General features: G+C 44.4%; 3 protein-coding genes and 3 long non-coding RNA genes across 19 annotated transcripts in view; 1 reads left to right on the forward strand and 5 right to left on the reverse strand.

The window, feature by feature from the left end:
• Positions 1-40,389: 40,389 nt before the first annotated feature.
• RASGEF1C (RasGEF domain family member 1C) lies at positions 40,390-137,793 on the reverse strand. Of its 9 annotated transcripts, XM_049707666.1 has the most exons (17): positions 136,382-137,263; positions 135,347-135,449; positions 127,984-128,078; positions 76,119-76,223; positions 72,726-72,908; positions 72,432-72,554; positions 71,100-71,237; positions 64,350-64,550; positions 63,195-63,269; positions 58,029-58,118; positions 56,245-56,347; positions 55,650-55,729; positions 55,472-55,567; positions 50,294-50,389; positions 48,140-48,263; positions 41,589-41,661; positions 40,390-41,095 (listed from the first exon to the last, which is right to left on the reverse strand). In XM_049707666.1, the coding sequence occupies exons 5-17, from the start codon at positions 72,900-72,902 to the stop codon at positions 41,071-41,073; spliced, it is 1,401 nt and encodes a 466-aa protein (XP_049563623.1). In that variant the 5' UTR covers positions 72,903-72,908; positions 76,119-76,223; positions 127,984-128,078; positions 135,347-135,449; positions 136,382-137,263; the 3' UTR covers positions 40,390-41,070. The 9 variants fall into 9 exon arrangements, with proteins under 9 accessions (XP_049563623.1, XP_049563624.1, XP_049563621.1 ...); XM_049707667.1 differs by lacking the exons at positions 135,347-135,449; positions 136,382-137,263 and adding an exon at positions 137,684-137,793; XM_049707664.1 differs by lacking the exons at positions 76,119-76,223; positions 136,382-137,263 and adding an exon at positions 137,684-137,788.
• Positions 89,653-105,560, reverse strand: LOC125963917 (uncharacterized). Its single transcript, XR_007476361.1, has 2 exons — positions 102,376-105,560; positions 89,653-90,670 (listed from the first exon to the last, which is right to left on the reverse strand). It is a non-coding gene; the product is annotated as an uncharacterized LOC125963917 (long non-coding RNA).
• Positions 137,794-153,428: 15,635 nt separating the features above from the next.
• On the reverse strand, positions 153,429-212,705 carry MAPK9 (mitogen-activated protein kinase 9). Of its 6 annotated transcripts, none has more exons than XM_049707545.1 (12): positions 212,520-212,705; positions 193,900-194,070; positions 181,463-181,592; positions 178,923-178,981; positions 176,377-176,515; positions 166,840-167,005; positions 165,315-165,386; positions 161,952-162,134; positions 160,814-160,938; positions 159,728-159,791; positions 157,892-157,963; positions 153,429-156,535 (listed from the first exon to the last, which is right to left on the reverse strand). In XM_049707545.1, the coding sequence occupies exons 2-12, from the start codon at positions 194,019-194,021 to the stop codon at positions 156,519-156,521; spliced, it is 1,149 nt and encodes a 382-aa protein (XP_049563502.1). In that variant the 5' UTR covers positions 194,022-194,070; positions 212,520-212,705; the 3' UTR covers positions 153,429-156,518. The 6 variants fall into 6 exon arrangements, with proteins under 6 accessions (XP_049563502.1, XP_049563500.1, XP_049563503.1 ...); XM_049707543.1 differs by lacking the exon at positions 165,315-165,386 and adding an exon at positions 165,730-165,801 and having other exon boundaries at positions 153,429-156,530; XM_049707546.1 differs by lacking the exon at positions 165,315-165,386 and adding an exon at positions 165,730-165,801.
• A 9,093-nt stretch (positions 212,706-221,798) lies between these two features.
• Positions 221,799-268,286, reverse strand: GFPT2 (glutamine-fructose-6-phosphate transaminase 2). The gene is made up of 19 exons (XM_004284055.3): positions 268,150-268,286; positions 251,818-251,925; positions 250,841-250,939; positions 250,218-250,343; positions 247,733-247,791; positions 246,931-247,065; positions 244,573-244,634; positions 242,143-242,222; positions 241,588-241,705; positions 235,295-235,458; positions 233,761-233,856; positions 233,584-233,681; positions 233,177-233,297; positions 230,376-230,533; positions 230,111-230,225; positions 227,261-227,388; positions 225,090-225,257; positions 223,909-224,070; positions 221,799-222,683 (listed from the first exon to the last, which is right to left on the reverse strand). The coding sequence occupies exons 1-19, from the start codon at positions 268,154-268,156 to the stop codon at positions 222,639-222,641; spliced, it is 2,049 nt and encodes a 682-aa protein (XP_004284103.2). The 5' UTR covers positions 268,157-268,286; the 3' UTR covers positions 221,799-222,638.
• LOC125963823 (uncharacterized) lies at positions 255,865-257,386 on the reverse strand. Its single transcript, XR_007476243.1, has 2 exons — positions 257,271-257,386; positions 255,865-256,343 (listed from the first exon to the last, which is right to left on the reverse strand). It is a non-coding gene; the product is annotated as an uncharacterized LOC125963823 (long non-coding RNA).
• Positions 256,363-288,358, forward strand: part of LOC125963824 (uncharacterized) — a 212,712-nt gene continuing 180,716 nt past the window's right edge. The window contains exons 1-2 of the long non-coding RNA XR_007476244.1: positions 256,363-256,449; positions 257,377-257,491. This is a non-coding gene — a long non-coding RNA (uncharacterized LOC125963824). The remainder of the gene's footprint in view (positions 256,450-257,376; positions 257,492-288,358) is intronic.

Here is a 288,358-nt window from a genome sequence, read left to right on the forward strand (position 1 = left end):
CCTTTGCTGTGCAAAAGCTTTGAAGTTTCATTGGGTCCCATTTGTTTATTTTTGTTTTTATTTCCATTTCTCTAGGAGGTGGGTCAAAAAGGATCTTGCTGTGATTTATGTCATAGAGTGTTCTGCCTATGTTTTCCTCTAAGAGTTTGATAGTTTCTGGCCTTACATTTAGGTCTTTAATCCATTTTGAGCTTATTTTTGTGTATGGTGTTAGGGAGTGTTCTAATCTCATACTTTTAAATGTACCTGTCCAGTTTTCCCAGCACCAGTTATTGAAGAGGCTGCCTTTTCTCCACTGTATATTCTTGCCTCCTTTATCAAAGATAAGGTGACCATATGTGCGTGGGTTTATCTCTGGGTTTTCTATCCTGTTCCATTGATCTATCTTTCTGTTTTTGTGACAGTACCATACTGTCTTGATTACTGTAGTTTGTAGTATAGTCTGAAGTCAGGGAGCCTGATTCCTCCAGCTCCGTTTTCCTTCTCAAGTTTGCTTTGGCTATTCGGGGTCTTTTGTGTTTCCATACAAATTGCAAAATTTTTTGTTCTAGTTCTATGAAAAATGCCAGTGGTAGTTTGATAGGGATTGCATTGAATCTGTAGATTGCTTTGGGTAGTACAGTCATTTTCACAATGTTGATTCTTCCAATCCAAGAACATGGTATATCTTTCCATCTACTTCTATCATCTTTAATTTCTTTCATCAGTGTCTTATAATTTTCTGCATACAGGTGTTTTTTCTCCTTAGGTAGGTTTATTCCTAGATATTTTATTCTTTTTCTTGCAATGGTAAATGGGAGTGTTTTCTTAATTTCACTTTCAGATTTTTCATCATTAGTGTATAGGAATGCTAGAGATTTCTGTGCATTAATTTTGTATCCTGCTACTTTACCAAATTCATTGATTAGCTCTAGTAGTTTTCTGGTAGCATCTTCAGGATCCTCTATGTATAGTATCATGTCATCTGCAAACAGTGATAGCTTTACTTCTTCTTTTCCTATTTGGATTCCATTTATTTCCTTTTCTTCTCTGATTGCTGTGGCTAAAACTTCCAAAACTATGTTGAATAAGAGTGGTGAGAGTGGGCAACCTTGTCTTGTTCCTGATCTTAGTGGAAATGCTTTCAGTTTTTCACCATTGAGGTCAATGTTTGCTGTGGGTTTGTCATATATGGCCTTTATTATGTTGAGGAAAGTTCCCTCTATGCCTACTTTCTGCAGAGTTTTTATCACAAATGGGTGTTGAATTTCGTCAAAAGCTTTCTCTGCATCTATTGAGATGACCATATGGTTTTTCTCCTTCAGTCTGTTAATATGGTGTATCACATTGATTGATTTGCGTATATTGAAGAATCCTTGCTTTCCTGGAATAAACCCCATTTGATCATGGTGTATGATCCTTTTAATGTGTTGTTGGATTCTGTTGGCTAGTATTTTGTTGAGGATTTTTGCATCTATGTTCATCAGTGATATGGGCCTGTAGTTTTCTTTCTTTGTGACATCCTTGTCTGGTTTTGGTATCAGGGTGATGGTGGCCTCGTAGAATGAGTTTGGGAGTGTTCCTCCCTCTGCTATATTTTGGAAGAGTTTGAGAAGGATTGGTGTTAGCTCTTCTCTAAATGTTAGATAGAATTCGCCTGTGAAGCCATCTGGTCCTGGGCTTTTGTTTGTTGGAAGATTTTTAATCACAGTTTCAATTTCAGTGCTTGTGATTGGTCTGTTCATATTTTCTATTTCTTCCTGATTCAGTCTTGGCAGGTTGTGCTTTTCTAAGCATTTGTCCATTTCTTCCAGGTTGTCCATTTTATTGGCATAGAGTTGCTTGTAATAATCTCTCATGATCCTTTGTATTTCTGCAGTGTCAGTTGTTACTTCTCCTTTTCATTTCTAATTCTATTGAGTTGAGTATTCTCCCTTTTTTTCTTAATGAGTCTAATGGTTTATCAATTTTGTTTATCTTCTCAAAGAACCAGCTTTTAGTTTTTTTGATCTTTGCTATTGTTTCCTTCATTTCTTTTTCATTTATTTCTGATCTGATCTGTATGATTTCTTTCCTTCTGCTAACTTGGGTTTTTTTTGTTCTTGTTTCTCTAATTGCTTTAGGTGCAAGGTTAGCTTGTTTATTCGAGATGTTTCCTGTTTCTTATGGTAAGAATGTATTGCTATAAACTTCCCTCTTAGAACTGCTTTTGCTGCATCCCATAGGTTTTGGGTTGTCGTGTCTCCATTGTCATTTGTTTCTAGGTATTTTTTGATTTCCTCTTTGATTTCTTCAGTGATCACTTCGTTATGAAGTAGTGTATTGTCTAGCCTCCACGTGATTGTATTTTTTACAGATCTTTTCCTGTAATTGATATCTAGTCTCATAGCGTGGTGGTTGGAAAAGATACTTGATACAATTTCAATTTTCTTAAATTTACCAATGCTTGATTTGTGACCCAGGATATGATCTATCCTGGAGAATGTTCCATGAGCACTCGAGAAAAATGTGTATTCTGTTGTTTTTGGATGGAATGTCCTATAAATATCAATTAAGTCCATCTTGTTTAATGTATCATTTAAAGCTTGTGTTTCCTTATTTATTTTCATTTTGGATGATCTGTCCATTGGTGAAAGTGGGGTGTTAGAGTCCCCTACTATGAATGTGTTACTGTCGATTTCCCCTTTTATGGCTGTTAGTATTTGCCTTATGTATTGAGGTGCTCCTATGTTGGGTGCATAAATATTTACAATTGTTATATCATCTTCTTGTATCAATCCCTTGATCATTATGTAGTGTCCTTCTTTGTCTCTTCTGATAGTCTTTATTTTAAAGTCTATTTTGTCTGATATGAGAATTGCTACTCCAGCTTTCTTTTGGTTTCCATTTGCATGGAATATCTTTTTCCGTCTCCTCACTTTCAGTCTATATGTGTCTCTAGGTCTTATGTGGGTCTCTTGTAGACAGCATGTATATGGGTCTTGTTTTTGTATCCATTCAGCCAGTCTGTGTCTTTTGGTGGGAGCATTTAATCCATTTACATTTAAGGTAATTATCGATATGTTATGTTCCTATTACCATTTTCTTAATTGTTTTGGGTTTGTTATTGTAGGTCTTTTCCTTTTCTTGTGTTTCTTGCCTAGAGATAGTCCTTTTGCATTTGTTGTAAAGCTGGTTTGGTGGTGCTGAACTCTCTCAGCTTTTGGTTGTCTGTAAATTGTTTAATTTCTCCATCAAATTTGAATGAGACCCTTGCTCGGTAGAGTAATCTTGGTTGTAGATTTCTCTCCTTCATCACTTTAAATATGTCCTGCCAGTCCCTTCTGGCTTGCAGAGTTTCTGCTGAAAGATCAGCTGTTAACCTTATGGGGATTCCCATGTGTGTTATTTGCTGTTTTTCCCTTGCTGCTTTTAATATGTTTTCTTTGTATTTAATTTTTGACAGTTTGATTAATATGTGTCTTGGCGTGTTTCTCCTTGGATTTATCCTGTATGGACTCCCTGTGCTTCCTGGACTTGATTAACTATTTCCTTTCCCATATTAGGGAAGTTCCCAACTATAATCTCTTCAAATATTTTCTCAGTCCCTTTCTTTTTCTCTTCTTCTTCTGGAACCCATATAATTCAAATGTTGGTGCGTTTAATGTTGTCCCAGAGGTCTCTGAGACTGTCCTCAGTTCTTTTCTTTCTTTATTCTGCTCTGCAGTAGTTATTTCCACTATTTTATCTTCCAGGACACTTATCCTTTCTTCTGCCTCAGTTATTCTGCTATTGATCCCATCTAGAGTATTTTTAATTTCATTTATTGTGTTGTTCATCGTTGCTTGTTTCATATTTAGTTCTTCTAGGTTCTTGTTAAATGTTTCTTGCATTTTCTCTATTCTATTTCCACGATTTTGGATCATCTTTAATATTATCATTCTGAATTCTTCTTCAGGTAGACTGCCTATTTCGTCTTCATCTGTTGGGTCTGGTGGGTTTTTACCTTGCTCCTTCATCTGCTGTGTGTTTTTCTGTCTTCTCAGTTTGCTTATCTTACTGTGTTTGGGGTCTCCTTTTGGCAGGCTGCAGGTTCATAGTTCCCGTTGTTTTTTGTGTCTGTCCCCAGTTGGTTCAGTGGGTTGTGCAGGCTTCCTGGTGGAGGGGACTAGTGCCTGTGTTTTTGGTGGATGAGGCTGGATTTTGTTTTCTGGTGGGCAGGTTCACATCTGGTGGTGTGTTTTGGGGTGTCTGTGGACTTATTATGATTTTAGGCAGCCTCTTTGCTAATGGACAGGGCTGTGTTCTTGTCTTACTAGTTGTTTGGCATAGGGTGTCCAGCACTGTAGCTTGTTGGTCGTTGAGTGAAGCTGGGTGTTGGCGTTGAGATGGAGATCTCTGGGAGATTTTCGCCATTTGATATTACGTGGTGCTGGGAGATCTCTTGTGGACCAGTGACCTGAAGTTGGCTCTCCCACCTCAGAGACACAGCACTGACTCCTGGCTGGAGCACCAAGAGTCTTTCATCTACACGGCTCAGAATAAAAGGGAGAAAAAGTAGAAAGAAAGAAATAAAGAGGGTAAAATTTTAAAAAAGTAAAATAAAAAAATAAAGTTATTAAAATAAAAAATAATTATTAAGAAAAAAAATTTTTTTAAGTAAAAAAAAAAACAGACTGGCAGAACCCTAGGACAAATGGTGAAAGCAAAGCTATACAGACAAAATCTCACACAGAAGCATACACATACACACTCACAAAAATAGGAAATGGGGAAAAAATAATATATCTTGTTCTCAAAGTCCACCTCCTCAATTTGGGATGATTCGTTGTCTATTCAGGTATTCCACAGATGCAGGGTACATCAAGTTGATTGTAGAGATTTAATCCGTTGCTCCTGAGGTTGCTGGGAGAAATTTCCCTTTCTCTTCTTTGTTCAGACAGCTCCCAGGGTTCAGCTTTGGATTTGGCCCCGCCTCTATTTGTAGGTCGCCTGAGGGCGTCTGTTCTTTGATTCGGTGGCTCTGGCTCACTCAGGCCAAGCGGAGGGAGGGTTATGGAGTGCGGGGCGAGTCTGCAGCAGCAGAGGCTGGCTTGACGTTGCACCAGCCTGAGGCTCGCCGTGCGTTTTCCCAGGGAAGTTGTCCCTGGATCACAGGACCCTGGCAGTAGCAGCCTGCACAGGCTCCTGGGAGGGGAGGTGTGGAGAGTGACCTGTGCTCGCACACAGGCTTCTTGGTGACTGCAGCAGCAGCCTTAGCGTCTCATGCCCGTCTCTGGGGTCCACGCTGTTAGCCACGGTTCGCGCCCATCCCTGGAGCTCCTTTAAGCGGCACTCTTAATCCCCTCTCCTCATGCACCTGGAAACAAAGAGGGAAGAAAAAGTCTCTTGCCTCTTCGGCTGTTCCAGACTTTTTCCTGGACTCCCTCCCAGCTAGCCGTCATGCACTAACCCCTTCAGGCTGTGATTGCGCCGCCAACCCCAGTCCTCTCCCTGCGATCCGACCGAAACCGGAACCTCAGCTCCCAGCCCCTGCCTGCCCTGGTGGGTGAGCAGACAAGCCTCTCGGGCTGGTGAGTGCTGGTCGGCACCGAACCTCTGTACGGGAATCTCACCGCTTTACCCTCCGCACCCCTGTTGCTGCGCTCTCCTCCACGGCTCCGAAGCTTCCCCTCTCCACCACCTGCAGTCTCTGCCCACGAAGGGGCTTCCTAGTGTGTGGAAACCTTTCCTCCTTCACAGCTCCCTTCCACTGATGCAGGTCCTGTCCCTATTCTTTTGTCTGTGTTTATTCTTTTTTCTTTTGCCCTACCCAGGTACATGGGGAATTTCTTGCCTTTTTGGAGGTCTGAGGTCTTCTGCCAGCATTCAGTGGGTGTTCTATAGGAGCAGTTCCACGTGTAGATGTATTTCTGATGTATCTGTGGGGAGGAGGGTGATCTCCGCATCTTGCTCTTCCGCCATCTTCCCGTCCAGCTCTGTAATATGTTTTTTTATAAACTTAACATCATGTCTTTTTTAATACACAGTTTCTGCCATTTTTTACACAGCTACCTAGCATTCTATCACTTAGGTGGCCCACAGTTATTTTAATCAGCACCATCTATTAACTGTGGGCACCCTCTAGATGAACACTTGGAGTGTTACCAATCTTTCCTGTCATAAACAATGAGTAAAGTAAGGAATTTTGCATGTGTGCTACTGTATTAGCTTGCTAGGGCTGCCATAACAAATACCACAGATATGGTGGCTTAAACAACAGGAATTTATCTTCTCACAATTTTGGAGGCTAGAAATCCAAGATCAAGGTGCCAGCAGGGTTGACTTAATTCTGAGGCCTCTCTCTTTGGCTTGTACATGGCCTTCATATATTTTCATGTGGTCTTCCCTCCATGTGTGTCTGTGTCCTAATCTAATCTTCTTATATGGACACCAGTCATATTGAATTGCAGTCCACCAATATGACCTCATTTTACCTTAATTGTTTCTATAAATGTCCTATCTCCAAATATAGTCACATTCTGAGTTACTTGGGGTTAGGACTTCAACATGTGAATTTGGGGACAGGGACATACAATTCAGTCCATAACAACTGCTATATTGGTTGGCAGCAGGATAGCTGGGTCAAAGGATAAATGTAATGTAATTTTGATAGCCATTACCAAATTGCCCTTCATGGGATGCTATAATGGACCGAATGTTTGTGTTCCCTTGAATGTCATGGTATTTTGAGGTGGGGCTTTGGAGTAGTAGTTAGGGTTAGATAAGGTCTTGAGGGTGGGGCCCTGGTCTGATGTAATTAGCACCCTTTTATTTATTTTTAAAAAATAAATGTATTTATTTATTTTTGGCTGCATTGGGTCTTCACTGCTGCGTGCGGGCTTTCTCTAGTTGTGTCAAGCAGGGGCTACTCTTCATTGTGGTGCATGGGCTTCTCATTGTGGTGGCTTCTCTTGTTGTGGAACATGGGCTCTAGGAGCATGGGCTTCAGTAGTTGTGGCACGCAGGCTCAGTAGTTGTGGCTTGTGGGCTCTAGAGCGCAAGATCAGTTGTTGTGGCACACAGGCTTAGTTGCTCCGCGGCATGTGGGATCTTCCCAGACCAGGGCTCAAACCCGTGTCCCCTGCTTTGACAGGGGGATTCCTAACCACTGTGCCACAAGGAAAGTCCCACAGCACCCTTTTAAGAAGGGACACCAGAGAGCTTGCTTTCTCTCTCTCTTTCCACATGTGCACAAAGAAGAGGTCATGTGAGCACATAGTGAGATGACAGGTATGTGCCGACAAGCCAAGAACAGAGCTCCCACCAGGAACTAAATCAACTGGCACCTTGACCTTGGACTTCCCAGCTTCCAGAACTGTGAGAAAATGAATTCTATTACTTAACCCACCCAGTCTATGGTATTTTGTTATGGAAGCCTGAGCAGACCCATTTTCCCACAAACTTGACAATTTGTCAAGAGTGTGTTGTCAATATTATGTGTGAAAAAAAAAAAAGCTGGTGTGATTTTAATTTGCAGTTCTTCTGTTATTGGTGAGAACATGCACTGTTTCATATATTTAAGGACCTCTCATTTCTTTGTGTGTGTGTGTGTGTGTGTGTATGAATTGTTCATTCTTTACCTATCTTTCTATTAGGTTGTTTGGTTTTATTCTTTTCTATTTCTAGGAACTCTTTATTTGGCCAAGTAATAAGGGGATGGTATACCTTAGCAGCAAAATGTAAGAAGGCAGTCATCTAAGGGTTGGGTAAGAGTGACTTCTCTTACTTTCTTGCAAGTTTATATATGTATTTGTCAACTGTTGGGAGAGGTATGTTAAAGTCTCCCTCTACAACTTTGGATTTCTCTTTTCAGTTCTTTTAAGTTTTGTTTTATGTATTTGAAACTATGTTGTTGGGTCCATACAGATTTAGAATTGTGTTGTCTTACTGCTGAATTGAGTTATTTATCATTATATACTATGGTTTGAATGTTTGTATTCCCTCAAAATTCATATGTTGAAATCCTAATATCCAAAGATGATGGTATTAAGAGGTGGGGCCTTTGAGAGGTATGTAGGTCAGGAGGGTGGAGCCCTCTGCCCCTTCCACTATGTGGGGACATAGTGAGAAGGTACCAATTATGAACCAGGAAGAGGGGTATCACCAGAAGGAGACCACACTGGTACCTTGATCTAGGACTTCCCAGCCTCCAGAACTGTAAGCAATAAATTTCTGCTGTTTACAAGCTACCTAGTCAATGATATTTTGTTATAGCTACCTGAATGGACCAAGACATTATATGATGTCTCTTTTTACCTTTACTAATTCTTCTTGCCTCTAATTCTCCTATATCTGACATTCGTATAGCTAGACCAAATTTCTTTTGGTTAATATTTGCCTAGTATATCTTTTTCCATCATTTAAATTCCAACCTTTTGGTGTCCTTATATTTAAGGTTTATTTCTTTTAAGTACTATGTGGTTGATTTTTAAAAATCTAGTCTGACAATTGTGATCTTTTACTTGCAATATTTAGCTTGTTCCTATTTAATGTATAATTGTGTTGATATCTACTATCTTATTAATCTTTGACCAATTTTACTTTTTCTCTTCTCTGTTGAATTCTTTGGACTAATCAAATCTTCTGGATTATTTCATTTTATAGTTAACTACACTTCTTTTGTTAGTCTTTTCATAGTTAACCTAAAGAGTGCAACAAACATTCTTGTTATGCTAACACATATATATGGAATCTAAAAAAAAAAACAAAATGGTTCTGAAGAACCTAAGGGGCAGGACAGGAATAAAGGTGCAGACGTAGAGAATGGGTTTGAGGACACAGGGAGGGGAAAGTGTAAGCTGGGACGAAGTGAGAGAGTGGCGTGGACATATATACACTACCAAATGTAAAATAGATAGCTAGTGGGAAGCAGCCACATAGCACAGGAAGATCAACTCAGTGCTTTGTGACCACCTAGAGGGGTGGGATAGAGAGGGTGGGAGGGAGACGCAAGAGGGAGGAGATATGGGGATACATGGATATGTATAGTTGATTCACTTTGTTATAAAGCAGTAACTAACACACCATTGTAAAGCAATTATACTCCAATAAAGATGTTAAAAAAAAAGAATGTAACAAATTATTACTTTTTACCATTTCTTAATACAAATTATTCCCTTTACCTTTTCCCTATTAATGTTAGATGCTCAAAACAGTTCAATTCCATAGACTCTTCCTGAGTTGTGCATTACTTTGGTATGTGTTTATTTCTACATGTATTTTAACTCCCACATGATATTACTTTTATTGTTTTGTATTCATTTATTTTAACCCATATATTTACCCTTTCTGTGCTTTTCATTTCTTTTTTTAATTCTGTAATTCTGAGATTACTTTTCTTCTGACTTAAGAACTTTATTGAGATTTTAGGTTTTATAATAAGTTTGCTAAGAATGAATTTCTCTTGGTTTTTTAATTCTTGAAAAGCCCTTATATCCCTCCATTTTTGATGGACATTTTCTTTGGCTATAAAATTTTAGTAATTATTTTGTTTCAGTATTTTAAAGATGTTTCATTGTATTCTGGTTTGCGTCATTTCTGATGAGAAGTCTGCCATCGATCTTATTTTTGCTTCTTTGAAGGTAATGTACAGGCATACCATGGAGATATTGTAGGTTTGGTTCCAGACCACCACAGTAAGGTGAATATTGCAATAAAGTGAATATTGCAATCAGGTGAGTCACACAATTTTTTTTTGTTTCCTAGTGCATATGAAAGTTATGTTAGGGCGCAGTGGTTAAGAATCCGCCTGTCAATGCAGGGGACACGGGTTCGAGCCCTGGTCTGGGAAGATCCCACATGCTGCGGAGCAACAAAGCCCGTGTGCCACAACTACTGAGCCTGTGCTCTAGAGCCCGTGAGCCACAACTACTGAAACTCACATGCCTAGAGCCCGTGCTCCTCAACAAGAGAAGCCACCACAATGAGAAGCCTGCGCACCACAACGAAGAGTAGCCCCCGCTCGCTGCACCTAGAGAAAGCCTGCGCACAGCAACGAAGACCCAACACAGCCAAAGATAAATAAATAAAATAAATAAATTTTAAAAAAGGTTATGTTACTGTTGTCTGTTGTGTGACATATCATTATGTCTAAAAAAAACAATTGCCTTGTGACTGGTGTCTGAAGTCCAAGGAGCGGGTCATGAGAACCTCCAATCTATAGCTGGTGGTCAGAAGCACCTTGGCTTGTGACTGGCATCTGAAAAGTTGGTTGTGGGCAGTCTTGAAGGATTGAACTCTTAGCCTGTGGAATCTGATGCTATCTCCTGGTATATAGTGTCAGAACTGAGTTGAATTGAATTCTTGGATACTCCTCTGGTGTACAATAATTACTTGGTTGTATGTGTGGGAAACTGCCCCCCTGCGCTGCATTGGAAGTGGCTTCAGTGCTTTTAAGATTTCCTCTTTTTTTCCTTTGGTTTTCAGCATTCTTACTATAATATGCTTAAGTGTGGTTTTCTTTGTACTTATCTTTCTGGGGTTTGCAGTGCAACTTGAATCTGTGCTTTGATGTCTTTAATTAATTTTGGAAAATTCTCAACCATTCTCTCCTCAAATATTGCTTCTTCTCCATTTCTCTCTCCTCACTTTATGGGGCCCCAATTTCCATGTTTTCTCTCTCACTCATGTGATCCACATGTCTCTAACACTGTTTTCTGTATTTTCTTTTATTTTTAAAAAATCTCTGTGCTTCAATTTGGATATGTTCTATTTGTAATAACTTGTCTCCATGATATTTGTCATCAACTACTTCCCACCCTGAATGCTAAGGCAATTTTCCCATCAAGAGGTAAAATCTATTCCGTTATTTTCCTTGTATCTAGGCTGGGCTTAGAATCCACTTAAACAACAGAATGCAGTGGAGGTAATATTCTTGGACTTTTCAGGCTAAATCATAAGAAATCATTCACTTTCCTTTTATCCTATTAGAATGCCAATTCTGGAGCAATCTGGTGACCATGTAGGAAACCTGATTACCCTGAGGCTGCCGTGCTGTGAGGCATCCTAAGCTAATCATACATACAGAACAACCATAGGTGCTCCAGTTGATAGTCTCCACTGAGCTCAACCTTATGGTTATCCCCCAGTGTGCTAGTCATACAAGTGAGTGTGAGATTACAGAAAATATATATTGGTCTCTGCCCCCAGTTCTTGGTACAGAGCTCCTGGTACCCTTATAATTTCCTAAGTGATTAAAACATTAGGAAACATCTCTTATTCTAATATTTGTTTTTGATCCCATCCCTGACACAGGACTCCTAAAACCCTTGTGAGTTTCTCTCTCTTTTTAAAAAAATATATTTACTTATTTATTTATTTTTGGCTGCGTTGGATCTTCATTGCTGCACGTGGGCTTTCTCTAGTTGCAGCTAGCGGGGACTACTCTTTGTGACAGTGCGCGGGCTTCAGTAGTTGTGGCTTGCAGGCTCTAGAGTGCAGGCTCAGTAGTTGTAGCACACAGGCTTAGTTGCTCCGTGGCATGTGGGATCTTCTTAGATCAGGGCTCGAACCCATCTCCCTGCATTGGCAGGCAGATTCTTAACCACCGCGCTACCAGGGAAGTCCCAACCCTTGTTAATTTCTAAGTGATAAAAGCACTATGATCATCTTTTGTTCTATTGAGGTAACTGTGAGTGAGCTCCTGGATGGGGCTTGTCACTAGCAAGACCAAGTTATGTTGAGAAGTTTGAAACTTTCAGCCCCAATTCCCCACCCCATTCTCCAGAGAAGGGAGAAGGGCTAGAAACAGCTTTAATAATTGATCATGCCTATGTGAGGAAGCCTTCATAAAATCCCAGGAGTAGGAGGTTTGGAGAGCTTCTAGGTTGGTGAATACATACACACTGGGAAGGTGATGCACCCCAACTCCATGGGGACAGAAACTCCTGTACTTTGGACCCTCTCAGACCTTGCCCTATGTATCTCTTCATCTGGCTGTTTATCTGTACAAAAGTCATACCCTTTAATAAACTGGTAAATGTAAGTAAGTGTTTCCCTGAGTTCTGTGAGCTCTAGCAAATTAATTGAACCCAAGGAGGGGGTTGTTGGAACCTCTGATCTGTAACTGGTTGGTCAGAAGCAAAGGTGACAACCTGGTTTTATGACTGGCATCTGAAGTTGGGGGGACTGTCTTATGGGACTGGGCCCTTACCCTGTGGGACCTGACAGTAGCTATCTCCAGGTAGATAGTGTTAGAATTGAGTTAAATTTTAGAACACATAGCTGATGTCACAGAGAATTGCTTGTTGTGACCAGATGTGTCAGAAGTAAAATGCTCTGTGTGAGTTAATAAAGGAGACTCATAGGGAAGAAAGTCATAGTAAGGAAGAAAGGGGTTTTTCTCTACATAGGATGGGAAAATCTGGGTTTTTCCTTTATGGTGAGATTCTCTTGGACGAACCTATCTGTTAGTTAAATATCACCAAACAACCTCAGTTGATGTTACATGGAGCAGAAGAATCTGCAGCTAAACCCTCCTTGAATACATGACCAACAAAACTGTGAGATAAAATAAAATGATTGTGGAAGCCACTAAGTTTTGGGGTAATTTTTTATGCAGCAATAGCTAACTGGGACATATTTCAGTACTTGGCAGTGGGGTGCTATCTTAATGGAAACCTGGAACATGGGGCATTGGCATAGGGACTGGTTGGTGGGTGGGCACTTAAGGGGCCTTGAGGAGACTGTTGATGAACACCTGAAGGACAGTGAAGAGAATGCTATTTGGAGGCGGGAGAAAAGGAGACTGGGACCCTTGTTATGTAGTTTGGCAACACTGTCACCTGTAGTATTGCGGAAAATAGAAACTGTACTTACTGAACCTGTGAACCTGGTTGGTGAGAATTCTGGGGAGATTTTAGAAAAGGCCAACTGCCCTTTTCTGACTGCCTGTAAGAAAATATGAGAAGAAATGAAGTAAAAAATTTGCAGTTCAACTTTGAAGCAGATCTTAGATAAAATAGTTAAAAGCCAGGACTACATAGGTTTGAAAAATAAAAATTTTCATCCCTAGTCTTTACCAGCAAAAGATTCTCAAAGTTAGGGCAAAGATCTGAAACACTAAGAAAGATTTAACAGTGTGCTCAGTAGGGTTCCTACGAATCCCTGCAAAACAAGTGGGCCTCTAAGAATTTTAAGAATGTATCTCCCAGACTCTTTCAACTAGATAAGCAGGCTTCCAAGAATCCTGAGGGCCTTGTCCCATAGCACCCTGATTCTCAGCCCAAGCTATGAAAAAGGCTTATTCCGGAAAGAAATGAAGATGTGGCTTTTATCCAATGGAGTGGCTTACAATTGGATACACAGTAAGTGTACAACATTTTAAAAGGAATTACAAGACAATAAAGATTCATTGAGGCCTTTTGGACCCCCAACTTTCTGTGAGTAGGAAGCAAGTGAAAACACAGGGTATTTTTTTTTTTTTTTAAAGAATGACTCAGAAGGCAAACCCAATGATTCTCATGGAGACTCATTCCCGGGGAGAAGAACCCAAGTCAGGGAATTGGCAACAAATTCCCAAGTGGAATTCAGAATTGTTATGGAGCAGGAACTGCTGTGCACCTTCCTTTTAAGAGAGTCTGTCTGGTCCAGTTTTGTTCACAATTTCTCTCCTTGGCCTGAGAGGAAAGACTCTCATTTAAAGTTCCACTGAAAGTGGATACAATGGGGCAGATTTCATATCCCAAAAGGAAGTGGGGTGCTGTTACCAAAAGAAGGATCAGGGATGCTAAGAGGTACCAAATTTCCATAATGATATAGAAATCTGTCCATGACATAAAGTTAAATGGAAAATAGCTAGTTTTAAAACAGCTTCTATGTTATGGTGCCATTTAATGTATGTGTGTGTCCCAAACGAAATGTCTGAAAATTGAAAAGAGCTAAATCTTCCATTGTTGGTAAAAATATGGGGAAGAATTTATTCTCATACATGGCTGGTTGAGAGAAATCTGGCAACATCAATTAAAATTTGAAAGATACACTATTCAACCCAGCAATCTCACTCCTGGAAATTTATCTCACAGGAATAAAATCAGTGGTATGTAATTACTGTGTATAAGTATGGCTATTACAGCATTGATTTTTTGGGTGCAAAAAAATCCAAAAGCAAAATGAATACTCATCAATAAGAGAATGGCTGGAGAGGTGGAGTCAAGATGGCAGCCTGGGAAGATGCAGAGTTCGCATCTCCCACAACTAGGGTGCTTGTCAGATGCTGGTGTGTGACCTCAATCCCCAAGGAGATGGAAGGAACCCCCAAGTGAACTGCTGGGGGTTGGGCTGAAGTTCCTGCAGTGGGAGCTCTGAGTCCAAACCACTGGACTAACAGAGAACCTCAGACCCCAGTGAATATTCATAGGAGTGAGGTCTCCCGGAGGTCCTCATCTTGGCACCAAGACCCAGCTTTACCCAACAGCCTACAGGCTCCAGTTGGAAGCCTCAGGCCAAACAACCATTAAGACAGAAACACAATCCCAACCATCAAAAAAAAAGAAAAAGAAAATGAGATGGCCAAAAAATATGTCACAGATGAAGAAGCAAGGTAAAAATCTACAAAACCAAATAAATGAAGAGGAAATAGGCAATCTACCTGAAAAAGAATTCAGAGTAATGATAGTAAAGATGATCCAGAATCTTGGAAATAGAATGGAGGCATGGATTGAGAAAATACAAGAAATTTTTAACAAAGATCTAGAAGAACTAAAGAACAAACAAACAGAGATGAACAACACAATAACTGAAATGAAAAATACATTAGAAGGTATCAAGCAAGATAACTGAGGCAGAAGGATGAATAAGTGAGCTGGAAGACAGAATGGTGGAAATAACTGCTGAGGAGCAGAATAAAGAAAAAAGAATGAAAAGAACTGAAGACAATCTCAGAGACCTCTGGGACAACACTAAATGCACCAGCATTTGAATTATAGGGGTCCCAGAAGAAGAAGAGAAAAAGAAAGGGTCTGAGAAAATATTTGAAGGATTATAGTAGATAACTTCCCTAACATGGGAAAGGAAATAGTCACCAAGTCCAGGAAGTACAGAGAGTCCCATACAGGATAAACCCTAGGAGAAACACACCAAGACACATATTAATCAAATTAACAAAAATTAAATTCAAAGAAAAAAGGTTAAAATCAGCAAGGGAAAAACAAAAAATAACATATAAAGGAATCCCCATAAGGTTATCAGCTGATTTTTCAGCAGAAACTCTGCAGGCCAGAAGGGAGTGGCAGGATATACTTAAAGTGATGAAAGAGAAAAACCTACAACCAACATTATTCTACCCAGCAAGGATCTCATTCAGATTCAATGGAGAAATCAAAAGCTTTTCAGACAAGCAAAAGCTAAGAGAATTCAGCACCACCAAACCAACTCTACAACAAATGCTAAAGGTACTTCTCTAGGCAGGAAAAACAAGAAAAGAAAAAGACCCACAAAACAAACCCAGAACAATTAAGAAAATGGTAATAGGAACATACATACTGATAATCACTTTGAATGTAAATGGATTAAATGCTCCAACCAAAAGACACAGACTGGCTGAATAGATACAAAAACAAGACCTCTATATATGCTGTCTACAAGAGACCCACTTCAGACCTAATGACACATACAGACTGAAAGTGAAGGGATGGAAAAAGATATTCCATGCAAATAGAAATCAAAAGAAACCTGGAGTAGCAATACTTGTATCAGATAAAATAAACTTTAAAATAAAGAATGTTACAAGAGACAAGGAAGGACACTACATAATGATCAAAGGATCAATCCAAGAAGATAAAACAATTATAAATATCTATGCACCCAACATAGCAGCACCTCAATACATAAGACAAATGTTAACAGCCATAAAAGAGGAAATCAACAATAACACAGTATTAGTAGGGGACTTTAACACCCCACTTACACCAATGGACAGATCAGCCAAACAGAAAATAAATAAGGAAACACAAGCTTTAAATTACACAATAGACCAAATAGATTTAATTGATATTTATAGAACATTCCACCCGAAAGTGGCACAATACACTTTCTTTTCAAGTGCACACAGAACAGTCTCCAGAATAGATCCCATCTTGGGTCAAAAATCAAGGATTGGAAAATTTAAGAAGATTGAAATTGTATCAGGTATCTTTTCTGACCACAATGCTATGAGATTGGAAATCAATTACAGGAAAAAAACTGTAAAAAAACACAAATACATGGAGGCTAAACAGTGCACTAGTAAATAACCAAGAGATCACTGAAAAAATAAAAAAATATGCAGAAACAAACGCCAACAAAAACATGACAACCCAAAACCTTTGGGATGCAGCAAAAGCACTTCTAAGAGGGAAGTTTATAGCAATTCAATCTCACCTCAAGAAACAAGAAAAATCTCAAATAAACAATCTAACCCTACACCTAAAGCAACTAGAGAAAGAAGAACAATGAAAACCCAAAGTCAGTAGAAGGAAAGAAGTCATAAAGAACATGGCAGAAATAAATGAAATAGTAATGAAGAAAACAACAGCAAAGATCAATGAAACTAAAAGCTGGTTCTTTGAGAAAATAAACAAAATTGATAAACCCTTAGCCAGACTCATCAAGAAAAAAGGGAGAGGACACAAACCAATAAAATTAGAAATGAAAAAGGAGAAATCACAACTGACACTGCAGAAATACAAAGGATCATAAGAGACTACTACAAACAACTCTATGCCAATAAAATGCACAACCATGAAGAAATGGACAAATTCTCGGAAAAGTACAATTTAAGACTGAACCAGGAAGAATTAGAAAATATAAACAGACCTCTCACAAGTAATGAAATTGAAACTGTAATTAAAAATCTTCCAACAAACAAAAGTCCAGGACCAGATGGCTTCACAGGTGAATTCTATCAAATATTTAGAGAAGAGCTAAAACTGATCTTTCTCAAACTCTTCCAAAATATTGCAGAGAGAGGAACACTCCCAAATTCATTCTACAAAGCCACCATCACCCTGATACCAAAACCAGAAAAAGATATCACACAGAAAGAAAATTATAGACCAATATCACTGATGAACATGGATGCAAAAATCCTCAACAAAATGCCAGCAAACAGAATCCAACAACATATCAAAAGGATCATACACCATGATCAAGTGGGATTTATCCCAGGGTTGCAAGGAATCTTCAATATATGCAAATCACTCAATGTGATACACCATATTAACAAATTAAGAAATAAAAACCATATGAAAAAGCTTTTGACAAAATTCAACACCCATTTATGATAAAAAACTCTCCAGAAAATGGGCATAGAGGGAACCTACCTCCACGTAATAAAGGCCATATATGACAAACCCACAGCAAACATCATACTCAATGGTGAAAAACTGAAAGCATTTCCACTAAGATCAGGAACAAGACAAGGATGTCCACTCTCGCCAATCTTATTCAACATAGTTTTGGAAGTCCTAGCCAAGGCAATCAGAGAAGAAAAAGAAATAAAAGGAATGCAAATTGGAAAAGAAGAAGTAAAACTGTCACTCTTTGCAGATGACATGATCCTGTACATAGAAAATCCTAAAAATGTCACCAAAAAACTACTAGAACTAATCAATGAATTTGGTAAGGTTGCAGGATACAAAGTTAATGCATAGAAATCTCTCGCATTCCTATACACTAACAATGAAAAATCAGAAAGAGAAATTAAGGAAACAATCCCATTTACCATTGCAACAAAAAGAATAAAATACCTATGAATAAATCTACCTAAGGAGGCAAAAGACCTGTATGCAGAAAACTATAAGACACTGATGAAAGAAATCAAAGATGACATAAACAGTTGGAGAAATATACCATGTTCTTGGATTGGAAGAATCAATACTGTGAAAATGACTATACTACCCAAAGCAATCTACAGATTCAGTGCAATCCCTATCAAACTACCAATGCCATTCTTCACAGAATTAAATTAAAAAAATTTAAAATTCTTATGGAAACACAAAAGACCTCGAATAGCCAAAGCAATCTAGAGAGGGAAAAACTGAGCTGGAGGAATCAGGCTTCCTGACTTCAAACTATACTACAAAGCTACAGTAACCAAGACAGTATGGTACTGGCACAAAAACAGAAATATAGATCAATTGTACAGGATAGAAAGCCCAGAGGTAAACCGACGCATATATAGTCACCTAATTTATGACAAAGGAGGGAAGAACATACAATGGAGAAAAGACAACCTCTTCAATAAGTGGTGCTGGGAGAACTGGACAGCTACATGTTACAGAATGAAATTAGAACACTCCCTAAGACCATACACAAAAATAAACTCCAAATGGATTAAAGACATAAATGTAAGACCAGACACTATAAAACTCTTAGAAGAAAACATAGGAAAAACACTCTTTGACATAAACCACAGCAAGATCCACCTCCTAGAGTAACGAAAATAAAAAGAAAAATAAACAAATGGGACCAAATTAAGCTTCAAAGCTGTTGTACAGCAAAGGAAACCATAAACAAGACAAAAAGACAATGCTCAGAATGGGAGAAAATATTTTCAAATGAAACAACGGACAAAGGATTAATCTCCAAAATATACAAAGATCTCGTGGAGCTCAATATCATAAAAACAAACAACCCAATTAAAAAATGAGCAGAAGACCTAAATAGACATTTCACCAAAGAAGACATACAGATGGCCAAGAGACACATGAAAAGATGCTCAACAACACAAATCATTAGAGAAATGCAAATCAAAACTACATTGAGGTATCACCTCACACCAGTCCGAATGGCCATTATCAAAAAATCTAGAAACAATAAATGCTGGAAAGGGTGTGGTGAAAAGGGTACCCTCCTGTACTGTTGGTGGGAATGTAAACTGATACAATCACTATGGAGAACAGTATGGAAGTTCCTTTAAAAACTAAAAATAGAACTACCATATGACCCAGCAATCCCACTACTGGGCGTATATCCTGAGAAAACCATAATTCAAAAAGAGACGTACCACAATGTTCATTGCTGCACTATTTACAATAACCAGGACATGGAAGCAACCTAACTGTCCACTGACAGATGAATGGATAAAGAAGATGTGGCACATATATACAATGGAATATTACTCAGTCATAAAAAGAAATGAAATTGAGTTATTTGTAGTGAGGTGGATGGACCTAGAGTCTGTCATACAGAGTGAAGTAAGTCAGAAAGAGAAAAACAAATACCATATGCTAATGCATATATATGGAATCTAAAAAATAAAAATGGTACTGATGAACATAGTGGCAGGGAAGGAATAAAGACGTAGACATAGAGAATGGACTTGAGGTCACAGAGAGGGGAGGGGCAAGCTGGGGCAAAGTGAGAGTAACATCGACATATGTACACTACCAAATGTAAAATAGATAGCTAGTGGGAAGCAGCAGCATAGCACAGGGAGACCAGCTCGGTGCTTTGCAATGACCTAGAGGGTTGGGATAGGGAGGGTGGGAGGGAGGCTGAAGAGGGAGGGGATATGGAGATATATGTATGTATATGGCTGATTCACTTTGTTGTACAACAGAAACTAACACAGCATTGTGAAGCAATTATACTCCAATAAAGATACATTAAAAAGAAAGAGAATGGCTGAATCAATAATGGTGCATCTATATAGAGGGATATTATAAAGCCGTTAAAAATAATGAATTAAAGCTTTTCTGTGGACTGGGAGGGATTTCCAGGAGTATTGGTGGTTGAGAAAAGCAAGATGCAGGAAAGCATCTGTAATAGAACCAATTTTAAAAATGACCCAAACCCTTTGTGATAAAAATTATATAAAATATGGAAGGGTGCATATTAGGCTACCTCTGGAGCATGGAGATTGGGTGGAGGGGGAAGGAGAAGGGGAAAGGCCAAGCAAAAAAGAAAGTTGAAAAATCACACTGGAAATGTAATCCTAATTACATGAATGCATACACATAAACCTATTTATGTGGAGGCAGATATGTAAAGACAAATTTTAACCATTTCTGGAAATATATTTATTAAAAGGTTAACAGTGGTTATCACTGGAAAATGGACTTCTGTTTATATTTACTTTTCCTTTATGTTTTTAAGTATTATTAAATTTAAATTAATAATAATAATATAGTAAGTTATTATTAATTTGATTAGGGAAAATTATTTGAATTTGGAGCATCTCAGGCCATGTGGGCTGCTGTAACAAAAATACCATAGACTGGGTAGCTTATAAATAACAAATTTATTTCTCACATTTCTTGGTCCTGGAAGTCCAAGATCAAGGTGCCAGCAGATTGAGTGTCTTGTGAGAGCCTGCTTCCTAGATATCTTTTTGCTGTAACCACATACGGTGAAAGGGGCAAGAGAGCTTTCTTGAGCTACTTTTATAGGGGCAGTAATCCTATTCATGTGGGCTTCAACATGTGCACTTGGAGAGGCACAAACATTCAATTTGTAGCATGGAGGAAAGAAAAGAAAAAAGGAAAGGAAGAAGGAAGGGAGGGAGGGAGGGAGGGAGGAAGGGAGGGAAGGAGGGATTCCCTCTGAGCCCAGGCTTCTCCTGGCAGAGAACACATCAGTGAGGGAGCACACAGCCCTGAGCCCAGTGGGTCTCACAGTGCAGGACCAACTTCTCCTTTACCTGCAGTGGTTACACAGATGCCCCAGGCTCTGGTTCCTGGAATCAAAAGAAACTGAGGGAGCAGATTTGCCTTCCTGTCCCCAGGAGCCAGGGTATGGGCATGCAGCCTCGTGGTGGCCCTCCTGGAGCCTGAGGTCAGCAGAGGCCCTTCATGGGACAGCAGTGCCGAGGAGTGCCCTGGGGCACGATGCCACTGTATGTCGCAGAGTTCAGAGGCATGGCTTTGAGGCCCCAGAGTGGATGGTTCCCCATCAATTCCTGTCTCAGCTCTCCTTGGCTCCTTGGTTCCTGCCCAAGCCTGCCTCTCCCACCTTCCTCTTGACCTTGTCAGCTGCCTGGTAGGCTTCCAATAAATCCCTTCTCTGCTGAGTCAAAAAGAGTTCGCTTCTGTTGTTTGCAGGCACCGCTGTTCATAATCAGCCCCGTGGAGAGATGGGGAGCTAGGCCTGTCAGTTCTGTGCATGGGGTCCCTGGGCCCACAGCCCCTCCCACTCTGCTTTCTCCCTTCTGAACTGTTACCCGGGCAAGGCTCACACAAATGTCACCTCCTTGGCAAAGCCTCCCCAACTCCTGCCCTGGCCAAGAGGTTTACGACATTTTCTTGCCAAAGGCCTCGAGTCAGCATCCCCAGGCAGGGCAGGCTGGGGTGTATTGGAGATGTGACCCCCAGCTGGGTCCTCACGAGCTGACACTGAGGGAGTGAGCTTTGCTTTCCTGGTGATGGCAGGGGTACGGGGGTTGGGGGAGCCTGGGACTGTTAGTTTCAGGTCCCACACCAGCAAAGCTGTGGTAATTTTTTTCTCTGGGGCCCTAGAGTCAAATACACTCACCCAATGACCAAAAGCAAGGTCTGCAGACCACTGAAGCTGTTCCACACATTCTTCTTGCTCATGGAATTGGACCCCACTACTTGGGAGAGAGTCACTGTATTCCCTTCCTGGTGCTGTGATACAAATCACCACAAACTTGGTGGCTTAAAATCACACACTTCCATCCTCTCACAGTTCTAGAGGTCAGAAGTCCTAAATCAGTCTCACTGGGCTAAAGTGAAGGTGGCGAGAGGGCTGGTTCCTTCTGGAGGCTTCAGGGGAGAATCCATTTCCCAGACTTTTTCACTTTCTAGTGGTCACCTGTGTTCCTGGGCTTATGGCCCCTTCCTCCATCCTCAAAGCTCATCACTCCAATCTCTGCTTCCACCATCACATCACCTTCCTCTGCAGTCGAGTCTCCTTCTGTAAGTACACTTATAAGTATACTTGTGATTTCATTTAGGGCCCACTTGGATAATTCAGGATAATCTCCCATCTCAAGATCCTTAACTTAATCACATCTGCAGTCCCTTTTGCCATGCAAGGTAACAGTCACAGGTTCCCGGGATTAGGATTGGACATCTTTGGGAGCCATTATTCAGCCTCATGCAGTCACCCTGGCATGATTATGCTTACAGTGCATGTGCCTCCTTCTGGTCTTTTTCTCTTCAGAGGGGCCATTGTAAATACTTCCTCTTGAGTGTCTGCATGAGCAATGCTATGCTCTCATCACTTCTGCAAGCCCCAGTGAGCTTCCCAGTGGCCAGGGCAAAAGTTTCAATTCATTTTGTCATGCATGCCTGTCTTTCCAGCTAGGGTTAGAGGCCACTGCTAAATGTCCTTGCCTGTCTCAGCACCTACACCATGCTTGGCATGGGATGGGCTTCCACAGCATCTGCTGGCCAGTCACAGAGGAAGAGGCTGTTCCCCTAGGCCCACACTGAGGCTACAGCCCACAACAAGTCCTCTGTCCTCTTGGAGGTCTGGATAGGAACCTCTGCCCTTCTCCCTGGTCCCTAACCAGAGTGCCCTCAATGCCTCCTTCACTGCTCAGCTGCTCCTCTGAGATTCGTAGGTGAGTTCCATTCTGGTGACAGAGGGGACATATGCCTTCCCTGGGAGCCAACCTGACTTATTCCCCCAGCTTGACCAATCCTGACTCCATCACTCAGAACCCACCTATGAGGAAGGGCCACCAGGCATACCTGACAGGTTCTGGAACCTTCTCTTTTGGGTGTAAAAAAGGAAAAAAAGAATAGTGTAATTTTCAAGTGAATGGGAAATTAAGCCCAGACCAGATGACAGAGGGCTGTGGATAGATTTCATTTGAATGGATGCCAGCCTCACAGCCTCCTCAGGGTCCTGAACACAACTGACTAGAGCCCAGGCAAGCCACAGGAAGAGATGAGAAGGCCATTGGGATTGTACAGAATTGCTGTGGCCCAGAGCTGGCAGAGGTGCAGCAGCTTCTCAAGAGAAGCCTGAGACCCAGATTGGTATATACAATCTCCAGTTCTAAATGTTTGCTTCCAAGTAACTAAACTGCAGCCACCACGCAGGCCTGGCCCAAGGGGTCTGGACCAGAATGTGGGTCTCCAACTGTGCCTCTGCCTGATACCATGCTCTGTGGTGCCCAGGCCACTGTTTCCTCAACATGGGGATTGTGGACCACCTGTGTCAGCATCACCTGGGGACACAGGTTACCAGCGGGACTCCTGGGCCTGAGCCCTATGGGTAGTGCTTAGGACCCTGCATCTGCCACAGGTGCCACAGCAATAGTTCCTTTTAAACTTTTGGATTTGAGAACCCTGGCTAAAGTTCATCATGGAGCCCTGAGGAATCCAGACATCCAGAGCTGTTTAGCTCCAGTCAGTGTCATATTTGGGACTTATGTGACATAAGAGTTCCTTTAAAAAACAATCCCACCTGCTAAATAAAGTTTGCTATCAAGCTTTGCTGATGTGGGCAGTGGGAGCATGGAATCTAAGGCAGGCAGAGCAAGCCTGAGTTTTTGAAAACGAGTCCAGCCATGCCACTTGTCTGCTCACACCCTCCAGCGGCTCCCCATACATTCATAGTCCAGTCCTTGGCCAGCTCATGGCCTCAGGCCCTGGATGCCTCCACCTCTCTGCTGTCATTCTCCACCATTGCGCTTGCCCCTTTGCTCAAATGTCACTTTCTCAGTAAGACTTCCTCTGATCTCCCTATATAATGTAGTCTTTCCCACCCCAAACTCTCTCCCTTCCAAACAATTTTTCTTCCTAGTCCACAGCTGCTTCCACATTCTAACATCACATTATAGGATGTTTTGTTCCCAGCTGTATCCTCAGAGAGCAGTGCCTAACACACAGTGGGTGCTAAATAACTACTTGTGGAACGAATGAATGAAGGACCACACTACAAGTTGTTTCCGCCTAAGGGTCTTGGCGTGGGCTGGTGCCTTTGTCGGGAAACTTCTTCCTCCTCAACACACAGTTGGCTCCTTCTTGTTACTCAGGTCCCATTAAGTGTCCTCACCTCAGAGAGGACTTCCCTGACTCTCTAATATCCTACCTCTCAGTCTTTATTTGTCATCCTGCTTTATTTAATTTTTCTTTAACTTGAGATATAATTAACATAATATAAAATTTCATGTAACATAAAACTCACCATTTAAAAGTATACAGTCAGTGCTTTTGAGTGTATTCGCAAGATTGTTCAACCACCATCAATGTCCAATTCCAATTCCAATAACACCCATTACTCCAAAAGGAAACCCTATGCTCATTAGCATTCTCTCCTCATCCCCCTCCCCCAACCCTGCAACCACTAATCTACTTTCTCTATGGATTTGCCTATTTTGGGCATTTCACATAAATGGAATCATACAATCTGTGGCCTTTCATGTTTGACTTTTTTCACTTAGGACATTATTTTCAAAGTTCACCCATGTTGTAGCATATATCAATACCTTAATCTTTTTTATGGCTGAATAATATTCCATTGCATAAAGTGACCACATTTTGTTCATCAGTTCATCAGTTGATGGACATTTGGGTTGTTTTCACTCTTTGGCTGTTATGAATAATGCTGCTATGAACATTCACGTACATGTTCTTGTGTGAATGTCTATTTTCATCTCTCTTGAAAATGAAAGTTCTTATCACTTTAGAGTTCTTATCACTTAGAGCTCTTATCACTTTCTGAAATTATTACTGGGCCTACTATTTATTGACTGTATCTACCAGGGCCAGGGTTAGGGTACAGTGAGTGAAGAAGCACTTATCTCAGGTACAAAATATAAGAAGCATGCCCCAAACCTCAGTCATCAGCATAAATACTATTTTTATGCAATATTTTAAAAAATCAAAGATAGGATCCGTCAAAGTGCTGGAGCCTGAGGCAAAAGGGAAAATCAAATCCTGTCTCTATTTAAAATGTTGATCTTTTGTTCCCCATGGATTTTTTGCCTTAGTTTTGATTTTTTAAAATATTGCATTAAAATATTATTAATCTTGATGGTTGAATTTTGGGGCACTATTTTACATTTTGCATGGAGGAAAGTGCCTCCTTTGCCTTAGTCCCCTCAGGGTGTGAGTACCATGGGTGCTCCATCTCTAACACACACAGAAGGCTCTCAGGAAGCTCATGTCTGGCTGAAGGAAAGGATTGTCTGTGAGCAGGGGGTATACAGTCAACTTTGAATTTAGGGCAAGCTCTCAAGCTGTGAGGCCACGGCTCCCCTGATGCCCTTCAGAACCCAAGGTGAGAGGGACTGAGGCCAGTCCCCAGGGAGGGCTGCTTGATGGAGAGGAGGGAATAGATCCCAGGGCATTGTGAAGAAGAAATGGACACAGATCTGTGAGCAACTGATGCGGGGAGGTTGGCAGAGGAATTTTACCATCCAGTTAGGCATCTGATATCTGGCATTGAAGGTGCAGGAGGCCCAGCATGGCTTTGGGGACAGGTTGGCTGGGACTGCCTGCTCTACAGATGCATGCCTGAGCCGGGTTGGGGGTGTCAGAAGAAGGGCGCCTCCCTGGTAGCCCCATGCAGCACTGGCACCAGCTTTGGTCTTTGTGAGACTCCAAGCAGACAACTCAACAGGGCTTCAACCCAGGTGCAGAATTTAACCAAAGGGGAGCCAAAAAACTCAGCAAACAAGATAAATATTTTAATGCAGTAGTAAAAAAATTAAATCAGGAAACTATTGTCTATATACTGGCCACCTGTTTTTGTTTTTTTAAATAAAGTTTTATTGGAAACTTGGCAAAAATTAGAGAATAAAAGCCCCTGGTGCTGGCCATAGCATCACAGAAGGGCACTCTCATGCCCTTCCTGGGGTGTCCTGGGTGTCCTGGGATGACAGTGGCTTTAGCAGGGCTCTCTTTGACCATTTCTTTCCCTCATGACTGAAAGGACTGGGTATTGACACAACCCTTTTGGAAAGTAATTGGTCGATACTTACTAAAATTTAAAACCCACTTCTCCTTTGGAGCTATCATTGCATTAAAAAAAAATCCATTTAAGGACTTCCCTAGTGGTGCAGTAGATAAGACTCCATGCTCCCAGTGTGGGGGGCCTGGGTTCAATCCCTGATCAGGCAACTAGATCTCACATGCATGCTGCAACTAAGAGTTCACATGCCACAACTAAGGAGCCTACTGCCACAACTAAGGATCCAGCGAGCTGCCACTAAGGAGCCCTTCAGCCGCAACTGAGGAGCCCGCCTGCTGCAACTAAGGAGCCCACGAGCCACAACTATGACCTGGCGCAACCAAGTAAGTAAATAAATATTTTTAAAAATCCATTTAAGTTTTTATATCAGGTCCCTGTATTAAGTACTCCCATTTAGCATGATTTTAATTTCTCTTGTCTGGAATCTGATTGATTTATCTTCTACATCCCTGAGCAATCATTTTAGGGAGAGAGGAGAATTATACCAAGGAGTGGGATCACTGGTTTATAGGAAATATGCATACAATTATTCAAAATACTGCTAAAGCATTTGCCAGCATGGCCAGCACACATAAACTCCCTCATCAGCAAATGAGAGGCCTCATCCCCTCACATTCTCATCAATATTTGATATTATCTACCTTCCTAACTTTTTATTTGGCTACGTTGGGTCTTCACTGTTGCTCACTGGCTTTCTCTAGTTGCGGCGAGTGGGGGCTACTCTTCGTTGAGGTGCATGGGCTTCTCATTGTGGTGGCTTCTCTTGTTGTGGAGCACGGGCTCTAGGCACGCGGGCTTCAGTAGTTGTGGCATGTGGACTCAGTAGCTGTGGCTCGTGCGTTTAGTTGCTCTGCAGCATGTGGGATCTTCCTGGACCAGGGCTCAAACTCGTGTCCCTTGCATTGGCTGCTGGATTCTTAACCACTGTGCCACCGGGGAAGTCCCTACCTTCCTAAATTTTGAAGTTTGGGCATAAAAGTTGTATTTCATCTTGGTTTTAACTTGTTTTTTTCCTGATTCATAGAGAGTTTTGTTTTTCTTTCTTTTTTGTATTTATTTTTCTTAATTGAAGTATAGTTGATTTACAATATTATATTAGTTTCAAGTGGAAAACATAGTGATATTTTTATAGATTATACTCCATTTAAAGTTATTATAAAAGAGTGGCTATATTCTTTGTGCTGTACATTACATCCTTGTATCTTATTTATTATATACATAGTAGTTTGTATCTCTTAGTCCCCTTCTCCTATCTTGATCCTCCCCTCACTCCTCTTCCCATTGGTAACCACTAGTTTGTTCTCTGTATCTGTGAGTCTGTTTCTGTTTTGTTATATTCATTCATTTTATTTTTTGATTCCATATAATAAGTGAAAACATACAGTACTTGTCTTCTCTGTCTGACTTATTTCACTAAGCATAATACCCTCCAGGTCCATCTATGTTGTTGCAAGTGGCAAATTTTCATTCCTTTTTATGGCTGAGTAGTATTCCTTGTATGTATATACCACATCTTCCTTGTATGTATATACCACATCTTCTTTATCTATTCATCTGTTGATGGACACTTAGGTTGCTTCCATACCTTGGCTACTGTGAATAATTCTGCAATATTGGGGTGCATTTATCTTTTTGAATTTGTGTTTTCATTTTCTTTGGATGTATACCCAGGAGTGGAATTGCTGGATCATATGGTAGCTCTATTTTTAGTTTTTTGAGGAACCTCCATACTGTCTTCCACAGTGGCTATACAAATTTACATTTCCACCAACTGTGTACTTGGGTTCCCTTTTCTCCACATCCTTGCCAACATTTATTATTTGTTGTCTTTTTGATGATAGCCATTCTGACAGGTATGAAGTAATATCTCATTGTGGTTTTGATTTGCATTTCTCTGATGATTAGCGATGTTGAGCATCTTTTCATGTGCCTGTTGGTCATGTGTATGTCTTCTTTGGAGAAATGTCTATTCAGATCTTCTGCCCATTTTGCAATCAGTTTGTTTGATATGATGTTGAGTTGTATGAACTCTTTATATATTTTGGATATTAACCCCTTATCAGACATACCATTTACAAATATTTTCTCCCATTCAGTAGGTTGTCTTTTTGTTTTGTTGATGGTTACCTATGCTGTACAAAAACTTTTAAGTTTAATTAGGTCCCCTTGTTGATTTTCCCAGAACCACTTATTGAAGAGATTCTTTTCCTTATTTTATATTTTTGTCTCCTTTGTCATAGATTAAATTTCTCTATTCTGTTCCATTGATCTATGTGTCTGCTTTGTGCCAGTAACATACTATTTTGATTACTGTAGCTTTGGAATATAGTCTGAAGTCAAGGAGCCTCATACCTCCAGCTTTATTCTTTTTTTCTCAAGATTGCTTTGGCTATTCTTTTTTTGTTTTTTCTTTTGTGGTTCCATACAAATTTTAGGCTTATTTGTTCTAGTTCTGTGAAAAAGGTCATGGGTATTTTCATAGGGATTGCATTAAATCTGTAGATTGCTTTGGGTAGTATGGACATTTTAACAATATTACTTCTTCCAATCCATGAACATGGGGTATCTTTCTGTTTATTTGAAACATCTTCAATTTCCTTCATCAATATATTATAGTTCTCAGAGTATAGATCTTTCACCTCTTTGGTTAAGTTTATTCCTAGGTATTTTATTCTTTTTGGTGTGGTTATAAATGGGATTGTTTTCTTGCTTTCTCTTTCTGATAGTTTGTTTTTAGTGTGTAGAAAAGCAATCGATTTCTGTATATAAATCTTGTATCTTGCAACGTTACTAAATTCATTTATTAGTTCTAATGGTTTTTTGGTGGAGACTTTAGAGTTTCCTGTATATAGTATCATGTCATCTGCAAATAGTGACAGTTTTACTACTTTCCTTCCAATTTGGATGCCTTTTATTTCTTTTACTTATTTGATTGCTGTGGCTAGGATTTCTAATATTATGTTAAATAGAAGTGGTGAAAGTGGGCATCATTTTTCTGTTCCTGAATTTAGAGGAAAAGCTTTCACTTTTCACTACTGAGTATGATGTTAGCTGTGGTTTTGTCATAAATAGCCTTTAATATGTTGAGATATGTTCCCTTTATACAAACTTTTTGAGAGTTTTTATCATAAATGGATATTGAATTTTGTCAAATGCTTTTTTTCTGCATCTATTGAGATGATCATGTGATTTTATCCTTTGTTTGTTAATGTGGTGTATCACATTGATTGACATGCAGATATTGAACCATCCTTGCATCCCTGGAATAAATCCCACTTGATCATGGTGTATGATCCTTTTTCTATATTGTTGAATTCAGTTTGCTGATATTTTGTTGAGGATCTTTGTATCTATATTCATCAGAGATATTGGCCTGTAATTTGATTTTATTTTTTGTAGTGTCTGTCTGGTTTTGGTATCAGGGCAATGGTAGCCTTGTAGAATGAATTTGAGAGTGTTTCCTCCTCTTAAATTTTTTGGAATAGTTTGAGAAGGATTGGTATTAACTCTTCTTCATATGTTTGGGAGAATTCCCCTGTGAAGACATCTGGTCCTGGACTTTTGTTTGCTGGGAGTTTTTTGAATACTGATTTGATTTCTATACTAGTAATTGGTCTGTTCAGGTTATCTATTTCTTCCTGATTCAGTTTTGGAAATTTTGTATGTTTCTAGAAATTCTTCCATTTTTTCTAAGTTGCCAATTTGTTGGCATATAACTGTTCATAGTATACTTTTACGATTATATCTATGTATTATTGATCGTGATTTCTCCTCTTTTATTTCCTATTTTGTTTACTTGGTCCTCTGTCTTTTTTTCTTAATGAGCCAGGCTAAAGGCTTATCAATTTTATATTTTCCAAAAAATCAGCTTTTGGTTTCATTGATCTTTTCTACTGTTATTTTCTTGTTTCTATTTTATTTATTTCTGCTCTGATCTTTGTTATTTCCTTCCAGCTCTGGTCATCAGCATCCTACTCCCACACTGCCACCTCACAATCAGTCAGTCCCCAAGTTCTGTCAATCCACTTCCTTAGCACTGTCTGTTCCCATCACTTCTGCTCCATCCAATCATTCATCCACCCAGCCATGTTTCTCTCCTTCACTTCTTACCCTCTTTCTCAGTTCCTTGCTGACCTCCTTGTCCTCAGCTATACCTTCGTTTTCACCTAGCACACTGATCATAGGACCATATTTCTGGAAAAGAATGTGACCTTGTTAGGGACTGTGACCCTTGGATCTCAAGGACTTAAAGGGTAAAAGCCAAACACCTCTTTGTGCATTAGCCACCTACTTTGCTTTCCGTCCCCTACTCTTGTACCTGCCATTTAGTCACAAGACACTTCCCAGAGCTCAGCCTACTCTTTGAAAGATAGTCATGCTGGGTATAAGATTCTTGGTTGACACATATTTTTCTTTCAGCACTTTGAATGCATCATCTCACTGCCTACCTTTGATTCTGATGATGTTCTCTTGTACATGATGGGCTGGGGTTTTTTTGCTGCTTCAAAGATTTTCAAACGTTTTTCTCCTTCTCTTTCAGAATTTTTACTATGATATGTCTGTATGTGGATGTCTTTGAGTTTATCCTAGTTGGAGTTTGCTGAGCTTCTTAAATGTATAGATTAATAATTTTCATCAAATTTGACAAATTTTTAGCTATTATTTTTCAAACAATTTTTTCTGTTCCTTTCTCTCTTTCCTCTCCTTCTATTCTTCCCATTATGCATATGTTGGTGAGATTAATAGAATCTCACATTTCTTTGAAGCCCTGTTTACTTTTTTATTCTTTTTTTCTCTTTGATCTTCAAGTTGTATAATCTGAATCAATATATCTTCTAGTTTGCTATTTCTTTCTTCTGCCAGTTCAAATATACTCTTGAGCCCTTTTAGTAATTTTTTCACTTCAGTTACTATGCTTTCGACCCCAGATTTTCATTTTCTTCCTCTTTATAATTTTATATCTCTTTATTTGTATTCTCTGTTTGATGAGACATTGTCATCATATCAACCTTTATTTCTTTAAGCACAGTTTCCTTTAGTTCTTTGAACATATTTACAATGGCTGCTTTGAAGTTTTCGTCTGTTACATCTGACATCTTGGTCCTCTCATAGGTAGTTTGTGTTGTCTGCTTTATTTTTTCCTCATGCATGGGCAGATGTTCCTGTTTCTTTTCACATCTTGTAACTTTTTGTTGGAAACCGGAAATTTTAGAAAATATATGTTAACAAATTTGGATACTGGTCTTCATCCCCACCCCCCACCCCCAGCCTAGTTGTTGTTGTTTGCTTGTTTATTTGTTTGGTGACTTAGGTGGACTGTTCTAGTGAAGTAAATCTATTTTGCTGGCAGTGTGAAGCCTTTAATGTTGCTCCTCAGAGGGTGCAGTCTTGGGCATGTGCACAGTCACCCTGAGATGACAGTGGCTTTGGCAGGGTTCTTTTTGACTGTCTCTTTCCCTCATCTCTCTGTTATCTGTCTTTCTTTGTTGGTATCACACCCATCTGTTAAGCTCCACTAATTCTTGGATGATTTTTCTATTGCTTTTGACAATGTCCTGGGACATATACTGTTCCACAGTCTGGTCCAATTAAATGCAAGCCCCCTTTTCAGGGGTAGTTTTAAAGGTCAAATTTTGAGTTTTGTTCTGAACTCAGTTGGGTTCTTCATCACTGCCTTTTCCCATGGTTCTTTCTGGTAACCTAGCTGTTTTATGGTTTAGCTTATAGTTCTCATAAAGCTACTAGTCTCCTACTAATTGCTTAATTGCAATTAAGCTAATTGCTTATGGAAATTTCTATTGTTTTTGAGAGTGCCCTTAGGCTTGAAATTTGCTACATTATGTTTCAAATAAAGTAATTTCCTCTGGGTAAAGCTTGGGAGTTCTCTGTTCTTATGGCCTCCCTCTCCCTGGGCAAAGTCTCTGAGCCACTGCTCCATCATGGGTAATGGGGACAGTGACCCACTTTCTCAGAGTGATATCTTTGCTTTATGGGCAGAGCACTGTGTGGGGGCTGTAGCATCTGGTCTCCTTGGCTTGCCTCTCCCAGCGTGGAAACTTCACCTTACAAGTGAGCTGGGGTGAGGGTAATCAGGGCTCCAATATTCTCTGACTAAAGCACCTGGGATAGAGTTTCCACTCTATGAATAGGAGCTGGTGGAGGAAGGGAGCCTCTGACCTCTCAGGTTTACTAACTCAGGGTTTAACCTTTACAACATGTAACTGGGGTGTGGGGATGAGAAATACTGGCAGTGTGTTCCTCTTGGGGAGATATGGTAGCCCTTGACTGGAATCTGGGGGGAGAAGGAGCCCTATGTTCTTGGCTGCACCTGCCTAGAGTGGAGCATCTATCATGCTGAGCTGAGAGTGAAGAGTGAGGAAGTGGGTTCAAACACCATAAACTTTCACTGTTCTTACTGAGTTTCAGTAGATTTTCTTAAATAAGTTTTTATTCATTTACTCTATGCTCTTAAGACAATTTATAGAAACTTAAAAAAAATCATTTTCACCACCTATGCTTGTTTTACTGGGGAGTGGGTCCCTGGAGCTCCTTACACGACCATTCTAGAAGTGGAACTCCTCCCACCTGCTCTTTGAGATTTCTGCTTCTGATGCTTGAAAGACACTCTTCATCATCACTGCTCTGAGAAACTTTTCTGGCCCTGCCCTCCCCGTCCTCTGTCCCCAGGTGTTTCCTCTTCTGGTAGCCCCAAGTGTTTGGAATCATATTACTTTGGAAGGAGATAACCTTTGAGAGATAAACCTATCTTTTGCTGTCCCTGCACTTCCCCATTTCCCTGCTCATTATTCTGGGTACACAAGCCCTCTCAGGTTTGGGAGCCTCATTCTACCTCCCACAGTGATTTACTGTAATTTTTTGGGTATAATCCTTGAATGGAATTTTATAATTTGGCTTTAGAAATTATTATTTTTGCGGTATGCTGGCCTCTCACTGCTGTGGCCTCTCCCGTTGTGGAGCACAGGCTCTGGAAGCGCAGGCTCAGCGGCCATGGCTCATGGGCCCAGCTGCTCTGCGGCATGTGGGATCTTCCCGGACTGGGGCACGAACCCGTGTCCCCTGCATTGGCAGGCAGACACTCAGCCACTGCGCCACCAGGGAAGCCCCTAGAAATTATTTTTAAAATTAATTTAAAAAATCAAAGTACTGCTTGAAAATAATCTATAGTGTTAAAGGGCTTATAACAAAGGTCAGCTATCCCTTTTCTCCCCTTCCCTTCCTTTTTCCATTCCCCAAGAGCACTCTGGGGTAATGGTTAGGATGGTCACACCTGCCAGCCATCCCTCAGAGCAGGCTTTTCCAGGAGTTCCTGCCCTACTTGCTCCAGTCTGCCCTATTTCCCCATGTCTTCCCTTGTTCTCTCCTTGCGTTGTAGCCTATGATTGCTGGTGCTCATCACCTTTCTTATTTCCTTATTTGGTGCACATATTTTGCAGCAGGAACATATCCTGATGTTATTAATTGTTGGCAAGGATTTGGGGGGCCCCCTGAATCTTGTTGGTGGGGATATAGACTGGCAAATATTCTGGAAAGCAATATTCTGTGAAATTAAGAATGTATAGATCCTGTCCAGTAATCCCACGTGCAGAGAAATCTCCCACAGCTAGAAGCTGGAAGTCTTCACTCTTCAGATTCTCAAATACACGCTCTCTCTGTGTGTGAAATTTTAATCAATTTAATTTTTGGATAGGTAATACATCGCATAATTTAGAAGCAGAAAGTCTTTTTCTATCCACCCAGTCCACATCTCCCAAAGTTAACTATTATTAGATTTTTGTGTATTTTAAAACGTTTAAAAATTTTTAGAGACTTTGAATGTAATATAAGCAAATATAAATATATATTTCTTCCCATCCATTTTTACACAAATGCTAACATACTATACACACTTTTTTATACCTGTATCATACAGTGGGTACCTTTTTATATCAGTAGGTAAAGAGCATCCTCATTACAGCTGCACAGTATTCTGTGGTAGGGCTGTGCAGTGATTGATTTAACAAGTTTCCTATTTATTGACACTTGGGCTGTTTCCAATCTTTTTCTGTCAAACAGTGCTGTGATGAATAGCTGTCTTCAGGCTTATTCATTTGGAGGTGTACAAGCATGATGGTAAGATAAATTGCAAGAGATGGAATAACTATGTCACAGCATACACATATTTGCAATTCTGGTGAAAACTGCCAAATTCACTTCCATAGGACTGTATCAATTACACTCCAAAGAGCAATGTGGGGGTGTCTGTTTCCCCATCTTTGCCCACACAATTTTGCAATTATTAGTCTGTCAATCTAAGAGGTGAAAACAGCATAACAATGTGGTCCTCTTTTGAGTGAGGTTGAACATTTCTGCCATCCCTGAGCATCTCTTCATACATTTGAGTCATTTGCATTTCTTCTTCTATGAAACTGTTTTTTATCTCCTGTCCATTTTTCTATTGGATAGTCAATCTTTCCATTTTCTTTTGAATCGTCTTCGGTCATACGTTTCCCCCACCCCAAATTTCCCCGGAACTCCTCCCTTTGAGGTTGCTGTTTACCTCTCTGCTGCCCAGTGTGAAGGTCAGCTCTTGGTTCTTGTCTTATTTGAATTTTCAGTAGCACGGGACACAGCTGACCATCCCTTCCTTCTTGAATCTCTCTTTATCAGCTTTTGTCTCTTCTTTGGTTTTCCTCTTAACTTCTAGAAACCCCTTCTCAATGTCCTTTGGTGGATCTGCTTTATTTCCCCAACCTCTAAACATTCGAATGCCCCAGGGCTCAGTTATCTTCTCTCTGTGCCCTGCTCTCTAGGTATTTTATCTGTGCCCCTGGCTGTAAAGCAGCCTGCACAGGGAAGCCCCCCAGATTTATATACCCAGGCCAGATCTGCCCTCAGAACCCGAGTCGTGTCATTCCAATTCGTACCCGACACCTTCACTGGGTTGCCTAATGAACATCTCAAACTGAGCATGCTCCAAATCAAATTCCTGATTTTCCCCTTTCATCCTACTCCTCTCCCGGTTTCCCACAGCTCAGTAAATGGCAGTGCCATTCCTTTATTTGCTAAGGCCCCCAAACCTTGGAGTCAGTCTTGACCTTTCCCTTTCTCTCACATTCGACTCCATCAGCAAATACTCTGAAGGTTTTACCTTCAAAATATATCCCAAACCGGGTCACGTTTTGCTACCTCCACTGTTACACTCTGGCCCAGGTTACCTTCTTCTCTCGCCTGCGTCCTGTTAGCGCCTCCTAGCAGGTCTCCTTGCTAAGTGCCTGCGTGTGTGAGATCCAGTGATTAACTATAAAGACAGACCTAGACAGAGAGGTTGTATATATTAGTGTTAAGAGATCTTAATTTAAACCAAACTGTGCTCTACCCTGATGTATTTTATTTATGTTTTAATGCAAAAAGGCAAATAATTATTGAAGTAAATGAGATGTAACTGTCCACAAAAGCAGTAAGAGTAAGTAAATTGGCTGAAGAGATTTCTGCATTGCTATGCTGCACTAATATTATTGCTGACTTAGCTCCTCACTGTCAGCCCATCCAGTGTGCATGCAGAGGCCAGGAGAATGCACCAGTCTCCCACTTGGGCTCCAAGAAGGAGTTTAGGCATGCCTCTTCAGCAGGTGGGGGCTCTCTAGGTTCTGGGCTGGGCTGGGGAGCAAAATCCACCTGCTGTCACAGGAACAGGAATAATGTAACCATTAGTTACTTCCTTATTATGCAAATACTGTGCTAATCAAATTTTTTTCCTTAGGATAAATTACAAAAGTAGAATTATTGGGTTAAAAGGTATCAAAGAAATCTTTCTAAAACGGACCATGTTTTCTAAAACTCTTATATTAGTCTGGGTTCTCCAGAGAAACCAATAGGAGAGATAGATAGATGGTAGGTAGATAGATAGATAGATAGATAGATAGATAGATATAGATGATGGGTAGATGATAGATAGATGATAAGGAATTGGCTCATGTAATTATGGAGGCTGAGAGTCCCAAGATCTGCCATGTGCAATCTGGAGAGTCAGGACAGCCAACGGTGTAAATTCCAGTCCAAATGCAGAAGAACCGTGTCCCAGGTCAAAAATAGGCAGAGAGCGAGTGAATTCTCCGTTACTTCACCTTTTGTTCTTTTCAGGCCTCCAACTAATTTGGGTGAGGCCCCCTCACATTGGGGAGGACAATCTGATTTACTGAGTCCACTGATTCAAATGTTAATTTCATCCAGAAACACCCTCACAGACACACCAGAATAATGTTTGACAAAATATCTGGGTACCCTGTGGCCCAGTCAGGTTGACACATAAAATTAACAATTACATCACCTCCTAAAACACTTTAGTGTCCCTCCTGCCCCAACCCAGAGCTCCAGGGTAAACTCCAAGCTCCTTGGTCTTCCCCAGGTGAGGGGGTTGTATTTCACCATATGGCCTCTGCAAGTCTTTCCTGCCATTGCTCTCTGCCCCCGACACACTGGATTCCTGTCTCCGCCGTCTCTCTGCTGATCTTTTCCCCAGCTTGCCCACTTGGTGGAGGTCTATTGGTGGGGGTTCTAGCTTATGCCTCAGGTTTGTTCATTCCCAGTTAATTTTCCTACTCTTCTGGTCTTGCCTGGAGGCCCAGCATTGGATATCTAATGCAGTGTCAGGCTCTCTGCTCAGCCTGAGGGCAAGGGCCTGGTTGTGCTGAGAAGCATCTTGTGTGTGTATTTTAAGATCTCTCTGGATCTGTTCCCTGCTCCAGGGATCTAGGGCTCCCATCTGAGTCCTGAGAGTGAAAAATGGAGCCATTTTCACTGAAGACGCTGTGTACTGGGATGTGAACCTTACAGCGTGGATGCCGGTGGCAAAGGGTAGCATGATGGGGAGCGTGGGGTGAGGCCTGCTGTCTTCTGCTGCTGGGGAAGAGGCACAGCTGTGCCCAGCAGAGCCCACAGAGGGGTGTGTGCAATAGGGGAGCGGGGAGGTTGTCTTGAGCATAAATGAGACAGTAGATGCACCAGGGGGCACAAGGGGCTCAGCAACCCTCCAAAGAGGAAGGGGCAAGAGTGGAGGAAAGATGTGTGTCATTGTGTCTGTGCTGGTAGGAAGACCCAGAGGCCATTTGGAGCTCCCCTTGGCTCCTTAGCACCCTGAGCAGCAGAGCCTTGCTGGACAATGGACCCTGGTAGGCCCAGGCTCTGTCCCTGCAAGCTGGGTGTCCTTGGGCAATGGCTTTGCCTGTCTGAGCCTCTGTTTTGTCACTTGGCAAGGGGGATGGTGATAGCACCTATCTCGTGGGATGTGTCAGGCTGTATATAAAGTGCCAGATCTGGGGCTTAGCACCCATGATGGAAGCATTTCAGTTTTGGGGTGAAATGGAGCTTCCAGCTGAGGCACACCCTGACTGTGGCTCCTGACTGAGTTATCTGGCTCCCTGCTCCCTTGACTCATGGATGGGGTGGTCAAGAGTTAGAGACTGTGGAGGGCACTGCTTGGGCGTGCTGTGGGTGGGGTGCCCCTTCCTTGGGAACCTCATATGAGCCCTGCAGCGTGGGGGATGAAGTGCCCTGAGGTCTGATACCTGCCTGCGGTATCTGAAGGACGAGGGGCCACACTGGTGGCTGTCTGTCTCTGAGTTGTTAGGGTCTGTGGTGTTCTGGGACAACTTTGGATACACGTTTGAGAATCATCCTGGGGTTGTCTGGGGTCCTGCCCTGGAGGGCTGTCAGGTGGATAGACAGGCCTCCACAGAAGCCTGGCTGAGTTCCCGGGATAAGTCACTGGTCACTGGCCACAATGGAGACACCCGCCCCAAGAAACTAGGGTGGGTAGGGAAGCAATGTAGGGGGCAGGGGCTTCAGAGGACCCACAGATTGCGCATATGAGATGAATTGATTCTGAACCCCAGCCAGCCCCAGGGGTCTCTGAGGCAAACCCCAGATAGGGACATCTTCCTGTCCTAACCCCCCTGTTCCTTCCCTGGAGGGCTCAGAGAAAAAGTGCTAGACAAAAAAAGAGAGACCATAGCCATGGCCCTTCCCTGGCCTCCTGTGCACAGTGGGGCTGGTGGTCGTCCCGGAGCCCTGAGGCCCAAGTGCCTGCTGTGTGGCTCAGCTGGGCGGCCTCAAACCTGCTGTGTGGCAGGGATCTTTGTCACCTGGCACCAAACTGGGCCTCACGGGCCTCACTCTTGGGCACCACCTGTGTGGCTGACACCTGCCCCCCAGGAATAGGCTCCAACTGCTGCATCCCCTGTGGGCCATCTGACCTGGCCATAGGGACTGAGGCCAGGATGGCAGGAGGACAAAAGGGCCTCTACAGGGAAGGGCCTGGAGTCCTGGATGTGACTAAGGAACCATCCAAATGGCTGTGAGCAGGGCACCATCCCTCTCTGGGCTCCGAGGCTGCACCTGGAGAAAGGGCACCAAGATCCCCACCTGCGGAGTTACTGAGAGAAGACCCTCCTCCTGGCCTGGGCACCTGGGGCTTGGTACCAAGTGGGTGCTCAGCGAGGCGGGGAGCAGGGCCCCTGGGATGAACCTAAGACACAAACACACTCAGCTTGAGTCCCCTTGGCCCTGTGATCTCTGTGGGGCTGGCCATGGGCTGCCTCCTTCCCTCCTTCCCTGGACCCTCTCCCAGCTGGGGATGAGCCCAGGCCTCACACCACCATCCTCACCTGACACCTATTCTGCACTGGGTCTCTGAGGGGCTTGCAGACTAGAGGGAGCAGATGTGGGTGAGGGGGCTGCATGTCAGGAACCTCTGCCCAGAAGGGGGGACTTACAGCTGAGGTTGCAGCTCCGACTAGATCAACATGCTCAGGAACAGCATGCCAGGCAGCGGGAAGAGCAATTGCAAGGCCACAGAACTAGGAAATAGGAAATAGCCTGAAGCCTGGGGGTGGGCCGCTATCAGCAGTGACATGCTTGACTTGCCTCCCACCTAACCTCCAGAGTTTCAGCTGCGGGCCCTGTACTGCTTCTCCAACATCCTTTCTTCATGCTCCCCACAGCCTGGAGGAGGCTGCCGCAATCTCCCAGTATGAGATGGAGAGGACTGCGAGGGGTATGGCTGAGCTGAGGAATTTGGAATCTGGCCTTGGAGAGAGAGCTGGGATCCTGGGCCTGGGTGAGGGATTGCATGAGGCAGGGGGGACAGTGGCCAGCTGCCCCCAGCCCCTTGACCTCACCTGCTGCTTCCTGAAGCTCAGCATTCTGGGGTTTCCTCATAGGTCCCTGAACTGAGTTGCTCAGGAGCAGGGAGCTGGAGCCAGGTGACCGGCAAGGTCAGGGCCCATGGGTAGACTGGGAGCCCCCTCCAGAGTGTCCTGACTCCCTGTGGCTGGGGAAGGATATAACCTCCTCCTTCCCGGGCAGGCATCCCAGAGCTCCATGGGCATCAGCCCTGGACCGGCCATCACATGTCTCCAAGGCCACTAACCCCTTCTGTGCCACTTGCCCCTGCTCCTGACAGGCAGCGCTCAGTGTGACCAGGATGCAGGGACAGTCCCTGCTGATGTTTGTAGGGGTTTTGTCTAATGTTGCCCCAGACACCAAGGGAGTGTGTTGGGTAGGGACGAGGGGATCAGGAGGTGCTTCTAGTCAGCTCCTGGAACCCCCCAGGACTCCTTGGGTTTGGCACCAGGGCCCCACCCACACCCCTGCGGGAGCTAGATATGGTGTGAGGCAGGGTGGGAGCCTGGGTTTGGCTGAAGCCCAGTTCCTGCTCTGCTACCCACTCCACTACTCACCCTCTCTAGGGTCTCAGATGGAAAGGGGTGGGCTGCTCTGGTGCAGAGCAGATCCCATTCAACCCTAACGTGCAGCATTCCCATGCCTCTGTCAGGCTGCAGGGCCCTTCTGGGGCCTTGCTGAGGTCCTGGGTTCATCAGGCAGAATTCCTCGAGTTGGGGGAGGCACCTGGGGTGCTGGTTGCTCTGGCTCTGCCTGTCCCTCAGGTGGGACCCAAGGCCACACTGCCAGGACAGAGGTGTCAGGTCCTAGCTGAAGGGGGCCTAGACTCTGAGAGTCCTGACATGGTCAGGAGCTGGCCAGGATGCATCAGTGCACCTTCAACACATCACTCTGCCCTCGGGCCCTGACCAGGAATGGGGGTGTACATCACGCTCCCTGACTTCTTGGCTGGGTGACGTGGTCACTTGCCAGGTGGGGACTCAGCAGCTCCACAGCCCCTCCACTTCCTGGTCCAGAAACTTGGCTCAGTGTGTGAAGGGCTGGGTGAGAGCCCCAGGGGAGGAGCTTCATGGTGGGCTGAGGGTCCTCCCTGGATTCATCACTCCTTGCCCAAGCAAGAGAGGTGTCTGGCCTCACACAAGGCTGTCAGTATCCATTCACCGGAGCTTACCTAGCATCTACTGCACACCAGCTCATTTTAGCAGGACATGGGGTTTATGGAGTGGCAATAGCCACCAAGTCCCCCTCCTGAGCTGTGGTCACAGCATTCCTGGGCCTGAGCTGGGAAACTGCCCTGCATCCTGGCAGAAGCCCACGGGTGAGAGACATGAAGTGGATGTGGATACGCAGGGTATACCAATGTGTTTATACCAACTCTAAAATTTACAATGTACTGTACACACTGTCAAGTCTGTGACTCAAATTTGTCCTGCTGACCAGCATTATAGTGGTCACCAGAAAGCTATCCCGATACCAGCAGGATGCAGAAAGGGGGTGCACGGGGCTGCAGAAACCAGCCCATCTCAAGGGGCAGGGTCAGGTCCATCAGTAGAATGGCAGAGGCCACTGGTGGGCTCTGGCCCTTCTCACGTCATGGTGATGTTTGCTGGAGATACAGAGGCTCCCAGGCCATCTGGAGATGGACCGTGTGTCTGTCTCCATGGCACGAGTCACGCACTGAGAGCAACACTGCAGTCACCCAACACCTTGGGTCATCGCCGAGGACAGACAGACTGACCAACAATGTGAGCATCACTGTCCTGAAGGTAGGGCCCCTGAGGCACGTGCCACCCCTGTGTTTGGAGGCTCTGGGCCCTTCCAGGGCTGAGGCTCCACAAAAGGTGGAGAAAGGTCTCCTGTGCTGTGTGGTCACTGTGATGGGCACCAGGCCACAGGGTCACGGTTTGCAAAGCAGCGAGGCACCAATGCCTCCTCCTCCCACTGGGCTGGCTGGGGCAGGGCGGCAGAAGGCTTCTGCTGGCTTCCTCTCCTCCTCCCCCCTCTCCTCCTCCTCCAGCTCAGTGCTTTTCACGTCTTCCCCAGAATAGAAGACCTGCAGATTTAAACATGCCGAGCGAGGGTGGTGAGAGCCTGCTGGCCCGGCCCGTGGTTATACTCCCGTCCAGCCCCCCACCCCACAGGGGCACGAGCAATCCTCTTGGCTCAGTCCTTGGAGCCCACCACTGCGCATCATTTCCAACCTCCGCTCGGCTGTGTTAACAGGCCGAACAAGCAGGAGGTGGTGTGTGTCTCTCTGGCATAAGAGTATGGACTGGGGTTCCAGGCCCTGGGGCACACATCTCAACTGCCCACGGGGCAGCCTCCAGTCGTGGGGGATCGTGGTTCCAGCCTCTTCTCCCTACCCCAGCGCTTAAGTTCCTCCTCCATCTCTAAGACCCTGGTCTGACCTGCCCCCTCCCCACAGAGGGGCTCCCAGGAGGCTGACAACCGAGTGTAGATGAAGTCCCTCCACTCTGTCTTGGCCCCAAGCGCCCCACCTGCTCCCTCCACCTGCCTCCCACACTTGTCTTGGCACAGAGACTCACCTTAGAGATTTCCACCTCTCTTTTTCTGTTTGGTTCTCTGGACTCTCGCTTTCATAAGAAGCCAAATAAAGACCTAGTCAGAAAATGAAGTGATATTATGCATTTATGAGCCATGACAATAACCTCTTCTACACCCAGAGTCTCACCTGCTTTTTGTTTTTAAATTAAATTGTTGTTGGGAGGTAACTGTAGATTCACAAGCAATTGTAAGAAATAATACAGGGAGATCCGTGTATCTTTTACCCAGTTTCCCCCAATGGTAACCACTTGCTAGACTATAGGACAGGATCATCACCAGGATTTTGGCGCCGACACAGTCAAGATATAGAACATTCCATCACCACAAGGATCCCTCATGCTACCCTTTTATAGCCACACACACTTCCCTCCCATCCCCACACCTCTCTTAACCCCTGGCCACTACTAATCTGTTCCCTGTGTCTATATTTTGTCATTTCAAGAATGTGATATAAATGGAATCACACAGTATGTAACCATTTGGGATTGACTCTTTTCACACTGTAATTCTCTAGAGATTCATCCATGCTGTAGTGTGTATCAGTGTGGTTCATTCCATTTTGTTGCTGAATAGTATTCCATACCATACTTTGTTTAACCATTCACCCACTGAAGGACATCTGTATGGTTTCCAGTGTTTGGCTGTGACAAATTAAGCTTCTGTAAACATTGGTGTATGAGTTTTTGTGCAAACTTGTAAATTCATTTCTCTGGAATAAATATATGCCCAAGAGTGTAATTGCTGAGTCACATAGTAGTTGCATATTTAGTTTTATAAGAAACTCTTTGTCTGGTTCTACATCCTGAAGATTTTCTCTTGCTTTTTTTTTCTAAAAGTTTTATAGTTTTACATTTTACATTCAAGCCTGTGATCCATTTTGATTTAATTTTTGCATAAAGTATGAGACTTAGGTTGAAGTTCATTTTTTGCCCTATGGATGTCCAAATGCACCTGCACCATTTGTTGCAAAGACTATCTTTCCTCCACTGAATTGCTTTTGCACCTTTGTCAAGAATCACTGTGGGTCTCTTTATGGGTCCTCTATTCTGTTACATTGATCTATGTGTCTGTCCTGCAAACACCACACTGTCTTGAATACTGTAGCTATTCAAGCTATATTGGCCTTAATATTGGGTAGAGTGATTCCTCCTGTTTCATTCTTCTTTTTCAAAATTGTTTCAGCTATTTTTGTCCCTTTGCATTTTCATATAAACTTTAGAATAATCTTGTCTGTATCTATAAAAAATCTTCCTGGAATTTTGATAAGAATTGCATTAAATCTGTCCTGAAATTTGGAAAGGAGAACTGATATCTTTGCTATGTTGGAGTCTTCCAATTTATGAATTCGTGTCTCTCCATTTATTTAGATCTTCTTTGATTTCTTTCATCAGCATTGTGTAGTTTTTAGCATACAAATTCTATACATGTTGTGTTAGATTTATACCTAAGCATTTCTTTTTTGATTGATTGTAAATGGTATTGTATATTTAATTTCAGTGAACTCATATTCATTGTGAGTACATGGAAATAAAATGATTTTTGCTTGTTTATTTTGTATTCTGTGATGCCTGCTGAACTCATTTCGTTCTAGGAGTTTTTATGGATCCCTTGGGATTTTTTACATCTTCTGCAAATAGGGGCAGTGTTAATTCCTTTCTGATATGTATGTCTTTTATTCCTTTTCTTGCCTTATTGCACTGACTAGGTCTTCCACCAATGTTGAATAGGAGTTGTGAGAGTAGACATCCTTGAGTTGTTACCAATCTTAGTGGGAAAGCATTCCATCTTTCACCATTAAATATGATGTTAGCTGAAGGGTTTTTGTAGATGCAATTTATCAAGTTGGTAAATTCCCTTCTATTCTTATTTTTCTGAGAGTTTTTACCATGCACGGGTGTTGAAATTTGTCAAATGCTTTTTCTCCACTGATTGACACAATCTAGTTTTTTTTTTGTTCTTTGGCCTGTTAATATGGTGGATTATATTGGCTGATTTTCAAATATTGAATAGCCTTGCATTTCTGGAATAAGGCCACTCGGTCATGATATATGATTATCTTTATATTTTGCTGAATTATACTTGCTAATATTTTCTTAGGGATTTTTTGCATCTATATTCATGAGGGATTAATCTGGGTAGAGTGTATTATCTGTACTGTCTTTGTCCAGTTTTCATATCATGATAATACTAGCTTCATAAAATAAACTGGGACGTTCCCTCCTCTTCTTTTTTCTGAAGGAGATTGTGCAGAGTTGGTGTTACTTCATTAAATATTTGGTAGAATTCTCTAGTGTAACTATCTGGGCTCAGACATTTCATTTTGGCATGTTTTTAAATGAAAATTTCAATTTCCCTATTAGCTATAGGGTTATTCAAATTATCTATTTTATGTTGAGTTGTGGCAGTTTGTGTTTTTTGAAGAATTGGTCCATTTCATCTAAATTGTTAAATTTACATGCATAGAGTTGTTCATAGTATTTTCTTACAAGTCTTTTGATGTTGGCAGAGTCTGTAGTGATACCCTATTTCATTCCCGATACTAGTAGTTTCTGTCTTCTCTCTCTTTTTCTTTGTCAAGAAGTTCTTTGCTAGAGGATGGAAATTTTATTGTGCTTTTCAAAGAACCAGCTCTTCAATTAACTTTTAAAAATTGTTCTGTTTTCTGTTTCATTGATTTCTGTTCTCTTGTGCTCTTATTTCCTTCCTTCTGCTGACTTTTGGTTTATTTTGCTCCTCTTTTTCTAGGTTCTGGGGGTGGGAACTTAGATGATTGATTTGAGGTGTTTCCTTTTTTTTCTAATGTATGCGTTACATGCTGTAAAATTCCCTCTCATCCCTGCTTTAGCTGCACCCTGCAAATTTTGATAGCATTTTCATTTAGTTCAATTTTAAAAAAAATTTCCTTGAGACTTCTTAACTCATGGTTTATTTAGAATTGTGTTGTTTAGATTATAAGTGTTTGGACATTTTCCAGTTATCTTATGTTATTGATTTCTAGCTTGATTCCACTGTGATCACATGCTGTGAACACATGCTGTATGATTTCAATTACTTTAATTTTGTTGCACTTAGGATATGGTCTATCTTGGTATATGTTCGTGGGCAAATGAAAAAAATGTGTATTCTGCTGTAGTTGTATGGAATGTTCTATAAATGTCTATTAGATCCTATTATTTGATGGTATTGGTGAGTTCTGCTATGTCTTTGCTGATTTTCTGTCTAGTTGTTATATTAATTGTTAAGAGAGGGTGTTGAAATCTCCAAACTATAATTGTGGATCTATTTATTTCTCCTTTCAGTTCTATTGGGTTTTGCTTCATAAATATTGCAACTCTGTTGTTTGGTAGATACACATTTAGGATTGCTATATCTTCTTGGGAGACTGACAATTTTGTCATTACATAATGTCCCTCTCTGCCTCTGGAAATTTTCTTTCCTCTGAAGTATACTTTATCTGATATTATTATTGCCATTTCTGCTTTCTTTTGATTAATGTGTCCCCATCCTTTTACTTTTTAACCTGTCTACATCATTATATTTGAAATGAGTTTCATGTAGGCAGCATATAGTTGGGTCATATTTTTAATTTATTCTGCCAGCCTCTGTCTTTTACTTGTTGTATTTGGACCACTTACATTCAATATAAGTATTGATATGTTAGAGCTTAAGTCTGCCTATTTATTTATTATTTTCTATTTGTTCTGTGTTTTGTTTTTCTTCTCTTTCTGTGGGTTACCTGAACAGTTTTTAGAATTCCATTTTGACTTATCTACAGTAAATTCCTAAAGGATATTTTCACTGGATATAGAATTATGGGTTGGCAGTTGTTTTCTTTCAGCACTTGAAAAATGTGCCACTGCCTCTGGCTATGGTTTCTGATGGGGAACCTGATGTCATTTGAATTGTTTTTCTCCTATAGGTAAAGTATCATTTCTCTCTCAGTGCTTTCAAGATTTGTTTCTTTTTCTTTAGTTGCCAGAAGTTTGACTATGATGAGTCTTGGTATGGGTTTCTTTGGGTTTATCCTGTTTGGGATTCACTCAGTTCCTTGAATCTGTAGGTTTATGTCTTTTCCACATTTGGGAAATTTCCAGGCATTACTTCTTCAAGTACTCTTCAACCATACCCAATTTGTCCTCTCCTTCCCAGACTCTGATGACATGAGTGTTAGATCTTTTGTTATAGTCCCACTGGTCCCTGGGGCTCTGGTACAGTCTATATTTTTCTCTGTTGTTCAGATTGTAAAATTTCTATTGTTTTATCTTCCAGCTCACTGATTCTTTCCTCTGTCCTCTCCATTATGCTGTTGAACCCATCCGTTCAGTTTTTTATTTTAGTTATTGCACTTTTCAGTTCTAAAATTTCCATTTGGTTCTTCCTTATATCTCCTGTTTCTCTGCTGAGATTTTCTATATTTTCACTTGTTTCAGGGAGCCTGAGACTGACTGGATTGCCAGCATGCCCTGTCAGGGGAGGTCTGATGGAGCTGAGGGCAGGGCCAGGCTTTTGTCAGAGGCTTTTACCATCCCAGTTGGGGCCCAATACATCTTAAGTCCCTTCTCTTGAATTTCTCAGCTCTTTTGGGGAGGTAGAGGGAAGGATAGGAAGAAGAGAAGATCAAAAGGGAAGGTGCTTCTCTCTAAGGGTATTCCAGAAGGGCCGGGATTTTATTTGCAAGTTCATAGCTGTCTGTCTGACTGGCACACAGCAGACTCTCTAGAAGTATTGTTGACTGAAGGAGTGAATGAAATGCCCCCACCCCACCTCTGCCCTTCCTGCCTCTAGACTCTCCCGACCTCTCTCCTAATGTGCCTTTGACACATTTTATTGCCCAAGTTCCACTGGGTAATGACAACAGTCATCATAATAACTAGTGTAGTAGGTTGAATAATGGGTCCCAGAGATATTTAGGTCCTAATCCCCTGAATATGCCCTTTTGGGACTTCGCAGATGTGATTTAATTAAGGATCTGGAGATGAGGAGATTATCTGGGTGGGCCCTAAATGCAATCACAGGTGTCCTTATAAGAGAGAAAGGGGGAGATGACTACAGAAGGCAATATGATGATGGAAGCAGAGGCTGGAGTAATGTACTTTGAAGATGGAAGAAGGGGCTACAAGCCAAGGAATTCAGGCAGCCATTAGAAGTCATAAAAGGCCAAGAAATGGATTCTCCCACCAGAGCCTCCAGAAATAACCAGCTCTGCCAACACCTCTATTTTAGCCCAGTGTAACTGATTTCAGACTTGCTAACTTCTGTAATCATAAGAGGCTAAATTTATGTTGTTCTGAGGCACTAAATTTGTGGTGATTTGCCACAGCACCAGTAGAAACTAATACAACTAGTATTGATTGAGTGCAGTCCTGTGGGCTTTGCTTGTGTCACGTCAATTAATTCTCACCATGGCCCTGGGAAGTAGTTTCTCTCATTACCTCATTACCTACCCTTTAGAGATGCAGTAGGTGAGGCTTAGAGAGGGTGAGAAAGCTGCCCAGGGTAACACAGCTTCTGGGGTGGGAGCAGCCAGGCTGGTTTATCCATCAGGCTGCTGAGCTTCTCATGTATGTGGAGTAGGGGAGACTCCAGATATGGATGAGACCCCCCAAAATTACTGGCTCCAAAATATAAAAAATAAAATGGCAAAATTGAAAGTATTAACGATTCAGAAGCAAGTCATTAAAAAGTCCTTCCTCCTAATTTTTTATTTTTGGCAGAAAATGTTTTCCTGGGCATGGTGTGGGTCCCTGTGTAAAATGCCTGCCATGACAAGGAGCCAGGCCTCCTGTGTGCTGAGCAGGGTTCTCCCAGGGTGGTACCAGGGCATCCTGCATCCAGAGAGCAGCTAACCATGGGGCCACTCTGCTCCCCACAGGGCCCATCAACTCAGCCAGATGACTGTTTGCTTCTCCAGCACTTTCTCTTCTGGAGGAGGGAGCTCCAGGAGTATGCTCATTTAGCAAATTCATAAGCAAATCTGTTGTGTCTGACAAATGATCGGATGGAAATACTGACTATTTAAGGGGACAGACATCAACAGTGCTCTGGAGAAAGGATGCCTCGTTTCATGCTGGTGTGTATTACACATGAACACACACACATACACAGGTACACACTCACACACGCAAACATGCGCATGCACACACCAGTTGTGGAAAGACCCATGGTCAGCCTAGTACTTTGCCACCCCCACATGAGCCCTGGAAGGGCTGTTTTTATCATCATGCCCACTTTCCTGATGAGGAAATTAGGGTCAGACATCGTTCAGATTTACAATGTCCAATGGCATCCAAACTGTGCCTGGGGGAAGCCTGGCCTTGGGGTCCCAACCTGCAGCTCCTCGGGCCCTGTCCTGTGCTCTGGGGGTAGCAACTATTCAGTTGGGGGATGCAGACTTCCCTGCTTCCTTGCAGACCTAGCACACATGGGCGTGGTGCATCCCTGCTCAGAGCAGGGGCCCTGAACGGTGATGTGACCAAGAGACCACCCACGAGTTCTGTGGCTGGGGGTCAGGGAGGCCATGGGGCCACCTTACCATCCTCGCTGAAGATGGGAGCAGTGTGCAGGTAGTGGGTGATGCTGGGGTCTTGCTCGAAGGGACACTCCACTTGTTTCCATGTGATGAACTCTCCTACTTGCTTGGCCAGCTCCAGAAATTTCTGCCAGGGACACAGAGACACAAAACGATGCACCCTGAGTGCCTGGAGGTCACCTGTGACAGTGGGGCCGGCCCTGGCCCAGTGTCTCTCATCATCCCCATTGAGGCCTGCCTCTAGGGTGGGCAAGGTGGGACATGGGGCAGAAAAATGATGGAATCACCCATCAGGAAATCTGGATGTTTGTCACATTCCTTCATTCTCTCTGAAGAATTTGCTATGCCCAGCACCTAGGGTTCACCTGTCCCCCTTGTCATGGCAAGAGAGAAGCCTTGGGCTATGCCATCAGCAGGCAGTGCATTTAGCTAGAGGTGACTATTACTTTAGTTGCATTCTGTTTATTTTTGTGGTTATCTCAACTAATGGCAAGAGATATATCCCTACTTACAGCAACTTTGTTTACATAGAGAATGAGGCAAATACATTTAAATAAATGTATTTAAGTAAAATTTAATTCATTTAAGTAGAATTTTAATTGAGTAAAATTTAAGTACATTTATTTAAGATTTTAAAAACTGCTAACTTAAAGCAGGATTTTAAATACAAAGCTGTGACTGGGTGAGAACCCCACTCTGTGGCGTTCTTTGATCAGCCTTGGTGTCTGCCCCCAGTCCCCACTGCCCATGCCCCAGGATCTGGGGCCATATGAGTACCTGTCTTCTTGCCCCTCACTGCTCCCCCGCCCATCCTTCCGCCCAGGCCTTGATTCTGAGGACCAATTCAAGAAAGGCAAGAGACAGAGTGTGCGTTGGGACCAACTGGAGAGTGACCTCCCAGGCCCCCTTGGCCCCTGCAGTCTCTCCCAAGCCCAGCCTCTTCCATGTCGCCTCCAGCCTGGACTGCCCCCTGGGATGCAGAGCCCAGGCATCCTGCTGGACTGGGCTTCCTCCAGCTACGCCGGACCCTACGGGTAACCAGACCTGTGGGCAGCATGTGAAGGTCTGCTGGGGTGTCCATGTGAAGCCCCACAGCAGAGGCAGCTCCAGGCCAAAGGGCCCAGGCATTCATTGTGGGCCCTGTCAGCAGGAGACACGTGCAGAGCCTTTGGCGGGCCATGTGGCATGTCCACTCCTCCTAGCCACTCTGTGTGGTCATGGTGGCAGCCCTGTTTCACAGAAGGAGAGACTGAGACTTGGACAGAGCGAGGGGCTGGCCCAGGACTGGTGCCCCTTGGAGTTGGAGGCTGAGTGGGGCAAGCAGTAGGGTAGGGCTGGCCCTCTCGCAGGGGAAGAGCCCCTTCTTTCCTGTGGATTGGGGGGTACCACTGCTCATGGCATGCTCTGTCTGACTCAGTGACCATCTGCTGTCACCATCCTGTGCCCTTGGGGCTCCTGGGTCCCATTCCTCTCCCTCCCCATGCCTAGCCCACCAGCCACTTCGAGACGTACATGCTGGGTAAGCTTGTATGTGGGGTCGAGACATGGAGTGGATCAGCCTGGCCTTGCTTCTAAAGAGCTTGGGGACTTGGGTGCTGTGACTGAGGGATAATAGCCCACTATAGAAGGGGCCTCTCTCCTCCTGTGAGGTCAAGGGGAACTTCCTGGAAGAGGGAACATTTGAGCTGATAGTGATGAGTGTCTGCAGAGGGAGAGGAAGTCTTTCTCTCCTCCTCACTCTGCTTGACACTTCCTCCTGTTGCTAAGGGCTCCTCCTTTGGAAGGCCTCTCCTGACCATGAACTGTGCCCCTGTGCAGCTCCTGTCACAGCACCATGTCAATTGTCACTGTGGGTCTGCAGGGCTGTCTTTCTTGCCAGCCTGGGGCTCCTTAAGGACTGAAAATGATGCTACTTTACCTGTGCTAGACATGAGGCCTGCACAGAGTGGGGGTCAATGCCTTCATGAGCCTCGGTCTCTTCCTATGGAAGATGTGGGGAGACCCCAATAATCCCACTCTGATGTTGGCTGCAAACTGCTGCACTCTGCCTCGGAGTCCTCCTTTAATCCAACCATTCAGGGCCAGAACTCCTGCTCTGGGAGCTTTTATCAGCCTGCTTAACTAGGTGGCAGGCCCTCCAAGGCCCCTGGACCCTACCTCAAAGTTGATGTGTCCATTGGGGAGGCGGTTGGCACAGCCTTCGTTTAGGAAGTAGATGTCTTTGATGAGCAGGCTGAAGAAGGGGATGACGATCTGGAAGGGAGAGGGTGAAGATCAGCCCTCAGTTGGCCTCCCCACAGTGGCTGCATAGGAGAGAGGCAGCCTTGCCAGCAGCCACCTGCCCCAGGGACCTCAGATACAACAGCAGGATGCAGAAGGTGGGAGAGACCTGGGCAAGGCTGGCCAGCCTCAGGGCTTCATGGGCCATAGGCTACGTAGTACGTACCATGGGGAGCAATGTGGAAACCACAAAGAAAGGAGGCACAAACTAGGGCCAGACCATTTCTTTCCAAGTCCCACCAGACCCCAGTGCAGTGCTGATTGAACTCCTACTGTATACAATGCCATTCCCCTTCCTGTTGGGGCTGGGTGAAAGATGCATAGTTTCAGTGGCCTTTGAACATTTCTCCCATCATCTGTTGGGAAAGGCCAATGGGAGCTTCTCCCCACAGTCCAGGGGTCCACAGACTTAGGTCTCCTGACTCATGTGCCCCAGGAGGAATGGAGTGTGCCAAGCACACTTAAATATAAAATAAAAATTTTAGAAAAGAATAAATATACTGAAATAGAAAAATATTTTTTTAAAGTTTTGGTTTTATGAATCAAAAAATATGCTAATGGAATGTGAATTATCTGCTGTGAAATTCTGTGGCCTCTTTTAAAAATATACATTTAACAATTTGCCATTCTATGTCTTTCTTGATGCTAAAGATCTGATGCTGCTGCACTATGGTAAGGCTGAAAGCATCCCTACTCTGGTTCCTGAAGGGACAGGCTTATGTGCTCAGCCTGAGAAGGATGGAGTCTCTGTGTTTCACTGTCAGATGTCTTGTTTCTCCCTCCTTGTTCCATACTTGCTAACCCCTAGAGAAAGGAGTCCAACTGGTGACAGCTCAGACTACTCTTGGGGAACCAGCTGGGTCTACCTTGTGTTGTGGGTTGAACTGTGTCCCTCAAAAAGTTATGTTCAAGGATTTCCCTGGTGGTGCAGTGGTTAAGAATCTGCCTGCCAATGCAGGGGACACAGGTTTGATCCCTGGTCCGGGAAGATCCCACATGACACGGAGCAACTAAGCCCTTGTGCCAAAACTACTGAGCCTATGCTCTAGAGTCTGCAAGCCACAACTGCTGAAGCCTACTGAAGCCAACTGCTACAACTACTGAAGCCCACGGGCCTAGAGCCCATGTTCCACCACAAGAGAAGCCCGCGCACCACAACGAAGAGTAGCCCCCACTTGCTACAACTAGAGGAAGCCCGTGCACAGCAACGAAGACTCAATGCAGCCAAAAATAGAAAGAAAAAAAAGTTATGTTCATGTCCTAAACCCCCCAGTGCCTATGAATGGGAACTTATTTGGAGATAGAGTCTTTGCTATGGATGGAATCAAATGGAGATGAGGTCACATGGATTAGGTGGGCTGGTATTTTTATAAAAAGAGGGAAATTTGGACACACACTGGGAAGGTAGTCATGTGGCAACAGAGACAGCGATGGGAATGATGCGGCCACTAGCCAAGGAGTGCCTATGGCCATCAGAAGCTGAAAGAGGCAAAGAAGAATCCTCCCCTAGAGCCTTTGGAGGGAGCATGGCCCTTCCAACCTTGATTTTGGCCTCTGGCCTCCAGAACTGTAAGAGAATACATTTCTGCTGTTCTAAGCTACCTAGTTTATGTGCTTTGTTATGTCAGCCCAGGAAACTAACACATCTGCTCTGCCCTTAGGCTCCAGAGCTGGGCACATGTGGCCAGGCCAGCTAGTGCTGGCTTCCAGCCCATCACCCTTAGGCCCGGGCAACAGGCCCTGACACTTCTGGCTCAGGGACTGCCTAGGTCATTCCCCAACCAAACTGACAAGGGCTTTGATGTGAGGACCTGGGCACTGACCACTCGGCACAGCATAGAAGCATGGATGGCTCAGCTGGGCAGGGCAGATGGGGAAACCAAGGTCCATAGTGTGGCAGGGCCTGGCACAAGGTCATCCAGCTAGTGATCACCAGGGCCAGGACCAGAGCCAGGTTTAGCAGGGTTTGTCCACAACTGAGGGGTTTCCTGGGATGCAGGACTTGTGATGCTAAACCTGGGGCAGTCCTAGGCAAACTGGGATGAACTGGTCACTCTAGATTTATGTCACTTCCACAAACATTTGCTCATGTCTTCTCTATGCTAGGTGCCGGGGCTTGGGGGACAGTGAGAGTGTGTCACACACATTCATTCCTGATCCCAGTATAGTGGGAGACAGTCAAGGGAACAACCTACAAAACAAGGAAGCCTCATCTTGGCTTCCCCCACGCTGGCTTTAGTTCCTTGCTGTGCTCTCAAAGAGTGTCTCCACTTACGCCCTTGTCACTGGGGCATCGGTGGTGGGCCTGAGTGCTTCACTGTGCTGAGGTATATACACATGAGATCATGTTTCATCCTCATCACTGTCCTGTGAAATAGAGCTTTTATGACCCCACCTCACAGATGAGGAAGCTGAGACTCAGACAGGTTAAGTAACTCATAGAAGCTCACACAACAGTAAGTAGTGGATGCAGGACTAGGACTCTGCTCCAGAGCCCCTGTCCTGTCTTCTTCCTCACTGTGCCAAGAGGGAGGGTGGTCTCTATCCATCTCCCACCATCCACACTGGTGCTGAGTCCCTGGTCCAGTTCTTGTGCATGATGGCTGAATTGAGTTGGAATGGGGAGACCCACTGAGACGGGCAGGGGTGGGGATTAAGGGCTGTGGGACTCTGGGGACAGAGACGGCTCCTCATGGGCCTGGTGCAGGTTTCCTGGTGGCAGGGCCATTGAAGTAGTCCTCCGGGTGGCAGCATTTCCCATGTGTGAGAATTTTTCACCACTTCTGTCTGTCCACATGACTGTAAACCTGGGCCATTGTTTTCTGGACCTGAGCATTTCCATCAGAACCCAGCTCAACCTGGAGGGCGCCCAGAGAAGCCTGTGTGGAGGGTGTTTTGTCACAGAGACTAGGGGAGAGTGAGGGGCAGACAGGAGCCAGCCATAGGCAGGAAGAAAACACAAAGTGACCTCCTGGCCTCAAAGTTTCAGCTGGGGGCACTGGGAGACTGCGAGAGCATCTGCAAGCTTCTTTCCCTCCTTCCCTACTTCATTTCCTCCCTCTTTCCTTCCCTCTCACGCTCCCTCCCTTTTTTCTTCCTTCCAACCTCCAGCCTTCCATTCTTCTATCTTTCCTTCCTCCCTTCCTTGCACACTTCCATCCATCTATCTATCCTTCCTTCCATCCATTCTTCCATCCATCCATCCATCCGTCCATCCGTCCTCCAACCTTCCATCCATTCATGAAGGAGCTTCTGTGGGTCTAGCCCATGGTCCATAACTCCCTGGAAGTTAGAGGAGAATGCAGTGAAACTAAGTGCACAGCTCTGTCAGTCTCCCACCTATAGCCCCAGACCTAAATACACAGCGTCCCAGCACCCCAGAGCTAGAAGGGGTGCAGAGAGCAGGAGCACAAAGTCCCAGTCTGTTCACTCTGCTCTCAGGGTAGAAGGAAAAGAGTGTAGAGCACCAGTGCTGTGACTCAGTCCAAAGGCTGCAGCCTCCTCTAGGCACCCCCACCCACAGTCCAACTCCTGGGCCAGAAACCAGTACCCCTGTGACTGCCACATGGTACCTGTGCCCCGAGGACGGAAGGTAGAAAAGACTGGGAGACTTAGAGTCTGATTCCTGGCTCTGCCGCCTACTTGCTGAGTGACTTGGCTAGTGAGGGCTCCTCTTTGAGAATCAGTCTTCTAATGCAGAAAGTGGCAATGCTGAAGTCTACCCCATGGAATAGTTGTCAGAATTAAATTGGGAGATGGTGGTCAAGTGGCCCTTATGCGGTGGGTGCTCAGTGAAGCGAGAGTACCCCTGCTGCCCTGGTTTTCCAGCTTCCTGGCTCCCGGGGGACAGGCTCACCTGCCCTGGGACTTGAGGACATGCCTTGCTGAGTTCTGCACCCCTGCACCAGGCTCCCCGGGACCCAGCATTGCTGAAGTGCTGACAGCCTGAACAGGAAGGGTCAGCTGGACAGGACATGGCCAACAGTGTGGCCTGGGTCTGCGCATAATCTGTGCTCTGCGGGGAGGAGGCTGGGAAGGCCTGGTGGGTTGCACGAGCATGCATATCTCAGCCTGCTCCCCAAACCCGACCACATATGCATCCAATACAATCACAGAGTCACTTCGAATTTCAAGAACAGCAACTGGTTCTATTATCCCGTAAGCTGGAAGCAACTTCCACAAACTATGGTGGGGCCCTGATTCCACCAATGTTCCTGCAAGAGACCAGACTGAAAAGGCACAGCAAGTCTTGCTGTTTTCTCCCCATGGAGATGAACGACTCTAATCATCAAGCTGGTGACAGGTTTTAAGCTGGCGGATCATGGCAATCCCAGGGCCTGGGATGGTTTCTTGTATCAGAGGCCACTAGGAGAATTTGGAGGAGAAACAAAATTGTTCAGGATGACCAAATGCCCTCCAAATGCAAATGTATAAGAACAAGATCTGTGAAAATGCAATTCTGTGGCAAGAAGCCACAGAATTTTTGTTTAGTCATTTCCAAAAACATAAATGTGATCTGAGGTCACATCAATGAAGGTATTGCCTTTAGGATAAGGAGGTGTAAGACCCTATGTACTTGGAACCACAATTTGATCTGAAACAGAGGGACCCTGACAAATGGAGCTGTTCAGAGAACAAAGGGACCCAAGAGGGGAGGGAACTGGAGACCACAGCATGGCAGGGCAGGCCTGGGGCTGCTGACTCAGGAGGAGAGAGGGAGGTGGGGCCTGGGGCTCAGAAGGACTGGTGGCTGGAAGAGGGACTGGCCTTACTCTGTGTGGCCCTCTGGAGAGGACAGCCCCAGGTGGCTGACACCACCCCACAAGGCAGCACTTGCTACCAGTTAGAGCTGCTGGGGGGTGGGTTGATCTGTTTGGGGAGGTGGCGAGTTCCCTATACTGGAGGCATGCGAGCAAGGTGACACGACTCTCTTATTATAGATGCTGCAGAAGGGCAGGGGATTGGACCAGATGACCTTCAAGTCACCACCCCACCTGGGCCTAGGTGGTCTGGAGCAGGGAGGGGTTCTGAGGGTTGGGCAAGCCTCTGACCTACCTTCTCTCGGCTGCTGTGGGCGGTCAGGGAGCGGTGGGCTGCCCCGCGCAGGGCTGTTCTATAGTTGCAGAAATTCCCTGTTGGGTCCATCTGGTGCTGGAAGGAGATAGGGAGGCATTTGGGCAACTGTGTCCTGGGGATGGCTGGTGGCACCCAGCAGCCCAGCAGCCTTGCTTACCTCGAGGATGAAAAACTTGGCGGTCTTCACTTTGGCCCAGGTCTTCTTCAGTCTTGAGACAGGGCTCATGTTCATGCCAGCTGAAAGAGGGAAGGCTGAGCTGGGGGCAGGGCCAGGCTGGGAGGACTGTTCTGAGCTGCACAGTCCCTCTGTGAGGCCCCCAGCTGGCCTAGCCCCTCAGGCTGCACCCTGACCAGGGCTGATGTTTGTGGAGCCTCAGCCTGCCAGATGGTGGGTGGGTGAGTGCTAATGGACACTGTGTACAGGTAGGCCTGGCTTCTGTATGTGCAGGGCCCCTGTCCCAGTCCCTGTCCCACACTGGCCCTATACTGTGACCAGGGGCCTGCTTTGGGCCCCTGCTTTCCCTGGTTCTGGGGACACACTGCCAAGCTCTCATCAAGCACCCTGAAAGCCCTGGGCTTGCCTCAAAAGGGGCACCTCCCCAGGACCTTTGGGGTGGGGTGGGGGGAACATGGGCCCAGCCTGCACCCACCCCCTGCTCAGGTGGCTTGCACCCCACCTGCCTGGGTGTGCCCACTCCACCCTCTCTGGGAGCACTTGCACCGGGGGCTCCAGGCCTGGCCGGCCCACTCACAGGTGATGGCCATTAGGGAGTTGAAGTTGCCGATGTTGAAGCACTCACGGGCTACGTCGATGAAGAACTCAATCACCTGGGCCCTCTGTTTCTTCTTGGACGGCTGGGGACAGGGCATATGAGCCTCAGTGATGAGGTGTCCCCACCCTGCCCTGACCACACACCCTGCTTACCTGTCCTATCCCTCATTAATCTTCTTTAAGCCCATTTCACAGCTGAGATGCTTGATGCCAAAGCAATTTGTAGCCCAGGGACTGAGGCTCTCAGTGCACCTTGGGTGGAGCTAGCACAGAGCTCATTGCCATGGAGGGCCGGATGGGGGCTGGCGGGACTCCTGTTGCCACACAGGAGCCACCTGCAGCATGGGAGGTGCTGGGGGCCCCCACATGTCCTCCTGCCCTCTCAGGCCTAGCTCCAGCACCCCTACACCTAGAAGCAGAAAACATGACTCCCTCACCTCTCTTCCCAGCACCCAACTTCTCCACTTCACACGGGGTGCGGGGGCCCCACGGTGACCCCGAGGCTCTGTCCCCTAGCAGCCCCACCAATGCTTTCTGTCGACTGACTGTGATTTCAACCCCAGCTCGAGTCGAGTGTGTGAGACTTTGATCTCTCTGATGGGTCAGAACCAAACTGTGTCCTCTCCCAGGCTGAAGCGCTGCCTGACTCTGGGGTGGGCTCTGTCCAGGCTTCACTCAGGCAAACCCCCGTCTTAGCTGCCAGGCCAGTGATGCGGTGTCAGAAGCAGGCAAGGCCCAAGGAACCCTACAGTGTTCTTTCCATGTAGATTGCCCTCCTCCCATAATTGCAGAAGTGGTCCTTACTGCTGCCAAGAAGCTTGCTGTGGTGTCTGAGGAGCTGTGCATCCAAAACCCCTTCTGAGAGCTGCCCGCCTGAGGTCCTGCCCTTTCATGGGACAGCCCACACGGGTATGGTGATGGTGACCGAGCAAAGTGGGGGATCAGGGCCAACTACTAGGGTGGATGTGGGCACTCTGACAGGAAGCACTGTCTCAGGCTGAGGTATCACAGATGAGCTTCTCCTTTCTCGGTCGCAGACCCCTCATAAACACCTTATGCCCCAAGCTCTGTCTCAGTGTCTGCTTCCAGAGAGCCCACCCTGGCACATATGCTGCCTCCAATCTTCCCCTGAGACGGGGGACCTTGGGCTTCACCTGACAGTGGGAGAATGGGCTTGGGAGAGGGTTCCACTGCCATAAGGAAGGGAAGAGGGTGGGCAGGGTCTGGCTTGGCGGGGCTGAGACCCGGTGGTGAGCATGTCCAGCTCAGTGTTTCCTGGTCTTCCTGCTTTCCAGGAGAAGCCAGACACCTGGACTTTAAAGTGCAATCTCCCACTTCTTAAAGGTTAGATTATTTCTACCTCTAAGTCCTGAGTGAGCCAAATGGAATTTGTCTGCAGGCCAGACCAGTCCGCCCCAGGAACAGGTGGAAGAAGCAGAGCCCGCCCCCCTCTCCCTCAGCAAGCATCTCTCTGACACCCTCTGTGACTGGCAGGTGGATCCACGCCAGGCAGGATCCACCGGCACGCCAGGATCCACCGCATCACTGACCTGACAGCTAAGACGGGGGTTTGCCAGGCTCTACCCAGAGGGGAGATATCACTACAGGCAAGCTGGGTGACACCCGGTGTCCCAGAGCGTGCCCAGCCTGGCCCTGGGCTTGGAGACAGGCTTATGATGCTCTTCTGGTTCCCTCCCAAGAAGGCTCCTCTCAAGCCCTGGCCACCTTTGGCCATGCCAGCTCAGGCCCTGGCTTCCTACGCACCATGCAGATCTCAGTAGCCACAAGGTAGCACAATCTGTTGAACCATTTCACGTAAGCTTCCAGGTTGTTAGTCTTGTCACTGAAACAAGGCTAGGAAAGACACAAGGACCATGCTCAGGCTTTTTGTCAATAACTTTTTGAACACGAATAACTTTTTGAAGTCAGCCATGATCATTATAGACAATCTGGGAAATGTCGCAACCTCAAAACCATCCACAAATATCTCAAAACCATCCAAAAATACATGATTTGACATGTATCCTTCTAGTCTTTTTTTCTATACACTTAAAGACGTAACTTAATATGATATATATATATCATATACCCACACACATAATTAATCCTCATTATTCACAGATTTTGTGTTTGCGAATCTGTCTACTTCCTAAAATTTCATTTGTAACCCCCCCAAATAACACTCATGTCACTTCTTGGTCATTTGTGGACATGTGCAGAGTGGCAAAACATTTGAGTCACCCAATGCACCTGTGTGTTCCCAGCTGAGGTTGAGCTAATGCCCTGACTTCTGGTTTCAGTTCCCATACTGTAAACAAGTGTCCTTTTTGTAGTCTATTTAGTGTCTTTTTTTTTTTTTGGCACTTTTGTGCTTTTTCTTGGTGATTTCACTGTTTAAAGTGGTCCCAAGCACGGCGCTGCCATGCTGTCTTGTGTTCCTAAGCACATGAAGGTTGTGACATGCCCTAAGGAAAAAAATATGTGTTAGATAAGCTTCATTCAGATGTGAGTCACAGTGCTGTTGGCCATGAGTTCAATGTTATTGAATCAACAACATATATTAAATAAGGTCTCATTAAACAGAAACACACATAAATCAAGGTTATATATTGACTGGTTGATGAAAATGTTGTGATGAAAGGCTTGCAAGGAACCTAACCCTATGTTTTCCCCAGGAGTAATGGCTCAGTATTTGCTAATTCAGTGTTCACAACGACTATAGGATATAAAGATGGTGAATAATGAGGACCAACCATATGTATTTATGTATGTATGTGTGTATGTATGTTTCTATCTCTATCTCTATATTCTATATATATTCCCACATTTTTCTACATGAACCCTTTCATGTGCTATAAAATATTCTTTGGAAACATAATTTTAAAAATTGATGTAGACTCTTCCACTGTATAAATGTACTACAATTCCAGAGAATCCAAAGGAAGTAAAGAAAGAAGGAAAAAAAGAAGCACAAGAGGTAAAGAAGACAAGGTACAACAGAAGACAGTAAAAACAAATCCATCTAGAGCAGTAATTACCCTGATATAGACCAGTCACTGTAATTTTAAAAATCCAGCCTTCTGCTATTTTCAAGAGGTACACCCCAAACCCAAGGATATAAGTAAAAAAATTGAAAAATACACATGATAAATATTTATGTGATATTTATCATCACATAGCTATATTAGTATTAGACAAAATAGACTTTAAGGCAAAAAAGGACTCCAAGGCAAGAAGCATTAAGAGAGTTTAAAGGGTAACTGCATAAACATAAAAGTTTTGATTTATTGAGAATATGTCATGAGTCTAAATTTGTCTACACCTAATAGCATAGCTTCAAAATATGGAGGCAAAAATAATCCAGAAAGGTACATTCCTTATAAGGAGGAAATTAAGAATACTTGTTCGTTAAAAGACACAATAATGAGAACGAAAAGCAAAGCAACCAACTAGGAGAAGAAAATTTGCAGTACATCTAACTGACAAGGGATAATTAACTAGTACACATTTTTAAAACTCACACAAAACTCTTAAAAATCCTTAAGAAAAAGACAAATCACCAATAGAAAACCGAACAAAAATCAGGGACAGGCATTTCATAGACGAGAAAACAAGAATGTCCAAAACACATGAAAAGATGCTCCATTTAACAGTTTGACAAAAATTAAAAAGCCTGACAATTTCAAGCGTCAGTGAGGCTGTGGAGCAAGAATAACTCCCTGCTGGCAGTGTAAATGGATACAGCCTCACCTGGCATCACCTGGTAAGGTTAATCATATGCCCACCCTGTGACGGACACAGTGATTCCCTTCGTAGGTATATATTAGAGCAACATCTCAAAGTGTTGTCCATGGACTCCTGGGGGTCGCTGAGACCGTTTCAGGGGGTCCACAAGGGCAAACCTAATTTCATATTCATAGATTATTGCCTTTCACCATGTTGACATTTGTACCAATGCATAGTAGAATGATGGGTAAAATTGCTGCCACCTTAGCCTGAATCGAGACAGAGTCACCAAATGACACCAGTGGCCATCGTGTTCTTCACTACCACACACTCACAGTAAAAGAAAAAAAGTGAGTGTGACTAAGAGTGTCCTTGAGGACAAAAAACTTTTCAGTTTTATTAAATCTCAACCCTTGAGTACATGTCTTTTTCATGTTCTATGTGACAAAATGGGAGTGCAGTTGTCCCTCGGTATCTTTGGGATGGGAATGGTTCCACCTCCCCCCTCAGATACCAAAATCAGAGGATGCTCAAGTTCCATATGTAAAATGGCGTAGTATTTGCATAAACCTATGCACATCCTCCCGTGTACTTCAAATCATCTCTAGATTACTTATAATACCTAATACAATGTAAATACTATGTAAATAGTTGCTTGGGTGAGCAGTAAATTCAAGTATTGCTATTTAGAACTTTCTGGAGTTTTAATTTTTTCTAATATTTTTGATCTGAGGCTGGTGGAATCTGCAGTTGCAGAACCTACAGATACGAAGGGAGGACTGTAGACATAGGCACTTCTGCTGCACACAGAATTTTGATGGTGGTCTTGCGGAAAAGCACTGGTGTGACTGACTTGTGAGCTGAACTTTACTCATGGAGCACTATTTTTACCTGAAAGAAGGACTGACCCATTATGGTTACTCAGACTTCAGTATTTGGTTGATATTTCCTTGAAAATCAACAAAATGAGCCTGTAACTTCAAGGAAAACAACTGATAGTATTCGTTGCCAAGGATAAAATTCAAGTTTTCAAGAGAAAATTGGGAACTTATAAAACATGTATCTGCCTGTGGAGCGTGACAGCTTCCCAATACTTAAGAACTTTTTGGGTGATATCAGTAGTGAATATATATAATGAATATCATTTTAAAATATCATATAATGAAACATGCCAACATTCAGAAGGTCTGCTTGATTCAGTGAACCCATATTTTCCAAATGGACAATATATGTCACAAAATCCTGCGTGGGCAAAAAGATCCATTCAAGATGCAAGATGGACCAATGAATTTTAAAGTGATAGAGTTTATTTTCAGATTCCAAATTGCAGCTGATCTTAAAAAATTACCCCTTGTTGAGTTTTAGTGTACTATCAAAGAAGAATATTCACAATTATCTGAAAAGGCTGTAATATATGCCTCTCTTTTCCAACTACATAGTTGTGTGAGGATGGATTTTCAACTCAAATAATGTTAGGTCAAGAGATTGAATGCAGAAGTAGATTAAGAGAATTCAACTGCCTTCTATTGTCAGTCATTAAAGAGATTTGTAAAAATACTGTAAAACAATATCACTCTTCTCATTAATCTTTTTTTATTTTGGAAAATAGAGTTATTGTTCATAAAACTTACATTAACATATAATGAGTTATGATTTTTGAATAAATAAATATTTTAAAAAGTTATTGGCTTTAATGGCTAATAGAATAAATACCAGTAGATATTATTAGTACATAATCAAAAGTTCTTTGGGGTCCTCCATAATTTTTAAGAGTGAAAAAGGCATCTTGAGACCAAAACATTTGAGAACTGGTGCCCTAGAAAAAATGTACCCACATACATTAGAAATGTGTAAGAATGTTCATAGAAGCAATATCCACAATAGCCAAGAGTCTGGAAACAACACAAAAATGTTCATCTACAGTAGAGTGGGTAAAGAAATGTCACGTGCAATCTTGATGTATTTCACAATAAAAAATAATACTTGGAAAGGGCCAAACCCCCAAACAAAACAAAACAGAACAACAAACAACTCAATAAGAGTAGCAAAGTCTCCTTTCCACTCTTCTCCCAGCTCCATGCTGGGCTCCCCAGAGTAACCAGTATTCCTAGAGATTGTCCACACGCATGTGCAAGGGGATATGTATCATGCACCCTCCTATCTGTTGTTGTTACACAGATGGTCACATACTCTTTGCCACTGCTCTTCACTTTACTTTCTTTTCTCAACAATGGACCTTTGGTGATTATTCCATTCTTACAGTCACTCTTTTTCTAATAGTTGCATAGCATTCTATGTATGGATGTATTATAATGTTTAATCAAGTCCCTGTGGATGGTAAGGTAGTTTGCTTCCAGCCTTTGGTCATAAAGCACAGAAAGATATCCCAAATATCTTTGTGCATACATCTTTGTGTACATGTGTGTGTATATCTGCAGGGTAAATTGTTAGGTGTGGAAAGTTGGGGTCCAGAGTGTATATTTCAAGTGTTGATGCTATTGCCATGCTGCTCTCCAAAGTGGCTGTGCCAATTTTACCCCTTACCAGCCGTGTATGAGACGGTCCCTTTCCCTGCACATACACACCCATAATGTTTAATCTTTGCTTATCCGAGAGGTGAAATGCAATTGCATATTCAGGTTTCTCTTCTTTTATTAGGTGCCAGGGCAGAAGACAGGATATTTCCAGTTCTGGTTCGGATTTAACTCCTTGATAAGCACCAGGCTAACTGCTGGTTGGGCTCTGAGAGAGAGGGGCAGGCTCTGAAATTTCACCTTCAGAGGGAAGAGCATGCCCTTAACTTCCCTGAGCAGCTGGCACCAGCCCGCGTTACCCCGGGTGGCCGCTAGAGGGCATCAGCGCCCACCGCAAAGCACCGGGAGGGCACATGGGGTCTTGGAGCGGGCCCCGTGCGAACCTCTACCCTCTAACCCACCCAGGGCTCCTGCTCCTCGACCGCCACTCCGCCCTCGCTGGGTGGGTGACCCGGCCAGGCTCATTCTGCCCTCCCAGGCTTCCCCAGGACTCAGGGCTGCTGGGGTGTGATGGCCTTGGGCTAGGGGCATGGGTGGAGTGGGCACGACCCCTCCAAGCCCATCTGCCCTTGGTCCCTCCGAAGCTGGCTCAGCTGATGCTCCGGGGATCCCCCAGAGGGACCGGTGAGTAGGGGTCACTGCTGGGACAGTCCGTCCAAGGGCCTTCTACCTTTGTGCTGGCCAGAGGGTCCTTGTTCACAAAAGCCTGGACAAATTCCTCAGGTCCAATGTGTTGTAGCCGTTCCTGCACCAGAGACAGAAAAGGAGTTGGGAAAATGGGAAATGTATGGGGAAGGGATGCTCCCTGGGGGCCTGGCATGGGCCCAGCTGCCCTTCTCACCGGGCCTCTACAGCCCTGTTCTGGGTTGTCACAGAGCTTAGCACCATCTTGAAGGGGGCAGCCCCTCCTTTCCCATGCTCAGGGGCTGCTGTATTTCATGGGGGCAGGGGTCAATGTCTCCATAGGGAGTGCTTGTAGGGTGTGATACCTAGGAAACCAGGCTCGGAATCGGGTAATTGAAATGACCTGCTCCCTCCAGGGTAGGCCTGATGGCTAAGAGCATGGGGTCTGGGTCAGAATTGAATCCTGGCTCTGTCCCTTCTGCTGTGTGACTTCTGGCAAGTCACTTAAACACTCTGGCTTTAGCTTCCTCAACTGTGAAAAGACAATAATAATAGCACCTATCTGGTAAGGTGGTGGGAAGATGAGATAGTGCACGTAACTCTTGAATATAATGCCTGGAAACCAGTAAGGGTGCCATAAACGATGGAGGTTTAAAAGAAAAGAACCCTACTCCCCAGCTTCCCTTCTCTCTGGGGCAGGCCCCTTTGGCCTCTGCATGTACAAGGAGCCCAATATACTGGAGGTTAGGCCAGGGCATCCCTTTCCCACACAGGAAGGCCTGTCTGCGCTTCTCTGGAAAGCTGGGGTGGGTACAGTGTGACTGTGTGAGTCCTGGATGGGGAAAACCGAGGCCCGGGTGGGGAAGGCCTTGGATGTGGGAGGATCACACATCAGGTGGTGTCAGAGCCAGGATCTGAACCTAGTTCCTCTGTCCCAGGCCTGGACTCTCAGGCAGGCCAGAGGTCAAAGTTGGGCAGGGCTGGTACCTCCAGCCTTCCTGTTCCTCGCCCCAGGTGTGGTGAGAGACTGCTCCAGAGTCAGGGTCCTCTGGAGATGCCTGGGTGGCCCTGATGTGATGGGCTCAGGCCCTGGGTTAGGCTGAGACCAGGTGGGGTACAAGACGGGGAGTTGGGGGGTGGCCGGCTATTTTCAGTGTTCCAGGCTCTGGGTCTGAGTGGAGGGCGGTGTGGGCCTGCTCACCAGCTCTATGTGGGTCAGCTGCTGAGCCAGTGTGTAGGGGTCACTGCAGATGCTGAGGAGCTCCCTGTGGATAGAGGCTGGAGGCTTGTTCCTGTAGGAGATGGGCTTGTCAGTGCCCAGCAGGCTTTCCGGCCCCTGGCCCAGAGCCGCCAGCTTCTGGTGCAGAGCCTGCAGGAGCTGATGCATCCTCTTTCGGTATGCCTGGAGGAGGGTAGAGAGAGGGTGCTCAGGCCTGGAAACCTGTCTCCGCATATCTAATAGGTGAGGCAGGCAGGCTCCCCAGCTGTCAGGGATGGGCTGCTCCTAGGTGTGCCTGCACCTCCCCCACCCTGAAATAGGACCCAATCCAGGGCAGGCTGGGTTTGGGGCCTACAGTCAAGGCTGGCTGGGGAGAAGGCTGCAGGATCACCAGTGGGAGCCAAGAAGAGCACACATTAGGGGGAGTGGCTGGGTGCAAGCCCCCCCAGCTGTCTGGGGAGAGGGGCAGCATGGGGTGGGGACTGCCAGGGGGTGGAGGGATAGAGGAGGGAGTTGTGGAATGGGCCCTGCCCTGGGTGCTAGTCTTTTGCTTGGCTTCAGTGGGGGTCCCCTCCTGTCTCCCAGGCCTAGCTTAGAGAGGCTTTCCCTGACCAGCCTTGCTGTTCATCCTCTGCCCCTGGCACTCTGTCTCCAGCTCACCCTGTGTGACTTCCTTATGGGACCACTGCAAGAGACGATTGGGGTTGTTTACTCCCCTGCAGAATGACAGCTCGGCAGGGGCAGGGAAGTCTGCGTTAACCTCTCTGTGTCATAGCTCTGGGCATGCAGTGGACACTTGATAAGCATTTACTGTACTGACAGAGCCCCTCACCATGCAGCTCAGATGCTGGGCTTGGTGCAGGGACCACCCTCCCACCCCATGGGGAAACTGATTATTGCCCCTCAGAGACCCCTATTTCCAAGGAAGGTGCATCAGACTAGCTGGGTTTACTGAGCAAGTGGTCCACACATTCCCAAAGGTTTGGTCAGTAGCCCACAGAACAGGCCCCCGACTGGTCAGCAAATGGCTCCCCCAGAGGTGGATTCAACCCCCTTGAGCCAGGAGCTGGCCTGGGAGTGGCAGTGGGCATCTGGGGCCTGGACTCCTGCCAACAACAAGGTGTCAGGAAGACAGGTTCCCAGCGGGGCCTGGTCCCAGAGGCCTCAGAAGAAGGTTGTGGATAGTCAGTACTGCCAGGTAATTTCAGATAGAAAAAGTGCACATTCTTCATGCACACAAACCCAGAGGCATTTTGCAGGTGGGGCGTAGGGTGTAGGGCTTGCCTGGGGGACCTCAGTGTTTCCTCAAGTCTCTGATGGGGCTCAAAGGAGCACTGAGGTCCAGCATTGTTGGTGCCCAGAGCTCTGGTGATGGAGGTGGCATCCCAGCCCCTTATGAAAGTGCTTCTCTGTGGAGTGGCCAGGGCAGCTGTGGTAGAGCCCTCAGGACACAGGAAACCCGAACCCAAGCCCAAACCCTAACACTAACCCTAACTCCCAGAGCCGTGGGGGGCAGACCCAGAAGGCACCCATGGGTTAGCTGGGCAGTGTGTGGGTAAACTGAGGTCCAGGTCTTCCCTTTGTCGCCAGTGGAAGGAACAACCCGTCTCAGCTTTGCTGTATCCAAAAGTGTGGTCAGCACACATGCTGCCTCCCAGGTCTTCATTTGAGTGCCAGGAAGATGGTGAGTTAGGTCCAGTCAGAGCCAGCCCCGGTGACACAGTCACTGGTGATTCCCAACACCTCCACCAGCCCCCCACCTCTCTCTGCTACCCAGCCCAGAGGTGGCTACACTGGCTGTTGAGATCCCGCATTTCCCACTCAACCCTCCACCATCCCATCTGCCTCCTCTCCTGTCACCAGACTAACTCTCACTGGCACCAAGGACCTCCTGTCATGAAAGCCAGGGGCTGTTTCTCAGGCAGTATTTGCCTCAGCTCCCCAGTTTCTCCTGCCTTGGGCTGTTTGTAGGCTTGTCTGTCTGCACTGTGATTGCATGCTGGGTTCCTCCTGCCTCTGTCTATTCCTCTCTTCACCATCCTCTGTACTTCATTCCTGGGTTTTCTGGTTCATGTGCAGAGTGTCGTTTAGTATTCGTGTGCAGACAACCTTCTCCTCTGATCTCCAGAGCCATGTGGGCAAGGGGCCACCTGGACCTGGTGCATGCAAGAAGTCATGCTCTCCTCCCCAGGGCTGCCTCTTCCACCTGCATCCCTGTCCGCTGAACGGAGCACTGGCATCAGGCACCTGGACGTGGAGCCATCCTCAAACCACCTTCTCCCTCAGGCCCTCCAGGCCATCACCAACCCTCTTGATTTTGCTTTCTTCCATTTCCATGCTTGTCGTCCACCACAGTGTATGTGGTCCAGGCCATAGTCATTTCCCTGGTGGCTGCAGTGGCCTCCTCAGTGGGCCCCATGCATTCATGCCAGCCTCTCTCCATTCCACCCTGTAGCAAGAGTGTTCTGTTCAAAATGCACATTTGACCACTCCACGCTTCTTCCCTAAATTGCCTCCCTGCTTTTGCAAAGACAAAAAGCCTGACATGGCTTGGAGGCCCTGAGGTCAGCTCTGGGCATGCTCAATGGCCTCCATGTAGCCCTTGCTCCTCTTTTCTGTGCTCCAGACACAGACCACTCCCCGATCCCTTTGACCCCTTGTCCCTCCTGCCCCATGACCCAGGCAGGACCTGTACAGCCTTCTCCCTCTAAGCTCCATGCCCTTCCTTCACAGCCCTTGTCCAAGCCTCTCACTGGAGTACCAGCTCCATGAAGGCAACACTGGGTCACTCTTTGCTGGTCCCCAGCATGAACAGGAGGGGCCCACACATATTTGCTGATTAGATAAAACTGGCCTTCACCTGCTTCTAGACAGTCAGCCTCTCCAAGGCAGACTTCAGAGCTCTACTGAAGTCAAGGATGCAGTGCATCTGTGGCTACAGTTTGATAGAACCAGGCACTGGCCCTATTTTTAAAAATATGCAGACAATTTAGCAGGACTTGTTTCTATTGAACCAATATTCACTCCAAACAATTGCCATTGCTTGTGTGCTAATTCATTTAAAAATTTTCCTTTAGTGTTAACCTCAAGCTTATGTGTTGATTTTTTCCTGAATCTTCTGTTCCCCCTCTGAATGTGGGGAAGGTATTTGACCTTCTCTTTGACTTCCTCTCATTCTCTCACTGATTTCTACACCTTGTGGACACCGTCTGGGAGATCTCAGTGAATCCGGGCAGGCCCAGGGACCTACCGCTGAGAACGCCAGTGTGTTCCTTGTCACTGCCAGGAGCCCACATTCGAGCGCCAGGGTGCACCCAGCATGGCTCAGCTCTCCCCCAGTGGCTCGCCCGTGAGCTGGAAGGATGGGGACTGGGCTGTTTTCTCTGTCATTCTCACAGAGCTGCCTGCTGCATGCACGGAGCCGAGTGTGAGTGTAGAGGTCGCCATCCAAGAGTGGCCTGGGTGGTGGCCATGGCTCTCCAGGTGCCTCCAAGTTCTCTTGGACTGAGCGTTTCGTGATTAGGATCCATTTCCATCCAGACAAGTACGGGCCCTTGTTTTCTGAAGTTCCTGAAAGCTCCCACCTGAGCCAGCCCGAGGCTGATGTCCAATGGGCTTAGCCCACCTGCACGGGCAGGAGTTCTGCACCCACTGCCAGCTCGTTCTCTGAGTCAGCTGTCCACCACCTTTGCCCTTGGCGGGAGGTAGTAGACAGCCATGTGAGTGGGAGAGCAAGGCCAGAGCGAAGAAGGCTGCCCGTACCGTCAGCCTCCTCTGGCCAGCCCAGTGGGTGTGGCCAAGGCACTGCTGTCCTCCTGTCCTGTCTCCCTCACCAGGGCTGTGACCCTCTATGCCTTCCTGTGATCCCCCAGTCTCCCTCAGCCTCGGCATTGGTCTTCCTGAGCTGTAACTGCTGAGCCCAACCTACCAGGATGGGAGCCGAGGGTGGACTGGAGCAGCACAGAACCCACAGTCATAGAGAATGGCCTTCCCAGAGCCGCACCAGCCCCTTGTTCCTGGTTACTGAGAGGTGGTGGGGAGCACAGTGAGGACATGAGGCTTCCAGGAAATGGCAGGGGGGCAGGAAGAAAGAGAAAGGTGTCACCTTTCACAGCCACTTTGATGGGGAAGCCCCACTCCTTCCTGGCCCTGTACCACCTCCTCCACGTTCCTGAGCGGCATTGTTCTCCTCACAGCCCTTTGAGGGAGGGCTTATCATCTTCCCTCTTACAGAAATTAATTTAAGGTCCAGAGAGGTTAAGTAACTTGCCCAAAGACACGCAGTTCTGAAAACACTTGTGTTCATCTCATTGTATTATGCACAACACTTTATATCATCCTATCTTGATCCTATCTCTGTGTAAGAAATCTTTTACAAGATGATTCTGAAATGTTTTTGGAGCAAAAGATATAATGCCTATGATTTAAAAACATAATTTGGAGGGAGGGGAAGTGTGTGAGGGGATAGAAGAAACAAGTTTGGCAAAATGTTGATAATTGTTGAAGCTAGGCTATGAGCACACAGGAGTTCATGGTTACTATTATCTATGTTTGTATATGTTTGAAATGTTCCATAACAAAAGTTTCAAAAAAGTTAAAAATAATCCCCATGTGCCTGAACTTTGGAAAGAATTTGTTCCTCATCATAGCTCACATTTATCAAGTGCTGAAATACGAGCACACGTGACTTCAGGGCCTTTGCCGCAGACCTGTGTGGTGGGAGCAGTTATCGTCTCTGTTTGACTGATGAAGAAACTGAAGTTCAGAGAGGGGAAGCACCTTGCCCAAAGTCACATAGCTGTGGTTTCTGAGCTGGGATCTGAGCTCAGAAGGTCTGACCCTGACCTCATGTTCTGAGTCCTGTGGGCCCTGCCTCATCAGTTTGGTTCAGGGCTCACCAGCTCCTTTCCCAGCTGAGACTGTGCCTGTGCTGGGAGGGGAGCAGCCTGCAGTCCACCCGCAGCATCCAGGGGAGGGAAACCAGCACCTACAGGACATCCCCTTGGAGCAGGTGCTTTCTGGGGAAGGGCAACTTGGGGATTACAAAGACACATGGGGCACCCCTGGCCTGAGCCTGGGTGGGTAGCATGGAGACTAGGGAATCCCAGGTCCAGTTCTCACCACTCAGCACACCTAATTGGATTCCAAGGGAAGGAATGAGAAATGCCCCGAATGAGTTATTTCTGCTTTGAAAATCCACACCTGGTGGATGACTGCTTTCTATAGCCCATTCATAGGTCTTGGCTGTATCTTATTTTCATCTACTGGGTAGTTAGAAAAGATTTCCCGGCACAGTCTTGACAGATTTTTTGAGGGCTCAGTGAGGAGGCACTGCTTCTCAAGGAAACAAGCCCAGGACTTACACCCATCCCACGCCACCGTGGCCAGAATGGCAGGGTCTGCCTCTGAAATTGCTCTGCCAATGGCAGAGGCAGGCCTGATAAGGGCAGATAATCCATCTTGTCAATGGCTTAGACCTCACCTGCTTGAAGGCCTACTGTGGCAGGGGAGAGAGATAAAGCAGAGGACTGGGCTCTCATCTCACTACATACCCTCTGCTCCATCCATCCATCCATCCATCCATCCATCCACACACCCACCTTCCCATCCATGTTCTCACCCACCCACTCATACCCACACACACCCATCCACCTACCCACTCACCCTCCCATCCATCTAGTCATCCATCTACCCACTCACCTAGCTATCATTTCTACCTTTCTCCTCCACTTCTTTCCATCAATCTCTCCACATCCACTTAGCCCATAAATCTCCCTGCCTACCCAACTTCCCAAACATCTTTCTTTCCCCCTCGACTCATCCATCAAAGTAGCCAACTATGTACCAAGCCGGTCAGTCAGCATCTCCCCTTCCTGCTTCATCCTCCTGATCCATCCAATCATTGAGCCTTCCCTGAGTCTCCTTTCTGCTGCAACCTAAGCCAAGTGTTATAATCCCCAGATGGATCAGGGGATGCAAAGGAGGAGGAGGAGATGACCCTCATCTCACCGAGCTCTCATAACAACTAACTTGCTGGCTGTGTGAAATGACCTCAGGGCAGGGCATCCCTTTCTGAGCCTCAGTTAGGCCTTGGACTTTACAGCTTCCTGGTGCCCAGCCTGCCTTGGCAGTTCTCCTTTGGCTCTGGCTGGCTCTGTGTTCAGACCCACTGTGGGGCATGTCACTAGCTGTCAGCTTGCCGCATTCAGTCTCCTCCCAAGGCGAGCAACGTGCACTCCCCCTCAGTGTTCTCACCCTAATCCTGGGAGGTAGGGAGTAGGGAGTTTTGTTCCTCTTTCACCTTTAAGTGCCTTCCCCAGAGTAATGCAGCTGGGAGAGCAGGGCAGGGTGTGGGGTGCAGAGGCACCAGATGCCCAATACACTGGCTGCCTCCCAAGCCACTGGGCTAGAGGGTTCTGCCAGGCCAGCCTAATGGGTCATTGACCTATGGCCCGACCACGCAGCCACAAGAGCCCTTCACTTGCCATCTGATGCCACTGATGAGAGCAGGACAGGAGAAAGGTCAAGAGACCAGGCCTGGAACCAGAGGCCTGCTCTCCCTGCCAGCTCTGCAGTGCCTGATTCTCTGATGGGGCAGAAAGGGGCTGATTTTAGAGGGGCTGCAGTGTGCTGGTGGGGAGATGAGGACCCTGAGGCCATCCCAGGAACAGGCTCAGATCTGGGGTGTGAGGGTGTAGACAAGGTGAAGAGAATCCCGCTTGGCTCGCCCACCTCGTCACAGGGGGCGATGCGGCCCACCACATCCTTCAGGTGACTGATGGTCGACTCCTCCTGGAAGTCCCGAGGGAACGTCTCTGTCCACTCGGCCAACAACTGGAGCAGTTTGGGGCCAAACTTCCGGACCTGGGCCTGCAAGGCAATCCGAGGGTCGTCTGCATTTGGTGAGGGTTGCTTGGGAGGTGGGGGTCACAGCAGCCACTGTCTCAGCCACTCACTGCACGTCTGGGCTGTCCGAGGGGCAGCAGCAATGGCTGAGGCGGGGTGGGCCTCGTGCCTACTTTGTGCCAGGAGACAGAGACGGGACATGGGGATGGGGGCTGACCACAGCAAAGCAGAGGGGGACAGACACACATTTGGAATGGGGGTCATCTCTTGTTTGTAACTGCCAGTCGTCCCATCTCCCTTTCTGTGGTGACAGCATCTGTTTTCCTGTGGGGTCTCCCTCTCCTTCCTTCCCAGCTGATCCTGACCCAGGGCTCCAGGAGTGTGCCCAGATCAGTGCTGGCCAATCAGGGCATGGCACACCCCCATCATGCACTGTGATTGGCTCACAGAGGGGCATGTGGCCTAAGCTAAGCCAATGAGATCAGGGCTTTTATTTATCAGGATCCTCTTTCCACAGGATTGGGAAGGGTAGACCATGACCCTGGAGCCGCGGAGGCCATCAGTCACCGTACAGAGAACCTGCCTGAGCCAGAGTGAGGCTGGCCAGAGGTAAACAAAGCAAGGGGTCTTAGGGAGAAAGACCACGTTTTAATGGTGTTTTAGTCCCTGGAGCCAGTGGTAGCTTGAGACTTCGCAGTTATATGAGCCAGTAAAGTCCCTTTGCCTTAGGCCCGTTGAAACTGGGTTTGTATCACTGGACAGCGGAACCCTACTGACACATGTATAAATAGACAGTTGTAGCCCATGGGATATGGCGAGGGACAGAGGAAAGGATATGGGGAACCGAGGGAAGGCTGAGCCAACAGTGGACCCGCAGAAGAAGAAAGGGTGGAACAGAGGGTGCTGGGGGCAGGGAGACCAGCAGGCACGGCAGGGCCATCCCAGGCCACAGATGGGGATCTACTCATGGGGCTCTGGGGGCCCAGGTTTGGGCTGTGTGAGCTCAAGGCTCCCCTAGGGCATTGGAAAACAGCACTGGGGTTAAAGGTTCTGACTCTGTCCCTTCTGGCTCTGGGCTTCAGACAAGTCAGAACCCCCTGTGGGCTCCTTGTCAGGAGAACGGGAGCAATTGCTACCTCTCCAAGAGGTTGATTCACAAGTGCATGTCAGGGGAGACCCAGTACACTCGGAGGCCCCCGGCCCTGCCCTGCCTCTCACCTTGTCCAGCACTGGCTTGTCCAGCTGCTGCTGCTCGATGCACAAGTGGCAGACCCGGGCCAGGAGCTCCTGGGGCTCGATGAAGAGGCGGGAGCTCAGCAGGAAGGTAAAGATGTAGGCTTTCTGGGGGGATATGGGAGAAAGGCAGCATGTGCTCACAAGGGCATGGAAGGACGTGCCTCCCAGCCTACTCCACCCCCAGGCCCAGCCAGCCCCAGCTCTGCTGTCTCCCCCATGCCTGGTGGAAGAGAGCCCAGTCTGCTACCCCTCCTCCCCACTGGGTGGATCACCCACCTCAGGGTAGTAGTCAGCTTTGGGCACCAGCTGCTCGATCAGGGTGTCCAGGGAGGCTGAGGATGGAGCTCCATCCAGGAGGGGCTGCCCGGCCTGCTCACCATCCGTGGGCTCAGGGTGGGGTGGGCCGAGGCTGCCTGGAGTGACCATGTCGGAGGTGCTCAGTGTCCGGGGCATGCCTACCTGCAATGGCAAGGGGCATTTGGACCTGCTGGTCCCCCGGGATCCTGGCTGGGCAGGCCCTGACTCCCATAGGCTCTTCTGTGCCCACCTGAGCCCAGTGATCACCTCCTGGGAGGGCTGCCAGGGAGGGATCCCCCCACCCCATAGCCACTGCATCCCCAGGAATCATCTCTTTTCCATTATCATTCCTAGCCATTTAGGGACTGACTGTTTCCAGTATCCACTCCTACTCACAGTGAAGGTTGTTTTTGACCAGGCTTAGACAATCAACGTATTTGCCCTGCTGCTGGCCACAAGAATGAGTCGGGGGTGGACCTGATCCAAACCAGAGGGCTCAGATGCAATCCTAGAACTTCTGTGGCACTTGAAAGCTCTTTCCCCTGGGTCCCTGAGCAGTGGAATGGCACGGTTGGAACCATCCTGTCCCTCAAGGAGCCAGGAAAGCGAGCACATTCCTGAGTTCAGTGGGTGAGGCCCTGGATCCTGCTGTGCCCGAAGAAGCTGCTCTGTGGACTGCTCCATCACATGAGCCTGCTTGAGTTTCTCTCAGGTGTAGCCAAATGACGGTCCAGGCTCTTTGTGATTAGGACCCACTGACCTGTCCAGCTATTCCCCCCTTGCAGGAAGGCTCTCCCACCATCTTCAATCCTCCATCCCTCTGCACGTGGCTGAAGTGACTCCCCCTAGGTGGGACCTTCCCTGTTTCCCTGCAGCAACCCCTCAAGGCTGGGCCTGACTTCCGGTGGGCATCAGCAGATTCTCCCTGTCAGCATTGTGGAGTGCTTGGGGTGCTGCTGGTGCCTGGTATAGAGAAAGGTCTCCAGCCAGACCTCCTCCAGGTGGGGCCACAGCACACATATCTTCTGACCCAGCACTGAGTCAAGGTCCTGGCCTGCAGCAGGCACCCGTCCACGAGTGTGCACTGGACAGTGCTTCCTCCCTCGGGCTCTGCACATATGCCTGTTGGCCAGTCTTCCTGAACGAAGCCTTTGGGGCACTTGTGGCAGCGAGTCCTGACCAAGCCTGTGACTGTTTAACCATCTCCCATACGTTTAACCAGCTCCCATACGTAACCATCTCTCCATACATTCAAGTAGCCCCCGCAGCCTTAACTGTGGAGTCCTGCAGGCTCACCACAGGGGCCTTACAGGGAGCAGCCTCCCCACTGCCCCTCTCACCTCACCCCTGCTGCCCCCATGGCAGACCCTGGCCCCAGCCTGTTTCTGACTTCTGCCTCCTGGTGACCTGGCCCTGAAAGTAAAGACAGAGGGACTTGGAGAGTCCAAGCTGATGTTGGGGATCAGAAGCAGCCCTGCAAAGGGCCGTCCCTAGGGCATGCAGCGACTGGGTTACGGTGCAGGGAGGGTGCGGGAACCAGTCTGAACAGCGGCCTGGACAGTCCCAGCCCTAGGGACAGCCACAGCTGTATTTCACCTTTCCAGCAAAGTTGTAAGTGTTCAATTTTCAGTTGATGAAACTAAAATTTCACAAAATTGTCTCCTGTCCATCCCAGTGGGAAAGCTGCTGCACATGAGGGCACACGGGGGCTGCCCTGAAGGGAATGGTGGTTAACTCTGGGGTGAGCGCTGCCTCTGCCGCACACCCAGAGCCCAGAACCAGAGCCCAGTTCCACTAGACAGAAAGCTCCTGAGGCCAGGAAGGTCCGCTCTCTCCTGCCAGACACCTGGCACCTCCTCCCTGTAGCCTGTCCCAGATCCCAGTTTTCTCAAAGATGAGCCAGTAGTGGAGGTGGAGGCGATTCTGGAAACCTCTCTGTAGCTCAGGGTGGTCCGTCAGACAATGTGAGAGGGGCTGCAGAGGGGCCTTTCTGGGGAAGCCAGGATGCCACAACTTCAAGAGGTGAGCTGGGAAGCATCCAGAGCACCTCAGGTCTGGCCTGGTATGGGGGCCGGGTGTGGGGGGCCGGACACACGAGGAAGGGGGCAGGGCTTGGACCCAGCTCTGTTCCGAAGCAGCAAGTTTACACTGGAGGTCAGGGGTTGTGTGGAGCTGGGGGCCAGAACCATTATGACTCACAGGGATGCCCAGAGAGCAGATGGGTGGCTGATGTTGCCCTCCCACCTCCAAGCACCCATCCTGTTGCCAGCTGGGCTCTGGCCCGATTATCAGTGGATGGATGGGCTTGGCCCCCTGCTGCAGTCTCTGGTGTCTCCTGCTGTTGCTGATTCATGCGTGCATTCATGCGTGCATGCATGGAGTGGCTGCAGATGGACAGGACCTCTCAGAGCTGGCAAGGGGTTTGGGAGGCAGACATAAGCAAGCCAAGGCATGCAGAGAGACTGTACCACTGAGGCTCTGAAGGGTGTGCCCAGGCAAGGGGAGAGGGGATGATGACTTCCTGCATCTGGGTATTCCTTTGAGATAGGGTGGGTGCGGTCAGAGCCACAGTAGTGCCCTGACATTCCTCCCACCCCTCCCCGAAGGTGCGCTGGCACAGACGTCATCCTCCTCCCTTCAGCAGGGGCTCCAGCCTACTGGGAACACAGACGGGCTGCGGAAGTGGCCCCCATTCACCCTCTCCCATAGTAACTGCTTTTATTAATTTCTTACCTATTTTTCTGTCCTTCTGTATACAAGGACAAGAAAATATAAATATATATATTTCCCCCTTTCTTTATTACACAAAAAGTTGTGTATTGCACACACTCTCCTGTGCTCTTTTCACTAACAGTACATTTTGAAAATCTTCCCATGGCAGGACAGAGCACGTTCATGCTTTTTATTTTTTAACTGTCCCACAGTAATCCATTGTTTGGATGTCCAACGGTAATTTTTTTTTAACATCTTTATTGGAGTATAATTGCTTTACAATGGTGTGTTAGTTTCTGCTTTATAACAAAGTGAATAAGCTATACATATCCATATATCCCCATATCTCCTTCCTCTTGCGTCTCCCTCCCACCCTCCCTATCCCACCCCTCTAGGTGGTCACAAAGCACGGAGCTGATCTCCCTGTGCTATGCGGCTGCTTCCCACTAGCTATCGGGGTAATTTTTAAAAGCCAACTCAACTGTCCATCAACAGATGAATGGATAACAAAATGTGATGGATACACACAATGGGCTATTATTCAGCCTTAAAAAGGAAGGACATTCTGACATGTGCTACCACGTGAGTGAAACTTGAGGACTCTAATGCTGAGTGAAATAAGCCAGACACAAAAGGACCAATCTGTATGATTCCTCTTACATGCAGCTCCTGGAGTAGTCAAGTTCATAGAGACAGACAGTAGAGGGTGGCTCCCAGGGCAGGAGGTGCATGGGGAGTTACTTTTATTCACAGAGAGCTTCAGTGCTGCAAGATAAAAAGAATTCTGGAGATGGATGCTGGTGGTGGTTGCACAACAATGTGAATGTATTTAATGCAATTGAACTGCACACTTAAAAATGGTTAAGATCGTAAATTTCATGTTATGTGTATTTTACCACAATTTTAAAAGAAGCCAGTGATGCTGGGAAAATTGTTTATTGTCACAATTTCCCTTGAGAATCCTTGGAATCACCAGTAGTTCCCCAATGTGTGCTTCTAAGCACACAGCCTGCATGGTGTACATGAGCAGCAGCTGGGAGGACAGGGCCGGCACAGAGGTCCCGAGTGGGCTGGCGGGCTACTCCGTCTGTGCCCCATCTAAAGAGCTGTTTCAAGTTATCTCTCTTTGCTTTGCCTGGGGGCCTGGGACTCCGTGTGTGTGTGTGTGTGTGTGTGTGTGTGTGTGTGTGTGTGTGTGTGTGTGTGTGTGTAGACAAGTGCATGGTATGACTCCAGTAGGTGTCTGCTTTATACCCACTAAATGAACAAGACAACAAAACAACCAGTGCTGTCTGGCATGTTGGAACAGCCCTTTAAACACTGCTGGGCAGGGCTATACACTGTCACAGCCCCTTTGAATTGGACAAGATTTGACTCGATGTGCAAAGAGCCTTATGTTTGAGAGTGTTCTTTCACCTTAATCAAATCCTTGGAAATTTATCCCAAGAAAATAATCTAAAGAGGAAAAGTTTTGGAAAGGAGTTTGGTTTGGTGTTAATTATAAGCAGTGAACAAAATGCAGAACGCCACAGATGATGAACAGAAGGAGAACATACCCATTAGTGGAGTTTCTGTTGCCGTTGAAATGACAGTTATGAGGACTCAGTGATAACATAGAAATGGTTATGATGTAACGAAGTGAAAATGGGAGGAGAGAAAACTGCACATATGACACGATACAAGCAATATTATTCCAATGAATAAAATTACAATGGGACACTGAAAAAATGCTTCATTGATGTGCATGCCCCCTTTGCCCCGATGTATGCTATTGTCTTGGTGCTATCCATTCAAGCTGAATGAAGGTCGAGCTCAGTCATCAAACATAGCTGAGAAGACGAAAGGCCCCCAGAACACCTGAACACATCCCAGGGCTATGGCGGGTGGTGGGATCGCGGGCATGCTCACCCCGTGACCCCCTGAGGGGACGCAACCAACAGTGGCCCAGCCATGGTTTGAATGCAAAGTCCACTTTCTGATGTGTCCAGGTGAGGGCCCCTTTACCCCAGGACTAACCACACACCACACCTTCGAACACGCTGCACCTGCTTGCCTGGCATGCCTCCTGACCCCTGTGACCCCTGGGCCTCCCCAATCCCCCAGACTTCACACTGGCCTTGGTCTCCTGGCATTGTGTTCTCTCCAGGAGGAGGCTGGCTCGCCCACTGCTGCACTCTAGGGCCCGGCTCCCTGACACACACGCACAGTGGGTGCTCGGTCAAGATACGTGGCATTCAAGTGACTCAGTGGTGCAGGTGAGAGGCAGTGAAGCCTGAAATTGAACAGTGCAAAAAGGGATGATGAGGTGTGGCCAACACACCAGGCATTCAAGTATTGGAGTCTGTGGGAGGGAGGCTGGGGAGAAGCCTGCAGTCCTGACCTGGGAAGGCCAATCTTCCCTGCCTGACGCCCCATCTCATCCCTTAGGCCTCCCATCTTACCGATGAGGAAACTGAGGCTCAGAGTGGGAAAGGCAGGTACCCAGCTCTCATGCTGAGTACATGGAAGAGCTGGGACTTGAGCACAGGTGAGTCTGAACTCCAGGCCCTCTTCCTGACCATCAGCCCACCTGGGCACTGATGCTGGTATCCCCAGGCCACAGTGTCAGAGGGACTCGGTCAGACACTTGAGGTGTGACCAGCAGTGCCCAAAACACGAGGAGAGAAAAAGCCCATGCTGGTTGGCCCGGGGTCACAGTGGCCCCTACGGGGACAGGCCATCCCTTCCAGGTATTAACTTTGGCCTGTGGGCCCAGGTGCACAGAGGACTTCCTCTCCCAGGTGCCACATCTCCTTCCCAGCCCAGACCTGAGCTCCAAATCCACCCCTCTTGGCACCTCCATTGGCTGGGTCTGCTTTCTTGGCCTCCATCTCCTTTCCTTCTGGCTACAAACACAGGAGTTTTGCTTTGGGGAGTAACCACACCCTCTGATGAATACTGACAGTCCTGGTGGGACTACCAGGGAGGCCCACCCTCACTTGGCCAAGGGGCGGGAACCAGCCCAGCCTGGGCCAATCAGACGCACTGCCCTGGAAAATGCACTTGGTTGGTGTGGGGGGACCTGACCTAAGCAGGCCTGACCTGCTGCAGGCCAGGCCTGGGAGGGGCAGGGGTGGCTTCTGAGTCACAGTTTCCCCCCAACCTAGGCTTGTGCTCCTGCCTCAGTTTCTCTGCCCATGTCTCCTATTCCCCTGCTTAGTCCCTGCCCCTCAGGCGTATATATGGATCCCCGTGTTTAAGTCTCCAGGCCCCGCATGTGGAGGTGCTGGGACTCCCATGACAGTTATGAGGGGTGGGCAACGAGCCTGCATTGCACGGATCTGATCTGCAGGAAGACTGGCAGATGCAGGGAGAGGACCCCCTGCAAGCCACCCTGCAGGTGAGGCTGGTAGAGAGTGGCCAGAGCTGTGGGCACGAGAAAACACAGCTCTGCTGGGCTCCCTGAGGGCTGACCACGTGCTCAGACCTTCCAGGTTTAAGAGAGCCCAGAATTCCTGACATTTTGTATTTTGATTTTAATTAAATTTGTTTTTTTAAAAAAGCCACAGTGGGGACCACACTGTATGACGAAAGCACATTTAGAAACGACATCTCTGGCTCCTGGGTGGCCAGTCTACAACCCTCATTCTGCTGGCCCAGCCCACAGGGCTGGTGATTGGCATAAAAAAGCTGCCAAAAATGGAAATCCAAAGACCCTATGGAAGGAATGTGTGTGGCTGGTCAGTGCAACATGTCTTGGGGACTGGAGAGGAGATGTTCTCTCCAGCCTTCTTTCCTGGGTGGGCACCGGGCCAGGCTTGACCGAGGGGACAGAGGGAAAGACACTTCTAGAAAACGGCCCTGAAAAGTGCCTTTGTGCACAGAGAACAGGGAAAAGAATCCCTCCTCTTTAGTTTATGAAGAGGAACCGGTAAGATTAAGTACACAAAGCACTCAGCACAATACCTGCCATGGAGAAGAAAGGACCACCAAGGCCAGTCCTCCTCACGGGTGCTCACCACCTGCAAGGGCTTAGAACACAACATGAGCAGCAATTCCAACTGCTAATGGAGCTCTGTGCCAAAATTCCGAACAGCACTCCTGTGCTTCACCAGGGTTTCCAAGCTGGCTGTGGCCTGATGGCCCTCTACCCTGCTCCTCCAGGCTTGTAGCTGGAGCTTCTGAAACCAGCTATCAATAGCTGCTGGGGGTTATCCCTGCCAACTGACTCTTGAAGGATGTAGTTGGCCACAACTTCAAATCAGAGCCACTTCTGCCTTTGCCTCCCTATGTAGCATACGTTTACACATTTACATATTTGCATCCCATCATTTCTTCCCCCTCCCCCATTATATCTTTCTCAAAAATTGTTGTAATATCTGCTTAACATAAAATTTATCATATTAACCATTTTTAAGTGTACACTTCAGTGGCATTAACCATTTAGTTGCTCAATCATCACCACTATCCATCTCCAGAAATTTTCCATCTTCTCCAAATAAAACTCCATGCCCAGTAAGCAATAACTCCCCATTCTCCCCTCCCTTCAGCCCCTGGTCATCACCATTCTATTTTCTTCTTTAAGAATTTGACAATTCTAGGTACCTGTATAAGTGGAATCATATAGTATTTGTCCTTTTGGAAGGCAGCTATGTTCACCACTATACCACCAACACTGCACAGCAGTATTTGTCCTTTTGGGACTGGCTTATTTCACTTAGTAGAAAGTCTTCAAGGTTCATTCCTGTTGTAGTATGTGTCAGAATTTCCTTTCTTTTCTTTTTTTTTTTCTTTGCGGTACATGAGCCTCTCACTGTTGTGGCCTCTCCCGTTGTGGAGCACAGGCTCTGGACACGCAGGCCCAGCGGCCATGGCTCATGGGCCCAGCTGCTCCGCGGCATGTGGGATCTTCTCAGACTGGGGCACGAACCCGTGTCCCCTGCATCGTTAGGCGGACTCTCAACCACTGCGCCACTAGGGAAGCCCCAGAATTTCCTTTCATTTTAAGGCTGGATATTTATACTGTATTTCACTGTATATTTATACTACATTTTCTTTATCCATTTATCCATCAGTGGACATTTGTGTTGCTTCCACCTTTGTCACACTGCTTTCCACAGCAGTTGTCCATTTTACATTCCTACCAGCAATGTAAAAGGGTTCCAATTTCTCCACATCCATGCTAATACCGATTTTCTTTATTTTTTTTTTGCGGTACGCAGGCCTCTCACTGTTGTGGCCTCTCCCGTTGTGGAGCACAGGCTCCGGATGCGCAGGCTCAGCGGCCATGGCTCACGGGCCTAGCCGCGACCGGGGCACAAACCCGTGTCCCCTGCATCGGCAGGCAGACTCCCAACCACTGTGCCACCAGGGAAGCCCCGATTTTCTTTATTTTTGATGGTAGCCACCATTAGGGTATGAAGTGGTATCTCATTGTGGTTTTGATTTGTATTTCCCTAATGATCAGTGATGTTGAGCATCTTTTCATGTGCTTATTGGCCATTCATATACATCTTCTTTGGAGAAATGTCTACTCAAGTCCTTGGCCCATTTTTGTATTGAGCTGTTTTTATTGTTGTTGAGTTTTAGGAGTTCTTTATGTATTTCAGATATTAATCCCTCTTAGCTTTGTGATTTGTAAATATTTTCTTCTATTATATGGGTTGCCTTTTTACTCTGATGATAGTGTCTTTTGATGCACCAAAGTTTTTCATTTGGGTAAAGTCCAATTAGTCTATTTTTTTCTTTTGTGCCTGTGCCTTTGGTGTCATATGTAAGAAATCATTGACAAATGCAATGTCATAAAGTTTTTTTCCAATGTTTTCTTCTAAGAGTTTTATAGTTTCAGCCCTTATGTTTAGGGCTTTGATCCATTTTGCATTAATTTTTGTATATGGTGTTAGGAAAGGGTCCAACTTCATGATTTGACCTGTGGATATCCAGTTTTCCCAGCACCATTTGGGAAAGGATTTTTCTTTCCCCACTGAATGGTCTTGGCACGCTTGTCAAAAATAATTTGATTCTATACACTGGCATTTATTTGTGGGCTTTCTAGTCTATTCCATTGGTCTATATGTTTGTCTTTATGGCAATACCACACTGTTTTGATTACTGTAGCTCTGTATTAAATTTGAAATCAGCAAGTGCGACGCAAATCCTACAACTTCATTTTTCCATTTCAAGATTGTTTTGGCTATTCAGGGTCCCTTGAGATTCCATATAAAGTTTAGATGGAGTTTTCTACCTTGGCCAAAAACCCAATTGTAATTTTGATAGAGATTGCATTAAATCTGTAGATTGCTTTGGATAGTGTTAACATCTTAACAATATTAAGTCTTCCAATCCATGACACAGGTTGTCTCCACTTATTGGTGTCTTCTCTCATTTCTTTCAGTAATGTTTTGTAGTTTTCAGGGTATAAGTGTTTTGCCTCCTGGGTTAAATTGATTCCTAAGTGTAAGTTTCTAAGTTTATTCTTTTGATGCTATTATAAATGGAGTTGTTTTCTTAATTTCCATTTTGGATTGTTCATTGTTAGCATACAGATACACAATTTTTTTTTTTTTTTTTTTTTTTTTTTCGGTATGCGGGCCTCTTACTACTGCAGCCTCTCCTGCTGCGGAGCACAGGCTCCGGACGTGCAGGCTCAGCAGCCATGGCTCACGGGCCCAGCTGCTCTGCAGCATGCGGGATCCTCCCGGACTGGGGCATGAACCCGTGTCCCCTGCATTGGCAGGCAGACTCCCAACCACTGAGCCACCAGGGAAGCCCCACAACTAATTTTTTTGATGTTGATTTTGTAGCCTGCTACTTTGCTGAATTTGTTAATTAGTACTAACAGTTTTGTTTTGTTTTGTTTTTTGTATGTAATCTTTAGGGTTTTCTATATATTAGGTCATTTGTTTGCAAACAGCTAATTTTACTTCTTTCCTAATTTGGTTGCATTTTATTTCTTTTTCTTGCTCTGGCTAGAGCTTTTTTCACTATGTTGAATAGAAGTGGCAAAAACAGGCATCCTTGTCTTGTCCCTGATTTTAGAGGGAAAGCTTTCAGTCTTTCACCAGTGAGTATAATATTAGCTGTGGGTTTTTCATGTACAGCTTTTATTATGTTGAGGTAGTTTCCTTCTAGTCCTAGTTTGTTGAGAGTTTTTATCATTAAAGGGTACTGAATTTTTTCAAATTCTTTTTCTGCATCAATTGAAATGATCAGACGATTTTTTCCTTCTTTTTTTAATGTGATGTGTTACATTAATTGATTTTCATAGGTTGAGTCATCTTTGAATTCTAAGAATAAATCCCACTTGGTCCTTCTAATATGCTGCTGAATTCAGTTTTCTAGTATTTTGTAGAGGAACTTTGCATCGATGTTCATGAGGAGTATTGGTCTATAGTTTTCTTTTCTTGCAGTGTCTTTGTCTGGCTTTCATATCAGGGCAATACTGGCCTCATAGAATGAGTTAGGAAGTGTTCTCTCTTTACTTTTTGAGAAAAGTTTGAGAAGGATTGGTGTTAATTCTTCTTTAAATGTTTGGTAGAAATTCACCAGTGAAGCTATCAGCTCCAGGGCTTTTCTTTGTCAGGAGGATTTTAATTACTGATTCAATCTCCTTACTAGTTATAGTATTTCTTTGTGATTCAATCTTGGTAGGTTTTGTGTTTCTAGGAATTGTACATTTCATCGAGGTTATCTAATTTGTTCTCATACAATTGTTCATAGTATTTTCTTATCATCCTTCTGTAGAATTGGAAGTAATGTTCCCACTTTCATTTCTAACTTTAGTAATTGAGTAATTCTCTTTTTTATTGTCAATCTAGTTAAAAGTTTGTCGATTCTGTTAATCTTTTTGAAGAACTAACTTTAGGTTTCATTGATTTTCTGTAATTTTTTTCTATTCTATATCTTATTTACCTCTTCTCTAATCTTCATCAGTTCCTCCATTCTGCTAGATTTGGGTTTAGGTTGCTCTTCTTTTTCTAGTTCCTTGTTGATTTGAGATCTTTCTTCTTTTGTTTTTTTAAATAAATTATTTATTTATTTATTTATTTATTTTTGCCTGTGTTGGGTCTTCATTGCTGCGTGCAGGCTTTCTCTAGTTGTGGCTGGTGGGGGGGCTACTCTTCATTGCAGTGCACAGGCTTCTCCTTGCAGTGGCTTCTCTTATTGCAGAGCATGGGATCCAGGCATGCGGGCTTCCGTAGTTGTGGCACATGGGCTCAGTAGTTGTGGCTCGTGGGCTCTAGAGCGCAGGCTCAGCAGTTGTGGCACATGGGCTTAGTTGCTCTGCGGCATGTGGGATCTTCCCAGACCAGGGTTCGAACCCATGTCCCCTTCATTGGCAGGCAGATTCTTAACCACTGTGCCACCAGGGAAGCCCTCTTTCTTCTTTTTTTTTTTTTTTTTTTTGTGGTACGCGGGCCTCTCACTGTTGTGGCCTCTCCCGTTGCAGAGCACAGGCTCCAGACGCGCAGGCTCAGCGGCCATGGCTCACGGGCCCAGCCGCTCTGCGGCATGTGGGATCCTCCCGGACCGGGGCACGAACCCGTGTCCCCTGCATCGGCAGGCGGACTCTCAACCACTGCACCACCAGGGAAGCCCTCTTTCTTCTTTTTTAATGTAAGTGTTTATAGCTATAAACTTCTCTCTTAACATTGTTTTCACTGCAACCCATAAGTTTTAGTATGTTGTGTTTCCATTTTCATTTGTCTCTAAGGATTTTCTAATTTCCTTTATGATTTTTTTCTTTGAACCATTGGTTAAGAGTGCATTGTTTAGTTTCCACGGATTTGTGCATTTTCTAGTTTTCTTTTTATTGTTGACCTCTAACTCATCCTTATTGTGGTTCGAGAAGATACTTTGTATGATAGATATCTTTTTTTAATATATTGAGACTTGATTTGTGGCCCATTATATGGTCTATCCTGGAAAATGTCCCCTGTGCACTTGAGAAGAATGTATAATCTATTGTTGTTGCATAGAGTGTTTTGTATATGTCTCGTAGATCTAGTTGGCTCATTGTGCTTTTCAAATCCTATATTTCTTTACTTATCTTTTGTCTGATTGTTTTATCCATTATTGAGAGTGGGGTATTAAAGTCTCCAACTGTTATTGTAGAACTATCTGTCTCTTTAATTCTTGTAATTTTTTCTTCATATATTTTGATGGTCTGTTTTAAAGTTATGTAAATGTTTATAATTGCTATATCTTGCTGTAATGAACCTTTTATTAATATATGATGTCCTTCCTTATCTCTTGTAACCTTTTTAAATTTAAAGTTTATTTTCTGCTATTAGCATAACCACCCCACTCTCTTTTGGTTAGTGGAATATCTTTTCCCATCCTTTCACTTTTAACATATTATGTCTTTGAATCTAAAATGAGTCTCTTGTAGACAGCACATAGTTCGATCATTTTTTAAAATCCATTCTGTCAATCTCTTTTTGACTGGAGAGTTTAATCCATTTAGATTTAAAATAATAACTGTTAAGGGGAATTTACTTCTGCCATTTTGCTATATTTTCTATATGCCTTATAGCTTTTTGTCCCTCATTTCCTGTATTACTGTCTTCTTTTGTATTTAGTTAATTTTTTATTGTGAAACATTTAAATTATTTTCCAATTTCCTTTTGTGTATATTCCATAGCTATTTTCTTTGTGGTTACCATGGGGATTACATTTATCATCCTAACGTTATAACACTCTAGTTTGAATTTATGCTAGCTTAACTTTAATAGCATACAAAAACTCTGTCCCTATACCATTCTGTCCCTACACTGTTTCAGTTACTGAGGTCACAAAACCACGTCTTTATGCAGTTAGTGTCACAGGCTAATAATTATTTTTGTAAAAAAATTCATTAGTCTCTTAAATCATGTAGAAAACAAAAAGTGGAGTTACAAACCAAAGTTATAATAATACTAACTTTTATACTTGCCCATGTAGATATCTTTACTAGAGATCTTTATTTCTTCATGTGGCTTTGAGTTACTGATTAGTGTCTTTTTGTTTCAACTTGAAGGACTCCATTGAGTATTTCTTGTTCTGGTATAATGAAACCATTCAGCTTTTGTTTATCTTGGAATATCTTAATTTCCCCCTCATTTTTGAAGGATAGTTTTGCTGTATATTGAATTCTTGGTTGGCAATGTTTTTACTGTCAGAACTTTGACTATATCAACCCATTGCCTTCTGGCCTCAAAGGTTTCTGATGAGAAAAATGCCAATAATCTTATTGAGGTTCTCTTGTATGTGACAATTTGCTTCTCTCTTGCTGCTTTCCATATTCTTTTTGTCTTTTTCTTTCGATATTTGATTACAATGTGTTTCATCATGGTTCTCTTTGAGTTTATTTTACGTGGAGTTTGTTGAGATTCTTGAATGTTTATATTCATGTTTTTCATCAAATTTGGGAAGTTTTCAACCATCATTTCTTCAAACAATCTCTCTGCTCCTTTCTCTCTCTCCTCTCCTTCTGGGAGTCTCACAACATGTATGTTTGTTTTCTTATTAGTGTCCCACAGGCTCCTTAGGCTCTGTTCACTTTTCTTCAGCATTTTTTCTTTATGTTCTTAAGACTCAATAACTTCAATCATCCTAGCGTTAAGTTCACTGATTCTTTCTTCTGTGTGCTCAAATCTGCTTTGGAATATATCTAGTGAATTTTTCATTTCAGGTATTGTACTTTTCTGCTCCGAAATTCCTTTTTTGTTTTTTTATGTTTTCCATCTCTTTATTGATATTTCTATTTTGTTCATAGTTTTCTCAACTGGTCACCTCGTCTTTGTCTAATAAGTCCATCATCTGGTCTTCCTCAGGGATGGTTTATGCTGATATTTTTCTCCTTTCAATGGTCCATACATTCCTGTTTCTTTGTATGCCTTATGATATTTTGTTGTTGTTGAACATTGGACGTTTGACTCTTATAAAGTAGTAACTAAAATCTGGAAATAAGATTTCCTCAGGATTAAAAAAAAAAATTTCTTCAGGGTGCCTTTGTGCTGGGATCAGCCTAACATGTAAAATTAAGATCTTTTGGGGTCTTTTACGAGCCTGCACCTTTCCATAGGCATGTTCAGTAACTTTAGAAATTCTTCCCTATATGTGGTTATTTTTGAAAGTCCTAATCCTTAAGTGTTTGGCTCTCAAGAGGGGAAAAAGAGAAAAAAGAAGGGAGGGGGAACCAGGCTCTGGCCCTTTAAATCCCCTAAAGCCTATTCAGCCAGCAGGAATTGCAACTATGGTGGCCTGCTTCTGTATCTGCGCCTCCATGATCAGAAGCAATAGGTATAAGAACCCAGATCCCTGATATTTAGAGAACAAGGGCATTATTGTCCACCTTGGCTCCCATAAACTGTGTGCAAGCTGCTCCAGGAATATGTGCATGGCTGCCTGCCCTGAGGCTGAAGGGTGGAGGATGCTGCTACCATGCTCAGATCTGAAACTGACCAAAATTAACTGAGATTTACTGCTTAAGCCTTCCTCTGGGAGCTGCAGGCCTTTAAATAGACTCTAGAGTGCTGAAATAATTACATTAGACAGATTCTGCCAGTTCAACTGTCATCTAGGTGGAGATGGAATCCTGGTACTTCCTATGCCACTATCTTCCCTGATGTCCCCCCATTATATCTTTAACTGGGTATTGCTATTGGGTTTTTGTTTGTTTAGTTTCTTGTTTTATAAATTTATTTATTTATTATTTTTGGCTGTGTTGGGTCTTTGTTGATGCACACAGGCTTTCTCTAGTTGTGGCAAGTGGGGGATACTCTTTGTTGTGGTGCTACTCTTCTCATTGTGGTGGCTTCTCTTGTTGTGGAGCACGGGCTCTAGGCATGAGGGCTTCAGTAGTAGTGGCACGCGGGCTCAGTATTTGTGGCTCGCAGGCTCTAGAGCACAGGCTCAGTAGTTGTGGTGCACGGGCTTAGTTGCTCTGTGACATGTGGAATCTTCCTGGGCCAGGGCTTAAACTCGTGTGCCCTGCATTGGCAGGTGGATACTTAACCACTGTGCCACCAGGTAAGTCCCTGCTATGGGGTTTTGTATATGGATTTTTTTATCTCATTAGTTCTAATAGTCTTGGGTTTTCCAGAAACCAATCATGTCTACAATTAATAGTAATTTCATTTTTTCCTTTCTTGTGGTTAAACCTCACTCCCTTTTCTTGTCATAGTGTATTGGACAAAACTCCTGCAAAAACAATACTAGTGGGAATAAACATCTTAAATTGTTCCATCTCTCGATCAGGGACAGGTATGCTCTGGGACAGAGATGAGAGCCCTTCAACGATGATGCTCCTAGTCCCCTTGCAGCTTTTTGGGAGGGTTTGGGGCCACACACAGTTCCTGAATCTGTGTGTGCCCTGGAAGCCCCAGGCATCCTCCTTCCCCTGCCATGAGAAAGAGCTCCCTGTCTAGATGGCCTCTTCAGAGACCATGTTTCAGTTTTACGTCTATCTCTGCAGGGCTGCCTGTCTAGATGGCCTCTTCAGAGACCATGTTTCAGTTTTACTTCTATCTGTGCAGGGCCACCAGAAGCTCTGAGAAGAGGCCTAAATTCCAAGCTTTTCTCACAGGGTCCAGGCAAGACCTGCTCCCCAGGTAGGGCATCTGGAGCCTCAGCTGGCCCAAGGCATGATTGAGAGAGTTGAATGGGCATCTTTGGTTGGGACTGCTTCTGCAGGAATAGGGACAGTCTCTGTGCCCTTAGGGGAAGAGGAGCTAAACTTGGGGCTGTTTCCAAGGGTCCTGGATGAAGTACTTGCCCCATCTGACCCAGACAGGCTCTGACCCCCAGGGGTTTCATTTCAAGAAGAAAGAGATTCTGTGTCATGTTTCATGTGTCTTTTGTTCTCACATGTCACTTAATCCTTAAAACGACCATATGGGAATGATTGCCCACTTCATAGATGAGCAAACCTGGGTCCTACATGGTAAAGTGGAGTGGATAAGGTTACTAGCTGGTGACTTTTACCCAGATCCCAGACTCCAGACCCAGCTCCTATCCTTGGTCCTGGGAAGGAAACTGGTAAATGCTGAACGGAAGACAGACATGGCCCAGAGATTCAGCAGGGGATCTGGGCTCAGGGGCTGAGAGCTTGAGGAGGGCAGCCTGATTACTGGGAATCCCAACATGGCCCAGCCTCCAGGAGGCAGGAAGCCCCCTGAGCAGCCCCTAATGGACTCAGCTGAAGAAGAGGTTTCAGCCCATGGCCAAGCCCTTCCCCCACCCTCACTGGAACCTCAGAGGAGGAAAGGGTCCAAGGGTAGGGGCGTGAACCATGCCATCTCATGCTTGGCTGCTCTGAGCAGTGGCAGCATTTGTTCAGAGCCCCAAAAACCTCTGTGGTCCTCCTCCCCTCCCTCCCTAACAAAGCTTGGAGCTGAGACACTCATCTCATTACAGTTTGGGTCCAATGAAGGGCTCCTCCTTGTTTCCTACTGTCTGAAGGGATACTGTGGGGGTGCTAGGGTCTCCCTCAGACCTGAGCGCAGAGGTGGCACATGCGCAGCCTGGCCTTGCCTTTGGGAGGCCATCCAACAGACTTGGCTGTGAAGGGAGGACTGGCATGGGTTATTTTTGTGCTCCATATGGCCCTCAGCTCCTGCTGACAGAGCCTGCTGCTTCCATATCTTGGGAAGCTCGGGTTTCTGAGATCCTAGGGCCCAGCTTGCAGGCAATCTGTTGAGTGCAGGTTGAAAGCACCAAGACCCACCACAGGTCAGTAAGTAATACAGAGCTCTTCAAAGAGGGAAAATTGGTCTCTCTCTCGCTCCATAATCCATCCAGTCAGTCCCTTACTCTTGGTCCACATCCTTGATTGTTTCCTGAGGACACACTTCTAGAAGGAGCAAGACTGGGCTGAAAGACACCAGTCCTTACAAGCGAATCAAACTATACTGCCCAGTTGCTCCCCCAAACCACAGTGAAGGGGTTTTGTTTTACCCTTCCAACTGCCATGCTTCCTTACTTCCAGGAACCACTTCTCCCCACTGGCTGGAATCCTGCTTAGGTGGGCTTGGGGCGGGTGGTAAACTGGGTCCTGGCAAATGAAAATGAAGCATCCTCTCCTCTCACCCCTGAGTGAGGGACCCAGGTTATCCAATCAGAGTAAATATGGGGCCTTGCTTGGCGACCACCACAGAGAGACGTTCCCTTGATACTTTTTCCTCTCTTCACTTAAAAAAAAACCTAAACACAAAAGATTCTATGAACACACCTATAATTTAAATAAGAATTATTTTTATTATTATTAAAACAATATGAATGAACATCTGTGAACTGCTACCCAGGCTAAGAAAAAGAGAATTACCAGTACCTTAAAATCCCTTACGTACTTTCCCTGATGAATCCACTCCTTACTCCCTAACCTCTAGGCAATAACCATTCTGACTTTTGTGCTAATTGTTCCCTTGCTTTTCTTTATAGGTCTACCTGTGTATCTATCCCAAGAAACATACTTCTTAGTCTTGAAATTGAAGGGCAAGCACACACCAGCCATGCAAGGAGCGGGCAGCACTGTCCCTGCTGGGCAGAGGCTCCAGGAGGAGGTGAGTGGAGCAGTCTTGGTCTGACTTCCGCTTCTCTGGGAGGTGACAAGGCCCTTTCTGGGGAACTCATGAGCAAGGTCACGAGTGAGTCTTGGGAAACACTGGGCTCTCCACAGTTGGGTGCCTGGCAAGACTGGGGTGTAGACCAGGCACTGGACATGCAGCAGAAGTCCGGTCAGTGAAAGTGGGCTGCTCTGTCCTTTCTATATTTGAGCCCACTGTGGTCTACCTCCCACTCTCAGGGGAAAGCTGGAAACTTCTGTGAGTGATATGCATGTCTTCAGCAGAGCCTGAGGGGAGAGACCCTCATTAGCACATGGTCAAGACAAGCCAAGTACTGATGAGAAGCTGGCCCAAGTTGTCCTGGGTGTTCTGTCCTTGGGTTAAGAAGATGGCCTGATGGAAGCGGGGGGTCTTAATGATGACAGTTTGTTTCTTGGGTTGCCCTGATGCAGTGTGGCTCAGTTGCCCTCCACATGTGGTGCAGAGCTGCTATCCTGGAATCATTTTCACCATCCTCCAAAGGATGATTCCCTTGTCATTTCTATTGTGTGGGGTCTCCTTCTTTCTGCAGCTCATGTCTTCTTCTTTTCTGGTTTATTCTTTCATTTCAATGGAGCTCATCCTCCAGTAGCTTCTTGAGAAGAGTGTTTAGGAAACAAATTTGAATTGTAGGACACCCAGCTGGTGCTGGGGGTGTCGTGAGTGTGAGAGTAAAGGAGAAACACACACCAGATCTCATATCACATCATGCAGACCTCCTTTGGAGGCCCCTAGACATTGCATCACCAGGGCTATTTTCTCATAGTCTTTGATACCTACTGAAATTCTCATGTCTGTTTGTTTGCTTATTTCTCCTCTGTTTCCCCACAAGATCAGGAGCCCTGGAACATGGTCTCTCACGTCCACTGAAGCATCCCCAGTGCCTGGACTGTGCTTAGGCACATGGTAGTTACCCCAAAACATATTTAAACGAAGAAATGAGTGAGCAGATAGATGGCTATTAGAGCCTGGTCCTATCTGGCCACTGACCTGTTGTATAGCCTGAGACAGAATGCTTCCCTTCTCTGGGCCTCATTTCCTCACTGAACTAAGGGGACTGGAGTGGGAAGGTACCTGACCTTGTCTAGCTCTGGTCTGCACAGGGGCAAGAGCACTGTCCAAAGTCAACAGCTTCCTGCTCACAGGTCCTGCCTTCTTTCTGAAAATCAGGATGATTTTTGCATGCCTCTAGACACCGGATCCCTCCATCTTTCAGGGCCACAGAGGTCCCACACAGAGGCTGGAAATTCATCCCTGAGTCTCAAAGTGCCGGGCAAGAATCCAGCTGGACCAGGAGATGGAGAAACTGAGGACTGGAGAGGGGACACTCGCACTACAGGTCAAAGCTCTGGCTGCCAGCCTGGAGGATTCCCAGTCCACATGCCACCATGCAGAGCAGACCCCGGTGGGTGTCTCAGATTCTCAGAGCCAAAAACAGAACTGTCCTCTGGACTTAGATCTCCTCTATGTCACCCTGAGCAACTCAAAGCCAAACAGCATTTCATTAGTGACATTTGATGATCAGCTCCCCTTATCTCATTAAGGAACTTTTTACAGGCATGCATTGTCATAAATAGATTTATGATTTTACTAATATTTTGGTGTGTTAAACTATTCTGGTTCCTTTGCCTTTCCATATACATTTTAGAATGACCTTGTCTGTATCTACAAAAACCCCTGCTGGGATTTTGACTGGAACTGTAGCAAATCTGTAGATTAATTTGGGGAGAACTGGTAACTTTACTATGTTGATTGTTCCAGTCCATGAGCACAGTATGTATTTTTTTTGTGTGTGTGTGGTACGCAGGCCTCTCACTGTTGTGGCCTCTCCTGTTGCAGAGCACAGGCTCCGGACACGCAGGCTCAGCGGCCATGGCTCATGGGCCCAGCCGCTCCACGGCACGTGGGATCTTCCCGGACCGGGGCACGAACCCGTGTCCCCTGCATTGGCAGGCGGACTCTCAACCACTGCACCACCAGGGAAGCCCCACAGTATGTTTTTAATGTCATTGATTTCTACATTTATCTTTATTATTTCCTTCCTTCTTCTGTCTGCTTTGAGTCTATCTTGCTCTTCTTTTTCTGGTGTCTTAAGGTGAAAGTTTTAATTATTATTTAAGACTTTTCTTCCCTTCTAATGTGAGAATTTAATGCTATCAATTTCTTTTTACAGTACTGTTTGAGGCATATCCCACAAATTTTGATATGCTGTATTTTCATTCTCATTCAGTTAAAAATATTTTCTAATTTCCCTTGAGACTGCCCCTCTTACCTACGAATTATTTAGAAATGTGTTGTTTTATTTCTAAGTGTTTGGAGATTATTCTGTTCTTCTATACTTGATTTCCAATCTAATTCCTTTATGGTCAGAAGACATATTTTGTATTAATGCAATGTTTTTATATTTGTTAAGGTGTGTTTTATAATCCGACATAGTCTATCTTGGTGAATACTCCATGTGCATTTGAAAAAAATGTGTATTCTGCTGTTGTTGGGTCAAGTGTTGTATAAATGTCAATTAGATCCAGTTGGTTGATGGCATTGTTTGGTTCTGTATCCTTGCTGATTTCTGTCTACTAGTTCTCATGATTAGTGAGAGAGAAGTGTTGAAGTCCCTAACTATATTTGTGGATTTGTCTATTTTGCCTTTCAGTTCTGTCAGTTTTGCTTCATGTATTTTGATGCTCTGCTTTTAGAAGCATGCACATTTAGGACTGTTATGTACACTTTGCAAATGACCCTCATCATCATGTAACATCCCTCTTTGGTGATTTTCTGGAGTTCATTCTGTTATTAATATTGCTACTCTAGGTTTCTTTTGATTAGTATTTTCATGGTATATCCTTTCCCATTCTTTTTCTTTGAACCTATCTATGTCATTATACAGTTGACCCTGGAACAATGCAGGGGTTAGCAGTGCTGACCCTCCATGCACTCAAAAATCCACATTTAACTTTACAGTCAGCACTCTGTATCTGCAGTTCTGCGTCTGCAGTTCTGTAGTAGATTTTGCATAATTCTTAAGGGCTCAAGGATTTGAGGGGTGGTAAATGAGCACTGGCTTTATCGTAAAGTTAGCATTAGCCCCTAATGAGAGATTTCTCCTACTCTTTGAAGCTTTGAAGCTAGGCACTGACTTGTCCTCTCCAGCTATTAAAGTCCTAGATGGCACCTTCTTCCAATATAAAGCTATATTAAAAATCTGTTGCTTAGTGTAGCCACCTTTATTCATTATCTTAGCTAGATCTCCTGGATAGCTTGCTGGAGCTTCTTCTTCAGCACTTGCTGCTTTACCTTGCACTTTTATGTTAAGGAGATGGTGTCTTTCCTTAAACTTCATAAACCAACCTCTGCTAGCTTCAAACTTTTCTTCTGCAGCTTCCTCACCTCTCTCAGCCTTCACATAATTGAAGAGAGTTAGGGCCTTTCTCTGGATTAGGCTTTGGCTTAAGGGAATGTTGTGGCTGGTTTGATCTTCTCTCCAGAACACAAAAACTTTCTCCATATTAGCAATAATGCTGTTTCACTTTTGTATCATTCGTGTGTTCACTGGAGTAGCACTTTTCATTTCCTTCAGGAACCTTCCCTTTGCATTCACTACTTGCCTGTTTGGCACAAGAGATCTAGCTTTCGGCCTATCTTGGCTTTTGACATACCTTTCTCACTAAGCGTAATCATTTCTAGCTTTTGATTTAAAGTGAGAGGCATGTGATTCTTCCTTTTATTGAACACTTAGAGGACCTTGTAAGGTTGTAATTGGCCTAATTTCAATACTGTTGTGTTTCAGGGAATAGGGAGGCTGGAGGAGAGGGAGAGAGACAGGGGAATGGCCTGTTGGTGGAGCAGTCGGAACACACATGTATTGATTAAATTTGTTGTCTTTATGGGTGCTGTTCGTGGTGCCTCAAAACAATTACGGTAGTAACGTCAAAGATCATTGATCACAGACCACCCTAACAATTATAGTAATAATGAAATAGTTTGGAATATTGTGAGAATTAACAAAATATACTGCAGAGACACAAAGTGAGCAAATGCTGTTGGAAAAATTGCTTGACACAGAGTTTCCACAAGCCTTCAATTCATAAAAAATGCAGTAACTACAAAGTGCAATAAAATGAGGTATGCTTGTAGGTACTTTTCATAGTCTATTTAGAATCAATATTTTTTACCACTTCAAGTGAAATATAGAAAACTTAGCCACAACTAGGGTGCTTTACCCTCTCTCCTCTATATTGTAAGCATCTTATATGTTACATCTACATACACTGAAAACAACATCTGACAATGTTATCATCTTTGTTTTCAACCACCAAACATATTTTAAAAATTCAAAGGGAGAATAGTCTGTTGTATTTATACAGGTATTTATCATTTCTGTTACTATTCTTTCATTCCTGATGTTATAAGTGCCCTTCTGGTATCATTTCCCTTCTACCAGAGCAACTTCCTTTAGCAATGCAAAAGAGCAGGTCTGTTGGCAATAAATTCTTAGTTTCCTTTCAGCTGAGTGTTTCTTATAACATCTTCATTCCTGAAGGATCTTTTCAATGGATCTAGAATTGTGGGTTGACAGTCCTTTTCTTTCAGCACGTTAAAAAATGTTGTTCCAATTATTTGACCTCTATGGTTTCTAATGAGAAGTCCACAGTCATTTGACTCACTCTTCCCTTCTAAGTAAAGCATCATTTCTCTTGGCTGCTTTTAAGATTTTTTTCTTTGTGTTTAGTTTTCAGTGGTTTGATTATGATGTGTCTGGGCATGAATTTCTTTGTGTTTTATTTTGTTTGGGATTCACCTTGTTTTGGGTTTCTTGAATATGTGGATTTATATCTTTGATTAAATTGAGACGTTTTCAGCCATTATTTCTTCAAATACTTTTTCTGCATTACACTTTTTCTCCCACCCTTTTGGGACTCCAGTGACATAACTGTTAGACGTTTTGCTATTATTCCATAGATGCCTGAAGCTCTGTTAATTTTTCTTTCAATTTCTCTCTGTTGTTCAGACTGGATAATTTCTATTGAACTACCTTCAGTATCACTGATCATTCTCTCTCATTTCCATTCTGTTACTGAGCCCTTCCAGTGAGTTTCTAGATTTGGGTTATTGCATTTTTCAGTTCTAAGATTTCCATTTGGTTCTTTACATCTCTTATTTCTTTGCTGACATTTTCTATCTTTCCATTTGTTTCAAGAGTGTTTGCCCTTACTTGTTGGAGCATTTTTATAATAGCTGCTTTAAAGTCTTTGTCAGATAATTTGAATTTGCTAAGATTCATCTTAGCATTGGCATCTATTCATTGTCTTTTCCCATGTGAGTTGAGATTTTCCTAGTTCTTCACATCTCAAGTAATTTTGGATGGTGTTCTAGACATTTTGAATACTATGTTTACAAATTCTTGTTCTTTAAAAAATCCCATGGAGAATATTTATGTTTCTGTTTTAGCAGGCAATTGATCCAGTTGGGCTTGTTCCAAAAGTTGGGCTTGTTCTGATGGGGTTGTGATTTTAATGTTAGTTTTATTTTCAAAGCCATTGAGTTGATGTTCAAATCTGTATGTCATGCAGTGGCTAATCTGAGATGTGGGCAATAGTCTTATTTTGTACTTTAGTTATCAAAGCCTATGATGTGCTCTTTAGGGTCAGATCCCCACATGTGCGGCTTGGGTATGAGCCCAGGAGTTCATAAACAACTTTATGAGATTGCTTTTCTGACCTCCTCCCTTTCTACAATCTATGGTATTTTCCAGTCTCCCGGGGCTCCCTTTTTTTGGTCTTCAAGGCAGAAAGCTAGGGCTTTACTTACCCCCGTTCTGCTATGCACTTCCTATGACTATGCCTGCATCCATGGCTAAGTGGTAGGAGGACAGAGAGAGATAGAAAAGTGGCAAGTTCACCCTGTCTTCAGTGGGGCAACAGCTCCTCTGCTCAGAGAGAAAGGTTCCCCTTCCTCAGAGTTTTAGGTTCTTGCGGGATCCAAGAAATGGTCTTGTGGGATTGCTTGTGAGCTAGAGTATAAAAGAGCACAGAAAAGATTTTTTAAATGGATTTTCCTGCTCTCTCAGAAATAAGAGGCCTCTCACTTGCTCCTTGAGCCAGAACCAGTGGGTGTCTCCTGAAGCTCTCTGTGCCAGTGTTGATGTCCCTTTTAGGTTTCAGGCTGCCCTGAGTTCAGGCTAGCGAACACCAGTGGAGGAAAAATGGTAAACTCACTGCCAGTTAGGTGGTACTTCAAATTCTGATTTTCTTCCCCAATCTGCCTGCTATTATTCAGTTTTCAAAGTCCTCTAGCTGCTCCATGTGTACTGTTAGATTTTAAGCTGCAGTGGGAGAGATAGGATGGAGTATGCTTATACTATCCTAGAACCCGAAAGCTGGTGCTTATATTACATTTTGTAGTTTCATTCTTTTTAAAAATCAATAATGTTTGTTTTCATTACATTAATTTTATGGTCACTTTCAATTGATACTGGTGATTTAGATAGGAATGTAAAATTTCACTACAGAATACTTTCATTTTAATAAATGAGTTGATTTTATAAAAAATAGTAAGCAAGACTACACCAGTATCTGCCTGCCTGCTGTGCCCCAAACATGCATCCACACTCCCACCACTGAGTCGGGTTTTCAACTGTTTCCTCCATTTTAGAGGACCCGTCTTCTGTTCCTCTTGAAGGTCCAGCTGCAGTGTTCCCTCCTGGAAGAAGCCTTCAAAAATGCAGTAGAGGGCTTCCCTGGTGGCGCAGTGGTTGAGAGTCCGCCTGCCAATGCAGGAGACACGGGTTCATGCCCCGGTCCGGGAAGATCCCACATGCCATGGAGCGGCTAGGCCCGTGAGCCATGGCCGCTAAGCCTGTGTGTCCGGAGCCTGTGCTCTGCAACAGGAGAGATCACAACAGTGAGAGGCCTGCGTACCACAAAAAAAAAAAAAAAAAAAAAAAAATGCAGTACATAGGGGGCTGGGGCCAAATGCATTTGGAGGCGGCCACTAGAGGAACAGAGTAAAGAAAGGGTCCTCTGAGCAGCTGGGGTTATAGAGACAGACTTGGGAAGGGCTGGTAGGCTGCGACAGGGGGAGCGGGTGGCAGGTGGGCATAAGCTGCAAGGGTGTGTGTGGACTCCTCCCTGAGCCTGAGTTTCCCCCCATGAACAATGGGGATGGTAAGCCCACATAAGCATGGAAAGGTTGTGAGCAACTGCGCCCAGGACAGCACTGGAACTTGGTCAGAACCATCCCCGGCTACATCCCATGACATGGCTGGGCCCTCCTCTAAAGTCCTTCTCATGGCCCATGAGGTCCCCCCGACTGGGCTCCAAGCCCACCACTCCAACCTCGTCCTAAATTCTCTCCTTGCACACACTGCACTCATTCTTGCCTCGGGGCTCTGTGCTTGCTGTTCCCCACTGGGAACACCCTTCCTCCCGGATGCCTCCCTCTCATCCCCCATCAGAGCCTTCCCTGACTGCAGGTCCACATGGCATTCACTGCCCAGTTATTCTCCACCCTGGACATCATTTCATATTCCTGTGGCATGAAGCTATCGAGTGTCTTATTTGTCTCCTGTTCTCCCCATGGGACCGTGAGCTCCTTGGGGGCACAGCTTTGTTAGTCCTATTCATGGCTGCACCCCCAACATCTGGACCAGGGCTCAGCCAGCACTTGCTGAATGAATGAATGAATGAATGAATGAACAAACGAACAACCGTCACTAGGCGGTGACTGGATGCAACACCAGACAGAGGAGGGCAGAGAAAGTGCTTAGTGGTGCCTGGCCAGGGGCTGAGGCTGACAGTGGTGACCATGCTGCTTCATGGGGCTGGCCAGCCAGGCGACAGCTGCCAGGGAGGAGTGTGGCTTGTTTTGTGAGGGGAAAACAAGTGTCTTATTTATCACAGACAATGAATATCAGACTGTGTGAAAAACACATTTGTCACTGAGATGTGTGAATCAAGGACCCAGGAATGAAAGCGCTAACTGTTCCTCAGCTGAGATTCTTTTAGATACTGCTACCCACCAGCGGAGAGGCACAGCCCTGCCTGCCCTGCCCAGGCCCAGCCACCTCGTCCCCTTGGAGGCCACCACCCCAGTCAGGCTCACCACCCTCCTGTGACTGACCAGAGTCAGCTGTCCCCAGGTTTCTCTCCTGTCGAACCTCCTGATGGCTCCTGTGGCCCCAGCCCTCAGCTGAGCCCCTCTCTGTGCTGCAGCCAAAGGGGCTGCACCGGCAGCTAGATCATGTCCCTCTCTTGCTCCCCGCATCATCAGAGCTGAGTCCTGAACATGGTGGTAGCTGTGGGAGCTGCCCCGAGGCTGGGCCCCCTGCTCTTGGCTCCCTGCCTCACCTCAGGCTATGATGTGTGTGTCTCCCTCCAGTGGGTGGGGTCAGGATCACCCCTCTGTGGCCCCTGTCCAGCGAGAGGCTGGACATAAGCACTGGCTCTCATAAGCACTGTAGAGCCGCTCCAAATTGGGGCCCTTGAGTCCCAGAGAGTTGGCGACAGCCTGGGTCAGAAGGCCATGGTCCTGGTTCCAGGTGCAGGGGCCACACCTTGAGACACAGGCCATGGCCCCCATCCTAGGCATCCTGGGGCCCTCCTCCAGCCCAGGAGTGGGATCCTCACCTCTTTAACCTCCTTGGGGAGGGAGTACCCAGTGGGCTACAGGGAAGGAAAACCATTCTCAGCTCAGGTTTTGTGGCTTCTGAGTTGCAAGAGCCTGGGACTTTCAGCTTCCACAGCTGAGCTCCGAAGGCGGCCTCAGGTGAATATAGAAGGTGTGAGCCATCTAGGAGGTCATGGGCCCTGGGGCCTGCTCACCTGGAGGTGGCAGGGCAGGGGGAGCCTCATGTTCAGACACTGAAGACTGGAAGAAAGGGGACATCAACAAGGACCACGGTCCCCACCCTGCATGGCCCTGGAACCCAACATAACCCTGGAGATGACAACACCCCAGCAAACCCAGAGCCAGCATTCTGGGCTGAGGGATTTGTCTTTGTTAACGCTGAAAACCTTTGGAATGTCTAGTCCACTGTGCTCGGCACCCACTGCCTTGACTCCCCGCTGTGGGTCAGCCCCGGCTGCCTGCGCACCTGCAGGGACGCTGCCCATATCTCCTTGGAGTTTGAGGCAAAAATAGCTAATTGCATCTCCAAGTGTCTGCATGAGTCACCCGCACCTCCTGACAAACACCTCTCAGGTGTTTTCAAGGATGGGAAATGGTTGGCAAAAATAAAACCTTTGTTTTTTATCCCTGTGGCTTCTGGGATTCGTTTCAGAGTGTCTGGGGAGGTAAGCCTGGGAGGCCTGGGGACGTGCCCTGTGGGCTACGCGCTGGTGGGGGGGGGGTCTTCCTCACCGTCTGGCACTGGGACAGTCCCTTCCCCTGTATGAGCCTCAGTTTCCACATCTATAAAGTGCGCTGATAATAGCCACCCTGAGGTGGGTCTACTGGGGTCAGGAGCAGAGTCAGTGCTCTATCGGTGTGGTCCTGCCCACTCTCTGACAAGGGGCACTCAGGATCCTATCGTTCTCAGATGGCCGGGAGGCCATCCCAGCCTGCTCCCCTGCCTCCTTCAGGTGGGAACTGCCCCTGGCCCAGGCTGCCCGGCCTTCCACTGCCACTTGTGTTATCCTGGCCTCTCTCAGACCTCAGGATCTGGCCAAGTGCACCTTATGCCATCCTGGTCAGGCCCCAGGAAACACGAGGTGGCTAAGGAAGTGGGGGCATGGAGGTGCAGGGATCCCCAGCAGTCAGGACGGTCTGGGGTGTGCACAATTCCCAGATGCTGCTGCCCAATGGCTCCTCTCAGACCCTCCCGTCAAGCCCAGCCAGGGCCTTCCTGCCCCAGCCTGAAAAGAACTGGGCCCACCTCCTCCTTTCTCTAGAATCCCTGCTAGGCCCCACCGTGGAGCTGGAGCCCACCTGGATCTCCTCCCCACAAGTGTGCCCTCTCACCCTATAGCCCTCCCACCTGCCCACCAACATTCCATTCCCACCTCTCTGGCCCCTTCCTGCCTCCAGGCCTTTGCACTTGCTGTACCCTCTTCTTGGATGGCAGAGGCTGAAGTTCAACCCGCTGTCCTTTCCTCCAGGGAGCCTGACTCAATCCCCTCCGCTGGTGGCCAGAGCTCCCTTTCTGGGCTCCCATGCCCTTCGCACAGTCCTCTGGGCACATATGTCCCTGGGCAGGGCCTGCGTTCCCTGTCTGGCTCTCTCACCTACTTGTTCATGGCCAGGGAGGGTGCAGTTCACCTCTCTGTCCCCGGTACTGGTCTTGGCGGGCACCGGCCAAGTGCAAGCTCAATGGTCACTCCAGGTAAGTCACCTGAGGTTGACAAGCAGAGGCCCAGGTGTCCTGCCCTTTTAAACGGTGAATTTGCTGACCTTATTTACACAAGGGCTTTCATAAGAATCAGCATTTCTGCCTTCGCTCAAGAGCTCAGAAGAGCCAGCCACATCAGGCCTGTGCTCCCGCCTGGCACCTGTCCCTCTACCCGGGGATGCTACCACCTCACTGTCCCCATCAGCCGCCTGTCCCTGCTCTGCCTGGCCTGATTAAATCCTCTGTGGTCGCCTGGGATTTGGGCACCTCAGGGGATCCTGGGGCAGGGGTCCTGCTGTCCTGGGGCACACTGGAGACCAGACCCTCACACTGACTGTACCTGTGGAAGCCACATGGACATCACTCCCTGGGGCTGTTTCCCTCTAGTTAGAGATGTCTGTTAAGGGTCTGGAAAATCTTAATGAACAGAGAAATCATTTCATTTCTCCCTGAATTTGGAAATCTTCAGGAAGGAGTTAAAACCTGTGGGATGGGGCTTCCCTGGTGGCGCAGTGGTTGAGAGTCCGCCTGCCGATGCAGGGGACACGGGTTTGTGCTCCAGTCCAGGAAGATCCCACGTGCCACGGAGTGGCTGGGCCCGTGAGCCATGGCCGCTAAGCCTGCACGTCCGGAGCCTGTGCTCCACAATGGGAGAGGCCACAACAGTGAGAGGCCCACTTACCACAAAAAAAAAAAAAAAAAAAAAAAACCCTGTGGGATGGTCCCAGAGAGTTGGGCAGCTGAATGACTAGGAGGGCGCTGCGGACTTCCCACCTCTTCTCCTCCCCCCACAGATGGTAGGAACTGGAGAAGTAGGGCCTGAGTGACACCCAGCAGGGCCACTTATCTGAAAATAACTCCGAGAAGCAAGAAGCTGCTTTTAAATACTTCTCATTCTTGCTATAAGAAGAGGCTCTCACAGCTGAACTTTAACAAATTCGTCATTGTCTTTTCTGGGAAGACAAGGGAAGATGAAGTCATCAGTGTTATAATAAAACAAAGAAACATACTGTTTTTCTCTGGCTTCTCTCAGGAATGTCGAGTAGACAGAGAAAAGGCCCTTGTCAGAGAGGCTGGGAGGATGTATGTGTGTGTCTGAACCCCGTAGCTGGTGGCTCCATTTGGCATTCTGAGTCACTCCCTATCCTGGGCTGTAGCCTCTGGACCACTGGGGCCCTTGTCCACGGCCAACAGCATGCAGCATGTGCACAAACACAATTGTGAATCTGGTTCCCTCCAGGCTTGCTGAAAAGCAGTTTGACTGTCACCTGCAGGGGACACAGAAGGGGTTCTGTGGTTGTCACAGAAGGGGAAACTGAGGCTCAGAGAAAGGGCCTGACCTGTGCTAGGTCACCCAGCTGGATTGAGGGGGGGACCAAGATGGCCCCCACCCCTTCCAGGGATTCAAATTGATATTGGGCTTTTATTGACTTCTGAAATGGGTCTGGGGTAGCCCACAGCCGGGACTGATTCTGACTTGGGAGGGTCTCCACACAGAGACCCCAGGCAGCTCATGTGGGGAAAGGCCCAGGCTGGATGGTGGGCTACTCGGATCACAGGCACTAGAGGCTGCCCCAGTGCACATGGTCAACCCCAGGGGCCCAGGCAGATCAGTGCCTCCCCAGCCACTGTCCTAAAAGACAGTAAAGGAGGTAATGGTGTTAGAACTTGAGTCCTGTGTAAGAGGCCACTTGTCCATGGCCACCTTTGCAGAAGGCCGTGAGCCTCTGCCTCTGAGGCTGAGACCTCCCACACTGGGGGTAGGGCCATCTTGGTCAGATGTGGGCACTGGACATCTGTCCCTGCCCTCAGCATCTGGGGGAGGCTGGAAGTCACTGGAGTTGCTCCTGGAAAATGCAGATGCCTGGGCCTCGCCCCAGCTTGTGGACATCCTGGGTGGTTCCAATGCTCAACCAGCCAGATTCTTCACCTAGAGGAGTCCCAGATGTGGGGACCCACAGACCACCACCCATCTGGGAGCCCTCAGGCAAGTCCCATCCCCCTAAGAGCTTCCTAATAAAGTGGATACAGTGCACCGCCTCACTTGTGGACAGGAGGATACAGGTGTGAACCAGCCGCGACGCGCCAAACTCACAGCCCAAAGACGGTTAACACACACATCCTTGAAAATAAACACATGAGTATTAAGAAAGCCCAACAATGCCCTGGCAGAAAGGGGACAGCCAGTTTTCCCTCCGACAGATTCACCAGTCCTTCTACTAGTAGCAGTAGTGATGGTGGAAGCAGTAAGAGGGATCACAGCGACAGCAGGAGCCCAGACTCACTGCTCAGCCACTGGGTGGATTCCTCATCGTCTCTGTCCCCCACCACGCCGTTGCTCTCATCCTCCCTGTTTCACATGAGGTGACCCTGGTTGAGTGACTTGCCGCTGCAGTGTGGGGAGCTGGGGGAGCCAGGCCATGGCACGGCATGTGACCAAGAACACAGCTCACCCCACTTCCTCCATTCTGGGCCCTGGGCCACATGTGTCAGTGCATGGAATCCCCAAGAGGGAGTGCTGGAGAAGTGAGGACACCCACCAGAAGGAGAAGTTTTCACAGGGCTAGGGACACCGATATGCCAGGTACCAGCAGGGTGATAAGGGTGGGGCCCCCCTATGCACACCTGCCCTGTGCAGCCCCCTGGGTCCCTCCAAGAGCCTGGCTCGGGCTCAGGACCTTCAGAACATGAAACCGCTCATTTCAGCGTTCGTTGAATGACAGGATCGATTTCATGATATTTCCGGGTCTGACTACTCTCTGCACAGCTATTCACTTAATCATGTTCTTTATATCAATTCACATTTTAAAATTAGCATCATTCTTACCAATAATATCTATGAACTCACAGGTCTAATGTACTGGCTGTGTGCTTTTTAAAATGCATTAAAATAAACATGTCAACACATAACAGTGACTGAATAGTGAACAAGTGCTGTAGTCAATCCTCAGCCCAGCCTGAAGAGGCAGCATTGCTGGTCCCTGAGGACAATGGCTGTTGGGTGAGGTGGATTTTAGGACCTCTAAAATCTTGGGGTCTCTTAGGTGAACGAAGCTGCCTCCTTGACATGCCTGAGACCCAGAGGGACCCATGTCTTTGGGCCCCAGCTGGCTACACCCTCCAGCAGCAGGTGGCCCTTGAGGCAGAGGTCACACAGGCCACACCCTCCCCTCAGCACACTTTCACTGTGGTCTCCAGTCCATGGAGGGCCTGGGAGGGCAGTGAATGGTCCAGCCATGCTGAGTGCTGCTTTAATCTTGCAAAGACCTGTCCTAAGTGGCTGCCAATCCTGTCATCAGGACAATGACTTCCAGGTTCTGTACAGGCCACCAGGCCAGCCCAGGCACCACCTATCATACCTCCAGGACTTGCCAGGATGTGGCAGGGAGGAATCACTGCTTGTGCAGATGGGCCATGCTGCTCCGGGGACAGGGGGCCCTGGCTTTCTGGGACTAATACTTTTCTTCAAAAAAAGACACAGACACTATGAAAACATCACTGTTCTGGTGATGGCAGCTGTCAGGGCCTGGCAGAGGCCAGTCCCACATGAGTATCCTCCTGGCCCCAATCTGCTCCTGGAGGAGGGGGCTACAGAGAAGAGGGGCTTCCAGGGATGGTGACTTTGCCAGCATGTGGGGGACCGAGATGTGTGGGGTGAGACCCTCAGTGAGAGAAGGAGTGGCCAGGTAAGGGGCAGTGAGGGTGATGCTAGTCTAAGGGCCATAGAGCAACTGGAGTTACTTCCAGAAATATCCGTCCTAGGAAAGGATGTCTTTGGGGCTGTCTGCACATAATATCCCTGGCTCAGCAGCCCTGATCCCTTCCCTCTCCAGGCCCACCTCCTACTCGGTGCAGGGGCTGGCCTGCCTTAGTAACTTATTTCAAGGTGAACTCACTGAGTGCTTATGCTCTGCTCACCTAGCAGTTTCCCTAAGGAAGCAGCCTGTTAATTGGCTCCATTTTAACCTCTTCTCAGTTCCAGCAGCCCCAGCAAAGGCCCTCAGATGAGTGTCTGCACTATCCCTCTGGCCAGGCTGCAGCAGTACATGGACCAAGTGAGGCTAGGGCGCAGTAAGCAAGAGAAAGACCCCAGCTCGCCTCCTGGTCCACACCAAGACTTGGCCCTGCTGTAGCTGCCCAAGGTCACGGGCCTCTGTGGCTTCTGCCTACCCAGCATCTATTCCTCCTTCTGGCAACAGAACCCATTCTGTCCTCTCTCTCTTGCCTGTGGTATTAAAGGCACATGGCCCTAGTGGCTACTTGGGGTAGGAACTAGCTTGGCCTACAGTGCTTTGGGATGGGCATGAGATTCAGGCCCGGCCACTCGGTGCATTCTACCTCCAGACTTTGGGATAGATTCATGGGTAGGCATGTCACTTGGGTGGGCCACCAGACAGATAAATGTCTTGGGAGCAGAGACTCTGTCTTCTGCTTAGGGAAAGTAAAGGACAGGAGGTAAGTGCAAGGTTGCTGAGACCCGTCGTATAAAAGAAGCCCATGTGGAGAAAGAAGAGCCAACAGGCAGAGAGCCTGAGACCATGTCCTAGATCTAGCCATGCCTGAAGTCTACCCCTGGGCTTTTTATTTACAGATGCAAATACATTCTCTTTTTGTGCTTATGTCTGCTTGAGCTGAGTTTCTGCACATGCAATAGAAAGAACCTTAATGACCCAGGCGCTCAAGACAGGCATGTTTTTGGAGTACACCACCACCGTGGACTGTGGGAAGTGCATTGGCTTTACACATAGGCTGACCAGGGCAGGTGTGGGTTTGGTCCTTAGCTGTGAGTTCCTGGGGAGGTCACCTTCCCTCTCATATTCTCTTCTGTAAAATGGATCTAATGACCCCAGCTCACAGGCTGATGTGCCAAGGTGACATCTGGCCTGGAACTCAATGGCAGGAAGGACCAGATATGGGAAGGACATCCTGGGAGTTGGGGAAGGGCTGTGTAGGGGGCAGCAAGTGCCAAGGCCCAGAGGAGGGAGCAAGCCAAGAAGAGCGAGGCTGCTGTGGCTAGAGCGGGTGACGAGAATCCTCACCATGGGGCACGGGATGGGGAAGAGGTAGGTTTGGTCAAGTGTTGTGGGATGGCCCTGGTGGGTCTCTACTGGGTGAAGAATGGGCATGATTGTGGGATGAGCTGGAATCAGGGGGTGGAGAGAAGTGGCTGCATTCTGGACAGATCAAGAAATTGACACCCACAGGCCATGCAGATGTTTGGATGGCAAGGGGGTGGCTGATGGAAAAGGACACTCAGCTACTCAGGTTGGCACCTGGCCACCTGGGTGACTTGACTGAGATGAGGGAGACTGTAGGAAGAAGAGGTGGGAGGGGTGGGGGGAAGCCCAGAGTGGAACAGTGGAGGAAGGAAGGGCTGATCAGTGGGCCAACCATACAGAGAGCAGAGGACAGCATGAGGCGATGCCCCAAGGTTTTGAGGACCTGCTCCAGAGCAACTGATGGGTGGTATGAAGGCAGAAGCTAGCATGGATCTTCACCTTCGACCTTAACCATTACTCTGAGACCCTATCCAGGGAGAGTGCAACGATCAATAGCACCTGCCAAGGGCAAGGAGGCTCACCACACTGCTAAGCATGTGCAGCACCCGGCAACAGGCACTGGTTAAGCGAAGGGTGGTCCCTTTCTTCAACAGAATACCATGCAGCAGTCAGAGGAGCACAAGAGATGCTGAGAATGTCTGCCAGCTAAGGAGTGAGAAAAGCCAGTTATAATTCAGGCTATGTTTAGAATGAGCGAAGCTTTGCAAAAGAAAAATATACCTCCATGCACCCAGAGAAAAAGTCCAGCACAGTCAATGATGAGAGGGATTATCTTGTCCTTAATAGGCTAGTGAGTGGTTTTGGTTTCTCCTTTACCACTTTCTGCATTTCTGACATTTTCCCCTTCAATGGCTTGTATTACTCTTACAAAGAAGCATCAGAGAGTTTTCATTTTGGGGAAAAAAGAAAGGAAATACAAGGAAAGAGCAGACAGGTGATGGAGGAGGAGTGTGGCTCCAGGTCCCCCAGCAGACGCCAGGGGGAGGCAGCTTGCTGGGGCCTGCAGCTTTGGGGAAGGCAGCCAATTCCTCTCTCTCCAGCCACTTGTTAGTCTGAGGAGGTAATAACACACAGAAGCATGCAGGGCACATTTGAGTTTAACAAAAAGCAGGGATGATTGACTCCAAGTCATTTCTCAAAGCAGAAGCCAGCATATGGGATGGCCCGGCTGCTGCCTTCAGACACCAAACAGCTGCAAGGCCGACTCTTTTCTAAAACCAGTGCTGCCACCACTGCTCTTTGAGATGAGCTCCAAGATCCAAATACTCAGAATACAAACTGCCATTTGGGGGTTCACACTGGCATGTGCACAGCTCTTTACAGTTGGCAGAGTCCTTTCACAGATGTCATTCCCTTTGAGTCCTAGGTCCCTGCATATACACTCAGGGAGCTAAGCCCCCGCCCCAGGCTGGCCACTAGCAAGCAGCCCAGGACCCAGCTCCTGCCCAAAGGACTGCCAAGTTTACTCCCACAAGCAGAGCCCCTGGGGCCCTTAGCTTCTTTTTCAGCCTTAGTTATTGTTACTTGTTTGTGTTTTAACTTTTTAATGAAGTATAGCATACATCCTGAAATGTACACACATTTGAAGTGTGCAGGTAGGTGAGTTCTCCCAAAGTGAACACACCTGTGCAACCAGCACCCAGGTGGAGAAACAGCACATTTCCAGCTCCCTGAAGTCCAGCCTGGGCCCCTTTCCTCTCATTAACCCTTAATTTCAGCTGGAAAGAAAAATGAAGAGGGATCACCATGTAGGAAACCATCACTGTTAAGACAATGCCTGAGACGTGCAGTACCCAGAGGGCTATTCCTAAATGCAGAGAAAGGAGATGAGGAGGGGCCCCATGTGCCCTGCATGTGTGGCCGTGGTGGGCTGCACACCCAGCTTGGGGCCACTCTGCCCCTCTCGTCACTGGTGGTCAGGAGGCCGCTGCCTGGGGATACACCAAGCCTGCTCAGCCTCAGTCCCACCCCAGATCTACATAAAAGAAGCAAAAACAAGGGAAATATATGGGTAGATATAAAGACATTTTTTCTTTTCCTTTAAATATATTTAAAATGTAATTGACCGTTCAAAGCAAAAATAACGTAGTGTGGGGTTTATAAATATGTAGAAATACAATGTATGACAACAGCACTGTTATGAGTTTCACTGTTTCCCCCAAAAAAAGATATGTTGAATTTCTAACCCCTAGTATCTCCGAATGTAACATTATTTGGAAATAGGGTCACTATAGATTTAATTAGTTAAGATGAGGTCATTCTAGAGTCAGATGGGCCCCTAATTTGACTCGTATCCTTAAAAGAAGATGGCCATTTGAAGACACAGGCACACTGAGAGGAAATCATGTGACAATGAAGGTGGAGATTGGAGCTTCAAGCCAAGTAATGTCAAAGATTTCTGGCAAACCACCAGAAGCTAGGAAGAGGCAAGGAAGGATTTTCCTATTGGTTTCAGAGAAAGCATGGCCCTGTTGATGCCTTGATTTTGGACTTCTACCCTATGAGAGAATAAATTTCTGTTGTTTTAAGCCAACCCAGTTTGTAGTACTTTGTTACACAACTCTAAGAAACAAATACCAGCACAAAGGCTGAGAGAGAATGGAAGTACACTGGCATCAGGTCCTCATACCATATGTGAAGTAGTATAGTATCACTTGAAGGTAGACTATGCTAAGTTAAAGATGTGGTGGGAAGAATTCTAAGATGGCCCCTCAGATTCCCAAGCCCCTGGTGTACACGCCTTGTGTAATCCCTTCTCCTTGAGTGTGGGTGAGACCCATGAATGTCATGGATGGTACTCCCATGATTAGGTTATGTTACACAGCAAAGGTGAAGGGAATTTTACAAATTTAATTAAGGACCTTAATCAGTTGGCTTACAGCTAATCTAGATTAGGTCAGGCTCCTGGGTGAGCCTGACCTAATCAGGTGAGTTCTTAAAAAAAAAAAGTCTAGAAGTCGGAGACTCGCATCAGAAGCTCTCCTGATGTCCTTGAGAAACTAAGCCATTATGAGTTCAACAGCTGCAAGGAAATGAATTCTGCCACCATCTACATGAGCTTGGAAGGGGATCCTAAGGTTCAGATGAGATTCCAACCCCAGGCTTCTGAGACTCTGAGGAAAGGACCCAGCTAACCTGTCCCTGGAAACTGACTCATGGAAACTCTAAAATAATAAATGTGTGTTGTTTTATGTTACCAAGATTGTTTTAATGCTTTAGGTAACAACAAAAAAGTAATACAATGTATATTATTACACCTAAATCCAGCCCTAAAATAACATAAAACAGGAATACAGCTAATACATCAACAAAGAGGATAAAATGGGATCACTAAAAAACAGCCAATCGCCTAAATCCAGCCCTAAAATAACATAAAACAGGAATACAGCTAATACCTCAACAAAGAGGATAAAACGGGATCACTAAAAAACAGCCAATTAATCCAAAATAAGTCAGAAAAAGAACATAAAAGGATAAAGAACATCTGAAATAAATAAAAAGTAAATAACAAGGTGGTAGATATAAATCCAAAAATATCAATAATCACATTAAGTGTAAATGGTCTAAACAACCGAATGAAAAGGCAGAGATTTTCAGATTAGATAGAAACCTAGAACCACACAGAGCCCTCTATTTAAATATAAAGACACAAATAGTGGCAAAGTAAAAAGATGAAAAATAGGAAAGAAAGATGGTGTGTCTACATTATTCTCAGACAGAGTAGATAAAGAGGGGCATTTCATAATGACAAAGGGGTCCATTTATTAAGAGGACATAAACATCCTAAATGTGTACTCACCTAATAACAGAGTTTCAAAATATATGAAGCAAGAACAGATAGAACATGGCAGAATGACTGAGGCAGAAGAATGAATAAGTGACCTGGAAGATAAAATAGTGGAAATAACTACCACAGAGCAGAATAAAGAAAAAGAATGAAAAGAATTGAGGACAGTTTCAGAGATCTCTGGGACAACACTAAATGCACCAACATTCGAATTATAGGGGTCCCAGAAGAAGAAGAGAAAAAGAAAGGAGTGGAGAAAATATTTGAAGGATTACAGTTGAGAACTTCCCTAACATAGGAAATATTCAATCAAGTCCAGGAAGTGCAGAGAGTCCCATACAGGATAAATCCAAGGAGAAACACACCAAGACACATATTAATCAAACTATCAAAAATTAAATACAAAGAAAAAATGTTAAAAGCAGCAAGGGAAAAAACAACAAATAACATACAAGGGAATCCCCATAAGGTTAACAGCTGATCTTTCAGCAGAAACTCTGCAAGCCAAAAGGGAGTGGCAGGACATATTTAAAGTGATGAAAGGGAAAAACCTACAACCAAGATTACTCTACCCAGCAAGGATCTCATTCAGATATGACAGAGAAATTAAAACATTTCCAGACAAGCAAAATCTAAGAGAATTCAGCACCACCAAACCAGCTTTACAACAAATGCTAAAGGAACTTCTCTAGGCAGGAAACACAAGAAAAGGAAAAGACCTACAAAAACAAACCCAAAACAATTAAGAAAATGGTAATAGGAACATACATATCGATAATTACCTTAAATGTAAATGGATTAAATGCTCCAACCAAAAGACACAGACTGGCTGAATGGATACAAAAACAAGACCCATATATACGCTGTCTACAAGAGACCCACTTCAGACCTAGGGACACATACAGACTGAAAGTGAGGGGATGGAAAAAGATATTCCATGAAAATGCAATTCAAAAGAAAGCTGGAGTAGCAATACTCATATCAGATAAAATAGACTTTAAAATGAAGCATGTTATAAGAGACAAGGAAGGACACTATATAATGATCAAGTCAATCCAAGAAGAAGATATAACAATTGTAAATATCTATGCACCCAATATAGAAGCACCCCAATACATAAGGCAAATATTAACAGCCATAAAAGGGGAAATCAACAGTAACACAATCATAGTAGGGGATTTAACACCCCACTTTCACCATTGGAGAGATCATCCAAAATGAAAATAAATAAGGAAACACAAGCTTTAAATGATACATTAAACAAGATGGACTTAATTGATATTTATAGGACATTCCATCCCAAAACAACAGAATACACTTTCTTCTCAAGTGCTCATGGAACATTCTCCAGGATAGATCATATCTTGGGTCACAAATCAACCTTGGTAAATTTAAGAAAACTGAAATCGTATCAAGTATCTTTTCTGACCACAACGCTATGAGACTAGATATCAATTACAGGAAAAAAAAATCTGTAAAAAAATACAAACACATGGAGGCTAAACAATACACTACTTAACAACCAAGAGGTCACTGAAGAAATCAAAGAGGAAATCAAAAAATACCTAGAAACAAATGACAATGAAAACACGATGACCCAAAACCTATGGGATGCAGCAAAAGCAGTTCTAAGAGGGAAGTTTATAGCAGTGCAATCCTACCTCAAGAAACAAGAAAAATCTCAAATAAACAACCTAACCTTACACCTAAAGCAATTAGAGAAAGAAGAACAAAAAACATCCAAGGTTAGCAGAAGGAAAGAAATCATAAAGGTCAGATCAGAAATAAATGAAAAAGAAATGAAGGAAACAGTAGCAAACATCAATAAAAGTAAAAGCTGGTTCTTTGAGAAGACAAACAAAATTGATAAACCATTAGACAGACTCATCAAGAAAAAAAGGAAGAAGACTCAAATCAATAGAATTAGAAATAAAAAAGGATAAGTAACAACTGACACTGCAGAAATACAAAGGATCATGAGAGATTACTACAAGCAACTATATGCCAATAAAATGGACAACCTGAAAGAAATGGACAAATTCCTAGAAATGCACAACCTTCCTTCCGAGACTGAACCAGGAAGAAATAGAAAATATGAACAGACCAATCACAAGCACTGAAATTGAAACTGTGATTAAAAATCTTCCGACAAACAAAAGCCCAGGACCAGATGGCTTCACAGGCGAATTCTATCAAACATTTAGAGAAGAGCTACCACCTATCCTTCTCAAACTCTTTCAAAATATAGCAGAGGGAAGAACACTCCCAAACTCATTCTATGAGGCCACCATCACCCTGACACCAAAACCAGACATACATGTCACAAAAAAGAAAACTACAGACCAGTATCACTGATGAACATAGATGCAAAAATCCTCACCAAAATACTAGCAAACAGAATCCAACAACACATTAAAAGGATCACACACCATGATAAGTGGGGTTTAGCCCAGGAATGCAAAGATTCTTCAATATATGCAAATCAATCAATGTGATAGACCATATTAACAAATTGAAGGAGAAAAACCATATGATCACCTCAATAGATGCAGAAAAGGCTTTCAACAAAATTCAACACCCAATTATGATTAAAAACTCTCCAGAAAGTAGGCATAGAGGGAACTTTCCTCAACATAATAAACGCCATATATGACACACCCACAGCCAACATCGTCCTCAGTGGTGAAAAACTGAAACCATTTCCACTAAGATCAGGAACAAGACAAGGTTGCCCACTCTCACTACTATTATTCAACAAAGTTTTGGAAGCTTTAGCCACAGCAATCAGAGAAGAAAAAGAAATAAGAATCCAAATCGGAAAACAAGAAGTAAAGCTGTCACTGTTTGCAGATGAAATGATACTATACATAGAAACTCCTAAAGATGCTACCAGAAAATTACTAGAGCTAATCAATGAATTTGGTAAAGTAGCAGGATACAAAATTAATGCACAGAAATATCTTGCATTCCTATACACTAATGAGGAAATATCTGAAAGTGAAATTAAGAAAACACTCCCATTTACCATTGCAACAAAAAGAATAAAATACCTAGGAATAAACCTACCTAAGGAGAAAAAAGACCTATATGCAGAAAAGTATAAGACACTGATGAAAGAAATTAAAGATGATACAAGTAGATGGAGAGATATACCATGTTCTTGGATTGGAAGAATCAACATTGTGAAAATGACTGTACTACCCAAAGCAATCTACAGATTCAATGCAATCCCTATCAAAATACCACTGGCATTTATCACAGAACTAGAACAAAAAAATTCACAATTTGTGTGGAAACATAAAAGACCCCAAATAGCCAAAGCAATCTTAAGAAAGAAAAACGGAGCTGGAGGAATCAGGCTCCCTGACTTCAGACTATACTACAAAGCTACAGTAATCAAGACAGTATGGTACTGGCACAAAAACAGAAATATAGATCAATGGAACAGGATAGAAAGACAAGTGATAAACCCACGCACATATGGTCACCTTATGTTTGATAAAGGAGGCAGGAATATACAGTGGAGAAAAGACAGCCTCTTCAATAAGTGATGCTGGGAAAACTGGACAGCTACATGTAAAAGAATGAAATTAGAACACTCCCTAACACCATACACAAAAGTAAACTCAAAATGGATTAAAGACCTAAATGTACAGCCAGACACTATCAAACTCTTAGAGGAAAACATAGGCAGAATACTCTATGACATAAATCACAGCAAGATCCTTTTTGACCCACCTCCTAGAGAAATGGAAATAAAAACAAAAATAAACAAATGGAACCCAATGAAACTTAAAAGCTTTTGCACAGCAAAAGAAACCATAAACAAGACCAAAAGACAACCCTCAGAATGGGAGAAAATATTTGCAAATGAAGCAACTGACAAAGGATTAATCTCCAAAATTTACAAGCAGCTCATGCAGCTCAATATAAAAAAAACAAACAACCCAATCCAAAAATGGGCAGAAAACCTAAATAGACATTTCTCTAAAGAAGATATACAGACTGCCAACAAACACATGAAAGAATGCTCAACATCATTAATCATCAGAGAAATGCAAATCAAAACTACAATGAGATATCATCTCACACCGGTCAGAATGGCCATCATCAAAAAATCTAGAAACAATAAATGCTGGAGAGGGTGTGTAGAAAAGGGAACCCTTTTGCACTGTTGGTGGGAATGTAAATTGATACAGCCGTTATGGAGAACAGTATGGAGGTTCCTGAAAAAACTAAAAATAGAACTACCATACGACCCAGGAATCCCACTACTGGGCATATACCCTGAGAAAAACATAATTCAAAAAGAGTCATGTACCACAATGCTCATTGCAGCTCTATTTACAATAGCCAGGACATGGAAGCAACCTAAGTGTCCATCGACAGATGAATGGCTATAGAAGATGTGGCACATATATACAATGGAATATTACTCAGCCATAAAAAGAAACGAAATTTAGTTATTTGTAGTGAGGTGGATGGACCTAAAATCTGTCATACAGAGTGAAGTAAGTCAGAAAGAGAGAAACAAATACCGTATGCTAACACATATATATGGAATCTAAAAAAAAATGATTCTGATGAACCTAGGGGCAGGACAGGAATAAAGATGCAGATGTAGAGAGTGGATTTGATGATATGGTGAGGGGAGGGGAAGGGTAAGCTGGCACAAAGAGAGAGAGTAGCAGCGACATAAATACACTGTGAAATGTAAAATAGATAGCTAGTGGGAAGCAGCTACATAGCACAGGGAGATCAGCTTGGTGCTTTGTAACAACCTAGAGGGGTGGGACAGGGAGGGTGGAGGGAGACGCAAGAGGGAGTGGATATGGGGATATATGTATACATATGGCTGATTCACTTTGTTATACAGCAGAAACTAACACAACATTGTAAAGCAATTATACTCCAATAAAGATGTTAAAAAAAAAAGAACAGATAGAACTGTGAGAAGAAAATCGATAACTGCAGCTGAGATTTTAATGCCCCCTACTCAATAATAGACAGAATAAGTAGACAGAAAATCAGGAAGAATATTGAACACTTGAACAACATTACCAAGCAACTTAAACTGATTGCTGTTTACAGAAGAACATACAAGAACAGCAGAATGCACATTCATTTCAAATGCACACTCAAGAACAGCAGAATACACATTCATTTCAAATGCACATTCAAGATAGACTATATTCTAGGCTATAACACAAGTCTTAGTAAATTTAAAAGGACTCAAGTCACAGAAAGTATATTCTTTGACCAAAAAGGAATTGAATTAAATATAATTAACAAAGGTATCTGGAAAATCCCCAATTATTTGGAAGCTAAATAATACACTTCTAAATAACTTACGGGTGAAAGAAAAAATAATCAAGGAATTAAAACATATTCTAATTTGAACATAATGAAAACACAACATATCAAAATATGTGGGATGCAGCTAAAGTGGTACTTAGAAGAAATTTTATAGCAGTAAATGCCTATATTAGAAAAAAAGTAGATCTCAAATCATATACTCACATTGATGACCTCAGCTTCTACCTTAAGAAACAAGAACAGCAAATGAAACCCAAAGTAAGCAGAAGAAAGGAAATGATACTATTCAGAGCAGAAAATAAATGAGGTATACAACAGAAAAACAATACAGCAAAACAATGAACCAAAAATCTTGTTCTCTGAGAAGATAAAAAAATTTAATAAACTTCTAGACAGACTAATCAGGAAAAAAGAGAGAATATGCAAATTACCAATATCAAAAATGAGAGAGGTGACATTAATACAAGTTCTAAAGATATCAAAAGGATAATAAGGAAATACCATGGACAACTTTATGCCAATCAATTGACAATTGACAATAGATAACATGGAAAATTTTCTTAATATATACAAACTACCAAATCTCATGAAAGTAGAAACAGATAACCCGAATAGCCCAATATCTATCAAAGAAATTGAAACTGTTGTTAAAAGCCTTCCCATCAGGAGTAAGACAAGGATGTCTGCTTTCACCATTGCTATTTAATATTGTATTGGAAATGCTAGACACTGCAATGAGGCAAGGGAAAGAAATAAAAGGCATTAAATTAAAAGGAAACAGTAGAACCATCTTTATTGAGAGATGACATGACCCCCTATATACAAAATCCTAAAGAATCCACAAATAAACTACTAGAGCTATTAAACAAATTTTCAGTAAAGGTGCAAAAATACAAGCTCAAGACACAAAAATCAGTTGTTTTTCTATATGTTAGCAATTAACACTCTGAAAAAGAAATTAAGAAAATACAATTTATTTTTTACATTTATTCTTTTATTTTTATTTATTTATTTTGGCTGCATCAGGTCTTAGTTGCAGCATGCGGGATCTTCGTTGAGGTATGTGGGATCTTTCGTTGCAGTGCGCGGGCTCTTCGTTGCAGTATGTGGGCTTCTCTCTAGCTGTGGCGTGTGGGTTTTCCCTTCTCTAGTTGTGGCCTGCAGGCTCCAGGGCATGTGGGCTCTGTAGTTGTGGTGCGTGGGTTCCAGAATGCGTGGGCTCTGTAGTTTGCGGCACGTGGGCTCTCACATTGAGGCATGTGAGCTCAGCAGTTGTGGTATGCAGGCTTAGCTGACCTGCGGCATGTGGGAACCTAGTTCCCCGACCAGGGATCGAACCTGCATCCCCTGCATTGGAAGGTGGATTCTTTACCACTGGACCACCAGGGACGTCCCTATTTATTTTTTAAATTAAAAAAAATTTTCTTGGAGTATAGTAGATTTACAACATTGTGTTTGTTTCAGGTGTACAGCAAAGTGATTCAGTTATACATGTACATATATTTTTTAGATTCTTTTCTCATATAGGTTATCACAGAATATTGAGTAGAGTTCCCTGTGCTATACAGTAGGCCCTTGTTGGTTATCTATGTTATATATAGTAGTGTGTGTATGTTCACCCCAACTCCTGATTTATCCCTCCCCCCACCATGTTTCCCCTTTAGTATACATAAGTTTGTTTTCGGTATCTGTAACTCTATTTCTGTTTTGTAAATAAACTCATTTGTATCATTTTTAAAAATTAGATTCCAAATATGAGTGGTATCCTATGATATTTGTCTTTCTTTGTCTGACTTACTTTACTCAGTATGATAATCTCTAGGTCCATCCATGTTGCTACAAATGGCATTATTTCATACTTTTTTATGGCTGAGTAATATTCCATTGTATATATGTACCACATCTTCTTTATCCATTCCTGTCAATGGACAGAGGTTGCTTCCATGTCCTGGCTATTGTATAGTGCTGCAATGAACATTGGGGTTCATGTATCTTTTCGAATTATGGTTTTCTCTGATATAGGTCCAGGAGTGGGATTGCTGGATCATATGGTAGCTCTATTTTTAGTTTTTTAAGGAATCTCCCTACTGTTCTTCATAGTGGTTGTACCAATTTACATTCCCACCGACAGTGTAGGAGGGTTCCCTTTTCTCCACACCCTCTGCAGCATTTATTGTTTGCAGATTTTTTTGATGATGGTCATTCTGACCGGTGTGTGGTGATACCTTATTGCAGTTTTGATTTGCATTTCTCTAATAATAGTGATGTTGAGCATCTTTCCATGTGCTTTTTGGCCATCTGTATGTCTTCTTTGGAGAAATGTCTGTTTAGATCTTCTGCCCATTTTTTGATTGGGTGGTTTGTTTTTTTGACATAGAGCTGCATGAGCTGTTTGTATATTTTGGAGATTAATCCTTTGTCGGTTGCTTCATTTGAAAATATTTTATCGCATTCTGTGGGTTGTCTTTTCATTTCACTTATGGTTTCCTTTGCTGTGCAAAAGCTTTTAAGTTTAACTAGGTCCCATTTATTTATTTTTGTTTTTATTTTCATTACTCTAGGAGGTGGCTCCAAAAAGATCTTGCTGTGATTTATGTCAAAGAGTGTTTTGCCTAAGTTTTCCTCTAAGAGTTTTATAGTATCAGGTCTTATATTTAGGTCTTTATTCCATTTTGATTTTATTTTTGTGGATCGTGTTAGAGAATGTTCTAATTTCATTCTTTTACATGTAGCTGTCTAGTGTTCCCAGCACCACTTATTGAAGAGACTGTCTTTTCTCCATTGTATATTCTTGCCGCCTTTGTTGTAGATTAATTGACCACAGGTGCGTGGGTTTATCTCTGAACTTTCTATTCTGTTCCATTGACCTATATTTCTGTTTTTGTGCCAGTACCATACTCTTTGATTACTGTAGCTTTGTAGTATAGTCTGAAATCAGGGAATCTGATTCCTCCAGCTCCGTTTTTCTTTCTCAGTATTGCTTTGGCTATTTGAGGTCTTTTGTGTTTCCATATAGATTTAAAATCTTTTTGTTCTAGTTCTGTGAAAAATGTCACTGGTAATTTGATAGGGATTGCATTGAATCTGTAGATTGCCTTGGGTATTATAGTCATTTTGACCATATTGATTCTTCCAATCCAAGAACATGGTGTATCTTTCCATTTGTTTGTGTCGTCTTCTATTTCTTTCATCAACGCCTTATAGTTTTCAGAGTACTGGTGTTTGTCTCCTTAGGTAGGTTTATTCCTAGGTATTTTACTCTTTTTGATGTGATGGTAAGGGAATACAATTTATAATAGCTTCCAAAAGAAGAAAATATCTGAGAATAAATTTAACCAAGAAGGTAAAAGACTTGTACACTGCAAACTATAAAATATTGTTGAAAAGAAATGAAAGAAAACCTAAATAAAATGAATGATATTTTATGTTCATAGATTAAAAGATTTAATATCATAAAAGTGGCAATACTACTCAAAGTGATCTATATATTTAATGCGATCCTAACCAAAATTCCAATGGCCGTTTTTGCAGATATCAAAAACCCATCTTAAAATTCATATGGAATTGTGAAAACAAAGCTGGAGAACTCACACTTCCTGATTTCAAAACTTACTATAAGCTACAGTAATCAAAACAGTGCAGTATTGGCATAAGGACAGACATACAGATCAATGAAACAGAATCAAGGGTCCAGAAATAAACCCATAGATGTATGGCCAGTTGATTTTTGAAAAGGGTGCTGAGATCATTCAATGGGCAAAAACAGTCTCTTCAGCAAATGGTGCTGGAATAACTGGATATCCAAATGCAAAAGAAGTTGGACCCCTTACCTTGCACCATATGCAAAAATTAACTCAAAATGGATCAGAGACCTGTATATAAAAGCTAAAAGTAAGAAACTCTTAGGAGAAAACATAAGGGGAAAGCTTCATGACATTAGATTTGGCAGTGGATTTGTAAATATGACACCAAAAGTGTGAGCAACAAAAGAACAAATGGATAAAACTGGAGTTCACCAAAATTAAAAACTTGTGTGCAGCAAATGGCATTATAAAGAATATGAGGGCTTCCCTGGTGGTACAGTGGTTAAGAATCCACTTGCCAGTGCAGGGGACACGGGTTTGATGCCTGGTCTGGGAAGATCCCACATGCCGCGGAGCAACTAAGCCTGTGTGCCACAACTACTGAGCCTGTGCTCTAGAGCCCACGAGCCATAACTACTGAAGCTTGTGTGCCTAGAGCCTGTGCTCCACAACAAAAGAAGCCACTGTGATGAGAAGCCCACACACTGCAACGAAGAGTAGCCCCTGCTTGCTGCAACCAGAGAAAGTCCGCACACAGCAACAAAGAACCAATGCAGCCAAAAAAATAATAATAATAAAATAAAGAATACTAAAAAGACAAATTACAGAATGGTAGAAAATATTTGCAAATCATGTGTCTGATATAGGTCTAGTATCCTGAATATATAAAGAACTCCTATAATTCAACAACAAAATGACAAACAACCCAATTTAAAAACTAAACAGGCAAATTACTTGAACAGACATTTCCCCAAGGAAGATCTGCAAATGGCCAACAAGCACATGAAAAGGTGGTTAACATCATTAGTCATTAGGGAAATACAAATCAAAACCACAATGAGATACCACTTCACATCCACAAGGATGGCCATAATCAACAAACGGAAAGTAATGAGTGTTGGTGAGGATGTGAAGAAACTGGAACCCTTGTTCATTGCTAGTGGGGATGTAAAATGGTCAGCTGCTATGGAAAACAGTTTGGTGCTTCCTCAGTGAGTTAATCATAGACCCAGCAGTTCTACTCCTAGTTATATACCTAAAAGAAGTGAAAACAGGTACTCAAACAAATACTTGTACATGAATGATCACAGCAGAACTATTCACAATAGCCAAAAGGTGGAAACATCCTAAAAGTCCATCAACAGATGAATGGATAAATAATTGTGGTATATACATACAATGGAATATTATTCACCCATAAAAAGCAATGAAGTACTGATATATGCTACAACATGGATGAACCTCAAAAACGTTAAGTGAAAGAAGCCAGACACAAAAGGTCACATACTATATGATTCCATTTATATGAAATATCCAGGATAGGTACATCTGCAGAGCTAGAAACAGATTAGTGGCTGCTAGGGGCTGGGGGAGGGCAGAGTTGGGAGCAACTGCTTAAGGGGTATGGGGTTTTATTTTGTGGTAATAAAAATGTTTTGGAACTAGATAGAGGTTGTGGTTACACAACCTTTGTAATTTACCATATTAACAGACTAAAAAAGAAAAACCATATGATCATCTCAAGGATGCCAAAAAGTATTGGACAAAGTTCAAAATCCATTCCTGATTAAAAACGCTCAGCCATCTAGGAATAGAAAGGAAGTTTCCCAACTTGATAAAGTGCATCTGTGAGAAACCTACAGCTCATATCATACCAAATAGTGAAAAACTGAATGTGTTCCCCCTAAGATCAGGAAAAGGCAAGGATGCCCACTCTTATTACTTCTATTCAACACTGTACTGGAGGTTTCACTAGTGCAATGAGGTAAGAAAAAGAAATAAAAGGCACCCAGATTGAAAAGGAAGAAATAAAACTATTTTTATTTGTAAATGATGTGATCATCTATGTTGAAATTCCTTTAAAAGCACTGTAACTAATAAATGAGTTTGGCAAGGATGCTGTGTACAAGATCGATATACAAATATCAACTGCATTTCTATTTACCAGCAACAAGACATTGAAAATGGAAATTTAAAAATATGATTTACAATAGATAAAAAAGTACTGAAGGCTAAAGTTGAGAAAAGATGTGCAAGAGTACCTGGAAAAGTATAAAACATTTCTGAGAGAAATTAAGGATCTAAATAAATGGCTGTTAATACATCAGAAAATTCAATATTCTTGTCAATTCTCCCAAATTGATCTATAGATGGTAGAAATTGGCAAGCTGATTCTCAAATTTATTTCAAAATGCAAGGGAATGAGAACATCTAAAACTACTTTGGAAAAGTAGAACAAAGTTGGAGTACTTACACTTCCTGTCTTCAAGACTTATTTTAAAGCTATAGTAATCAAGAGAGTGGGGTGCTGAAATCAAGATAGACCAAGAGATCACTGGAATACAATAGAGAGGCCAGAAACAGAGCCACAAGTTTATGGTCAATTGATTTTTTAAGAAAATGTAAATGCAATTCAGTTAAGAAAGATGGTCATTTCAATAAATGGTGTTGAACAATTGGTTATCTGATGCAAAAAAACTGATATTGATACCTTCTTCCCATTGTAAGCAAAAATTAACTCAAAATGGATCACAGATTAAGACCTATAAAGTTTCTAGAAGAAAATATGGGAGAAAAATCTTTGTAACCTTGGGTTAGGTAAAAATTCCTTAAGCACCAAAACATAATTGAAAAGAAAAAATTGATAAAGTGGACTTCATCAAAATTAAACACTCTGTTCTTCAAAAGACACTGTGAAAAGAATAAATGACAGTCACATAATAAGGGGAAAATTTATAAATCACTTACTGATAAAGAACTTGTATCCAGGGCTTCCCTGGTGGCGCAGTGGTTAAGAATCCTCCTACCAATGCAAGGAACACGGGTTCGAGCCCTGGTCCAGGAAGATCTCACATGCTACAGAGCAACTAAGCCCGCGTGCCACAACTACTGAAGCCCGCGGGCCTAGAGCCCATGCTCTGCAACGAAGAGTATCCCTCACTCGCTGCAACTAGAGAAAGCCTGCACGCAGCAATGAAGACCCAACACAGCCAAAAATAAAAATAAATAATAAGATTTATAAAGAACTTGTATCCAGAATATGTAAGGAACTCTCAAAAAGTAATAAGAAACAAACCTGATTTTTAAATATGCAAAATATCTGAACAGACATTTCATCAAAGAAGATACACAGACGGCAAATAGACATAAGAAAAGATGTCCAAATAATTAGCCATTAGGGGAATGAAAATTGAAACCACAATGAGATCCCTCTCCACAACTATTAGAACAGATAAAATGAAAAAGACTGACAATACCAAGTGTAGCAAGGATGTCGAGCAAGTGGAACTTCCATACATTGCTATGGGGTTCAACCATTTTGGAAAAGAATTTGGCAGTTTCTTTAAAAGTTAAACATGAACTTGCCATATTACCTAGCCATTCCACTCCCACGTATTTATCTAAGAAAAATGAAAGCAGGTATCCATACAAAGATTTGCATGTAAGTGTTCATAGCAGCTTTATTTATAATAGTCCCAAAGCATAAAGAACCCATATGTCCATCAGCAGATGCAATGGATACATGTATTTGATTTTTATTACTTTGTAACAAATACCATAAACTTAGAATACAATTACCGAAAACTTAAACAAATTAATTATCTCTCAGTTTCTTTGGGTCATGATCCTGGAACATTTTGGTTCCGCTCAAGGACTCACCAGGTTGAAATCAGGGTGCCAGCAGGGCTGCCATCTCATCTAGGCCTTAGGTTCCTCTTCCTACTTCACTGCTGGCTGGCAGAATTCAATCCCTTGCAGTTGCAGCACTGAGGCCCTCAGCTCTAAGAGGCCACCCACCTTCTGTACAACATGGCAGTTTGCACCTTCATGGCCAAAAGGAGAGGCTTTAAACCTGTCTGACTTCCAGAAGAACCCAATTAGGTCAGGTCCACACAGAATAATCTCCCTTTTCATTAACTCACAGTCAACTAGCCAGTGACCTTAATTACATCTGCAAAATCCCTTCTGGCATATAATGTAACCTAATAGCCTAAAATCTCATATTCACAAGTCCCTCTCACTCGAGGGGAGGGGATTATCCAGCACATGTACCCCAAGGAGTGGGAATCCTGGGGGTCATCTTAGAATGCTGTCTACCACATAAACAAGTTGTGGCACATCCAACCAACAGGAATCCTGCTCAGCAATGAAAGGGAAGAAACTGTTGATACACACAACAACATAGATATACTTTAAAATCATTTTGATGAGTGAAAGTAGTTAGATGGATATTTTGATTGCGGTGATGGATTCATGAGTGTTTACATGTTTACATGTGTCATGAGTGTCTACTGTACGTCAGTTATACACATGTTTAAAAAAGAAGTTTATAAAATGTGATATTCAATAGTTATTAGAAAACATTTAAGTATGTTTTTCAACTTTTCAACTAATTTTTATGAAATTGAAATACAGATTAGTTATTTATGATGACACAATATTCAAACTGAGGTGCATATCTGATTTTAAAGACCATATGAAAAAGGAATGTAAAATATATCATTGGTAACTTTTATATTGATTACATGTTGGAATGATAATACTTTGGATATGTTTGGTTAAATAAACATAGTTGTTAGTTGTGTTACTAATCTTAATTTCACCTTTTTTAATGTGGCTACAAGAAAATTTCAAATTACCCATAGGGCTCCATGATATTTCTACTGGACAGTGCTGCTCTAGATCAAACTGCTTGGTTAGGGAAGTACGGGGGATAGCAAACAAGTTCACTGACATCAGAAGGAGACCAAATTCAGAACATGGGACACTCTACAGGACAAATGTCCCCTTTTCTCTAAGAAATCAATGGAATGAAGACCAAAAAACCCCTAAAAAAACCCAAAAGGTGGGGGGGGAGGACTATTTATAGAATAAAAGAGACTTAAGAGTTATAAAAATCAAGTGCAATGTGTGAAACTTGCTAGGATCCTGATTTGAACAAACCAACTATAAAAAATATTTCTGAATTAATTGGGGCATCTGATTATAGACTGGCTATTAGATAATAATCAGAAATTATTATTAATTTCATTAGGTGTGTCAATGGCATGATGCTAATAAATAAAATCCCTATCAGTTCCTTGATGCATATCATAGTTATGACAGGGGAAATGATAGGGTGTCTTGGATTTGCTTTAAACACCTAACAGGACAGAGTACAAGTAAAGGAAGATGGGCTGTGAGCTAACAGTGTGGGATCCGGGAGATGAATGCATGGGGTTCATGTTTATCCTATTCTTTACATGTTTAAGTGTTTGAGAATTTCCATAAAAAAAAAAGTTTTACTACAAACCTACAGTAATCAAAACAGTATGGTACTGGCACAAAAACAGAAATATAGGTCAATGGAACAGAATAGAAAGTCCAGAGATAAACCCACACACCTATGGTCACCTAATCTATGACAAAGGAGCAAGAATACACAATGGAGAAAAGACAGTCTCTTCAATAAGTGGTGCTGGGAACACTAGACAGCTACATGTAAAAGAATGAAATTAGAACACTCCCTAACACCATACACTATAATAAACTCCAAATGGATTAAACATCTAAATATAAGGCTGGATACTATAAAACTCTTAGAATAAAACATAGGCAGAACACTCTTTGACATAAATCGCAGCAAGATCTTTTTGGAGCCACCTCCTACAGTAATGCAAATAAAAACAAAAATAAATAAATAGGACCTAGTTAAACTTAAAAGCTTTTGCACAGCAAAGGAAACCATAAACAAAATGAAAAGACAACCCACAGAATGGGATAAAATATTTTCAAATGAAGCAACCGACAAAGGATTAATCTCCAAAATATACAAACAGCTCATGCAGCTCTATGTCAAAAAAACAAACAACCCAATCAAAAAATGGGCAGAAGATCTAAACAGACATTTCTCCAAAGAAGACATACAGATAGCCAAGAAAGCACAAGAAAAGATGCTCAACATCACTAATTATTAGAGAAATGCAAATCAAAACTACAATGAGGTCACCTCACACCGGTCAGAATGACCATCACCATAAAAATCTGCAAACAACAAATGCTGGAGAGGGTGTGGAGAAAAGGGAACCCTCCTACACTGTTGGTGGAAATTTAAATTGGTGTAGCCACTATGGAGAATAGTACGGAGGTTCCTTAAAAAACTAAAAATAGAGCTACCATATGATCCAGCAATCCAAATCCTGGGCAAATATCCAGAGAAAAGCATAATTTGAAAAGATACATGAACCCCAATGTTCATTGCAGCACTATACAATAGCCAGGACATGGAAGCAACCCAGATATCCATCGACAGAGCAATGGATAAAGAAGATGTGGTACATATATACAATGGAATATTACTCAGCCATAAAAAGAATGAAATAATGCCATTTGTAGCAACATGGATGGACCTAGAGATTATCATACTGACTGAAGGAGGTCAGACAGAGAAAGACAAATATCATATGATATCGCTTATATGTGGAATCTAAAAAAAGGGTACAAATGAACTTATTTACAAAACAGAAATAGAGTTACAGATGTAGAAAACAGACTTATGGTTACTAGAGGGTAAGCGGGGGGGAGGGATAAGTTGGGAGACTGGAATTGACATATACTCAATACTATGTATAAAATAGATAACTGACCTACTGTATAGCACAGGGAACTCTACTCAATACTCTAATGGCCTACATGGGAAAAGAATGGACACATGTATATGTATAACTGATTCACTTTGCTGAACACCTGAAAGTAACACAACATTGTAAACCAACTATACTCCAATAAAAATTAAAAAAAAAAAAAAGTCTGTGACTTTCTCCCTGAAAGTCGCAGGGGGTCTGGGTGCCATGTGACCTTGGGCTGCCCTCCCTGTCTGAGCCAGGGGTGAAAATGGCCACAGGAAGGAATGAGGGCATTCCTCATTAAGGTGAGTAGCCACTGATCATATTTATTATATGCAATGTGCTGTTAATGACTCTGCTCATGAAATTGGTTATATATGGTGCAATAACCTAACTTGTTCCTTCTTCTTACACACTATTTGCAAAATATAAGTACATTTTCCCTGGCAAACATTTCAGAATTGCAACATGCAGACACCTAAAGTCCTTTTCTTCATCCAAAGTGCTAAAAGAATTTAGCTGCATTTATGCAGAAACATCTGTTCTCAAAGCATAGGCCACTGGGGGCCTGCAATTGACATCAGGGGAGCAGCTGTCACACACACTGTCGTCTCAGCCTCCTTAACCCTTTCGACAATCCCCTTTGCACACGTTCACACAAACCACCAAGTGTGCAATGTTTTATTCTTAAGGGGTTTGTCAGAGCAGCCGGTTGTCAGAACTCCTGAGCTGGGGAGCCTTCCCACATGACTGATGGATACTGCCATTAAACGTGAAGGAAGCGGAGGGTTCAACCATCCTCATGGAAATATGTCACAACTGGATTGCACCTCCCGATCAGGGCTCCAGATCATGGATAACTCTGAGGATCAGAGCCAGGCACATATCCAAATCCGCCTGCCCAGGTGGTGTCTAGGTGTGTGAGTGTGCAGGGTGACCTGCCCTGCCCCTCGGAGCCTGGGGTCCTCCCTCTTGGCTCCTGTGCCTTGCTCTCTAGTGTTTTTGTTCTGCTGAAGATTGGCAGGGAAACTGGGCAGTGGCTGGTTCAGAAGGCCCAGAGAGCCCTCCTGAGCTGTGCTCCCAGCCTTGTGCAGGATGGCAGTGACAGAGTGGCCCAGTGCCTGTCCTCAAACTGCTCACAGCCAAGATGCAGAGAGCAGGCACTGAGCTGCCAGGGTCTCTCATGCCAGGGGCCTGGACCCTTGCTCCTTCTTTCTTGCTTACCTGACCACCACATTTTGCCTAACTGCTGTTTGAGCTTCCATAGCAGCTGAGGTATAGCCTCCTCCTGGAAGGCTCTCTTGAGTTGACCCTGACTATGGCCCTCTCTCACCCACACATGAGGTAGGGGACACTGCCGCCCTGCACCTGCACCAGGGCCTGCTACAGAGCAGTACTCTGGTGATCTGGTGGTTTGATTAACTTAGTGGTCTCCAAAGTAGGAAGTGTGTCCCCAGAGTAAAGACCAACATGAGGAACTTGGGAAGAAAATGTGAGAACTCCTTTTAACATTTTAGCATTCACTTAAAGTGATTTTGTTATGAAATGTTTGTTACATAAAAAGATTATCTGTAATATATAAGTTATGAAGCATGATAACAAAGTTAGATGCCTGGAGGCCCTCCACACAATCGGGCGGTGGAATGTTGTCAACCCCTCCTGTGCTATCCTCCCAACCCACCCTACTTTCATCATTCCCACTATCTGGAATTTTTTTTTTATCAACTCATATAACTTAACAGCAAAAAACAATTTTTTTTAAACAATTTGATTTAAAAATGGGCAGAATATCTGAATAGATATTCTTCTAAAGAAGACATACAGATGGTCAATAGTTATATGAAAAGATGTTCAACATAGCTAATCATCAGGGAAATGCAAATCAAATTCACAATGAGATATCGCCTCACAAGTGTTAGGGTGGCTACTATAAAAAAGACAAGAAATAACAAGTGTTGGTGAGGAGGTGGAGAAAAGGGAACCCTTGTGCACTATTGGTGGGAATTTAAATTGGTGCAGCCACTTTAAAAAACAGCATGGACGTTCCTAAAAAATTAAAAATAGAACTACCATATGATCCAGAAATTCCACCCGAAGGAAACAAAAACACTGACTTAAAAAGATATCTGCCCCCTCCCGTTCATTGCAGAATTATTCACAATAGCCAAGACATGGAAACAACCTAAGTGTCCATCAATGGGTTAATGGATAAAGAAAATGTGGTATATTTATATATATACAATGGAATATTATGCAGACATAAAAAAAGAATAAAATCCTACCATTTGTGACAACATGGATGGACCTTGAGGGCATTATGTTAAGTGAAATAAATCAGACAGAGAAAGACAAATACTGTATGATCTCACTTATATGTGGAATCTAAAACAAAACAGAACAAAAAAGTTGAGCTCATAGATACAGAGAACAGATTGGTGGTTGTCAAGGTGGGGGTGGGGGTGAGTGAAATGGGTGAAGGGGGTCAAAGGGACAAACTTCCAGTTATAAAATAAATAAGTCCTGGGCATGTAATGTACAGCATGCCGACTATAGTTAACAAAACTGTATTGTATATTTGCAAGTTGCTAAGAGTATATATCTTACAAGAAAAAAATGTATCCCAGAAATACGTATCCCTAAACAATATACTGTATGGTTTAATTGCTTTTAAGTTTTATAAAAAACTGGTGTGTGGACTTCCCTGGTGGCGCAGTGGTTAAGAATCCGCCTGCCAATGCAGGGGGACATGGGTTCGAGCCCTGGTCTGGGAAGATCCCACATGCCACAGAGCAACTAAGCCTGTGCGCCACAACTACTGAGCCTGTGCTCTAGAGTCACGAGCCACTACTGAAGCCCGTGCGCCTAGAGCCCGTGCTCCGCAACAAGAGAAGCCACCACATTGAGAAGCCCGTGCACCGCAACAAACAGTAGCCCCTGCTCGCTGCAACTAGAGAAAGCCTGTGGGCAGCAATGAAGACCCAACACAGCCAACAAAAAATAAAAAAAATTTTTTAAAAACGGCGTCGTTCTGTACACAGTACTAGTGACTTGATTTTTTGCACTTACCATGATGGATGAAGATTACATCCATACAATGCTTCTAAGAGTCTGCTCTCTGACTGTTCATATGTGAGTGTTCCATAATTTCTTTTTCCATTTTCCTGCCAATGGAACATAGGTTGGTTCCAGTTATTGCTGCTTAGAGCAGGGGTCTAGGAGTACATGCACACACAATTCTCTTGGGGACACATCAGCAGTGGAACTGCTCCTTTGCAGGATATGCTACAAGTATATATATTCAAGCTCACTGGATAATTCTCAGCTGTTTTGCAAACTGGTCATACCAATTTACACTCCCACACATAGATCAGAAGGGTTTCTACTGATCCACAATGTCTCCAGCATTTATTACCCCACATATTAAATTTGCTTATTGAATGAGTGTGCAATAGTGTTTCTTTCTTAAATATTTGATAGAATTCACTGGGAAAGCCACGTGACATTTTCTTTCTGGGAAAGTTTTTAATTATAAATTCAATTTCTTTAACAGAAATAGAATTGTTCAGATTTTCTACTTCTTCTTGTGTCAATTTTGGTTTTGTCTTTCAAGACATTTGTTCCTTTTATCAAATGTATTGATATAAAGTACTTCATAAAAATTCCTTGTTATCCTTTTAATGTCTGTAGAATATTGATAAATTGTATTTTCGCCTAGTTAGTCTTAGAATTTATCAATTTTATTAACCTTTTCAAAAGGTTTTTTTCTCTACTGTTAGTTTTCTATTTCACTTATTTCCATTCTAATGAGAATGTTTATAAACAACCTGACACACCTTGCCTGATAGATAGTAAGCACTCAGAGAGGCACTCCTGGTTGAGCCCAGCTCAGCCATGAAACTGGGCAGCTGCTTAGCATGCGGGTGGTCAAATGAATGGACAGACAGGTGGCTGAGCAGAGAGTAGAGGCCTCATAAAGACAGAAAAGAGGGCAGGCCACACTGCTTAAGAATAGCCCAGGCTGTAAACATCTCAGACCATAAACAGCATAGACCAAGTGCCAAGGCCCACACTGGCTAGATTACCCTGCAAAGTCCACTTACATCCCTGAGCCTCTGTTTCCTCAGAGGAAAGGAAAGTAGACGGAAGTTGCTATGAGGCCACAGGTACACAGCTGCTGGCACTGTGCAGGTGCTTCAACCATCAAAGACAGAAGTGGCCATTTAATTACTATTTTTTAGCCAGACTCATGTACTTTTGAATGTTGCCTGGATTTAAAAACAAAAAATGAACAATTTACTGACCAAATTAACCAAGTACATAATGACTCTGCAGGGGCAATATTTAGCTGATTCCAAGAGGCTGCATTCCTTCCAGTCCTTGGCGAGATCCCTTGTTTATAAGGCAGGAATTCACCAATTAGGATGATCCCTGGTGCCAGGACTGAAAGGCCTTTAACTGACAACACTGGAGCCTGTGTTAGCTTTACTCAAAAATAATAAAATGAAGGTGACACCCCCCCACCCCAAGTTCATGGACCTTTCACAGGTTAGTCCATAAGACTTTTCCTGGCTAAGTTTATGTGGTTTGGCAGTTTGGGGTATACCTGGTGGTGCCTGGGGTAGTATGACCCTAAGGAAATCACGGAGATGACATGACACACACGAGAGGGCTCCTTTCTACAGGCCCCGGCCCCAGGGAGCTCTGCAGGGCAAAGGAGGGTCAGGCCACTTTTCGTCATCATTACCAAAAGTGAGGGATGCATGCTGGGTCACCAGGAACAGAAGGGAATAAGCACGGAGTGGATGCCTCTTTTGCACCAGGCACCAGCATTATGGGCCCCATTTGGTGTTTGAAATCCAAAGTGATCCTCGGAGTGTAAGAGCAGTCACCCAGTGAGGAAGCAGTGGGTTCAAACCCCAGTCTCTGTGACCTGGGTGCCTTGTGCTATCTCTGGTTCCCTCGGGAATCTTTGGGGGCCCTGCATGAAAGGGGCATGGTGGGGCACCTTTGCAGAAAAAGAGAACCCTCTGAGGTAGAGCCAGGCCCACAGGGCCAGGCCCAAAGGCCAAGGGTGTATTGACAGTAACAGGAAGGAGACTGGGAATGATGCCTGAAGGATGGGAAGGGAAATGGAGGCCAGAGCCTAAGATTTCCAGAGGATGCCTGACGAAAGCCTTCAGCCCCAGGTTCCTCAGCCTCTCCCCACAAAACCCCTCCCCTCATGCTCCTGGCAGATGCCCTGGCCTCCAGGAGGGCACAGGACACACAGTCCGAAGGTGACATGCATCACAGTTGGTAATTTTAAAGCAATTTCAACCCAAAACAGTTAACCTGAATCAAGTTTTGAGAAAGGAGTCCAATAAACCCAGGTTATCAGAGAAAATTCATGTAGATCCTTCAAAACAACACAGGAAATATCAACCAAAAAATATGAAGAAACCATTGTGGATTAAACAGACTCTAACAGACACGACAAACAAGGGCAATACCTGATCACTGATTGGATCTTGGATATAAAAATAAGACCCATAAAACATCACTGGGGCAACTGTTGAAAGCTGACTATGGACTGTTTATGAGAAACGTGTTAATGTTAAGTTTCTTGAGTGTGATACCTGAATAGAGGTTTTGTAGGAGAACATCCCTGTTCTAAGGGGATGCTGATGTCTTTAGGCAAAGGGCATGATTCCAGTAACTAACTCTTCAATGGTTCAGCAAAAGTAATGAGCAATGAGATAAAGCACATGCTCCAAGATATTAACAAGTGAGGTATTTAGGTGAAGAGTACATCATTCTTTATGAAGCTTTCCAAGTAAAAAGTTTGGGGACATCTCTGGGCCCCCATAGTTAACAGCAATCAGCTAAATCCAAACCTCTCCATAAAGATGAACCAAAAGAGCAAATAAAAGCACCCACACCCAGGCCTGGAACATGATCAGGAGGCAGGCTGCTGCCTACCTGAAATTGGTATGAAAGAGACCCAACTTGCAGAGCCTGCTCCAGAGCCCGCTGGTATTGAGGGTCAGGCAGAGACCACGTGGGAAAGAGGAGCAGGGAGCTAGGTCCAAGACCTTAGAAAAAATAACACCAGAAGGAGAAAGTCCCACCTGCATGGGGAAATTCTGAGAGCAGGTCTGAGACCAGGGGGGATCAAGGCACTGAATACTAGGGAATTGAAAGGGGACAAAGTGTGTGGGACCAGAGGCGGCTGTCTTGGAACTGTCCTGCTTCTAGGAGATGTGGCTCTGAAGTAGAGGCCCTTGGAGGTTTGGTGGTAGTAGATAGGAAGAAGTAGCATGGAAATTCAAGGACCTACAGAAGCAAAAGTAAACACAGAAGACACATAACCATCCCAAAGCCTTAAAGACACCAAGTAGGGATACTGCACTTCTCTAAACCAACAGAAGAGGGAATTCTTGAACTAAGAAACCTGATGTTATCCATATGACCAACTCCTGCCTACATTCATTTTATTATTACCAGTCCCAGCTAACCTAAAGACATTTCTAAGTTAACAGAAGGTAACAGACAATACCCATACAAACCAATTTAAGGTTGACAACCATTTAAGAATGACAATCATTCTCCCCACAAATCAATTCACAGGGGAACAATTTAATAATGCCCCAACTTGACCTGCCTTAAGAAAAGATTCATATATGAAAAATAACATCTGAAGTATAAATTTGATACGGACCAAAAAATAGGTAAACGTGAAACTAGAGTTTCCCAAACTCAGGAAAGAAAATGAAAGACAAAATCAACTCAGAACTGAACACTAAATTAGAAGCTCTCTTAGGGAGAATAGATTTGACTGAAAAAATTTTAAATGCTCATTGAGGAAATGAATGAAAACAACCACAAAACAGCAGTGAAGAGAACCATAAAGAAAGTGATAGATATAGAAGACAGGCAAAAAAAAAAAAAAAAAGATCTAGCATACAGACATATTACTGGAAGAAAAAAATTTTAACATTTAAAATTATTATCCAAGAAAACTTTCTGGAAATGAAAGAAGACTTGACTCTGCATAGTCAAAGCCCCCACTTATACTTGAGAAAACGTCTCAAATGCTCAACTCCAAGACTTTTCCTAGTAAAATGATTAGACGTTAAAGGTAAAGAAAAAAATAATCCTTTGGAGCTCTAAGAAAAATGATCAAGTCACTCACAAAGGGAAGGAAGGCATGTTTATTTCAGACTTCTTGTCAACAACATGTAAGAAATATCATCCAGAGCAGCATTTTAACAAACTCAAGGAAAGAAAGTGTAGGTCAGGATCCTATAACCAGCCAAGCTATCCTTCAAGTATCAGGGTTATAGAAAACATATTGAACATGAAAGAAATCAGGGACTATTGAACTCATGAGCCCTTCCTGGAAAACCCATTGGAAGCTAAGCTTTATCAAACCAAGAGATGACTGGGGAAACTTTAGCAAAAAGAAATATTAGCAAACAGAATCCAACACCATTGTGGTGGACAGACTCTAGGGTGACCATGATCCCTATATCTCCTGGTATTCATGCCTTGGGTGCGGATGGAACCTTTGACATTCCTCTAGCCAACAGAATATAGAAAAAGTGATGGGATATCACCTCCTGATTCCCCTGCACAGGACTCTGTCTAGCAAATTTACTCTAGAGGCTCTCTTTGCTGGCCTGATAAAGAGGCCATGCTGGGGAAGCCCATGTGGCAAGAACCGCAGGTGGTCCCCAGGAACTGTGGGTGGCCTCCAGAAGCTGAGAGCAGACTCCAACCACCAGCAAACACTTAAGCTGTCAGTCCTGCAACCACAAAGAACTGAAGTCGGCTAACAACCATATGAGTGGAAAAGCTAATCCATTCCTAGTTAAGCCTCTGGATGAAAACCCAGTCCTGGCTAACACCAGCAGGAACCCAGCTAAGCCACGCCTGGACTTCAAATCTACAGAAACTATGAGATGATACATGTGTGTTGTTTTAAGCCACTACATTTATGGTAATTCATTACACAGCCATAGAGCAATAGATAGCTAATCCAACCATATCAAAATATATCATGCCTAGTGGTTTCTATTCCATGAATGCAAAGATGGCTTAATATTCATATTAATAAATTTTGTGTCTTATTGTTTGCCTCACTCTCATCCCAGACCTGATATTAGGAAATCCATTAATATCATTCATCTTATTAATTATGCTAAGGAGAAATATCATAATTGTCTCCACAGATGTCTTCAACAAAAATCAACCCCCATTCCTTACTTTAAGAAACCACCCAATAAAATAGAAATTAATGGATACTCCATATATATATGTGTGTGTGTGTGTGTATATATATATATATATATATATATATATATATATATATATTCTTACCCTAAAGTCAGCATCCTTCTTAGTGGAATAAGTATTAGAGGTCTTTTTACTAAGGTCAGGAGCAAGGTAAGCGTGCCTATTATATCCAATATTTAATACTGAATTAGAGGTTTTTAGCTAATTTAATTAGATAAGAGAAAGCAATTAGATGCATAAAAATCAGTAAAGAAGTAAAACTATTTCAATTTTCACATGACAGAATATATGAACTATCTAACAGAGTCTAACAACAAAATAAATTTAATGAGGTTGATAGATATAAAATAATATACACGTAGACAATAAGAAGTTACAAGATATAATGGAAAAAAACCTTTTATAATAGCAACAAACAAGGTAAAATACTCATGAATAAACCTGACAAAGAATGTGAAGAAAACTTCAAAATGCTCCTGAAAGTGGTCTTGAACAAGTAAAAGGTTAAATAGTCTTGAACACAAAGGAAGACATTCCTTGTTTTTGGATAAGATGACTCAACTTCATAAAAACATCAATTATCCTGAAGTTATACATAAATTTAATATGATCCTAACAAGAGATACCAGCAACATGTTGGAATAGCTAGGAAATCCCTGAAATTAAAAGCAGTGGAAGGAGGATTAGCCCTACCAGATATCAAAACACAATAATGGGTATTGAGTTCAATCTCTTTCCTCTGTTGCAATAGTTGTAGATACAGTCTTCCTTGCTGTTCATACACACACACACACACACACACACACACACACACACACACACACACTGTAATTCCTACGTGTGAGACCAGCATATGATGGGACAGAGGTGTGAGACAGACTAGAAAGCCCAGAAATAGGTCCAACTGCATTTGGATGTTTAGTATATGATACAGGTGTATTTCAGATCACTTGGAGAAAAGATGGCCTTTTAAATAAATCGTGTTGGGATAGAGGGATAGATATTTGGAAAAAGATTACATTGGATCTGTAAACTAAGTACAAAATCAAACGAGTATTGGAAAACATAGGTGAATTCCATTACAACTGAGTGTGAGAAAAGCCTTTCTAACTAGGATTCAAAATCTAGATGCAATAAATGAAGGATGATTAAATCAACTATCTAAAAATAGAAAGCTTTTAATGGCAAAACCCACCATAAACAAGTTAAAAAAAACCTGGGAGAAATAGTTGCAATATAACAAAGATAAAGCACTAAATAAATATCTCTAATATGTATTTTGAACAAATTTTTAAATCCAAGTTAAAGAATCCCCCCAAATGCAAAAGGAAATGGACAAAATATATGGACAGGCAATTCGTAGAAAAAGGTACTCAAATGACTCGTAAACAAATGAAAAGCTGTCTAATTTCACTCATAATAATAGGAATGTAAATTAAGATGCACTGAAATACTATTTACTGGCTCTTAGATCCACGAGGGTGTGGGAGAAATAGACACTGTGATACCTTGCTGGTAGGAGTGCAAAATTTGGGAAGAGGGGAATCGAGAATAGTTAACAAAATAAATATTTATTTACTCTTCCTTCTTGGAATTAATAATATGCTTCCACAAACACAAGCAACCTATAGGCAAGGTTATCCATTACTCCACTATTTTTAATAGCAAAGGCCTGAAAAAAACCAAATGCCCATCCATAAGACAGTTGAATAAGTAGGGAACAGCCTCAGAATGGAGTACTATGTGGCTCTACAAAAGAATGAGGGAAGTCTCTGTGAACTGGTAAAAAGATATTTTTAACTGAAAAAACCAAGGCACAAAAAAGATGTACATGCTAACTTTTGTAATAATGCATGAGTGGCTTATTTTGCAAAAGAGACCCAGCAAGAATAAACCAGAAATGATTTCAAATGATTACCCATGGTATGGGAACAAGAAGGAAGAAACAGGGATGGGATTGAGACTTCTAAGTACAGCTTTTCTTCTTTTCTTTTTCTTTTTTTTAGTTTTGACCTTTGGACCATGTAAAACAAATGTTTTACATATTCAAAAAATAAAAGTATATCATAAAGACTAAAGGGAAAAAAACCCACCAAACTGTGTGCAAACACAAACAGATGAAACTAATGGTATATCAAATTGAGAACATACTCACATAGTGATGACTTTAACAGCCAAAGAAATCCTGAACTTGACCTGGTAGATTTTGATTGGTAGTGGTTTGGATGTAGTGATTCTGAAACTATTCTGGGTGTATTCTAGGATTAAGCAAATTATTACATATATTTATATTCTGTGGGAACCAGGTTCTTACTGTGGGAGAAAGGACATGGAAACATTAACTTTTAGTTTTAAAAAAAGAGCTCTTGGCTCAGTCCACTGAGAAGGCCTAGAGCCAATGACGCCAAGGTAGCAATGAGCACATCTAATGCCCAGATACTGGTTTCTAACCCCACTCCCAAGCCCCACTGAAAGACACCAAGGCTTCTTGAGAAATGGCTGACTCTAGGTCTGAGTCAAAGTACAAGTGAGAGCTGGAATAATATTCAAAAACTTATGGGAACATGTCAAAGGATGCAGAGACCAACCTGAACACCCAGCCCAAACAGCCAGCATCTCTTCTCTACAAATTCGGGGCAGGCAGGTACTCCTTCCCCTGCCGGGTGCAGGGAGATCTGAGATTGGCGCCCAGAAGGATGCAGGAAGTGGGGCAGTGCTTGAGACCAAACCAGGCTCTCTTGTCCACCGCAGCTAACAACTCCACCACCTGCCGAAGACCCTGCCCTTCTCATGCCCCTGGCCTTGCCAGGATGGCAGACTCCACATCCAGCAGCCAGTTGTCTCATCCTTGAAAACTCCTGCTCCCTCTCCTGCCCCCTGCAGTCCTCTCCACCCACCTCAGGGAAGTCCTTTCAATACTCACAACTCTAAACCCTCCAGGGTCTGCCCACTGCACCCAGAGGAAAACTCAAACTCCACAGCTCACATAACTGGCTCTGTTCCAGCTCCTCCCACCCACCACCTGTGCCTGCTTCAGGGGCCTTGCACCCTCAGATCTTTTTGTGGGAGTTCACATCACAGCCAGTGGTCACTGCTCAGAGACACAGTCCCTGACCAGGATAAGGCTCCCCACCCCCCTCCCCCAGTCCCTACCCTAATTACCCGGTTTTATTTTCTTCCTACCACTTACCTTCTGCCATGACCTTGGTTTTTCCCTTGATTACTTGTTCAGCTTCCTTCTCCCACACCTGCTTGTAAGCACTCACTGGGGCCAGGAGCAGATACCATACAGTAGGAGCTCCACGGATGCTCTAGGCGAGTGAGCCAACAACCCTAGCCACTCCCCTGACTCAGTGGCTGGAGTATGGCTTTTGGAACCAGTCCTACCACCGTTGAAACCCCCGCTTTGCCACTTCATGGTCCTGAGACCTTGAATAAGTCCTGTCACCTCTCTAAGCCTCGGTTACTTCAACTCTAAGATGGGGACACAGCACCTGCCCTGCAGGAAAATCTTCCCAGGACACTTCTCTGACCCCTAAGGCTCAGCAGAACACCTGCCTCAGGGGCCCAGGAGGCAGGGGCGGGGGAGCAGGGGTGAGCCTCTCCACCACCCCAAGCTGGCTTGTCTGTCTTTTCAACATATCTCCCCACGCTGAGCCTGGGGCAGGGTCGGGAGCCTCCCCTTGCCTCTTCCCCTCCCCGCCTCCCTTTCCCCACCTGAACACAGAGAGGAGTGGACTACGGGTTCCCTGGCCCTGCCTGCCGTCACTGAGTGAGGGACACACCCAGAACCCGGAGCTGACCCCACTGTCCCTGCAGGCTCTCTGGCGGCAGCATTGATCCTTTCCTCAATCCGATCCCAGCTTCAGAGACAACACCACCCTCTTCTCCCACAGACAAGGCCCTTTCCCTTCTTCGCAACCACTCGGCAGGTCAGCCTTACTGTTCCTATTTCGCAGCTCGGGAAACTGAGGTCTAGTGTTGGGAGGCCTTGGGTCCAGGCTGGCTTTTCTTTCCTGCCACCCGAACAACTGAGGAAGCTTGCTGCTCGCGCCGAGTCAAGTGGAGGGGCGCGCGCGGCACAGCCGGGTCTCTAGCCACGGCGGCTGGGGGTGTGCCCTCCGCCGGTCCCCTCCCGGTCGCCACCCCTGCCCACGCACCCGCGCCCCTCGGGGCACACTCCCCGCGCGCCTCGCAGCCCCTCCCATCTTCCACCACCACTGCCGCGAGGGCTGCACACTCCCGCGCGCCGTGGCTTCACGGCCGGCCGGCCGGCCGGCCACGCGCACTGTCACCCGCGCGTCCACTTGTGCCCCAGGTCAACCCTGCGCGTCCCCGCGCAGCGGCCCGGACACCCGCCGTCCCGTCAGCCTCGCAGCCCCGCACCTCCGCGTCGCGACCTACCAGGCACTCGCGCCCCGCCGCCGCCGCAGCCCCTCCCAGAGCCCCTGCCCGCAGCGCCCGTGTCCCGCCCGGCCGTGCCCCAACTCACCGGCTCCCGGTGCGCCCAACCCCGGAGCCCGACCCATGGGCAACGCCCGCCGCGCCCGCTGCCAGCCGCGGCGCTGCGGACCCGGGCCGCTGCCCGCTGCCTGCCGCCCGCGCGGCTCCTGGGCGCAGCCCGCCTTGCGCTGGCGGCCGGCCCTGTAGCAGCGCGGCGCGGCGGCCCCTCGCGGCAGCAAGGGGAAGCGCAGGGCGGGCAGGGCGAAGGGAGGGGCTGCGGGAGCCCCTGACGGACGGTCCCATTCCCATTCCCTCCTGAGGCCTCCCATACCCGAGATGTCCCTGCTCACCAGGCCTCTCCTCTGCTGCAGGCCTCAGGGTCAAGGCAACACGTCCAGACTTGCATTCAGAACCCTCAGCTGTGACTCGCCTCCCACCCCCGTGGAGGGGGACCCACTACAAGCATCAGATGCCAACCCCCTCTGCCACAGCATGGCTCCTGCTGGACTCTGCACCTGAACTGCCCCCCCACCGACTCCCTCACCTGGAAAACCCCTGACACCCTAAAATCTGGTTCATCTCTTTTCCTCAAGGCTAGGCTCTGGCCACCACTCTGGACTCTGCTCCTGAGGTGGCTACTGAACTGTGGTTTGTCTGTGCCCCTGTGTCTGGTGGGCACAGGGTGGGCATCAAAGGGTGGGGAAGAGTGCTCATCAACCCCCAAGCGGCTTCTGTAGGGGAGGTGGTCCCGGGAACTGGCCCACTGGGAGGGTGGGTCACCACTGTGAAGACACTGGGCTACTAAGAGGATAACTAAGAGGATAACCGGTGTGCTATTTCACTTTTAGAATGGAGGAGGGCGCCTGAACAAGATCCAGTGACCTTTCTCAGCTGGCTCCACCTGGACATTAAATGTGTCCTGGTTTGCCCCAGTGTAGAGGTCAGGATAGCTGTCTTCTGCTTTAGTCAGGACCTGCCTGAGGAGATGTGGCAGGTCACCCAACCCAACTAGCTTTAGCAAAAATAATTTATTGGCTCATGAAGCATTAAAAGTCCAGGTATTCTGCTTTCAGGAATAGTTAGATGCAGACGCTTAAACATTATGAATAGGAATCCACCTCTCCCATCTCCCAGAGCTTCTATGGCAGAATGGCCCCTAGCAGCCCTGGGTTGACACCCTCAGAAAGAGCACACGTGCCTGATATTCCCAAGAGAGCCCAGAGCTGCCGCACGGGCTCTGAGGAGGCCAGTTCTGGCTATTTCCAAAGACCTGAAGAATGAGGGTTACAGGCCTGGGTGTTGCTTCCCTGGAGCTGAGGGTGAAGTAGCCCTTGTGCTAAGCCTGATGATGGAGCAGGGCTCTGCTCTAGCATGCCCCAAGGGCTGTTTCCAGGAGACTGGACAAATGAAAACAACAGAGTCCAGCCAGTATCTTGCACAGTTGGCAAAACTGAGGCCTGGAGACAGCAGGCATCTGCCTGGGGCTCATAGATGTATTAGGGCAGGTGGGTTGGTTGGGCTGGGCAGGGAAGCAGCAGGGCCTTGTGACAAGGCTAGGGCCAGAGGCTGGTCCCAGTGAGGGTCATGCCTGAAACCAGTGCTGATGACCAGGCTGTGGTGCAGGGGAAGAAGAAACAGAGGCAGGTTGGGGGAGGTTCCCAGCACAAAGATTCACCTCAGGGCTTAGGCGCTAAGGCCAGTCCTGAGGCCAGTGGGTCTTCTCTGATTCTCACCCCATGCCCCAAACCCTCAGGTCAGGCCTCAGAGACATGCTGGGGTTCTAGGGAGAGAGGGCTGCATGAGAGGACTCAGAAGAGCTGGCCCACTCACCCGTGACACGCTGAGGCCCGAGCAGCACTTCAGGGCCCCCTCACAGACTGTAGCTCAGAGGAGGAGGGCCAGTCTCTCCCTATCCCACCACACCCCTCTCTGTGAGCAAAGGCTTGGGGACCACTGAGGCACTGCTGTCATGCTGGGTGCAGGGTTGGGGCTGCTTGGAGTCGGGGCAGTGCTTGGTGTGGTGGAGGAACTGAAACCTGTGAACTTGCTTGTGGCCACAGCACATGTTCCAACTGCCTGAGTGAGGCAGGGCTATGCCTGGGACAGGGAAGAAGGCCATGTCTCCTGAGGTCTCCTGCATCCTGTCTCGCTGCTCCGGAGGTCAGGTATGTGTTGAGAGTACAGCATGTGCTGCAGTCACCACCTCCCAGCAGCTCCTTCAGCCGAGCCTCGAGGCCAGCAGGGAGTTCTGCTCTGAGCTGTCCCCAGCTTGGCGGACACTGGCTGCAGGTGCCGTGGCTAGACCCTGGGAGAGGTCTGGCCCCATGCAGGCACCACATTTTCCCGGGCCCCTCCCCAGCCTACCTGCATCCATCAAGTCCCTTTGGCCTGTGCTGCCCCAGCCTACCTTCCCACTCCAGAATATGCCCAGGGACTAGTCCCCGGAGTGTCCGGTGTTGGGACAGAGGGTGAGCAATCCCGAGAGCTATCATCTCAGTCTACTCTGCCCCAGCCCCGCCTGGGACACACCTCTGGTGGATATTTCCTGAGGGCCTATGTGTGCTCTGCACCATGCCGGACACTAGGATACCACAGCGAGCAGGACATGGGGTTCTTGCCACTTCAGAGCCCACAGTTTAGGGAGAGGAGACTGAAAACTAACCACACAAACAAAAGAATAATAAAAATGATAATTTCAGAGAATCCTAAGTGCCATGAAGTCACCAATACAGGGTGAGGTCTTTGAGTGTGTCCGGGGCTACTTTACATGGAAGGGCTCAGGTAAGGTCCCTCTTGACACATGGGGTTTGGGCTGAGACCCTAAGGAGGAGTCATCCCTACAAGGTCTGTGGGAACATTGTTCTTAGCAGAGAGGATAGCAGGAGCAAAGACCCTGTGGCCAGCTTACACTCCTCTTTTGTGAGAAAGACAGGAGGCAGTTGTGCCTGGAGAGTAGGAGAGGGTGCGGGAGAGTACAGAAGCCCAGGCGGAAGGGGCCAGGGTCAGGTCGGGGCCTCCTGGGGGTAAGGAGCTGGGACTCTGTTCTTTGCGTGTGGCCCAGGGGCGGGCTCCACCTCAAATCTGTCAGCAGCCCCTCTAGCCGGAGGTGTACTGGTCGTGACGCCCATGAGACCTTTCCCAGCAGCCCCAGTCACTGCCTTGGTTGCACATGGTCCAGATGGCACCTCCCACCCACATACGGCTCTGGGACCACCTGAATTTGTCCCACCAGCCCAACACTGGGATGGCGGGGCTGGGGTCCTTGTCCACTGAGGAGGCCACTGCTGGAGCTGCTGCACTGAAGTACACATGAGGGAGGGAGGAAGGCAGGGGACATCTGAGAAGCACAGACCCGGGGCAGGGGCAGGGGGCTGGGGGACTGGGTGATGGGAAGATGAGGAGAAAGTGTGAGAAATCAGAGGCAGCTGGGGTCTGGCCAGGGTGGATGGGGGATTTGCTGAGACTACGGGGCCAGGGAGCTATTAGGGGACATCTGGAGGCAGCTGGATCTGTGGGTGCAGTCTGAGGTAGGCCCTCATAGGTGAAGGAAGGAGATCCTGTGGTCCCAGCTGCTGTAGACACTCAGGCAGTAGCCAGAGCCTGTGAGGGCCTCTGCAACATGTCGGCCCCAACTCTTGGCCCAGCTGGAGCAGGTGACTCAGGAACGAGCCTGACACCAAGCGGGCTGCCAAGCACCGGCACCAATAATCAGAGAACAGTGAGGACAATTTTGGCCCCTGGGCAGTGCATTTTATTAGTGAAACCCACAACTCATCCATTCTTGGATCTGGTGAAAACTCATCCTCTCTCGCTGCCCCAGAGGTCAGATCTGTGTTGAGGGTACAGCATGTGCTGCAGTCATCACCTCCCAGCAGCTCCTTGAGCCGAGCTGGCTCTGGTGAAAACTCTGCAAACTTACTATGAGGGCAAATCTCCAGGGGAAAGTCATCACATGGCCAGCCACTGGTGGGGGGTAACCGTTATGGACTGAACGTGTCCCACTCAAATTCATATGTTGATTGTGAATCTCTATATTGTACACCTGCAACTTATATAATATTGTACATCAACTATACTTCAATTAAAAAATCTACTATGGGGCTTCCCTGGTGGCGCAGTGGTTGAGAGTCCACCTGCCGATGCAGGGGACACGGGTTCGTGCCCTGTTTCGGGAAGATCCCACATGCCGCGGAGTGGCTGGGCCCGTGAGCCATGGCCGCTGAGCCTGCGCGTCCGGAGCCTGTGCTCCACAACGGGATAGGCCACAACAGTGAGAGGCCCACGTACTGCAAAAAAAAAAAAAAAAAAATCTACTATGTATCATATAAATGAACTGCAAGGATATATCGTACAGTACAGGGAATATAACCAATACTTTATAATAACTTTAAATGAAGTATAATCTATAAAAATTTGGAATCACTATGTTGTACACCTGAAACTAATATAATATTGTAAATCAACTATACCTCAATTAAAACACAGTTCATATGTTGAAATCCTAAGCCCCAAGGTATTTGGCGGTGGGGCCTTTGGGAGGTGAACAGGTCATGAAGGTAGAGCCCTCATGAATGGGATTATCACCCTTATAAAAGGGACCCCACAGAGCTCCCTTGCTCCCTCTGCCATGTGAGAACACAGTGAGAAGGTGGCCATCTGCAACCTGAAAGAGGGCTCTCACCAGAACCTGACCATGCTGGTACCCTGATCTCAGACTTCCAGCCTGCAGAACTGTCAGAGAGAAATTTCTGTTATTTATAAGCCTTCTGGTCTGTGGTACTTTGTACAGCAGCCTGAGTGGACTAAGATAGTCACATTTAATGACTGTGTATAGACCAGGGCCCTGACCATCCACTGAGTCTGGGCAGGGATCAGGGAGGAGAGAGAGAGTATGTATGCATGTATGCGTGTGCTTGTAATATGTGAGTGTGTGTGGCATGTGTGGTGCATGTGTGTGGGAGGTGAGTGTAGGTCTGGTCCCCATCACAAAGCTCCAGGCTTGGCTGGCTGAGGACAAAGGCTGGCATTACAGATGGGGGGGGGGGTCCCTGGAAGCGGGGCGGGAGATGAGGTGCAGGTGGTTCATGTAGGAGAGGATCCCAGGGAGCTGGGGAAAAGAGGGAGGGTGAGATAGGGAAGGGTGGACAGCCCATAAAGGGTGCATTGTTCAGATGGTTACTGTCATGGCTGATAAAGGCCTAGACCCTTCAAGGAACTGTACAGGAAGTGTCTCAGCATTCTTCTGCTGGGCAGAGAATTTATCCATGTCCCCTCTACTTCCAGGTTGCTCCTGCATGAAGGCTGAGTGTACAAGCAAAATTCCTGAGGCAGAAAAGCATGAGCTTGAGGCTGGCCACCCCAGCACACGCACAGTGCCATCCACCCACCTGTGCTGAATGCAAGCAGGTGAGACTGAGTCTCGGAGTACAAAACTTGCCTGCTACAGGCCCCCGTGGGACACTCAGATTCCCTCAGGTCACCCCCTTTCCCACCCCTCCCAGAGTCCCCTTGCCTGCAGGCAGCACTTCTGCCAGCTAGGTGGCATAGCTGGGGGTGGCCACCCCTGCTGACTCCTTTCACTGCCTACTGGTTCAGTGGCACGGGGAGCCCAAAGTGGCCCAAAGGAGAGACTGAAGTTCAGAGGAGGCATTATTGGGTCCTGGGGGCAGTGTCCAGCAGAGCCTAAATCTGCAGGCCTGGAAAACACCTCCTGAGGGTCCTCAGCTCCCAAGCTTAGGGGAAAGTATGTGACATGATGGGCCCACCAGGTTCTTGTCAGGGGACTGATGGCATAAACCTCCCCTTCCGTCCTAAGTGCCCTTGGCACCTGCCACAACTTGAGATCTCATTTATCCAAGATGTCAAATGTCACTGTGCTTAGGAATCACCTGGAGCACATGAGGAGAGGCAGCGCCCCAAGACCCCCATCAAGACTCAGGTTTAGGGGTTTAGGTGGCCCCACAGTCTGTGCTTGTAACAAGAGCCCCAGGTGATGCTGATGCAGGCAGAAGATGGGTCACACTTCAAGAAATGCTTATTAAAAAGGGTACAGGGTGGGGGCTTCCCTGGTGGCGCAGTGGTTGAGAGTCCGCCGGCCGGTGCAGGGGATGTGGGTTCGTGCCGCGGTCTGGGAAGATCCCACACGCCGTGGAGCGGCTGGGCCCGTGAGCCATGGCCGCTGAGCCTGCGTGTCCGGAGCCTATGCTCTGCAATGGGAGAGGCCACAACAGTGAGAGGCCCGCGTACCGCAAAAAAACCCCAAAGGGTAGGGCTTCCCTGGTGGCGCAGTGGTTGGGGGTCTGCCTACCGATGCAGGGGACGCGGGTTCGTGCCCCGGTCCGGGAGGATCCCACGTGCTGCGGAGCGGCTGGGCCCGTGGGCCATGGCCGCTGGGCCTGCGCGTCCGGAGCCTGTGCTCCGCGGCGGGAGAGGCCACAACAGTGAGAGGCCCGCGTACCGCAAAAAAAAAAAAAAAAAAACCAAAGGGTACAGGATGATCCCTCCCATTTTTGGTGGGCAGAATAATGGCCCCCACAGATGCCCAAGTCCTAATCCCCAGAACCAGTGAATGTGTGACCTTACACGGTAAAAGGAACTTTGCAGGTGTGACTTAGTTAGGACTTTGAGATGGGGACGTTACCTTGGATTATCAGGGTGAGCCCCATATAATCAATGGGTGCTTAAAGGCAGAAGAGGGAGACAGAAGAAGAGTCAGAGAAAGGTGTGAGTATGGAAGCAGGGTCAGATGCTACTCTGCTGGTTTTGAAGATGGAGCAAGGGGCCAAGAGCCAAGGAATGTGGGTGGCCTCTAGAGGCTGGAAAAGGCAAGGAAACGAATTCTCCCCTAGAACCTGTAGGAGGAACCAGCCTTTCTGACACCTGCTTTAAGCTCAGTGAGACCCATGTGAGACTTCTGATCTACAGAACCGTAAGAAAATAGACTTGCACTGTTTTGAGCCACTGTTTGTGGTAATTTGCAATAGTGGTAAGGGGAAACTCGGACACCATTCCGCAAGAGAGGCATGGAGAAGGCAGGCAACTTATGCAGGTGGCACAACAGGGCGGGGGCCCAAACCCTGCATGCTTCCCATTAACTGCCCTGGGGGCGGGGTGGGAGGCAGGCAGGTCAGGATCAAGCTGCTGCCCGCCGAAGGGCCCACAACTGGGCAGAGTGGATGTGTTATGGACCCTCCCTGGGAGCTCATTTACAACACAGATGCCCAAGACCTTGGACTCAGAGGATCTGTGTGGGGCCCAGGAATCTGCATCACAGCATCAAAATGGTTTACCGACCTTCAATTGTTTAGAATTTATCAGCAGAAAAAGCACAGAAGGTGGTTTTAGGACATCCAAATATCCCAAATGTGACGCTGGCAACCTTGATCATGTAAAAGTGTGTGTGAGCAATGTGGCAGTGGAGCCCAGGTTTAACACCCATCTGGTCAAGTGGGACCCACAGAGGCTGCCACAGAGGCAGTGACGTGTGGTTACAGCTGCATTGTAGCAGGCTCACTCCAGTGTGGGGTAAAGGCCGGGCTGTGGCTGGACAAGAGTGGAAGCCAGGAGCCCCTCTAGGCCATCACAGCCACTGCTGAGCTATCTGTTGGAGGTGGAGCCAAAAGGATTGGAGCCTCCTTTACCCAGGCAACTTCTTGTCCTTAGTTGTCAGCTCAGCTGGATTAAGTATTTGTGTCTTATTAATGGGACACGGGAGCCTCTCAGCAGGCGTTTGCTGAAAATGAAGGAGTTGCATGAGGGGAAGAGGGGACAGGAGGGGTCCTGGAAGTGGGGACCCCTGGGAAGCATCCTGGCCCAGCTGAGGAGTCCCGACATAGTCCTGTAGAAGGATGCATTTTGATTTTGTGCAGAGGCGGCAGTGTGTCCATGGGGAGTGGGGCTTTCTGCCTCCAGCTAGGCTGCTGGGCTGTTTCTAGACCAGTGGGTTTGGGAAGAGCCTCGGCCAGGCTGTCTGCCTATGCTCAGCAGGGCTCAGCCTCGTTCCACAGGCCCACAGCACACACAAGCCCCAAGTCCTCTCACTGCCACCACCACACTGCCTTAGTCTTTCCTGGTCTGATGGGTCCAAGGTGGCCCCTCACGGCTGTCACACCCTGCACTTCTCTGCTAGCTCACCCTCATGCGTTTGAAATTTGCTGCCTCCTGCTCTTCCCAGAATAAGCCCTGCCACTACCCAAAGGAAGCTCTTTTCTATTTAGTTTTCTGAGAGTCTAAAACCAAAACAAAAATATGTTATTTATTGAAACAGTTTCAATAAACACCCTTGCATTCGTGAATAAACAATACAATCTTGGATTCAGTTAGCATCTATGAAAAGGGCATAATCTTGATCTGTCTTTATTCAATTTTGGAATCAAGATTAATCCAGCCTCCTAAACTGAGTTGGGTGGCTTTGAAAATCTTGGATAAGTTAGTTTGTTTCTTGAAAATGAGTAAAAATTGATCTGTAAGATTAATTTTTTCTGGAGAGTATTTGGGGGTGGGAGGGTACCCTTTGATTACCATTTCACTTTCTCTGACAGCCACTGATCCACTCAAGTTTTCTGGAGGCCACCCAGAGCACACCCGCTCCTCTGGCCTCAGACCCCATTTTTGCATGCTCTCTGGCTGTGGGAGCTTATGTTTTCTTCCTGCCTCCATTTCCCTGACTTTAAGATGGAGATGATACTGACCTCATGGAACTGTTGAGAAGATTAAATAAGCTCGTATGTGTGATGTGCATAGTACCATCATTCCTTGAGACAATTTCAGTGCTTTATATATCTATAGAAATTTGTCTACTTCTTGTAGATGATCACATTTATTAGAATACTGTATATTTTCTGTCTATAATAACTCCCCTTTTCCACTTTGTCACTTGCATATTATTTCTTGATCATATTTCTAGAAGTTTATCTAGCTTATTAATCTTTCAGATTTGCTGATTTTTTTCTCTCATTTTTATTTTCTAGTTTCTTGTCCCTGTCCTTATCTTTATTATTACTCCTTTTCCGTCTTTAGGCTTGCTCTGTTGCTCTTTTGTCAATCTCCTGACTTGAACATTGAACTCATTAAAAAAAAACTGTCCTGTTTTTCATAAATGTATTTAAGCCTTAGCTGGGTCAAATTTGGCATGCAGTGTTTTTCTGAGGTCATGCACTTTTAGGAATTTCATAATTTTTCTTATGATTTCCTCTTTCACCTAGATTGCTTTTAGAGTATTGTTTAGTTCCCAGATATGTGAGATCTTTTCAAATTTATTTTGAAATTTATTGCACTATCACAGAAAAAGTTGTGTATTTTTAACTTTGGAATTTATTGAGGCGTCCTCTGTGGCCTGGTATATAGTCAATTTCCTTTAAATTCTATGTGTGATCAAAAGGAATTTGCCTATTGGGTATAATATCCCCTATGAGTCCAAGTTTAATAACTGTGGCATTCCAGTCTTCTAGATCTCTGCTAATTTTTCACTTACTTGACCTGTCAATTTCTGAGAGGAGTGCATTCAAATTTCCACTACATTTTATAAGTTATTTCTCCCCAGGGTACTGTCAATCATTACACACACACACACACACACACACACACACACACACACACACAGAGATTCTTTAGTAGGTTTCTCTGATGTCATGTGGACACATTTATCCACACGAATGCTGCCTATTATAAACACTACTAACATATCCACATTTAATAAAGTATTTATGTATATGTCTATGTATACTTCTTTGTCTTTAAAGTACATGCATATACCTCATTATACACGAGTTTACAGACACTAAAAAAGTCTAGGGGACTTCCCTCGTGGCGCAGTGGTTAAGAATCTGCCTGCCAATGCAGGGCACACAGGTTTGAGCCCTGGTCTGGGAAGATCCCACATGCTGTGAAGCCACTAAGCCCATGCGCCACAACTACTGAGCATGTGCTCTAGAGCCACGAGCCACAACTACTGAGCCCATGTGCCTAGAGCCCGTGCTCTGCAACAAGAGAAGCCACCGCAGTGAGAAGACTGCACTGCAATGAAGAGTAGCCTCTACTCACCGCAACTAGGGAAAGGCCACGCACAGCAACAAAGACCCAATGCAGCCATAAATAAATAAATAAATAAATTTGTTAAAAAAAAAAATCTGGTTGCATGTAAAAACAATCAATGGGGGGAAATTAGTGACTATATGCCAGCATAAATGTGTGTATACAGGAACATATGCATCTATATAAGCAAATGTGCATGCATGCATGTATAGCTGTATGTATGCAGAGAAGGTTCACGCACATGTGGTAAGATGTTAACCTTTGGGGAACTGGGGTGAGGAAAGGTATACAAGAACCCTTTGGACTATTTTTGCAACTTTTCTGTCAGTCTGAAATTATTTCAAAATAAAAAGTTAAAAACTTAATGAAGTCAGTAGAAAGGACTGGAAGGAATCAGCTTTAAGGAACTTCCCTGGCCACAGTTACAGCAATTTAAGTCTCCAAAAGAATGACTGGAAATACTCAAAGAAAGAGAAAGTCAGAAATATAAACCTTCTTGTGATACCATTTGAGGTAGGGATTGAACCCACACCTTACTCTGAGCATGGTTGCTGAAGGTAAGGAACAACACGTGGAGCCTGCCTTTCAGCCAGAGCTGATCTGGGAAGCTCTCCCTGAGAGCAGAGTGACAGCGAATGATGTCAGTGGGATGGCTGAACTAAGCCCTTGTAAAATTCCTGCTCATGGCAAGGATTATCATCTGGGGTTAACTGCACGAGATATATGGTGGATGGGGCCCCTGCCAAAGTAAGCCCACGTGGATGACTTTCTAGTCATGAGAAAAACACGACTGTGTGACAGAGGATTGGACTGGCATCATCCGAACCAGAGGTCAATTTTAGCATCGGTGACAGCGGGTCAAAAAGATATGAAATGTCTTCTGGTGTGAGTTCATATAAAGAACACACTATCACTTAAATGTATTATAACCAAAAGATGTGGGCATATCTATCAAACCTTTGGGTATGCATTCCAGATCCAAGAAATACTGGAGATGGACAGCATGGTCAATGCAACCCCGTGGAAGCAGCCACACAGAGCTAGAGAGTACACATCCTGCAGGCCAACCTGCCTGACAATCCTGGTGTCACGGAGGATTAAAAGATTCTTAAGAACATGACAACCAGAAACCAGATACCAGGAATGCAAGAGCTTCAACTAGATCCTGGCAGGACACACTAGTAAAAGGACTTTGGGGACACTAGGGAAATCCCAAGGCCCTGGGTATTAAACCAGATGAAAACTTACCGACATGGACAGCTGGAGACCATTAACTGAAAAATGTAGGTTATAAAATGCATGTACAGTGTGACCTCATTTGGGCAAAAAGCAAAACAAAAAATCATCTAGATATGTATGTGTCCATAGAAAACTATCTGACAGATATACAATAAAGTATCAAGTGGTCATCTCTGGATGGGGGAATATGTTGTGTTTAGTTTCTCATTCTTGATTGTGTTTTCACACATATCTTTGTTTATTTAAAAAAGGGAGCAGATGGGATGAGAGGAGGTGGAGAGAATGAGTATAGACTGCTCTTCATTTCTGTTGTGAAGGGGAGCAACTCAAGTTAAGCAGCTTTTTCTTTTTAACACAGGTGACATAAAGGTAGGAAGTGATGGAGCAGAGGTGGGGAGAGTGACGACACAGGACAGAGATGATTGTAGGAGTGAAGTTCCTGAAAGGGGCTGGGGGTCAGCTCCTGTGGGAGCAGGGAGGGTGGGTGAGGGGAGGAAGAGGCAGGCCTTCACTTGCTGCATTCTATTCCTTTGTCAAGTACCGTTAGGGAGCCATCTTTGAGAATATCTGAGAACAAACACGTACAGCTGAGTGTTCTGGTCAAGTAGTTATTTTTTTAAATAGCATCTTTAGTATGATAATTTGCTGCTTAAAAACACCCAAGAAATCAACTTTAATGTGGAGAGGTGGACAAACTTAACTATTAGTGAAATTCTGTATGCAACTCTAGCCCAGATTAAAATCAAAAATAAAAACAAAGTAGCCTGACTGCTATTAGCTGAAAAAAGGCAAGGTATGTTCAAGGTGATAAACTGTGCTGGATGGACACAATTCTGTAATCAACAGGCTACTGGAGGGCAGCTTGGCCCCTTGTGGAATCACAGTTGCGTGCACTTCAAAACATCACTTCTTTATTCACGTGGAAAGAAAATAAGGCCAACACTTGTTTCTACCCTGCTCCCCTGCCCACTCACTCACTTGTGGACACTGAGACAGCAACTGGTCGCATTTCTAAGTGGCCACAAGATCTCAAAGGTGTAGACATGAAGGGGAAGATGGAGCTCACCACCTTCTCCTCCCAAGAGAAAATAAAAGAATGAACTCTGAGAACCAGTGCCCGGTGCCAAACTCATTTCTTTTCTTGAAGTAAGTACATCAGAGACACCTGCTGAAGTGTCTTCATGATTTCTTTGAGGTGTCCATTAAGATTCTTCTTCCTGACCTCATGGCAAGGTAACACTCCACATGAGCTGAATGACAAGCCATTGGGCTGAGAACCCTACAGAGGAGGCTGGCAAAGTGCTGGCCACATGGCTCCTGTCACTGTGACTGCTGGGTCTGCCTAAAGGCTCCATCCTGCTGCTCAAGGTTATTAGTCACCTTGTGGATAAATTTTCAGAAGGCCTGTTCATGCTCATAAAACTGACGGATGTCACAAGCTGGCAGACAGAATGCTTATGAAGAATGACAGAATCAGGATTAACTGCAACATCACAAAATCCAGTAATTTTGCTGGATTACAGGCTGTGAGTGTGATGTGGCTGTTAAAGCTAAGGCCACCTGAGACGGTGTTCATTAGTGGGGCCTTGTTTGGAGGGCGTGTGCTCAGGCTGTATCTGAAATACTACGTTCACTTCTGGGCCCATGTTCTTAGGGTGCACTGAGGTGGTGATGCTCTGGGGGCTTTTTCATATGAAAGAGGGTTGGGAGAACTTTGAGTTTAAGCTAGAGAAGGGAAGTCTTGGAGCTCACTTTTCCAACTAATGTATTAAAGCCTGTCTCATAAAGGTGGATCAGACTCACTCTATTTCACCAGAAGGAAAGACGTGGGACCAATGGGTGGAAGTTGTGGGAACCAGGTTTTGGTTCAGTTAAAGAAAGAACTTTCTAACAGTCAAAACTACAAAAAATTCAGTGGGAGGAGCATTCTCTTCACTAAAACCATCTGAGCAGAGGCTGGATAACCTCTTCAGGTTGATTCCTACCCTGAATGGCAGTATGAACTAGAGAACCTCTTCATCCATTCCCACTCTCTATGAAATCTAAGTGTGTAGACAAAATAAAGCCAAGAATTTATTTCAAAGCTCAGCACAGAACTACTTCTTTAAAATGAAGAGATTCATTTAATCACATCTGTGTTTCTATGAAGTCTGTATTATAAGCCTATAGTTCCTACCCTGCACCTAAGTTCCATGTGGAAGGAATACTGTAAATGATCCATTTCACTGAACTGAGACTCTATATGCTCTTTTTGACACAGAACAAGAACACTGACTTGTGCTGGGGCTCAGAGTAAAAATGTCCCTATTTATACCCAAGATCTGTATGTAAAAGTGTCAGAACCACTAAGAGCAGAAAAGGCCAGCAGAACTCTCCTTCAGGCTCTACTTCCCTCTAAGACCACAAAGCATCTAGAAGCTGCTTCTAGAAAGGGGCTCTTAACACGGTATCCACCAGGGTTCAGGATTCCTCAGAAAGTTTGGCAAAATTTTGTGCTCATGGCCTTTTTCTAAGGAGAGGATCACAGTTTTCATCAGACTCTCAAAGGTGTTCACGACTATAAGAAGAGTAAGATCTGCACGAGTGTGACAGCACTCTGAGGGCAATTCTGCTGCTCCTTTCCTGATGTGGGTCAGGGGCTGCAGCTTCCTCACTGTTGTGCAGGGGGTTAGAGAACTGATTCTGGATTTCCCTTCCAACACTAAAACCCCACAGCACAGAAATAGCACAGCAAACACCCTTGTTCACAGGGACCCCTGAGCCCTGAGGACACAGCAAATGAAAGGTTCCCAATGGCCATGACAGGCACATCCCTCTTAAATCATGGTCACATTTGGCTTCAAAGAGATGTCACTGGCCAATCTGTCACTGTTATTATGGATTTTATTACCACCTTTCCTGATTAAAGACCAAAAATATCAAATAACCACCTTATTGTCAAAGGTAAGCTTATACTTAAATTCACACAAGTAGCTACAGAATCTTCAGGAAAGTATATCCTAAGTTATTCTGAAATACTACCCCTTCTCCCACCAAAAAAAAATCCCACCCACCTACATGTACCATTTAAGTCAATAAATTAAAAGTATTTTAGTACTATCTACTCTGAAAGTAGGAAGGGGGTAAGATAGAGAAATGGAACCTAGATCATTTTCAAGAGAAATGTTTTCCTTTTCTAGAAACCTTTAAAATTAAGATTGATACTCATCCATCTGGAATGATTCTAGTCCTTAAAGCAGTGAAGAGAGTGAGCCATTGTGGGCCCTTCTATTCCTATGGTTTTAAGTAGTAAACATCCTAAAGTGCCTCAAAACCAGAAGCAAAATGAAAGAGGCTCATCCATGCACAAAACCACAAGCACAATGCTGGAGAGGGTGTGGAGAAAAGGGAACACTCTTGCACTGCTGGTGGGAATGTGAATTGGTACAGCCACTATGGAGAACAGTATGAAGGTTCCTTAAAAAAACTGCAAATAGAACTACCATATGACCCAGTAATCCCACTACTGGGCATATACCCTGAGAAAACCATAATTCAAAAAGAGTCATGTACCAAAATGTTCACTGCAGCTCTATTTACAATAGCCCGGAGATGGAAACAACCTAAGTGTCCATCATTGGATGAATGGATAAAGAAGATGTGGCACATATATACAATGGAATATTACTCAGCCATAAAAAGAAACGAAATTGAGCTATTTGTAATGAGGTGGATGGACCTAGAGTCTGTCATACAGAGTGAAGTAAGTCAGAAGGAGAAAGACAAATACCGTATGCTAACACATATATATGGAATTTAAGAAAAAAAATTGTCATGAAGAACCTAGGGGTAAGATGGGAATAAAGACACAGACCTACTAGAGAATGGACTTGAGGATATGGGGAGGGGTAAGGGTAAGCTGTGACAAAGCAAGAGAGTGGCATGGACATATATACACTACCAAACGTAAAATAGATAGCTAGTGGGAAGCAGCCGCATGGCACAGGGAGATCAGCTTGGTGCTTTGTGACCACCTAGAGGGATGGGATAGGGTGGGAGGGAGGGAGATGCAAGAGGGAAGAGATATGGGAACATATGTATATGTATAACTGATTCACTTTGTTATAAAGCAGAAACTAACACACCACTGTAAAGCAATTATACTCCAATAAAGATGTAAAAAAAAACAAAACCCACAAGCACACAAGCACCATTAACGATTTGAAGTAATACAAGGAAAGACTGACGGATTGGTGGATTCTTCTGGCCACACCTTGTGAGAAAACAATTACTCCGAATACTCGATTTTGCACTGCATGTTTTTGAAAACTCAGATTCAGGAATCTGCAGAATATTTTCAGTAAGAGATCTAACAGAAATGTTTTGCTTTTCAATTTAAAAACATTTGCTAATATTGATTGAAATGATGACACTCCAATATCTACCTGTGTTCATGTTAAATCTGTAATCAGAGATGGTGATGTAGAAATACACAGTCAACTGTCACTTAAAAACACACCACAAAAATTGGACATGCTATACACTTCTCTTTTAAAATGTATTTGTATTATTTTCACCAATCAAAACACACATAATATATTTTATTATAAAACATTAGGCAATGTTACTTTTGAGATATGCAATCTGAAAGGTCACACCTGTGTTTACTACCAGTGTGAAACACCAGAGGAGTTACATTAGAAATCAACCAGACAAATTCATCATACATCATTACCATGACTTACACAGCATCAAATCTGGATTAAACCAGTATCCCATTCAGTGTTTCAACTATGGACTCTGGGTGTCAGTAAGGGGCCCTGCCAAGGGTTTTCTCCTTTCAGCACTGTGGCTCTGAGTTTCAGGGTGCAGAGATAAACACAGAGCCCTGTTTCCATCTCCTGTTTCCACAGCTGATCAACACTGAGCAGGATGTGTTTCGAGAATGCTCTCCTACTCTGACAGACTCTGTCTGCTCTCTGGAACCTGTACTTGAAATCAAGACCTGACATAGGGGAGGCAGTCACTTCCTTTTTAACAAAAAACTAAGTCAACAAACAAAACGAACCTAGTCCAAATTCCAGGCTAATAATAAATTACCTGGTTTATAAAAATATGTGTCCAAAATAGTTACTTCAGGGTTGTGTACAATATAAATTACAAAAATAAAATAGAAAAGATGAAAAATTGAGCATAATTTTTCAGTTCTTTATCCAACATCAGCATTTATCTATGGAGAGCAGTTTGAAACCATCTGCACTGCACCAGGGCCCTGGCACATCTCGGCTCAGGAGGGAGGACCCTGAAGTGGGGTGAGGTATTTCTATGGAGCTCGGCTGTCTGCAGCCCTGTGGCCTGTCCTAGGTGCACTCACTGATCTCTGATGGAACGTGGTCTTGGCAGGAAACCCGAACACACCATCACGGACTCCATCCGTGAACACACAGAGGAATGAGTGAGCAGAAAGCCAATCTGTGCGGCACCTAGCTCCACTTACAAATGACGCCTGGCTGAATGTACAATCACCCAGCGAAACCTTGATGCGCCCTCAGCATCCCTGTGCTGCATATACATAAGCCTAGGACAGATAATGTATTTTTAAAACTCTCACCTTTGTTTTTCTCTTTAAAGATAGATTTAGTAAAGTCTTTTTAAAGAATGTGTATTAGAGAGGAGGCCATTTTAAGATGTTTATATATGTATAGTGATAACTTGCTTCACAATACCATCAGGCCTCCAAAACCAAAATAATCCTAAGCCATGTAATAGGTGTTTCTGCCTCAATTCAAGTTAGTATTTCCATCTTATAGTTGAATGTGTCTAAACCTCACAATATAAAACTATTTATTACTTCAATATTAATTTTGTTCATCAAGGGTTCCAGTTTCCAGTGATAAGACCAATAAGATACAACTGGTGTAGAGATAATCATATATTTTAGATAATATTTATAATAAACTTTCTTATCAAAGTTCCTCCTCAGAACACATTCTATAGAATGTGAACAATGTTGATTCAATAGCTTCCAAAATAATTAAACACAAGATATGAATTTGTAACAGAATAAGCTCAAGGGAAAAGCATTATGAGCACAGGTAGCCGTATGTGACCATCGTAACTCCATTTCTGCAATGACACTTCAATACCCAGTATTTTACTGAACTTTGAATGATTTCCATATCAGTCTGAAAGTATCAATTTCAGGTGAGCAGTTTAAAAATCAGAAAATGTTCAATAGTTAATTATTACCCTTTAGGGTATTTCCTCCATATCCCTCAGAAGTTTTTCCAGAACATTCATGGATTTCCCTTAGGAAAAGGAAATGCCTCCACAAAGTGGAAAACAAACCATAAACAGGCATTCTGAATCAGTCTGCTTCCTAAAACAGACCAAAGGGGGATTTATGTGGTTTCTTTCAGAGAAGAAAGTCGAGTAAGAATGCTGTGTTGGAAGAGGGAAACTCTGCCTTGTGAAATCACGTATCTCACCTTGAGTGACAGAAGGTAAGAAAGGACCCAGTCCAGGCTCAAGCAAAGCAAGCACTTAGTAAGTGACTGCAATCATCTTCAGTGATCACTTCATAAAATTCTACTCTAACAGCAGGTGATGGGTTCAAGAATCTATTTGCCATCATATTATTGACATAGGTATTAGGTGGCTAATAAAGAAGGTGAAGTTCTAGGTAGCATTTTAAATTAATAAGTCCAGAAGACCAAGAAAAAAGAGATAGGGAAGATAGGATTTTAAAGGTATATATGTTTTAAGCAGCACAAAACAAAACTTAAAATTTTATCATGCAGTAAAGCTGAATGTACAGTCACCCAGACTAAGACAATTTAGAGAAAACAAAGTGTCCTGGTCTTAGCAGTGGTAATTCTCAGCCCCAAACATGACAAATTTAAGAAAAGTTACATTTTAAATTTATAGATTTAATTATATTCCTTCTGAAATACGAAAGAAAATAACTCATACCCTAAAAGAAGGTAATATATGATAATATGATGGTGGCCAATTAATACACATAAATCTATTTTTCTGGACAGACACCAAATTACTTAAGAGGATTAAGAGACAATTCTAGAAGCAGCACTACCTTGAAGATTATTTGGCTTTATAAATACTGATTTCCAAAGTGCTAGAGGGCAAGTCTGAGCAAGCATTTGTGGTCACATGCATATAAGTCCCAACGGTTACTGAGGATGAGAAACTGTCACTATTACTGTACAACTTAAGAAAAAATTCATCTATTCTAATTGCTCACCTGAAATGACCTTGAACAAAATCTCTAAAAGTGTGGTTTGCACTTTTTTTCTTTAGACATAATCTGCTTCATTTTATAATCTAAGCAAGGCAAGCCTAGTACGACTGAGTAGGGGCAAGGCATCGTGTTTCTTACATGCAGAACATGGAGTTTTTCTATTTGGTTCCATCAACTCCCAAGTATTTCAGGCCCATGGAAGCGAGAGTTCCTTCACTGATGACAAGCTTGCTATTTCTAACTTATCATCGACAACCTTCAAGGGGTCCTGTTGAGGCATCCAGACTGCTGTCTGTGTCTGAGGCCAGCGTCTGCTCAGTGGACATGGATGAAATGTCATTGATAGACGACGACTGAGAAGGAGTGGCGTTGCTACTTACTGCTGCATCTGTGCTAAGAAAACCAAATATAATAAAATCTGAGGCACGACATTGCTGCAAATCCAGGCAACGAGACTTCAGGTCATTTCTCAGCTCTGTCCTTTTGTAGTTTCCTATACTATTAGTATAAACAAGAAGTTACTTGACTATATATTTTGAACTTTTCCTGGAGTCTTTCTTTAGGCTCCAAATCCCAATTATTCCTCCATCTTTCCCTGCAATATTCTCTTTCTTCCCAGTGGCTAAACATCATACATGTACTCATGTATAATCATGTTATTAACTTCTTTAAAAATACCTGCTGGTTTTAAAAAGATATTAAAAGAAAATTGCTGAATTTATCCTAAAACTATCAGTATCACAAAAGGCTTAAGCCCAAGTAGGATTCAAGTGTCATCAGACATTTCAATTATAATCATAAACACTTAGTCCAAGGAAAAAAGCATCAACCTTTGAAAAATTCTTTTGCAATAAAAATACCTTCTAAAAGAAGGATTACATGCAAATTAAAAAAGGAAAAAAAATTAGTGGACTCTTGTTCATTTTATTTTTGCTTTCTAAATCCCCAAAGCTGACATGTTAAGGCAAATGAAACTATCCTATTTCCTACTATCTATATTTTAGTCTGGTTTGAACAAAAACAAAACATCCAGGTTCCCAGAGGTAAGTCTTAAATTTGTGCTGAGTTAACAACGAGCACCTAAATTCGTATTGAAGTTATATAATCTCTAGACACTTGACACATTTGTCATGCTGAATATAAAATTCAAGAATAAGAAGCAGTCCAACATGTACTTACGTGTGTGTGTGTGCATGCACTTTCCAGTGGGAGTGGGTGAGAAAATAAATATAACTAAAGAGTTTTGTTTAAGTAGAACCCTACAGGACACCATATATACTATGTCTTTAATACTCATACAATTACCTAATTGTCAGACTTCTACCACTAAGTAAAACATGTAGAAAGATGAGAGAATTATATGAACAATTTTCTCAAAAGAAAACCCAATTCCATTTTATCTAGATTCACATTAATTTTCGTTTTTAACTGGTTAGGGGCAGTACAACGAGGGTCATGCACATTGAAAAGGCTTTAAATTCAATTTCCTTATCTATTAACAAAACTGACAGCAGCTGTTACAAGGATGAAACAAGAATGTTTATAATATAGTTGGTTCGCTGCCTGGCACAACAGTAAAATGTTAGCTGCCACCACCAGGACAAACCGAAAAGGAGAAGACTATTTCACATAAGGAGTTTTCAAATCCAATGCTGGTCAAGCTGGCACTTAACACACTGTTGCCACTTATAAAAAATGAATAGGGAAAGAAAAATATTATGCAGTCAAACTATTAAAGCAATCACTAACCTGAAGGTTGATCTTTCACAACACCATTCTTGCTTCTTTCTTCCCAATCCATTACTTCTTTGTAAATTAGCTCTTCAAATAGAAATGCAAGTTAAAATGCTTCATCAGTTTCTTTGCATCTCAAAATACTGCTTCCAAATCAATTGGAACCACTCCAAGGGCACTGTGATGTGCTATTTTTAATTGTGATAGACAATTAAGTAATATAGTTTACCTAGACCAAAATATAATTTGATCCATTATATCTCTTCAACCCAGCTATTAAGACAGCCAGGGACTTCCCTGGTGGCGCAATGGTTAACAATCTGCCTGCCAATGCAGGGGACATGGGTTCGATCCCTGGTCCGGGATCCCACATGCTGCAGAGCAGCTAAGCCCATGTGCCACAACTACTGAGCCTGTGCTCTAGACCCCGCAAGCCATAACTACTGAGCCCGCGTGCCACAACTACGGAAGCTTGGACATCTAGAGCCCGTGCTCCACAAGAGAAGCCACTGCCTGTGCGCTGCAACAAAGAGTAGCCCCCACTCACCGCAACTAGAGAAAGCCCGCACGCAATCAAGACCCAACACAGCCAAAAAAAAAAAAAAAAAAAAAGACAGCCAAAAATGTATGGTAGCTCTGGATCCATGATGGGGGTTTTACAAAGTGGGGGTGAGGGAGAGAGAATGAGAGAGACACACAGAGGGAGAGAGGTGGGGAGAGAGGGAGGGAAAGTACTAGCAAAGTGGCTCTAACAGAACAGTTTAAGTACTGGATACTCTCACATCTTTTTGCACATGTTTTCCTCCATCTTTACTGTGGTTCTCCAAATATAACCCCTCCAGATTGGTCAGAAATTAATCTAATTACCTAAGTTTTTTCTTGGCTTCAATCTCAGTTTTCCTCAATTTTCATTTGTAAGAAAAACTAATTACCTATTAACTAAGCAGCTTCCTAAAATTTTGCTATTCATGAAATAAAATTAGCATATTGCAAGCAGTTTAGTGAGGCCTATGGGTGTGTGCACATGCAGGTTGTTGGTATCCCTATATCCCGGGGAGGGGCTCTTGGGAAGGACACATCACCATGTTTGACTTGCGCTGACCATAGTTCTCAATTACTACTGATTCTTCTTTTTAATGAAAAATTTTTAGTTCAGCCTCTTTTTTACTGGTTTAGTTTGCTGTGGGTTGTTTGGTTAATCTTAGAGTGGTAATAATAACTATCTGCATATTTTTGATCTGCAATTTTCCCCAAACTCTTATTTTAAAACACATATATAACTACATGGCTTACAAATACAGCAGAAGTTCACATGACCCCAGTGGGGTCTCCCACGTCTGCTTTACAGAGACCTGTGAATTGGGGTTACTCAACAATTTGCAACATGTTGTCAAGGTAAGTGTGATACAATCACTGAGTTTAGTTTACAAACCAAGATTTGATAATGAAGATTGTGTGAAAAAGCCTTTATTTTTCTCTTTTGAAGCAAATAATATGCAATTCATACACGTTCCTCTCTAATTCTGTTATCTTCAAGTTCTTTTTCTACTGGGAAATAGGAAGAGAGAGGATAAATGGGCTTCAGGGTTTCTCAACCCTCTCTTAGAAAGGCTATTGTCAAAAAGTGCAGGCATGAAGCAGAGGCAAGTGTTTTTTCTTGATGCCACATCGAAGTGAAATTAGAACAGACTAAGCCACACAATGATTTCATATTTGCACAGTATAGAACACTTCACAGATACCTCTGCTTTGCCTACCTGTATACAATGTTGGCAACATACACTTTTTTTAAAATCTTGCCCCATTGCAAGAAATGTCATAAGTAACAATCAAAATAAGTTCCGTCTTTACCTTTCCATTCTTCAATTGCATGTTCTCTTTCTTCCAACTGGGCATCATAAATTTGAGGTGGTGGCTAAAAGTTAAATTACAGCTAAAGTCAATAGTTAAAAAAATAATGAGGCATGAAGAAAAAGAATCACTTTGTAAGACTTCTAAAATATTTATAATATGGATGTAGTTTCATTAAATACTTGGCTTATTAAAGATTTCTTTATAAGTATGATTTCCATCAGTTTCAGAATCAAAATAATTGAGGAAAAGTTAACCAAAAAAATAGAGCATTATAGTCCTCTTAATAATCACACTCTAAAGACATCTGCCCAAATGTAATTATAAAATTAGTAATCACAGGCTGCTTCTTAGAGATCCACCCTGGACAAGGTACTGTGCTATGAAATACAGAAGCTGCAAAACACATTTCAGGTTTATATTTCTTCCTGTTAGAACTCCCAAACTCAACCTCCAATTCATAAAAGGACTGCTTCAAAAATTTGCTTAAAATCATGTGTTTATAAATCAAATTCTTTTCATATAAAACAATGTTTAAAATGGTGGTTAAATGCATAGGCCAAGACATAATAATGAGCATGCCACTATGTGGTTATTTCACTTCCAACTAAAGACCATCCATACCAATGCTGCTACAGAAAAATGCACATGAGCACCAAACTCAGAAGTGGAACCCCCCTAGCAGGTACCTCTGGGGAAGGATGAACAAACTTGTGATTTTCAGGAAGTTTCTTAGCCTGACTGGGTGCCTAAACAAGATGATGTAAAGCAAAGCCCAAGGCACAGTGCCAGGTACACAAATGGATGCCTAAAAAAGGTGATATTATGATCACACATCAGCATCTGCATAAATGAAGATAATTATATCACCACAGCATAAGCATGTTCACTCCTGAGGTACTCTGAGTAGAGCCCCACTAACAAGAGTCCCAAAAGGGGTTGTGAGCCATGTTACATGGCCTCGTTGTAATCAGGAGTCCTTTTAAATCTAGGACTTTATGTACCCATTCCAGACTAACAGACAGAAGGTCCAAGGAAATGTATGCCCTGCCTTTACACATAAGTCTTTTCAAAATAGATGCTTACCGCTTCTGCTTCAGCAGGGTCATACCAAACAGTGATATAAGGGTGACGCAAAGCTTCATCTACAGAGATTCGCTTGTCGGGATCTATCACTAACATTTTTGATAGTAAGTCTCTGGCTTGACTTGCTAGGGTAAAAACAAATATTAGATTAATAAAGTAATACCGTTAACCTGAAAATCACACAATAAAGAACTAAATGTGATAGCAGAGACAGAACAAAAATATATTAACTTTGAGAAATTGTTGATAGCTTCAAGATTATTAGAGTCTTTTTCTTTAACAGTAAGTCAAGCAGCCACTTCCACTACAAACCAGGCTTTCAAATGTGCTTTCAGCTTCTGAATTTGGAAGGGAGAAGACAGGGCACAAGGCTGAGAAGCCACATCCAGGGAGGGTGCAGGAGCTAAGCTAAGGGTGTCACTGCCAAGAATGCAGGCATGAAGCAGAGGCAAGTGTTTTTTCTTGATGCCACATCGAAGTGAAATTAGAACAGACTAAGCCACACAATGATTTCATATTTGCACAGTATAGAACACTTCACAGATACCTCTGCTTTGCCTACCTGTATACAATGTTGGCAACATACACTTTTTTTAAAATCTAGAGATTAGTAGTTAGAAAAAAATCCAACAACTTCGATAACTTGGTTAAATATAAGGCTCACCTAGGTTTTAGCAATTAAAATTCACTAGTATAGGCAAAGAAGAGATGGGGCTTTTCTGAATGAGGCACAGTTTATCTTGATGTAGAGAGAAACAAATCTATTCTTTCCCTTAAAACACTTAGTGATAAGCACAGGAGAAGGGGAGAAGGAGCCTTTTAAAATTTCTGACTGTTCAACTGGGCTAGAATCTGTATTCAAGTATTCTTTATACCTGAAAACTGTTTGAATTCCATTTGCTGTAATTAACATAAGAGTCTTTCAGACTGATGTAAATATTTTGACCACAGGCTTCAGTTATGTCACTTTATTGAGGACAAAACTTCTAGGTCTTTAAGCTTTCTTTCTGAAATGCCTTCATCTTACCTGTAAATGACTTTGAGGGTTTCAACTATTTTGTCTCTCAATGTTCACAGGTTTTAGAATGCAAACATAAAGTGAAAGCTTCACCCAGTATAAGAAAAAATGATATCTTACTTTTAATTTTGTCTCGTTCAGATTCTGATGGGAATATCCAATCTGGAAAGAGTTCTTCAAATTTGATTCCAGGATACTTTGGTCTGTTTTCTACGTAATTCCTCACAGTTGGCTGAAGTTTCTTCATGAAATCTGCAGATGGTGTTCCTAGCTGCTCAATAACTTTATTCCACTGATCAATATCTAAGGAGTCTCTTGAGGAAAATACAACTGAAATGCCTTATATTCATATTACATAAAGTAGCATCATTCAAAGAAAAACTTAAATTATATTTATACTTATCAACAAGTAATTAACCAGGCCACCTCACTGGGTCAGCAGAAGCATTCTGAAATAATATTCGAAAAAGGTTTGGGCTCCAAGTTAAGACTATTTAAAAAAAACTCTGCATCTTTATAAACTCTGATCACAGTTTATTAAATCAACACGATGAAGTCTATATGCCTTCCCATTCTAGATCAAAATAAAGTTATCTTGTAACTGAAGAATACCTATGACTGAAAGGCTTAAACATGAAATTAGGTAGTAATTATATAGGCAAACTGAAATCAGTTCTCATAATAAAACTATGTTAGATCTAAAGCTCCCTAAAGTAGAGAGACCTATCTGATTGCTCAATTTACAGCTGGGAGCCACCCCTGCGAGGCAGGCCTGGAGGGATGGGGTGCATGAGGGGGTGGGCAGGAGCCAAGGCTCTGGACTTTCTGAGCTCTCACCATGTCCTTTCCCACTGTAGCTGTGCTTACATTGAGCAGTGACAGCTTTGAGAGGTCATTCTGTTTTACTTGGCACTGACCCGGACCATCACTGCAATACAAAGGAGTGTGTTTCATTTCCTTTCAAAGTATATGACCTGGGTTTCAGACTCCATTGTGTATTAGACACTCACTAGGTGTCAGGCAGTCAATCTCCCTTGGGTCTCACCTTCCTATTTGTAAAATGCAGACAATACCAGCTTTGCCTCTTTCACTTGGGGCTTGAGATAACTGGCAAGATGAATGTGGAAAGGGATTCTATTGATAAAACCATAAAAATTATACAAGAGAACGCAAGCCAGAGGAATCAAATAAACAGCATCTTTAAAAAGTGACTAATTGAGGTATGTCTTAGAAAAATAAAATGACATCACTGTGAAAGAACCTAGGGAACAGACACATGTTCTTTAAAGAACAAAGGAGGAGGCCCTCTCGCTTCCTGTAATGTCTTTCTTCTTGCTGGTACACCATCCACTGGAGGATTCCATCACCAATCAAACAATTTTTTTTCTCCCATCTTAAAGCAACAGCCACTCTCCTTTGGCTGAACATCGTAGCTTAGCTACCATTCCCATTTGCAGCAAACCAGAGTTGTCTATACTTGTATCTCTAACTCCCAGTCTCTCATATTCTCTCTTAAACATCCTCTCATCAGGCTTTTCCCCCATCACTTCATGAAAACTGCGCCCATCAAAGTTGCAGGTGACCATCCCTCAATTCTCAGTCCTCATCTTTTTGACAGTGTCAGTGAGCCTCCCTCAGTAACCTGCTTCCTGGCCTCCAGGGTCCCTTGCTCTCTGGGAGGTGCCTGCCTAAAGCTTTCTCTTTCTCTTAGGCCATGTTGGGACAGGAGTTCCTTTTCTACCTCAGGTTACGAATCTAAAACAAATCTCTGAGAACTGCAATCTGGTTTCTGGAATCTTTTTCTATCTAATGTTGGAAAAAGTTAGCAAAATTGTCTTTGGAAAATGATGTAATCTCTGTGTATGTTCTGAGAATGACAGTAGGTGACGTTATACATAAAATTATTATTACTGACATTGCAAGATGTTAATATGTAAATTAAGAATTTTAAATTACTTAATAGTGTACCAAAGAGTTCCTACACTTTTCATTTCTGTACTTTCTGAAGAAAACCTTTAATTAATTAAAGAAAGAAAAGTCACAAAATGAATTAAAAATTGAGACAAACTGAATGTTAAGTAGATACTTCTAATTATGTATCTTTAGGGCATTCCCTGGCAGTCTGGTGGTTAGGACTCTGCGCTTTCACTGCTGTGGGTCCAGGTTCAATCCCTGGTGGGGGAACTAAGATCCCACAAGACTTGTGGCATGGCCATCAATCAATCAATCAATCAACCAATCTTTAGAATATATCAACTTTTCCCTTTTTAAATGAATTTATTTGCAAATTAAAGATCTCCTTTTTTACATATTGAAACAACTGAATCTAAGGTAAGGCTATGGAAAATTGCTAGAAAATTTATTAGAACAAAATAAAATGCTGTATTTAACTTCACATAAAATCTGTGATGTGAAAAATGTCAAGGAAGGTAAATAAAATGATAGGAATAAAATCTTTTCATTCCAGGTCTGTGTTGTGAAGAATTTATATTACAAATAAACCAACCTCATAAAACTATAAAAAACTAAAATTACTTCAATAAAATACATATAAAACATGACTATATAACTTAATTTCTTTGAAAGATAACCATCAATCTGCCAGCAGAGACCACTTTCATAACAAAAAACAAAATCAAAAGACTAATGAAAATTTTAGGTGGTTAGAACACAAATGAAAAAGGGTATACGTGAAAAACCATGTTAGAGCAAAAAATATTGAAGATGGAAGAATATGAGGAATATGAGAAAAGAAAGCTATTGAAACTATCATATATCTATTCTCCTTTATGCTATATATCATTAATATGATTTGCTGACCACAGTATAAGTTAACCTTTTGCATTTTATATTTATTTAAATGTCTGTTAAACTTCCCCAGTGTGTCACAAAATAAGCTAAGTGGATCTTCTAAAATTTTCTACAAAATGTCAGAAGAGTAACAAAACAAAAAAATGTAGCAAATATTGTTTCTCACAAACTTTTTACTTTAATCTTTTTCATTTAGGTCTTTATGTAGTGTGCTTCAGTTCTTACTTTGGAGGAAAATATTTTAATTCATCTTGGTAACTAATGAAATAGTATATTAAACAAATTAAACAAATTACAAATTATTGGCCTATTAAATTTAGACAACAACTTTCTAGATAGCTAAATTAACTGAATTAACTAAACAGAATTTTCATTTAAATATCAGAATACATTTGTCAAAGAGTAAATACATTTCTTATAAGCTATTTTTAATAAAATTAAGAACTAATATAAATTGGTTTAACTTAATTCTATGCCTCAATAAAATTGTTACAGGTAGTCAAGCAAAAAAGAAACATAAAATTGAACCATTTGGTGTGTGACACTAATTTAACAAACATAATCAAGACCCCCTTAGAATACAGTCTAGAATTATGACATTTTCCTTTTGACCTCCTGCTGCCCTTGGTATTTATGGAAAACATGGCCGGGAAGGTCCCCCGGGAAGGATACGATCAGTGCCTTGGAATATCACACAACCTTTCACCAGCTCTCCCATGATGCAACCCACTGACCAGATATCAACTGAAAATAAAGTGAAATGACAAAATTATGAAGTGCCATGAACAAAACAAAGGTGAGGAAAAGGATTCTAACAGTGTACTAAACACACAAACAAGGAAAATAAATTGCTAGTAACGGGTGAACTTTTTTACACAGTATGAAATATTGCTGACCTCTATTTTGGCCTTCGGTTTGCAGCAATCTGGGCTTTTAGTGCCAAAGAGTCCAATACTTTACAGCTTCAGAAACAAACAAAGTCCCAGAAACAAGAAGTGCCTGTCCCCACAAAGCTGTTTCCAGGCACATGCCCACCCGGGCCCCCAGCATTCGTGGTTAGTGCTGGGTCTCTCCCTGTGAAGGATACAGTCTCTTCCTGGGAACAGGACTTTATGGAGGACCATTTCTGCCATGATGCACCCGACAGACCAGATGTCCACTACCAAACACCAGGTGATTAAAACCAGCCAGAGACCCTCCAACACATGTCCTTTCTCAAACCCCCTCCCAAACAAAGACAAACCCAGCTTGTCAGCAGGACTTTTGTAAAATATGAACACCACGCCTCCAGAATGATCCTTTTTAAACTGTCAAGTCAGCAGGGCCTCACAGGGACAGGCTTGTCTGGGCTCCAGGTGAGGGCCAGAGGTGCCCCAGCTTCTGGCTGTTCACCATCTTCTGTGGGGGCCCAGCTGAATTACAGGCCTCAGGTGACCAGGCAGAGGGCTATTTATTGCCCCTGCTGCTGGGGGTGGGGTGAGAGAACTAACAGGGGACCTAATTTTCTCTCATGTCCACAGAGGACTGGAAGCCCACAGAGCTGTGTCTCTCAGAATGGGAGCACAGGTTATAAAACATCTGAATAAACTTGAAGCACAACTCATTTCAGATGACTTAGGCAAACTTTCAGATTCTTTTTTTTAACACGTGAATGTGATTTAGTTCTTTTTGACAAATTTTTCAAAAGTTAAGCTTCAAAGAGCTCTGATATTGCTTGAATAAGTTTTGCTGTGAAAAAAATACCAATTTTACACACAAAAAGCACATGTTGTATTATTCCATTTATATCAAGTTCAAAAATAAGCAAAATCAATCTCTGCTGCTGGAAATCAGGATAATGGCTTCCTTTGGGGATTGAGACCCAGAGCGGGGCTGGGGAGGCCTTGGGTGCTGCTCGTTATGTGGGTGTGCTCCCATTGAGCTGCACACTCGGGATTTGCATACGTTTCTGTAAGTATGTTATACTTTGATAAACATTCAAAAATATTAACTTTAAAAGTGAATTTTTAAAGTGGATAATTTTAGCCAATGGAAATATAAAATTAATTATTTCTCATCTGTGAACTATGATAACCTATGTATAACACAGCCTCCACATTATACTTCATACAGTTCACAGGAAAGAGAAAAAAAATAGTGATGACGAACAGCACTATTTTTACACATCTCGGCCTCTTCCAGTTCTGTCTGTACTCACCGTTCTCTTTGTAGCCCATGCCCAGGATGACTTCAGGTGCCCGATAATACCGCGTTACCACGTAGGGGGTCATCATAAAGTTGGTGCATGCTGTGCGAGCCAGGCCAAAGTCAAGGATCTTAAGGGTACAGTCTGACTTTACTACAATGTTGCTAGGTTTCAAATCCTAGGGCAGAAATGATTTAAATTAATAAAAGGAACCAAAGCATGCTAAGTAAACAATCTCACATTGGTAAGGATTTGTGAGGTATGTGAGAGTGCTGGGAGAAGGAGGAAAGTTAGAATTGAACCCTGGGATTTTGGAACCATTTTGGAAAATCCTACTCTCATATTGAAACTAATACAAATCAGCCTAGAGAGGCCATATGGTTGCCCTTACCCCTGTGTGGAAACCTTCATGACACTCCTTTGCTTAAAACCTTCTGAGAACTTCCACAACGCCCTCTCCTCCCTCACTCCACGTCTGGTCATCCTTCAGTTCCCAACACTCTGGCTCTTCCCTGCTGTCCAATACAAATATAACTCAACCCACATGTGTAATTTACATTTTCTAACAGCCACCTTAAAAAAAGTGACTAGAAAAGGTAAAATTAATTTTAATAATATTTTCCTTTACTCCAATACAGTATATTTCCAGAATATTCATTTTAAAATGTAACCAACATATAAAAATTATTAATGAGATATTTTACATTCTTTTTGTTTGGTACTGTCTTTGAAATCCAGTGTTTATTTATAATTATAGCCACATTCTGAGTACTTAATAGCCTCAGGTGGCTAGTGGCTATAATACTGGACAGCACATGGCTAGAATTCTCTGACCCTGGAATCTTCCAAAGGCTTCTTCTTTCCTTGGAAGAAGAATCCCATGATTACCAACCCCAACTTCCCACCCTTCCCTGGGACCTACCACTCCCCACCACACATACTACCCTCAAAGTCCCTCCTCTGCCCCTCCCAGCATGGGCTCTGTAAGAGGAGGCCTCAAGGGTCTCTCTGTGCTTTCAGCTCTTAGCCCGGAGTTTGGCACAGCAAACTCTCAGAAAATGTTTGCTGAGTGAATGTACACATCATACTCCACCACACTCTCAACACAACCTATCACTTCTGCAGTTTTTTCCGTCATAACTATAGGGACTTTCTCCACGGTCATCCCCCACATCCCAGACCCTTCCTCAGGCCACAGGAATTTGACTCTTGCCTTGGACTCCAGCCTGCAAACTCACCCTAGAAACTATGACTTCTAAACAATCCACATCTATTCTTTTCACAAGTGCTTTCCAATGTGTAGCTACAACGTCAAACTGCCAAGTCACACCACACAGTAAGACCGTCACTTTTAGTGACGTTTCAGGCCCAGCACCTGGCTGAAACTTTCCAATCGATGTGTCACCAACGGGCATAGGTGTGTCTTGAGTGGTGGCTGCCAGGTGTTATTGGGATAAGCAGAAAAACACTTAAAAATTACATCAGCTAAAATTATGTTTCATTACTGCTAAGCACTCTCTTTCTAAACATCCGGAATTCAGTAAAATATAACATAAATATATATCGCTTAAAAACATAATTAAAATTCCCACCAAGCCCATGCAGATGCACTGGTCCCTGGCTGGCCCCAGAGCACTTCCGCTGTGCATGTCCCGATGTGGAGATGTGCTGTGGGGAGCACTGCCAACTCACCCACAGCTGCTATTCTGCACAAAGGAAAGCAAGCGAAGAATCAGCCCCACGCTCAAACCAGTGACCCCTTCCTGTGAGAAAGCAGTAATACAGCTAAGGTAAAACAAACCAATCTGTTTCTAGATTCCTTTTTTAAAACCAAAGAGTATGGCAAGAACAGGCATTTCATAATACAAATTACTAACACATAAAATAATGCTCAACTTCATGAAAATTAAAAACCTAAATGACAAGGAACAATTTTTAGTCTCTCTTCTGGCAATGAGGAAAAGAATGGCAATATCCAGTGCTGGAGGAAGAAGCAGAAGCAGACCCTTCCTTACACTGTTGGTGGGGACGTCAATAGGTGCTTTCTTTTTAGGAGACTGATGTTTTTAAAAATTTGAGACGTCTATACTTTACCACCAGCAGCCCCTGAAATCCAACCTGGCCCTGAACTAACACAGCGCCACATGAACAAGGATGATTAGAGTAGTGCCACCGGCCAGTCTGATGAACTGCTGTGTGATTAGTAGACATGCCCATTCCAGCCACCTCCACCTGTCAGAAAATTGTCCTCTTGCACTGATTTTGTTGGAACAATGCACTTTACTGCCATCTGCTGGAAAACTGTGATAATAAAATGCAAACCAAGCTGTCAAAGGTGTGGCTTGTTGTCCTGGCAGGACTGGGAGAGGCAGCCCCGCCTCCCAACACTTGCGGATGGGAAGGTGCTTAAAGAGGTCTCAGGGCGCCTGAGGGCTCCCCACATGCACAGCCGCTCTCCCACCAGTCTCCACACACAACCAGAAGAAGCTTTCCACAAACGAACTGGACTTGTAGTTTGAAGATGGCAGAGTAAAGACAGTTCTGCCCCTTCAAATCTTGAAAACCACTCCAAACAAGAAACACACATTAAAATAAAAATGACACCTAAATTTGGGGGCTTGACCCAGAGTGCGGGGATGGCATCACTGGGGCAGCCAATAAGGGTGCACAAAATATCTGCAACCAAAAAAGGGCAAGAGCAGAGGAGTGGAAGGTTGAGGCCGTTGCTATTCCTGGTCAGTTCTCGGTATAGAACCCACTGACTGAAGAGGTGTCCCTGCACATTGTAACAAGCGTCCACTGCCTTGATTTCCCCACAGGTACCTATGACCCCTTACTCAGGTGACTGTACCTGGGAACAGCAGTCATTTGGAGAAGTGTTAGACACAAGTTCTAAGTGGATACTGAAAGTCAAAGACCCAAAGCAACATCATGCCTCCTCTAGCTGGTGGTGGGGGGTGAGTTGTGGAGGCCAGGTAATAAATGGAGACTGGTCCAGATCTCTTCCAGCTATATTATGACACAGGCCTAGGGCAAAACTGTGAAAGAATATTGCTGTTCACCTCACATGAGTGTGAATGGTTTCTGATCGTCTTTTCTAATCAGTATGGAAGAATGCATCTGCCCAGTCAAAGGCTACATGCCACACCTGAGGCCTTATTAATCTGCTCTAGCAACGACACCGTGTCCAGCACAAGCAGCTGCAATCAGGACTACTGATCAGCTAAGGCTCGATGGTCTACATTCTCTAGCATCCATCTAGTTTCTTCAAGGGCTGGACTAGTGAATTAAACTGAGCTATGAGGGACCACCATCCTCGCATTCTTTGGGTTTTAATGGCAGCATTAATCTCCTCCATTCTCCCCCACCTCCCAGAGTTCAATAATGTTTTTGATGTACTATCTTGAGGGGGGCAGTTTCAGGTTTCCACTTGGCCTTCCCCATCATAACTCTTACCTCACAGACCAGAGAACCAATGTAGGGGTCACTCTGCTAAGAGTACCAACTGCCAACTGTATCAGTTCCAATCACACACTTGAGGACTGGGGAGATGACTGTTGGGTGGGTCCATGGACCCTGTGGCCCATTGTGAGCCACCAGACTTAGACCCCTCAGGAATGAAGGTCTGGGTCACACTCAGGTAAGGCACAGAGACCTGCCAAGGTGATGGCTGAGGGTATGAATAATGGAGAATGGAGAGAATGAGTACCTGTTGTGGCTCCAAGGTCAACTGTAGTGAAAGGGGCTATAGTTGGTCCCTTCCCCTCAGGAAGGGAGGCCCACAGGGAGCCTGAGGGGGCTGGTCCTGACCTGTGTGGAGAAGCAGAGCTGAGGGGGGCAAGGGTGGATGGTGGCAGCCATGAAAATGCGTACCTGGCTCTCTGCTGTGGGACTGCAACTGACAGACACCCCACTGAGGTACCCTGACCCTCCCCTTTGCTTATGACAAGGCCACACACCCCACAGTGGCTCTTGGCTAATGACTGCATGGGGAAGGAGGTCCATTCTTATGAGACACCAGATTCCTCGGACGGGCAGCTCCCAACCCTCCTTCGTGCCCTCTCTACTCCAAGGGGTCAGACTGGGCTGACCCCTGTCAGCTTCCCCACCTCCACTGACTCACTCCCTCTGTTCTTCCTCACAGGCCTTCTCCCCATGCATCTCTTGCATGTCTAATGCCATCGTGCTACACTAATGCCTTCAATGAAAAACCCCACATGCTCTATGGGGAGGGAAGGCAGCAGAAAGGAATAAATGACTTGGCTGAGTAGAGTAAATTCCAACCTCAGTGAGTGGCCCACAGTGAAATAATGTGGACCACAACACCTGGGAAGGGCTTAGGAATTGAACGACAAGTACTGTGGAAGGCAGGATGGGGCAGGGAGCAGGACACTGAGGGATCTGGGGTGGGGGAAGGTTCACAGAAAGGTAAAGGTAGACCTCCCAGATCCACACAGAGGTGTTGGTTCCTCCTTTACTCCTACTGGCCTATTATCTAGAAAAACTGAAACCAAGTTTCCAGACTCAGGCCTCAAGCACAATACCAACAGATCTGCTGGTATGAGGCACAGGAAGGGCATGGGTGAGGGGCCCAGCCGGAAGACAGGGTGCTGTAGCGAAGGTCTGCATTTTGCCACATGAGAACTTCAGCCCCACCCCACACAGCCTTTCATACCAGCAGCCAGACTGCTCTCCCTCAGTCAAGAGACCGGAGCCTTTTCTAGAGAAACTAAATGATGTCCAGAGAAAAGACCTGCAAACAGAGACACCTGTGGCTATGTGTTGCTCTAGAGAAAAACCCCTCATTCAACAATCCCAACCCATGCACTTCCACTTGGCCTTCTAATCCTTCAGTCTTAAATAGGACCAGTGACAAAAGGTCACCAGACGTTTGAGGAAAACCTCACACGTGACAGCGAGAGACCAAATGCACTAAAACAAACAAACAAAACAAAACAAAACAAAACCTCAGGGGAAAGGAAAACACTGCAGGCAGCAATAAGAAAACTTCAAAGGGACTTCCCTGGCAGACCAGTGGTTAAGACTCCCAATGCAGGGTGCATGGGTTCGATCCCTGGCCGGGGAACTAAGATTCCGCATGCCACACAGTGTGCCTAAAAACAAACAAGAAAAACCCAGAAAACAAACTTCAAAGAAATTCTAGCCTTGTAGAGATGATAGTGTCTCCATGCAAGAAGAATAAAATGCTATTTACCACAGCCAAGACATGGAAGCAACTTAAGCGCTTATCAACAGACGACTGAATAAGAAGATGTGGTATGTGTGTGTGTATATGGAATTACTCAGCCATAAAAAAAGGAATGAAATACTGCCATTTGCAGCAACATAAATGGACCTAGAGAATATTATACTTAGTGAAATAAGTCAGAGAAAGACAAATACTATATGATATCACTTGGAAGCTAAAAACTGATACAAATTAATATATATACAAAACAGAAACAGACTCACAGATATAGAAAACAAATTTGTGGTTAACAAAAGGGAGAGGGGGGGCTTCCCTGGTGGCGCAGTGGTTGAGAATCCGCCGGCCGATGCAGGGGACACGGGTTCGTGCCCCGGTCCAGGAAGATCCCACATGCCGTGGACCGGCTAGGCCCGTGAGCCATGGCCGCTGAGCCTGCGCGTCCGGAGCCTGTGCTCCGCAGTGGGAGAGGCCACAACAGTGAGAGGCCTGCGTACCGCAAAAAAAAAAACAAAAACAAAAGGGAGAGGGAAGAGGGGTATGGGATTAACAGATCCAAATTAACAGATACAAATTAGGGGTATGGGATTAATAGATACAAACTACCATATATAAAGTAGGTAAGCAACAGGGAAATACTGTATAGCACAGGGAATTACAACCATTATCTGGTAATATGGAATGTAATCTGAAAAAATACTGAATCACTATGCTGTACACCTGAAACTAACACAATATTGTAAATTAGCCATACTCCAATAAAAAAAAGAACAAAATGCTATAAAAAGGAACTTTTAAAAATAAAAAAGAGCTCCAACTAACTCGTACTTCAGAGAAAGACAGAATAAAGAACACAGTAAAGAAGGCATTCTGAAAGAAATAATAAAAAATTTTCCAGAACTCTATGGCATGTTCTTCCAGACTGAAGTGCCCACCACAATTAACGAAAAAAATTTCCATATCAAGGCATATCATCCTAACATTTCAGAATACAAGAAATAAAGAAACTTTAAAAAATGTTTCCAGAGATAAAACAAAACCCAAAACAGGGCACTTGCAAAGGATCAGTAATAAGAATGGCATTAGAAAGTTCAAAAGCCATACAACACTACACAACAGGGTACTGTATTTACACCTTAGAGGGGAACTGATTTGTAACTAAGAATTTTCTATCCAACTGAATTATTAATCATGTGAGAGGGCAGAATAAAGAGTTTCAGCTATCTGAGGCCTCAAAAATTTTACTTCCCATGCATCACTTCTGGGGAAGCTATTGGAGGATGTGTCCCACCAAAACAAAGGAGAGATAGGGATCAGGAAGTGGGCTCCAACTCCAGAGAGAGGTGAAGGAAATCCCCAGGAAAACGCTGGAGCGAGGTCCAGGATAAGGTCTCTGCATCAGGTATGGGGGCAGCCAGTCCAGATGTGAGCAGGGCTGAGGCGCCAGGAGACAATCAAGGTGATGGAACAGCTAAGACATTTGGATACAGTGAGAGAAGACTTAGATACCTGGCAGAAACCTTAGGGTTTAATTAGCAATAAGGATGTGGAAAACTGCTCCCTCCTTAAAACAAACAACAAAGACCAAAACTCTAACAAATAAAAGACAAGTGTTGTTAACTCTAGGGACAAAAAGTTGAAAGGAAAAGAAATATAATCATGGTGTAAATATAGGCTTAGCTGTGAAAAGCGTTTATAGGGTCATGATGACGTAAAACACACTATGGACACTGATCCAAACCAATTATATTGTAACTATACTGGGAGGACAGGGGGACAGGAAAGGTGGCAGGTGAGGGGCACGATTGGTGAAAAAGAGCTAAGTCAGTACCTTATGTCCCAAACTGAAGAAAGATCAACAAATAGAGATCTCATCATATTATTTCAAGATATGGAGATAAACACCAAAATAACAGCTAAAAGAACTGAAAGAATTTGTTCTGGGGAGAGAGAAATAAGAGGGAGGAGGTGGGGGCTCTTTTTTAGTAAGTATTTGTAAAACTATTTGATCCTTGATAAAAATACAAAATTCAGCAAGTTGCAGAACAATATATGTACAAGATGATCCTGTTTTTGAAAAATATAAGTTAAAAAGGACGTTAGTATAGACAGATATGTTGGTATTAGCATCAGTAAGAAAATGTGTCAGTGTAAAGTTAGGAAGGAAACACACCCAACTGCCATCACTGGCCTCCTCCAGGTGACAGTGGTGGGCTGGGGACTTCCATTCAATTTTTTGAATTATACAAGGTAAAAATTGGTGGGATTACAGGTGTTTTATTTTCAAGTAATTAAATTTTATGTTTAGAACGAAACCATCTTAGTAAGCAAAACCGAATGTGTGTATTTATGCCTATCGTATAGTATACAGAAAAAAGGACAGGAAAAGTTCACAGAAAACCGTTAACAGGCTTAAAGGGATAACTGCGGTTCATCACCTCTTGGGACCTGGAGGGGTGGTGGGTGTGCAAACAGGTGCCTTATCTACCTTTCCCACAATGACCACGTGGTACTTTCACAGCAGACACAAAGTCTGGCAGACCCACAAATGTGTGAACAGGAGGGCATAAGACAAGGGGAGGGAAACCCAGTGGGGAGGTAAATGGGATGGAGAGGTGGTTGGCAGAATCATGCTGGGCAAACCAAAACTTTCTTGGACCTTCTGGTCCACAGGTATGGGCCTAAACCGCAGGGACGGAACATCACCTAACACAGGCACGTGCATGCTGCAGCTCTTACAAGACCCCCTAAAATGGGAGGATATTGCTGCCCCATGTATATCTGGGCCCAAGAGGGGAGATACAAGCAAGACAAACTGTTTCCTTTTACAAAATTAATAAGGCCTAACATAATGAAGCCTAATAATCTGGGAACTTATTCTCAGTTAAGACTTTAATACAAAATGTATTTAAGAGAAATTAGGAGTGCCTTAATTTATATAAAGGTCTGTAAATATTTTTGAAGAGAAATAGAATGTTATGCTGGGAAATCTTTATTTTTAATTAAAAAGACCAATGTTACTATTTTTAAAGCAAGTTTGTCAACAGTATTTATATAATTTAAACTGAACACTTGGCGGCAGCAAAGGCTGTATTTTAAATGACTGAAGACTGGTCAGGACTCTTTGTGCCAGGCGCCCAACAGGCACTGGGAGGGCCAGGACTGGCCTCAGGCTACAGACCTCACTCAGGCCTCAGGCCTCATGCTCACAAGGGGCAAGAGTTTGGCCCTCTCTGGATTGGTGGGCTCTGCTACTGTGTTAGGTCTCTGATCAGTGGCTGTGATGGAAACAGTCTTTCCTGGCACCCAACAGATCCAAAAGAATTACTACTACTACACCATCAAAAATCTCTCTATTCTTTTTTGTATGAAAAGGCTTCATTGTTTTTGTCTCACTATCTTCTTCCCCCCACAGATTTCAGTTCAGAGAAAATACAACTTCTTGCTGTTGAAACATAATATTGAAAGACAGTCTGTCAACAAAATTAGTATAGTAATAATTTAAGGAATGCTAAGAATGTTTTCAATAAAACTATCTCTGCCTCTAGTCTCACTCAACATTATAGTTGCTAAAAAAACAAACAAACAAAAAACCAAACAAAAAAACACAACTCTATCATAATCTGCCCACACAGCAGTACAAGTGAAGAAAATAACAAAAACTCATAAAACCAGCTTAGAGAATATCTCTCTGGTTTTTAAATATGTACCCCCTGACAGGCAACACCATCATTCAAATCCCAGCCTTGGCCTATTCAAAAGATCTGCCTGGAACCTTTCCGAAAGCTCCCACCAGTATGGCTGGGATGCTGGAGTGGTAGAATTTTACAATGTAAGCAATGAACACTTGGGCCATAATTCACATAAGACTTCTCAAGCAACTGTATCATATACTACTTGGCCTCTAACTTTCCCCCACCCCAAATCCAAATTCCTTGCTCACTAAAAATGGGATTTCAAATATGGAAAAACTATTAACACCAGGTAAATCTGGGTAAAGAGTAAAGTTCTTTGTCCTATTCTTGCAATTTTTCTCTAAGTTTTAAGTTACTTTCAAATAAAAACTTAAAAAAAAAAGAAGTATTTTTCTGCAGTACTAGTCTGAACAGCTGGCTCATGCCTGCATCCAGGGTGGCTCACATGGGCCCAGGCAAACCAGGCATTCCACAAATGTCTTCTAATCTCAACTATATTTGGAAGAGTAACATGATCCCATAGTTTATTTGGATTTTCGACATTGACAAATTTTTAAAAAATATTATGTTCTTTTGTAACTGGAGATTATGACAACGAAATGATTGTGATTAAAAAACAAAACTAAACAATATGGTATCACTACTTACTCTATGAATTATACCAGCTGAATGTAGATGTTTAATACCACAGAGCATCTGGTAAAGAAGGTAGGACATTCTTTCATGGTCCAACTCCATATGAATAACCTGACATAAGTTAGCATCCATTAATTCCATAACCAAATACCTGGGGAAATAAATGATCAGCCATGTACACATGAAAATTATCCAAAATTCCTTTATGGTTATTAAACTAGAATTTTTATGAAATAGTAATAACTTATCACCTAGTCACTGCACTGGCTAAAGTAAAAAGATAACTTGTTTTCCCTAAACATTTATAAGGTATCTTGAAAAGAAGCAAATGTATAATGAAAGTTTGTAAAAGTTTTCAAAAAATGAAAACAACTAACAACAAAATGCCTTTCAAGTTAAATACAAAACAATTTTTATATCATAGTAAATAGAATCTCAAACATTCAAATTCTCCTATATTTAAACATTTTTGCTATTGGATCATTCTTACCAATATAGAAACCATGCTGTTATTGCTCTCATCTTAAGAAAACTTTGACCTTACTTCCCCCACCAGCTACCATCCTATATTTTTCCTCCCTATGCAAGCAAAACTCCCCAAAGAGGTGTCAATACTTATCATCTCCAATTTTTTCTCCCATTTTTCCTTAATCCCACTTTAATCAGGCTTTTGCCCCCACCACTTTGCTGAAACTGTCCTCAAGGCTCCATGTCGGCCTTCCGTGTTGCTAAATCCAATGGCCAGTCCTACAATCCTGGCTGACTGTGCCCTTTTCCTATCCCCAGCTTCTTACTGTTGAAGTGCCAGCACTCGGTCCTTGGTCTTCTTTTCTCTAACTGTACTTACAATCTTGGTGATCTCTGGTCTCTGGTCTCAAGACTTTAAATACCATCTATAGACTGACAACTACCAAATTAATACCTTCAACCCAGACCCCCTTGCTGAACTCCAGGCTCATTTATCTAACTGCCTATTTCACAGTTCCACTTGGGTGTCCAACAGACATCTTGAACTAAAACTGAGTTCCTTCTACCCTGCCTCGCAATCTGTTCTGACTGTAGCCTTCCACATCTCAGTTGAGAGCACTTTTATCCTTCTGGTGCTCAGGCCAAAACTCCAAGTGTTGCTCTCAGCTCCTCTTTCTCTCATACCACACATCCTCTCTAGGAGCAAACACTGGGGTTCTACCTTCAAAACAGTGTCAGCATCCTATCTCTTGCCTTTACCATCACTATCACCCCTCTGGTCTAAATGCAGCCATCATAATCTCACCTGAATTGCTGCAATAGCCTCCTGACTGGTCTTCTGTGTCCTACTTCTAACAGTGGGTTCTCGACCCAGAAACCAAAGTTATTCTTTTAAAACATAAGTCAGATAAGCTTACTCTTCCTGCTGAAAGTCTTACTGACTTGTAAAGGAAAATCCTTACAGTGGCCTAGAGGCCCAGCAGTGTCTGGCCCTGTCACTTCTTTGAACCCACCTCTTCAACTTTCCTCTGCTTCTTCTGATCCCACACTGGCTCTTGCTGTTCTTATAACACACCAGGCACACTCCCTCTTCTGCTCCTTTACACTGCCTGTTCCTTCTATCTTGATACTACCTTCCCCCAAATATCTGTAGGACTAACCTCCTCACTTCCTTGAAGGCTTTCTTCACATGTCACCAATCCAGTGAGGTCCTTCCCTAACTACTCTACTTAAAGTTGCAACCTGACTCCTAACGCCCAGCACTTCTGAACCCCCTTACCCAGCTCCATTTCTTCTACAACATTTGCCACACATCCTAATGAATGACATCATTTCCTTATTTGTTATGTTGACTGTCTATCTTCCCTGGCTTTCCTGCAAGCTCTAGGAAGAAATATGACCACCTGCGATTCTTAAAAAATGAAAGGGATTTTTGCTGTTTTGGTCACTAAAGTATGCCAAGTTCAAGAGACTGTCTAGCACACAGTTGGCAATCAAATATTTGTTTGGTTTTTTTTTTGGCCTCACCGTGTGGCTTGCGGGCTGAAAGCATGGCGTCCTAACCACCACACTGCCAGGGAATTCCTGGCAATCAAATATTTGTTGAATGAATGAATGAATACATGAATAAATTTAGGATAAAGTTGTGTATTATATCTCAATAATAAATTAATATCTCATTTCATCATTACTAAGATAATTCTATTTCACATTTTGGAAGTTTAATGACTTACCCATTTCAAATAATAATTATAAACACCTAAACCCTACAATCTTGGGGACTAGAGAAAAACATGTTATATTTTATATTTCAGTAAAGGAAATCAGCAGCATTAATGGCACTGTCTGCTCTGAAGAATTATTTTCAGTCATCCTTTATCTGTTGTAGAAATGATAACCATCTAGGCACAAATAGTTGAATACTATTATTCATTTTCCTTAATATTTCTCTTCCACAGAGAAAAGTGGCTAGGATATCATTTAAAAATGTGTTCTCACCTATATTTCCTAAGTAAAAAAAGGAGTTACTTTCTTTTCTAAATTTTCACTCTTTGATGAGCAGTGTATTACTGAATAAAAATTATACTTACACATCTTGAAATTCTTCTAGAGTTTTCTGTGGTGTAAACACATTTAACAAACTAATTATCTGAAAAGAGAAAATTATATCTCAGCATGTCAAATGACTCTACTTGATTATAAAAATTAAGTTTAACATTAAAGTGTGTTAAAACTAGAAAAAAAATCACAGCAGAGCTTTGTATTTATTATTATTGTTATTGCTTTTACCAAAACATTCTATTACACAGCATTTGAAAAAAGCTAAATGATTAGGATTCTCAACTTGGAAATAATATGCACTTTTAATCAAATCACTTTTATGTGTCCCCAGTAACTTATTACTATAGAATTTTAACACATAATGTCTTTCTAGCTCTGAACATAAAAAAGTAGCAATTACAAGTAGAAAAACACTAAATAAAGCAATATGTTAACTCTGAAAACTTAAATACAATATCCAAATTTCTAAAAAGTTTTGAAATGTAAAGGCTAAGCTTATATTTTTGGTATGATAAAGATGAAATGCCTCATAGCATTACCTATTAACATCACCTTTATGTAAGGAGGATTCAAGAACGGACCCCACCACAGGCCTTGGTCCTGGCACCCCAATGGTTAAACAATGAATTCTGCTGCTTGAGCATCAAACACACGTCCTCAATCATTTCAAATGACTGAGGGAAAGATGAATTATTCAGTATATAGGATTGGAGTGGCTGGCTAGCCAAGGGGGAAAAAACTAGATTCATACTTCAATCTTTACACCAAGATAAACTCAAAATGGAACAAAAATTTAAATCTAAAACATGAAACCATGAAACATTAAAATATGAATAAACATTTATACAATTCTGGTGTAGAAAAGCCTTTTCTAAGCATGACAGGAAACCTAGGAGATTTGATTATGTTAAACACAACAACAAAAATCAGTATGACAAAAACAACCTAAATTAGGTCAGATGGAAAAGTGAGGGTTGACAGCTTTAATATACAAAGATCTTCTATAAATGCATAAGAAAGAAACCAACAGTCCCAGAGAAAAATGGACAAAGGCCATGAAAAACAAACTCTCAAGAAATAAAAATAAATGGCTAATAGAGATATGGAAAGAAAATCAACCTCACAAATAAAAATAAGGTATCATTTGTCATCTATCAGTTTGGTAAGGTAAAACAAATCAACAGTATGTAGCTCTGGGGTATTTTGAAATAAAAGACATACTCAGATACTCAATAAAAGTGTAAAATTGACAGTCTTCCTTGAGGTTAATTTGTCAGTATATATTATTAAAACCAAAAGTGTGCATAGTCTTTGACCCAGCTATCTTGGCCAAGGAATTCACCTGGACAAGTGTGCAAAGATGCAATGTATAAGGATGTTCACTGCAGCACTGCTTATAATAGCAAAAAACTGGAAACAATCTAAATATCTGATAATAGGTGATTGGTTAAATGAATAACTGTGCATCTGTACTATGTAGCCATTTAAAAAATGGTTTATATCTATGTTCATTAATGTATATGAGATCTAGCAACATTCCACTAGGGAAAAAGCAGGATGTGTAATAACATAACTGAGCTTATTTATGTATGTGTGTACATATATGCATAAGAATGCTCACCAAAATGTTAATGATAGTGGGTGGTGGGATTCAAGGATTTTTCTTTCTTGTTTATACTGTTTGAATTAAAAATAATAATAAACATATTTTTTTGTAACCTGAAAAAAAAACTTTTTTACTTTTTGTTTTAAACCTGTAAAATAAAGCATGCATTGGAGAATTTAAAAACAAACTCAAACCACAGACTCAAAAGACTGAACCTATCTTAGTTTTGTGTTTAATGTCCCTACACCCGAAAAATCCAGCATAAATGTTACAACAAAAGGAGCCATATAGAGTTGAGTGTACTTTTAAATACTTATCCCCCCCACCCCACAACAAAAAGAGGTCACATGGGAGGGGATCTCCAAAGCCCCTGCCAGACTTAACATTTTATAATTTTATAACATGGCAAGGTTATCAAAATCATGTTCAAAATAATGCTCAGGCATCAGTAGTAGAACATAAAATGGGCCTGAGTACCTCATTTTCTAGAGATATACTGTTTTTCCTTAAAATTTACAATGCTTTGATTTCTGTAGAGATGCCAAGTACAACTATCTTGAATATAACATCATCTAATAACATTTATTTAAATAAATGTGAATATGTAAAAGCTACTTATAGAACAACGTTTTTCTAAAAAGTATTTGGATATTTCTCAATTTGCCAGGTCAATACTGTTGCCATTTTATACACAGGGAAACAGTGAAAACCAAATGGTTACAAGGTTAATTGACATTCCCATCTGTGTTGAGTGACCTAAATTCCTATGGACAATGATGCCTCTTGCTGACTTCAATATCTCCAATGTTGATTGAAAATTCTGTCAATAAAATATAACCATTTAAATAGTATTTTTATCACTAGTTTACCCTAGGTCTAAACTCATTGTATCTCCAAAGACCCAGATGATTATGGCAGCATTGACAACATTAAAGTATTAGAGGAAATACAGACATAACTTACATTTTTATGATTGACACATTTTAAGAGGACAAGTTCACGATAAGCTCTCTTTGCATGAGTCTGATTCTGAAAAGGACGGCTTAGTTTCTTGACTGCAACATTTATCCCAAGAACTGTATCAAAAGCAGCACTATAATTAAGAAATATAATAGGCAACCCATTAGGATGATTTTGGAATATACAGCAATGCAGAATGTACACTCAATGTATTATCTTTTTAAATGAATAACAAATAAGGAAAAATCTGCTTGCTTCCACTCTGGTACTTCTGCACATTAAGAGCAAGGTGAGTTGGCTAAGCGTGCAGGACGAATGGACTCCTCTGCAGAGGCGCCACCATGGCAGCTGAAGCTAGGATGGGATTCAGCAATCTTTGCACATGGACGTCTCATTATATTAGTTGAGATTATTATGTTCAGAACCAAGTAATTTAATACAGAGCATGTAAGACTGCCCAGAAAACAAAATCTTCAGTTTAAATATGCCAATAAGTTGAAAAAAAGTCACTGGTATCACAGAATGAAATATAAGTATATCTTGGAGTATCACAGTGGAGAAAATGGTTTGAACTCATGAGACGGATATAATAAATCTAGATTTTGATTGATTGTGTTTTTCCCAGATGTAAGAATCCAAAAGGAAAACAGAAGCCAAAATCTCAGTTCATGGTAAATCCCCAAGATACAAAATCCCTAACATAAGCAATTGCTATACATAAAATTCTGCTAGAAATACCTCCTCATACTACTATGGTTAAGAAATAAAATCTTCTAGGATCTTTGTTTCCAGAATCTCAAGTTCCCAGCTGAAATTTATGATTAATTTTCCTCCAGAAAATAGACAGGAAAAATTGAGTACCTTCTGTACTAGTTTCAAGCTAGCACTAACAGTATGATTGCTGTCACTGTTACCTTTTGGCTCCTCATCAGGGGTTAAAAGCTGCTAAAGACCATCTGAGAACCTAAGCACCATTTAAAATACTGTTTCTATTTATTTATTCTATTCAGTTTATAACACTGTTTACACTTATTCACTTCTATTAATTTTTTTTTGCCAAAAAACCCAAACTTAATTCAATTTTAACTTTTTAAAATTAAAGGCTGTCTGCTGTAGCATTTGGTTAAGAATTATTAGAAGCTTCCTGTTACTTTGGAATTACTTTTTCTTTAATTCACATTATGTGTTCATGTATACACAGATGTAAAATCACATGCCCAGGGACTTCCCTGGTGGTCCAGTGGTAAAGAATCCGCCTTCCAATTCAGGGGACTTGGGTTCAATCCTTGGTTGGGGAACTAAGATCCCACATGCTGTGGGGCAACTAAGCCCGTGTGCCACAACTACTGAGCTCACATGCCGCAAACTGCAGAGTCCACGTGCTCTGGAGCCTATGGGCCACAAGTAGAGAGAAGCCCGCATGCCACAAGGAAAGATCCCACACGCCTCAATGAAGACCCTGCGTGCCACAACTAGGGCCTGACGCAGCCAAAAAAATAATAAAGAAAATTAATTAATTAATTAAAATCACATGCCCATATGCAAATGTAATATTCATATGGATTATAAAATGTCAAAAATAAATCTATTTGTGAAACAAATCATTAATTAATACATGCACATGTGATTTGTACATATATATATATATATATATATATATATATATATATATATATATCTCAGTCTTGAGAATTTAAAAACAGACACACCTTTTTTGGTCTCAAAAGTTTTTGTCCAATGAGCCAAATGGACCAATTCTGAATATCTGAGCAGACTCATGCTTCCCCATTCCTAGTTCCAACTCCAGGAGGAGCTACCTTCAGTTATTCCTGGCTTTACTTCTTTTAGTAATATCTCAACTCCAAAGAATATACCTTTATCACTATTTCCTCATTTATCAACTTCAGAAATTAGCTATTTACTCCCCATTACGAACACTGAGGATTTAGTCACTTCATTGAAACCCCCAACTCCTCCTAGTTTTTTGTTCTCATGTTATTGTTATTATTATTATTATTTGTTGTTGTTGTTGGTACGCGGGCCTATCACTGTTGTGGCCTCTCCCGTTGCGGAGCACAGGCTCCGGACGCGCACGCTCAGCGGCCATGGCTTACGGGCCCAGATGCTCCGCGGCATGTGGGATCTTCCCAGACCAGGGCATGAACCCGTGTCCCCTGCATTGGCAGGCGGACTCTCAACCACTGCGCCACTAGGGAAGACCTCTCATGTTATTTTTAACTTTTCCCTTGGTCACCCTTGTAACTTTAAATAACATGCCTAAACTTGCTGCATCAACTTTCAAAGGAACCTCTTGCTCCCCACTATGTAAAATGAGAATATTACACTTCATCTCCTTTTTCCTCCAGCTCTCTAATCTCTTTTCCTCCAATTTCTGTCTTAAATGGTCAAGTTTAATAACACATCTTTCAATCCCTATAATTAAATCTTCTGTGTTTCTTCCTTAGGATGTGTCTAAAAGTTGAAAATCGACTTACAGAGTGTATGTATGTATGTGCACACATGTAAACATTACTAATTTCAGAGCGAGGATTACATTTCATTTCTAAAGATCACATGACCCTTGCCACTCATAAGAGAATGTGATTGTTTCCAGCATTAAGGTTAAATGGATTCTCTTCTAACATTCCGTAAGTTCTCAAACATCATGCTGCTTTAAATTTGTTTTATTCTTAGATCGTGACTTTTTCTAACTTTTCTACCACAAGTTTCTAATAAACTTTTTTTTTCTTATTAAGAGAAGACAAATATACCTCTTTAGAGCTGTCACTAGTACTTCTTACCTCCTTACTCACATTATCTATTGTTTGGAATCTATTCCATTTTTCAGAAAGACATTTTTCTTGGGGTTTCAAGGCCTGATGTGTACCTATCGCCCTGGGATTTCTTTTCTCTGGCTTCCACTGTTTCTGGTGTTACACGTTCTTGTATTCTTTCTTGTTGGAGTACACTCTCAAGGAATTTCCTCAGAAAAAAAGGGCATGGAAGATAAATTATCTTACTCTTCCTTTATCCTTGATTGATAGTTTGTCTTCTAAGCTCGAAATCAATTTTCTCTCAGAGCTCCAATGATTTCCAAAGTTGAGTGCTGTTGGTGAGAAGGCGTATGCCTGTCTGGTATTCATTCTTTTGCTTCCTTTTTTGTTCCTCGTCTTAATGATTTATTACAAAGAACCATGTTTTGTCAACAACCCCAAAGCACTCCCCCCCACTAATCACTATCCTTCCTGCCCCCCAAAGACAATAACTACTTCTGACTTTATTTTTATACTATAATTAAATATATTTATTTGGCTGTGCTGGGTCTTAGCTGCTGCACGCAGGATCTTCAATCTTCATTGCGGCATGCAGGATCTTTTAGTTGTGGCATGTGGGATCTAGCTCCCTGACCAGGGATGGAACCTGGGCCCCCTCCATTGGGAGCATGGAGTCTTAGCCACTGGACTACCAGGGAAGTCCCCTACTTCTGACTTTTATCATAATCACTTCCTTGCTTTTACCAGCTAAACATGTATCTTCAAGCCCCTGCATCATTTATTTTTGCCTGGTTTTTGAAACTGTCTATGTCTGACTTCTTTCACTCAACATTATATTTGTGAGGTACATCCGTTGTTGTGTGAAGCTATAACTCATTCTGTGTCATCGCTATAATATTCCTTTGTTATGATTATATGACATAATGTTGATAGATATATTGGTTGTTTTCAGTTTACAAGCAAAAAACATGGTCATAAACATTCTTGTACATGGTTCTGGGCATGCATTTCTGATGAGTAGATAGCTAAAAGTGGTATTACATATAGTTTATTTTAGTAGATAATGCCAAACTGTTTTCTGAAGTGGTTTGTTCTATCAATTTCTAGGCATTTGATTTTTTTGTCGTATATTGACCCTGTGCCCTGCAAGAGGGCCAAGTTTAACAAAAGGGAGATCACAAGGGAAGGGGTGGGGGGGCACTAATCCAATCACGAGAACCCTTTAGAAGCAGAGTTTGTTTTGGCTGGTGGGAAGAGGGGAAAGTCAGAGAGATCTGAATCCTGAGAAGGACTAGACATGTTGTTGCCTTTAAGATGGAAGGGGGGTCACGTGAGAAGGAATGTGGGAGCCTCTAGGAGCAGAGTGGCCCCTGGCTGATAGAGAGCAAGGGAATGGAATGGAGACCTCTGACCTACAGCTGCAAGGAACTGGGTTCTGCGAAGAATCTGAACGCACTTGAAAGCAAATTCTTCCCCAGAGCCTCCAGATAAGAGCCCAGTCCAGTGACACCTTGATTTCAGCCTTGTGAAATGCCAAGCAGAGAACCCAGGGAAGCCCACCCAGATTTCTGGCCTACAGAACTATGAAATTATAAATGGTTGTTGTTCTGCTTTAAACCACTAAGTTTATGGTAATTTGTTACGCGGCAATAGAAAACAAATACATCCTCTCTTCCATATTTTTCTACCCTTTTGTCTCCCCAGGCTTCATTCTGGATACTTTTTTCCTCACCTATCTTTCAGATCACAATTCTCTCTTCAGTTATATCTAATATGCTTTTAAACCCACCCATTAACTTCATAATTCAATTACTATGTCTTATAGTTCTATAATTTCTATTTAGTTGTTTTAAGTTTTCATTTTCCACCAAAACTTTTTCATACTGTCTTTTATCATCCGGAACATAACATCATAACTCTTTGGAAGTCTGGATCCAATAATGCCAATAACCCCTGTGGATCTGTTTCTTTTCTCTGTTGTTTGTGCTGGATTTTGTGAATGTTGTCCAATCTCCTTGTGTGACTAGTTATTTCTGATTACGTCTTGCACCTTGAACTTGCAAAACTGTTTGCTATCTAGAAATAATTTGATATCCAGTATGATCTATCTTCCTCCAGGTAGAATTTACATTTATTTCTGCTGGGTACCTGGGGGCACTAGCAATTTGGGCTCACCTCACTTTGGGTTCAGCAAATGAGATGATGTGAAGTTAAGTGGCAGTTCCTGCAAGGGCCAGTTTCTTTCTGGTTCATCCTTACTTCTAGGATGCAGCCCTTTATCGGACCCAGTTAAAGCAAAGCAAGTTCACTAAGCCCCTTTAGAGGGCCCTGGACGCCAAACCCTGTCTCCTATAGCCCCACAAGGCAGTCCAAAGGACTCTAAGTCTCTCAGCTGCCCACTCCAGAATTTTCAAATGCCCTCAAGGGAAAGAACACCCCAAATCCTGGGCTCCTCTTACTAGGCTTCTCCTTCTCCAGATACTGGCCTAATAATTCTTCATTTACTTACTCGCTCTCTAGGGGCAAATGCTGAGCATGGGGGTAGGGGTGGGAATGTTGGGAGCCAACTAGCAAAACTGTTTCATAGACACACTTTTAATTAACATCCCTACTTCTAACCACCCGTTTCATCTTCGTTTTTTGTATCTGGCATCTGTATACTCACAACCTCTTTGGAGTTCTACTATAGATAGGTTCTCTTCTTTGTGGCAAATGTCTTACCTACTTATTCTCACTTCCTCTGCAGAAACTTGTTAAATGCTCTCATATCCACTGATTACTGCTCTCCTGTCTCTTTGTTTAGGTGTCTGATCTTAAATTAGAAGTTCCAAACTATACATTTTAGAGGTGTAACTATAAAGACACAATGATTTGCCCAAGGTCACTAAGAACTACTGCTATGAGGATCTGAGCTGGACTTAGAACTCAGTTCTCCTGAATCATAGCCTTCCTATGCCTTATAGCATATATCTTCTTTATCACAAAAATTTTGTTGTGGACATTATGTTTATTTATATATACTAACAGAAAACAAAACAGTATAAGAACAGGCCAACATTCATGCTTGTACAGAACTAGAGGAAGCAAAAAGGGATAAGAGCTATACCAACCATTTCATGTTAAGGTTGTAACTGTCACTTCTAAGCATTGTCAGATCTAATATTACACTTTTTTTTTAAACACTTCATAAAAGATGCTCAACATTGTTGATTATTAGAGAAATGCAAATCAAAGCTACAATGAGGTACCACCTCATAGCAGTCAGAATGGCCACCATTAAAAAGTCTACAAGGGACTTCCCTGGTGGCACAGTGGTTAGGAATCTGCCTTCCAATGCAGGGGACACGAGTTCGAGCCCTGGTCTGGGAAGATCCCACATGCCGCGGAGCAACTAAGCCCGTGCGCCACAACTACTAAGCCTGCGCTCTAGAGCCCGCAAACCCCAACTACTGAGCCCACCCGCCTACAGCCCATGCTCCACAACAACAGAAGCCACCACAATGAGAAGCCCACACACCACAATGAAGAGCAGCCCCTGCTCGCTGCAACTAGAGAAAGCCCGCACGCAGCAATGAAGACCCAATGCAGCCATAAATAAATAAATAAATTTATATATATATAAAAAGTCTACAAATAACAAATGCTGGAGAGGGTGTGGAGAAAGGGAACCCTCCTACACTGTTGGTGGGAATGTAAGCTGGTACAGCCACTATGGAGAACAGTATGGAGGTTCCTCAAAAAACTAAAAATAGAGCTACCATATGATCCAGCAATCCCACTCCTGGGTATATATAAAGACAAAACTATATCATAAAGATACATGCACCCCTATATTCATAGCAGCACTATTCACAATAGCCAATACATGGAAACAAAGTAAATGTCCATCTACAGATGAAAGGATAAAGAAGATGTGGGACATATATACAATGGAATACTACTCAGCCATAAAAAAGAACGAAATAATGTCATTTGCAGCAACATGGATGGAACGAGATTATCATACTAAGTGAAGTAAGTCAAAAAGAGAAAGACAAATACCATATGATATCACTTATATGTGGAATCTAAAATATGACACAAATGAACCTTTATGAAACAGAAACAGACTCACAGACATAGAGAACAGACTTGCGGTTGCCAAGGGGGAGAGAGGTGGGAGAGGGATGGATTGGGAATTTGGGGTTAGCAGATGCAAACTATTATATGTTAGAATGGATAAATGACAAGATCCTACTGTATAGCACAGGGAACTATATTCAATATTCTACGATAAACCATAATGGAAAAGAATATTTTAAAAAAAGAATGCATATATACATATAACTGAACCATTTTGCTGTACAGCAAAAATTAACAACATTGTAAATCAACTATATTTCAATTAAAAATTTTTTTAATAAAAGCAGAAAAAAAAAGTTAAGCACTTCGTAGAACTGTTTCATAAAACAAATAGTCCTTACTACTTTGGTTAAACAGCTTGACATTTTAGAAGGAGAGAGAAAAAGTGAATATATATATATATGAAAGAAATGTACACATATTTTCCCCGTAGAGCTTTAAAACCTTGAATTACTTAATTCTACTAATAACTTAATTTTATAAATACTTCAAATGATAAACATTTTAAAACTTACTTCCTAATTATTTTACTAACAGTTTTAATGAACAACAAAAACATAGAAACAAATAAATCAGATAACTGTAAAAACAATTCAAAATTAGGAGTCAGAATATTTTATTTGGACCCCAGCTCCTCCTTTTAATCCTGTATCAATACCTGCACTTTGGTTTACCTGCACACCTGTCCCTATATCTTTATCAAGCTCTAGTTTAAATAGATGATTAACAAGTTTTGTAAACCATTCATTATTGCTACTATGATATTTTACTTCTCAAAAATGTAAAAACACATGTATATTAGTTTCCTATTGTTGCTATAACAAATTAGCACAGATTTACTGATTTAAGACACAAATTTATTATCTTACAGTTCTGGAGTGTGTGTGTGTGTGTGCACACATGTGCACGTGTGCATCAATCAAACCAATCACATGCTCCTTGGTTCGATCAGAGAGAAGGCTCTATTCCAAGCATGAGGTGAGATTATCTGAAGTTCCACAGATAAGTCTCAAAAGATCAGGGATAGTGTCAGGACAGGGACAGAAGAGCAGGGTTTCAGAGGAGACTCCAACCAGGAGATGCAGTGGGGACAAAAGTGATGGGCGTGGGAAAGAACCTGTCATATTTGCAGAGAAGGGACCATTGGAGATAAGAAGTTATCTAAAAGTTAGGGCTTGATGGTGGGTATACTCAAGCCCTTCCATCACTGATGAGGAAGAAAGGAGTCTAACTGGCACCATTCATAGTTTCTTGCTCTATCTACACAGCAGAACAAGGTAAAAGATCCTCTCCTTGAACCGTGTATAAAAAGAACACTTTTCTTTTAAGGACCTTAAAGCATAATGCCAATATCCAAGACTCTGTGCAAAACAGAGCCAGGAAAAAATCCTCTGAAGACATGTGGGGGAAGTATCACAGGAAACGTTTCTCTCTTGTCAGTCTGGGACTACCATTGCCTGCACCACCACTGCTGCAGTTCAATGGTACCACAAAGCCTCAAGCCTAGAAGGAAGGTGAGGAGTAGTCACCCACCTTCCCGGCTGAGAAGAAGCCAGCACAGGCTCTGGTAGAAAGTAGCAGTAAAGTAATAATGGAAACCAGGTCTCCAACCATCTAGGCCCAGCTCTCGTGACGGCACCTCCTCTAAAAGCCAAAAGAAAACATCCCAGAAGTCTAAGAATAATTTTCATAATTGCACAAACATTTCTAAAAGAAAGTATCAATAATCTGAATCAAGTTAACTAACCTCTTTTCCATGCATCAGTAAAGTTAACCCAACTAAAAGGTTTTGATCTGGTAATGAATAACTGGCTTGGGTTACAAAGTTAAGTGAATAATTACATCAAAGATCACAAAATAAACTCTAGCTGTGCAAAAGGCTCATTAAGAGCTATTTTAATCAGTTCAAAGACTTCTTTCTTGAGCAGAAAAGCGTGAAACCCAGTTTTTGATCCTTCCTTAAAATCAAAATTCAGGCTATGGAAGTGGGAATTTGCAAGACGTGAAATTTAGGATGGTGTTAAAATTTTAGCCTCTACATGTATGTGAGGTGAAAGTTGCTCATACAAATGTTAATAAAATTGTCATAAAATTATTTAAATGAAAATACTAAGAGTTAAGTGAAAGTACAGTTAAGACTATATCAATATGTAACGTAAGTTACAAGAAAATGACAACATATTTTAATGCATAATATAACATGAAAATATTACATATAATACTATAGTATCAGGGGTTAAATATCCATTAAAAATGACAAATATCCTTAAGTTAAGGCACCTTTCAGTTTACATTTTTTTTCAAAAAAATTTTTTTTAAGGGGGGATTCACATAAACATAAAATGAACCATTTTAAAGTGAACAATTCAGTAGCATTTAGCACATTCACAGTGTTGTGCAATCACCACCTTTAAGTAACCCCAAAAGATTTTCATCACCCCAAAAGGAAACTCCATACCCATTATGAAGTTGCTCCCCATCCCTCTCTCCCCCTTGCCCTTGTTACCACCAATCTGCATCTTTCTCTATGGATTTACCTACTTTGGATATTTCACATAAATGGACTCATATAATACTACTACCTTTTATGTCTGGCTTCTTTCACTTAGCATGTTTCTGAGGATCATCTATGTTGTAGCATATATCAGTGCTTCATTTTTTTATGAATAATATTCCATGTATGTATATAACACAGCTTGTGTATCCATTCATTTATTGATGGACATTTGGGCTGTTTCCACCTTTTGGCTATTGAGAATAGTGCTGCTATGAACATTTGTATACAAGTCTTTTTTGAACATCTGTTTTTAATTCTTTTGGGAATATATCTAGGGATATTTACTGGGTCATGTAATAATTCTATGTTTAACTTGTTGAGGAACCGTCAAACTGTTTTCCACAAGTGGCTGCACCATTTTACATTCTCGCTGGCAGTGTATGAGGGTTGTAATTTCTTCACATCCCTGCCAATCTTTGTTATTTTCCATTTTGTTGATTATGACCACCTAGTGGGTATGAAGTAGTACCTCACTGTGGTTTTGATTTGCATTTCCCAAATGGCTAACAATGAGCATCTTTTCATGTGTTTATTGGCCATAAATCTTCTTTGGGGAAATGTCTATTCAAGTCCTTTGCCTGTTTTTTTTTTTTTTTTTTTAATTGGGTTGTTTGATGAGAACCTACTGTATAGCACAGGGAACTCTACTCAGTGCTCTGTGGTGACCTAAATGAGAAGGAAATCCAAAAAGGAGGGGATATATGTATACGTATAGCTGATTCACTTTGTTATACAGCAGAAACTAACACAACATTGTAAAGCAACTATACTCCAATTAAAAAAAAAAAAAGATGCTTTTACCTAAAAATAAATAAATTGGGTTGTTTGTCTGTTTGCTGTTGAGTTGTAGGAGTTCTTTATATTCTGAATATTAGACTCTTACCAGATACACGATTTGCAAATATTTTCCCATTTGTGGGTTGTTTTTTCACTCTCTTGACAGTGTTCTTTGATACACAAAAATTTTTAATTTTGATAAAGTCCAATTTCTTCTTTTGTTGCTCATGCTTTTGGTGTCATTTCTAAGAATTCAAAGTCATGACGCTTCCCCCTTTGTTTTCTTCTAAGAGTTTTATGGTTTTAACTCTTACATTTAGGTCATCGATCAATTTTGAGTTAACCTTTTACATGATGTGAAGTAGGAGTCCAACTTCATTCTTTTGTATGTGGGTATCCAGTTGTCCCAGCACCATTTGTTGAAGAGACTGTTCTTTCCCCACTGAATAATCTTGGCATCCTTTTTGAAAATCAACTGGCCACAGATGTATGGGTTTATTTCTGGACTCTTAGTCTTTAAAATTCTTTAAAAATTCAGAACTTTCCATCTTATAATTCTACCACTGCTTTTACCAGAGGAGGTTTAGCTTATAACTGTTTATTTGGGAACTTTCATTTCAAAACTAGAATTTTTTTAATGAAAAATATACACCCATAATGAGTAAATTCATTATTAAACATTTCTTTAAAAAACAAAGATAGGAAGTAGGATATGAAAACTGGAAATCAAAACTAATCTCTGAAAAACAGTATTTTTTAAAGTAGCATGTAATTTTATTGTCATTTACCATGCTGTAATGAAGTCATTAATTTTAACTGCAAAACCCTTGTAAAGCTCTCCATTATACAATTAATTATGAATTTCTAGTCAAGCTCTTAACGTGGTTATTACATTAAATGTCCTTGATATCAGTCTTGCTTAATTCCCTATGTCAAATTACCATCCAGTTCCAAATAAGAGATGGGTTATAAATCAAAAGAATATTTTACTGTCTAGAACTTTTTATTAACATCAAAGTATCCTAATATGAACCATCCATTCACTTTAAAACTTTCCTGGCACACTGGATTTAAGTACCAATATAGCATGTTATCAATTGGAAGTTAAGATCACCACTATTTTAGATGCAAGCCAGGCATTCCTTCCAAACAGCCCCTTCCCCCTCATTAGTTTTTCTGGGAATCTCTGAACTACCACCTCCTCTCAGCTTCCAGGGCCTCTAACTACCTAAGCCAAAGAAAACAACTAACTTCCCTGATCACATATCTCTACAACAGAGGATCAATTACTAACCACTGATGCAGATTCTCTAAACTCAACATCTCTAATAAAAATATAAACTCTCCTACCAGACCATCCAAGAGTTCTCTTTTATCTTGAATCCCCTTTACCTACAAGCTGTAATCATTGGGTGTTTAGCTTTACCACAGTTCCTTTTAGATGCAAAGACAATCTTGTTTTTACTAACCAAAAAAAGAAGAAAAGATTTGCCAAAAAACTAAGGGATAAAAAGCTTGGGAAGTGCTGATAACTGTAGTCTAGAAAACATGTGAAAAACTTTACCTTTAGCTGGCCAGTGATGTCGCGGCAGCTGACTGTCTTACCAAGCAAGAGACTAAGGTTCAGGGTCAGACCAACGGTTCTGACGTTCTGGGCTGGACACATAGTTGAAGTGAGACACCAAGGAAGAGACGGCCAGCCCAACCCCTCATACGGCATCCCTTCCTGGTTAATCCATGGGGTGATAATGACACTGACTGGCCTCATCCTGCCAATGAAGGGCAAGGCACTGCAATGACGGCGCCTAGAAATGAATAGGAGTGATTGGGAATAAAAGGGGGAGGGGGGAAAGGTGGCCAGGATGAAGAAATGAATAAAACTCCAAATTTCTGTTACAACTCACTGTCATACCTATTACTCTAATATCATAATGACAGGGGGAATGGAAAAGAAAAAAAAGAGAAAAGAAACAAAAAAGAAAAATTGCTACCTATTTAAATTTACGCAGCATTCTAAGAATTTGAGCTTGTATCCTACAATTTGACTATATGTAACTAAAGCAAGAGGTTGATTCAATTTAGCTTATAAACCTATAGCAAAGAAAAGGGTATTTTTATCATCAGTGTTTCTAAATTCTGACGACTTAGATCTATTAAGTTTTTATTACAACAAAAACTCAATCTACACTACTGAAACAGACCATACTTACCAGACAATTCCTTGGGCTCCAGAACCAATTGGTTTCAACTGCTGGTAACGTTTTAGGACAGTGAAAGTTGAATCTGCCACTTGTACACTGTAAAACTGACTATCACATTTACTGTCACTCATGATGTAGTGTCATATAATATTCCGAAGAGCTGGTACAGTCGTCAGATTCCTTGAAAGAGAAACAGAATGAACATGGATTCTTACTGAAATTATACATGCATAGCTCACTTAATAGTGTTTCAAATTCATTGGTATATAAGACAATGTGGCTGTAAGTTGGTAAACTGAGTTAGACCAAGTTCTGAACTTAAGCAACATGCAAAAAATGCAAAGACATTTTAATGGTACAAGATTATCATGAAAGGAAGGAATTCTGAGACCCTGCATGACCACATCTTAAGGGATTGGATTAGGAAATAACCACCTTTGGAGAAAAGAATTTGTACATTTTTATTAGCCATGACAAGACTACATTACTATGTGATTCCCATCAGCTTGCTTCCTGTGGGACCAGATTACACCGTGCTGTCTCAACCAGATATGGAGGCACTCTGGAGATGCTGCAAAATGAACGTCTACAATTCATTCATGCAGAAAAACAAATGGACCAGTCTTCTGCTGTGTCCACAAATTCAGGTTAAAGTGACGAACTAGAAAGCAAGTCCGATGCCAAAGTGATTGTAAAAGTGGTAAGTTAAAGAACAACGGGGTGTTGGAGGCCTGGTGACACCTGTGTGTGCCGTGGATGCTCGTGAGTGCGCTCCTACCTTGTGAGGTGGTCCCGGAGCCGGCCTACATTCCCTAAACCCTACATCACTAGTGGGCTTCAATACAGACAGCCATAGACGGAGAACTCTGTCATAAGCTACAGTCAATAACATGGACACTATGTTATCCACGAGGCATGAATATAAACTGGAAGCCCCAGAGCAGCCTTTCTGTGGTTTAGATAGTAGGCTGAGATTCCTACGCTGCAGGAGCCTGTATGATTTTATACAGAAAACAAAGCAAACAGAAATCGGCAGGCAGCTACCTTTACTCCGTTCCCTGGCTCTTGTCTGATAATGTTTATTCAAAAGTTAGCAAGCTATTTATATTGGTCATTTCTTAAAAATTAAAAAGCCAACAATAAAATCATTTAGGTAAATATTCTACACTGCTTACAAACACAGAATTTAAATTTTATTCTACAGCTTCCCCAAATTCCTGCTTGTTTGTTCTAACACCTAATATTTAATATCTACCCACTGAGTTTTTGGAGTGATGATATGTGTTTCAACACAATGATGTCTAGGACTTCCATTAAACATGGAAATTGATTAACAACAAGACTGAACAAAGAATGTAAATCAAATGAATAGTTTCTCCAACTGACTGTTGCTTCATGTTTTACCATTCTCAGGGCAGTGGCTGAGGCACAGCTGGTAGGCACAGCAGCCATTTTGACCAAGAGCCATTGCACACTGGCTGGGGATTGCGTCTGGGAGGCCAGCGTTGCACTAGATAAACTAACACACTGCTCACAACAACCGACAGGAATTATCAGCCCTGTGTTACACTGGAGTGACCCAAGGCTTAGTGAGCTGGCCAAGCCATGCTGCTGTGAGAAGGGGGCCCTAAGCTCTAGGAGGGGAGGGATAGGTCTGTCTTGTTCATGGTGGCACCCTGTACTCCCAGGACAGGAGGACAGGGAGGGTCTGGCCCCTGGGACAGAGTGACCATTCAATATACCTCTGCTGATCAGACCCATAACACTGCAGCTAATGATTCCCTCACGATGCTGCTCTATTTTACTGACATCTGAAGGAGCATCTTTTTCTTAATTTATTTATAGTTTTTAAGAGGCCGAGACAATTCATCTCAACATTTACGGGGTACCTTTGTACAAGAAAGTGATAAATAATATAGAAGACATATATCAAGATCAAACAGGTATTGGTCTTGAAGCAGCCCCTACTTCACTATTTGGGGGAGAAGTGTGAGGAATGAGTCTATTATCTACATTGTAATGTAAGTTATAAAGAGGTAAGGGCCATAAGCAAAATAGAAACAAAGCTGAAAGGTAAAAGAGGTCCTACCCACAAGCAGGGGTGCAGAAAACAAGAAGAGCTTCATGGAGGAGGTGGCATTTGCCCTGGATGGTTTTGCCAGAGACAGAGTAGAAGCACAGAACTCAAACTGACTGTGCTCAGACATGGTGAATTGCTCAGCTTGACTAGTGGAGTAAAAATGCAAAGGATCAGAGACAGACTCAGCGAGAAGGCAGGAGCCACTACAACCTGCTATTTCTTGGCCATGTTGTAATGCACCAGCAATACTGGTCATTCATAAAGCATTTCTTGAGCACCACTGTGGACCAGGTCCTTTGCCAGAACCTGCCTTCTGCGTTTCAAGCTTACAGAGAGCGTACACTGCGGGTATACTCAGAAGAGATCGGATGCAAGGAGAGCCCTAAACCCAGAAGAATGGAGGTTTAGGGTGAAGGGATAGGAAGTAGCATGTGCAGAGAGCTGGAGGTGCCTTTTAAGCATGACAAATCATTTGAGATTTGATTCTGCTGGGTCATGGGGGGAAAAAACTGGAGAGAAAACAAGGCCAGATCACCCCAGGCCCTGGAAGCCGCTCGGAGCCATCTGGGCCTGGGCCTGAGGGCTGTAGAGCCATCAAAGCACGAGAGGCATGGGTTCACACTTGCTTTTCAGGGAGGTCATTCGGGAAGCTGAGAAAGGGTTGGATTCGAATGGGTAGGACTCAAAACAGGCAGACCTGACAAAAATGGCAGGATTGTGGCAGGTGGGGAAAAGAAGGAAATGCACGGCTTGGAGGAAGAATGTACGTGACTTGTTGCCCTGCAGGAGATGGGGAGAAACAAAGGTGAAACAGCTGGAGGTAAGCAAGAGATAGCTGAGTTGGAAAGTACGGCTTTGGACAAGTTAAGTCTGAAGTGGCCAAGGGACAGTATGACAGGCCTAGGCTGCTGACCTACTCCAGGATCCACTCCTCCCTTCATTTTAGTAACAGAAGCCACCCTGTTCCAGCTGGACAAATGGCTACCCAACTAGAGATGACATCTGGTCACTTTCCTGGCAGCCAGCTGTGGCCAGATGACCAACCTTTAGCTAATGAGATGTGAGCAGAAGTGATGTATGCTACTCCCAGATCATTTTTTTAAACAGAAAGCTGCTTGCCTTTCAATCTATCTTTCTCCCTTGCTGTTGGCTGAGGGATCAGCAGTCATAGATCCAGAGATGGAAGTCACATGCTGAAGATGCTAGAGTCACCCACCAGCCTGAGTCTGGAATGACCTTGTGGCACTGAGGTGGCCCCCATTCTGGTCCACCTGCCCACATTGAGATTGGCACAAATTAATCTCAACCTTGTTGAGCAACTCTGGAACTCTCTCTGCTACAGCTGTTGTAACCTGTACTCAGACTGGTACAGTATTAGGTTAGCTTTTGTGAATTTGGGGAGTACATTACATTATTAGGTCAATAATTAACATAATTTCATCTCAAGATTTTAAATAATTTTAAAATTAAAATAAGTTTCCCTTATTAGGCAGAAAAAAAAAAATCACCTAAGACAGAATCTGTCAAAGCCACCTCCTCTGTCAATCTTGGGCTTCATGGGCTTCATGAGAGCAAGAGAAAGAACCCCAAACCAAACTAAGAAAGCATGTAATTTAGCTATTAATGAAATCAACTCTCTCTTGAGATTGTATTTCAACAAAATGGACCTCAACCTGGTTTCAGAAGACAATTTACAAATTGAGAGATGTTAAGAATTCTTCATGCAACCACATTACCAACACATTAAGAATTCTTCATGCAACCACATTACCAACACACTGAAGGTGCAGTCCCTGCCTTAACTTCCCTCACCAGAAGATGCTGGTTCCTCACCTCGGTTCCCAGCAGTGGGACCCAGTGCCTACCGCGTTCACGGGCACTCGGCTTCTGCAGGTCTGCCTCTGCCTCCCTCTGCCAGGTCAGAAGCTCCTCAAAAGCAGGGAAGGCCTGTCTTCCCTCTCATAAGACATTGTTCAATGCCCACCATTTTTCCACTGAAAAAGCTCCTAGAAGAACACACTCTGCTCCTACAGACCTAACTGTGGTGAGTGGGTGCCTTGAGGTTAGGAATTGGCAAAGCCTTTGCTAAAGGCATCTGGCTCATGTCCACACTCTCCCCACTTACCATACTGCTTTGATGAATGCTTGTTTAATGAAATGCTCTAATCGAAAATCTCTATTTCTCCAAGACTGGAGACCTGTAAAATCTACCCACTCTATAAATAAACATTGGGCAGGAGAAACCTTCCTACCTGTTTAGAGCCTAGAGTAAGAAATGCTTTAAAAAAATTTTTCTCTACCCCTAGTATTCTAAATATAAGCAATTCAGGTACTATAAATATTAAATCTGATTAACTTTTCTAAATAGAAAAATTAGCTCTAACTACAGCTTTACATAGTTATAAAATTTTAAAGTGGGAAAGAACAGTGGAGAGCATACAGTCTGAGTCTTGTGGGGATGACAGCTACCATTTACTGAGTTCTCCTAACAAACTCCTGACGGCCTCCTGTGTGCCAAGCATGAGGTACCAGCTGTCAATGGAGTACTAATTGGACAGTCCCTTCCCTCAAACCACCAACTGCATATTTATCACACCACGTAGGAGGTGTCCTAGGGGAATGCACAGGCTGCATGGCAGAAGCCCAGCAGAGTAGTGTCCAGAGGGCAGAGTGAGAGAACAAGTGGAATGTGTGAGTGAGAGATGGATGTAAAGGAAGGCTTCCTGGAGGAGGCAAGACCTGCGTGCAAGTTAAGTATCAACCTAGGTGTGACGAAACAGGTACTTTCACACATGATGGTGAGAACTATAAATTAGTAAAACATTTTTTGGAAGCAAAATAGGTAATACCTAAGGAAAAATTTAAATGCACAAGACTCCTAACCTGGCAACTACAATTCTATAAATGTATCTGACAAATACATGTGTACAAATATTTTTGTACAAAGATATTTGTGCAAGGATGTTTGTAGCACTGCTTGTAACAGGCAAAAAACTAGAAATAACCTAAAAAGTACCCTTGGAATGACTGAATAAATTACGGCACGAAAGTATAATAAAGCCGTTAAAAACAATGCAGGGACTTTATGCATTGATATGGAAAGATGTCTAAGATATATAAGGAAATAAAGCAAGTTAAAGAAGACTGCATACAGTAAATTCCAATGTATGGAAAAATACACAAACACATGCACACACACACACACAATATGCTAGCAAGTGCAGAGAAACAGTGGGAAATGAGACTTTCATTCTTGCCATTATAACTTTCTGTTCTTTTTTTTTAAACTATGCACATATTTCACATTTTAAAAACTAAACAAACATTTTTAAATGAAAAGTTGCAAAATGGTCACTCTGACACCTTTACAGAGAATGGATTTGAGGCAGATGAGACTGGAGGCAGGAAGGCAAGTGGGCCAGGCTCTGAGTACACAGTTATACACCTTCTCCTAACAGCCTGTGAGGTGCGTGGTACTGTCCTCACTCTGCAAATGAGGAAACAAAACTGAGACAGTAAGGAACTTGCCCAAATTCTCAGCTGGAAAGTGGCACGGCCTGGATTTGAATTGAGGTGTATTTGACTACTATATCCATGTTTTTCCCAATATACTACTGTAATATCTCTAATTTTACTTAGAAAGTAAAGTGACTGTCCAAGGCCTGGTCAAGACCAGGCCAGAATAACGCAGATCTTCACATCTCATCTTGTTGTCTTCACCCCACTAAGACACTTTCTTCTGATGATGAAGATAATTCAGTGATCCATAGACTCAAACCTTTAATCACACTAATGTTTCAGAATACCCAGGACATTCAATATTTAAATTAACTGACTGCTGTGATTAAAAGCAGATTTTCACAATCACCCTCTTTGTTTCAATGCTTGCTGCTGAAAGTTTTAATCAAATTGTTTTTTCCTACTTTAATTCATATTAAAAATAGCATAGCACAACAACTTAATCTTTCTTGGATAACCAAAATCTTCACAGCACCTCAGGGCCATTCTTCTGAACATCAGTTCTTAAGTTACAGTACATACTATGATACAGAATTGGTTATTATGTCACTCACAGGGACGTGAGTGACTCCAGCAAGGATTCTTCCTGCCAGCTCCTTGTAGTCGTCAGTCTCCCCATCTCCAGGCCCAATGCCCGATACCCAGTGTTGTGAGTAAAGGCCTCATTGCTCCCCAGACATACCAATAGCCAAAGTGCTCTCCCAGCCTCCATTCCTGATACCTCCAAACCACTGTATATATACCACATTAGAAAGAAAGATCTGTCCACTTGAAAACCTTTACATGAATGCTTATAGCAGCTATATTTGTAATAGTTCAAAACTGGAAACAATCCAGATGTCCTTCAGTGGGTGGGTGGTTAAACAAATTGCTGTATGTCAATACCATGGACCATCACTCAGCAATAAAAATGATCGAACTACTGATATACATTACAACTTGGGTGGGTCATAAGGGTATTATGAAATTTTAGTGACAATTTTTAGTGATAAAAGCCAATTTCACAAGGTCCATAGGACATAATTCCATTTATACAACATTCTTGCAATGAAAATTACCTATATTATAGAGATATAGAACAGGTTAGTGGTCACCAGGGGTTATGGATGGTGGGGGGCAAGGCGGGTGGTGTGGTTATAAACGGGTAGTACAAGGGAGATCTTTGGGATGATGAAATAGTTCTGTATCTTGATGGCAAAGGTGGTGATTATATGAACCTCCACATGTGATAAAATGACATAGAACTGTACAAGCATTGTACCAATGCTAACTGCCTGATGCTGGTATCATACTATAGTTACATAAATATACAACCATTGGTGGAAACTGGGTGAAGAGTGTACAGGACCTCTCTGCTATTTTTGCAACCTCTTGTGAATCTATAATTATTTCAAAATAAGGAATTAAAAGAGATTTGTTGAAAATATGCAGTCATCATACTGCTCTCCTGTTTAAATTCCTTCAGTAGTGACCGACTGCCTTGACAGTAAAATTCTAATTCTTATAACAGCAGAGGAGTTCTGCAGGGCCTCTGGCCCACTCTTCGGCACTATCAAACCACCTGGGAGCAGCAGACCCCACTGCATACCTCAGGTCTCTGCCTGAGCTGTCCCATCTGCCTGAGATGACTTCCCTCCCCCTTTTGCTCTCCTGGCCAAACTTCATCCTCCAAAGCCTAGTGCAAGCACCTGCTTCTCCTGCAAGTTCTCCTCTATAGACTTTCCTTTCAAACTGTGCAGGGCATGTCCCTTTTTTGGCACCACATCATGTATTCATTTGCATTGCAAGTCTATCTCTACTTCTACCTGTGAGCTCCTCAAGGGCAGAAAATGTGTCTGATCTACTTCTCAATCCTTTACTAAGTACACAGTGGGTGCCCAGGAAATATATGTTAAGGCAAAACTAAGCAGGAGAGTAAATGTGGTAAGGCAGCTTCGTGCAATGGCTAAGATTAGGACTCTGGAGTCAGAGAGCAGTGGGTCTGCCATTTATCTGGGTGAGTGAACTTGGGCAAGCAATTACACTCATGCGTAGAACGGAATAACTGCAGAATCAACCTCAGAGGAAAACTAGCACAGTGTCTAGCACAGGGCAAGGTCTCAACGTCAGCTGACCTTAAGACACCCATTCTACTTATCCCAACAAATGTCTGCATTCTGCAGATGTGAATTAAAATCTGGTAAGTGCAAAAGCTGATGACGTGGTTAATACTGGTGAGCACCTCAGTGAAAGACACAATAGACAGGAGGCAATGCACAGAATTTACTTTTCATTCTAGCGTGTGGTAGGCAGATGATGTTTCAGGAAATTTTTGAATTTTTTTTTTTATACAGCAGGTTCTTATTAGTTATCTATTTTATATATATTAGTGTATATATGTCAATCACAATCTTCCAGTTCATCCCACAACCATCACTCCCCCTCCCTGCTTTCCCCCCTTGGTGTCCATATATTTGTTCTCTACATCTGTGTCTCTATTTCTGTCTTGCAAACGGGTTCATCTGTACCATTTTTCTAGATTCCACATATATGTGTTAATATACGATATTTGTTTTCCTCTTTCTCACTTACTTCACTCTGTACGACAGTCTCTATGTCCATCCATGTCTCTACAAATGACCCAATTTCGTTCCTTCCATTGTATATATGTACCACATCTTCTTTATCCATTCGTCTGTCAATGGGCATTTAGGTTGCTTCAATGACCTGGCTATTGTAAATAGTGCTGGAATAAACATTGAGGTGCATGTGTCTTTTTGAATTGTTTTTCTCTGGGTATATGCCCAGTAGTGGGACTGCTGGGTCATATGGTAATTCTATTTTTAGTTTGTTAAGGAACCTCCATACTGTTCTCCATAGTGGCTGTATCAATTGACATTCCCACCAACAGTGCAAGAGGGTTCCCTTTTCTACACACCCTCTCCAGGATTTGTTGCTTGTAAATTTTCTGATGATGCCCATTCTAACTGGTGTGAGGTGATACCTTATCATAGTATTGATTTGCATTTCTCTAATAATGAGTGATGTTGAGCACCCTTTCATGTGTTTGTTGGCAATTTGTTTATCTTCTTTGGAGAAATGTCTACTTAGGTCCTCTGCCTATTTTTTTATTGTGCTGTTTGTTTTTTTAATATTGAGCTGCATGAGCTATTTATATATTTTGGAGAATAATCCTTTGTTGATTCATTTGCAAATATTTTCTCCCATTCTGAGGGTTGTCTTTTCGTCTTGTTTATAGTTTCCTTTGCTGTGCAAAAGCTTTTAAATTTCATTTGGTCCCATTTGTTTATTTTTGGTTTTATTTCCATTAATCTGGGAGGTTGGTCAGAAAAGATCTTGCTGTGATTTAAGTCAAAGAGTATTCTGCCTATGTTTTCCTCTAAGAGTTTCATAGTGTCCGGTCTTACATTTAGGTCTTTAATCCATTTTGAGCTTATTTTTGTGTACTGTGTTAGGGGGTGTTCTAATTTCATTCTTTTACATGTAGCTGTCCAGTTTGCCCAGAACCACTTATTGAACAGGCTGTCTTTTCTCCATTGTATATTCTTGCCTCCTTTATCAAAGATAAGGTGACCATATGTGCGTGGGTTTATCTCTGGGCTTTCTATCCTGTTCCATTGATCTATATTTCTGTTTTTGTGCCAGTACCATACTGTCTTGATTACTGTAGCTTTGTAGTATAGTCTGAAGTCAGGGAGCCTGATTCCTCCAGCTCCGTTGTTCCTTCTCAAGAGTGCTTTGGCTATTCGGGGTCTTTTGTGTTTCCATACAAATTGTGAAATTTTTTGTTCTACTTTTGTGAAAAATGCCAGTGGTAGTTTGATTGGGATTGCATTGAATCTGTAGATAGCTTTGGGTAGCATAGTCATTTTCACAATATTGATTCTTCCCATCCAAGAACATGGTATATCTCTCCATTTGTTTGTGTCATCTTTGATTTCTTTCATCAGTGTTTTACAGTTTTCTGAGTACAGGTCTTTTACCTCCTTAGGTAGGTTTATTCCTAGGTATTTTACTCTTTTTGTTGCAATGGTGAATGGGGCTATTTCCTTAATTTCTTTCTTATCTTCCATTGTTAGTGTATAGAAATGCAAGAGATTTCTGTGCATTAATTTTGTATCCTGCAACTTTACCAAATTCATTGGTTAGCTCTAGTAGAGTTCTGGCGGCATCTTTAGGCTTCTCTACATATAGTATCATGTCATCTGCAAACAATGACAGTTTTACTTCTTTTCCAACTTGTATTCCTTTTATTTCTTTTTCCTCTCTGATTGCTGTGGCTAGGACTTCCAAAACTATGTTGAATAAAAGTGGTGAGAGTGGATATCCTTGTCTTGTTCCTGATCTTAGAGGAAATGCTTTCAGTTTTTCACCATTGAGAATGATGTTTGCTGTGAGTTTGTCTCATATGGCGTTTATTATGTTGAGGTAGGTTCCCTCTATGCCCACTTTCTGGAGAGGTTTTTTTTATCATAAATTGGTGTTGAATTTTGTCGAAAGTTTCTCTGCATCTATTGAGATGATCATGTGGTTTTTATTCTTTAATTTGTTAATATAGTATATCACATTGATTGACTTGCATATATTGAAGAATCCCTGCATCCCTGGGATAAATCCCACTTGATCATGGTGTATGATCCTTTTAACTGCTGTTGGATTCTGTTTGCTAGTATTTTGGTGAGGATTTTGGCATCTATATTCATCAGTGATATTGGTCTGTAATCTTCTTTTTTTGTAGTACCTTAGTCTAGTTTTGGTATCAGGATGATGGTGGCCTCATAGAATGAATTTGGGATTGTTCCTTCCTCTGCAATTTTTGGAAGAGTTTGAGAAGGATGGGTGTTAGCTCTTCTCTAAATGTTTGATAGAATTCACGTGTGAAGCCATCTGGTCCTCGACTTTTGTCTGTTGGAAGTTTTTTTTTTTTTTTTTTTTTTTGCAGTACACGGGCCTCTCACTGCCGTGGCCTCTGCCATTGCGGAGCAACAGGCTCCGGACACGCAGCCTCAGTGGCCATGGCTCACGGGCGCAGCCGCTCCGCGGCATGTGGGATCTTCCCGGACCGGGGCACAAACCCATGTCCCCTGCATCAGCAGGTGGACTCTCAACCACTGCGCCACCAGGGAAGCCCTGTTGGAAGATTTTTAATCACATTTTCAATTTCATTACTTGTGATTGGTCTGTTCATATTTTCTATTTCTTCCTGGTTCAGTCTTGGAAGGTTATACCTTTCTAAGAATTTGTCCACTTCTTCCAGGTTGTCCATTTTATTGGCGTAGAGTTGCTTGTAGTAGTCTCTTATGATGCTTTGACTTTCTGCGATGCCTGTTGTAACTTCTCCTTTTTCATTTCTAATTTTATTGCTTTCAGTCCTCTCCCTCTTTTTCTTGATGACTCTGCCTAAAGGTTTATCAATTTTGTTTATCTTCTCAAAGAACCAGCTTTTAGTTTCATTGATTTTTTGCAATTGTTTTCTTCATTTCTATTTCATTTATTTCTGCTTTGATTTTTATGATTTCTTTCCTTCTACTAACTTTGGGTTCTGTTTGTTCTTCTTTAATTGCTTTAGGTGTAAGGTTAGGTTGTTTATTTGAGATGTTTCTTGTTTCTTTAGGTAGGATTGTATTGCTATAAACTTCCCCCTTAGAACTGCTTTTGCTGCATCCCATAGGTTTTGGATCGTTGTATTTTCATTGTCATTTGTTTCTAGGTATTTTTTGATTTCCTCTTTGATTTCTTCAGTTATCTCTTGGTTATTTAGTAACGTATTGTTTAGCCTCCATGTGTTTGTGTTTTTTACATTTTTTTCCCTGTAATTTATTTCTAATCTCATATTGTTGTGGTCAGAAAAGATGCTTGATATTATTTCAGTTTTTTTAATTTACCAAGGCTTGATTTGTGAACCAATATATGATCTATCCTGGAGAATGCTCTGTGTGCACTTGAGAAGAAGTGTAATCTGCTGTTTTAGATGCAATGTCTTATAAATATCAATTAAATCTATCTGGTCTATTGTGTCATTTAAAGCTTGTGTTTCCGTATTCATTTTCTGTCTGGATGATCTGCCCATTGGTGTAAGTGAGGTGCTAAAGGCCCCCACTATTATTGTCTTCCTGTTGATTTCCTCTTTCATAGCTGTTAGCATTTGCCTTATGTATTGAGGTGCTCCAATGCTGGGTGAATATGTAATTGTTATATCTTCTTCTTGGATTGATCCCTTGATCATTATGTAGTGTCCTTCCTTGTCTCTTATAACATGCTTCATTTTAAAGTCTATTCTATCTGATATGAGTATTGCTACTCCAGCTTTCTTTTGATTTCCATCTGCATGGAACATCTTTTTCCATCCCCTCACTTTCAGTCTGTATGTGTCCCTAGGTCTGAAGTGGTTCTCTTGTAGACAGCATATATATGGGTCTTGTTTTTGTATCCAGGTGTTATTTGTCGTTTTTTCCTTGTTGCTTTTAATAATTTTTCTTTGTCTTTAATTTTTGTCAGTTTGATTACTATGTGTCTCAGCGTGTTTCTCCTTGGGTTTACCCTGCCTGGGACTCTCTGCACTTCCTGGACTTGGATGGCTATTTCCTTTCCCATGTTCGGGAAGTTTTTGACTATAATCTCTTCAAATATTTTCTCAGGTCCTTTCCCTCTTTCTTCCCCTTCTGGGACCCCTATAATGCGAATGTTGGTGCGTTTAATGTTGTCCCAGAGGTCTCTTGGGCTGTCTTCATTTATTTTCATTCTCTTTTCTTCATTCTGTTCTGCGGCAGTGAATTCCATCATTCTATCTTTCAGGTCACCGATCCATTCTACTGCCTTAGTTTTCTGCTATTGATTCCTTCTAGTGCATTTTTCATTTCAGTTACTGTATTGTTCATCTCTGTTTGTTTGTTCTTTAATTCTTCAAGGTGTTTGCTCTTTAATTCTTCTAGGTCTTTGTTACACATTTCTTGCATCTTCTCGATCTTTGCCTCCATTCTTTTTCAGCGCTCCTGGATCATCTTCACTATCGTTATTCTGATTTCTTTTTCTGGAAGGTTGCCTATCTCCACTTCACTTAGTTGTTTTTCTGGGGTTTTACCTTGTTCCTTCACCTGGTACACAGTCCTCTGCCTTTTCATTTTGTCTGTCTTTCTGTGAATGTGGTTTATGTTCCACAGGCTGCAGGACTGTAGTTCTTCTTGCTTCTGCTGTCTGCCCTCTGGTGGATGAGGTTATCTAAGAGGCTTGTGCAAGCTTCCTGATGGGAGGGACTGGTGGTGGGTAGAGCTGGGTGTTGCTCTGGTGGGCAGAGCTCAATAAAACTTTAATCTGCTTGATGGGTGGGGCTGAGTTCCCTCCCTGTTGGTTGTTTGGCCTGAAGCAACCCAGCACTGGAACCTACAGGCTTGAACTTCTGCTGCCAGTGTCCTTGTCCCTGTGGTGAGCCAAAGCTGCTCACTGCCTCTGCAGGAGACCCTCCAACACTAGCAGGTAGGTCTCGTTCAGTCTGCTATAGGGTCATTGCTTCTTCCCCCTGGGTCTTGATGCACACACTACTTTGTGTGTGTCCTCCAAGAGTGGAGTCTCTGTTTCCCCCAGTCCTGTTGAAGTGCTGCAATCAAATCCCGGTAGCCTTCAAAGTCTGATTCTCTGGGAATTCCTCCTCCTGTTGCCGGACCACCAGGTTAGAAAGCTTGATGTTGGGCTCAGAACCTTCACTCCCGTGGGTGGACTTCTGTGGTATAATTGTTCTCCAGTTTGTGAGTCACCCACCCAGCAGTTATGGGATTTGATTTTATTGTGATTGCACCCCTCCTACCATCTCATTGTGGCTTCTCCTTTGTCTTCAGATGTGGGGTATCTTTTTTGGTGAGTTCCACTGTCTTCCTGTCAATGACTGTTCAGCAGTTAGTTGTGATCCCAGTGCTCTTGCTAGAGGGAGTGAGCACATGTCCTTCTACTCTGCCATCTTCTCAGGAAATTTTTAGAAGACACCCACTTTCCAACATATAATAGTAGTTATGTTTCTGAGAGTTAAGAATTGGAAAAATGGATTTTCTTTTTTTCGGTACGCGGGCCTCTCACTGTTGTGGCCTCTCCCGTTGCGGAGCACAGGCTCTGGATGTGCAGGCTCAGCAGCCATGGCTCACAGGCCCAGCCGCTCCGCGGCATGTGGGATTTTCCCAGATTGGGGCACGAACCCGTGTCCCCTGCATCGGCAGGTGGACTCTCAACCACTGCGCCACCGGGGAAGCCCGGAAAAATGGATTTGATTCTAGAATCAGAGCTGGAGGATTTACTACCTGGGTTGCACCCTCATGCTTAGATATGCTGAAATCAAACTAGTAGCAGCATCAGTTTAGCTATACAATATTTAAATAGTCAAACAAATTAAATCATTTACAGTTCTATAGAAATACATGTGTGTGTATGTTTATGTGTGTGTATATATATATTTTTTTCTTTTTTAAGGAAAAGGAGTTTTTTAAAAGCAATCATTCTCAATTATTCTTTCTCTTAAAATCATTGTAGGGGAGTGGAGATATGTTTTTTAAACAAATTGTTCTAAAAAAACCATATGTTTTTAAAATGAATCCCCAAGTTTTTCCTACACTGGCCTATGGAAAGACAAAGTAACAGGTGGTTTTCACACTGTTCATTCTCCTAATAGCTAAATAATTCAGCTATAGAAATATTCAAATAACAACTTCACAACGGGCAAGAACCCGTTCAACATAATGAGAGTTAATATTAATGTCTCTCTTTTTTTTTTTTTTTTTTTTGCGGTACGCGGGCCTCTCACTGCCGTGGCCTCTCCCGTTGCGGAGCACAGGCTCCGGATGCGCAGGCTCAGCGGCCACGGCTCACGGGCCCAGCCGCTCCACGGCATGTGGGATCCTCCCAGACCGGGGCACGAACCCGTGTCCCCTGCATCGGCAGGCGGACTCTCAACCGCTGCACCACCAGGGAAGCCCAATGCCTCTCTTTTAAGGGGAAAAAAAAACTGCCTCATTTGTAATCCATATATCCTTAGAATCTATTTTTACTATTCCTGAAATGTTTCAGTGTATGTAGTCTTTGCTTAAGAAAGGGTCTAAGGCAAAATTAGCTGGGGAGAAAAAGGAGTAGAATACTTTATAGAATCCAAAAACAAAAAAAGAACCAAGAAACCAAATGACATTAAATAAAATCAAATCTGTTGAATTTCACCATCAAATGTTTAGTAAATTTCCTTAGCTGTAAGGAATTCCTATGCTAAAATGGAGACAATTCTTGCTCTTTTTTTTTTTTTTTTTTTTGCGCAGTACGCGGGCCTCTCACTGCTGTGGCCTCTCCCGTTGCGGAGCACAGGCTCCGGACCCACAGGCTCAGCGGCCACGGCTCACGGGCCCAGCCGCTCCGCGGCATGTGGGATCCTCCCAGACCGGGGCACGAACCCACGTCCCCTGCATTGGCAGGCGGACTCTCAACCACTGCGCCACCAGGGAAGCCCCGCTCATTATTTTTATATCTATTAATTTACACCCCAACATTTTCCAAAGAGGATTTGAGGCACCTTTTAACAACACTTTAACTGGCAATCCAAAGGCCAATAAAAAATGTGAAAAGATCTACAGTCCTTTCTAAAAAATGAATTCTTGCCAGGCAAAAGATATACAAACTTGTCCCCGAAATAATATGCCCTCTTAATGAATCAATGGGTCCAGGCACTGAGCATCAACAGCGGCTAACATCATAGTGTGAGCCAACCAGGACTACTTGCCTCTAGAGGAAGCGTGCACCCCCTTAGGAAGGCACCCTGGATCCAACCAAACCTCGCCTAGATCCAACTACAACTTTTCAAGAAATACAGAGGAACAAGAAATTACATTGGAGAGGTACAATCAGTAAAATCCCAATAATGGAAAAGCTATTGCTTCAACAAATAAACTACAAGGAAAAGAAAAAAAGAAATAAAGGGGGATCTACAGATTAAAAGAAATTTAAAAGACATATGAACTTATCACAATGTATGGACCTTATCTGGATCCTGATTCCAATGAAGAAACTATTAAAGAAACTATAAAATTTATGAGACAACTAGAAATTTGCATGCTGACTGGCTATTTGATGATATTAAGGAATTATTGCTTTTCAAAGTTTAAAAGACTCCTTATCTTTTAGAACATAAACTGAAAAATTCATGGATGAAATGACATCATAGTTAGGATTTGCTTGAAAATAATAGGTGGGGTGAGGTGTATGGATGGGATTAGGGACAAACAAGATTGGCCATGAGTTGGTAATTGTTAAAGCCAGATACTACTCTGTCTACTTCCGTATATGTTTGAAATTCCTCATAATAAACAGTTAAAGACTGATGTTGAAACTAGTTCATACAATCACAGAAGGCCAAATACAAATTTAATTTTCCTTAATTCTTAGGGAAAATTATGTAAAAATGTCACCTTCTTAACCAAGTATAACTACATATTTAGATTGGAAATAGCTGCCCTACTGCCAAATCAATAGTCTTAAGAAAAAAATGTGGTTTTGTTTTACCCTAGGCATCATGAAATAAATTGGCTTACTCACTGTTAATTGCTTCATCTGGCACTTTTCTCTATCCAGAAAATTAAGAAATTTGATTTTAAATAGACAAATTGAGGTGTATCCTCTAACATTTATTTAGGGAGGCCAAATAAACATATTTTAATCTGTCAACAAATTATTTAAAGTGGTATCCTGAAAATTAAATCCTCAGGAGTGGATTCTCCTCAGGAGACTCAGGAGAATCAAAACTTTTCAGAGAAGACTATGCCAAAATAGTATTATTTTTAACCCTGCAGAATCCTTTTGAAGGGGAAAAAAAAGGGTTAAATGAAGGGAAACATTATCTAAATTGGATGTTGTTCTTCCAGAACAAATGAAGAGCCAAAAGAGAATACTCAGAGCTGAGGGACCCAGGAAAGAATGCTGATCTGGGGGATACCTGGGTTCAAATTTCACTTTCCAGCTGCTTGCTATGAAACAAGACTGCTGAAACTCTGGGAGCCTCTGTTTCCTCCTCTGCAGAAATGGGCTTCATAGCTGCTATCACAGAGCTCCAGTGACAATTAAATGAGAGTACCTGGACAAATAGGGCCTAGCTCCTCTGGCCTTGGGCTACCTTTCTAGCTCATTGCAACTCTTCCCTCCTATACAACCTGCACTGGAGGTCGACAATCCTGCAACAAAGCTGAATGAGGTCTGTATTTTGCTTGTTTCACAGCATTTAAAACATTTTAAAATTAGCTACTGCCAACATTTCAAAATCAAGAGAGTGTAGATACAAACGTCGAGTTCTGACTTCTTTCTAAAAATTGCTGGGTGAGCTGGGTCTGGTTCTCCAGGGTCCCCACTACTCCAAGCTCTCTTACACCTGGCCCAACAGGCTGATTTTGACCCCACATTGGTCTAAAGTTCTTCCTTCACCCTGCCCTTTCCCACGTCTTGCCTCCCCCACCTGACAAGTTTCTCATCACCATTCAAGGCTCAACTCCAGCACCAGCCATCACCTCCTCCAAGTTTCCATGGCACAGCCCCCCCCTCTACACCCAGCTGTCCTAATACTCTCTACATGTCTGCCTTCCCTACTGGGCTCTTGGGCTCTCTGGAGGAAGGGACCCTGTTGCTATTGCCTTTGTGTCCCCAGGGCCGAGCAGAAAGCCTGACCTAGATAATGTAGAATTCAGTAAATGTCTCCTGAATGTGTGGAAGGAAGTTACAGCTAAAACATTACAAAAATGTAAGATTTTATATCACAGCTTGTTCTGACAGTTACCAAATAAAGGGGTCAAGGACATTAAAATGTTTCACAAAATGAAAGCAAGTTTCCATCTGCATACTAGTTTCACAAGTTAGTCAGAAGTCACTAAACAAACATAAAGGAAAAGCAACAGGCGGGCAGGGTCATTCATTCATTCACTGGACTGATATTACTGAGTACTTACTGTGTGCTTTCTAAGCACTGGGGATAAAGCAGTGGACAAATCAGACAACTACCTGTTTTCATAAAGCTACATCCTAGTGGGAGAGACAGAAAATAAACAGGCAAACCAATAGAATAGTTTCAAACCAGATACTAGGAAGAAAATTAAACAACATAATGAGAAAGAATTACTAAGGGAAGAAAGAGGGTGGTCAAGGAAGGCATTGTGTAAAGTGAGACATCTGACCAGAAGAAGAACCAGAAGGAGCCAGCTGTGCAAAGATCCGCGAGACAACGCCAATCACTGGACACAGCAAGTGCAAAGGTCCTGAGGTAAACAGAACGTTCAAGGCAAGTAAGGTGGGTGGGACAGGAGAACGGTGCTCTGGGTTGGGGGAGTGGTGGGGGGTTGGAGGGGTGGGTTGGTGGGGTGGGGTGGGCAGGGCCCGCTCTGGCGTTCCTGGGCACTGAGTGTGCAATGACAAGGCATTGGAGCAGCGTTAGTATGGGGGACTATGGGCGAATGGGGAGGGGGTTCCTGCCACACTCAAACCAGCAAGGAGCAGTATGCCGCCCAATTTTTCACAAATGTGCACTGGGCTCCTGCCCAGGCGCTTTCACACACATTCATATAGCCTGACAACAACATTGTCCCAAAGGGCAGACATTTCTCCCACTTTGCTGAGGGGAAAACCGAGAAACATCAAGTGTCAGTGCCTTTGCTAAGGTCGCAGGAACCAAATCCCAGGCTTCTGAGCATCCCGGAGCAGGTGTGCTGCTGTGTGCCAAACAATCGGGGGGGGGGGGCGCCCACATATCCTACGGTAGGTCTGCCAAGGCCAGACTAGGGAGCGGGCCCTCAGCTTTGGGGTGCTGACAGCCGGTAGGGAGGGGTGACTGCGGCAGCCCGGGGGACGAGGGGCTGCGGCCGGGGTCACCAGCACCCCGCAGACCCCGGTCGGCCCCACAGAACCCGGTCCTCCAGCCCCGCGCTCCCCCTTCCCCGCGGATGCCGGCCGCGCGGCCCTCCCGCCGTCCCTCCCCAGCGAGGCTCGGCCCGAGAGTCCCCGCTGGGCCTAACCCGCCCGCCGGGCTCACCTCGCCTCCCCGCCGCCGCGCCAAGAGGAGAGGGCAGGCGGGCGGACTGGCGGCGCTGCGCGCTGGCGGCTCGCGGCTCCGCTGCCCGGGGCTCGGCCGGCCGCCCCGCCCCGCTCTCCTCCGCTCCGCCCCGCCGCCGTCGCCGCTGCCGCCGCCGCCGCCGCCGCCGTCGCCGCCGCCGCCGCCGCCGCAGTGGATGTGAGGGGCGCCGGAGCGCTTAGATCCCTTCCGGTCTGGCTCTCTTCTCCTCCGCCGCCGCCGCCGCAGCGGCGCTCGGCCTGACCGACCCGCGCGCCGACCAATCGGCGCGCGGTAAGTCGGGCTGGTGCAGCCAATCGCGCGCGGGGTGGTGGGGACGAACTACTGCCGGGCGGCTCGGGCGGAGCGGCCGGCGGAGCCAGGGCCCTCAGTGACTGGTGAGCGGCGCTCGAAGGTAGCGCAGCAGATCGGATCCGCACCTTATTGAGGCAGGCACTGTTCGGCGAGCTAGCTGAGCTCGTTGCCCCCACAGGGGCCCACGGCGCGGCGGCCGAACACGGAGCCGGGAGACGGTGGAGAGGGCGGGCTGGCGGGACCGAAAGCCGGGCCACAGGGCTGCAGGTGCAGACTGGCAGCGGCGAGTCGGCCTGGAGGGAGACGGAGCCGGTCCATTTGGGGGAAACCCGGGGTGAGGGTGAGGGCGAGGGCCAGCCAGGGCGAGGGAAGCTGGGGCCTTGGCGTCCAGGACCGGGAGGCGGAGGCGGCGAGGGAGTGGGGACGAGAGGAGAGGACCTTGGATTCCTCTGCTCACCGTGAACGAGTTTGTAGGGGTGCTCCCAGAAGTCGGGGACGGAGATGCGAGGAGGTGGCCATGTGCAGACAAGTATCCTCGGCAGGTCAGCGACAGGGCAGGAGAGGACAGGCTGGTGCTCCTGGGGCAGAGTTCAAGCTTCTGTCTCAGAGGAGAATGGCAGAGTCGTAAATGGAGGGAAGGGAATGCAGTGCTGAGGGCCTTAGGACCTGGGGTTTGTTGACACTGACCTTTTTTTTTTTCCCCTTATCCTGATCACTTCATTTATTTATTTTTTAAACATCTTTATTGGAGTATAATTGCTTTACAATGTTGTGTTAGTTTCTGCTGTATAACAAAGTGAATGGAATCTTTAAAAAAATGGTTCTGATGAACCTAGGGGCAGGACAGGATTAAACACGCAGACGTAGAGAATGGACTTGAGGACACGGGGAGGAGGAAGGGTAAGCTGGGACGAAGAGAGAGAGTAGCATTGACATATAGACACTGACCTTCTTTTGAGGCATCTCCCACAGCCCTCTAGCCTCTGGATCTGGTTCCAGCATGTCTGGAGTCATGTGAAATGATGGGAGAGGTGGTGTCGGATCTGTGTTTGGATGAGCAAGGCTGGAAGTGAGGCAAGGAGGCTGGACACAGTGGAGAAAAGCTCAGAGGTCCGTGGATGGGGTGAGGGGAATTGGACTTTGCGGATGGGGAGACTGGTGGACTGTGAAGGAGGAACAGCCCTCACAGGGTGGCCAGGACCACAGGGTGGCCAGGGCAGGGGCCAAACTTGGGGGAAGGAGCAGGACTCTGCAGAGGGGGGAGGTTAAGGGGCTGAGGGGCATGGAGCAGGGTGGCAGAACTGGGGGAAGCTGGCAAGCCTGTGACCCATGGCCAGGCTGGGGGCACCAGGACCTCAGAAGAGAGGTAGGGTAGAGGAAGGGATCCAGGTGCAGTGTCCCCCTTAGGCCACCCCTACCTTGGCTACCAGAACAAGTTTTCTAAAACTGGGTATGGCCCATCCCTGCTTGAAATTGTAACTCCTGAGTGTTGCCTGATTGAGGAGGGCCCACCTGATAGGCTCCTGCCCACACTCAACCTTACTGCCACCTGCCCCAGGTGCACAACAGAAAACAGGGAGCAAAAATTACCACCATCAAGGATTATGGGAAACCGTCGGAGCTGTGGTTTTACGATGGAGCACTCATGGGTGCTTCTCAGATTAGGAAGGAGCACCCATTCTCACACACAATCCAGCCCTGACTTTGCAGCACTCATCCCATGGAAAGTGAGTACCAAAAATCATTGTACACACATACAAACCTATATACATTTCCTGATGAGTTTTCTGAAAGGATTCTGCTTTTTTCTGGCTTATGAAGTACAGGGAACATTTATGGACATAGAGCTGAGGTTACAGGGTGGGGGCCAGGGAGCTGGTCTGTGCTTGGAAGAGTGCACAGGATTCCGGTTGAGGCCAACAAGAGAGAAGATCCTGTCACAAGTGTGGTGAGAACTGCAGGGGTGGGGGAAGGGGGAACACATGAGCACTGACAGCTGATCTAGCCTGCCAGGTGGAGAGGAGCAGTTGAAGAAGGCCTCCTGGACAGGAGGAAGCCCCAGCTGAGGCTGGAAAGCCAGCAGGAATGTTCTGGGCCAGTGCTTTAGGCAGAAAGCGCACTCAGACCCAGAGATTCAGAAGTGAGGACATGCATGCTATATTCAGGAAACCACATATCACCTAGTCTTGCTGGAGATGGAGAAGGGCGACTGGAGAGTTTTGAGGGCTTTGAGGTGCGTGGACTGGCACAGCTGACCGGAGGCCCATCGGCTGGCTTCAGCTCACTGATATGCTTTGTTTAACCCTGAGAGTTGTTTGTTTCTTTGTTTTTTAAGTTTTTTAGTTGCCAACATTTAAAAATTGGGAGCTTTCACCTTGGAAACACTCAATTGTTGCTTTCTCTTGAATAGTTAAAGCTCTGGCAACATGGGGCCCAGATTCGCATAGTAGTCAGCTGGAACTGAGTGGCAGCTGCCCCTTTAGGTGAGACCCCTAGTTCACCACAGTCTCCACAACTCCCTATTATCCACATCTGCCTGCAACTTCACTCACCCCTTACCTAATAGGCCTTGGGGCATCGCAGGGTGGAGACCTGGCTGTGGAGGTAAAGGGCAGCTGTTGTGGAGTATTAAGAAAGGAAGTAAGCAGAGTGATTAGATGTTTATTTTGGAAAGATCACTAGGGCACATGAAGTTTCAGGGATGAGGGGCTTAAGACCACAAGACCAATTAGGGAGCTATTGCAAAGGTCCCTGTAAGAGAAGATGAGGTCTGGTCTGGGGCCAAGGCAGCAGGTGTCAAAAGGAAGGATCTGATTTTAAAACTGTTTCAAGACTTTAGGCAAATTCAAATTAAATTACAACCCACTATCACTACACACCCCACTAGGATGGCTGTATGAAAAAAGACAATAGCAAGTGTTGATGGTGATGTGGAGCAAATGGAACTCCCAGACACTGCTGGTGGAAAAGCAAAATGGTTTATCCACTTTGGAAACAGTTTGATAGTTTCAGATAACATTAAACACATAGCTGTCATACCACCCAGCAATCCCATTCCTCGATATATACCCTAGAGAAATAAAAGCATGTTCACACAAAGAGCTTACGTGAATGTTCATACCAGCCTTACTCAAAACAGTTAAAAACTAGAAACAACCCATGTGTCCATAATTCAGTGAATGGAAAGACAAACTGTGGTACATCCATGCAGTAGGATATTACCTGACACAGAAAGGACTGGCCTGGTGGCGAGTGCACAGCACAGCATGGATAAGTATTAAAAACATGGTAAGTGAAAGAAGCCAAACATAAAACTATACATGATTCCATTTATATGACCTTCTGGAAAAAGCAGAGTCACATCAGTGGTTGTCAAAGCTCAAGTGTGGGGAGAGGAATGACTCCCAGGGGCCATGAGTGAATTTTTGGGGATGATGGGCATACTCTGTTGTATTTTAATTATGGTGGTCCTCATATGACTATATATGTGTCAAAACTCAGAATTGTGCACCTAAGAAAGGATGACTTTTAATGTGTGTAAATTATACAAAACAAACTTGATGTAAAGGAAAAAAAAACTGTTCAAGAGGTGGAATTGTCAGGTCTTACAGGTAGGATGTAGGGGTGAGAGAGGAGGAGTAGTCAGAGAGAAAAACCTGGCTTGGTTCTTGGCTGGGGACTTCTGCCCTTGGCCTGCTCATGCTTCTGCCAAGGCTCATTAGAGCATTTCTGGCTGCCCTTCCCTGCCCTTGATGCTGCTGCTGGCAGACACTGCCCACCTCCCCATCCCATGTGGGCCTCTTCACCTGGGTTCCAGTCAGGCTCTCCACTTAGTTGTGCTCCTCTGGGCAAGGGATTAGGCTCAGAGAGCCTCAGTTCAATGGGGAATGGGCATCGGTGGTGAACCCAACCTGATGCGAGGACTCAAGGAGCAAAGTACCAAACGCGGGGTGCCGACCTTACACACGGGGTATGTGAGTGTTCTCATTCTGGCTGCTTTTGGCCCTCTCCCTCGACTTTGCCTGCTCTCCCCACAGTCCATTAACCCCTCCTCTCTCTTCTCCCCAGCCCTTACCAGGACCAGAGATGTGCCAAAGGATTCAAGTTAGGACTGTTTTAGTTGTGTGTTATAGAAAGCCACATTGCACTTAAACCAATGGGGACAATTTGGGGGAGTTTCCTGCACTGTTGCACCTGAGGGAGAGCGGGGGTAGAGCTGGCTTCAGTACTGCAGGCTTGAGAGCCAGGCTGAGGCCTTGAAAGCCAGAGGCAAGCTCTCTACCCATCCCATTCCTCTGTGTCAGCTTCCTTCTCTCCATGTCACCTTCTGCTCTTCCACCACCCAAGGGGAGTGACCCTCTGTCTCAAGTCAAGTTTGAAAACCCCCATGGGAGGACTCTGATGGCTCCCCCTTGCAGGGCTCCCACCCTTTGCTGGTCAGTCAGGCTCATGTGAGGACGTGGCAGGCGAAAGGGCAGAAAACAGCTGGGAAAGACAGAAGTCTGGGTTTTATTCTCTGGTAATAAGAAACAGGGTGCCTTATATACACTACCAAATGTAAAATAGATAGCTAGTGGGAAGCAGCCACATAGCACAGGGAGATCAGCTCGTGCTTTGTGACCACCTAGAGGGGTGGGATAGGGAAGGTGGGAGGGAGACACAAGAGGGAGGGGATATGGGGATATATGTATACATACAGCTGATTCACTTCGTTATACAGCAGCAACTAACACAACAATGTAAAGCAATTATACTCCAATAAAGGTGTTAAAGAAAAAAAAGCATGTCTGAGCTGGGGGCACAGCTGAAGGCATGGGAGCTGTATGAAAATGGGGTTGATCCATGACTGTATGACTGAATGCAGTGACCCTCAGCCCTCCTCTTCCAGGTTTCTCCCAGAGCACCAGCCATTGGACCCTTGCTCAAAGGCAAGGGACTGGAAAGCTCTTCTCTGGGAGTCTGACCAGCCCTGAAGCCTAAAGTAAAGGCTTGACCTCCATCCCCCCACAAGCCCCCTTCCAGATTGACCGGCAGTGAATATTGGCATCAAAATAAGCCCCACTGTGTCCTCAGGACTTTCCACCTACCTTGAATCTGACTGGACAGCCCAAGGTCACATGGCAAAGGAAATTAAGACAATCAAACAGAAAACTGCATCTTGAAAGAAACAGAGAGTATGTAGAGAAGAAAATTCCAAAGGAAAAAAAAAATCATTGCAGGCTTCAAAGAGTATGAAAAAATATTGCATCCTAGTAACAAGAACCACCATTAAAAAATTCAGCACACAAGTTATGTCTTGCTCTCTCAGCTGAGATGGCCTAGAAGCAATGACATCCCAGGAGTGAAAACACAGCCAGAGCCCAGGTCTTGTTTTCTAATGCCATTCACAAATAAAGGAAACCAGGGGTCCTTGGAGCAATGGCTGATTCTAGGGCAGGGGCAGGGAATATACAAGATGAGCCTAGCACAAGTTGTAGTGCAAGAAAGGGAAGTGCTTACAAAGTACACACACAAACGAGGGGTCATGTCACAAGAGCCAACTGAAAGAGCTCCCAATAGCCATAGCTGGAACAATTCAAACAACAAAATAAGTAACATAGCACTGGGTTATGACTCAAAGTGTAAAATAAATATCCATGAGTTTCATAGTAACAGAAATAAATGATTTAACAAAAAGATGGAGAACAGACAAATCTGTACTGAGTTCCAAATAATTTATGTGGATACTCCCCTCACGGAGGTGAAGCATAACTCCCTACTCTTTAAGTGTGGGATAGGCATGATGGCTTCCTTCCAAAAAATTCAGTATGGAAAGGGGGGAAAAATAGAGTACCCGACAAACACTACCTCAGTCAAGGGTCACCTGACATAACAGTGATAAAACATGTTGATAGTATGTACCCTTGATATGAAGTGATGAGAATGGCATTTTACTTCTGGGGTCTTCCTCCCCAAAACACAGAGCGCCAGTCTAACCACAAGAATAGCACCAGGCAAATCCAAATGTAGGACATTCTATCAATACAAAATACCCAGCAACAGTCCTCAAAACTGTCAAGGTGGGCTTCCCTGGTGGCGCAGTGGTTGAGAGTCCGCCTGCCGATGCAGGGGACACGGGTTCGTGCCCCGGTTCGGGAAGATCCCACATGCCGCGGAGCGGCTGGGCCCGTGAGCCATGGCCGCTGAGCCTGCGCATCCGGAGCCTGTGCTCCGCAACGGGAGAGGCCACAACAGTGAGAGGCCTACGTACCGCAAAAACAAAAAACAAAAAAAACTGTCAAGGTAATCAAAAACAAGGAAAGTCTGAGAAACTGGCACAGCCAAAAGGAGCCCAAGGAGACATGTGATGTCCTTGAATAGGAAAGGGGAATTAGATACAAATTAAGAAGATATGAATAAATTATGGGCTTTAGTTAATTTAAAATATTATATTTATATTTATATATATTTATATATATATATATATATTCAGAGCCAAAAAAGAGTTCTTGGAAATTAAATCATTTGGCAGAAATGGAAAATCTTGGTAGTAAACAGGTTGGGAGAGAAAATTGAAGAAATCTCCCAATGAGTAGAGAAAAAAGATAAGATGGACAATAGAAAGGATAAGAAATTACAGGCCATTCCAGCAGCTTCACCTCTGCAGTCCAATGCTCTACCCCTGAGCTATAACCCTCAGCAGCTTCACCTCTGAATAACGGAGAGGCTAGAGAAACAAAAAGAAATCCATAAAAAAGTAACTCAAGAAAACATCCCAGACTTGAAGATCATGAGTAACCAGACTGAAATCAACACTAAATGAAAAGAGATCCAAGGCACCTTTGTTGTGATATTTCAGAACACAGGGAACAAAAAGAAGGAAATAAAGAGGTCACTGACAAAGGCACACCAGAGTGACTTTGGACTCCTCAACTGCAATACTGGGAACAAGGTAAGGGAGCATTACCTTTATGATTCTGAAAGAAACATTTTTATCTGACCTAGAATTCTATAATTAGCCAAACCCTCAATCAAGTGTGAGTCATAAAGTCATTTCCAGACATGCAAGGTCTCAAAACATTTATCTCCCAGCATCTTTACTCAAGAAGTATGTGCTCCACCAAAACAAAAAAGGACTCAGAAGAAGGAAGACACAGAGACAGGAAGCAAGAGACATGAGAGATGAGGAGAGAATCCCCTGGAGGATGGTGAAAGGTGATCCCAAGGTGACAGCTCTGCAGCAGCTGTGGAGGGCAACTGAGCCACACTGCAGCAGTGTGACCTGGCACATAGACTGTCATCACCAAGACCCCCCTTCCATCAGTCCATCTTCTTAACCTGAGGACAGAAAGCCCAGGAGAACTTGGCCCAGATTCTCATCAGTACTTGGCTTGTCTTGACCATGTGCTGATGAGGGTCTCTCCCCTCAGGCTCTGATGAGGACACGCATATAACTCACAGACGTTTCCAGCTTTTCCCTGAGAGCGGGAGGTAGACCACGATGGGCTCAGATATAGAAAGGACAGAGCAGCCCACTCTCACTGACCGGACTTCTGCTGCATGTCCAGCTCCTGGTCTACACTTCAGTCTTGCCAGGCACCTGACTGTGGAGAGCCCAGTGTTTTCCAAGACTCACTCGTGACCTTGCTCGTGAGTTCCCCAGAAAGGGCCTTGTCACCTCCCAGAGAAGCGGAGGTCAGACCATGACCGAAGACTGCTCCACTCACCTCCTCCTGGAGCCTCTGCCCAGCAGGGACAGTGCTGCCCACTCCTTGCATGAATGGTGTGTGCTTGCCCTCCGATTTCAAGACTAGGCAGTATTATTGTTTGAGTATTATTGTATGGGGTAGATACACAGGTAGAACTATAAAGAAAAGCAAGGGAACAATGAGCACAGAAGTCAGGATGGTCATCACCTCTCAGGTGTTAAGGATGAAATACATTTTTCTGGTCCTTGTTCAGATAAAAATGTTCTGGCTAGTTTGTAGTCTCCTAACCTGAAGTTGTATTGGTCATTGTTTGGTCAGGAAGACAGAAACCAGAGCAGGCATTTCCAACAAGACTTACACACTTGTTAATTTGTGAGAAGGGCAGGAGGAAGGTCAGAGAATGCCATCACAGCCCCTTGGGTTCCTGCCAACTCTCCAGAATTAGGATTTTGGAGGAGCCACAGGAAAGCTCTGCTGGTGGCCACCACAGCCTGGAGCACTGAGTGATGGGTGAGTTGTAGGGAGCCCCACCATAGAGGATATTTTGGGGCCAAGGGCCACAACAGGACCTCCTGTCTGCCTCTGCCAGCACAGAAATAAGTTATATGAATGAGTGATATGAATTTCTCATTGAATAATATAATTTCTAAACTGTCTTTCAAATCTCCCAGAAGTGTCTCTCACTGGTGGAATTTAACCTGGAAATGTAGTTCCCAGGTTTCCAACCCCTGTGATACAGAGTAGAGCATAGAATAGGATGAAAAAGGTCACTGAATAGCCCACAGGTAATCCAGAACAAAGATCTGATGGGATTCTAGAGCTACACATACCAATTAGTTGCCATGAAGACACCACTCGAGCTGTCTGGGATAGCACTTTCATAGGGAGCCAAACTCCAACTCCACAAGAATTCTGTCTCTGGCTTTCTATCTTCCTGCCTGATTCTATTAATAAAATTGGTGACTTTATAGGCTTACTGGGGGAAAAAAGTACAAATTTGAGTTTCACCTCTGTATGCTTCATTCAGGCTCTGGGCAACCCCCTCCAACAGCTATTCAGTGGATTCTCATTCCAAAGTCCCAAATCTCCTGCATTTTGTTCCATTCTGTTAAAATAGTGCTCATTTTCATCCTAGAAGCACATAGGTCACGGGTGTGGCTACCAACAAACAGGGCTGCCCCCACGAGACACTGCTGAGTTTGTTTTGAGGAGCCCTCAAAAGCATGCGAAAAGAATGAGAATAACAAAAATCCACACGCACAAGCAAAAAAATTGTACTGTATTTATTGTCTTAAAATTGCATAGTACTTTGATTGTGCATGCTTTTAAATAGAGGGCAAGTTAGCCCTCTTGAAACTACTCTCTTGCATGGGATTTTTCAGGCTGTTTTACTATGGGCAGGAGCAGGGACCAAAATACTGCCTGATCTTAAAAAGAACCATGATCAGAGAGAAGTTGTCGGAGAGATTTAGATGAGAAGACACTGATGAAGGGAGTTGAGATTTGACAGGACTTATAAGAGGCATAGGAAGATGGTGGGAGGGGCCTTCCTGAAGTCAGGGGACAGGACTCAGGAGCAGCCAAGAGAGGATGGGAAAGGAGAAAGGAGTCCAGAGGGGCAATGCCTGGTGCTCAAATCTGAGATGAATGCTCCCTGCCAGGACACTGGGTGCACTGGGTAGCCTGAGGGTATGGTCTGGGCGTTACCTTGGCTACAGAAAGCCACATACTAGAAAAATAACTTAAAAGCTATACAATTGTCATTATAAATATTTTGTCTTTAAAACTAACTAGTGTTGGTTAAAAAAGGTTCACAGTTACTCTGAAGAGAGCTGTATCTCTATTGCACGGTATTGGAAAAGTCCACTCAGATCCCATGTGTAAACAATGATTCCCTTCTCCTCTGGCAACTTCAGGACACAGAGAAACACTATCTGCTGTAAGCAAAGCACTTGGGTACAAGGCACGTCAAAGCTGTCAAGCTCTACTGGAATCTACTCAGAACACGCAGAATGCCAGCTTTTCTTCCCACTTGATGTCACTGGGAAAGGTCTTAAATCAGATTAAAGGTGGTGATGGTCTTCTCACACTCTTGTTCTCATTCCACGGTTACAGACTTGGCCAGATTTCTGGGGAAGTCAACCTAAAATGACAGAAAGTAGCTGCTCAGGACCCCACAAGTCTCAGCAACACACTGTGTTTATAAAGCCTACTCTCAGAGTACTTGACGACAAGGAGACAGGTGTTCCTGGGCACCTCCAACCATGAGCTACTTGAGACCTGCATCTTGGAAGCAGTTCCTTATTCCAGAAACTTCACTGAACTGTACAATGTTTAGTTTATGCAATAAATATTTATGGGGCACCTGTGTCACGCAGTGTTAACACTATTAAAAGGATATGATTCATGCTATTGAAAACAGCTAGCTCAATTTGTACTGTTAAAAATTCACTTTTCTTGGAAGTAGATGCACTAAATTATTGGTTAAGGGTGGGGACTGGGAAGGAAATGTGACTGAGGATGGTTGATAAAGTAGCCTTCAACTTTATCTACAGGGTCTTATTTCATTTACAATAACATTAAAAAAGAGAAGAAACAAAAATGACAAAATGTTGGCAAATGTCAATGCTGGATGGTATATATACCATCGGATGTTTGTTATATTGTTTTTGGTATTGATATATATTTTTTAAAGCTTCTCAAAATTGTAGTAAAACTATTTCTTTGCACACATACTTTCTGGTGAGATCATAAACTGGTTCTTTTCTGGAACAGAAATCGACAGTATAGGAGTTCCAAAATGTTGAATGATTTGCTAGACTGAGGATAAATCTTCTAATGTGGGAGGAAGATGTATATACAAAGATAATTCACTGCAATTGTTATTTATGCAGATATTCCAAAAAATTAGAAACAGTTTAAATAATAGAAGACCGGTTAAGTAATTGTTAAAATCTGTGTTGTAAGACTGCAGTGGAATATTGTGCAATGATCAAGTGTTGCTTACAAGTTCAAGATGTGAGAAAATATTTGTAATATGTTAAAAAGGAAGTTATAAAAGTTCATCCTTGATATTATCTCAAAAAAATCTTTAAAAATGCACAGGCACAAGGAAAAGACTGGAATAAAATATTAAATTTGCTAATTAACATTGCCTCTGGGTGAGAAGCTTATGGTTTAATATGGCCTTCATACATCTTGCAGTTCCCATCTTGTTTTCAGGGGGTATAAGTTACTTTAAAAACAGTTATTTTAAATGTAAATATTTCTCTTATGAATTTTTATGCCAAATAAGTATTTAAGAACCAAATGGAACTCTGGGTTATGTCTCTCCCCTTTGCTGGGTGATGTGCAATTTTTAGACGTACGTCATATCCTCGGAGTACAGCCAGGTGGAAGGAGAGGAGCTGTAGTGGAATCACACTCAGGATGCCCTGGAGGCAGTCCACGGTGTGGGGCAGCTCGATTGTTTTATATGCAAACTTGGAACTTTCAGTGTCATCCTTGGAGCACAGTATGATTGGGCGACCCTAAGACAGAGAAATGTGATCACAAGATGCATATCATCTCTGAAAGAAGCAATCCCTCACACACAGCAGAGTTTCTGAGATAAACATATTGAAATCATAACAGTGATCTTTTGCTTTTGCTGGAGTTATGGATGAGGTGATGTATCCGATTTGTGTAAAGGACAAAGAGTTTGGAGGCTTTTTTGGTGAGGTTCGTATTCTTCCCTGGTAGGGGGTCACCTCCTGCTGCGTTCATGCAGCACCCATTTGTGAGTGGCTCCAATGTGCTTTGCAAAGAGCAGGAGCTCTTACCCCTTACTCCAGGGGCTCATAGTCAAGTGGTAAGAAAACAAAAATGTAAATAAGCAAACCGATAAATAACAATGAATTTCAGATAAAAGCCACCTGTGCGGTAAAACCCCGTAACATGCTTGGGAGACAGTGGTGAGGTCCGAGGAGCTCTCTAAAAAGGAGACATTTGTATCGAGACCTGAATGATGAGAGGCCAACTCCCCGAAGAAGTGTGGGAAGAATGTTCGGGGCAGAGAGAGCAGCCTGTGTTCTACAAGTTCTAGCGAATTATTGAAACTGAGGGGGTGGTGGGAACTCCTGAATTTGGATCCAGTTGGTCAGAAGTGTGGGTGGCCTAGGAAACCCAAAGATTGTAGCTAGTGGCTGAAGTGAGGGCGGTCTTGTGGAGGACAATGCCCTTCACCTGTGAAATCTGACTAACTCTGGGTGGCCAATATCAGAACTATCCCCAGGGCTCTCCACCAGACCTCCTCTGGTCTCCATGCCTGGGATCCAGGACCCCTCTGGGCAATCTGGATCACTGGGCCTCACCTAAGAGCTTCTGTGGGCATGGCCACAGGCTGGCCAGTCCCTTTCTGAATGTGCACCACACATGAGGGGCCCCAGGAGAGAGTGTGTGCTCACGCCTACTCCCCAGCAGGAACACCCATAGCTGGTGCCGGCAGACGGTGGGTGAGGCGGGCATGTGTGGAAGAGAACAGGAGGCATGTGTGGCAGAGGGCCCTCACCTGGCGGGCTGTGACCTGTTGCAGGGCATTCTGGCATTTGGCAAAGCAAGGATCCTTCATGATGACCATGATGACGGGCATCTGCTTGTCAATCAGCGCCAGGGGTCCGTGCTTCAGCTCCCCAGCTAGGATGCCTTCTGAGTGCATGTAGGTTATCTCTTTAATTTTCTGGGGAAACACGAGGTGGGATCATTGTCACACTGGGAAGACAGGGAGCAGATCAGCCAGAGGGGAGAAAGGGGAGGCGGGAAGGAATGATTCCAGGAAGCAGGGAGCTGAGGGCCAAGAGGCAGATGGACACATGGAGCGGTCAACAGCACTGAGGGCAGCCGAAAAGGCCAGGGCCAGGGGAGAGGGCTGGCTGCTGTCCAGAGCATGCACAAAGCCCAGCACACAGCCTGTGAACCCAGACCAGCTCTGGGACACAGTCACCCGCCTTGGATGGACAAGTCAGTGTCAATCTAGCTTTCCCCCTTCCCCTCTGTAGCCAGCCACATGGCCTCCCTAACAGTTATAATTTGTAATGATGGCATTTTATTCTACACCTTCATTCAATTATCTGATTAATCACTCCCCCAATTCTAGATCATTAATAACTTCCAAAGGGTTGCTCCAACTTAACTATCAAGCAAAATAACACACACACTGGGGTGTTAATGGAGTTTTCCCCCTATGTTTAGAGAGACACATTTTTTTCAGTTACCATTAAACCCATGTCATTGAACTGGTGAGAGTGTTGAAGAAACCATTTCTCAACTCCCTAGAACTATTTATTTGGGTCAGGGAAACATTGTCAGGAGTGTGGCTCCATCCTGGATGCCGCAGACGGCTGAAGTGCTGGTACCCAAGTCACCACAGAGGGGCCACTGACTTGTGCCAGCAGCAGCGTAAAAGCTTCTTTCTTTCCCCCAAGACTAACTTGGAGACACAGCTGAATACTCATCTTTCACCAGCACACTCAGGAGCTGCAGCTGAGCACCCCACACCAGATGGCAGAGGCACAGGGCTGGGGCGCCAAAAGTGTGCCCCACCGAGGCATTGCCTCTATTACCCCTGAGAAGCAGTGTGCCTGGCCTCTCGCTTCCTTTGAGAGGGGTCAGAATATCCACTGGAAGGATGTGGGAGTTGAATCTCACTGCAGTCAGGCAATTCATGGCTTGTAACCCACACCCACTCCCCACTTCCTGTAATACTGTGAATGTTTCCCACAACTGGCATCGTTCTTCCAAATGGGGGTGGTGGTGGGGAGCAGCCACTTGTTCCCACGGGGAGAGAAGGGCAGCCAAGCTGAGTTATAGATGATACCCATGTGTGGGTACCAAATGCTGCCTCACCCTCCCCTCCCCTAGCACAATGCCCTGCCCTCCTTCCTGCTGGTTTCTCGGGGTGTCTCCTGTGACAAGTCTCCCATTTACCTTGCTTGTTGATCCATAAACAGCAGGTGGATAGTGAGTAAAGGGCAAGCACTAGGCTCGGGTCCCTGGACATCACTTCCCACCCTCTCAGTAGCCCTGTGGTCCTGGCATCTTACCCCTACTCCAACGGCTTTCTCTCAAGCCGGTATGGATCTTTATAGCTGCAGTGGGCAAAACAGCCAATCACTGATATAAAAAATACAGGAATTTCAATGCTCATTCCTGAAGGATCCCAGCTCCCCTTGGAAGTTTGAGGAGTAAGAGGGACACTCTACAGAGACCCAACCCTGCAACTCTGGTCTGCCCAAATCCTCCCATGCAGACTGCTTGTGGCAGTGGAAAAAAGCAAAGTCCAAATGGACCTGATTTCGAATCTTAGGCTGATCACTTCCACTATGTAATTTTGAGCAAGATGAATTTTTTGGAGGCTCAGTTTGCTCCTGGGTAAAATGTAAACAATAACTGCCAGCCTCTCAGAAGATACTCATGAGGTAAGAATGAGCTATTCCAGATGGAGCCTGGTGCAGGTTGACACCTCAGGGGCTCTCATAAGGTTGCCCTGCCCCCTTTGTCTTCAGGAGATCAGGAGCCCTCATCTCCGTGTGGCCAGAGCTAGAATACCTGGTCAGTGAGCGAAACCCTCCCCTCCCCTAGCACAATGCCCTGCCCTCCTTCCTGCTGGTTTCTTGGGGTGTCTCCCATGCCTGCCATCATGCAGGGGCCAGTGGAGGTGGGGGTTGGTCAGAGGGGGCTCACCAAGGCTCCTTCCAGGCACGTGGCATAGTTATAGCCCCGCCCCATGACCAGGAGCGACCTCTGTGTGTAGAGCTCCAGGGCCAGGTCGTGGATCTTCTCATCCAGTGACAACACTTCCTTGATCAGCTCTAAGTGAAGCACATAGCAGAGGGGGAGAGCCAGTCACACCAATTATAAAACAAGATTCACAAAGAAAAGTCATGGTGTATAAGACAAGGTTTTAGAACTCACATCACTTACACACTTGCCTTCCTTGTATTAGTTTCAAAGGACTTTAAATGTAGATTATGGGAAATAGCTTGTGTTATCGGCCAGGATTTTATTGTGATGGTGATTCGTATTTGTGTTTATACTTTCCTGAGCACATAAGTAAGTAGGGAAGTGTTATTTCTAGCTCCATTTTACAGGCAAGGCAACAGAGGTTCAGAGGGGCTAAATCCCCAGCTGACCAGCCACACAGCTGACACTCCATACTAATGCCCCTCATCTGGGCCACATGCCATGTCTGGAAACAAAGCCAGTGTAGGTTGGACCAGCACTTCTCAAATTTTTTGGTCTCAGGACTCCCTTACGCTCTTAACATTTACTGTGAATTTCTAAAAACCTTTATTTTTGTGTGTTATAGCTATCAATATTTACCAGAATAGAAGCTGAGAAAATTAAAGATACTTATTCATTCATTTAAAAATAATAATAAACCCATGAAATGAAAAAAATCAGTGAGAAGAGTGGCACTATTTTACATTTTTGCAAATCTTTAATGCCTGACTTTTTCATAAAAGACAGATTCTCCTATCTGCTTCCCCATTCAATCTGTTGTGATATGTTTTTTGGTTGAAGTACAGGAAGAAAATCTGGCCTCACAGAGATTTGTAGTTGGAGAAAGAAGGCATATTTAAACAACTTTTTCAAATAATTGTGAATGTTCTTTGATAGTACACCAAACTTAAGAAGTGACAATTTCTTAAAAGGGTAGGTGCAAATGTGGAATCTGAGATCATATCAACAAACTTTTCCTACCTTGTTACATTAAAATGTATTTGTCTATCTTGCACTTACCTAAATGGGTCTTTTACATGTGCATAATTTTATAACACTGCATTGGCCATTTGCAAAATATTGGTTCACTGAGTTACCCAAATCTTCTAAAAATGGACACATTTCATTATAAAATATTTTTTAAAAAAGTCATATTTGTTAAAATCACTGTGATCTCATCAGAGATGTTTCTGAGTATTGGGAGGAGGTCAAACTCGAGCTGACAGCTACAAGTATTCCAGATCATGTTTCGGTTGAAAGCTCGAAGGTTATCATTAGCAACAAAAACTGTTATCAGGGGCTTCCCTGGTGGCGCAGTGGTTGAGAGTCCGCCTGCCGATGCAGGGGACACAGGTTTGTGCCCCGGTCTGGGAAGATCCCACATGCCGCGGAGCAGCTGGGCCTGCGAACCATGGCCGCTGAGCCTGCGCGTCCGGAGCCTGTGCTCCGCAACGAAAAAAAAAACAAAAAAAACCCCCCAAAAACTGTTATCAGTTGTTTTTCTCAAAGTGTCAGGATAACTTGGTTCACTTTTGAGAAAATGTCTGCCAAGTACCAACTCAGCTTGTTAATCAATCATAGGGCGTTTTTCTCTGGAACAACCTCAGGGTGCTGCATACCTTCCATTTGTCACATAGAATATTAAAAAGTGTTGCAGTTTAATAAGACTAATGCATTTTACCATATCATCAAAGACATTCCTAAGTGAAGCTATGTGCATTTCTGTCATGGGAATAGTGTGATGCCTCTGCCTTGAAATGTGCTAAAGTGCCAGCGGCGGCCATCATTGCCTTTGCAGATGTTCACACAGAGAGAAAGGCAAAAGCATCTTATTCACTATAAATAACATATTACTAAGAAAATAGTTTTGACTGAAAGGGACCCCAGGACCTTTGGGTTTACATCTTGGTAACTGCCTAGCAGAATAGAGTCCTGTTTTTGCAGGATTATTATCTGGCTTAAAGTTAAGAAAGTTTTTCTTGTCAATAAATTTTCAGCATGTTGTCTTGGTCAGATTCAGACCCCTAGAGCTTGTATGGTTACATGGTGGCTTTCCCTCACTGCCTTCTCTGAGGTTTGCCCTTGGTTCCAGAATAAAGTCTGGTGAGACTGTGAAGGAGCAGTTTGGGCCAGGAAGAGGTGTGAGGCCATTCACTCCTTCTTATGTATTTCCTGAGCAACTACTGAATGTCTGCCCTGGCTGGACACCTGGCATCCAGCAGTGACTCTGACAGACACGGTTGTGTGCTCACTGAGCAGACACGGTTGGGGAAGACAAGCCAATTCACAGGAGGACAGGTAATTTCAGATCATGGTATGTGCTATAAAGAAAAGAAATGGGCTAATGTTTTTTAGAGAGATGGGCAGGGGATTAGTGCCCCTATTAGGGTGGCCAGGGAGGGTCCCGGAGGTGACATTTGAGCTGAGACTTGGGTAATGGGAGGCGTCAGTCATATGAAGAGCTGGAGGAAGAGGGTTTTGGTAGAGGAAAGAGCCAGTGCAAAAGCCCTGTGGTGGAAAGAGCTTGGCATTGCTGAGGATCAGAAGGTCAGTGAGGCAGCTCAGGGAGGGGGAGGGAGCTCGATGAGGTCAGTGGCACAGGGGCCCAGAGTGCAGGGCTCCGTGGCCTGGTGACAAGTGCGGACTTTAATCTTGGCCCAGTGGGGGCTGCTTCAGGGATTCAGTGGTAAGTAAAAGTTTTGAGGAGAAGGGAATGATTAACAGCATTGTTTATGGGAGAGAGTCAAGTAAGAGAGCAGCCAGGAACAGTCCACAGGATTTGATAATGAGCAGTTTAGCTCTGGAACATACCAGGTAAAGATCTCAGGCCATGGATGATCTCTCGCCTTCTGTTTTGTAGTGAAATGCGGTCTTCGGACATCATCAAACCAAACATCACCAGGGAGATGAACTGACTGGTGTAAGCCTGAGGACAAAACAGTGGTGCTAGCAGAGCAGGGGTGATGTACATGTGGTGACCACTCAAGACGAGACAGATTCCTGGGCTCCCCTCTTGGCCCCCTGTCCACCCACCCAGCAGAGGCCCTCCTGCGGGTGCCCACATGGCTCCTTCTACCTTGGTGCTGGCCACGCCGATCTCCGGTCCTGCATTGATGTGGACTCCGCAGTCAGTCTCTCGGGAGATGGAGCTGCCCACAGTGTTGGTGACACCCACGGTCAGGGCCCGGCGGTCCTTACAGTAGCGCAGTGCCAGGAGGGTGTCTGCGGTCTCACCTGCCACACAGGTCCTTCTTTTCAGCTCACAGGTATGTGGGCTCTGCCAGCCTTAACCCCCAGCCCCCAACTCATTTACTTCTGGCCCTTAGGCAGAAATTGATGTCCAGACACAGTTGGTGTGTGCTCAGAAAGGAAAATGCATGCTCAACAATTTTTCTGGTTGATTCTTTTTTTTTTTTTTAATGTAAGATGCTCCTTATTCAAGGGCTATGAATACCAAAAACACAGTTAGCACTTAGATCTTGAAAAAGGAGAGTTCTTTAGGTTTAAAAGTAAATAGGAAAATAAAACATTCATAGGGATTTGAATTTGAAGGTTGAAATTAATTTATCACTTCTCATTTTACCACTCAGTGTGAAGTGCATGTTCTAGGGGATGTTAAGACCTTTCTCATGAAAGTTGGTAAACTGTTCAACTGGATGGGGCCTCCATGTGGGGACCCTGACAGCACAGACATATGGGAGTCACTCGATCACTTGGGTGTTTAGTAATGCAATTAATGTGGTTCATTGTGATCATTTATGTAACTAGAAGATGAAAGCTGATTAGTAAGTGGAACTAATTTGGAAGGAATTTATTAAAAGTTTGTTCATGATTAAGTGTTGAATAGAACATTTAAGTTCTACAATTGATGTTTTCATGAAAAATATGTGAGATTATTTTTTCTAAAAATGGTTCAAGATTCTCTTGTCCCAGCTCTTCTCTAATCTAATTTCTCTTGAATATTAAGACAGAGTGGTTTATAAATACTTCTCCACTTTCTCACTTCCCATTTCCTATTCAACACACTACAGCCTGGCCTTGTGCCCTGGTTGATTCTCAGATTCACGATTTTGCTACTATTTATGTGGCGAGTGCTTGCTCATCCACTGTCTCACTGAACTCTCATGACAACTCTGTAGGGGGCATCATCCCCATTTTCCCTTGAGGATGAGGTACTCAGAGATGGAGCAAATCAATGCCTCACTCACTCAAGGCCAAGTAGCTGTGGGTGATAGTGTGGGCCTGGCTCCCAGTGCCCTTTCTCGGACTCTAAACTGCCTTATTCAGAATGGGCTGAGATTTAAGTTAAAAAGCAAGAATGCCCCTAAATGGTGTTTCTCAAACAGATCTTGTTTTAAAGGAAAACATTTCTTGTCCTAGTGTGTACTCAAATTATTTTTATAAAAAAGCTTAAATAGGTTCATGCACAAACCAGCACAAACTTCCTATGTTTGTAAGTCCTAAAGAACTCAAGCTAAATTAAATATGATCCAGAACATAAAACCAAACATTCAATGTTCACAGAGCCACCACTCTTGGCTGTGCTGTCCTAACTTCTCTGCAGTGCAGGCTGGTGCTATTATGGCCCAATTCTCCTCTCCTGTTTCTGCTCAGACTTGCGTCTAGTGCACTGGGGTGCTACAAGGCCTTCCCTTAGCGCCTATGGGAGCAAGGGAGCTCTATCTTCATGGGGTGCTCTATCTTCATCGGCAACATCCCCATTTTTGATACAGTTAAAAAAATTTAATGTACAGGGGTGAACAAAGTGAAACTTTAAACCCCTTCTATGAAGTCACTCAGGAGGTGCCACTGCATTATTTTCACATTAAAACCACTTCTGTTCTTTGGTTAGTGGCTTCCACCAATTCATGAAACATTTTTAGGCTCTGATGGGATTGTAAACCCAAAGGTAACAGTGGCAACTGAAGTCAGAGGGCAGCACCTGGGTATGAGGTGGTCAGCTAGATGGTGGTTGTGTCTGTGTTAGTTTTTCTTAGCTTGTTACTGAAATGGAAATGGTATTGAAACTTCAGAATGAAAGCAGTATAAAAAGATATTAGGGTATTGCTGTTAATGCTTCAATTGCGATAATGACATTGGTGTTATATTTTTTCTTTTATCATTTAGAGATACGTTCTGCAATATTTATGGATGAAATAACATGATGTCTGAGACTGACTTTAAAATAACACAGTGAAGGGGAGGGGTTAAAGTAGATATGATGACACAAGATGGGTGAGTTATTCCATAACATAACTGCTGAGCCTAGGTGCTTCTTTATGCAAGTCTCTCTTTTATAAAAGTTTGGGATTTTCCATAATTCAGTGTATAAAAATCCTCCTAGAGCTCATGGGGACTCCAAGCATATGGCCATGGATCATCTCCCTGACCCTCCATCCTGCCTTGAGCTGGAGCAAACACCCAAGCCTAGTGTTAGAATGCCACCCAGGCAGGGTTTCCTGAGCTGAGGGCAGCCTGGGCTCTCTACACCTGAGTAGTGTCTCTCCATGCCTCACACTGTTGGGTTGCGTGAGCACTGTATGGTGCCCACACAGTTCTTGAAGTGACTCTCAACTAGCAGAATTAAACTTTCCTCTAATTTAAACCCAGCACACATTTCTGAGTATCTCGGTGAGTGGTCCCTTAAGTCCTGGACTTGGAACAGCAGGAGGAGGGAGAACCTGGCTGCATGGCCCTCCCCATAAAATGGGACAGTAGCTGATGGCTCTGAGGGTTGAATGACCCTGGGCATGAGAGAGTGTGGCACATGGTCTATGTGCAGAGAACTTCATGGGATGAAGGAGGGAGGGAGCTGCATGGTGTGTCACTGAGAGGACAGAGCCCTGAGATGAACTAGTGAAAACCTGTAACCCTTACCTGACTGGCTTATGAAAAAGCAAACGTCATCCCTGAACACAGGTGTGTTCCTGTCCAGAAAATCACTAGCAAGTTCAACCATCACCGGGAGCTCGGTCAGTTCCTCCAAAACTTGCCGCGTCTGAAGCCAACAAGAATGGGGACTAAAGTCAGTCATGAACAGTACAGGGACAAAGGTGGCTGGGCTTCTAAGACAGTTGATGAAATGGAACCTCTGCGTCCAGGTGAGCAGGGAACTTCAGGCATTCACAGGCCAAACTGCTGGAGAAATGGCTCCATGCCAGTTCTCGTACTGGCTCATGGCACCAAATTTGGAAGGCCAAATGCATGACAGCATTTAAGACTCATCTTGTCCTAGCCAACACTGCCTCCCAGGCACTATCAAGGGCCCAGCATGTTGCACTTACGGCCACAGCAGCATGGTAGCTAGTTCCACAGCCAATCACAATGAGCCGGCGACATCGTCTGATCTCCTTCAAGTGGTCCTTCAAGCCGCCCAGAAGCACTGCAGGACACATGCAGTGTGTTAATGCTGACATGACACAGGGATTGTGCATTGGCCCAGGGCTCGGACGAGGGATTACCTGTGTTGGTCTCAAAATTCACCCGACCTCTCATGGTATTGAAAACTGATTCTGGCTGTTCAAATATCTCCTTCTGCATAAATGCACTGAAGTTACCTGGTCAAACAAACATCAACAGGATGTCAATTTTAATGTTGTTACACTTTCACTGCTTAGCTTTTAATCAAGAAGAACAGTTGTTATGCAGTTAGTCACAGTGGCACATGTAAAGGCTACTGCAGATTACAAAAGGTGTCTCCAGGTATTGTCCCACCTGATACTCATGGTGACAAGCCAGATAAGGTATGATTATTATCTTCAATGTGCGTATCAGACCCTGCAACTTGAGGGAGGGAGGGATGTAAGTAACAAATGCATGGTTGGCCTTCCTGGGCCACGCTCCTCTTAACAAGGCCAGAGGAAAGTAAAATGCTTTACTTCCTAACACCCACCTACTTAGGGAAGTACAAATTAAGCGAGCCTAAGGAAATAGGCAGTTTTTTTTAAACCAAATTCCCTCCTATACACTGTATTAAAACAAAAAACCAAAAATCTTTTTAGCCACATATTTCTAGGGCTCTGATGTGAATGAAACCGGATGACATCTAAGACCCCCGACAGGTGCTGTGCCTGATGCCTGTCGACAGGTGTCCACAGACAAGGCGGGAGTGTCCTCTGGGATACACACACGCATGATGCCAAGCATCACAGTGTCCCTGTCTGCTGCCCTCGGCAGAGAACTTGTAGAAAGAGTGCCACGAAGCAAACAGAGCAAGTGAGGAGGGGTCGGGCCATTGCAGATATGGATCAGGGAAGGCCTCTCTGAGGGGGTGACGTTTCAGGAGAGATGATCAAAAGGAGCTGGTCCTGTGCGAAGCTGAGTGAGTGCGATGACCCCCAGGGGAGTAAGCACTCCGCCTGTCTAAGTAACAGTGAGGCAGCCAGGGCGGGCAGGGAGGGGCACAGTGGAGAAGGGTTGTGCAAGGTGGGGCCAGGCTGTGTGTGGATGGCTGTGGGCTGTGGCAGGGAGTGTGGGTTTTATGCTGAGAACAGTGGGAAGCCATTGGAGGGCTTTACACAGCATGATAAGAGGGTATGATTCACGTTCTTAAACGTTTACCCAGGCTGCCCTGTGGAGAGGAGGGTGTAGGGAGACAAGTGTGGGTGCAGGAAGATAGACTCCCCTCACAAGGAGAAAGTAGTCCACAGTCCCCCGTTACTGCAGGCCTCTCATCCAGAGAAGAAATGATGCCTGGGGTGTAGGAATGTGTCCCAGAGAATCTGTAAAGGGAGGTAGTTGATGGACTGGGGTCAGTTCAAGCAGGGAGACCTGGTGCCGGGGCATGATCAGAAGCCCCTTTGGAGTAGCCAGGCCAGGTGCCCCACATCCCCTGAGATGTATGAACCACAGACCACCTGCAGCCCCACTCCGGTGCTCACAGCAGGCAGGAAGGCTGTAGTGCCCACCCATGACAGGGCAGAGAGTCTCAGGAGCTCCCCCACAGAGCACCTGCCCCATGAGGCTGCTGCACAGGGACCCTCAGAGGACACCTGCCTTTCATGATTTGCTGCAATTCCATCTGCAAGGTCTGTATGGCTCGAGATGGGTCATCACTAGCCGAACGCTTGACCCGGTGAATAGAGAGTTTCCCATCAGCCACTGCAGCAATGTCATCATCCTCAAGGAAGATGACCCGGTTGGTGTGTTCTATGATAGCGCTGGAGCAAGGAAAATATGGGTGTCAGAGATGGGGCCTGTCCTTGACAGTTACAAGATGTGGGTCCATATCAGTAACACTGAATAGCATTTTAGGATATGGCATATAAACATTGATTCATACCTCCCGCCCCTCCCCTCCACCCAGAATTATTTTGAAGCCAGTCCAGACATCAAATCATGTGTAAACATTTTAGCTTATAGCTCTAAAAGACAAGGATTATTTTTCACCCTACTACAATACCATTATCACATCTAAGAGCAATAGTTTTTCCTTCATATCATCAAGTATCCAGTATGTTCAATTTTCCCCAGTAATCTCATAGATGTCCTTTTATAATTGCTTTCCTCGAATCAGGATCCAAACAATGTCACCTTTGGAGAATGCTCAGGAACCAACACATTCTGAATAATAAAGGGAAAGAATGAAACATTTATCTTGCCTTTCCAAATGACCTTTCAGAATAACCACAGTTTATGAAGGCAAGTTTCTCTTTATAGGAGAAATATAGCTAATAAAGAAGGAATGATAGAATTATAATAATCAACTTACGAATTCCTAATCATTAATAGCCCTAATCAAGGTCCATCAGTGGCTACTGAAATGAAGAAATGAAAAGCTAAGAGCAGCTTTATAATGGATGGATAAGGCTTCTGATCTTTGAACCCCCTGATCAATTTTAACAGTACTACAAAAAGACAATGAGACATAGTGCCTCCTGATGGAAGGACACACTACCTATTAAATAGTCTTGCCAAAAAAAAAAAAAAAGCAAACCTGAAGATCAAGCTTCTAGACACCTATAAACTTCTGTTTGCAGGAAATACGGTGAACAGAAGAACATGGAGGAGGCACTCAACAAAATCCATATAGTGGGAAACTCATTAGGACAGATGACTCCTTTTCTTACACACACACACACACACACACACACACACACAGCAAGAAAAAGCGGGGGGACTTAAAAGCAAACTATAAGATCTATCCACTAATGAAATGTGCAGTCATTGTGTTTATTTTTATAGTAACTTTCTCTGTGTGGAAATAAGAATTTTTCCCTTAAGATGGAAACAGAAAGTTTCTTTTAAAAATAAAATTGTTAGAAAAGTTGGTAAATGAAAAAGAAAGTTAGGTAATCAATAGTACAGGTGGTACATAGATATGGTAAAAACCATGAAGGTGGTACCTGAAGGACCATGGGAGAAAAAAACCCTCATTCTACCAAGTGCTACACCGACATGTGCCCTGTGCAGAAAAAGGAGCATTTAAAACTCCTGATGCAAAGTTAAAAAGAGAAATAATCAAGTTCTATGGTTCTAAGAGAGGTGTCTCCAGATCCTAGGGAAGAAAGACAAAGAAGGATGGAAAGCCACTGCACTGGAAAAAATATTTTAAACAATATACATTCTTTGAATAAAAAGCAGAAAACACAGGCAACAAGAGGAAGAAGTAAAAACGGCCCGATTCAATCTCCAGTAGATAAATGCTACTTACAAGTATTGTCCTTCAGACAGTGCTTAATACGTGTGTTTGTATTCACCTGTGTGTGTACATCTGCATGTTTAAATATAATTACTGTTTTAATTTACAGAATGGATGGCAGTCATCAAAATTACTGGCCCAGGAATTAGACCTGAGGTGGAATCCTCATCCCTGTCTCTTACCAGCCTGTGCCCTCGGGCAACACAGACATGACCCCTCTGAGCCCATCTCGGGTTCCTCTGCTTTAAACTGGGAGATGACCCCTGTGCCTTCACCAGAGGTTTGTTGTGATTATTAAATGGGATAGTCTTGGTGAAGCCCTCAGCACAGTGCCCAGCCATAAGTGCACAGCAATGCTGGCCACTGTTGTCACGAGAGCTCTATGTGCCTTCGTACCTGAAACGGTCACCTTGGTCACTCTTATTTTTCAATATATGCTTTTTCATCTACACACAATACATTATAGAATCACTTTATTAAGTTCCAAAAACCTAAACAAACAAAATAATGTCAAGGATTTTAATTATAGCATCGAATTTACAGATTAAGAAGTCAATATCTTTAAAAATAATTTTTAATTATTAAATTAACTTTAAACCAATTAACGTTTTCAGAATAATATTAAGGCTTCCTACCAAGGAATGTGGAATCTCTCCCTTTATTCAAATCTCTTCTTATTTCTCATGGTAAATTTCTGTAGTCTTCCCCAAACAGGTTCTTGGACTATTTTTATTTAAATTTATTTTAAGGGATTAAAACTCTTTTTTCAGCTCTGGTAAATAGATTACTTTTTTAGTTCAACAAAAGTTTGCTGAGAGCCTACTGTGCCAGTCACTTGTGGAGACATGAGGGGGAACAGGGTAGATATGGTCCCCTACCACCCACCTCACTGAGCTGACAGCAAAGTGACAACTGCTGGAATGTCGAATTTCTATACCTTTATACTCTGACCAGCCACAAGTATAACTTCTAACAGCCTTTCAAGTGGATTTTTTTTTTTTTTTTTTGCGGTACGCGGGCCTCTCACTGTTGTGGCCTCTCCCGTTGCGGAGCACAGGCTCCAGACGCGCAGGCTCAGCGGCCATGGCTCATGGGCCCAGCCGCTCCGAGCATGTGGGGTCTTCCCGGACCGGGGCACGAACCCGTGCCCCCTGCATCGGCAGGCGGACTCTCAACCAAAGAATGCCTAGCTTATTTATTTATTTATTTTTTTTTTGCGGTACGCGGGCCTCTCACTGCTGCGGCCTCTCCCATTGCGGAGCACAGGCTCCAGACGCGCAGGCTCAGCATCCATGGCCCACGGGCCTAGCCGCTCCACGGCATGTGGGATCTTCCCAGACCGGGGCACGAACCTGTGTCCTCTGCATCTGCAGGCGGACTCTCAACCACAGCGCCACCAGGGAAGCCCTGGATTTTCAAAGTATATAATTGTATTGCCTACAAATAATTCTTTAATCTCCTTTCAAGCATTTGTCTTTTTTTTTTTTGAGAAACATCTACCATACTTCATTGAATATAAGGTAACATTGATTTTTTTTTTTTACATAACAATTTTTCAATTTAATCAAATCTCATTTTTATAAGTAACTACTTCACAACAAGTTAACATGCTAAGGCAACATCAATAGATGAAAAAAGGTAGTCCCTGGCCCCAAGGAATGTTGCCCAGGAGAAGACAGAGATATGTAAAAAATACAATACAGTGTAGCGAGTGCAACAATCAGGCATGCAGAAGTGCAAGGGTAGCAAAAAGAAGCATGTGATCACAACACTAAAAAGAAGTCTGCACAAAAGACATAATATGTAAACTGAGTTTTGAAAAATGAAGTGGGTTTCCCAGATGCCCCATAGGGAGAAAGGAATTCTTGGAGGAGGGAAAAGCATGATTCAATTCATATAATCCTAGAAGTGAAGTAGTCTATGGCAGGAGAAATGATTGGACACAGGCGTCATGAATACTTGTATGTCTGCATTTTACCAAGTCCATTCTAAAGGAAACTTTGAGGATCAACTCGGGGGTGGGGGGCCACGGGGGGACAGAACTAGTCATTCTTGTAAGAAACACTAGAACCAGTTTCTACCAGCCCACCAAAAAAACTACTTCAAAGGCAACATGGTATCACAGAAAGGGCTTGTTTTTAGTTCATTAGGCCTCACTTAAAATTCTGATTCCACAATGCACTTGCTTTGGGATCTTGAACAACACTCATAACCTCTGCAAATTTCAGTATAGTAAGTTTATGTGATTACCTTCATCTGTAATATCCCTGCATTGCAATCTTAATGGAAACTCAAGTTCAGGTCAAAGACAAGTTTCTCTGTGACTTCTCCTCTAAATTTTTTTTTTAACGTCTTTATTGGAGTATAATTGCTTTATAATGGTGTGTTAGTTTCTGCTTTATAACAAAGTGAATCAGTTATACATATACATATGTTCCCATATCTCTTCCTTCTTGCGTCTCCCTCCCTCCCACCCTCCCTATCACACCCCTCTAGGTGGTCACAAACCACTGAGCTGATCTCCCTGTGCTATGCGGCTGCTTCCCACTAGCTATCTATTTTACGTTTGGTAGTGTATATATGTCCATGCCACTCTCTCACTTTGTCACAGCTCACCCTTCCCCCTCCCCATATCCTCAAGTCCATTCTCTAGTAGGTCTGTGTCTTTATTCCCATCTTACCCCTAGGTTCTTCATGACCTTTTTTTTTCCTTAGATTCCATATATATGTGTTAACATACAGTATTTGTCTCTCTCTTTCTGACTTACTTCACTCTGTATCACAGACTCTAGGTCCATCCACCTCACTACAAATAACTCAGTTTCGTTTCTTTTTATGGCTGAGTAATATTCCATTGTATATATGTGCCACATCTTCTTTATCCATTCATCTGTTGATGGACACTTAGGTTGCTTCCATGTCCTGGCTATTGTAAATAGAGCTGCAATGAACATTTTGGTACAAAACTCTTTTTGAATTATGGTTTTCTCAGGGTATATGCCCAGTAGTGGGATTGCTGGGTCATATGGTAATTCTATTTTTAGTTTTTTAAGGAACCTCCATACTGTTCTCCATAGTGGCTGTATCAATTTACATTCCCACCAACAGTGCAAGAGTGTTCCCTTTTCGTCACACCCTCTCCAGCATTTATTGCTTCTAGATTTTTTGATGATGGCCATTCTGACTGGTGTGAGATGATATCTCATTGTAGTTTTGATTTGCATTTCTCTAATGATTAATGATGTTGAGCATTCTTTCATGTGTTTGTTGGCAATCTGTATATCTTCTTTGGAGAAATGTCTATTTAGGTCTTCTGCCCATTTTTGGATTGGGTTGTTTGTTTTTTTGTTATTGAGCTGCATGAGCTGCTTGTAAATTTTGGCGATTAATCCTTTGTCAGTTGCTTCATTTGCAAATATTTTCTCCCATTCTGAGGGTTGTCTTTTGGTCTTGTTTATGGTTTCCTTTGCTGTGAAAAAGCTTTTAAGTTTCATTAGGTCCCATTTGTTTATTTTTGTTTTTATTTCCATTTCTCTAGGAGGTGGGTCAAAAAGGATCTTGCTGTGATTTATGTCATAGAGTGGTAACATTGATCTTAAGATCATGATTATTTTATATACTTCTAAGAAGTATATAAAAACTGTAGCAAATTATAATTCCCAGATGCCACTTACAGATGCTAAAATCTATAGAATAATTGCATGTCCTAGAATCATTGAAATAATATTAGCTTCTTATTGAAATGGTGCCCTAAGGAACACAGTTTGGGAAATGCTGACCTTTCGTATCAGCATTAAGTACAATGCTGGCTGTGGGCTGAAACAGGCCTTGCAGCCTGGGCTGTAGGTTCCTGTTACTTCACGTGTCCCAGGAGACCTCACCTGGTGTCCTCCCTGCTTCACAGCAAGGCCTTACCAGAGGCTGGTGGGAAAGAGGCATAATAAAGGTTTGGATAAAGGAGGTAGTAATGGTGGTGTTTATGGTGGTTTTCTATTTCAACTAGCAGGAAAGTGTTTTGGTCTTTTCTAAGTGTATGTGTGTGTATACATCTTTTGTACTAAAATGGGCATGAAGCTTACTTTCTCAAATTTCAGAATTACTGTTTGGTGTATTGATGAGAACATGGACTTTGGACCAAAACCCTCAATCTTGGCTCTGTCTTTTATGAATGGTCAGACTCTGGCAAAGGCAGGCAAGGTTCAGGAAGGACCAAAGGTCTGGAGACACTTGCCCCATCTAAAGGGAGCAGACTTTGAATGGCCCCAAAGAGGGTTGGGGGAGCAGTCTGGTGTGCTCAGATCTGCTGGTTTTTTAGAAAAGCTAGAAATTCAGATTTTTATGGGAAATTTCCCAGTTTTAAAATGTTGGCAACGAATTCCTTTATTCTGTACAGGCCCAAAACATTGTGTAGATCAGTAGACCTTGCCTTTGGCCACCAGGGCTGCTGATGACAGCCATGTAAAAAGTGCTCAGTGGGCAAGGATTCCCTCAGGAGGGCCACCGAGAGCTGAAATCTACCATCACCGCTTCGCCTTGCTGACCCTTGAGAAAACAGCTCAAACGGGGGAGTAAGTAAGAAATGGGGGTGTTTAGCCAGTCATTATTGATTACATCATCCTAGGAAAGACAGGAAACAAGGTGTAGCTACCTTGCATCAGAAGCAAAGAAGAATTCCACTGCTTTATCGCCTACAGCATGAAGGCAGGTCGAGCTGTCCAGCCTCTTCATCCTTGTTTTACAGATATTCTTCACATTCTCAATATTGCCTAGCAAATGAAGGAAAGGATCACAAATCCCATTAGACTATTTTCTTGGAACAACACGAAGAAGCCAATTTCCCCTTTGAATATGTGTGGGAGAAATGGGCAATTTTTAGCTTTGGCTGCATCAGCCAAATTGTGTAAAAGATCCCCAAATAGTAAGAGCACTGAATCGGCTATGAACAAAACAAACCAAATCAACACTCCAATCAGGGCACAGGTGCCTTTATATAACAGAACCACAGCAGCAGCTCCCTCAACTTGGGTATGTGCTTGAAAATATCCACAAGAAAAAGCTTTTGAAAAAATGGAGCCAAGTCCCAGTTGCAGGAAAACCTTTTGGACCTGGCCCTAGCAGAGTGAAGGAAGGCATCCTCCCTCTGAGGGGAGCTGCTGGCACCAGAACAGTGCTGCGCTGTTCAAGTCCTTCTCAAGAAACTTACGTGTCCTGTATAAGATGGGGATCTGTTCTGTGGAGAGTTTATATTTGCTCCTCACTCCAATGAGCAGGGGGCTGCCTCTCCTGTAGGGACAAGAGGGAATCGAGTTACCCATTGCCTTGACACCCTGGGCCTGGCTGGATGTCCTCTGAGCACTGAAGAGAGGGTCCCCGCATCTAGCCCTCTCCCCAGTGCAAAGTGCTCCCAAGACATGCCAAAGTTTGTCCCAGAATTTATAGAGCCACTAATTATAGACATTTTAGAAAAGTAAAGCTTTACTGCTTCTTCACACTATCTTCTTCTGCAAACTAGTAATAACATGGTAATAGATTTTAAAAGGAGTTTCAAAATTTGATAGGGACCAACTGGCATTTTATAATTCTCTGATTTGAAAGACTTAAATTCCAAATGGTAAATTAGTTCCTGTCCCAGAAAAAAATAAAATCATAATATATTCACATAATTTCCTGCCTAGATACTATGACAGTCTGGTCCACAGGTGCATTCTCAATGGCTCCCCAGTGTCTTCACAATAAAGCCTGCAACCACAGGGCAACCTAGATCCTGCAGAGCTGGGCCTCTGCCCACCTCCCCACTCCCCACCAGCTCTCGAGTTTCATAGGGCAGTGTCCCTACAATCTTGTCACCCATGCCTGGTACACAAAAGGTGTCAGTAAGCACACACTGAGACTAGAAGAGCCTCAAGTCCCACCAGTGCCCCTCCCCATCACCATCCCGGCCTAACTGCAGATCCCTAAAGCGCCACAATGACTCTGGGCTCCTCGTCTTTGCTCACACTGGTTTCTCTGCCTGCCTTCCCCAGGCTGACACCTGCTTCCCCTTAGGCCCCCCGTGCACTGCCTCCCAACCCCCATCACAGAGCATCACCATCTTCTGCCCTGCTCTGTCCTCCTGCACAACTGTCCAGTCCTTAAGTCAGGGGTCCCCAACCCCTGGGCCACAGTATCGATCCGTGGCCTATTAGGAACCAGGCCACAGAGCAGGAGGTGAGTGGTGGGTGGGCAAGTGAGCGAAGCTTCATCTATATTTACAGCCGCTCCCCATTGCTTGCATTACTGCCTGAGCTCTGCCTCCTGTCAGATCAGCAGTGGCATTAGATTCTCATAGGAGCACAAACCCTACTATGAACTGCACATGCGAGGGATCTAGGTTGCCCGCTCCTTATGAGAATCTAATGCCTGATGATCTGAGGTGGAGCTGAGGCAGTGATGCTAGCACTGGGGAGTGGCTGCAAATACAGATCATCATTAGCAGAGAGGTTTGACTGCACAGAGACTGTAATAAACCAACTGCTAGAGACTCATATCAAAATCCTATTGGTCACACAGAAACGAAGACCCAACACAGCCATAAATAAACAAATAAATTTAAAAAAACAAAACAAAACAAAAAAACGCTATTGGTGACTGGCAAGCGAAAACAAGCTCAGGGCTCCCACTGATTCTGCATTATGGTGAGTTGTATAATTATTTCATTATATATTACAATGTAATAATAATAGAAATAAAATGCACAATAAATGTAATGTGCTTGAATCATCCCGAAACCATCCCCCCTGCCACTGGTCCGTGGAAAAACTGTCTTCCATGAAACTGGTCCCTGGTGCCAAAAATGTTGGGGACTGCTACCTTAAGGGTAGGACCAGGTTGGGTGTCACTAGGTCCCCAGGGCTCAGCACACAGTAAATACTCAACAAATATTAGTTGGATGGATGGATAGATAGATGGGTAGGTAGATGGTCAGATTGATTGATGGATGGATAGACAGATGGATAGATAGATGGACAGATAAATGGGTAGATAGACAAATGAGTGGATGGACAGATGGACAGATGGGTGGATAATCCACCCATCTGAATATAAAATTATAGGATGGCACTCACATGCCCACTTATGTGAATCCACACATTGCTGGGGGCCACAGGGCTCTAACAGAAGGACATGTGGGCTGACCCAGGCCCTCTCAGCTGATTCCTGGATCACACCTGGCATGAAGGTGATGAAGCTTGAGCTCTTGGCCTTCAAGGCCTCTTCTTTACTGGATTCAAATCAACATTCATTTTTGTTCCTAATTTCATGTTCATAATTTTGCATGCTTTTTCTAAAGGGAATCTCTGAAGTTGACCTGAAACCTGGACCTGCCCTTGCTATACAACTTTATTTTTAGTTTGAATTTGTTGTCAATTTCTAAAAAAAAGTCTAGAGATTTCAAATAAAAATCCAACTTTCTAGTTTCTCTTTAAAAAAATCAGAAGCTCCAGCCACAGAGCTGGTGGGGTACATTCTCTGTGGCTAAGCCACAGTTGTCCCTTAGATAGAGTGAGCACCTTCTGTTTTGCCAGAGGCCCTTGTGCCTCAAGCTAAGTGATTTTATTTTATTTGTTACTGGAAATGTCAATGAGTTCTGCCTCACCTTGTGGCCACGGCTTCTCCGGGGTAGTGGATGCTCTTGAAAACCAATGCAAATGCGCCTTCCTGAAAAGACGGGAAAGGAGAGTGAGGAACAACTTACTCTGGCTAAGCTAGGTTGCTGCAGCTCAGCCCACTACCCCAGACAGCTCTCCCTGGGAGCCTCTTCACTGCGGGCAGTCCTGGGGTCACTCACTCAGGGTGCTGAATGTAGGACAGCTTGCGCAGGGTGATGTCAGGAGGGGAAAGTGAAACAGGCGGTACCACAGTCAAGTATCAAAGACCAGAACTTGTGGATTTCATTGTAAGCAATATAAACCTCCCTGTCCAGGCCCACAAGGAACAGTTCCCAGCTCTGTGATGACCTGGGTGGACTGCTGCAGTTAGAACCTCAGGAAATGAGAACCATAGTCAGGGGTCCTGCCCTGGGCCTCAGGGATGGTGCCTACTCAGGGAGCAATTGTGAGGATTAAAGGGGCTAATCCACGACCTAAGTTTAGCTCAACACACGTTAGTGTCTGGGTTCAAATCATGGCTCCACCCCTTAACTGGGCACTCACTGCAGCCTTCTTTGTGTCTCATGGTGAATGGAAATGAGAATAGTCCTACCTTGTATGGCTTCTGTGAGCTAATGCATTTTAAATGCTTAGAACAGTGCCTGACATATAGAGACACATCAGAAGTATGAGTTGTTACAATTATTCCTATGGCAACGACTGCCATTTGTGCTCTGTGCCTCAGCTTGTTGGTTTGTGCAAACCAGAGTTACAATATAGTTCTCCTAACTCAAGACTCCAAACGCTCTTCCTATTTAAAAGTTCAATGCAAAATTCTCTCCTACATTCTGACCATCCTGTACTAATCATGACCCTACTTGACTTTATGTACAGCCAGCTATAAATCTGGATTTACAAGGTTTGGAAAACTTGGCAGACCTCATGGCCTCATGCTATGGCCAGTTTGCCAACTCAGTAACACAACCAGAGAGACCCCAGGGCCAGCATCTCCAGGTCCCTAAGGGCCTTTCAAACTGCCCAAAATGAAGGGGCTTTAGACAGAACCTGAGGAGCCTGACATTCACCCTGCTGGTTTTGTCAGCAATGAAGTAGGACTAAATAGAAAAACTCTTCCCGTTCTCTGCCAAAAAGAGCCCTGTGTTGCTTCAGATAAATCACTGAAGTTTAAAAGTGCCATCACTGAGAGACATTCCCAAAATTTAAAATTACAAATGGAAAAGAGAAAGTACTATGCTGCAAAACTATATTGGTTTACTGTATATTAGTTATGGGACAGGCTTTTATTTATAAATATGTCCTCTAAATTAAGGTCCCCCAAAATGGGAGTCATAGGGCAAAGGGTTTGACTTACTTTTAAAAAAAGACTGAAAACACCAAAGGGTCATATATTTTAAACCACAGTGTTGTACCCAAAGCAGCCTCTGACCCCAGATGTTCTAGATTCTCGGCCCTGAACAGTCTCCAAGCTGTCTCCATCTCAGGGGAGCTATTGGACAGCTTTGATGCTCAGAAGGATGGATTCTAGTAAGTCTGGAGCCCTCTCCTCCTCCCTCCACCGTCCCATGGCGGGCCTGGGTCTGCTCTACCTCCTCCTCCAACGAGGTGTCTCTCTTGGACAATCCCTCCACAATATGCCTCTTTGCAGGGACCTTGTTCCATGGGTCCAGCCCTCCGGGACATCACCAATCTCTTTCTCCCACCTGGATCATTCATTTCAGCACACAGACATGATCTGATATCTCCTACCACAAAAATACAATCCTGCCTCAGAACTGCAACCCTCTCCCTTCACTGGGCCATTTCTTTGCACCCTTCTTCTTCTACAACCAAACTTCTCAAAAGTCCACACCTGCTGTCTTTATTGCCTCTTCCTTCCTTCTAACTCCACTCAGTAAGGACTTGTGGGCATTTCTCCCACATGACGAATAACTGCTTTACTGAAACAGGAGGAAAGACTACAATTCTAAGTCTCCAACATCAGTTAAATTCATCTTGGGTATGTATGCACACAAGTCAACAATGCACACAAGTCAACTGATAAGATGACAACATGAACTGCCACAATCAAGGTCCCTTGTGCAACACACCATTGGTAGAAGCCACAGATCAGAAGGCCTATCACCATTTCAGAGATGTTAAAACAAAGCAAAGCAGTTTCTATTTGATGTTTACTACCAAAACCTCAGAACTTCTCCCAATTCTACAAGGATGTAACATTTTAAGGCCAGGCACTGTAGATGAGCCATCTTTAATCCTCAGGTACTTGGTGCAAGTTTGCCTAATAAATGTTTATAAAAACTGAAGGAATGAAGGGATGATTTAGATAAGTGAGACTTGTAACTCACCAACTGCTGAATGACTCTCTCAACCAGTGTTGAAAATGTAATGTCCTCAGTTTCTCTGTTGTCGAACACATATTTAATCAGCTTGGCGATGGTCTCTGTATCTGTTTCTGACTCAAACTCATAGCCTTTGCTTTCCTGGAATATTTGGTTGGACAGAGTGTCAGATAATGGTTGTTGTGCAATGCTGGCCTGGCCAGCTCCCTCTCCTCCCTTATGATTTGTCCTTGGAGTGACTTAAGGCAAGAATAAGGAAAACGGGGAAGGGATGAGAAATGTTTGCCTGAATCCCACAGCCTAACACAGCTGAGTCATTGTAGTCTTCCCTGAGATCATCCCGCCTCAGAAGCTTGTCCTTGCCATTAATCTGGACAATGCAAAATAACAGCAATCAGAATGATCAAATACATTGAGTCAAATCCACCCACCTCCCAACAAATACCACAACCTCTTCATACCTGAAACTCTCGCCGCCTGCATTCCCACCCCACATTCCATTTGGTGTATGAGTTGGTATGTTATTCAGTGCAGATACTTTAATAAAAAGAAGTTCATGTTCTTTTGATTCTGCTCTGACTCTGCAACGGTCTTTGAGGTAAATGAGAATGCCCTGCTCTCTCCTCCAGCAAGATCTGGGGAGGAGCCTGAGCTGGGGATGAGTTTTGGGTCTAATGTGGTGACGTGGCCAAGAGTGGACCTCAATCAGCTTCTGCCTTTTTTTCTGGAGGGAAATGAGCTGGTTGGAAAGTTTCTGGGAAAGACCAATACCACTTGACTTAGATGTTACCCAGGGGAAGTATCTTACCAGAAATTTCCTCAGGTCTTTGTAATTTGTAATGATCCCATTATGGATGACCACGAATTCTGGAAGAAAAGTTTAGTCAAGAGAGAAATGCTATGAAGAAATGAAGTTCAAGTCAGATGTGAAGAAAGACAATTTGACAGCTTGAAACCTACAAACTCTGCTCATACAGACACTTGTGTTAAGCAAACTGCATTTACAGGGATTAGAGCTGACATCTGCCATGACTGCAATTTAAACCCAAGGAAATAACACATTTCTCTTTTGATAAAAAGCATCCACCAACCTGGCCACGCACTGAGCTCTGACTTGTGGCCTACAGTAGCATGAAATAGGCTTTGGTATTTATGTCAAAAGGGATGATTAACCCTTCATTATCTATTAACTGTCTTCACAACCATCCCGTTCTCCATTGTTTTCATATCTATTGTGACTTTATTTCTTCACATTATTTTCTTAACCCTGTCACATTTTCTTTCATCTCAGCCTATTGTCTTAACTTCTCATCATTAATTTGTTTCCTAGAATCTGTGTTTTCTTTGTGAAAACTTCTTTGTGTAATTTTCATATGCAGTGTAGTTGCTGGGTATAAGTCTTCCTTAAAAGTATGCTCTGGGCTTCCCTGGTGGCACAGTGGTTGAGAGTCCGCCTGCCGATGCAGGGGATGCGGGTTCGTGCCCCAGTCCGGGAAGATCCCACATGCCGCGGAGCAGCTGGGCCTGTGGGCCATGGCTGCTGGGCCTGCGGGTCCGGAGCCTGTGCTCCGCAGCGGGAGGGGCTACAACGGTGAGAGGCCTGTGTGCCGCAAAAAAAAAAGTATGCTCTTCAGATATCACTGATACGTCGTTGGAGAAATTTTACAAATCTTTTCTTATTTCCCATGTTGTTTTATTTTCAATTACTCATCCTGAGTCACGGCAGGCATTTCCAAATTTGGGTGTGGGGGCAATCTCCTTGGAGCCTAGCTGCTTTGGGGACACAGAATCATTGTCTGCAGTGAAGCGGGGGTTCACCCTATCATCTCAGTGGGCAGGAGGCTGAGGTTGAGGTGGTGACATTTCAGGGCACATGGTCTCGGTACAGTGTGTTACCTCAGCCAACACTGTTGCTCCAGGGACCAGCCTCTGCATCTGGCTTGGGGTTTGGCTGGATGTATATCGTAGGTCCTCAGCACCGTGGGGTCTATTGTCCCCCTCCTGAGTGCAGGGTGCCTGATCCTGTAGTGGGGCGTCTCATGGCTCAGGGCATGGACCAGATGCAAGGAATGGTCCCCAGCAAAGAAACCTCACTACCCAAGTCTCTGACCATGTAGGTGTATGTATAGCCTGGTCCCTGTGCTATCTCTGGCTGCTCTGATGAGAGAGGTGCATGGGGCCCTCCTGTTCTCTCCGGGAGGCTTTCCTTTCCAAATCGGGCAGGGTGAGCTGCCTCCAGGCACTGCAGTGTCCACAGGGGCAAAGGACACTGACCAGGGAGGTACTGCTCTCTCCTGTGGCCTGACTTCCAAGACAATTAATGGCAGTGAGGCGTGTCAAGTGTTTAGCTAATAGTAAATACCCTACAGCTACTCTTACTCTAATATGAGGCTTGGCAAGAACCTGCATTATGCCACATTCTGGAGTCGGCTTGGGGTGGCGGATCCCAGCTGACTCCAGAAATCACTCTCTCCACCGGACACCCTCTCGCATCATGCCCAGGTGTGGGTCATGGGTGCTTCTGACCTGACCAGGCCCAACCCAGAGTGGAGACCCACTAGAAGGCCCAGTCTCCATCTCATATGCCCATGTGTCCTACTGCCAGAGGCCTGACACCCCTGGGTGCTGACCACAGAGTCCCTGAGAGCTACCAGTGGGAGCTCCAGACCTACCAGTCCTTCCCCCATGAGAGGAGACTGGGACATCATTTAAGAGAACCACCACATAAAGAATTGTCCTGGGGGCTCAGGCAAGTGATGTGGACCCATGAGCTGGGGCTGACATGGTGGGGGGGGGAATTGGGAGAACTGGGTGGCCCTCGTTACAGGGACCAGGATTGGAGCAGGCACCTCAGATGTTAAACAAGATCAGCACTGCCACCTGCCCTGGCTCAGGACCACTCTCTTCAGGGGCAGGGATGGGTATAGCTGGACGAGGAAGGAACCCCAATCCTTCCTCAAGTGCCCAGCCCTCTGGAACACTCTGGTCCCTAACTGAGGAGCAGTGCCCAGGCCTTCAACCCTTTACACCACCAAGTCCCACTCAGGCTGGGTCCCCAGAGCCAAAGGCATTCATGGGAAGTGCCACTGTTTTCCTGTGGATGCCTGCAGGGTCAGCACTACCAGGGTCCAGGTTGAATTTGCCTCCTTTCTAGGGCCCAGTGCCAACAGTTTGGATACTCGGGGAAGACAGGGATGCTGAGAAGCCAGTTGGTGGTGGGTGTGGATCAACCCTGGCACAGGTCAGGGCCAGGCACAACCACTAGGACAGGGGAGCAAGGCTATACTACATACCGTTGCCTTTGTCTGAGCGCTGTGGGTGGCTGTTGACAGCATTGGGAACCCCGTGGGTGGCCCAGCGTGTGTGGGCAATGCCAAAGTGGGTCTCAAACTCCACTTTTAAGTCCATGCTGTCCTGTTCTAGATGAAGGAAAAATAAGTTTGCCGCACTTTAAGCATTGACATGGTACTGTTACATGAGGTGACTTCATTACATGAAGACACATCAGCTACACCAAAAGTACATCCCACCATCAACCACAAAGGCCCCATTCTGGAGAATTCTGCCAGACCCTTGCTTTAGTTAGTACTTATCAGTAATCTAACTCACTTAACTGAAATAAACTTACTTTAAAAAGAAAATTACAGGTCCCTACCATAAATGGAAAAGCAGTATCATTTGCCAGAAACATTAAAATACATAAGTACTAAATATTGAAAAAAAATTCTCAGCGCACCATCACCTGAAATAAACCATCCCACATTCTGGGAAACAGTTTTGCAACATGGACTTAACCCTCCTATTTTTCCATGCTTGGGTAGGTTAATATTTTTAGTCTCCAATGCTGTTGGAATTAAAGATTTTAAAGTGATCCAGGCTGCGATTATTACTCGGACTTGGAATGTCTTTCACATACTGTAAAGTTCTTCATCAAGAGCCTTGACATTTCCTCTTTTCTTGACTAGCTGGATATGTCTTTCTTTGACTTCGTTATTATTTCCATCGATTGCCACACCTGTAACATAAACATGATTTTTTGTACTGGAATTTAAGTTTTGTCTCCCATGCTTCATTACAGGGAATGACCCTGGGTGAGGGCTATACAGAACTGTGGATTTATTAGTTCTTATTCCCCAGGCTTGCTACCCAGAAGAGAACTAGACAGTGTTAGGATATTGACTTGGAAAGAGGAGGCTGTGACTGTGACAGTGCTAACCAGCAATCAGGGACCATGTGCCTAGAACCCAGGCTGTGGCTGCCTCACCCCGGCTTCTAACCAGGGTAATTCTCGGAGTTTGCCTGTAGGAGAGGTGCCACCACGTCTGCCACCAAAGGCAGTGGGCTCATTTAAGGACATTTGTGCACTTTGCATTCTGCTACTTTAGCTGGTGTTTCCATTGCACTAGTGTTCCTGCAATCTTTCATCTGACTTGCTTTCTATTAAGAATTTATAGGAATATATAATTATCTGGCTCTCCTTTTTCTCCTAAGGCTGCTTAATTAAAAATGGGAAACAGACTAAATATCCACCTGTTATGTGGATGAAGGAGTAAACTCTGAGATAGGCATCCAGTGGAGGACTGTGCAGCCACTTAGAAAGATTATGTTAGGAAGTGTTTAGGATAATGGAAAAAAACAATGTAAGTGCAAGAAGAAGAACACAAAATTACAGAATTGCATAATTATAATTAGATAAAACAATAAATATCTGCATGACACCTCTACCATCCCCAGACCCCAGACAACCACAGGAGGGACACAGATATTGATGGGGGGTGCTTGTGATGGATATTTTTTTACCTTTGTTTTTTCTTTCTATTTTTCTATAGAAATTTTCAAATTTGTTTAATGAACAAGTATTATGTTTATATGGCAGCAGCCTGCAAAGCCTACCTGCTGAGTCATAGCCTCTATACTCAAGCCGCTGCAGTCCCTTGATGAGGGTTTCAAAAATCTCCTTCCTTGTCCGGGGGACTCTGTAGTTCATGTAGGCGAAGATTCCTGTTAAAAGAGGGAAAACCATATGTTTATAAAACACTCGGTTCGTGTTTAGAAGAAAACACTTCTGGGGAAACAGATACCAGTGGAGGCGCATCGCTGAAGGGCTTCCAGGCTGCCTGCAGAGGAAGGTGTGGCCTTCCCCAGACATAATGGAAGAAGAGCAGAACTCCCTTCCTGCTTCTAGAAGGACATTGTATGCAGCCCTCCTGCAGTGACAAAAGGACTCACAAAGCATGTGAAGAACACACTCACACACCATGGCCTTGCCATTCCACTGTGGAGAATTTCTCCTATGGACATACTCGAAGAAGACGCCTTTCATTGTGGCAACATTTATAACAGAAAAGATCAGCAAAACAAAGCAACCACCTAGGGCCATCTGGAAGTCCCCGCTATGTGTACTCCTTGGTTTGCACAGAACACACCTGAGAAGAGTCAAAAGGAGGTCACCCCAGCCTCCTGTGACAGGTAGGAACAGGGGCTGGGGCCTTTGCTCCACTTTCCACTTGGCCCTACTGCTTGGAGTATTACCATCAATAAGCACTACTTTTACGACAGCAAGCATAAAATCATCTCTTGGCCTCATAGAGAATCCTTATCTTCAAGGGAGGCCCACCAGCCTAGAAGATTTTGTTTGGCTTTATTTTCTGCATTCATATATTAAAATAATATTTTCCCAAATAGGAAGAAAGAGTCATCATGTTGGTTCTTTCCAAACTCCTCCACTTCCCTGCTTGAGACTACAGACCCTTGGTCTGTCTCTATCCTGCTCTGTGAGTGTCCCATCCCATTACCCCTCTGTCCTTTTGCCCTACACAGGAAAACCTCCCTTCTCAAAGTTCAGCTCCAACCCCACCTCCCAGGGCAGGCTTGTCCAGGCCCTGGCCAGAAGTGTTCACCTGCTCTTACATCCTGAGACATCTACATCCCCTGACAAGGTCACAGGCGTCTTGGCACATGGTCCTTGTTCAATAAATGTATGTGGATAGAATGACCATGAATCTGTATTAAGCAGGGAAGCAACAATACGGATCGTGAAAAGGAACTCATCTTATTGAGAACTCACTATATGCCAGGCACTGGGCTAAGCACTGCTACACAGGTATCAATCAAAGCTTGAAGCAGTCTTAGAGGTTGGACCTGCCATTACCCTCCCCTTACCTTCTGGAACTGGGCCAGAGTCAGGAGTGGAACCAAAGAGACCTGATTTTAGGACTTAAATGATACTAACCTCTGGGCAGCACTGCCTCGGGGATGAATAGGGTTAAAAGAAGGTTTATTTTCTCAATTTTAATTTTTAAATTTTATTATTTTTAAATTTTCTCAACATTTTTCTGGTATGACAGAAAGGTCAGCAAAATTTTAAAATTTCCAGATACCTGTACCTGCACTCCCATGTTCATTGCAGCATTATTTACAATAGCCAAGACATGGAAACAACTTAAGTGTCCACTGATGGATGAATGGATAAAGTAGCCATGGAATATATATGTATTATTATTTTTATTAATTAATTAATTTTATTTATTTATTTTTGGCTGCGTTGGGTCTTTGTTGATGTGCGTGGGCTTTCTCTAGTTGTAGCGAGTGCAGGCTACTCTTGGTTGCGGGCTTCTCATTGCAGTGGCTTCTCTTGTTGTGGAGCACGGGCTCTAGGCGCACGGGCTTCAGTAGTTGTAGCACGTGGGCTCTGGAGCGCAGGCTCAGTAGTTGTGGCACATGGGCTTAGTTGCTCCACGGCATGTGGGATCTTCCTGGACCAGGGCTCAAACCCATGTGCCCTGCATTGGCAGGCAGATTCTTAACCACTGAGCCACCAGGGAAGCCCTATATATGTAATATTAATGGAATATCATCCAGCCATAAAAAAGGAGGAAATCCTGATGTTTGTGACAACATGGACGAATCTTGAGGGCAATACGCTAAGTGAAATAAGTCAGACAGAGAAAGACAAATACTGTATGATCTCACTTTTATATAGAATCTAACCAAAAAACTAACTCATAGATAAAGAAATCAGATTGGTGGTTGCCAGAGATGGGGGATGAGAGGTGAGCGAATTAGGTGAAGGTGGTCAAAAGGTACAAACTTCCAGTTATAAGATAAATTCTGGTGATGTAATGTACAGCATGGTGGCTATAGTTAATATTCTATTGTATATTTGAAAGTTGCTAAGAGAGTAGATCTTAAAAGTTCTCATCACAGTGAAAAACTTTTAACTACGTGAGGTGATGAATGTTAACTAATCTTATTGGGGTAATCATTTTGCAATATGTATATACATATACACATACATATGTAACATATACCAATACATATATACATATACAAATCATTATGTTGTATATCTTAAATTTATACAATGTTATACATCAATTATATCTCAATAAAACTGGGAAAAATATTTGCCAGATATAAACCTTGGAGAGGGCAACCTGCCTGCAGATAACTAAGGGATGATCGTGATTATACAGCAAACCACATGTCATATCTCTGTAATATCTGTAATGACTCTAGGTTATATTCAAGTCAATATAGTATTTTTGAATGAATGATTAATCTAAATGATTTAAATTAAATGATTAAAGCAAATATTATACTCCTAAGCAGTAAGTAGGGTCACATCATAGAAATTTAACTTGCTAAAATTAATCTAGACACAGTCAAAAAATAGGCGATGAGATTATACAGTGCTAAAAATTATATTTTGCATTCTTAGGTACTGTATGCTACTGTACACAGGATATATTTGCACACAAGTATTAAGGGGCAGGGTTTATATTTAAAAACACGCACACTGTGGTTTCTGAGCAGTTACAGATGTTTTCTTTTAAAAATGGCCAAGGATAATTTTGGCAGTCAGCTATTTTTGTCTTCTAGGTCAGGTGAGAAGCGCTTCCCCAGCTTAGCATCTGTGCTTCAAGAGCTCACAATTTACCCTACGCTTCAAACCTAAACACTTCTGGTCAGAGGATGTATTTTTGTCACCTTACATATATATAAAAAAAAAGACAGCTACTTTTTAATGTAAATTTTTTAACAGCTTCATTGGGATACAAGTCACATACCATAATATTATCCCATTTAAAGTGTACAATGCAATGGTTTTTGAGTATATTCACAGAGTTGTGTAGCCATCACCATAATCTATGCTTAGGTAAAACTTTCTATAACATTAATTTTTCTGCAAAAAAATCAGGAAGTTCCCTGGAGGGATATGGTCAAATTCCAGTCAATGTAAAGAGCACATAGCTACGGGAGGTGGCTATATGAAGGATGGAGCAACTCACAAACCATTTTTGTAGTCTTTTAAACTGCAAAACTCTCCTGGCACCTTGGGAATTATTCTAGAATTATACCTGCACCCTCACAAAGGGGAGCTAACAGGCATTGCAGATGACACAAAGGCCCATACACCAACTCTTGTTTTTCTTTTGGTGGGGGGGGCTGGGTGGAGACAATGTATATTTCCAAAAGTCAAATTATTGTCTATTTTTCTCCCATAAGCATGGAATAAAAGATATATATTTTTTTATTCTATTTTGTTCAGTGGCCTTGTCTTCTTTGTTGGCTTTATGCCTTAAAAAAATAATACACAGTTTTATATACAATCTACTGTGTTCTTCAACTTCTTTTTATTTATTTGTTTGGCAAGAATTCATCCTCTTATTCATTCTTTTGAAAATATCTAGAGCCTTTTTCCTACATGGCATTCACTCTGTTAGGTCTTACAAATATCAAGGAAAATAAAACATACATGATCCTTATAGTCAGAATGAGAGGTGGTCATCAAACAAATATATGCATAAATTATTTTAAATGTTTTGAAAGGAAAAACACCAACTCTTTCAAATCCGAAATTCTTTTACAAGAGCGCTGTATGTTTGCCGATTCTCCCCTGCAATTCCCCGTTCTCTGGGCCAAACTTCACTTCTATGTTTATTTTTTTATTTTTTATTTATTTATTTTTTACATCTTTATTGGAGTATAATTGCTTTACAATGGTGTGTTAGTTTCTGCTTTATAACAAAGTGAATCAGTTATACATATACATATGTTCCCATATCTCTTGCGTCTCCCTCCCTCCCACCCTCCCTATCCCACCCCTCCAGGCGGTCACAAAGCACCAAGCTGATCTCCCTGTGCTATGCAGCTGCTTCCCACTAGCTATCTACATTACGTTTGGTAGTGTATATATGTCCATGCCACTCTCTCGCTTTGTCACAGCTCACCCTTCCCGCTCCCCATATCCTCAAGTCCATTCTCTAGTAGGTCTGTGTCTTTATTCCTGTCTTACCCCTAGGTTCTTCATGACACTTTTTTTTTCTTAAATTCCATATATATGTGTTAGCATACGGTATTTGTCTTTCTCCTTCTGACTTACTTCACTCTGTATGACAGACTCTAGGTCTACCCACCTCATTACAAATAGCTCAATTTCGTTTGTTTTTATGGCTGAGTAATATTCCATTGTATATATGTGCCACATCTTTTTTATCCATTCATCCGATGATGGGCACTTAGGTTGTTTCCATCTCCAGGCTATTGTAAATAGAGCTACAATGAACATTTTGGTACATGACTCTTTTTGAATTATGGTTTTCTCAGGGTATATGCCCAGTAGTGGGATTGCTGGGTCATATGGTAGTTCTATTTGTAGTTTTTTAAGGAACCTCCATACTGTTCTCCATAGTGGCTGTACCTATTCACATTCCCACCAGCAGTGCAAGAGTGTTCCCTTTTCTCCACACCCTCTCCAGCATTTATTGTTTGTAGATTTTTTGATGATGGCCATTCTGACTGGTGTGAGATGATATCTCATTGTAGTTCTGATTTGCATTTCTCTGATGATTAATGATGTTGAGCATTCTTTTTTTTTTTTTTTTTTTTAACATCTTTATTGGGGTATAATTGCTTTACAATGGTGTGTTAGTTTCTGCTTTATAACAAAGTGAATCAGTCATACATAAACATATGTTCCCATATGTCTTCCCTGTTGCGTCTCCCTCCCTCCCACCCTCCCCATCCCACCCCTCCAGGCTGTCACAAAGCACCGAGCCAATATCCCTGTGCCATGCGGCTGCTTCCCACTAGCTATCTACCTTACTGCGTTTGTTAGTGTGTATATGCCCATGACTCTCTCTCGCCCTGTCACAGCTCACCCTTCCCCCTCCCCATAACCTCAAGTCCGTTCTCTAAGAGGTCTGCGTCTTTATTCCTGCTTTACCCCTAGGTTCTTCATGACATTTTTTTCTTAAATTCCATATATATGTGTTAGCATACGGTATTTGTCTTTTTCTTTCTGACTTACTTCACTCTGTATGACAGACTCTAGGTCTATCCACCTCATTACAAATAGCTCAATTTCGTTTCTTTTTATGGCTGAGTAATATTCCATTGTATATATGTGCCACATCTTCTTTATCCATTCATCCGATGACGGGCACTTAGGTTGTTTCCATCTCCGGGCTATTGTAAATAGAGCTGCAATGAACATTTTGGTACATGACTCTTTTTGAATTTTGGTTTTCTCAGGGTATATGCCCAGTAGTGGGATTGCTGGGTCGTATGGTAGTTCTATTTGTAGTTTTTTAAGGAACCTCCATGCTGTTCTCCATAGTGGCTGAACCAATTCACATTCCCACCAGCAGTGCAAGAGTGTTCCCTTTTCTCCACACCCTCTCCAGCATTTATTGTTTCTAGATTTTTTGATGATGGCCATTCTGACTGGTGTGAGATGATATCTCATTGTAGTTTTGATTTGCATTTCTCTAATGATTAATGATGTTGAGCATTCTTTCATGTGTTTGTTGGCAGTCTGTATATCTTCTTTGGAGAAATGTCTATTTAGGTCTTCTGCCCATTTTTGGATTGGGTTGTTTGTTTTCTTGTTATTGAGCTGCATGAGCTGCTTGTAAATTTTGGAGATTAATCCTTTGTCGGTTGCTTCATTTGCAAATATTTTCTCCCATTCTGAGGGTTGTCTTTTGGTCTTGTTTATGGTTTTCTTTGCTGTGCAAAAGCTTTGAAGTTTCATTAGGTACCATTTGTTTATTTTTGTTTTATTTCCATTTCTCTAGGAAGTGGGTCAAAAAGGATCTTGCTGTGATTTATGTCATAGAGTGTTCTGCCTATGTTCTCCTCTAAGAGTTTGATAGTTGGAAACACAAAAGACCCTGAATAGCCAAAGCAACCTTGAGAACGAAAAATGGAGCTGGAGGAATCAGGCTCCCTGACTTCAGACTATACTACAAAGCTACAGTAATCAAGATAGTATGGTACTGGCACAAAAACAGAAATATAGATCAATGGAACAGGATAGAAAGCCCAGAGATAAACCCACGCACATATGGTCACCTTATCTTTGATAAAGGAGGCAGGAATGTACAGTGGAGAAAGGACAGCCTCTTCAATAAGTGGTGCTGGGAAAACTGGACTGGTACATGTAAAAGTATGAGATTAGAACACTCCCTAACACCATACACAAACTTCACTTCTGAACTCACGTCAGGCACTTATGCATCTCTGGCTCTGAGACCCAGAACAGCCCCCTTGGTGGGAGGTGCTGCTGCCAGAGCCCCTGGTGGGCTGGAACTGGCTGGAACGGCTAAAGGGTCCTTGCCATCAGGACCACCAGCTGTGTCCACACCCAGCTGGGAGGCTTGGCAGCCACTCAAGCACCGTTTGGTTGATTACTGTGGTGAGAGGGGCTGCCAAGAAGTGGTTTTCAAGGTCTTTGTGCAAGAAGGCATAAATCTAATTTTTAACATGAAATCTCTTGCATACCAACCTCTTTTCAGTAAATTCTTTTAAGCACTGTCTCTCTCCTCTCTCTTGGCTGGATTCTCCCTGCACACCACCACATGAAAGTGAATAAAGCAGCACCTATACTGTGCTCTTATTATTTAAAAAAATAATGGAATAGAATAAAGCTGCTTTCCCAGGAATTTTGTTTGCTATTCATATCAGAATTCCCTTCTGGAATCCCATTCATCTGCAATAAAAGCTGCAGTGAGAATCCATTTTTTACCTATGAAATCAGTAAAGATCCAGCAGTTTGACAACAAGTGAGAGTTTAAATTTGTACACTCTCTTTGGAAGGCAATTTGGCAATCTCTCAAATTAAAATGTACACATCTGTTGCACAAAGCTTCTGCACTTCTAGGAATGTCTCCAACAGATATCTGTGCAGAGATTCAACTGTGCATGCATTAGGATAGTTGCTCAGCGCTGTCTGTGATAGCTGAAGACTGGGGACAGCCTGATGCCTGGCAGGGCCCAGGTAAGTGGTGGCACGGCCACACGTGGCCACTGTAGGGCCACATGCAGGCAGCCCTATACAGAGAACAAGGTGAAGCTGTGTGTTCTCTTGGAAAACAGGCTACATCTCCAAGATGTGTCAAGGGAAAAAAGTGGCCTGCAGAACATCTGTAAATTACCCAAGGTGGGGCAGGGAGACACATAGCATGTTCCTGGAAGACCCAAGGAGCAGTGGTTGCCACTGACGAGCGTGCTGGACAGAAGGCAGAAACTCCTCTCCCACTGCATGTGTCCCTTTTGTACAGTCAGGATATTTTGCCATGTGCCTGTATGTAGTATGTTACCATGTACCGCTCTATGAATTAGAGAGTGGTGGGTACAGGATTGTCAGCTAGCCCAATCAACTTCACCGTGGCTCCCCAGCTCTGCTCACCTGGAGGGACAACAGCCATGAGAAGGCAGAAAGCAGTCTGAGCACACGGTCCAGTGCATAAAAAGACAGGGTCAGGGTCACCCCGCCTGGGTTCCTCCTCCCTCGCCTGCTCACTAGTCTGTAACAGCAAGAAGCACAGAGGGTGGCAGCTATGGCCTACCACCTTCGCCAAATATCCATTTCAAATCCCAGCCCACTCCTTGCTTCTGCGTGGCCTGGAGCAAGTCACTGAACTCCCAGTGGAGCGTGGTGATGGCAGCACCTACTTCCTAGGGTTGTTGTGAGAATTCATGGGAGTCTTTGTAAAGCAAGAGGAACAGTGCCTGCTGCATAGTAAGTGTCTGTATCTGTGAAAATGGAGCAGGCAAAGAGCTTCCTCCTCCTGGGGAGCATGCAGCACAAATGCAGGTATGTATACAGCACAGAGGAAGCCCTTGAGAAATTATCATTAAATAAAACCACAAGGAAAATAGTACCAGTTTACTGGTATTTATTTTTGGCTTTCTACTTGGGGAAATGATGATTAAACCAAATGTGTGATCTGGTTACAGATTGATTAAGATGTAAATCATCCCATAAACATTTCTCTGGCCCACAGGGGCTTCATCACTGTGCTGCGTGCTGCGAAGTGCCAAGATAGACCAGTCAGGGGGCCTTGCAAGGCAAGTCATGAGAGGACATGATGCACAGGGACCACCCGACCCCTCAGGAGACTTGCAGGCAGAGAGGCTGAGAGCTGAGAGGTGGGAAAGGGGCAGAAGGCTCCTGGACCGGTTCTCTGCAAAGGTGGCCGACAGCTCACCCACAGGCCTTCTCCTCTCCCGATTTTTAAAAAGTTACATGGCCCTGTTTATTTCCTATATAGCACTTCCCTTCTTGTCTGTTGTCTGACTCCCCACTGGATTGTAACCTTCATGAGGATGGAGACCACACGTGTCTTGTTTATCTGTCTTATTCCTTGCTATATTCCCAGAACCCAGCACAGAGCCTGGTACATTTTAGGTGCTCAGTAACTACTTTTTGAATGAATGAATACATGAATAAATGAATGGATTTGGTGGGGGGCGTTGATCAGAGAAGGTGACCTTTGAGCTGGGCTGGAGACAGCCACCCTCAACCACGGACAAGCAGAGAGAACCCCAAGTGTAAGCACGAGGGACAGAAAGGCAAGAGAGGTGGGTAGTGCTGAGTCTGGTGTCCCTGAGTGTTAGCTCCTTTCACCAGGGCAGTGAGGCACTGCTCTAAAGGTAACCCTAAGACACTCAAGCACAAAGGCGTATATGCCCCAGCATTACCTACCCCCAACCATCATGCACGGTGAGGACCCTAGGAATAGAGTGGAGAGCCTTCTAGATAAATGAACCAGGTCCTGGGGAAGGATCCCGGAACTCCACTGGGTGGGATTGCAAAGTAAATCACAACCACCACTATCACCACTCATGAAGTCTTTCCATGTGCCAATACTTTCATAACCTCATCTTGTCTAATCCTCACAATGCCTATATCCAGGCTGTGGTTCCCATGGACAGACAGGGCGTCTCTGGCTCCAGGTCCAAAGAGTTGAGTAAATCACAACCAGGTCCACCTGATTGCAGGGGGCTCATCACTGCTGCCCCCCAAATTAGCATAAGACCTGTCTTAGAATCCTACTCCAAGGGATGAGAAATAGCTTGCAGAGGGGGCCTGGCCCGTGGGGAGATGCCCATCTGGCCTCTGATGGACACACTCAGAGCTCCCCTGGTGAGGTCCAGGCCATGTTGATACACCCTTCCCTGACCCCTGGGAGGTCACTCCTTCCCCGGGACATTCCTGCTTCTAACTCCACCTTTCTCTTCCCATCTAGGCCCCTCCTCACAGGGCAGAGGCAACCACAGCAAGGCTGGCTCCCACTACACACCTCCCTTGACCAAGAGGGATGGCGAAACACCTCCAAGCTGGTTGGAGAGATGCCCAGCCCTGGGGCAGAGGCTGCCTTGGCCCAACCACTGCAGCTCAGTGTATACCCCTTGCCTACACTGCCATCCTAGCATCCAGAGCTTCGAAACAGCTTTTCAGGGTCCCACTCTTAAAACTGATGGGAAAAGTGAGTGAGAAAAGGTTCCAAAGGTAGAAAAATCCAGATAAATTCAGAGGGACTCCAGAAGAGACTGTAGATGTGATGCAGGATGGACACGAGCCCTTTAAGAAGGGACTGTGGCTCCTTAACCCAGCCCACCTTGGGGGGTCTGGGAATTCTAATGTTCCCTCCAAATATGGCTTGAGAGATCATGTAGGAACTCAGGACCAAATGCACCACAGAGGTCCATCCATGCAGGTAGGGGAGCTTCGACCTTCAAGTGACAGATAATGACAATGACAAGATGGAGGGGCAATGTTTCTGGATTCCCAGCCAGAACTAGGATCACTGAACTCCTGGAACCTTCTCTACAACCCCTGGGGTGCTCGGGGTATTGGATGGGGGGAGGGATTGTTTGGGGCCTAGAGGATGAGGGAAGAAGGTCTAAGTTTACAGTGGGTGGGCTAGGGTCCACATTATGATTCTGTGGCTATCGTTTTGGAAAACTTCTCCATCTTTCCAAGAATCAGCTTCCCAATGAAAGACATTGCCCTCACTGTGACTGAGGGTGAACAGTCCCAGGCAGAGATACCACCTGTACCTCATACAGAGTAAGGCTCACTCCACTGGAGCTATGTCACCACCCAGCCAGGATGGGACCCTCTCCAGACCAAGGTCACTCTTTCCACCACCATCCAATGCTTCTCAGAATTGAAGAGGTTGACCTCCTTAGTCCGTGAGTCTACTAGAGATTAGGTAATATTCTAAGTCCCAAATTGGAAGACATGGCCAGTTGGATTTATGCCTCATAAAATTCCTGAGTGTGTGTGTGGCATGCCAGGGGAGGCGGGCAGTATACCCTTCCAGGTGAGGCCCCGAGGAAAGGGAGGCCACTGGGCCAGGAGCAAGGGCTGCAAAAGGAGGCTGTGGCCTCTCTGGATGTCCAGGCCTCCCTTGTGCAGACTGGGGAAGGCCACTTTATTCATGAAGTGGGAAGGACAATTTCTGCTGCTTCCTCACAGAAGTAAGAGTAAAGGTGGAGATCGCTCCGCTGGGTCCTCTCACAAAGGCAGAGGAGTCCCCAGGCCTGGCTCAGGGTCAGGAGGGGGTTGGCTCTTCTGGGGACAGCCTTACCCTGTTTCAGGCCTCCTTGGGACTCCAAGGGTTCAAGTTACCACAACACTCTAATCCCTGAGATAACAGGGGACTCTGCTTCCTGCAGTAAATGTGGGCAAGGCATTTTTCTTTTTAATAGAAAATTCCTGGTGTCCCTGTCCCGTTAGGGCTTCACCAAAACAAAGGGGAAGCAACATACAAATACTCTTAATTGTACTTAAAAAAAACTTTCAAGAAAAAAAAAAGAAGTTCAAACTGCCAAATTCAGCTATGAAAAAGCCAGACTTTTTTTTTCCAGTGAAATATTTCCTTTGAAAATTAAAAAGAGGCAGATGACTAGATTAAATTACTTGGCTTTGCACCTAATGAATCTTCACAACGTTCTCCCAAGAGTGTTTGTAACCTCAAGTTACTACTCCTTTATAAGCAAATTTTGCTAAATATAAAAATAACTCCTCAATTTAAAAGCACTATTTACTAATCTTATATCACAAAATGTCCAGAAGGTTTCTCAGAACTCGGGAAACCCCTGATGAATAAGACTGATGGGGAAATGGCATGATGATGCGGCGGGGGTAGAAGGAGGATGTGGAGGAGGGTGGAGGCCATGCTGAGCCCCTGCCTGGCTGGCCGCCCAGCTGGCCTCTCTGCAGCCCTCCAGAGAGTGCCATAAAAGTCCCATAAGTAGGGGCAGGGGTGTTAAAGAGCTGCTAAGACTGGCTCCGAAGAGCCAACTGTGTGCATCTCTTCCCAACTCCATGCTCAAGGACCTCATGCTGGTGACCTGAAATTAGCCACGGTGAGAGTATTCACACCATAGAAACTGGCAAACCAAAGAGCCGGTTGTTAAACATTTATCTGCACACTACTGTGTAGGGGGCTCTGTTTCTCAAGGCTCCTATGGCTTGGAGAGGCAACAAGCTAGGCGTCCTGACCCCAGAGTCTGTGCCCCATCAACTCCAGTCCAGTCTCTTCTGAGGCATCCATCCATGAACTGAACTGTTATAAGGAGGAAGGGAGTGTCAAATATGACAGGGTTCTGAGAGCCAAAAGAAGTTTGGGACAAAAGGATGAGCTTTCCCGAGCCAAGTAATCTCCCTGGATTGCTGTTTCCTCACCTAAGACGAGAGGCAAGCGAGTCCCCGTAAGCATTTGACAAGTTCTCCTGAAAGACTGCTGTGCAGTAAACACACTGTGTGTGGGTGCGGGTGTGTGTCCTGGCCCCTCTTGATTCTGGGGAATAAAACCATGCCTGTTTCTTGCAGAGAAGAGATGAGTGGGAAGGGTATCACGTACACACATGGAAAGCAAGATGCAAGATATTTATATGACATGGGAACTGACTTTTAGAGAAAGTATGAACACTATTTGGTCCATCTGGGTGTGTGGCATGATGCCAGTGAAGGAAGGGGTATTTAACTGATGCCTACATTCACCTTCTGACTGGGACCAGAGGAGTTGGGTGTGTGTGGTGCAGATGCTGGTAGCCCTCTGGTCAACATTCTTGTAGCCATCTGGGATTGGCAACACTGGACTATTCTTGCAGAAGGCATCTGAAAGCAAGAACCCAACTGTAGCAGGATGAATAATCGTCCTCAAAAATATTAGGTCTTAACTCCTAGAATCTATCTGTAAATGGAAAAGCGTCTTTATAGATGTGATTAAGTTAAGGATCTTGGTATGGGAGATTATTCTAAATTATACAGATGGGCCCTAAATGAAATCACAAGTGTCCTTATAAAAGGGAAGCAGAAGGAGATTTAATATGGAAGAGGAGAAAGTGATGCTACCATGGAAGAGGAGACTGGAATGAGTAGCCACAAGCCAAAGAATGCCAGCAACCACCAGAAGCTGGAAGAGTCAAGGAACAGATTCTCCCCTAGAGCTTCTGGAGAAGTGGGGCCCTGTTGGCACCTCCATTTTGGCCCAGTAAAACTGATTGTTGGACAACTAGTCTTCAGAACTGTGAGAAAATAGATTTATGTTGTTTTAAATCAGCAAGTTCGTGGCAATTTGTTACAGCAGTCAGAGGAGCTAATACAAAAGATGATGAATTCAAGGCAAGGGCTTTACCTTCTAGCAAAAACTAAGAATTTTTTCTTCTTCAAGTCTTTTTTTCCCGCCTCATAGATGACTAAGTGTAGTAATGAAGGACAGGGAAGATTTAAGAATTCATAGACGGGACATGCAATCCTTTTTGTCACATCCCCAAGCACGCATGCCGCCATGCCCTTCCATATGCTGTGCCCTCAGCCTGGCACACCTATCACCCTCTTCTCTCTGTAGAGCTCATACTTGAAATCAGGCCTGTGACACTGTCCCAGGTCCCTCTCTCTCTTCTGGGGAAAGTCAGTGTCTCTGCTTCCACTGTGCTGGGGTCCCAACCTCAGACTGCATGGGGGCCATCAGGTACCATCAGTGAGTGGGGCAGCTGGGTCAGGGTGGGAGAAATGGGGAGCTTGCACCTGTCATCCCAGGGATCACTGTAAACTATTCAGAAACATGGACTCAGAGTTGCTCATCTTCGATTTTTTCAAGAGAAGTCAAAATCCTACCTATTTAATGTGAAATCTCCCAATTGTGTTATTTGGTAACTACAATAATTTAAAAAAAAAAAAAAGTTTAAATTCAGTGCACCAAACAGAAAGGTGTCTGGCTGCCGGTTTGATATGGGGCTGCCAGGCTGCAGCTCGTGCCCTAGGTCTTCCCTCTATGGCAACATTTACCTCATGAGTTACTCTATCCCTGGTCAGCCTCTGGACTGCCCCTCCAACTACCTGCCCCTTCTCTGAGGGGAGGACCATGCCCACAGAGCCCCAGGGCCTGGAAAACAGGGCCTCTCCAGGAGCAGTTATTCTCTAGAGCGGGGAAAGTAGGGAGGGAGAGGGAATATAGTAACATTTTCATCAGCAGAAAGTCAGCAAAATGCCAGCAATTCCCAGATGTCAACAAAACCACCCATGAGTACCTATGTGTTGCTTCAGATAAACTCTCAGTTCATTAAAACTTTGAGGGTGATCTGCTTAGTGTGTGGAGGATCAACTAGAACTGGGTCCAGCTTCCTGTGGGAGAAGCAGCAAAGACAAGGGAGAGCAGGAGGCACTGTGAGCCCGGTCATCAGGAACTGATAAGGAAAGGCCTTTAGCTCAACCCCTGCTGACCACTGCGGAACCAGCCCCAGAGATCTGAGCTCTGAGGTGGCTTCAAGCCCAGCAGGGCTACAGCCAGTCCAGAGAAAAGACCTAAAACAACTGCTCAGACAAAGGTATGCACAGACCTCTCTGGGCCTCAATTTCCCCAAATGTAAAGTGAAGAGGTAAGTGGTTTATTCCAGGAGCACCTTCACAATTTTTGTACCATCCTTGTACCAAAAGCACAATCATTTCTTTAATATTTTTCTATAAAACTGACCAAAGTTTTTAAAACTTAAATAAATTCATTACAAAAGAAAACAAACATAAAGGAAAACTAGTATCACTTGCCATATATACACAGATCATAATCCAAAAAAAAAAAAAAAAACCCACAAACAAACTACACCAATGGGTTCAATTTTAGCCATCTGCTGCTCTGAGCTCTGAGCCCAGGACAGCTTCCTCCGTGCAAGGGGTGCTCCAGCAAGTGTCAGAAAGATGTTAAAGGCACATTAGCACCCAGCTGAGACTTTCTCTTGGCTACTTGAAAAGGAAATAACTTTCCCATGCAGGAATTCCACAAGACTCCCAGACTTCACTGAGGACTGGAGGGTGGGGTGTGCCAGCAGGGAGCCCTGTTGGGAGGACACAGGTAGTTACAAACCAAAGCTCATCCTTTCCCTAGGGGCCAAAAACACAGCAGCCCTTTAAGAAAGCGGAACAAACTCAGAATTGAGAGTCTGAGCGCCCCCAGGCTCAGAAGGACAACAGAGAAAGGTGGGTATACATAGGAAGCAGGATGGCTAGGGTGGTGGTAGGGGCGGAGGGCATCTGAGAGGAGGAAGGAGGGAAGCTGCTCATGCTGGAGGGGCAGACCCAGTGGGAGGGTCTTGGTGCACCAGTCTGGCTCTAAGACCACCAGGTGGCCAAGGGCCTTGAATGCCACACTAAGGAGTTTGGAACCCAAAGCTTCTTGGCAAAATTGCCACCTTTGCCTTATCTCTCTCCCCAGGAATGCCTACCGGCAGCCCTATATGTACATTACCAATGACACTCAGGAGTACTGACATTTTTGCTGAGGGTTCAGGAATTTAAATTGATGTCTGCTTGGCCTGGGGAAGGCTGCACCCCAAAAGTCAGCTGCCTGCTCCTTGGTCAGTCTGTCCTTTTTCACTTTTTCAGGAGCGCCTGGCCTCAGAAACAAGGCCTGTACAGACCTTGGCCCACGGCTCACTGCTGGCACACCCGACCCCAGCAGCCCTGAGCACGGTCAGACAGAGGCCTTTCATGGCTTCAAAAGTTCCACCAGGTCCTCCAGCCACAGGAGGCTGGAATGGGAAACTGAATCCCACTCAAGGAAAAAAAAAAAAAAAAAATGCACAGTGACCTTTTGTCCCAGCAGAAGTTCTCGGCCCTCTCCCCAGCCAGCGGAGGCGGTCCAGCAAGGAGAGTAAGGAATTGCAGATGTGCGCGCAGGGCCGGGCCGCCCTCCCCACCGTCCCGCAGCCTTGAGGGACCGCGCCCAGTCACCGCGGTATTCGAGACGCCGGGGCCCGACCCCGCTCCCAGTCCAGGGCTCCCTCTCCCAGATTCCGCCCGAAGCTCGGCGGTAGGTGCTGCTTCTTCCCCGCGCCTCGCCGAGAGCTCTTTCCAGCGAAGAGGCGGCAATCCGGAATCAACCCTTCTAGGGACAAGAAGTTCATTTTGGGACGCGAAGAGGACGCACAGGCCCTTCCCGAGCGCACGAGGGGCTGCTCTCGACACCACGGGGACGGTGCAGGTGTGGTCGCCTCTCATCGGTGTTCACGATGGGCTAAGAGCCGCGTTGGGCACCCCGCGCCCGGGATGCGCGCTAGCTTGCGCCTGGCCGCCTTGTGGGCGACTTGGGGGCGCTTTCCTCACTGGACATGGGGTGCGGACACACCTCTGTGTTTCGAGGGTCCAGGCCTAGGACAGGACCAACTCCTTCCCCTCTGTGCGTTCGAGAACGGGGTTGAGCACCCTCCCCTTCACCCCTCCTTGGGACACCCACTCGGCGGCCGGGGCAAGGGGAAGCAGGCCCAGCCCGTGAAAGCCCCTCTGTCGGGGACCAGGGCAAATCGACGCCCCCATCTCGCGCCGTCTCCAGTCCCCAGGGCCCGGCTCTTGGGCCCAGGCTCTGAGAGGCCGGGGCGCCGGAACCCGCGGCCGCCACGGAGGGGGCCGCAGGTGGGCGCTGCACTCACCACACATCTTGGCCGCTCCTCACACCCTTCCCAGCTCTGGGCCTCTACTCTCAGCTGACACTGCACAGCCCCGTGCGCACCTCGCGCTCCTGGACTCTAGCTCCCGCCGCTCGGCCTCTGGCCCTTATAGCTCATAGCCCTCCTCCAGGGGCGGGGTCGAGGCGTGGCCTCCTCCCGCCTGCCCGCTTCCCATTGGCCCCCGGTTGTCGTGACAACGGCGGGCACTTGGCCCCCAGGAGTCTGGGCAGCGGGCTAGGGGCGGCTCCCAGGCGCAAGTCCCGGCTGTAGCACGTGGGCGTCCGGCGTTAGATTCTGGAAACGGGCCGGTGGGGGCAGCACGCTTCCTGAGTTCAGACCCAGACTCAACCAGTGAGTAGACGTGGGACCTTGGGCAGGGGACTGAATCGCTCTGCGCTTCAGCCTTCCTGTCTGTAGAATAGGGATAACAATGGAACCTACCTCCCGGGTCGTAATGTTGTTTAAGGCAGTCTGTGTAAGTCACAGAGTACAATGTCGGGCATAATAACACGTGTTCCGGGTGTGCACCCCTCTGTGTGCCAGACTCCTCTCAGGGCACCAGAGACGCAGCACAAGGTAGGCCCAGAGATGGAAAGGGACTTTGCCAAAATTGGGCAGCCGAGGCGGTGTCAGAACTCGAACCTGGGATTTATTGCAGAGCCGGAAGTCGGAGGCCGAGATTCCCCAAGTTTTGAGCAAAGCTGGGGGAACCCAGGAAGCCGCCTCCTCCCAGAGGGGCGCTGGTTGACTTCTCCGCGCAGCTGGCCTGCGCTCCGCCGGCCTAATCTCAGGAGCCCTAATCTGGCCCCACCGTGAGTCACAGAGGCCTGCGTTCCCCCGCCTGGTTACCGGCTGCCCCCTCCCCTTCCCCCTGTACTTTGGGCTGGGTCTCACGAGGAAGGTCACGAGAACTGGCCCAACATTTGCGTACTTCGAAGCCATCTGGTGTTTTTTATTTTACTTAAAAAAAAAAAAGTCCTGAAATTCTAAACAGATACTCTTCAGTTGTGTTAGAGAAAAAACGAAGCTTTTTACGTCTTCTCTAGAGCATTTTTCCTAATGTAATCCGTCTCTAGCTTCACAAGGCTCTGCAGGCCCTGGCAGGAGTAGGCGTTTATTGCACACATTGGACCTTTGAGGAAACTGAGGCTCAGCGACAGTAAGGAGCGGGTTGGTTGAGTAATCCTGCTAGGAAACAGCAGAGCTGGTTCAGGAGCTGCCGCATTTGCTTCTCAACCTCCACAGTGCACTGTCAACTTTCACTCACTCGTTCCCTCTTTCCTAAGCAGCCGGCTTTATGCCTGTCCTGGTACTAGGGACCTAATGGTGAGTGAAAATAGATCCAGCTTGGGCCCTCGTGGCACTTAAAAAGTGGTGGGCAGCAGACACTTAGTCTAGTGTCACAGAGAGCCGGATGGTTCCAAGTGGGATATAGGGAGGAGGGACAGACCTGGCTGATGGGGAGGGTTCCAGGCTGCCTGGAACTTGGCTGGGCCTGAGGGTGGGGCTGGTGCAGGTCAGTATAGAGTCAGGGCAGTTGCCAGAGGAAGTTAACAGACTTGAAAAGGGAGGTACTGGTATGTGCAAAGGTCCCATGGCTGAGGGCTAGAGCTTGAGTTGGGAGATCAGGCTGTTCTGCCCCAGGGCCTCTACCCTCTGTAACTGCGGTGGGGATAGGATGATATTCTTAGGCCCTCTTCTAGCACCAAGACAGCAGGAACCCTGAGGTCCTAGCAGGGTCCACATCTGCCCCCTATCCTCCTCGGGGATTCACAGCTCTCTGGTGCAGAGGAGCATGAATGCTAGGACCCCTGTGGAGGTATCTGCAACTGCTGCCCTGCCTTGGGGACCAGCCCCTGAGAGACCTTTGGGAGGACAGTGGCCTGGGCCTGGCTACATAACCACTAGATACCCCTGGCCCTGGCATTGGTTCAGGGATTAGTGTGTGGCCCATGCTGGGCCCTTGTCAATCTGCTTATGGACATGGGAAAATCAGCAGAAAAGATGAGCTTGTCCCTTGCCCAGTGGCACAGCTGGCTAGAGGGTAGAGTGGTGATGCCGGGGACCTTCTTGTCACCTTTGGGGTTGGGTGGGGAGAGGCTGTCTGAGAGTGAAGAATCCAGAGCAAAGCAAATCCCTAAAATGGAGAAAGATAAACATTTTTGGAGCCCTGGGTTCACCTGGGCCTGAAGCCAGGATCTATCGCTAGGCTTCTCAGTATCAGAGCTCAATAAATTACCATCTTCACTTGAGGCACTCTGAAGTGACTTCTATCATTTGCAACCAAGTAGAGTCCTGATTCCTTCAACCTGTCGGAACTGGGATCTGAGGCCCAGGGGAGCAATTAGGCAGCTGGTGGCCCCAGCCCATAAGGTCTTGCTGGCTGGAGCCCCTTCCTGCTCTCGCCTTGTGTCTGGGACCTGTCTGGTTGCAGCCCAGGAGTCCCCTGAGGTTTGATGAAATTAAGCAATCTGACCAAAGTCACAAAGCCAGGAAGTGGGGGGCTGGTCTGGATCTGAAGACCAAGGCTTGGTCCCTCTCAGAGGAGGGAGGATGTGGGACCATGCATAGACACTTTCCCCAGCCTGGCCCCATACCTGTGCTTCCAGAAGGGTGAGCCTGAGGAGCTGGAGCCAGAAGCCCACAGGGCGTGGTGGAGCAGGGCTCTGAGCTTACTCCCAGTGGGTGCTAGGTGTCTAGTGCCCAGACTGATCACCCTGGCTAGCTCTGACCCCACTTGTTAGGAGTGACCTTGACCCCTCTGGCCAGCAGGGTGGGACCTCACACTGGGATTGCAAACTGCAGCCACAGACATGGCTTCTTCACCTGCACATTTTTTCCAACCTCAAGCCAACTTTTATAGTCAGAAGATTTGCTCATTGATCTAGTTTCTCCCAAACAACCCAAAGATCTGCTCTCCTGCACCCCATACACAGTACAGCTGAGTCCCATGGCTGTTCTGGAAGACAAAGAAGGTGCCTGCTATCTCCTGAAGGCTGATATTAGCCCTGTTCAGCTGTTTTCCCTGTGACATTTCTGCTGGGGCATAGGGAGTGTTACAGGGTCGTGGTATGGTGAAGGCCACTCTCTAACTCCTGCAGGAGTTCTGGCTGGGCTGTTACTAGCTCCCAAGGACTCCCATCAGGGGCCTTGCCCCCCGTTTCCAACTGCCCCAGCTGGGCTGTGGCCACTGGGCAACCTGGGATGATGACCTGTTCTTCCTTATCTCTTCGTACCTCTCTGGGAGCAGAAATGCCAGGCAGACCTCGATATTGACTCCTTTTGTCCAGAGACCCAGCCCTGCCCAGAGCTGTGGAATACAGTGCTTCCCAAGCCTCGGGAGGGTCCAGGGAGCTGGGGATGCAGGGTACTGGTGCTTGCATCTGGGAGCCCTGTATTGGATCACTGCATCTGGGGGCAGGCACAAGATTCTAAGGGCACCTTGAGTGGTCCCCACAGCAGATGAGGTTCAGGGAGCCTGGGCCAGACCTTAGATGTCATACCTAGATGGAGTACCCTGACTCAGGACAGCTGGGCCTCGGCTCAGACTTGAGATGGGGAGAACAAGGAGCAGCAAAGCATGAGACCAGACCTGGTTGTGGGGCAGGAAGCCACCCTCCAGCCCTCCACCCCCTCCCTCCTGGGAGCTGGGGTAGGTGGATGGGGGATGAGTGGGGTACAAAAAGCCCATGGCTAGGGAGAGTCTGAGAGACTGGCCAAGGGCCAGGGTTCAAGGACAGCCAAAAATGGTGAGCTGGGTGGGAAAGTGAGGCAGAAATCCTTCCACAGAGGGAGGGCCTGGGGGAGGAAGGCCTCAAGCTTGGCTAGGGCATGGGAAAGAGGGAGGGTTGTGCAGCTCAAGTTTTGGCTGCCAGATGGTTCCACTCCACCCCCACCTCACCCCAGGTCTGAGGCAAGAGAAGACCACCCTTTCAGCACAGGCTGGGGCTGCACAGAGGTGACCTTCCTGAGGAGTTCCTTGGAGAACTTTTTTCACCTTCTCTCTCCTGCAGGTACTGAGGAGGAGGTCTGCCACAAGGCTGAACTTGTGTATTCTTTTATAATTGTAAGTTAATTTCTTAAAAAATAGGGCTAATTATAAATCTTTATAACTCCATTCTTTGGAAGAAATACATATCCATTTTAGGAAATACAGAATAAAAAAATTTTTAAGGGTTGATCACTGTCAACGTTTTATGCCACCTCCCCCTGCTCCCACTACAAACACTTTTTTTTTGCATATATAGTCATTATTTAAACAACAACATGGCCCTATGTTGGCAAAACTAGTAAAGTAGTCTTGTTCAGGCTTCAGAGGCAGAAGTAGGCCTCTGACCAACCTGTGACCCTGCCTGGACTGCGTGCCTGCTCACACACAATTGTTATAAACAAGTCAAGCAGCACTTACGATAAGAAAGGGAGTGGGTCTTAGAACTTCTTGAGCCCTGGGGACCTGGCCAGTCCCCCCAGGTCTAGAAAATCTTGTGACTCACACGTTGAAACCAACAGCATTGTTATGGTTGAATCAAAGCTGCGTTTTTGCGCGCAAACTGATGATAACAGTTTGCGACCTGGGATTATAAACGGAAGTCCCGAGAACTGCAATTTGAAGTCTCACCTGTGGGGTGGACGCACCGCCCAGGATCCCTCCCAGTTGGGACTCCAGATTGCTGTTACGCGGGACTTCCCAGCTGCTGTTTGAATCTGGATGTAGGTGTCAGCCCAATCTGGTGATTTATACTCTGTTATGTCTCTCATACGTTTTCCCCTTCTAATGACTGTATATTGAAGTTATATAAATTAATAATCTTCTATTAAAAAATTAATTAAATCTGTTCAGTTGTGTGAAACGAGTGGTTATTTTGCCAGCAGATCAACAAACATTGAAACCAAAGCGGGCTTTTGGCAAAACACCTTACTGCAAAAATTGTTTCATAGCTGATGCTTGAATTCTGATTAGAAAGAATTTCAGATTGTCCTGTGAAGACTGGATTTGACCAGGGATGCCAGCCTTGTACCCGATGTACCTCTGGTGCCATTGCACCCAGAGAAAGCTGGGTCTCTGCTCTGCTTGGCCAGGAGAGGGTGTGGGTCTGTGCGGGATGAGCAAAAATCTGAGGTTGCATCAAGCATTGGCTGTGGGATGGCAGTGAGGGGTGAGCAGCAGGTCCACCCCACAGAGTGCAGGCCTTGGAGGCTCTCTGGCCAAGACACAGGAGCTGGTGATGGTAACGCCTGCATGGCACTACCAGAGCTCAACCCACGCCAAGCAGTATATTATTTCAGGCAAGCATCTCAGAGACAAAAAGGCACCAGATTCACTCTTCATCCCTCCCCCTGCTCTGTGCCCTGGGAAGCTGGCCTTCATCTGGGGTCCCAAGCCCTCTGACTTCTGGTTGGCTCTAGCCAGGGGGAGAAACTGAGCAGGAGGCCTGGGGTGGGGGGTACGGTCAGGATAGCCATCCTCTCCCCAAGGCCTCAGGTTCTGTCTGGTGGCCTCTCCCATAGCTGCCCTCTCTGGCTCCTGACAGAGTGGTTATGCTTGGGCTGAGTACCCCCTGAAGCTGACCCAGCCCTACTGGTCTCCTTAACCCTGCACATTCCCTTCAGGAAATACTCTGAATCCCTCTGTCCAAGGGCACAACCCAGGGTGACCTGGGCTGTTTGAGTTTGCCTGGGACTGTTGTGGTTTTAGCACTGACGTTGCCACATTCTGGGAACCCCTCAATTCTGGGTAAACTGTGACAGGTGGTCACTCTAGCTGCCACCGATCCCTGCAGAGACTCTGATATGCATTCTTGTCTCCTTGCTTTCCCCTCTACTAAACCGAGATTAAAAAGGGCCCAGGCTGTGCCCTGGATTTCCAGTTTCTTGTGACCAATTAGAAGAGCTGGCCATCCGGGCCCCACGCTGAGGATCAGTTGCCCATCACTGAGTGTGGCAGTGTCCTGAGAAGAGGTTGACCCCCACATTCTCCCTGTCTCTCCTCCTAGGCTGGTGCTGCCTGTCCTACCTGCCTGGGTTTCCTGCCTGGCCCCGAAGGCAGGCGGGCCAGATACTCCTTCACACTGCTGATATCCTACAGCTTCCCAGGTGGGGGTGGGGGAGTGAAGAAGGGGGCTCTCCAAGGGTTAGTGTCCCTCCAAGTCGTTCAGTCTAGGAGCGGCATTTGGCTGTGATTCTTAGAGCCCCGAGAAAGGACGGAAGGTGGAGGTGCGGGGTCCAGGACTTCCCAGGTGCGGGGTCCAGGACTCTCCATGGAAAGTTTCATTGATGGTTTCCCTCTCCATCAGTGGAGAGGGGGTGCTTCTGGGTGGGCCACCCTGCAGGGCGATGGAGGGCATCCTACATAAGGGTCAGTCCAATCCCACCAGGCAGGGGACCGGACCCCAGGGCATTACTGGAGCTACTCCTGACCCATGTGTGTCCTCATTTACATGTTTGTTGAGGCAGTGGGATGTGAGACCTTCCCAGACCCTGCTGGCGCAGGAAGGAGGCTTCAGGGAGGGACTGTCTGGGTGTTCACTAGGTAGGCAGACAAAGGTGCCTTCTGGAGTAACCGATGGGCAGAGAGACATCTGGGCCTGTTTCCCTCCCCTTTGGGGACAACACCCTGGATTCCTCTGTGGAATTACCCCTTCTCTACTCTCAGCCTTTTGGATCACAAGGGCTGGCTTGCTGCCTGGCTCCCGGGGTGAGCACATGACCCAGGTCTGGATAATGAGGACACCATATTCTGAACACAAGGGTGGGTCTGGGCTGGACAAGGGGCCTAAATCAGGTCTATGAGAACCAGTGAGTGTCATACTGGAGGAGTTTTGCTGGACCCATCAGAAAAGAGGGACTTTGTTTCCGGTGAATTTACTAAGGTATTAGAATGTAAGGCTGGAATGTCATTTGTAACCAGATTGACCCCGGTGGGGAAAATCCAGGATTGGAAATAAAATAGAGGAAAACAGATCTGTGCACGTGGACCCAGTTCTGCCTGAAGTTGTGCATGCCTGGACTTCTTAGGCACGTTGTCCTTGCTTGGGTAGGGGTCCTGCCTTAGCTGGTGAGGTTGACCCTTGCCCACAAGGACTACTGCCCTGTGTGCCCTCTCCTTGGCCCCTGCTTGGAGGGTTCCAGGCAGCCTGCTCATTCACTGAATAGGCATTCACTACCTTCCCGTGCAGTACACTGTGGGGGCAGGTCCTTCTGTCCTCCAAGTACTGATCTTTGTGAAATGCACTGAGGGTTCTCACAGGATGCAGGTAGCACCACCACCTATTTATATAACCTGTGAGCCAACTGTTACCGAAACTTCGACTTTCTGTGCAATATGGGGAGCTGGGGGTCTAACACCTTACGGTGCTCCAGGAAACCAGCTGCCAGAGAATGCAGGAGCCCTGGCTGGGTGTCTGTTCTCCACCTTTGCATTAGTGAAGTGGCTCTGTTGCTAGGGACAGAGATTTACTCTATGCAGCCTGAGCTGACACAAAGAAAGAACTTGATGCCTCTACTGGTGAAAACACCTCCTTCAGAGACAAGACAAACGGGACAATAAAGCAGGGCTCCCCATTTTGCTGGCATGGCAGTGTCTTACATATGTTCTGAAATAACCCATCTCAAAAAATGCTCTTCCTTTTCCTGCAAATGGAAACCAGATTGTGCAGTTTTTAACTTCCTTTCCTTAACAATACTATATTTAGAAAATCTTTTTGATCTTAGCAGATATGAACACATATTATACACATATTTTCATTATGAAAAATTTCAAAAATAGTCTAATGAATCCCCAAGTACTTATCACTCAGAGTCAAGAATTACCAACATGTAGCTGACCTTGTCTCACCTATCCCTTCAGCTTTTGTTCTGCTGGAACAAGTACTGATATGATTTGATTTGTTTATAATTCGTTATGTGTATTTACAAATAAAAACTCTATGACTTCAGTTCCATTATTACACCAAGCAAAATTAACAGCAATACCTTAATATTATCAGATACTTACTTATTTTCAACATTGATGTTTGTTGGAATGCAGTCAATATTCCTTGATTGTCTCAAAAATGTTTTTTTATAACTTGTTGATTCAAATCAGTATACTAACAATGTCTACACAGTGCCTTTGTGTTATACATCTCTAAGACTTTTAAATTTGTAATCCATAAAACATACAAAATCTCCCCCACAACTTTGCCTCCACCACTTGGGATGGTCTGAAAACAGCAAGTGTTTTTACACCCTGCCGGGCCCTGCGTAACTGCTCCTTTGGATGTCTGTCTCCCGCCTGGCTCAGAGCAGACAGAGTAGGCTGTGTGGGGACCACATGCTACTGGAAAAGCAGCACCCCAGGGTCTGGAGCAGGCAGGAGATGTGGAGACCAGGAGGGAATGGAGATGCCAGTGCAAGCCAGAGGCAGCTGTGACAGCAGAGAAGACACTGGCCCCAGAGTTGGGCTGGCTAGCTATAAGCCCTAGCTTTCTGCAGCCTCATGGTGTGGTATTGAGTAAGGCAATCTCTTCTTCCATAAGATGAAGACAGCAGGCACTCTCACACACTGCCTGAGAAAGTGTCAATGAATACAACTTTCTAGAGAAAAATTTGGCAATATATATAGACAGGGGACTGGTTACATGAAGAGTGGAAAGTATCCACTATGAAACGGCAGTACAGGTATGTACAGGCTAGGTGGTTCAGTAGAAAAGAGGGCTACAAAGATGCTATGTAGTGTGTAATCCTTATTGTGTTTTGCTTCATATTGAAGCAAAGTTTTATTGAGATATAATTTTATTGATATAATTCACACACCACGCAACTCACTAGTGTAAAGCATACAATTCAATGATTTTAAACTTATGCACAGAGTTGTGCAACCATCACCACAATCAATTTGAGAACATTTTCATCATTCCCTTCAAAAATAAAATCAAGAGCCTCCAAGGCTGGCAGGAAAGGCTCCTTGTCCTTAAGGCTTAGGTGTTCCTGGGGAGCAGAGAGGCTGGCCCCTCGCCTGGGAGTAGCAGTGTGGGTCTTCTGTCCTGGCTGGAAAGTGGCCGATGGCAGGTCTGTGACTCAGGCCTAGCTGGTGCTGTGAGTCTGAGGGTTGTGGGGCACATGCAGGTCCCTGAATTCTGGGGCCCTCAGAGGCTCATTGGGGAGGAACAGGGTATGATGGGGCCAGCATCACCTATACCACCAGCTCTTCTTGGTGGTCCCTGGCACTTCCCTCACCTGCGTGCTTGCTGAGCTGAGGTCTTGGCCTTCTTGGCACAGCCTGCCTGGCCGGCCAGCGCCTCACCAGAGAAGCTGGGGCAAGGAGAACAAGAGCCTCTGTGTCCTACAGGGGTGCAAATCATCCCACGTCCTGAAGCTGACTGGGCTCAGTCTGTGGAGTGAAATATTTTGGAAATGCTCGTGGGTCTGCAGACACAGGTGAGCAAAAATAACTGAAAACAGGTTGACATCAGAATCCCTTGCCTCCAGCCGGGCATGTCCACGTGCATATGTGGAATCGTGGTTGAGACACTGATAACAGTTAACCACAGAAGCCTTTCCTAGAAGGGACATGCTAACCCTGTCTTAGCTCTCTAATCACACAGGCAGGTTGTGGTGACTGCCCCTGCCAGGGGTCCTGGCTATCACGTGACTTTGTGCCAGGTGCCTTTCATACCTGGCTGACTGAAGATGATTGGGACGTGACGCTGTGTTCTCTCATTTATCAACAAGGAAATCCCTATAATCCTCTGACTGGGCACCTTGACATCTCATTGTGATGGGACCTCTGAGGTCTCTGCTAAGCACAGGGCTCTTGCCTGAGCCTGCCTCCTGCCTTCTGTCACCAACCCTGGAGTCCCACACAGCGCAGGCCTCAGGCCTCTGCTCAGTTCATGGAGCAGGAAAGTACCTCAAACTGGACGTTTGACGGAATTGTGTCCCCCCAAATTCATATGTTGAAGCCCTGACCTTCAGTGATGGTGTTTGGAGGTGGGGCCCTTACGAAGTGACTAGGTTTAGCAAGGGTCACTGAGGGTGGGATCCTCCTGAGGGATAAATGCCCTCACAAGAAGAGGAAGAGAGAACGTTCTTTCCCTCCATGCACATGCACCAAAGAAAAGGCCATGTGAGGGCACTGAGAAGCAGTTGTCTTCATGCCAGGAATAGGGTTTTCACCAGGAACCAGAAGAATCAAATCTGCCAGCAGCTTGATCTTGACTTCTAGCTTCCAGAACTCTGAAAAATAAATGTCTGCTGTTTAAACCACCTGGTCTACAGTGATTTTGTTATAGCAGCCTGATCTGACTACAACATCAGCTTAAGCAATAAAGAAAGGAAGTTTCCTGTTCCTGAAAGTAGATCCAGGGGCTCGAACAGTGTCTTCATGATGCTGTCTTCCACTCAGCCTGCCTTTGGGCGGTCTCAGGGCTCAGACAGGTGCCCTCTCCTGGTGGCTGGGGTCTATAAAATGAGCGACCCTGGTGAGGGGTGAGAAGTGAGTTCACTTCCCCAGTCATGGACCTGAACTGGGAGCTGGGGACTAGGGTTCAACCCAGAGCCACCTGGAATGAGAGGTAAAAGGGAAGGTCCCCAGATGGGAAAGGGGGAAGATGCTGGGTGGTCCACATCCATCCATCACACTTGCTGAGTGTCTGAGGGAGTGAGGGTAGGGGTGGACATACCAAAGTAAAATCTGAGGTGCTGTTACCAGACTACGGGCATGGCTAATGGGGTAGCCTTTTGTCTCTCACAAACTGGTAGGACAGGTAAGGCAGAAGAGAGGTATGTTGGAAGCCCACCCAGGTGGAACCAGATCTCAGGTTGGGCTAGTAGGTGGAGCACAGGGGCCTGGGGTTTCCTCTGTTGTTGTTGTTGTTGTTTTGGGGGGGACAAGAAGAAAAGTTTATTTTACTGTCCAATTATTTTCTTAAAAAATTTAATTTTTTATAAAATACAACTTTTAGTACCATAGAAATGTTTCAACATCTACAATGACATATTATTACTATGTACAACTTCAAAAACAAATGCTTCCAACTTCAAGTGAAGTGATGTTGAACACCCTGACTATACTTAAGCTGTAGGATGGGCCATTTCCTAGATGGCCGATGTTTTCCTCAGCTTGGAAAAAAAGTATACAATTGAAAAATATAAATAAGATCTTCAATCAGCTGAGAATCATAAAAATGCTTTCTGAAGTTCAGTCAGAAGTTCAGAACTTCACAGAGGCTCAGTGGAAATCCTTAAGCAGAAGTGACGCAGTGGGCTTTGCACTTTAGAAAGATCTCTGCAGCAGTAGGAGGCTGGGTGGGTAGGTTCAGTGCAGGCCTGGGGTGACAGGAGAGGTGAGCGGGAGACCTGGGAGGTTGCCCAGGCAGAGTTACAAGAAGAGGATAGTGGGGAGAAAGAGAACCTTGGTATGGCCCACAGTATTCAGCTCTAGAGGCAACGGGAGAATAATTTGCTGGTCTTTGGAATACAAGGTGATAGCAGGGTGAGTGGGGTGAGGACAACTGTTTGGGCCCTGTTGATTCTGAGGTGACTGAGGACACCTGCACCCAGCAGAGGGGTCTATAAGTTGTGGGACATGAGTCTGGAGCTCAGAGAGGGGACTATGCTGGAGACAGAGTTTGGAGTTGGGGACTTGGATTTGAAGAGATGGAGGGTGTAAGGGGAAAGGGAGAGAATGCAAAGGAATCCAAATCCAGAGGTTTGATCAGACTTCTGGTGCTCCCTCTTGCTGGCCTATGACCCTGTAAGCCCCTTCATCTTCCTGAGCCTCGGTTTTCTCATCTGTAAAAAGGGGCTAGAAATAATAGCTCCTGTGCAGTTATGAGGACAGATGAGGATGGGCTCTGCAAACCATGAAGCATAGGGTAGGTGCTCAGAGGACAGTGGGGAAGCCCAGAGAAGGTCTGAGAGCTATAGCCCAGGCAGAGGCTAGGCCATCCATGGAAAGGGGTTTACTGTTGCTGCTGCCCCATGATCTGAACTAAAGTGGCCCCAGCAGGGACCAATGGGTGGGGCTCCAGCCAGGGCAAGGGAGCATAATCACTGGGGGCTTTCTGTGGGGTCAGTGCCAAGGACAGTTGCAGAGCCACCCTATTGGCAGCTTTTGGAGTCTTATTTATCTTCTCCTAAAAACACAGCTGGGAAATGGAAGATCACTGGCATGGGGATGGGTGTTGGCCAGATGGCCTTTCTGTCACCCCTCCCAGATCAACAGGATTTTTGGATTTTCATCTTGTCATTAACAGATGAAGAAAATAAGCTGTGTGTTGCTTGTGTACAGAGTTTGGGTGAGTCAGGCTATGGCTGGCTTTGGGAACTCCGAGGCCTTCTGGGCCAATCCACCCATTGGACATATGGAGAGAGGAGCCAGAGAAGCTCAGGGCACTGTGCAGAGTCATTTGTCAGTTGGGGGGCCCTCAAGTGACCACAGGCTGGTGCTGACACTGGCCCTTCAGGTGGGGTGGCACTCCCAGGTTTGACACATGCTCCATCACTCCTCAAAACTATCCATGGGGTTTTCCCTGGTGGCACAGTGGCTAAGAATCTGCCTGCCAATGCAGAGGACAAGGGTCCAAGCCCTGGTCTGGGAAGATCCCACATCCCGCATAGCAACTAAGGCTGTGTGCCACAACTACTAAAGCCTGTGCGCCTAGAACCCATGCTCCACAACCAGAGAAGCCACTGCAATGAGAAGCCTGCACACCACAACAAAGAGTAGCCCCAGATCGCTGCAACTAGAGAAAGCCCGCACACAACAAAAGACTCAAAGCAGCCAAAAAAACACAAAAAACAAAAAAAAACTATTCATGGCCCACATTAGTTCAGAATGTTATCAGAGGGGTCCAGCATGTTCTGGGGAGTGTGTGTGTGTGTGCGTGTGTGTGTGTGCACGCACACATGCATGTGTGAACTTGTGTATGTATTTGAGTGTGTGTACGTGTATATATATGTATGTGTGCATGAGTGTGTGTATGTGTATGTGTGAACAAAGAGCAAATTGGAGGCCAGGAGATGGTATGAAAGACCTCAAGGGCTGTACTCAGATGTGTGAGCTTGATTCTCTAGTGACAAGGAGTGGACATCACAAGAAGTCACTTTTTCCATCTTCAAGGTCCTGGTCCTTGCTCTTCCCTCAGCCTGGAAGTTCCCTTGCCATAATTACCACACAGGACTGGCTCATGTCACCCCTCAGAGAAACCTCCCCTGCCTGCCCCTATTAAAAGGGGCCACCTAATGGTCCTGGCTACTTGCCTGACACCCAGTGCTGGGCCACTGCTCACCCTGCTGCCTCTGGGAGTACAGGACTGAGTGAGCAAGGCTGGAGGTAGCCTCCCTGCCAGTGCCTTGCTTCCTCTGCTGTACTGGAGGGAGGTCCAAGTGGGGCCTGGACTGCCACTGGGATCCAAGGGGGTGGCTTCTCAGGCCTGAGAGGGTGACCACACATCTCTGACTGGACAACCTTGTTCCTCTGCTGTCACGCATTGAGAAGAAGCAAAGCTCAAGCCAGTGCTGAGAAGCAGCTTCCCAGAAGACTCTTCCTGCTGAAAGCTCCCAAGGGACTCTTCTCATGAGAGGGAAGCAGCTTCCAACCTGCTGGGTTAGAGTTGAATCCCTGCTCTGTCCCTAAGACCCTTAACTGCTGGCCCTTTCTGGACCTCCATTTTCTCATGTGAAATGGGAATGATACTTTAGCTTGATGAGTTTTTGTGAGAATTAAATAAGAGAAGGTGACAGGAATGTTGATGAAATTTTATGATAAATTTAAAGATTTTTCAAAAAGCAGAAGCCAAGAAAAATACTTTTCTGAGTACAATAAAAAGATAGTAAAAAAAAGAAAAAACTACTTGAAAATAAAAACCAAAATCCTTCTAAATAACCCTAGAAGAGGAATTAGAAATTGTGTAAGAATGTACATGTTAAAACCTGGGGGATGCATCCAAAGTGATATTCAGAAGAAAGTTCATAGCCTTACAAATATCTTTTCAAAAATCAGAAAGACGAAAAACCCTTGCAAGCAGGGCTTTCCCCACCCCACCACCGTTTTGTTCACTGATAAATCCCAAGAGGCTAGAACAGTGGGCAGAAGAAGCTGAGAGAATGGCAGAACAGGGAAGGCTCTGTGGTCAGGAGAGAGTAGGATGCTACTGGAAACTGAAAGGATTGAAAGCTCAGTGCCAGACTAGGTAAGGGGGCTGATGTCAGCTGGGTAGTCTGGACAAAGAATGAGACTGTCCCCTAGACTAGCCCAGCACCTTCTATGTAGGTCAACACATCATTTACTGTCTAGACTGAGCACCTGCCAACAAATGGCCAGCTGGTCCCTTGGGGAGTGGTGCCATGCCAAGGTGTTGGCACTGGCTCCTGTTGTTGGTAGGTAGGTACTCAGCAGTGGCAGTGGCCAGATCAGCCTTGGCGCAGCAAAGTCCATGCTGTTGAGTCCATGCATGTCTCCATCCCGCTCACCAAGGCCACATTATACATGGCCTCCACAGAGAGGATTTCCCTTCACCATGTTCTTTCTGGGTCAACTGGGGGAGGGGGTTGTAGGCGAGCTGCCATTCACTTTGTTCTGATGCTGGCTTGCTATAGAACCTATGCATGAGACAGGGCCTTTAACTCCCTGTTAACTGGTCATGGAGCAGCTCCCTGAAACACCCCGAAGAGGCAGGGAAGCACAGTGTGCCTTCCAGACCTGCTTGCACTTACCGGAAGGCTGTTTCATACATACAATTTTGTGATTTGTTGGGTCAGATAGCACTCAGCTCCTGATGGGTACTTCGGGTCATGTGGAACACTTGCTATCCCAAAGTCAAATGTACATGCTCTACCAGGGCCCAGCAGTAGGTCAGAAAGTTGTTTTCAAGTGGAGAATCATGTTGGCAGAAGAGGACATGGCTTTACTTCAGGACCCTGGCCTCTGTGCTGGGGAGGGCTCTTTCCTGTTCCAGGTCTCACTCACAACCACAGGTTACCCAGGAAGTGGTTGGAACAGTTATTCAAAGGTGGCATATGTTGCCTCCAAAATCCAAAGATTTTTACCTCTCTTTTTTCTGGTGGGTGAAGCAATGTATAGCAACTTACCTCTCACTTTAGAGGCATTGTCCAAGATCATCAGACACTTAGAAACTTTGCTTTTGTGGAGGTCCCTGAAGTTTCCCACAGTTTACCTCATACACTCTGGCAGGAATGTATCTTACTAGGGCTTCTAGGATGCTTGCTGCTCCCTGCCCTTCAGACCCTTGTAGCATAATGTGATCAGTGCAATGGACCAGCATTTTGTTTTGTGCGATTTCAAGAAGAAAGTGACATGGCTCCAAGGCATGTGAGGACAAAGTGCTTTGGGTTTTCTTTCTTGACAGGAATAGGAAAAACAAATGTATTAGCTGGATAATAGGCACCAGGAGCTGAGTTTATTTGCTCTGGTAAAGATACCACATATGGAACTGCATTCTCCACCACCCCCAGCGTTTGCACTGAACACACAGATGAGTTAAGTGAGCATGTTGTGGGAGTCCCCACCCTGCATTTTTCAAGTCTTTGAGGGTGGGCCAATGCCTGCACACCCCAGTGATTCAGCATTGCTTTCAGTTTACTATCCTGGTGGGTTATGGGAGTATGCCAAGGCTCCATACTTAACATAATGGCCTTGAGTCAGAGAACCAATGTGGGGATTCGTCTAGGTATGAAACATGTTACTCTCACTCTATGCATGCTGGGACTTATGAAATAATGATTGGACCCACTATGAGATGGACCTAGCCAAGACTCCACCTATCACCTCACTTCCGTAAGCCCCACTCTAACCAGCAAACCATTTCAGGTCTCCAAGGGTTAACATCAGTTCATAGCCAGTATCAAATTCCTAGAAGGTCTAGGTACTTTCGCCCAGTGCATAGTTGCTCTGGAAAATGACAGTGAGTCCCACCGGGGAAGGCATAAGGGAAGATTTAAAGTATAATGCTGATATTTCAGAGTTCCTCCTCAAAGAACATGGTCTCTCCTTCTGTCCCGGCACTCTTGGTCTAGGAACTTGGTAAAAGGCCACGAATCCCCTCTGTACTCACTGGAGTTACATTTTGCCTATTAATTTCATCTCAAGGGCTCTGTGGTTGTTTACCCCCACCGCAGGTTCCCATGGTCAGATCACCCTGCTACCACTCTGTGCCTGTAGTAACTGTACCACCTGGATATTGTTATAGCTGATTACATGCTGTACCACCTGGATATTGTTATAGCTGATTACATGCTGCCACTTGGCTTCTGCCTCTCCAGGGTACCATTATGCCCACTGAGGGTGGGAAACCCAGTCCCACTGCAGGGTCCCCCTCTGTGCTGCCAGCCTGCCTAGATAGCCACCACCGAGCTTTCCAAGGCTGTGGGTGGCCCCTCACCAAAGCCTTACTTAGTGCCTTTGTGAAAGGCTTGACTCCAGGCCTTCCCAGGGGTGGTGGCTGGAGAGCGGTAGAGCAAGTTACACCTATTATGTGACTCCAAATGCCCATCTTCCTAGGCCTCCAAACTCTATGCTTAGTGTGCCAGGGGTTTCCAACTTTTCAACCATATTCCTTCAAGACTTCCATTGGCTAGCCAACAGCATCACTCTCTTAACCCAAGCAAGCACATTACTATAAGGTACATCCATGAATGAACAGGGACCAGTTGATTCTTATATATATTCTTACACTTAATGAATGCATTAGAATCTGTGCCACAGCCCCTGCCTCCATATTCCTTGGGCTCCTGGCCATATGGATTGATTGGCAAGGCCATGTAACTTTTTGGGGGTTTAGGATCCCCCTTCTGAGATTAGGCCCTGGACTTCTCTATCTGGATGTAGTGAACTGTGACTCACTCTGGGTCCAGTGGTCCTGAGGGGTACAGGTATGCCCAGACACAGCCATTGAGAGGCCTTTGTGCAGAGGTGGTTACTTCCTGGAGCAGGACGGTGCCTCTGTTGTCGAGGGAGGCTTGGGGGGCACCTGGGGATTTCAGAGTTCAGTCTCATTTGCGCCTGTCTGACTGTCCCTGTACCATAGCTCAGGGTCCCCCCCTTCCCCACACCCTTACCATGTGTAACTAGTACCAGCAGTGTTGAGCATTTAATTGTCATCACAGTTAGGGCCCCAGGTGTGGGTTTCCCTCACATCTGCCTTGCTTCTCAGGAGATGACAACATCTTCAAGGCTGCTATGGAGCCTCCTGACCCTGCACCTGCATTCTCAGTTCTGAACTTCTCCTTGCCCCAGGTTCCCTCTGTAGCACAGTGCTTCTCAAACTGTCCGTGGGGAAGGGTCATTTAAAAAAATTTCCAATCCATTGCAGACCAGTACTTATGTAAAACATAGTAAAAATGATTTACAAAAAAAAGAAATTAAAAAATAAGACATAGGGCTTCCCTGGTGGTGCAGTGGTTGAGAATCTGCCTGCTAATGCAGGGGACACGGGTTCGAGCCCTGGTCTGGGAGGATCCCACATGCCGTGGAGCAACTAGGCCCGTGAGCCACAACTACTGAGCCTGCGCGTCTGGAGCCTGTGCTCCGCAACAAGAAAGACCGCGATAGTGAGAGGCCCGCCCACCGCGATGAAGAGTGGCCCCCGCTTGCCACAAATAGAGAAAGCCCTCGCACAGAAACGAAGACCCAACACAGCAAAAATAAATTAATTAATTAATTTTAAAAAAGGAATGATATTTAAAAAAAAAGAAGACATAGAAAATATTAGATTTAGCATACATAAATTACTTTCAGTAAATATAGTTAGAACCAATATTGCCTAAGAGAAAATTATTAAAATCACAAAAATGAACCTTTCACTGAAAGTGTACTTACAGATGATTAATATAAAGAATCGCAACTACATTAATAACTCTGTCATTCTGCAACTGTAAATAAACACAAAAGAGTCCAATAATGATTCTTAATTTTGAAGCTTTTAAATGGACTTGCTTGTTAATGTATCTAATAGATTGAGTTAACACAGAGCTACACGTAGGGAATAATATACATCTAAGCTTTTTCTATTCTTTGCTTTAGTAATTTTAATAGTAGAGAAACCAAGGCAGTCTTACACAGAGGTATGTTGACAGAAATGAATGCAGAGATTTTAAAGTGAGCAAGCTCAGGATGTCCATTTTAAACTTTTCTCTAAAATGGAGCAAGTCATGTCATATTTTAAAAATTCATCTGTAATTCTTCATTAATCAAAATCACAACAATTAATTCTACAAGTTATAGTTAACTTAAAGTATCTTTCAAAGAAAGAAATGGATTCCATATTTTAAATACTTTCGGATTATAGAAAAGACTAATTCTAAAAACCCACACATGGTAACAAGGTTCTGCTCACACATTAAGGACACTCCTGCACCACATGTGACTCACCATGAGTCTCTGACAATTCCCCATTAGGTCTATGCCCTGTGCAATAAGAACATTGGTCATACCCTTGTATGCACTTGAATGTTGCAGCTAGATCAAAATGCTACAAAGATTTCCAAACGTGCTCAATTTCTGAATTTATCTAATTTCTGACCAGCAACAATCAATCGGTGGATGGCACCAGTCTGTGGACAGAAGCCACATTTTGACAAATGATGCTCTAAGGTTGTTACTGTTCCCTGGATCATAGTTGCTAAGCAACTGAGTATCACAGCCACTTGATGCTCCAATGCCTTGCCCTCCACATACACTTATCTCATGCCACCACCAGCCATCCTTTGGGGACTCATGATGCCACTGCATGCCAGATATCCCACATCCCCCTTCTCCCTGGCAAGGAGGTGTGGTCTGTGTTCCTCGAATACGTAAACAGCTGGGTCCCAGGGACCACTCTGAGGATGTGTTTCCTGAGGTACATTCCAATAGGGTAAATTAAGGAGAGTTTAATAAAGGACTCCATCAAGGTGTGGGGAGAATGTAGGAAAGCCATGAGGGAGAGTGCAGAGCCCCAGGCTTTGTAATGGCAAGGTTTACCACCACCCTCTGCCTGCAGGAACAGGAGCAGTGCGCAGCATCAGAAAGTCAGAAGGAGGGGGCTATGTGGAGGGGCTGCCAGCCAGGAACTATGACCTCTGGCAAAGGAAGACAGACAGCCCTGGGGAAGAAATACCTCGACCTGCACTCCCCACTGAGGAAGGCATGTGGGTTTATGATTTACACAGAGGTCAGGCTCTTGGAGCACAAAACAGGGTGCAGAGTCATTCTGCAGAGCAAACCAAAGTCACTGACACTCATTTCCTATACTTCTGAGCTCACAGCCGGAGATTTGGGTCTCCTACAACTTGTTTCTGAACCTGGCAAGTGTTTACATCATGCCTGTGGTGTCATTCCTTTGTGTGCTCCCTGTGTCTTGAAAAACTCAAGCCAGAGTTCTGTGTGCACATGATTTAAAAACCATGTGGAGCAAAACAAATCTGTAACTCAATATTGTTGCACTTTGTTCACCAATACCTCAACATTTAGAAATACCAATAAAACTGGGCTCATCCCCAGACTGTCCATCGTCCAAGGGAGAAGCTCACATCAAGTTAACCATTCATTTCCAGGGAATGAACCTTCCTGCAACCTCCCTAGGGTGCAGGTCCCTGCCCCCATTATGGAAACCCTTCCCTCCACCCACTGGGTCTGACACAGAGACCAACACCACCCAAACTGCTGCTGGTGGGGGCTTGGGGACTTGAGAAGTGAAGGCTGTGCTGGCCCACATGTGGGTGGGCCGTGCAAAGCAGAGCCATGCAGACTGCAGGGGTGCAGGGACAAGGAGGGGCGCTGCTGGAGAGCTCTCTCTGAGGCTAAAGGCCTTTGCCGCTTCTCTGACACTAGAGGTATTTTATGTTTTTAGACACAAACAGGTGACTACAGACTCAGTAGATGGTGGAGCATGTCATTAGGATGTGGTAACAGTTTGGCTTTCCTTGAATTTATTTTCATGGTTACCTTCTATTTATGGACAATGGATCTAGTTTTATATTTAACTTAGTGATCTAATATGGCATTTTGAAATAAGTTTATTTAAATTAAAACAAGGAGAGACATAAAAAAAAAAAACCAGGTGGTGGGTAAACATGGCAAACTCTGGATATGGGCAGGCCTGATGGACTTGGGAGTCATTTGGGTGGCTGGGTCTTGGAATGACGGCCACATTGGTCTCCCCACTTTCACCCCGGCCCGTTGCAGTGGTGCATTCATTTTCTGTGGCTGCCG

Source organism: Orcinus orca, chromosome 3, assembly GCF_937001465.1.
Source record: "Orcinus orca chromosome 3, mOrcOrc1.1, whole genome shotgun sequence".
Classification (NCBI taxonomy): domain Eukaryota; kingdom Metazoa; phylum Chordata; class Mammalia; order Artiodactyla; family Delphinidae; genus Orcinus; species Orcinus orca.

Coding starts and splice junctions, on each gene's coding strand:
- RASGEF1C (XM_049707665.1), bottom strand. Junction 63,270..64,349: donor AGCTGACCCACATAGAGCTG/GTGAGCAGGCCC, acceptor TCTCTGGTGCAG/GAACGGCTACAACACATTGG. Junction 41,096..41,588: donor GAGAGGTGGAAATCTCTAAG/GTGAGTCTCTGT, acceptor TTAAATCTGCAG/GTCTTCTATTCTGGGGAAGA.
- MAPK9 (XM_049707543.1), bottom strand. CDS start 194,021: ATGAGTGACAGTAAATGTGATAGTCAGTTTTACAGTGTACAAGTGGCA. Junction 176,516..178,922: donor CTAGAAGAATTTCAAGATGT/GTAAGTATAATT, acceptor TTATTTCCCCAG/GTATTTGGTTATGGAATTAA. Junction 156,531..157,891: donor TGTGAAAGATCAACCTTCAG/GTTAGTGATTGC, acceptor TTCTTAGCACAG/ATGCAGCAGTAAGTAGCAAC.
- GFPT2 (XM_004284055.3), bottom strand. Junction 225,258..227,260: donor CGTGCCTGGAAGGAGCCTTG/GTGAGCCCCCTC, acceptor GTGTTTCCCCAG/AAAATTAAAGAGATAACCTA. Junction 222,684..223,908: donor CTGTACTCCGAGGATATGAC/GTACGTCTAAAA, acceptor CTGTCATTTTAG/GTTGACTTCCCCAGAAATCT.